This window comes from Pleurodeles waltl, chromosome 9 (assembly GCF_031143425.1).
Source record: "Pleurodeles waltl isolate 20211129_DDA chromosome 9, aPleWal1.hap1.20221129, whole genome shotgun sequence".
Taxonomy (NCBI): Eukaryota; Metazoa; Chordata; class Amphibia; order Caudata; family Salamandridae; genus Pleurodeles; species Pleurodeles waltl.
Genome location: NC_090448.1, coordinates 659,704,508 through 659,992,865, shown reverse-complemented (window position 1 = coordinate 659,992,865; position 288,358 = coordinate 659,704,508). Strand labels below are relative to the sequence as shown.

The following is a 288,358-nucleotide window of genomic DNA, read 5'->3' as shown; positions in this document are numbered from 1 at the left end:
GAGATGTTGGGTCTGCCTGGGTGGGTATGCGTATCCACCTGGTCAATGGCAGCCCGTCAGGGTAATCAAGAGCCCCTGGAGCCTGAAACAGTGGCCCAGGGGACACCAAGAAGAGGAAGGGCAGGGGGCGCAGGAAACCGGCCCCAGAAGTTCCCACCGTCTGGGAGGAGGCGGAGCCTGAGGGTGACGCCCCGGAGCCTACAGGGGAACAGGTGGCTGAACTGGGGGAGGTCCCTGAGCTGTCGCAGTGGCAGCAGGAAGGGGGCGCCACCAGGGAAGCATTCTGTGCAGCACAGAAGACATGCCCTACTTTGGAGGGTTTGCGGCAGCAGGCTGCAGACCAGGCGGCTGGCAAGGAGCCAGGATCACACCTGATCTATTGGGAGGATGACCTCCTGTATAGCAAGCCTAAGGTTCCTGAGCCTGGGTCATCCTGTGTGCTGGTGGTATCCCAGTGCTTCATGGCCCTCCTACTGGGGTTGGCTTATGATGTTCCTTTAGCTGGACATTTGGGGCAGGACAAGACCTTTGAGAGGCTTGTCACCTACTTTTACTGGCCCCTAATGCGCAGGCACTCAGATGCACATTGCAGGTCTTGTCAGACTTGTCAGGCAAGTGGCAAGAGTGTGAGGAAATTTAAGGCTCCCCTCCAGCCTTTGCCTGCTGTCAGTACTCCCTTTGAGAGGGTAGGCATTGACATTATGGGGCTTCTGGATCCCAAGACAGCCATGGGCAACAGCTTTATCCTGGTCTTGGTGGACCATGCCACCCGGTACCCAGAAGTCATTCCTTTGAGATCAATTACTTCCCCTGTGGTGGATTGTGCTTTGATGGGGGTTTTTACCCACATGAGGTTCCCCAAGGAAGTGGTATCTGATAGAGGTACCAACTTCATATCCACGTATATGAAGTATCTGTGGAAGGAGTGTGTGGTAACCTACAAGTTCACCACCCCTTACCACCCCCAAAGTAATGGTCTGGTTGAAAGATTCAACCGCACCTTAAAACTCATGATCTTGGACCTTGAGGCAGAAGTGGGACGTCCTCTTGTCATGCCTTCTGTTCACCTACAGGGAGGTGCCTCAAAAGGGACTTGGGTTTAGTCCCTTTGAGCTCATTTATGGCCACCCTGTGAGGGGACCTTTGAGTCTGGTTAAGGCAGCTTTGGAGAAAGCTCCTAGTAACGCCCCCCCATGATGTATTCAGTTACATGCTGGCTCTGAGAAACAAGACTGACCGCTTCAGGAGTCTCGCTCAGGAGAACCTGGAAGCAAGCCAGGAGGACATGAAATGCTGGTATGACCAGAATGCCACTCTGGTCGAGTTTCAACCTGGACACAAAGTGTGGGTGATGGCACCAGTGGAGCTCCAGGAAAAGCGGACTGGGCCATTTGAGGTGGTGGAGCGCAAGAGCGAAGTCACCTACCTGGTGGACTTGCGGTCTGCAAAGAACCCTTTAAGGGTCCTGCATGTCAACCGCCTCAAACCTCACTTTGAGTGGACTGAACTGTCCATGCTCCTTGCGACAGATGATTGGGTAGAGGAGGAGAGTGAGCCTCTTCCTGACCTCCTGTCTGCAGGAGAAAAAGATGGGTCAGTGGAGGGAGTGATCCTCTCCCCCTCCCTGACTGACGAGCAGCAAGGTGACTGTTACCACTGTTTTTCGTGATCCCAGGAGTCACACACTTGTGCACACATGATGTGGACACTGGGGACAGTACACCCATTAAACAGAAGGTTTACAGGGTGACTGACAGGGTCAAGGCATGCATTAAGGATGAGGTATCCAAAATGCTTGCCCTAGGGGTTATTGAGCACTCCAGCAGTCCTTGGGCCAGCCCAGTGGTATTGGTCCCAAAGGCTGCTGCACCTGGTGCCACTCCAGAACTCAGGTTCTGTGTGGACTACCGTGGACTCAATGCGGTCAGCAAGACTGACGCACACCCCATCCCCCAAGCTGATGAGCTTATTGACCGGTTGGGAGCTGCCAAGTACCTCAGTACGTTTGATTTAACTTCTGGGTACTGGCAGATTGCCTTAACGGAGGGGGGCAAGGAGAGGTCATCATTCTCTACCCCAGATGGACACTTTCGATTTAAAGTGATGCCATTTGGGATGAAGAATGCCCCTGCCCCCTTTCAGAGGTTGGTCAACCAGGTGTTGGCTGGGCTGGATGAGTTCAGTGCCGCCTACCTGGATGACATTGCTGTGTTTAGTTCCACATGGGAGGAACACCTGCAACACCTCTGGAGAGTATTAGAGGCCCTGCAGAAGGCAGGCCTCACTATTAAGGTGAGCAAGTGCTAAATAGGGCAGGGTTCTGTGGTGTACTTAGGACACTAGGTGGGGAGTGGCCAGGTGGCACCCCTACAGCCTAAGATTGGCACAATTCTGGCTTTGGAGCCTCCCAAGACCCAGACTGAAGTGAGAGCCTTTTTAGGTCTCACAGGATACTACAGGAAGTTTGTTAAGGGATATGGTACCATTGTTACCCCCTTAACTGAGTTGACTTCTAAGAAGCAACCCAGGAAAGTGATCTGGACAGAGGCTTGCCAGAACGCATTTGATGCCCTGAAGGCTGCCATGTGCACAGCACCTGTGCTGAAGGCACCTGACTACTCCAAGTAGTTTGTTGTGCAAAGAGACGCCGCAGAGCATGGTATTGGAGCAGTACTCTCACAGCTTAATGAAGAAGGCCTAGATCAACCCATAGCCTTCATTAGCAGGAGGTTACTACCCAGGGAATGTAGGTGGAGTGCCATAGAACGTAAAGCGTTTGCTGTGGTCTGGGAACTGAAGAAGCTAAGCTCCTACATGTTTGGGACTCACTTCCGAGTTCAGACCAACCACAGGCCCCTCAGAAGGTTAATGCAGATGAGGGGTGAGAATCCAAAACTGTTGAGGTGGTCCATTTCCCTACAGGGGATGGACTTTACGGTGGAACACTGTCCTGGTACAGAGCACGCCAATGCTGATGGTCTGTCCAGGTTCTTCCGTCTTAGTGATGAGAACTCCCATGAGGTTGGGTAGTTGCTCCCCACTTTCAGCTAGGGGGGGACATGTGTTAGACTTTTCATCCTTGGCGTGGTCTCCCTTAACTTTTTGCCTCTGTTCCCCAGGTTGTTGATGTGTGCTGGACTCTGATTTTGCTGTTTTTGTTACTCTGGGCACTTTACCACTGCTAACCAGTGCTAAAGTGCAAGTGCTCCTGTACAAAAATGTGTATGTAATTGGTTTATCCATGATTGGCATATTTGGTTTACTAGTAAGTCCCTAGTAAAGTGCACTAGAGGTGCCAGGGCCTGTAAATCAAATGCTACTAGTGGGCCTGCAGCACTGGTTGTGCCACCCACATACGTAGCTCTGTACTCATGTCTCAGACCTGCCACTGCAGTGTCTGGGTCTGCAGTTTTTAACTGTAAATTCGACTTGGCAAGTGTACCCACTTGCCAGGCCTAAACCTTCCCTTTTCTTACATGTCAGACACCCCTAAGGTAGGCCCTAGGTAGCCCCAAGGGCAGGGTGTAGTGTATGGTTAAGGTAGGACATATAGAAATGTATTTTATATCTTTCCTGACAGTGAAATATTGCTAAATTTGTTTTTCACTGTTGCAAGGCCTGTCCCTCTCATAGGTTAACATGGGGGCTACCTTTAAATCCGATTAAAGTGTAGATTCCCTTTGGGAGCGGATGGACATGTGGAGTTTGGGGTCTCTGAGCTCACAATTTAAAAATACATATTTTAGTAAAGTTGATTTTGAGATTGTGTGTTTGAAAATGCCACTTTTAGAAAGTGGGCATTTTCTTGCTTATACCATTTCTGTGACTCTGCCTGTTTGTGGATTCCCTGTCTGGGTCAATTTGACGGTTGGGCTGGTTGCACCTCGGACTAGACAGTGACACAAAGGGAGCTGGGGTGTAGTCTGCATTTCCTGATGAGCCATCTGTGCTAGGAGGGAAGAGAGGAGTGGTCACTTACACCTGAAAGGGCTGTGCCTGTCCTCACACAATGCAGTCTCCAACCACCTGGTGAGTGTCTGGGGCCTGGCCTGGGCAAGGCAGGATTTCACTTTCAAAAGAGACTTTACTTTGAAGTAGGCCTACTTCAAAGGAGAAATTGGGTATAAGAAGGGTACCCAAAACCACAGATTTTAGAAACACTTCTGGAAACAAGAGGAACCTCTGCCTGGAGAAGAGCTGAAGAGCTGAGGAAGAAGAGCTGCCCTGCCTGTGACTGTGCTTTGTGGAGCTATCCTGCAGTTGCTGCTTCTGCCAGAGTAAGAGGGCAAAGACTGGACTTTGTGTGCCTTCCATCTTGAGAAGAACTCTCAAAGGGCTTGATTTAGAGCTTGCCTCCTGTTGTTTGAAGTCTCAGGGACAGAAAGACTTCTCTCTGCCAGCACCTGGAGTCTCTGGAGAGACTCCTACTCTGCCCTGTGGTGCCTATCCAGTTCCTGGGACTCTGAAAGGAGAAGCTGGCAGCCTAAAGAAAAGGGAATTGACGCACAGAGCGCCGTGCTGGGAAAAGATCGACGCAACTCTGATCTGCGGCTGAATAAACGACGCGCCGCCGGCTCCGCAGCTGAAAATCGATGTTCGCCGGAAATGTGACGAAGAATCGATGCACGGAGCAGGAGAAACAACGCGCATGATCGCTGACGGAGGCTGGGAGATCGCAACCCGTGCTGCGTGGTTTTCGGATCATCATGCGGCTGGATTTCCGACTCAGGTACTGTGGGGTGTGTAAAAACAGCGCAAGGCCTGCCCGGACCCGAGAGTGCTGACCGGATCGACACATCGCTCGCCTCCGGAGAGAAGAAACTACGCGCCCGACCCGACGAAAGGAGAAACGACGCAAGGTCCCGCTGGTGAGTGGAATCGACGCATCGCAAGCCCTTTTTGATGCACACTTGCCCGTGCGGGGTTATTTTTGACGCACCCAAGGTACTTTTTCATGCTAACAGCGTTAGTGTGTGTTTAAAACTACTTAAAGACTCTTTTTGCATTTTTATTGATAACTTGACTTGTGTATTGTGGGTTTTTGTCATTCTGGTTTTGTTTTGTTTAGATAAATATTTCCTATTTTTCTAAAGCTGTGCTGTGTCATTTTGTAGTGTTTTCATTCAGTTACTATGTGTGTTGGTACAAATACTTTACACCTAGCACTCTGAACTTAAGCCTACCGCTCTGCCAAGCTACCAAGGGGATAAGCAGGGGTTAGCTGAGGGTGATTCTCTTTTACCCTGATTAGAGTGAGGGTCCTTGCTTGAACAGGGGGTAACCTGACTGTCAACCAAAGACCCCATTTCTAACAGTGACCTACCTCATCATATTAGTGAGGCAGGTCAAATTGAGACCGACTCCAAATCCTCATTTTGCAAACTGATCTATTAGTACATGGGTGGGTTCCCAAAATCTGACATAGTTCTAAGCAAATCTGTGCAATTTGCAACTGCTTTTTGCAAATTAAATGTCAGTACACCTGACCCTTTTTCATACCAGCTCCAGTGGACCACCAAGGAAAACAACAAACACTGTGTAAATCTCCAGTCTTGAGACACCGCTCCACTCACACCTCAGTACACCACTCTTCACTCAAACACTATGCAAAACAAGCCAGCTTTTGCCCCTTCTTTTATATTATGCAAACACCCTTAAGTCAAAACTAAAAATGTCAGGTGCTAAAATGTCGCTAATGGTAGCATTGAGAGTTGGAGACACCAGAGGTAGAGGCATGAGGAGACATGAGAAGACTTGTAAACAGACAGGCATGGGAAGAGATGGACACTGGCAGGGGTACACAAGGGGAGATAGAAAAAAGGAGATATGGATATAGGAACCGGGGTAAGGTGAAATAATGAACCAGGAAGCCATGTGGACATCAGGAAAACACATATGACAGACAGTCACTGACAGTTGGAACAGCGTTATATAGACACTGGTACATGGAGACACAAGCATTTGGATAGGGACATACTTACATTGGGATAAGGAGAAATACACAATAGAGCAGGGTCTCTCAAACAGATAGTGACAGATTGCCAGACAGGCGCCCCAGTACATGGTAATGAAAGAAAGAGGCAAACACAATAGGGTAGAGATACACTGACCTCTGACCAAAAGTACTTTATATTGTACTATTTGCTACTAAATAAAAAAAGGCACTTTGAAATGTGCATCACAAATGTTTCTGGCCCACGGTGTTGTAAAATGAACAGTGTGTTAATAACGTCTGACATTCCCATGGAACGTAATAATGTCTTTAATCAAAAATACCAGAAACGCACTCTTTGCCTTAAAAGCTCAAAATACTGCTGCATTGGTTCCAGGGAGATAAATAGACTTTCTTCCCATTAGCCCTTATGTTACTTTAGTGCAGTTCCTGGGGAGAATGGCCCCAAAAACCAATACTCATCGCTTAGGGTCTTTTTTAATACTACACATAACTTTTTATTCACGTGCATTAAGTAATTGGTAACGTGAGTTGTGTTTTGACTAAAGTGGGGTTACAGTGTGTGGGCTTATTGAAAGTAAAGTGTGCTCCACTCCATGACAATGTGAGCAGTTACTTTAAAATGTGAAGTGTGAGGTCATGGACAGCGTGAGGAGATGAGCGTACACGCCTTCATGAGCTCCAGTCTCAGGGGACAACAAATGGCTGTTTTTTTGCATAAATGGGAATATTTGCACTAATACTAAGTATGAAGGAGTAGAGAAAGATTGGATGCACTGGAGGATCAAGTTGGAATTTGCCTGCAGGAACTCCCAAAGAATATGTCCACCTTGGAAGCTCCCTCCTAGCTGCACCCATTTATCTCTAGATGGCTGCTGTGAATAGAAAGGAAATACTGAGCCAGGGTGAGACTTCCATGCAAATCACAGCTTGCAGCAAGAAGACAGGCGGCAACAGCAAAGTTCAGTAGAGGCCTTCTGGTTGCTGTCATCATCTGAGACCTCCTGCAGAAAATGAAATGCCTGGTGCAGCTCTTCAAGGCTTGGAAAGATGTCAAGTCCAACTGAAATAAAGAAGATCAAATAACTCTAGCGAGCTAGCATTGCCCAGAGATCAATCATATAGGAGACGCTGCTGGCACTAGCCGGGGGTGGTGTTTCCTAAAGCATGGGAACCCTCTGAAAGATAAGAAAAGGCTAGGGCAGTCCATTGCATAGGGAGAAGGGAATGGGTCCAGACACTGATGAATGCATGCCTGTCCACAGGTGAGAACAAAGATGGCAAAGGACCTGGGAAGTTGATGGTGTTGACAAAATCCTAGAGGATACACCACTCCCTCTGCTAAATAGATAATGGGCCTACCCGAAGAAGTACTCGAGAAGGGAATGAAAATATAGCAATAAGCAAGCTTGACCAAAGAAGGAGGAGAAAGGAAAAAAGGGGGACATGCCTAGAAAGAGACAAAACCTAAAAACACAGAAAAAACATTGAATTCTGTAAAGAAAATAGGTCACCCTCAAAGTGTTACTGAGTACTGATTATATTTGTTAGAAACTGTGTCTCTAATTGGCAGAGCTACGCACCCTGTCCAAGTACGTACCACAATCCTACTCAGGGTAAGTCACAATACATCCTAAATCCTGTGCTCGCCCTCCGGTAGCTTGGCACAGAGCAGGAAGGTTTAACTTAGAAGGCAATGTGTAAATTATTTGTGCAATAACTCATATAGTAACACAGTGAAAACACCACAAAAAGTACTCCACAACGATTTAGGAAAATAGTTCATATTTATCTGAGTAAAATAAGAACAAAACTCTAACATGCACAAGTTAGGATACCACTTTTTAGGGGTTTAAATGAGTCTTAATCCACATGAATCAGTGGTTGTATCCTTTTAACACACAGTACCTGGGATGCTTCCTCTACGGCAGAGGGCCGTAGAGGAAGAGATGCGTTGGACAGTAAAGCGTTACGTTGCTTTTTCCAGCACGGCAAAAGTGATGAGTTATTTTTTTTCACGCCGCAAGGTGATGCGTTGATATCTGGGAGCGCAGCTTATTTCCTCACTGCGATGCGGGGATATTTCGAAGCCAGGGGACGATGCGCAGAAAATCCAGAACACACTTTGTAAGAGGGAGCATGTTCTGCCTCGATCCGGTAGGCAATGCAGCATTGTTTTAGCCACAATGGAGGCGCTGCAGCGATTTTTGCAGGTGTATCGATATTTCGACGTGCTGGATCTTCTCTGTTTGGTGAAATCTTAGATGTCCCTGTGACTTTAGACCAGGAGGCAAGCTCAGTCCAAGACCTTGGAGAGCTCTTGTGGGGCAATGCAGAGTCCTTCCAGCAGAGTCAGGGACCAGCAGGGAAGCAAGCAGGAGAGCAATCCTTCCAGAGAAGCAGTCCAGATGATTCCTTTGGGCTGCAAGGCAGTCCCTCTGACAGAGCCCAGTAGTAGGTCCAGAAGTATTTGATTTTAGGGGGGGGTCACAGACCCAATTTATATACTCAAATGTGCATTTGAAGTGAAGAGAAACTTCAAAGGGTGGTTTTGAAGTGAATCAGTTGCCCTTTCAACCCCGTCATGACTGCCAGAAGATGTGTGAGGTCAGTACGCTAGACTTTGAAGTGTAAGTGAGAGCCCCTCTACCCTTCCTGCCCAGGAAGACCCATCAGTATGCAGATGAATGTAGATGCAGCTGAATGTCCTGTGTTTATGGCTGTCTGGGGGTAATGCACAGTTGGAGCTGTTAACCAGCACAGCCTAGACGTGGATTGGAGACAGGCTGTAAGGCACAGAGAGAGGAAGTGCAGAGAAGTGCCTACTTTCTAAAAGTGGTATTTCTAAAATAGTAATGTTACATCCAACTTTACCAGTAAGGAGGATTTTGCACTACCAGTCCAACCATGTCTAACATGACAATGCCACTCCTCTCAGATCACAAATCAACACTTATAAGAACATAAGGGATTTCTAATTCTGGCCTATGAAAGGAGCAGACTTCACAGTATTGAAAAACGACTTTGGGCGTTTTTCACTACAAGGACACGTAAAACGTACAAGTACCTGCCCTGCCTTATACTTACATAGCACCCTGCCCTGTGGGCTATCCAGGACCTACCTTAGGGGTGACTTATACGGTATAAAAAAGGGAGTTTAAAGCTTGGCAAGTAGTTTTAGAGGCCAAGTGGCAGTGAAACTGCACACAGAAGCCTTGCAATGGCAGGCCTGAGACATGGGGTTAAGGGGCTACTTATGTGGGTGGCACAACCAGTGCTGCAGGCCCACTAGTAGCATTTAATTTACAGGCCCTGGGCACATTTAGTGCATTTTACTAGGGTCTTGTAGGTACGTTAAATATGCCAATTGGGTTGGAGCCAATGTTACCATGTTTAGGGGAGTGAACATAAGCACTTCAGCATGGAGGGAGGCAGGCAAACACTTGGGGGAAGGCCACCCTAAGGCTGTCAGGTCTAACAGTCTTTTAGACCTAGCAGTAAATTAAATGCAAAGTTAACCTAGAGTGCAATTTTATTACAGTGTTTCCTGTAAAGCCATATAAAGAAGCCACCCACTTGTACCTTCATCAACAGCATCTAACAGACATAGGGGGTCATTACAACATTGGCGGTATAAGGCGCTTACCGCCGTGCAGAAAACCGCCAATACACCGCCTTGGCCGCGGTAGAGCGCCACAGCTATTATGACACACATCACAGAATCTGCCGAAATTCAGACACCCACACAACACCGCCACACCAAAGGTCAGTGATAAACTGGCGGAAACAAATCCTCCACCTCAACACCAACAGAAACACGCCCATGCTATTACGACCCACGAATCCACGCGGCGGTCTTTCAACCGTGGTATTCCATTGGCGGTACACACCGCCGCGCTCAAAATACACACACATCTCCAAAACACCGCCACATTGGACAATTACAAATACACACACCTGAGACACATACACACACCACTCCCACACACCCAACACAATATAAAATACACACCCACATCACCTACAAACCCCTACAACCAGAAATTCTGAGAGAAGGCCAGAGAGAGAGCACAGCTATTGACAACCCCATCACACAGAGGCACACAACACCTTCACCCAAACAACATCCACGCACAAAACACCACATACCACTACACTCACCACACTCATCAACACATACACCACCCCACACTTCACACACACCACCCCATGTCACGCCAAAGACACCCCTGCTTCTCCGAGGAGGAACTCAGGGTCATGGTGGAGGAAATCGTACGGGTAGAGCCACAGCTATTAGGCTCACAGGTGCAGCACACATCAATAGCCAGGAAGATGGAGCTATGGCGCAGAATAGTGGACAGGGTCAACGCCGTGGGACAGCACCCATGAAATAGGGAGGACATCAGGAAGAGGTGGAACAACCTACGGGGGAAGGTGCGTTCCACGGTCTCCAGGCACAACATCGCGGTGCAGCGGACTGGCGGCGGACCCCCACCTCCTCCCCCACAACTAACAACATGGGAGGAGCAAGTCTTGACCATCTTGCATCCAGAGGGCCTCGGAGGAGTTGGTGGAGAATGGGACACTGGTAAGTCAAATCTTAACTATCACATCCCCCACCCTACCTGCATGCTATCACACACCCCCACCCTCACACCCTCCCCTATCACCCCAAATCCTCACTAATCTACCCATGACACCAACCACCCATCCCAACACCAAGCCCTGCATGACACAACTAAGCATGGACACCCTTCACTAAAGCATGCCCACTGCACAGAACACCCCCCCAACCATCACCACACAAGCCCCCACACTGGAATGCCTGCACTGGGGATCACGCACACCCAACCATTTCACACCATGAAACACACACATGCAATAATCATGTTCTTATACCCCTGCAGGAACCCGAAGGAACGTCACCACACCAGAGGGTCCAGACAACACCATTCCACCCCCAGAAGAGGCCCACAGTGACGACAGCAGCTCTGCCCCACTGGATCTTGATGACCAGCCCGGACCATCGTGGGCCTCAGGACAGTCGGTTCCCCTTGCCCAGCCACAGCCCAACACCGAGCTTACACCCTCTGGTAACACCAGCACAGCACCCACCCAGCGGGCCCAAACCTCCCTACCCAGGACAGGTCAATCAGCGGTGTGTCCACCACTACAGGGCACCCAGGCTAACCCACCAGCCCAACAACAACAGGGACCTGGGGGCAGTGGTAGTGGGCACACGGTCCAGGGGACGGAGGCACACGAACACCGGGGAACTGGGAGAGCTGCTGTGCGACAGAGGGAGGACAGGCCAAGGGAACCAACACTCCACGAGGCCCTCTCCTCCATCATGGGAGCATACCACCACTCCCAGGAGACGATGGCGACGGTCCTGGACAAGTTGCAGGAGACCCTGCGTCTGCAGGAGGAGCAGTATTTGGGGTTCAGGGAGGAGCTCAGGACCATCGGCCCCGCCCTGGGCACCATCGTAGGGGTGATGACAGACATTCAAAAGACCTTGAGGGAAACCGTGGCACTCCAAGGGGCCCCTGACACTAGCCAGGACGACGAACTGCACACCACCTCCGCCTGCGCTAGTGGACAGGACGCCCCGCTACAGGACCACCACACCAGCACCCCACCCTCTGCAGACGGACAACCATCACGCAAGTGGGCCCTGAGATCCAGGAACAGGACAGAGCAAGATGGCAAGACCCCCACCAGGAAATGAGACCACCCGGATTGTCCCCCCACTGTCTCACTTTGTCACCCTGTCCAGATTGGAACTGCCCCAGCTCCACTTCCAATGCCCAGATGGGCAGTGCACCTGTGAGACTAATAGACTGGACTCTGCCATGGACATTCCTCCACCATCACCCATCCCCATTTTACAACCCCCCTTCATTTTTTGAGCACTTAAATAAACACCCTTGAAACACAAAAAAATCTGGAGTCAGTCTATGATTTGGAACTTTGTATTATCAATTACAGTGTCATAAAGGGTTACCCATTGTAAGGCTAACATACCAATGTCACACATCACAAGCCCTTCAAGGATGCAAGCAGTTGACACGTAGGTTACCACACTTGTGAAACTGAAATGGAAGGGTACGACTCTATTAACAAATAGTGAGTGAAATGTAGGTACAGGATAGAGGTAGACGTGTGAAAGTTAATGGAATGTTAAACCAGAAAATGTTCTCACCTGTGTGTCACTGGAAATATTGCTGTATGACTGACTCCCTGTTGTCGTTTTCTTCATCCTCAGCTTCATCCTCATCACTGTCCACAGGCTCCACATGCTCCACAGCTGCCACAACACCGTCATCTGGATCATCCTCCTGCAGAAAAGGCACCTGGCGTCGCAATGCCAAATTATGGAGCATGGAGCAGGCGACAATGATGTCGCACACCTTCTTCGGTGAGTAGAATAGGGATCCACCTGTCATATGGAGGCACCTGAACCTGGCCTTAAGAAGGCCGAAGGTGCGTTCGATTACCCTCCTAGTCCGCCCATGGGCATCATTGTACCGTTCCTCTGCCCTGGTCCTGGGATTCCTCACTGGGGTGAATAGCCAGGAAAGGTTGGGGTAACCAGAGTCCCCCAATAGCCATACACGGTGCCTCTGGAGTTGACCCATCATATCAGGGATGCTGCTATTCCGCAGGATGTAGGCGTCATGCACAGAGCCAGGGAACATTGCATTTACCTGCGAGATGTACTGGTCTGCCAAACAGACCATCTGGACAATCATCGAATGATAACTCTTCCTGTTCCTGTACACCTGTTCACTCCTGCGGGGGGGACCAGAGCTACATAGGTCCCATCAATGGCACCTTTGACGTAGGGGATATGTCCAAGTGCATAGAAGTCACCTTTCACTGTAGGCAAATCCTCCACCTGGGTGAATATGATGTATCTCCTTACGTGTTTCAGCAGGGCAGACAACACTCTGGACAAGACGTTGGAAAACGTAGGCTGGGACATCCCTGATGCCATGGCCACTGTTGTCTGAAAAGACCCACTTGCAAGAAAATGGAACAGTGACAGCACCTGCACGTCAGGGGGGATTCCAGTCGGATGGCGGATTGGTGACATCAGGTCTGGCTCCAACTGGGTACATAGTTCCTGGATTGTGGCACGGTCAAACCTGTAGGTGACGATGACATGTCTTTCTTCCATTGTCAACAGGTCCACCAGCGGTCGGTACACCGGAGGATTCCGCCATCTTCTCATATGTCCCAGCTGACGGTGCCTAAGAAGAACAACAGCGAAGAACCAGTCACTATTCCTCCAGGTATGTACCCACAGTTACACACAAGACTACACCAGACAAAAAACCCTTCCTGTATGTGTGCTGAGTATAGGCCTAGCTATGTGTGACGCAGTAGTAAATGAAGCCATGTGGGCCCCTGAAATGGCGGCTTCCTGACCTCTAAACTGGGACAATGGGATTGTGGGGTAACTGCGCTGGCATTGCACACCGTCGCGGTAGGCGGTCGTAGACCGCGGCGCAATGCTGCATTGGTTAACATTGGACCCTATGGGTCCCAGGAGCCAATGAACAGGTGCGCCGGTGGTGATGATGCGCACCGCCGTGGACGTCACCGCCATTTTCTATCTGTTCAATCACTAGATACCTGACCTTCGACAGGAGAGGACCTACACTGCTAGTGATGCTGTGACCTCGGTCTGGAAGCGATGATGGCTGCTGCGTCTGGGGAAAGGGCCCCTGCATTCACTGCACAGGAGTTGGAGAAATTTGTGGATGGGGTCCTCCCCCAGTACATGCTACTCTACGGTCCTCCAGACCAACAGGTTAGTACACAGGGAGCACGTTGTATGGGCTAGGCCTGGGTGGAGAGGGCTGGGTGGAAGAGGGAAGGGGCCAGAGTTCATAGAACATTAATGCATGGGAATGAATGGGCCACCTGGCCAGAGTAGGGAGGGGGCCACTCACATTGACGGTGCAGTTGGTAATGACTGTTCCTCTTCCCTTGTGCATGTCATGTAGGTCAGCGCCCACCAGAAGAGGGCCATTTGGCGTGCCATCGTCAAGGAGGTCCGTACCCTGGGGGCTCACCAGAGACGGGGCACCCACTGCCGTAAGAGATGGGAGGACATTCGCCGCTGCAGCAAGAAGACGGCGGAGGCTCAGCTGGGGATGGCCTCCCAATGTGGGAGGGGTGCCCGTCGCATCATGACCCCCCTGATGTTCCGGATCCTGGCGGTGGCCTACCCGGAGTTGGATGGGCGCTTGAGGACATCACAGCAGACACAAGGGGGTGAGTACAACCTCATTCAGTGGACTTTGCGTGCAGTGGAGGGGTCTGGGTGGGGGAGGTGGGCTGTGGGTGTTCCTAGGCCAGGGCGAGTTAGGTAGGCAAGGCCCCTCCGTAATGTGGGCCATGTGGCACTCAACCCCACCTCAGCAGAGTGCCAAGTTGAGGTATAGTTGCCCCTGTGGTATCCATGTGTGCAGATTTCCACCATTGACATGTAGGCCATGTCACAGAAATTGCATGTGCAGAGGGCAGGAGCACGGTGTAATGCAGGGGGCTGCTGCGTCTGTCTTGTCCGCCAACGGTAGCGGCATGCCATGCACTAAAACTCTCTTTCTTCTGTCTCCCCCCCTTTTCCTGCTCTCCCTGTCCTTTTGTACATCAGCATCATCAGGCGGAGGTACAGTGGCACCGGAGCACGAGGGAGTTGCATCCCACATGGCCATGGAGAGTCACACCACAGACTCTGAATGCACCAGTGGGACGGAGGGTGAGGGGAGCTTCACGTCGGCCACCGGATCACCAAACAGCGACACGGACTCGTCCGCCGATGGGAGCTCCCCTGTGGTGGCGGCACCACCTGTGCGCCCCACTTCTACAGGTACAGCCGCCACCTCCCCTACCAGCACCACCCCCCCAGCAGCCCCTCAGCGTTCGCCCCGTGCCCGCTCACCCAGGAGGGTGGGCAACACCTTCGCCCCAGGCACCTCAGGCCCTGCCCCAGTCACCTCTGCTGCCCTCAGTGAGGAGGCCATTGACCTCCTCAGGTCACTCACTGTTGGGCAGTCTACCACTGTGAATGCCATCCAGGGTGTAGAAAGGGAGTTGCAACACGGTAATGCATTCCTGGAGGGCATTCATTCTGGTCAGGCTGTCCTTCAGCGAACCCTGCAATCTCTGGCCTCAGCACTGATGGCAGCCATTGTCCTTGTGTCTAGCCTCCCCCCTCCAACTTCCTCCACCCAGACCCAATCTCCTGTACCCCAGCGCATCCCAAGCACACCTACAGACCAGCATGCACACAAGTCAACACACACAAGTAGCTCAAGCAAACATAGGCACCACACACACCACAGGCACTCATGCAAGCCTCACCCACATACAGACACAGCAACATCCACTGTCTCCACTGTGTCCCCCTCCTCCTCTTCTCCCTTCTCCCTCCCAATCTCGTCTACACACACACCTGCATGCACCACATCTACAGGCACTAGGACTCGCACCAGGACACCCAGCACCACAAGCCGCTCACCTGCACTCACCACCTCCACTGCCATTTACACGTCCCCTGTGTCCTCTCCCAATGTGTCTGTGATGCCCCCTCCCAAAGTACAGAAACGCCGGCAATCACTCACCCAACATCCATCCACCTCACGACAGCCTCCAGTACCTGCACCCAAAACACCTAAAGTGATACCTCCTACAACCACCTCCTCTTCCTCCACTCCCAGACCCCCTCCAGCTACCCATCCCAGTGTCCATCAGAAACTGTCCCTATGTCAAATTGACCTTTTTGCCCCCACCCCCTTCCTTCCAATTCATCAGTCCCGTCGTAGCGCCTCAGCCAAAACGCCTCCAGTACCTGTGGTGCGCGTGTTCCAGGTTTTTGGAGTGCACCGGCCACCAGGGCAGGCAGTGGGACCCGGAGCCAAGGCACTGGCAGCCCACCCCCTGTAAAGGCTCTGAAATTGGAGAGTGGACGACGGGACCGTCTTAAGACTCCTGGTGGGACAACAAGTGACATGGGATCGAAGGCGATTGGTGAGTCAGCTGTAACTCCAAAAAAGGGGGGGAAGGTCCAGAGGAAGTCTGCCCAGCTTGTTGTGAGTGTCACGGCGGAGAAGTGCGCAATCATTTCCGGTGGTCCAGACACAACCGCCAGCACCGTCGTCACTGGTCCAGAAACCACCGCTGGAGTCACAGCCCAGGAGGGCACAAGTCTCGTCACTGGTCCAGAGACCACCGCCAGAGTCACAGCCCAGGAGGGCACAAGTATCGTCACTGGTCCAGAAACCACCGCCGGAGTCACAGCCCAGGAGGGCACAAGTATCGTCACTGGTCCAGAGACCACCACCGGAGTAACAGCCCAGGAGGGCACAAGTATCGTCACTGGTCCAGAAACCACCGCCAGAGTCACAGCCCAGGAGGGCCCAAGTATCGTTACTGGTCCAGAAACCACCGCCAGAGTCACAGCCCAGGAGGGCACAAGTATCGTCACTGGTCAGGAGACCACCGCCGGAGTCACAGCACAGGAGGGCCCAAGTATCGTCACTGGTCCAGAGACCACCGCCGGAGTCACAGCCCCGCTGGGCAATGATGGAACGTCATGCCACACACCAATGCCCATTGTAGAGATCGTCATGCCACACACCAATGCCCAGTGTAGAGATCGTCATGCCACACACCAATGTCCGTATCAGACCCGCCATGGCAAAGCACCGCTGAACAGTCCATAGACCGCCATGGCAAAGCACCGCTGAACAGTCCAGAACCACCATGTCAAAGCACCGCTGAACAGTCCAGAACCGCCATGTCAAAGCACCGCTGAACAAGGCAAAGACCGCCAAGGCAAAGCACCACTGAACAGGGCAAAGAACGCCATGGCAAGGCACCGCTGAATAGGGCAAAGACCGCCATGGCAAAGCACCGCTGAACAGGGCAAAGACCGCCATGGCAAAGCACCGCTGAACAGTCCAGAACCGCCATGTCAAAGCACCGCTGAACAGGGCAAAGACCGCCATAGCAAAGCACCGCTGAACAGGGCAAAGACCGCCATGGCAAAGCACCGCTGAACAGGGCAAAGACCGCCATGGCAAAGCACCGCTGAACAGTCCAGAACCGCCATGTCAAAGCACCGCTGAACAGGGCAAAGACCGCCATGGCAAAGCACCGCTGAACAGGGCAAAGACCGCCATGGCAAGGCACCGCTGAACAGGGCAAAGACCGCCATGGCAAAGCACCGCTGAACAGTCCAGAACCGCCATGGCAAAGCACCGCTGAACAGGGCAAAGACCGCCATGGCAAGGCACCGCTGAACAGGGCAAAGACCGCCATGGCAAAGCACCGCTGAACAGGGCAAAGACCGCCATTGCAAAGCACCGCTGAACAGTCCAGAACCGCCATGTCAAAGCACAGCTGAACAGGGCAAAGACCGCCATGGCAAAGCACCGCTGAACAGTCCATAGACCGTCATGGCAAAGCACTGCTGAACAGGGCATGCACCGTGTAGGAATGAATGGACCGCCACATCAGGCATCCTTATCCCATGTGCAGGTGGGACAGTGACAGGACAGGTACTTTCACGGGGAGACTCATCCAGTCTGGGCACCAGTCCCCCTCCAGAACCAGTGGAGACCTGCATCTACTTGAGAGACTGTGGCTTTGCACTCCCCAGGATGGCACAGTGGGCAAGCCACCCACTGTAGAGACTTGAGAGACTGTGGCTTTGCACTCACTTGAGAGACTGTTGCTTTGAACTCCCCAGGATGGCACAGTGGGCAAACCACCCACTGTAGTGACTTGAGAGACTGTGACTTTGCACTCCCCAGGATACATCAATGGGCATGGAGCCCTGTCGTGGATCTGGCTTCGCATTCATCTGGCTGAGGTGCCCCCCCTTCCCTTCCCCCTGAGGTGCCTGTAGTGTTTCTATCTGATGCCCCGGCAGTGTTCTCTCCAATTTTGGTCAGGTATCTATTGTGGGCCTCACCCATGCATTTTTGGACTGTTGGTGCACGGACATTGTTGTGTACATATCTGCACTACTTCTCGGATTGTATGTGTAAATAAGAGTGATTTTGAGATATGTATCTGTATATTTTTGTTTGACATGTATATTGGCACATTACAATGTTTGCCCGAATTTCGCATTGTCTTTGCATTCTTCCTGGGGGATTGTGGGTTGTTACTGTGATTTTTGTGACTGCATTGGTGTGTATGTTGTATAATGCGAGGGTGGGGGTGGGGGTGTTTGGTGGGTGTCCCCCTAACTTTTGCCTCCCCCCTCCCTGTGTCGTAGGTGCAGTACTCACCGGTATCTTCTGCGCCTACGTAGCTGTTGCTCGTAAAGGAGCAGAAAAACAAGGGCAGGTAGGATTTGTAATTCCGGCTCCATGGTGTCCTCCTTCCTTGTGGGATGTGCTAAGGTGAGCGTTTTCCCTTTGCAGAAACTGTTTCCGCCGTGTTTTTATCCACAGTGAATCCGCCCTGGAAAAGGTGGCGGATTGGCGGGTTGTAATGGTGTGGGCGGTACATTGTCTCCCACCTGTCTGTTGGCGGTAACCGCCACGCTGCTTGTCTGTACCGCTGTGGCTGGCGGTGTGTTAAAGTGGCTGTCTTTGTTGGCGGTTTCCGCCCGGGTCATAATTCCCCTTTTTTGTCCGCCGGCCTGTTTGCGGTATTACCGCACCTTTAACACCGTCGGCCAGGGTTGTGATGACCACCATAATGCCTCTAAGATGCCTTCAATTAAAGAAGTTTTTCAAGGATAAAAATAGATAAAGCTCAAATGAATATAAATGTAAACAATCCAGAAGTAGCTACACAAGGTCAACTTATATGAGGTGATATGCAAGGCTCCGCTTCTAAGGGTGATATACTACTCCTAATCTTAGGACTTAAAAAGGACAAATTTTCCTCCGACAGAAAGTTACAAAGGGGGTCATTCCGACCCCGGCGGGCACCCAAAATGAATCGGAGCCCCCTGGTGAAGATACGCTTACATTGAAAGATGTTCTGGCAGCCATTCAGGGGGTATGCACATCTCTTGATTCCAGGATAGACTCTGTCACTAATGAACTCACGTTGGTAAGAGCGGACCTACGTAATGTGGCACTTGAGTAAGGGAGGAGAAGGACACTACAGTGACCCTAAAAGCAGATACAGCTGCTTTAAAAACGCAAGTTAGTGAGCTGCAGACTATGACAGCTGCCCTGCAGACCCATCTTGAAGGGCTCCGAAACCCGTGCCAGATGCAATAATGTCTGCATACTATGGGTACCTGAGAGAGCGGAGGCGCCAGAAACAGATCTGTTCATAGAGGACTTAGGGGGTTATTACAACTTTGGAGGAGGTGTTAATCCGTCCCAAAAGTGACGGTAAAGTGACGGATATACCACCAGAGGTATTACGAGTTCCATAGGATATAATGGACTCGTAATACGGCTGGTGGTATATCCCTCACTTTACCGTCACTTTTGGGACGGATTAACACCTCCTCCAAAGTTGTAATAACCCCCTTAATCTTAAAACACCTCCAATCCCGAGGTCTCTCCAAACACTTCTCAGTGGAATGGGCTCACAGGATCCCAGGCACCCAGCCGAGTCCAGGAGTGCCCAAAGACCGGGACACAATACTTCAGACGGCCCCTGTTACACCACCATCACATTCTTCTTTGACTCCACCTTAAAAGTGCAGAGAATATGCTGTTGCTACTTAGAGGTCAAGAGGGTGCTACATAAAAGGGAACTCAAATATTCAATAATATTCCCTGCATGCATTCGAGTCAAGGCGGAAGGCAAGACTTGGGATTTCTTCACCCCAGAGGCGTGGGATTGGATCGATGGCTGGAGACGGGCTCCTGGGGCCAGACCTTGAAATCACACTGTGAGATGGAGATGGGCCACCAACACTACGTAATCACAGATCGTGAGGGACAGTCAGGAAGATCAGAACTACTCCCCTCAACATCCTGACTTTTGACTGGAGTCGCTCTGGGTTGTCTACAAATGACAACTAGAGAGTAAAAGACAGAAAACACTAACGTCAGCATCTATTGTGACTAGAGGTACCCTCCAGGGATCATACTCACTGGGACCCACTGACCTGGCGCTACTGCCTGCTTCTCGCAGCTGCTTGATTCAACTGCAGTGACTACTCTTTGGTAACATTCCAATGTTCTGAGTCAGAGGACAGACCAGAAGGGCCTTGGCCTTAACCCTTGCCACCCATTGTTTAAGATGTTCTTATGGAGTGGCAAGTGCTCTACAGTGCTGGGTGGGGTAAGAAGTTTTAGGTCCACCTGCAGGGAGGCAGGGAGAGGGGTTTGGTTGGAAAGTTTAACTTTGACAGATTTGCACCATTAAATACATGGTTTGGTTACACCTGTGTCTCACCTGTTAAACATCCATACTTTACATGAATCACTAAAGAATTATCCCAGACCATTCGCCTGACCGCACTAGGCGGGGAACGTGCCAATTCTGAGGACGTGTCCAAACCACACAAATGGCAACATATATAGACAACGTGCCTATGCTCCTTATGTCCTGGAATGAAAATGGCCTTGGCAACAAGATCAAGAGGGGAGTAGTATTGCAGTACATCAAAAGACACTCCCCAGACGTGACCATCCTTCAGGAGACACATCTGGTGGGCTTGACTTGTAGGGCCATCAATAGATGGGGCTACAGGAGGATAGCCCATGGAGGATACACTACTGGCTCCAGGGGCTTGGGTATATTTGTTAAAAAATCACTATAGCTCACGGTCCACAACACTTGGCAGGACACAAATGGAGAATACATGGCTCTTACTGGTATGTGGGAGGGTATAACGGTGAATATCCATAGTGTGTATATCTCGCTTGAACTGCATGACACAGCACTGCCGGAGTTAGGTTTACTATTTTTTAGTCTTCCGGAGGGAGAGTTGATTTTGGGAGGAGACTTTAAATTGTCTCTCAGTGAAGTTGAGGACTGATGCCCCCCACTACAGGTGACATCAACACGTCTGTCTTTGGCAGACTTTCTCAATGCACTGGGTCTCATCGATTTATAGCATGCTCTTTACCCCTATGGCCAACATTTCACCTTTCCCTCAGGGGCACATGGTAGTCTTTCTAGAATCAACTTCATATTAACTTTAGCTTATCGCCTCCCCCTATTCAATGAGATCTGTCACTTTGCCAGAGGTATCTCTGATCATTCCCCACTTTGGGCAATTAATGGCCTCGAAGGTCTGGTGGACCATCAAGTGATTTAGCTCAAATCCTGGCACCTGAACGTTCCAGAGGTGAAAGAGGGTCTTCTACTAGCCACAGAATGTTATTTCACTGCAAATGAGGCAACAGTTGATTCAGCATTGACATTGTGGGAAGCGTATAAGGCTGTGGTAAAGGGACCTTAATTGTAGGTCATAGGAGGGACAAAAGAGCTAAATTGGAGATTCTGGAGAGTGACATTTTGAAATGAGAAGTGCAGCTGATGCTCCAAGACCGAGAGGGGGCCACCATAAACTGGCACTTAAGCAGCAGGAATACAGAGACACAGTGACTGAGGCAGCCAAAGCCAGACACAGGTCGACTATACACGCATCTATGGGGTGAGAGACAAAGCTGGAAAGCTCATTGCTGGCTAGACAGAAAGGAGATGGCACGCCGTTGGTTATTGGGAATTTGCTCCCAAGAGGAAACGAGCGACTGATAGATCAGCAGTAACCAAAGCATTAGCATGTTATTACTCCTATCTTTATTCGCTACCTAATGCAAGGCGATCTCACAGAAGAAGAAATTGTTCACTCAATTTGCGAGCTAAATTCTGGTAAGGCAATTGGCCCTACTGGGGTACCTATAGAACTTTATAAACTTTATAAATTACAGTTCAAAAACTAGCCCTGCACCTATTAAAGATGTTCAAAGAGAGCAGGGTATACTCCCGACAGATCAGCTGGTGGCTACTATAGTGGGGATACATAAAAAGAGCAAGCTACCCAAGACTGTGCGTCGATCCTCAACACTGTGCGTCGATTCTCAACACTGAGTTTAAAATACTTGCCAAACTCCTGGCCTCCTGGGTAATACAGGTCATCAGCAGGCTCTTCCACCCGGATCAGTCTGGCTTCAGCCAGCACAGCAGTTAATCTTAGGAGACTCCATGGTGTGCTGGGTCGGGCAAGCCACATCCGGGAAGATGCCCTAGTCCTCTCTCTGGAGGCCCATATTCTCCTTCGACACTGTTGAATGGCCATACCTCTTTGAAGTGTTGACTACAATTGGATGCAGCCCTAAGTTCATGGGGTGGATATGCCTCCTATACACTGAACCTCTTGCTCGTGGTCAATGTAGGGACCTCCTGAGTCTTCGTCTTGCAACGCGGTACCCTGCAGGGCTGCCCACTCTCCCCTCTCTTCTTTGCCCTAATGTTGGAGCCGCTAGTGGCTTGGATCAGGACTGATTCTCTGCTTCGTAGGCTGCGCTGTACTACACAGTGGGATGATAGAATTTTCCTCTATGCTGATGACATCCTGTTATATCTGGCTATTCCCACATCCTCCCTCGATAGAATAATGTATATACTCACCCTCAGCCCTGGGGCCTGCACTGTCATGAGGGTGTGAGGTCCTGATAATCACTGAGGGATTCAAATATCTTGTGATATTTTTCACTACTGGCCCAGACCTCTTTTAAAATAGGAATCTACAGCTACCCTTAGAGAGACTAAGGAAATGATGTACAACATTGGAGAACCCTTCCTCTGTCATTGCTAGGCAGAGCAGAGCTCTTTAAGATGATGGCTGTGCCCCACTTTCTCTATGCATTACATAATGCTCCTTACTCTGCCCAGCAACCTATTTCAAAGCTATAGACTCCACACTTCGTACCCTGCAACAGAATGGTGAGTCAGCACATATAGGGGGTCATTCTGACCTCGGCGGTAAAAGGCGCCTACCGCCGGTCAGAAATCCTCCATAATTCCGCGGCGGTCGCGGTAATCCGCCACGGTCATTCTGACCCGCAGCAGCCAAACCTCCGAAAATCCGACAGCCACAACAGACCGCCAGACCAGCGGTCGGCGGAAAAGTGGAGGTGACCAAACCTCCACCGTCACGCCAACAGAAATACGCCCATGCCATTACGACCCACGAATCCACGCGGCGGTCTTTCAACCGCGGTTTTCCATTGGCGGTACACCCCGCCGCGGTCAGAATACACACAAACGAACAAAACTCAGCCACATTGGACGATTTGAATTCCACACACCTGATACACATACACACACCACTCCCACACACACAATACAATATAAAACACACACCCACATCACCCACAAACCCCTTCGACCAAAATCCAAAAAGAAGCTCTGAGAGACACAGCAGCGATCACAGAACACCATCACACAGAGGCACACTACACCATCACCCACACAATATCCACACACAAAACAACACACACCACCACACTCAACACACTTAACTACACATACTCCACCCCACACATCATACACACCACTCCATGGCACCCCAAAGACACCCCCGCTTCTCAGACGAAGAACTCAGGGTCATGGTGGAGGAAATCGTTCGGGTAGAGCCCCAGCTCTTCGGCACACAGGTCCAATACACCAGCATTGCCCGGAGGACGGAGCTATGGCAGAGGATTGTCGACAGGGTCAACGCTGTGGGACAGCACCCCAGAAATCGGGAAGACATCAGGAAGCGATGGAACGACCTACGGGGGAAGGTGCGTTCCATGGTATCCAGGCACAACATCGCCGTGCAGAAGACTGGCGGAGGACCCCCACCTCAACCCCCACAATTTACAACATGGGAGGAGGAAGTCTTGAACATCCTGCATCCTGACGGCCTCGCAGGAGTCGGCGGAGGAATGGATTCTGGTAAGTTGAAGCTTCAATACTGCTTCCCCCCCACCTGCATGCCAAATCATACCCCAACCCTCACCCCCATCCTCGAACCCCACCCTCACCCCCACCCCCATCCTCACCCCCACCCTCACCCCCACCACCATCCTCACCCCCACCCTCACCCCCACCACCATCCTCACCCCCACCCCCAGCACACCTATTCCCTGCCAATGTCTCACCATCACAACCCACACATCCCAAAACCTAGGCCTGCATGCGTCCACTAAGCATGGACACCCATCACCAAAGCATGCCCAATGCATATACACATCCCCCCCACAAGCCACCCTCACCAAAGCCCCCACACACGAATGCCAGCACTTGGGGACACGGGAACCAACAGATACACCCATATGGTACACATTGAAACTATAACCATACCTCTATACCCCTGCAGGACCCGACCGCCAACACACCGCCACGGAGGGCCCAGAATTCTCCACACCCCCCACCCAAGAGGCCGTCAGCGATGACAGCAGCTCTGTCGACCTGGACACTGATGACCAGCCCGGACCATCGGGGACCTCTGGACAGTCAGTTCCCCTCAGACAGCCACAGGCCACTACAGACCCAAACCCCTCTGGGAACACCAGCACAGCTCCCACCCAGCGGGCCCATGCCTCTGTCTCCAGGGCGCGTCAATCTGCGGTGTGTCTACCACTACAGGGCACCCAGGATAACCCACCACCCCAACAACAACAGGGACCTGGGGGCAGTGGTAGTGGGCACACTGGCCAGGGGGCAGAGGCCCAGGGAAACAGGGCAACTCGGAGGGCAGCTGTGCGACAGGGGGGGACGGGCCCAGGGAACCCACTCTCCACGAGGCCCTCACCACCATCATGGGAGCATACAACCGCTCCCAGGAGACGATGGCGACGGTACTGGCCAGGTTCCAGGAGATCCAGGTACTGCAGGAGGAACACTATCGGGGGTACAGGGAGGACATCAGAGCCCTCACCTCCACCCTGGTTACCATGGTAGGGCTGCTGCAGGAACTCATCAACACCAGGACGGACACCCAACAACAACAAAGGGCCCCTGCCACTAGCCTGGACCAAGAACAGCCAACCACCTCCGCCGGCGCTAGTGGACAGGAGGCCCCCGGACAACAGCAGCCCACCAGACCCCCACCTCCTGCAGGAGAAGAACCACCCCGCAAGAGGGCCCTGAGATCTCGCAAGAAGACAGAGTAGGATGTCAAGACCCCCGCCAGCAAAGGATACCACCTGATGTCATCCCACTGTCCCACATTGTCACCCTGTCCATCCTTGAACTGCCCATGCTCCATCTCTCCACAGGCCTATGGACAATGCACCTGTGTGACTGTTACTCTGGACTCTGCCATGGACATTCCTTCACCATAGCCCCCACCCACTTGAAACCACCCATCCCATTTTGAGCACTGAAATAAACACCTATTTTGCACATAACTATCTGGAGTCTGGCTGTGATTTCAAAATATTGTAATTGACATGACAGTGCAAATATGTCCTTGTACATAGTGAAGTCAACAAACAGCTGCCACAAAGCTGTAGTCCATGGGGAAACGAAGCACAGGACTCGTAGTGGGGACCCCAGATCTGAAATAGGGAGGGAAATGCCACAACTCAGTCATCATACACTGGGGCAAATAGACAGGCAGCAGAGATGCAGGAGAGTAGTTTACATTTACTAAATTATGTTTCAATTTTTACCTGTGTCCTATTGGAAGTACTGTTCAATGATTCTGTCCCTGTTGTCTGTTTCATCCCCGTCGTCTTCCTCCTCTTCACTCTCCACAGGTTCCACAGCTGCCACAACACCACCGTCTCGACCATCCTCCTGCAGGAAAGGCACCTGGCGGCGCAAAGCCAGGTTGTGAAGCATGCAGCAGGCCACGATGATGTGACACACCTTCTTAGGTGAGTACATTAGGGATCCACCTGTCATATGCAGGCACCGAAACCTGGCCTTTAGGAGGCCGAAGGTGCGTTCGATCACCCTCCTAGTACGCCCATGGGCCTCATTGTACCGTTCCTCTGCCCTGGTCCGGGGATTCCTTACTGGGGTCAGTAGCCACGACAGGTTGGGGTACCCAGAGTCCCCCAATAGCCATACACGGTGTCTCTCTAGCTGTTCCATCACGTAAGGGATGCTGCTATTCCTTAGGATGTAGGCGTCATGCACTGACCCAGGGAATTTGGCATTTACATGCGAGATGTACTGGTCAGCCAAACACACCACCTGGATGTTCATGGAATGGTAACTTTTTCTGTTCCTGTACACCTGCTCCCTGTCTCTTGGGGGAACCAAAGCCACATGGGTCCCATCAATGGCACCAATGACGTTGGGAATATGTCCAAGGGCATAGAAATCACCCTTCACTGTAGCCAATTCGCCCACCTCAGGGAAAAGGATGTAGCTCCTCATGTATTTCATCAGGGCAGACAACACTCTGGATAACACCTTCGAAAACATGGGCTGAGACATCCCAGAAGCAATTCCCACTGTTGTCTGAAATTACCCACTTGCCAAGAAATGGAGTACTGACAGGACCTGCACCAGAGGGGGAATCCCTGTCGGTTGGCGGATGGGGGACATCAGGTCGGGCTCCAGCTGGGCACACAGTTCATGTATAGTGGCACGGTCAAGCCGGTAGGTCAGGATAATGTGGCGTGCTTCCATTGATGACAGGTCCACCAGCGGCCTGTACACGGGAGGATTCATCCGTCTCCTCGCCAAACCCAGCGGACGGTGCCTAGGAAGGACAACATGGAGCACACAGTCAAGCAACCCACAGGTACGTACTCACAGCTTGCACAGTAAACGATTCTCTATGCAGTGAATGGCATGTATGAGTGGCTATGCAAGGCCTAGGCCTGTGTGACGCAGTTGAAATTGAGCCATGTGGACCCCCGAAATGGCGGCTGCCTGACCTGTGAAGTGTGACAATGGGATGTGAGGTCAATGCGCTGGCGTGGCACACCGCGGCGGTCGGCGGTCGAAGACCGCGGCGCGAAGCCGCATTGGTTAACATTGAAGCCTATGGGTTTCAGGAGCCAATGGCGAAGGGCACCGGCGGTGGCGGTACGCACCGCCGCGGTACGCACCGCCGCGGGCGTGACCGCCATTTTCTCTCTACTTATTCACTCGCGACTTGAACTTTCACAGGAGAGGACCTATACTGCAAGTGTTGCTGTGACCTCGGTCTGGAAGGGACAATGGCTGCTGCGCCTGGGGAAAGGGCCCCTGCCTTCACTGGAGAAGAGTTGGAGAAACTTGTGGATGGGGTCCTCCCCCAGTATGCGCTACTCTACGGTCCTCCAGACCAACAAGTGAGTTTAATTCAATATGGATTTGGGGCCACTGGCTGGCTTGGGGGCCTGGCGGGGGGCCTGGCGGGGATGGGGGGCATGTTGGGCCTGGCGGGGGGCATGGCGGGGGGCCTGGCGGGGATGGGGGGCATGTTGGGTCTGGCGGGGGCATGGCGGGGGCCTGGCGGGGGGCCTGGCGGGGATGGGGGGCATGTTGGGCCTGGCGGGGGGCATGGCGGGGATGGGGGGCATGTTGGGCCTGGCGGGGGGCATGGCGGGGGGCCTGGCGGGGATGGGGTGCATGTTGGGCCTGGCGGGGGCATGGCGGGGGGCCTGGCGGGGATGGGGGGCGTTGGGCCACTGGCAACGAAAATGCAGACAAACTTGAACGTGGTATTTCTCCCTCCCTGTACGTGTCACATAGGTCCGCGCCCATGAGAAGATCGGGATTTGGCGTGCCATCGCCAAGGAAGTCCGGACCCTGGGGGTCCACCATTGACGGGGCACCCACTGCCGCAAGAGGTGGGAGGACATCCGCCGCGGGACCAAGAAGACCGCCGAGTCTCTGCTGGGGATGGCCTCCCAACGTAGGCGGGGTGCCTGCCGTCAACTGACCCCCCTGATGTTCCGGATCCTGGCGGTGGCCTACCCTGATTTGGATGGGCGCGTGAGGGCAGCACAGCAGACACAAGGGGGTGAGTACAAGCATAATCTACTCTGTTGTCGCGCAGTGGAGGTGTCTGGGGGAGGAGGGCTGTGGGTCCCCCTAGGCCAGGGCGATATCTGTAGGCTGGGCACCCCCGTAAGCCCCTGTGTCCCCAGCCACCACCCTCAGTAGTGTGCCAGTATAGCCATCCCTGTATAGCCATCCCTGGGCCGTGTCATCCATGGGTGCAGTTGTCAACTCTAGGCGTGTAGGGCATGTTCCACGGAATGCGTAGCGGACCCCAAGTGCGCAACTTAGTGCAGGGGGCATCTGTGTCTGTCATGTCCGCTAACTGAACCGGTGATCCATGTACTCAAAATCTCTTTATTTCTCTCTCCCCCCCCCTTTTTGTTTGTCTTTCTGTGCTTGTGTGCATCAGCATCATCAGGCGGAGGAGAAGTGGCATCGGGGCAGGAGGGAGCTGCATCTCACATGGCCCAGGAGGGCCATGCCACAGAGTCTGACTGGACCAGTGAGACGGAGGGCGAGGGGAGCTCCACAACGGGGACGACTGAACCCTGCAGCGACACGGACACGTCCTCGGAAGGGAGCTCCCTTGCGGGGGGCAACATCCGTGCCCCCCGCCATTACAGGTACAGCCGCCACCCAGCGCACCATCTCCGCCCTCCCAGCAGCCCCTCAGCGTTCACCCTGTGCCCGCTCTGCCAGGAAGCCGGGCATCTCCTTCGCCCCAGGCACCTCAGGCCCTGCCCCAGTTACCCCCGCTGCCCTCAGTGAGGAGGTCATTGACCTCCTCCGAACGCTCATTGTTGGGCAGACTACCCTTTTGAATGCCATCCAGGGGGTGGAGAGGGAGGTTCATCGCAGCAATGCGTACCTGGAGGGCATTCATTCGGGTCAGGCTGCCCATCAGCGATCGTTCCAGGCTCTGGCCTCAGCACTGACGGCAGCCATTGTCCCTGTCTCCTACCTCCCTCTACTAACTCCCTCCTCCCAGTCTCCTGTTCCTCTGCCTGTCCCACCCACACCATCAGACCAGCCTGCACACACCTCAACACCCAAGAGCAGCTCATCCAAACATAAGCACCACAGATCACGCAGACATTCACACAAGCAACATTCCGATGCAGACATGCCAACAGTCACTAACACCTCTGTGACCACCACCTCCTCGTCTCCCTCCTCCCTCCCTGTGACGTCTACACTCACACCTTCATTCACCTCACCATCAGCCAGTGTTTCCATCACCAGCACACCCTCCAGTACAGTCCGCACACGTGCAGTCACCACCCCCACTGCCATTTACACGTCCCCTGTGTCCTCTCCCACTGTGTCTGTCACCCCCTCTTCCACACCACACAAACGCAGCCACCCACCCACCCAACAGCCATCCACCTCACGACAGCCTCCCGCTCCTGCACCTGCACCCAAAGACAGCAAACTTGTTTCGCCTACAACCACATCCTCTCCCTTCACTCCCATACCCACTGTACCTACCACTCTCCATTGTCCCAAGAAAATCTATCTCTCTACTGCTACCTTCTTTCCTGACCCTGAGCCCCCCCCCTCCTTCTCGTCGGGGTAAGAAGAGCACCTCAGCCACCACCAGCCCTGCAGCCCCCTTGACAAGGGTGCAGGGGTATTGGAGCCCACCAGCCCGCAGGTCTGGATCTTCGCCCAGCAGCAAGGGGACAGCCAGCCCACCCCCTGGGAAGAGGAGCAGAAGGCAGAAGGGCCGCCGCAGGAGCCCGGGTTCTATATCCCCCCAGGACACTAGCCAGCCACCGTCAACAGCCACAGCTCCAAAGGGAGGAAAGGGCCACAGACCCCCGACTAAGGAGGGCAAGGGCAGCAAGGCGGAGAAGTCAGGCAGCAGGCCTGCTGCCCATGGAGGACCCGTCACAGCTGCCCAGGAGGAGCCCACAACCCCCATAGCCGCTGCCCAGGGAGGAACCGGCACAGCTGCCCAGCGAGAGCCCACCACCCCCATAGCCGCTGCCCAGGGAGGAACCGGCACAGCTGCCCAGGGAGAGCCCACCACCCCCATAGCCGCTGCCCAGGGAGGACACAGCCCAGCTGGCCATGAGGGCCCCACCACCCACAGCCCAGGTGGGCATTGAAGGAGCACCATCCCTGCTGCCCAGGAGGGCACCACCAGGCAATGAGCAGTTGGCCATAGAATGGCCGCCGTCTCCAGCACCGCTCCGCTGGGGCCCGCCGTCTCAAGAACCGCTGAACTGGGCCCTTCAAGGCAAGAACCGCTGAACTGGGCCCTTCAAGGCAAGAACCACTGAACTGGGCCCCGCCGTCTCCAGCACCGCTCCGCTGGGGACCGCCGTCTCAAGAACCGCTGAACTGGGCCCTTCAAGGCAAGAACCGCTGAACTGGGCCCTTCAAGGCAAGAACCGCTGAACTGGGCCCCGCCATCTCCAGCACCGCTCCGCTGGGGCCCGCCGTCTCAAGAACCGCTGAACTGGGCCCTTCAAGGCAAGAACCACTGAACTGGGCCCCGCCGTCTCCAGCACCGCTCCGCTGGGGACCGCCGTCTCAAGAACCGCTGAACTGGGCCCTTCAAGGCAAGAACCGCTGAACTGGGCCCTTCAAGGCAAGAACCGCTGGCCCTTTGGCAGACGTGGCAGGGCAGGATCTGTCTCGGGCAGGGCTGCAGGATGTCCTCTGGCCAACATGCCTCCTCCAGTGGCAGTGGAGTCTGTTATGGACTGTTTGGACTGTGGCTTTGCACTCCCCAGGATGGCCCAGTGGGCAGGCCACCCACTGTATGGACTGTAGCTTTGCACTCCCCAGGATGGCCCAGTGGGCAGGCCACCCACTGTATGGACTGTATGGACTGTGGCTTTGCACTCCCCAGGATGGCCCAGTGGGCAGGCCACCCACTGTATGGACTGTATGGACTGTGGCTTTGCTCTCCCCAGGATGGCCCAGTGGGCAGACCACCCACTGTATGGACTGTATGGACTGTGGCTTTGCACTCCCCAGGATGGCCCAGTGGGCAGGCCACCCACTGTATGGACTGTGGCTTTGCACTCCCCAGGATGGCCCAGTGGGCAGGCCACCCACTGTATGGACTGTATGGACTGTGGCTTTGCACTCCCCAGGATGGCCCAGTGGGCAGGCCACCCACTGTATGGACTGTATGGACTGTTGCTTTGCTCTCCCCAGGATGGGCCAGTGGTCATGGAGTCCCCTCGTGGATCTGGCGTCGTGTACTCAAGTGGCTGAGGTGCCCCCCCTTCCCTTCCCCCTGAGGTGCCTGTCCTTTTTTCTTTCTGATGCCCCTGCAGTGTTCTCTCCGTGGAGTTCTTGTCGTGAGACTGGGCCTTGCCCCTTTGCTCAGGACCCCTGTGGTCCACGGACAGTGGTTGGACTACATATAGTAGATGTATATATTTTGTACATAGTTTATTTATTTATTTGGATTACTGCTGTCCATTTTTCAATATATCTGCCCGTTTAAGATCTCTTCTTTTGGTCTTTGCATTATTTCGGAGGGGGGGGTTTGTGGGTTGTGACAGTGATCTGTGGGAATGCATTGATGTGTGTGTTGTAGTGGGTGTGGGTGGGTGGGTGTGTGCCGGTAATCTTTTCACTCCCCTGTGTCGTAGGTGCAGTACTCACCGATGTCTTCCGCGCCGCTGGGCTTGCTCCTGGTACAGGAGTAGGTATAGGAGTGTGGGGATGACCTGTAACTCGGGTTCCATACTGCCGGAATCTCGCGTGGAGTGCGTAGAGGTGAGCGTTTTCCTGTTCGTAGTCTGTTTCCACCGTGTTTTTATCGGCGGTGCTCCCGCCCCGGAAAAGGTGGCGGATTGGTGGGTCGTGATAGTGTGGGCGGTACATTGTCTGCCGCCTGGCTGTTGGCGGTGACCGCCGCGCTGTTTGTTTGTTCCGCCGTGGCGGTCGGAGTGTTAATGCGGCGGGCTGTGTTGGCGGTTCCCGCCAGGGTCAGAATTGCATATTTTGGACCGCCGGCCTGTTGGCGGGTTGGCCGCCGCTTTATCACCGACCGCCAGGGTCAGAATGAGGGCCATAGTTCTCAGTAAGTTCACACTGGGATGGGGCAATGGTGGAATAGCTCTCCCAGACTTCGGAAAGTATTATTGGGCAGCCCAACTCACTACCATCAATCAGGGGGTACACCTACCGGCTGCCGAGCATGGATTGACTAACCTTACAATCAGGGGGTTACCTGTGGGCACTGTACTCAACCCCATGACGCCCGACTTTCCAAAGCCTTACTGCTGATACCATCACACTCTGGTACACCGCATTAGCAGCATTGGGATGGAAGGGTAGATTAACTCAGCCACTGCCCTGTGGTACTCGAAAGTGTTGGGTACTCTAGGAACATTACCTGGATTTGATAAGTGGGGCCTCATCGGGCTGTCTAAAGTGGGTGATCTCTGGTCACAGGGAGATGTTATCTCCTTTGTTGAGTTACAACACGACTACCAACTGGCCCCTTCAGAAACATAATGTTAGTTACAGGTTCAATTCTCTCTCCAGACAGCAATTCCCCAAGGAGAAGAGCTGCCTGCCTCCTTCCCATTAAAAGATAGAGGCCCTCATTCTGACCTTGGCGGGCGGCGGAGGCCGCCCGCCAAAGTCCCGCCGTCAGATTACCGTTCCGCGGTCGAAAGACCGCGGCGGTCATTCTGACTTTCCCGCTGGGCTGGCGGGCGGTCGCCTTCAGACCGCCCGCCAGCCCAGCGGGAAAGAGGCTTCCACGATGAAGCCGGCTCGGAATCGAGCCGGCGGAGTGGAAGCTGTGCGACGGGTGCAGTTGCACCCGTCGCGTATTTCACTGTCTGCGCAGCAGACAGTGAAATACATGTAGGGGCCCTCTTACGGGGGCCCCTGCAATGCCCATGCCAGTGGCATGGGCACTGCAGGGGCCCCCAGGGGCCCTGCGACCCCCCCTACCGCCATCCGGATCCCGGCGGTCCGACCGCCGGGATCTGGATGGCGGTAGGGGGGGTCGGAATCCCCGCGGCGGTGCAGCAAGCTGCGCCGCCGTGGAGGATTCAATGGGGCGGCGGTACACTGGCGGGAGCCCGCCAGTGGTGCCGGTCCGACCGCGGCTTTACCGCCGCGGTCGGAATCCCCATTGGAGCACCGCCGGCCTGTCGGCGGTGCTCCCGCGGTCCTCACCGCCAGGGTCAGAATGACCACCAGAGTGCTCAATGATCACCCAATAGGTAAGGTGACATCCCTCCCATATCGCAAACTGATCAATAACACCCTAGGCACCCTCATACAGTTGCAAGATAAATGGGCCCTTGGTGGGATGGAAGACGATGAGTGGCCTGAGGCACTGGCCTTTCAGAGGGAAATAGGAATTAAAGCTAGGTTGCCCTTGGTGCAGCTCAGGATATTGGACAGGTCATACTTTGCCTGCACCCATTTAGTAAAAATGGGTAGAACAGAGGATGGAACCGCTTCCAGAAATGTGACCGGAGAGGCACCTTTTTCCATAACCTATGGGAATGCCCTGAGGTGCACCACTATTAGGATTCAGTCACACATTGCATGAATAGTCTGTGTGTAAATACATTGGGGGTGATTCTGATTCTGGCGGGCGGCGGATGCCGCCCGCCAGAATTCGCCCCCATTATACCGCTCCGCGGTCAGAAGACCGCGGAGGGTATTATGAGTTTTTCCCTGGGCTGGCGGGCGGTCTCCAAAAGACCGCCCGCCAGCCCAGGGAAAAACTCCCTTCCCACGAGGATGCCGGCTCGTAATCGAGCCGGCGGAGTGGGAAGGTGCGACGGGTGCAGTGGCACCCGTCGCGTATTTCAGTGTCTGCAAGGCAGACACTGAAATACTTTGCGGGGCCCTCTTACGGGGGCCCCTGCCGTGCCCATGCCATTGCCATGGGCACGGCAGGGGCCCCCAGGGGCCCCGCAACCCCCCCTACCGCCATCCTGTTCATGGCGGCTTTCCCGCCATGAACAGGATGGCGGTAGGGGGGGTCAGAATCCCCTCGGCGGCGCAGCGAGCTGCGCCGCCTTGGAGGATTCGTAGGGGCAGCAGAAAACCGGCAGGAGACTGCCGGTTTTCCTGCACTGACCGCGGCCAAAGCGCCGCGGTCAGAATGCCCTGCGGGGCACCGCCGGCCTGTCGGCGGTGCTCCCGCCGACCCTGGCCCCGGCGGTCTAAGACCGCCGGGGTCAGAATCACCCCCATTGTCTCTTAGAGCTAAGTGGTACTTGCTCAATATCTGGGAAGACACTGACCTGAACTGCGATGACTGGACCTGAATGACTCTGGGTCTGACAATAGCCAAGCGTAATACTGCGTGTCACTGGGGGACACAGACAACACCACGTCTGAGAGACTGGAAGAGGGACATGGACTGGTGCATGGTGGCTGAAAGAGTTGTTTATGGAAATAGGGGTTGTCCTTACAAATGGGGTAAAATTTGGGGCAAATGGAATGCCTACCGAGGACGCCTGTATGCCACACCTTCGAGTGGAGAATTATTTTTGGTCTAATCATTAAAGGTGCATTTCTGTTTAATATCTTAGGGGTCACGTGAGATGGGGGGGAGAAACTATGTCCATTGTACATTAAAATGAATCTGATGTTTGTCCATTCAAAACAATGGTGAGATGTGATGTGTTAACCCATTTTCTTACTTCAATAAAAAGATCTTTAAAAAAAAGTTAGACCAGCCCTATTATTATTCTTGCAGTTGTTGCCCACAGCGCATATTTGTTTTCCTATGGCTTGTTTCTTGAGGGAGGCTATTAAATTAAGTTTGACAATGTATTGTTAAATATTTTATAAACGGCTATCTATATTGTGTGTATATATATCTAGTTTTAGACTGTTTTAATGAGGTGCTACTAAGATATGGCTTTGGATACTGCTATATGTTTTATCTATTTTATTTGTGTGTATATTTATTGTGCCTGTATGTTTTTTTTCCTCATAAATCAAGTATAAAGAATTTTCACCTACTGACTGAGAGCACTTGGTATCTCTTTGTTAATGCGATTAGCCCTCAAGCATTTAACATTAGTAATTTTCTAGTGGGGTTTATAATGTTGGAGTGACTTTTGTCTTTCAATTTATTTGGTGTGTATGTTAAGTGGAACTGTGATTTTGTATAAACTATTAAAGAAAAAACAAACATACCCATCAACATCAGCCCTCCCCTAGGAGATACTCAAGCATATTTCCGTAATGGTGTTAACTATTACCTATTCAATCCTGAAAGAGTTGGCCTTGATTCTTTCTGAATCTGTTGCAATCTCATTAATTCTCTTTCCTATTATTAACCAGCATTATTACCTACTGAGTAAAATCTGGTGCCCTACTTCTTTTCACAGGTGAGCACTAGCGGCTCTGGGAGGGTGGTGGGGCTGTAAACAGTGTGCAGCTCCTCGTGGGTACACCAGTAGTCACCAGCCTCTCTAATTATGTATTATGTGCTTACACTAAGATCCAAGGGTTTGTTCTATTTTCAGATTTCTGTAATTCAAATATCGTATTGTGTTGGACAAGTGCTCCTCAAGCCCGCCCCCTGGGATATTAGACCATCATATCTAGAAAGACTGAGTTACAAAATTAAATTCAGTCTCATCAGAATTGTATCCGAATAGACTTCAATCTGTTAATTATCATTACAGCTCCCAAGTTCTCTTTCACATCTGAATGCATTTGCTTCGGCATTTGTATTGTGTCTTGAGGATCATTTAGTTGTTATGTTGCTTCTTCCATCTTAGTGCATCCTGCTGCACTAGAATTCTGTTTATTTCTCCTTTCGCTGAGTAGGGCTGTGGAACCCTGTAAAACATTTTTCCAGCCAAATGAGTCGGTGACCTTTGTACGAGCCCAGAAGACCTCAGCGGATGTCGATCCATCAGAACCCTATCCCACACATCGAGCTAATTTGATACTTTTAATAAAATATCAACTGTTTACAGATGCTTTTTCGGATCTTTGATTGATATACTCTACTAAGAAATGGACTTTATGGACTATTGTGGTATCCCTTGGTAATTCAGTATCAAATTTCTCTGTGTTGATTGATCCCTCAATAGTCACAACTGCACTCTAGGTGGTTGGGTGCTGTACCAGTTTGACACCCTCTGAGCACTATCTGTGATCTCTTAACACTATTTCCCAAACATATTACACACGCATTTAGGAAGTGCGAACCTGTAAGCATAACCACCTTTTTCCGTAGTTTCCACATATCCAGCTACTTCAGCTGGTTTCTCAAAGAAATGTCTCTTGCCATTCACGAAAACTACGTTGTACTGGAAAGAATAAAGTAAACTTCAAACCCAGGGCTCTCTATTTTTGTGTGGCTTCCATGAAAGTTTTTCTTTGTACTTGAACATGTGTAGTCTGAGAAGATAGCTATTTAATGATTTTCAAATTGAGGTCTATCTGTTTTTCTGATATGTTGGCTCGATAAACTCTTTCCTTTGTGAACATGGGTGACAGGCCAGAAGGCTTTAACGTTTGTAGAATTCAGTTTTCAAGGAATCCAGTTTTCTACTGCTGTGCCCTCTTCCTACTCCGCTTGTGTTTTTATCTTCATGACTTCCTCTTTAATAGTGTTTACCTCAGTGCATGGGTATATGAGTTATTCTGTGGTTTGGATGTTTTTTGCCATTTTTCTCATATCTTATAGGTTTACTTTAATTGAAACAGTGTCTTTCATTGTCTTGAATGTCCGTCTTGAGCTCTGCATCTTTGAGAGTACATCTACAATTTCTGTTTCTTCAGGATTTTCACCCTGCCCAGACCTTGACCTGGTACCTGTCTGGCAACTGTTCCTCTGTGTTGACATCTGTGAGGCAATATACTGCTTGATGGTGTTGCACAATTATTCTGGCTTTGTCTTTTCTTGATCATGCTGTCTGACTCAAACAAGGAGACTTAGGCGGTCATTCTGACCGTGGTGGGCGGCGGTCGCCGCCGAATGACCGCTCCGCGGTCAGGAGACCGTGGCGGCCATTCCAACTTTCCTGCTGGGCCGGCGGGCGACCGCCAAAAGGCCGCCCGCCGGCCCAGCGGGAAAGCCCCTGCAACGAGGAAGCTGGCTCCGAATGGAGCCGGCGGAGTTGCAGGGGTGTGACGGGTGCAGTGGCACCGGTCGCGATTTTCACTGTCTGCTAAGCAGACAGTGAAAATCTTTGTGGGGCCCTGTTAGAGGGCCCCTGCACTGCCCATGCCAGTGGCATGGGCAGTGCAGGGGCCCCCAGGGGCCCCACGACACCCGTTCCCGCCATCCTGTTCCTGGCGGTAAGAACCGCCAGGAACAGGGTGGCGGGAAGGGGGTCGAAATCCCCATGGCGGCGCTGCTTGCAGCGCCGCCATGGAGGATTCCCTGGGCCAGGGGAAAACCGGCGGGAAACCGCCGGTTCCCCTTTTCTGACCGCGGCTTTACCGCCGCGGTCAGAATAGCCCAGGAAGCACCGCCAGCCTGTTGGCGGTGCTTCCGCGGTCCCCGGCCCTGGCGGTCATGGACCGCCAGGGTCGTAATGACCCCCTTAGAGTACTAGCAATCCTATGTTTCCAAGTCTGTGTTGGGCAACACTGTCAAAGGAGGGAGGGCGGAGATGATCCACCAACGCCCTTGCTGCTGTATTTTTCTCCTTTTTCAGGCATTCCAAAAGTTCCTCATTTTTCTCCGTTCCTTTATTCACACTCTATGGAATTAATCCAAACGTTCTTGTAGTCAGGAACTCAATGATGCTTTTCACTGTGTTCCCTCGTATCATTTATATTGAACCTTAATTATATGTACTGTAATTACTGGTATTGGAGGCTCCTCCAGGTCAGCAGTCCTTTATAAGGGGCACCTGGTTCCTAGCTGTCCCTTTCTAAAGGACCCATCTTTCCAGGGCTCCCACCAGAACTCTCACCCTACTGCTCAGTAGTGTACACAGAGGTTGCATGCTCAGACAGAGTCAGCGGACTTCCATCTTCTTTTCAGGCCGCCTCTTTGCTTCCTCTACACCACACGGCGAGTGGAGTCAGGACACACAGACAAGAGCCGTATTCATTCTCCTTACTCACCGCTCCTCTTCCAGGTCTCATATATCTGGGCTCATCTGGGCTGGCCTGGCCTTGCAGCCAAAGAACCAGGGCCTTCCCGCAGTCCCAACTGTGCCGCACCTCTTGAAATACATTCTCCCAAAGTATTTTTTGGTTTTGGGGCTCAGCAGAGAGTTGAATTAATTTCTGCCTTTGCAGTGTGTATTTTAATGTTCATTCTCGGCTCAGTTGGTCCGAGGATTAATTCGAGGCAGCTTGGAGCACTCTAAAGGCATGTCTTGTTGGCCACCTTGCCAGGCCATGCCACCCCCAAATGTATGGAACTATTAGCGTTTTTGTTTAGCATTATTGTGTTATTAATAATTGAACAGTTTCAATGCTGAAACAATTGACTTAAACGTTAAGGATTTCATTTTTGACTTCATATCTAAACCAACAATGCTGATGTATCGCTATTTGGATATAAAAAGGTAGCTCTATAAACCCCAGACTTACTTCTGACACTGTCCCATACCTCAAACCTTGTGTTTTGATGGATACAACTACTTGTGGATTCCTCACCTTGGGAATTCTCCCAGTGCACCAGCATTCAATGGAAATGTTTTCCTAGCTCTCCATGTCGACGAGGACGTCACAATTGCTTCGCTCTGCACGCAACTCCATCTGCCATCATCGGAGCCATTAGAAGTCCTCTCCGGCGTGCTGACATCAGTTCCTTTTTTTCCGCGCCTTCGATGCTAATGATTTTCTGCCTCTCTGTTGTTATATCTCAACTTTATCAAGGGAATTATTTTGTAGCGGTACTATGTCCCCACCGAAGAAATCTGGGTTTCAACCTTGTAGCGAGTGCAGAGGCCATATGTCGGTGACTGATCTGCACGAGAACTGCCCCTGGTGTTTGAGTTCTGATCACAATGTGGCAGGTTGCTCGTCCTTTCCGACGCATGAATCGAAAAGCTCTGAACGAGAGAGAGGCAAAGCTTTTTCTGTCAAAAGCTAAGAAGGAGAAAAGAGGTCAGGGAAGGTCAAGAACACAGCACTCTTTATTGTACAGATCATCGAGGTCTCATAAGAAGGAGTCTCCCCCAAGACAGCGCTGCACGACCTGTGAAGTCAGCCCCACTGTGACTCCACAACCACAGTTACCTGAGGCATCTCTGGCGCCAACTTTGATTGAGATCTCAGAGTTGCCTGTAAGTCCAACGGCTCACTTTACCCTGCATCCTCCCATGGTCAGGACTTAAGGGCTCGAGCGCCAGATCCAGCGCAACCACCGCAAAGGGAACAAGAGTACCCTGCCTTCCTGGCTCCGGAAGTGGATGCCTTTGTTCCTCAATGCTATGTTTAGCAATTTTAGTAGGGCAATGGTCCCCTCTGGTGTACCTGGTGGTCCCATGGGTCCATTGGCTTTTACACTGGGGTTGCCGGCGCCATATAAGCAGGCCACATGTATTCCCTTTTTGCCAGCAACACCTTTCGATGGTGCTGGCACGGCGCTGAGGATGTCACCACCTCTACCCCGGTTGATGGCGCCAGTGGCTTTGATACCAGCGTTGGATGGATCTCGACGCTCTGCTTCAGTGCGGAATGTGGATTCTCCTCCTCCACCTCCTCTGCAAGTGTTGCCATCTTCTTCAAAACCTGCGTCATCGACGTCAATCAATTCTTCATCAACGCTGCATTTAGAGTCCAGGCTGAGGTCTAGCAGGAAGGCGTGAGACTTCTGGAGAAGCGCAGTTTCAAGAGGAGCAAGAGCAACAACAGTTGGAGGAAAGAGAAATCTGTGGGCTGTCAGAGGATTTCCAGGGATTAGACTCTGCTAGTGGGTTGGATACATCCCTTGAGTGGGAGCTTTTATCCCCTGGAGGTGAACTCACAGCAGAAGCGACTACCTAACATGGGGTGATAAGGAAGGCAGCAGAATCTTTGGACTTGCTACTGCCAGCGTCGGAGTTAAAAAACAATATTCTGCCGGAGGTTCTACATCCATCGGCGTCCTCTTCAGAGCCCCTCCTCCCATTCAATGATGCCTTAACAGAACCCATAGTAGAGATATGGAAGAAACCGGTTACTACACCTGCGGTTTCTAAGACTGTAGCCAGAAAGTACAAGGTGGCTCCTGGTGATCCACAATTTCTGTCCCAACACCCAATGCCGAAAAGCTTGGTGGTACAAGCTTCTTGTTCTTCTAGATCGTCTCCAGGTTCATTCCCTACAACGCTATCTGATAGGGAGCCAAATTGCATCAAGCAGTCGGCAAAGAAATACTTCTCCTCTGGAAGCATGGCCTTAAAATCACTAAATGCAACCTGTGTACTGGGGAGATACATAGATACCCTAATGGATATGGTAAAGGAGGTAGTCCCTAAGTTGCTGCAGGAAGTTCAGGAGCATTTTATTGAACTGTTGCAGGGCATCCAAGCGGCAGCTAAGCAGGTGAATCAATCAGGGCTGGACACTGCAGACTCAGTTGCTAGAGTCATGGGGACTTCTATTGTGACTAGGAGGCAAGCTTGGATCAGAGGTTTGGGTTTTCCTCTGATGTGCAGGCTACTTTGATGGACCATCCATTTGACGGTGCAAGGCTATTTGGAGCAAAGGCGGACTCAGCGTTGCAAAGGTTCAAAGATAGCAGAGCCACTGCTAAATCTTTGGGCCTTCAAGCTTCTTCTACGCCCCTCAGACATTCTGCAGATGGAGAGGGTTTGGCTGTGGATCAGACTTTCGTGAGAGGCAGCAGTCCTATGTCCAACAGCCTGCCGACCTTCTCTACAGGTCCAACAGGGTTCGTGGGAGAGTTTGAATGCGGGGAGCCATCCAGCAGCCTACCTCCTCCTCTTCATCCTCTGGGGGAGTCCAGCCCTAGTTCTCGCACCTTTCACCAGCATGTCCTACTCGTAGGTGAGAGGTTATGCACTTCCCTTTCGGGAGTTTCCCCCTCCCACTTCCTTCCCCATCATTCATTTTTCACTGAAGAGCATCTCCTGTTGCTTCAGCAGGAGGTGCATATCCTTTTGTTAAAAAGTGCACTGAGTTGGTTCGGGAGCAGGAAAAGGGTCAGGGATGTTATTCAAGGCATTTCCTGATTCCCAAGAAGGATGGTCGATTGAAGCCTGTCCTGGATCTGAGAATTTTGAATTGATTCCTCAAGCAGGAAAAGTTCATAATGCTGACCATAGCACAGGTGCTTCTTGCTTTGAACAAGGAACACTGGCTGGTGTCTATCAACTTGCAGGATTCTTATTTTTATATCCCTATTTTGAAGTCGCACAGGAAGTATCTCCGGTTCATGGTAGGGTTGCAACACTACCAGTTTGCGGTCCTTCCTTTTGGACTTACTTCCGCACCTTAAGCCTTCACGAAGGTGATGACAATGGTTGCAGCGGACCTCAGAAGGAAGGGAATATCTGTATTCCCTTACCTTTACGATTGGCAGATCAAAACCGGGTCCCCAGAGCTCGTGCTGCATCATTTGCAGGTGACAATCCAGTTGGTGTTCAACCTGGGCTTTACGGTAGATGTGCCCAAGCCTCACCTGAAGCCCTCTCAGTGCTTCTGTTCATAGTAGCAGTACTGGACACAACATTGAATTGGGCCCACCCTCCTCCACAGAGAATTCAGCACATTAAAAAGAAATCCCTGCAGCTATGGATAAAATATACAATATCAATATCCCACCACAACTGAACAACCTTTATAAGAATTTATACCATTGGAGAGGACAGAAGATTTTCTGGTTTGGATGGCTAGCCAGTGTATAAAATAACAATTCTATACCTTGATTATTCTATTATGTCTACACATTCTGTGAAATTCCCACTGATGTCATTAAAGGGTTTCAAGACGGATTAATAGCCTTCACATGGGGAAGGAAACTCTCCACAGTATCGAGAACAACTGTGTTCAAAAGTAAATATGAGGTAGAACTGGCCTTTCCATAAATAGTGCATTATATTTAGGCTGACCATGCCTGACCTATGACAGACCTCACTAGACCAAACTGTTCGAAACTATGGGCAAAAGTGGAACAAACACACTTAACTATGCCACTGCAGTTTTTACCATGGTTACTCTCTGTACCCCGGTGCAAAATTAATTTTGTATATGCCACTTGAATTACACTATCTCATTGGAAATCTTTGGTGGAAAGTGGAGGCCTGATAACCTACCATCCATCAATGTCCCTGATACTAAATAATCTTGACTTCGCCCTGAGAGTTGGGTCTTGAGACACAGGCTTTATAAAATAGTTTAGGGCTGCTGAAATAACCTTAGGCGATTTTTGTATGAGAAAGATTACCCTATCAACAGTTTACATGTGTATAAAAAAATCTGGGGGGGGGGGGCAGGACCAAATACATCTAATCAAACTATTCATTGTGTGAGTCAGAGAGACAGAAAGTGGCATCTATTGCCAGAGATTCAAGTTATTGAAACTTTATTAAAAGACCATACTGCAAAAAATTGCAGAACTAGGTTTTATAGACATTTAAGTAATAAACAGGAAACACCAAATTCTACACACACAGATAGAAAACAAAATTGTGAAATGAAAATAAACAACGAAACATGGTTAAATGTTTGGTCAAGAGCAGCCACATCCTCCATTTGTAGTCAAAACAAGAAAGATAGCTATATGGTTTTAATGAGATGGTATTTTGGCTGGCACATTTACACCCCCCCATTGTAGATACTCTGACATATGTTGAAGAGATTAAGATCAGAAAGTGACAATGGCACTTGCAGTGGACCTTCACTAAAACACAAATATTTGGAAAGAGATAATAATACAAATCACTATTGCTCATTGTAGGACATTATTTGCCTCTCCCCTGTTGAACATGTCAAACTATGGGCCGTCCATAAGGTGGAAAAGTTAATGGCAGTTGTCCATGATAGAATGAGTAAATTTTACAGGATTTGGGCACCCTTTCATAAAAATAAAAAACAGAAAGGACACCAAAGAATAGGTCCAAGACACTTATCTACTCCATCACACAGATCTGGAATATGCCACCCCAGTTCATCTTTGTAAAGCTTCACTACGGACATATAAACAAAGGCTAAATAATGGGGTAAGAAGAAATTGATACAACAAAAGGTTGTATAGTAAAGTAATGTTTTTGATTACTTGGAGAAATAATGGCAATAGTATTGTGTCCTAAGAAGAATTTTAATTATTAATTGATTTGTCATTATTTGTTGAAAGAAACTGGTGATTCAGTGTTAGAAACAGACTCAGGGGGTCATTATGGACCCCGGCGGATCAGACCGCCATGCCAGCAGCCGGTGCAAAGACCGCCACTGGCATGGCGGTCTGAACCGCCATATTATGAACACATGGAGGGCCGCCTATGACGGCCGTCCCCCACTGGCAGGCTGCCGCCGCCAGGCAACCTGACGGTGGACGGAATCATTTTCTGACAGGGCAGCGCTGCAAGCAGCGCTGCCCCTCAGATAATGATCCCTTCTCCCACCAGACTTTCCCTGGCGGGTTCCCTCACCAAGTAAAGGCTGGCGGAAGGGCTGCTTTGGGGCTCGCCTGGGGGCCCCTGCTCTGCCCTTGCACTTGGCATGGGCAGTGCCCCATCCCGCAGGTCACTGCCTGATTTACGGGCAGTGATCTGCGCGACGGGTGCAGTTGCACCCACCGTACACCAATATTGGGAGCTGATGCCAATGTAACGGCCTTTTTTCCTGATGGGCTGGCGGGCGGAAACACTGTTTCCGCCTGCCGGCCCAGCAGGGAGAACATTATACCGCTGTTGGGGGGTAGTCGCACTGGCGGTTATCTTTTGACCGCCAGCGCGGATCTCTGCGGTTAAAACCGCCGAGATCATAAGGAGGGCCTCAATGTGCTTACAATCTACCTGGAGAAAGGCTAAATAAAGTTTGGAAGATAAAAAGCAAATGGTGCCTTTATGGCAACACCTATAGGTTACATTCCCTTCCACTAAACAGTGCATGCAAACATTTGTTTCACTTTTCTTCCAATGAAGGTATCTGTTATTCTGGTCACAGATATACATTGATTCATCTTTCTGTGGCCCTCTATTTCTACCTCTTCTGGCCAAACAAATGCTCATCTGTAATCTATGCTGCTAGTTCTTCAGCACAGTCTTACTGTTGTAGGCAGTGTGTAATACATGTTCAATTGCATCTACCTCTCGGATAATATTTTGCCAGATTTTCTCCTTTGTTTTGTATTCCTTGTGAGCCTTTACTCATAAAACACAGCCAAGTTTTTAAAGATCTCTTAAGATAGGACCTTCAATTCACCTTCAGAAAGGCTTTCCTTTCTGCACCATTTATGTCATTTTGCAGCACCACCTCAATGGCATATACAATGACCTCCATCATTCTCATCTCCTGTGTACTGCTGACTGCTGCCACTATGCCCGATGATGTATCATCAATGTAATATGTATGTGGCTGAAGGTAGGGAGTTGATTTTTACCTATGTGAGCATAATTGTCATTCCTGCTCACCATGTAGTCTCCATATTACAAGGTCTGATACCCCAGGACCTTGCTGTGAGATTGATGGAGCATTCAAAGTGCTCCTTTATCTGAAGGACTGACAGTGTCTTCTGTCTGGGCTTTGTGGCACCTACAGTAGTGGCAGTATAGATATGATGGTTTCAGGTTTCTGTTGAATAGACCACTGAAAGCCCCTTCCATTGTGAAACACCTATGCAGGTGGAAAGTCTAATCACACACCTGTCCTAGGTATTGCAAGAAATCAGGGAAGACACCTCACTGGACCTCACTCTTAGGATCGATCATTAATGACTGTGAATAGTACAGGGCAACCTTGGTTGAATGGAATGGTACTTCACCGCAGAGGCAGCAGGTGTTGCTATGTTGAGCCCACGGCAACTAGGATACCAGATGTGAACCCTAGACACCACCGCAGACCAGCTGGGATCTGAAAGAGGTAAGAAAGAAAAGGTACTTGAGAGCATCCAGTACAGCCAATAAACACAGAGAAGGGGCTAGATGGAATATAACATCAGGGAACCGAAAAAGGAGAGAACAGACACTGGTGCGTTTGGGATGAGTAAATGGATGCAAACTGGTATGAGGTGGCGAACCACAATAATTAATAACATATTGGCAGACACAGACTCTATGGTGAAGTAGTTTTATATACTGAGACCCGAAGACTAAGGGCTTTCATAAACTGCATCGACCCCCTGACAACTGGTGGTCCAGTTGCACTGCAGGAGTGTTTGTTTTACCAACCATCTACACTGCCTGGGCACAGAGGATGGTGCCATTCTCAATGCACAGTGCACTGGCATATGCATTTGCAATGTTGCACAGTGGTGGCTACTTCTCAATGGTGTGGCAGGGAATGGGTACAAAAAAAAACAAAAAAAAACACCTTTTACGTCGGGAGAGACGGTTCCGTTTCTTCATTGTCCTCTTCTCTTCCCCGACTCCATGCAGGACACAGGCTTCCAGACTCCCCTCCAATCATAACGCTGTTGTCACCAGCATGACAGCAGTGTCGTGATTGGTGTGAGTGGCCTGCTTCAGGGCTCAGACTAGGAGTGGGACCCTGTGCACTTTCTCCTCCCTGCTGTGCCATACAGCCAGGTAGATAAATACTAAGTGCACATGACCGATTGGCCATCCGTCTATGGCTGGCCAAATGGTCATGCGCACTCATGGTGCACTCACCACTCCTCCTCCAGCTCAGCCCAGCCCCAACCTGGCTCCCTGAGGAAAAATAAAATGATAATAACATTGCGTTATTATCATTTTATCTTTCCTTTTTCTTCACTGTTCAAAGCAGTGGGGCGACGCTCGGCCTTCGCGAAGGAGCTGCCGCTTTGTTCTTGCTGTGCGTTATTTATAATAATTTCCAGTGGACAGTGCAGGCCTGTCTCATGTGGTCTTTATTTTGACAAGAACAATCAATTTATTACCAGGTGAACTCTGAGAGACAAGCCTGATGGGAGTGGCCTGTTATCAAAGCATTTTTTTGTATTTTTTCCTTCCATGGAAGGGAGTAGCCTGTAGGAACGTCTACATTGTTTCATTAAGATCATGTTCTCATTTGAGCCAATGCTCTCTTGTTTAAGTAGAAGTGCAGTTTGTCTGTAGCTTGCTACTTGCTCTTGAAGGAAGGTCTATTAGGTAGCGGCGGCCACCGCATATGTCAAGGGGGGGCTGAGGTGACGAAGCGCGACAAGGGAAACAACATTTTTTTTAAAGAAAACACCTTGCACAGCCCATCTCCTGCTGCTGTCTCCTGCCGCCTTTCTCCTCTTGTGGTGTCCCATTGTTCGCTGGGACACAAGCACAGGCTCCCCAGCAATCCTGACACTGCTTACATGCTAAACATAGCATGTAAGCAGCGTCAGGACTGGTTTGAGCAGCAGTCACTGCCACTCACCCAAAAGCCTGGGGTCTGAGCCGTTTTTTCAGCCCAGCTGTGTACACAGCTGGGCTGGAGAAACCTAAGTGCACATGTGTGTTTGGCCAGCCTCAGACGGGTGGCCAAACACACAAGGGCACTGAGTGCACTCTCCCACCTCCCATGGCCCAGCCCCACCCCTCCCAGTACACTCTGCTGGCTGAGCCAGCAGATGAAAAATTATGAAAAATAAAACAATAGCATCTGCTGGCTCAGCCAAGGGGCCTACTCCAATGCGGAGGAGCTGCCCCTGCTACCAAGTGTGTCTGGTTATTCAGAAATGCATGAATCGTGGCAATAGGGGGTCCTACAGCTTCCTCATGTTTGAGGCGGGGATAAATCCACAGATGTCTCTGGTGATATACATGAAAATGTTCAAGGGCTGTAAGTTGCTTTCATGTTATTTGAGGAAACGGTTGAATGCTGAATTAAATGATTTGTGAATAATTGTGTTTTGCTTATCTATTGTAAGGCCGCATCTACTAGCCACCAGTTCTGCAACCACTTCAGTGTGGACAGTGGTATATCAGAGGGAGGAGTGCCCTTGTCTCTTTGTTTTGGGAGGTCAGGATTTTTGCCTGTTTACAAGGAAAGACAAAGAAATGTCTTCTACATTTCCTGTAGTTGGGGAATATAGGAGGAAATACATTTTCTGCTTAGAGCCAAAATACGGCATATTTTAAGACCAATTTTCTATGAGATTTTAGCTTTCTTTTGCAATAGATGCCTGTGGGACCTTCCATGAGAGAATGTATTCTTACAGATTCTGATTTCTCATTGTTCTGTGACTTTGGAAGGCTAGCATTTGGGAAGCACCGGAAGAAGCAAAGACATGTATCTCCTTCCCTATGCAAGAGGGGAAAAACATCTTATTTCAGTAAGTCTCTTTCTGTCAAGAAGGACTTTGAGCAGTGTTTCAACATATCTAATAAGCAGAGTGGTCAAAGTGGACGGGATCGGAAGGGCACGATGTGCTCATACTTTTATAATTTATGAAACACTGTTCCCCTATTTTTTGCAAAAACACAACTGTCCTGGTACCTAGTGCATTTATGTGATGGGACAGTGGGAATGGCGAGGTATGTGATAATCGTGGCTGTGACACAGTTAAGGTTGTTATGGCCGCTGTCTGCATCATGAAATGGCAACCGCCTGTCCTGTATGTAGGGACAGGTGGAAGTGAGGTAACTCCACCAACGTTGGGCGTTGTGGTGGAAGGTGGTCTTGCACCGCCGTGCAATTCCTCATTGGATAATACGGGGGTCTATGGAGTACAGTGGCCAGTGGGGATCTGCGCCAGCGGTGACAGTGTACACCACTGCGGACGTGACTGCCATTTTCTATCTGATTCCTCACTTGTTTTCTGACCTTCAACAGGAGAACACCTACACTGCGTGTGCTGCTGTGACCTATTTCTGGAACCTACCATAGCCCGTGTGACCTGGGAAAGGGACCCTGCCTTCACTGGATGGGGTCCTACCCCAGTACGGACTGCTGTATGGGCCTCCAGACCAACAGGAGAGCACCCTCTGTTGGAAACGGTGGGAGGACCTGAGACACTGGGGATGGACGACTGTGGAGGCCCAGCTGGGGATGAACTCCCAAAGAGGAAGGGGTGCCCGTCGGAACCTGACCCCCCTGATGGCCCGCATACAGGCGGTGGCCTACTGAGAGCTGGATGGGTGCTTGAGGGCATCACAGCAGCCACAAGGGGGTGAGTACAGTGGCATTACTACAATAATTGGCAGGTGGCATGGGATCCGGGTGGTGGGTGTGACTTAGTGGGTTCCCCTAAGGCTAGGCCAGACATTGCAGCGTGATCCAGCTCAAGGGTAATTGGTGTATGGCAAATGAGGGTAACCTAGCTTGTTAGCATTCCATGTCAGCCAGGGCTTTGTGGGCACCAGGAGGGGTGCAGTTGGCGGTGTGTGGCCCTCATCTTGCCATGGCATCTAGCCAAATCACTGGCAGTGCAATGCATAGTGCTCAAACCTGATCCCTGTGTGTGAAGGTGCTTTGTATGCCAACTGTGGTGTTGGTGCAGTAATTGACCCAGTGTTTCTTTTCTCTCTCTCCCCCCCTTTTTCTTCTGTCATCCTGTCCATGTGTGCATTAGCATCATCTGGCGGAGGAGCAGGGGCACCGGCGATAGAAGGAGATGCATCCTATAGGACCCTGGAGGCAGAGTCCACCAACGCCGAGGGAACCAGTGGGAGGGAGTGCGCGGGAGCACCACGGCGGAGACAGGAGGTGACAATACATGCTCAGATACCTCCTCCGATGAAAGGTCCCTGGTGGTGGTGGACACCTCTGTGACCACCCCAGCTGCAGGTACGGCCACCACCCCCCATACCAGCACCACCCTCCCAGTAGCCCCTCAGCGAGTTGCCCGTGCCTGCTCACCCAGGAGGGTGAGCAGCTTTTTCACCTGAGGCACCAGAGCCCCTGCCCCAGTCAGCCCTGCTGCCCTGATTGAGGAGTCTATTGACCTCCAGAGATCCATCTCTGTAGGGCAGTCAACCATAGTGAATGACATCCAGGGGCTGGCATCCCAGATGCAGCACTGCAGTGTACTCCTAGAGGGCATTCACAGTGGATTTGCGGCCCAACAGAGATCGATTCAGGCTCTGGCCTCCTCTCTGATGGCAGCCATTATCCCTGTTCCTACCACCCCCCCTCCAACTACCACTTCCCAGTCCCAGTCTCATCAACCACAACCCATCCCATGCACACATACAGACGAGCATGCACACAAGACAACACGCAAGAGTGGCACAGTCAACCACAAGCACCACACTTCATCCCACAAGCACTCACGCAAACACCAGACAGTTGCAGACAGAATCACATCCACTGCCTCCACTGTCTCCCCCTCCTCCTCCTCCTCCACCTCCTTCACAGTCTTGTCTACAATCACACCTGCATGCACTGCATTAGCATCCACCACCAGCATCACCACACCAAGCAGCATACACACCTCACTAGCAGACACCTCCACAACATCCATGCACGTGTCTCCTGTGTCCTCTCCCACCCTGTCTGTCCCCCCCCTCCTAAAGGACACGGACACAAGCACTCACACACCCAACAGCCATCCACCTCACTTCAGCACACTGACCATGCACCTGCACCCAGGTCTAGCACATACACCTCCAACAACCACTCCCTCAACAGCCACTCCCATCCCTGCTCCCTCATCCAGCCCCACTGTCCCCAAAAAGCTTTTCCTTTCCCAACTTGTCCTCTTCCCTCCCCCTCACCCCATGTCCTGCCCGTAAGAGCAGGGTCCCAATGACCCAGCCCAGCACCTCAGCCAAACAGTCCACGCGGACAGTGGTGGCACCACCTAGTCATGGTGGCAAGTCAGTGAAGGATCCCACTCCACAAGCCAGGAAGGTTAAGGATCCCACACCTCCTGCCATGAAGGGGAAGTAGCCTGCACCTCCTGCCATTAAGGGGAAGAAGCCCTCAACTCCTGCCAGGAAGGCTAAGGAGCCCGCACATCCTGCCATGAAGGGGAAGAAGCCCTCAACCCCTGCCAGGAAGTGTAAGGATCCAGCACCTTCTGCCATGAAGGGGAAGAAGCTCTCAACTCCAGCGGAGGCTGTCAGGGTGACACCACCATCACCAGTGGTCACAGTGCCCCCACCGCCATAAGAGGAAGTGCATCCTTCACCTCCTGCAGAGGCTGCCCAGGAGGCACCTCCACCTGCCAACATGGTGTATCCCTCACCTCCAGCAGAGGCTGCCCAAGAGGCACGTCCACCTGCCAACACAGTTCAGCCCTCACCTCCAGTGGAGGCTGTCAGGGTGACACCACCACCATCACCACCAGTGGTCACAGGGCCCTCACTGCCGGTGGAGGTAGTGCATCCCTCACCTCTAGCAGAGGCTGCCCAGGAGACACCTCTACCTGCCGACACAGTGCAGCCCTCACCTCCAGCAGAGGCTGCCCAGGAGGCACTTTCACCTGCTGACACTGTGCATCCCTCATCTCCAGATGGCACAGTGCAGCCATCACCACCAGCAGAAGCCATGTAGGCCACCCTCCAGGGACTGCTGTACAAGGGGCCCCCTCCAGGAGCAGTGGGCATGTTCCACACCTGAGAGACTGTGGCCGTGCACTCCCCAGCACTGAGAAACGGGCATGGAGCCCTCTCCAGAACCAGTGGGAAAGTCACCCACCTGAGAGACTGTGGTCTTGCACTCCCCAGCACTGAGCAGTGGGCATAGAGGCCCCCTCTATAACCTGTGGGAAAGTCCCCCACCTGAGAGACTGTAGCCTTGCACTCCCCAGCACTGAGCAATGGGCATGGAGCCCCCTCCAGAACCAGTGGGAAAGTCACCCACTCCAGAGACTGTGGTCTTGCACTCCCCAGCACTGAGAAATGGGCATGGAGCCCCCTCCAGAACCAGTGGGAAAGTCACCCACCTGAGAGACTGTGGCCTTGCACTTGCCAGCAGAGAGAAATGGGCATGGAGCCCCCTCCAGAAACAGTGGGAAAGTCACCCACCTGAGAGACTGTGGCCTTGCACTCCCCAGCAGAGAGAAATGATCATGGAGCCCTCTCCAGAACCAGTGGGATTGTTCCTGTATTCGGCTGAGGTGCCCCCCACCCCCCATCCCCCATCCCCCTGAGGTGCCTGCCCACTTGCAAACTGATGCCCCTGCAGAGTTCATTTTTAAATTTGTACATATCTGTTTTTCGTACAATTGGTTCATTTGGTAGCTATTTATATCAATACATTCTCATTACTGCATTCTTGTTGTCCTTGCATTATTCTGCTGTGTATTGTGTGCCATTGTTTTTCATCTGCAGCTGGTTGTGTCTATGGTGTCTGTGTGAATGGTGTGTGTTGTGCGTGTGTGTGTGTGTCACTCTCGTTTTCCTCCCTCTCTCCCTTTAGGTGGCTGTACTCGTCGTCGTCTTCGTCAGCGTTGGTATTCCAGGTGGAGCATGACGTAGATGAGCATCGGGAAGACTTGCAGTTCCTGTTCTATGGCGGCGTTGTTCGTCCATGTGTCTCCGATGGTGAGTCTTTGCTCTTCTGTGATGTGTTTCCGCCAGGCTTTTGATGGCGTTGGTACCGCCCCGGAAATCCTGGTGGATTTCAGGGTCAAAATATAGTGGACGGTATTTTGTCTTCCGCTTGGCTGTTGTTGGCTACTGCCATGGTCATTGTTTTTAACGCCCTGGCGATTGGTGTGGTACATTGGCTGTCTGTGGGAGTTTTCTCCGCCTGGTCATAATTTGATGGTAATTACTGCCAGCCTGTTGGCAGTATTACCGGCACTTTATCACTCACCGCCAGGGTCACAATGAGGGTCTATATCCCTTGGCAAACTGGGAAATAGCCCTCAACAAAAGTTGGTAGTGGACCCCTTGTTAGCCGATCTCACTGGCCAGTCTGCTAAGCCTCTATCTGACAATGTGGTCATCACAGACCCAGAAGATAAGAAGGTGGAAAACTCCTTAAGAAGAGCTTATTCTGGCTTAAATTTATCTCTGAGAGCGTAATTTATTCGGTTTACATAACTCCTGCCTTAGTAAAGGATTTGCAGTCCTCATCGTTATCCATTTAAGATTGAGAAGATGTTTCCCAATTACTGTCAGCCATGACGAGTCAAGCAAATTTTTTATCAGATGCTATTCGAAGGCTTATACTGTGACAGCAGGTGGAATGGTAGCTGCAGGGAAACAGTTATACCTGAGAAACTGGAAGATGGATTCAGTTAAGAAGGCGCGTCCGTTGAAAATGCCATTCTGTTGTGATAAACTATTTAGAGAAGAACTGGAAACTGTAATTTGTAGATATTTAAAAAATATAAAGCATGTACAATCATTTAAATATCAGTCAAGAAACTGTGGCAGAAGCAGGAATTTGAATAAATATTCTAGTAATAGGAGATATGCTCTCTCATCTAATGATAGCTGATTGCAACCTAAATAACAGAATAGTGGGAAACACTCTATGAATAACCAGTACTCTTGACTATGCCAAGAGCATACAACCTCAGAAAAGGTGAGAGGCCTCTTGAAATGCTTTCAAGAGGCATGGTTCAAAGACGTTTGAGACCAGTGTCACTGGAACATTCTTTGGGAAGCCAGACTCCAGTTCAAGATGAACATGTTCTATTTCTGTTCCAAAGGATCTAGAAAAAAATTACTTACAGCCCAGTGTTCTCAGTTTACCATAAAAGAGGGCAACAACTCCAGTCCCAAAAGACAATGAGGGACTGAGATCGTATTAATTAGTGTAACTGGTACAAATGTAATTGGGGGAGTTCTGGCTTGTGTAGATCTCAAAGAGATGAATTTTGACCTCACAATAATTCACTACAAAATTAATACTTTACAGCAAATTATTCATTTAATATCAGAAGGAAATTATCTAGCATTATCAGACATTCAGGTTGCTTATCTGTATTGACCAATAACAAGTATCTAAGGTTTACAGTGGAAAATCCTCAATGTAAGTTTCAAGTGTTACCCTTCCGTCTGAAGGTGTCACCCAGAATCCTCACCAAAGTTTTAGCCCCAGTGATGGCAATTCTACATGGAGAACATATTTAGATCCTTCCATATCACAACGATCTCCTCATAGTCCCCCAATCTTATCTAGAACTCCTAAGACATCTTCAGAAATTTGGGCTTTTCATAAACCTCAGCAAATCAGTATTTAGGCTTCGTAAAGCCTGGTGTAAATTGGAGCATGGATTTGGGCAAATTTATAGCTAGTCTGTCTTTCACAAGAAGGGTAATTGGAGCGGATGCAGAGGCCAAGACACTTCCTACAGTTGAATCAAGCTTCAGCCAGACAATTTGTGAAGATTCAGGGTGATATGATAGGGAGATCATGCTAAGCAATTTAAAAAGTGTCTTTATAGGACTCCACTCATGGTTAGTAAGGGCCTTTCATTTCTGCTTTATTTATGCAGCCTGCTTGTTTGTAGTTCTATGAGCTTTTCTCCATTTGGGTCTACTGGGCAATCATATAATGCACCACAGGATCTCAGAGTTCAGAGTCAATGATTCCAATATCAGAGGACCTGAGAATGCAGCTTCAGAGGTGTCTCAATTAGGACAGCCCAGGAGATCAAAATGGCGAGAAATGATGACAGTTTGGAAGGTTCTTCAGTTCTTTTTGACAGATGTATAGGCAATGAATGTTCTGCTAAGGACAGAATTCATTGTCAATGTCCTATCTCCATAGGTAGGTTGGAACAGGCTTAAGTTCCTTAATCCTACTGGTAGAATACATTTTTGGTTGGTCAGAGAGGAAAATGCTGTCTCACACAGCAGTTCACATCCAGGGAAAAAACAAAGCAGTAGTAGATTCTTTAAGCAGAACCTTTCCCTCCTCACACAACCTCCTAATAACAGGCCATGCCTTTCATGAGATTTTGCAAGAGATTTGGAAATCCAACAGTGGATTTGTTTGGCATCATCTGAGCTCCCACCTCCCAAAGTTATTTTCCACATTTCCCAATAGCCATGGGAGAGGATGCCTTGACATATCAGAAGCCCAGGACCTCACCATATGCATTCCCTCCTATCCTTCTAATTACATGGCTGATATCAAAGATTCACATTTAGATGGCAGATGTGATTTTAGTTTGTCTTTATGAACACAGGAGGCAAATGTCCCTCTTGGTGAATGAAATTTTAGAAGAGCAGGTTTGGTTTATCCCACCTTGATCGTTATCCTTTAGTTCCTTCTTGTCTTCTACCTCTGTCATTCAGACAAAAATTAAAGTTAGCAATTTGGCAGTTAAAAGGGAGTGCCTTAGGAGGTTAGATCTTAGGGCCAGATATAGAAAACTTCCAAATTGCGACTTGCAATTTGCGAGTCCCAGCGACTGGCAAATTGCAACTCGCTATTTGCAATGCAGAAAGGTGTCTCAGACACCTTCTGCGAGTCGCTATGGGGTCGCAAAGACCCACCTCATTAATATTAATGAGGTGGGTCGCAATTTGCGACCCCATAGCGATTCAGGGCACTCACGGGGATGGTGGCCTGCTGGAGACAGCAGACCACCATGTCTGTGACTGCTTTTAAATAAAGCAGTCTTTTAGGAAAACGAGCTGCACTTTGAAAAAAAACCTAAACCTTTAGTTTTGGTATTTTTCAGGGCATGTAGTGGTCCCTTGGACCACTGCCTGCTCTGAAAAATTATTTTTCGTTCCTGACACAAAGGGGAAGGGGTCCCATGGGGACCCGTTCCTGTTTGCGCCTGGGTTACCATCCACTTCAAGTGTATGATAACTGCGCTTTCATTTGCGACCGCAATCGCGGTCGAAAATGAAAATGCATAGCATTGCGAGTCGCAAATAGGAAGGGAACACCCCTTCCTAATTGCGAGTCGGAAATGCATTTTGCGAGTGGGTTCCGACTCGCAAAATGCATTTCTACATAGCAATGAGGCTTTAGCGACTCGCAAACGGCGATTATCGCCGTTTGCGACTCGCTAAACCCTTGCTACATCTGGCCCTTACTCTTTCTGTGTCTAAATCCATTCAAACTGCTGGGTGAGTCTCTCATGCCACCCCATCAAGCGGAGCGCCCCCTGCTAGGTCAAAAAGACAATTATGGTTATTTCAGGGAAATGCCTGGGGAGAGGAGTACCATACTGGATCCCCATGATGTTGTCCAGGTCGAGGAGACCAAGGTCAGCATGGTATGTGGAACTGTCCCAGCCACCAGTAAGGCAGTCATTGACCACCAGCAGGTGCACTGCCAAATAGTATAATTGGATGTCTGCCATTCCCTCATCATACATAGATTGTTGGTGCTTAGACCAGGCAATACGGGGCGGGCGATTACCCCTTAAGAAGGTGGTGAGGATCATGAGGGTAGGTCCCTGAACCAACGGTCTGAAATAACTAAGGGGAAGTTCTGAAGTAGGTAAAGAAAACGTGGGAGAACCATCATATGTTGAGTGGTAGGGAAGCTCAGCTCTGGAAGTCTGCTTTTGCTTGTGATACTAGATGTGTCATATTAAGACTGTAGGTCAACTTAGGGAGTAGGGAGATATGAATTTGCAAATATTTAAAGCTCAGTCGTTTCAGTGGTACAAAGGATTGCCATTGTACAATGGAATTATCACCCTGTATGGTACTAGTAGGGACTTGAGCGTATTCACTCTGAGACCTGAGACTGCTTCATAGAGCTCAATAAGGTAAAGACATCACAGCCCCATTAGATGTGGGTTCGCTAGATAAAGAAGCACCTCTGCGTATAAGGCAAATGTTTTCTCTGTTGGATTCTCCCATCTTGACCCCTACATTTGGGTGTTACATCTCACTAGAGGACCTAAGGAGGGCAGAGGTCACCCCTGACGGGTCCCTTTACCAATAGGTAAATAGTCAGAGAGGACTCCGTTGACTAACACCTGGACTGAAGGCTGCGATTAGGTTGTAGAGTAGATGAATGTAGCCATGTATAGGGGGGCCTAGCCCCATGTTTGCCAAGACCAACTTCATAAAGCTCTAGTCAGTGGTATCAAAGGCCTTTTCAAGATCAATACAGAGTGCACAGGTTGCAGGCATCTCATGAGCTTGGGTCAGTGCTATCTAAGGCCGGTTATACATTACCGGGTGGCCCAGTTAGGCATAAAGCCTACTGATCCAGATGGACCAGGGTGGATATGACCCACTGAAGACTCATGGCTATAATCTTTGCAAAGATTTTAATTTTCATACTAATGAAAGATATGGATCTATAGGAATTGCAGCACAGTCTGAGGCGGGCCTTCATAGGGAGCACCACAATGGTGGCTGTCTCTAGTTCCGGGAGAAGTTAATGTCTCACTGCCTTGACGTATAGATTAAGGAGGTGCAGGGACCATATTTCCTGAAATTTACGGTAATACTCCAAGGAATACACTTCCGGTCCTGAGGTTTTCCCAGATTGTAGCTAGAATATAACTTCCTGAATTTCCTCTAATGAAATGAGCTCGTCTAAATCTGCACACTCCGTATCAGATAGGCATGAGAGTGAAATGCCCACCATGAGGGCTTGGCCTTTGAGGGATTGGAAGTATGATGTGATCTACGGTAGCAAGACATATCTTCAGATCCATTACCATTTGCCTCCAGTCCCTTTCAGTGTGGCACATATATCCTTTGGTTACACCCTGAAACATGGCCTTACCAGCAGCCCAAAGTATGCCAGCTGAGCATACTGACCCGGTCTTAGCCTCAAAATAGTTGCGCAGTTCAGCAGTTAGAAGCTCTGTGCAATGCTCAGCCTGGAGGTACCAGAAATGAAAGCGCAATATGGGGAGCACTCCACCCACTAGACCCCCAAGATTAATTTCAATGGGCAAATGACCTGAGATGCCTTTGGGGATAATCTCCATTCTGGTGGTGTGCAGGGCATTCCCTCACAGGCATTAATAGGAAGTCTATGCCCAAAAGTGCCCCATGCGCCACTGAAGTATGAGTATAGGCTCTCTCTGTCGGGTGTCATACCCTTCACACATCACTGAAGCGCAGGCAGTCCAGCCACCCTCTAAATTGATTCCTGTAGTTTCCATGGCGGGGTTAAGCGTAGCATTTAAATCCCCATCTGTAATGGTAAGGCTTGCAGGAAAGGCCAGCAATGTGTCCTTGAGAGTGGGCAGATGAAACGGGATGTACACACTCAGGGGACTGTACAGATGTCCTTCCAGTCGGCCCTCCATTCCCACAACCTGACCAAGGGGGTCGTGTGGAAAAGTACCCTCTTTTTGGCATGTTACCAATTTCTGCATGATGCCAGTGTGTTTTGACTGTGTCACTGGGATCCTGCTAGCCAGAACCCCAGTGCTTATGGTTTTTGGCCTGCTTGTCAGTATGTTTCATTGTTTTTCAAAGTATGCTTGACTGTGTCACTGGAGTCCTGCCAACCAGGACCCATTGCTTATGCTCCCTCTGTTCTCAAATTGATCACTACATACTGATATAACCCAGTATTTCATCCCAAATTGGCATAATGGTCACCCCTTATAAGTCCCTAGTATATGGGTCTTAGCAAACCAGAGCATTGAGGTTCAGGGGATCCCTTTGGGCTGCAACATTATTTTTGCCACCCATAGGGAGCCCATACAAAGGCTTCTGCAGGACTGCCATTGCAGCCTGCGTGAAATGGTGCATGCACCCATTCACAGCCATTATAACTGTGCCAGGTCACTTGTAAGTCACCTGTATGTCAGGCCTTCCTACCCTGAAGGTTTGGTGCAAAGAACCTGTGTGTGAGGGCACCCCTGCACTAGCAGAGGTGCCCCCACGTCATCCAGGACCATTTTCCCAGACTTAGTGAGTGCAAGATTGCCATTTTACGCATGCACTGGACGTAGGTCAATACCTATGTCCAGCTTCACAATGGTACCCCCTGCATTTGCCATGTAAGGTGTTGAACAACTGGGAATTGTACCCCAATACTGATTTTAGTATTGGTTGTACAATCCCATGCACTCTAGGGGCTCCATAATGGACCCCCAGTACTACCATGCCAGCCTTCTGAAGTTTTCCATGCAGCCCCAGCTGCTGCCACCTCACAGACAGGTTTCTGCCGTCCTGTTGCTTGAGCAGCTGAAGCCCAAGAAGGCAGAACGAAGCATTTCCTTTGGGAGAGGGGTTTTACAGCCTCTCCCTTTGGAAATAGATAGGTGTTACAGACATGGGAGGTCAAGCCTACCAGAGCCTCTGGAAATACTTTGAAGGGCACAGATGGTGCCCTCCTTGCATAATCCAGTCTACCCTGGTTCTGGGACCCCCAGTCCCTGCTCTGGCGCGAAACTGGACAAAGAAAAGGGGAGTGACCACTCCCCTGTCCATCACCACCCCAGGGGTGATGCCCGGAGGTCCTCCAGAGTGTCCCTGGGTTTTGCCATCTTGGATTCCAAGGTGGTGGGGCACTCTGGGAGCATCTGAGTGTCCGGTGCCAGCAGATGACTTCAGAGCCCTCCCCTGATAGATGCCTTCCTGGTTAGGTGACCAATCTCCCTTTCAGGGCTATTTAGGGTCTCTCCACTGGATTTTTCTGCAGATTCAGATTGAAAGACTCCAGCAGAAATCCTCTGCATCCTTTACTTCATCGTTTACCTACGGAACCGCAGCTTAACCCTCCAGGAACTCTACAAACTGCAACAAAGGAGCAAAGATGACTTCTGCAACATTGTATCTTCAGCTCCGGCCAGCAACTGCAACAGTTTCCAGATTGTGCATCCTTTGAGGACTGCCCGTCCTCAGCCTGCACCAGAAGAACCAAAGGAATCTCTCATGGAGTGACAGAGTCACTTCCCTGCTTCAGCAGGCACCTCTCTCTATAGCGACGACCGATGGCGTGGGTCCCATCTCCAGATGACAAGCATGGATCCAGCAACACGGGTGATGGACTAAAGTGACCCCGACAGTCCCAACGTCCAGCTGTCCAACTTTGGTGGAGGTAAGGGCTTGCCTCCCCACGCAAGACAGTATCCCAGTGCACTGCGTGACTTGCAGTTGCCAAGGCTTGTGTGCGACCTTCCAAGAATTTCTTTGTGCTCAGCCCAGCTTAGGCACCCAGCACTCCATCCTGCGATGCACAGCTTCCTGAGTGGTTCTCCGGCGGCGTGGAATCCCTTTGTGTCGTGCTGCACGGGCCTCCACTTCAACCTTATTTGTCCCTGAACTGTGGGACTCCTGTGCGCGCTGACTGGTCTTCTGAAGGCTCTCTGAGTTGCTGAGAGACCTCTCTGCCTCCCCCTCCTGGGCAGAGGCCACCAGGTCCCTCCTTGTCCCGGGCAGCGCCATCTTCCGCTAACCATGAGTTTTGCATGTGTCACGGCTTGTTGGGACGCAAACCAGACTGCAATCATCCATCCGGCATGGGACATCTTCTGCACCAACCAGGAACCCGCATCTGTCTTCTTGGGTTCAAAACTGACTTTGTCTTCTCACCGGAGGTTCTTCTTTTGCACCTTCATCCGGCTTAGCCCCTGTTCTACCTGGACTCTTCAGTGCTTCTTGGACTTGGTCCCCTTCTTCCACATGTCTTCAGGTCCAGGAATCCATTGTTGGTGTCTTGCAGTCTCCTCTGGTTCTTGCATAATCTTCTAGCACGACTTCTTGTATCTTTCAGGAAATTTTCTGTGATTTACTCCTGTTTTCCTGGGCTCTGGGGTGGGTTCCATTACTTACTGTTGGTGTTTTCTTACACTCCCAGCACCCCTCTACACACTACACTTGCCTAGGTGCGAAACCGACTTTTGCATTCCACTATTTTAGTATATGGTATGTGTTCCCCCTAGGCCCATTGCAACCTATTGTGATTTTCACTATTTGCACTGTTTTCTAACTGTTTACTTACCTGTTTTTGGATACTAGTGTATATAATGTGTATATTACTTAACTCCTAAGGGAGCATAGTCTCTAAGTTATTTTTGGCATTTGTGTCACTAAAATAAAGTACCTTTATTTCTGTAACACTGACTATTTTCTTTCATGTTTGTGAGTACTGTGTGACTTCAGTGGTATTGCAAGAGCTTTGCATGTCTCCTAGTTCAGCCTTGGCTGCTCAGCTACAGCTACACCTGGCTTATAGACACTGACTACATTTCACTAATAAGGGATAAGTGGACCTGGTACCCACTACAAACCAGGCCAGACCCATACGTAGGTGGTGCAGCGGCGGGATAGTACTTGCAATTGCCTTATCACTCTGTCACCGGTGCTTTCCACAGGAAAGTGTACTCTATTCCTAGATCTATACAAAAGTAGATCTAGTCTTTTCACTTTCTTTCTAAAAAGACGAAGAGTTAGGTAAAGTAGGTCTTTTTATTTCCTTTCACTTTACTCTAACTCACTACACTGTGGCCCTCATTATGACATTGGCGGTAAATCCCACTTACCGCCATGCTGACTGCCGCCAACATACCGCTGCTGCGGCGGATATCCGTACACCATATTATGACACACACACAACAATCAAGCACTATTCAGCCACACACACAATTCCGCCACACCAAAGGTCAGTGATAAACTGGCTGTATCAGAACCGTTACGACAACAGAAATACGCCCATCACATTATGACCCACGAATCACCACAGCGGACATTCAATGGCGATAAACCATTGGCTGTACATACCGCCTCGCTCAAAATACACACACTCAAACAAAACAACACCAAATAGGACAATTCAAACTACACACACCTGACCCACATACACACACCACACCCACACCACTATAAAACAGACACCCACATTACCCACAACCCTTTATGAATACAAATCATTGGCAGGAGACAGACACCGTGACTACAGACAAAACCAGAGCCACACACCACCTACACCTCTACACCAACTGCGCACCCCACATCACACACCCCAACACATCTCCCTACACACCCTCACCTACACAACTCACACAACACCCATGGAACCACAAAGACACCCCAGATTGTCAGAGGAGGAGCTAAGGGTCATGGTGGAGGAAATCATCTGGGTAGAGCCTCAGCTATTTGGAGCACAGGCGCAGCAGATAGCCATTGCTAGGAAGATGGAGCTATGGCGGAGGATCGTGGACAGGGCCAACGCCGTGGGACAGCACCCAAGAACCAGGGATGACATCAGGAAGAGGTGGAACGACCTACTGGGGAAGGTACGTTCCATTGCAGCAAGACACCAACTCGCTGTACAGAGGACTGGCGGTGGACCCCCACCTCCTCCCCCACAACAAACAACATGGAAGGAGCAAGACTTGGCAATCATGCATCCTGAGGGCCTGGCCGGAGTAGCAGGAGGACTGGACTCTGCTATGTCAACTCTATACTACTATCACCCCCCTACCTGCATGCCATCACATACCCCCACCCTCACTCCCAACACTCCACCACCTCACACCCCCCCACCATCACATCTCACTCATCCCAATGCCAAGCCCTGCATGCCATACCAATGCATGGACACCACTTACAGACCTGCATGGACACTTATAACTAAATCATGCACACTAGAGAGAACTAATCATCCCACCACACACCAACGTACACAAGTGAAAGATGCCAGGACAAATACAAACAAAGAGTGCAACCTACTGATGCACAATATGTCACACACAAACAATAACACTGCATTTACATCCCCACAGGTACCCCAGCCAATGTCAGTGGCGAAGAGGTGCCAGCACTATCCAGTCCCCCAACAGAAGAGGCCCACAGTGAAGACAGTAACTCTGGACGCCTGGATCTGGATGACCAACCTGGCCCATCAGGGACCTCAGGACAACCGATTACCCAGGCCCAGTCACACACCACCACAGAGCCTCCCCCATCTGGAAATAACACCACAGCACCCACCCAGCTTACCCATACCTCTGTCCCCAGGACACGTCAATCAGCAGTGTGTCCACCACTACAGGGACCCCAGGACACACCTCATACCCAAGACAATCAGGGACCTAGGGTCAGTGGCATGGGGAACATGGTTCAGAAGACAGAGGCACAGGACAACAGGGAAACTGGGAGGACTGCTGTGCGCCAGGGAGAGGACAGGTACAGGGAACCGACTCTCCAGGAGGCACTCTCTGAGATCCTGGGAGCATACTAACATTCTCAGGATACGCTGGGCCAGATCCTGGACAACGTGCAGGAGAACACGCAGCTGCAGGAGGGACCGTACCAGGGGATCAGAGAGGACATACAGGCCATCAACACACAGCCCCTGCCACAGGACCAACAGGCCAACAGCACCCCTCCCCCTGCAGAAGGAGAACCACCCCACAAACGTTCCCTGCAATCCAGGCAGAAGCCAGAGACTATTGCCAAGACCCCCGCCAGGAAATGAGACTCTCCTGATTGTCACCCTTGTGTCCCACTCTTTCACCCTGTTCTCCTAGAACTGCCATTGCTCCACTTCCTATGTCCCCTTGGACAATGCACCTGTGCTACAAATAGACTGGAACAATACCCTGGACTTTCCTCCATTATCACCCCATCCCATTGCACTTGCCCCTCTTCTTCTTAGCACTTGAATAAACGCAAAGCGAAAAAATCAAGTATGGAGTATGTCAAATGTTTTAAGTATGTATTCGTTTAACGAGGTTCAAACATTGCAATTCAACTGTACAGTAATGTTGACATGGTAAAGACCTGTAGTTGGCTGCAGTGATCACACCAGGAGCGATAGTGGGGCACCAACATCTGCAAAATGAGTTGCCAAAGGGTACAGTGAGTGGGCACAGAGGTGGGAATTTACCAGCATGCCAGTGCCATAGGTAAATAAAAAAATGACAATGAAATGTGAAGTACCACTGTCTTACCTGTGTGTCATAGGAAATATTGTCAAATCACTGCAGTTCTGTTGTCCTCATCCTCTGCCTCCTCATCCTCACTGTCCACAGGGTCCACTGCTGACACACAGCCATCTCCAGCCTCCTCCTCCTGCAGGAAAGGCACATGGCATCTCAAGGCAAGTTTGTGCAACATGCAGCATGCCACGATTATCTGGCAGACCTTCTAGGGTGAGTAGCACAGCGATCCACCTGTTAGATGGAGCCACCGGAACCTGGCCTTCAGGAGGCCAAAGGTACGTTCAATAATCCTTATTGTTCGCCCATGTGCTTCATTGTAACGTTCTTCTGCCCTTGTCCTGGCATTCCTCACAGGGTCAGTAGCCATGATAGGTTTGGGTAACCTGAGTCACCTGCAAATATCGAGGGACAACATTTAGCCACACACTATCCTATATGGCCCACACCATACCCATATACCAAAATCTACTGGGTGGGAACCAGGGCTCACCTATTAGCCACACCCAGTGCCTCTGTAGTTGGGCCATCACATTTGGGATACTGCTATTCCTCAGGATAAAGGCATCATGCACAGAACCTGGATACTTAGTATTGACATGGGAGATGTACTAGTCTGCCAAGCATACCATTTGCACATTCATGGAGTGAAAACTCTTTCAATTTCTGAACACCTGTTCATTTTGCAGGGGAGGGGACAAATTAAATATGTGTTCCATCAATTGCCCCAATTATGTTGGGGATATGTCCCATTACATAGAAGTCAGCCTTCACTGTGGCCAAATCTTCAACCTGGGGGAAAACAATGTAGCTGCACATGTGTTTTATCAGGGCAGACAACACTCTTGTCAGCACTATTGAGAACTTTGGCTGTGACATTCCTGCTGCCAAGCCCACTGTCACTTGGAAAGAATCAGTTGCCAGGAAAAGGAGCACTTATAGAACTTGCACAAGACCTGTGTCTGGAACCTACCATGGCTCGTGTGACTGGGGAAAGGGCTCCTGTCTTCACCTCGGCAGAGTTGGAGCGACTGGTGGATGGGTTCTACCCCAGTACGGACTGCTGTTTGGACCTCCAGACCAACAGGTGAGTACACTGTGAGCGCAATGCATGTAGCATGAATGCATGGAATGGTGTGTGTGAAGGCCTTGTGTGGGGGGGTGGATATCACCTGGGCGGCATGCAGCTTGTGTGCTGGGCCATGTGTGTGCAAATAGCGATGCAAAGGGGTATGGTTGGCCATAACTGTAACCGGCAGGACGGTCTGACTGATACCATTTCCTGTGTGTATTTCTCTGCAGGTCAGCGCCCATCAAAAGAAGGGTACATGGCATGCCATCGCCAAGGACATGCAGACCCTGGGAATCTACGGCAGGCGGAGCACCAACTGTCGTAAACGGTAACCTGAGACGCTGGGCACGGAAGACGGCGGAGGCCCAGCTGGGGATGGCCTCCCAACGAGGAAGGGGTGCCCTTTGAACCTCGACCCTCCTCATGGCCTGCATACTGGCGGGGGCCTATCTGGAGCTGGATGTGCACTTGAGGGCAACACAGCAGCCACAAGGCGGTGAGTACAGTGCCCATCATCACTACTTACGCATGGTAGGGGGGTACCCGGGTGGGGGATGTGTGTCAGTCGGTGCCCCTAGGCCAGGGCTGACATTGCAGAGTAGGTCCCATGTTAGGCATGGTTCTGAAGTGAAATTCCTGCTACCCAGCTTGTAGGCATCCACAACTATTCAGGGCTGTGTGGGTCCTAGGTGTGCTGCATTTGGGGGTATGTGCCCCTCCCCATTCCTTGGTGGCTAGCATTATCACAGGTGGTGCATTGCATAGTGCGTAGGGCTGTTCCCTGTGTGTGACGGTGGTGTGTACGCCAACGGTGGTGTCGGTGTAGCCATTGACCAAGTGTATCTTTTGTCTCTTCCCCCCCCTTTTTGTTTTGTCATCCTGTCCTTATGTGCATTAGCATCATCTGGCGAGGGAGCAGAGGCAACAGTGACAGAGGGAGCTGCATCCCACAGGACCCAGGAGGCAGAGTCCACCAATGGTGAGGGCACCAGTGGGATGGAGGGCGAGGGGAGCACCATGGTGGAGACTGGAGGGGAGAGTTCGGACACAGATACCTCCTCCAATGGAAGCTCCCTTGTGGTGGCAGACACCTCTGTGACCTCCCCAGCTACAGGTATATCTGCCACCCCGTACCAGCATCGCCTTCCCAGCAGCCCATCAGCTAGTTGCCCATGCTCGCTCACCCAGGAGGGTGGGCATCTCCTTCACCCCAGGCACCTCAGGCCCTGCCCCAGTGAGCCCTGCTGCCCTGAGTGAGGAGACTATTGACCTCCTGAGATCCATCTCTGTTGGGCAGTCAGCCATTGTGAATGCCATCAAGGGGCTGGCAGCCCAAGTGCAACAGACAAATGCATTTCTGGAGGGCATTCACACTGGCATGGCGGCCCAACAGAGATCAATCCAGGCTCTGGCATCCTCTCTGATGGCAGCCATTGTCCCTGTTTCTACTGTCCCCCCTCCAACTTCCTCTTCCCAATCCCATTTCCCTCAACCCCAACCTATCCCAAGTACACAGGCAGACGAGCATGCACACAGGACAACAAACAAGCGTGGCACAGGCAAACACAAGCACCACACATCATCCCACAGGCACTCACACAAACACCATCCCGATGCAGACATACCAACATCCACAATTTCCACTGTGTCCCCCCTCCTCCTCCACCTCCCTCCCAGTTGCGTCTACACTCACACCTGCATGCACTACTGTAGGAAGTTGGCTCTGTATGTGCTATTTCAAAGTAAGGAATAGCATGCACAGAGTCCAAGGGTTCCCCTTAGAGGTAAAATAGTGGTAAAAATAGATAATACTAATGCTCTATTTTGTGGTAGTGTGGTCGAGCAGTAGGCTTATCCAAGGAGTAGTGTTAAGCATTTGTTGTACATACACATAGACAATAAATGAGGTACACACACTCAGAGACAAATCCAGCCAATAGGTTTTTATATAGAAAAATATCTTTTCTTAGTTTATTTTAAGAACCACAGGTTCAAATTCTACATGTAATATCTCATTCGAAAGGTATTGCAGGTAAGTACTTTAGGAACTTCAAATCATCAAAATTGCATGTATACTTTTCAAGTTATTCACAAATAGCTGTTTTAAAAGTGGACACAGTGCAATTTTCACAGTTCCTGGGGGAGGTAAGTTTTTGTTAGTTTTACCAGGTAAGTAAGACACTTACAGGGTTCAGTTCTTGGTCCAAGGTAGCCCACCGTTGGGGGTTCAGAGCAACCCCAAAGTCACCACACCAGCAGCTCAGGGCCGGTCAGGTGCAGAGTTCAAAGTGGTGCCCAAAACACATAGGCTAGAATGGAGAGAAGGGGGTGCCCCGGTTCCGGTCTGTTTGCAGGTAAGTACCCGCGTCTTCGGAGGGCAGACCAGGGGGGTTTTGTAGGGCACCGGGGGGGACACAAGCCCACACAGAAATTTCACCCTCAGCAGCGCGGGGGCGGCCGGGTGCAGTGTAGAAACAAGCGTCGGGTTTGTAATGGAAGTTAATGGGAGATCTAGGGATCTCTTCAGCGCTGCAGGCAGGCAAGGGGGGGGTTCCTCGGGGAAACCTCCACTTGGTCGAGGGAGAGGGACTCCTGGGGTTCACTCCTCCAGTGAAAGTTCGGTCCTGCTGGTCCTGGGGGCTGCGGGTGCAGGGTCTCTCCCAGGTGTCGGGACTTAGGATTCAAAGAGTCGCGGTCAGGGGAAGCCTCGGGATTCCCTCTGCAGGCGGCGCTGTGGGGGCTCAGGGGGGACAGGTTTTTGTACTCACAGTCTTAGAGTAGTCCTGGGGTCCCTCCTGAGGTGTTGGATCGCCACCAGCCGAGTCGGGGTCGCCGGGTGCAGTGTTGCAAGTCTCACGCTTCTTGCGGGGAGCTTGCAGGGTTCTTTAAAGCTGCTGGAAACAAAGTTGCAGCTTTTCTTGGAGCAGGTCCGCTGTCCTCGGGAGTTTCTTGTCTTTTTGAAGCAGGGGCAGTCCTCAGAGGATGTCGAGGTCGCTGGTCCCTTTGGAAGGCGTCGCTGGAGCAGGATCTTTGGAAGGCAGGAGACAGGCCGGTGAGTTTCTGGAGCCAAGGCAGTTGTCGTCTTCTGGTCTTCCTCTGCAGGGGTTTTCAGCTAGGCAGTCCTTCTTCTTGTAGTTGCAGGAATCTAATTTTCTAGGGTTCAGGGTAGCCCTTAAATACTAAATTTAAGGGCGTGTTTAGGTCTGGGGGGTTAGTAGCCAATGGCTACTAGCCCTGAGGGTGGGTACACCCTCTTTGTGCCTCCTCCCAAGGGGAGGGGGTCACAATCCTAACCCTATTGGGGGAATCCTCCATCTGCAAGATGGAGGATTTCTAAAAGTTAGAGTCACCTCAGCTCAGGACACCTTAGGGGCTGTCCTGACTGGCCAGTGACTCCTCCTTGTTGCTTTCTTTGTTCCCTCCAGCCTTGCCGCCAAAAGTGGGGGCCGTGGCCGGAGGGGGCGGGCAACTCCACTAAGCTGGAGTGCCCTGCTGGGCTGTGACAAAGGGGGGAGCCTTTGAGGCTCACCGCCAGGTGTCACAGTTCCTGCCTGGGGGAGGTGTTAGCATCTCCACCCAGTGCAGGCTTTGTTACTGGCCTCAGGGTGACAAAGGCACTCTCCCCATGGGGCCAGCAACATGTCTCTAGTGTGGCAGGCTGCTGGAACCAGTCAGCCTACACAGATAGTTGGTTAAGTTTCAGGGGGCACCTCTAAGGTGCCCTCTGTGGTGTATTTTACAATAAAATGTACACTGGCATCAGTGTGCATTTATTGTGCTGAGAAGTTTGATACCAAACTTCCCAGTTTTCAGTGTAGCCATTATGGTGCTGTGGAGTTCGTGTTTGACAGACTCCCAGACCATATACTCTTATGGCTACCCTGCACTTACAATGTCTAAGGTTTTGTTTAGACACTGTAGGGGTACCATGCTCATGCACTGGTACCCTCACCTATGGTATAGTGCACCCTGCCTTAGGGCTGTAAGGCCTGCTAGAGGGGTGTCTTACCTATACTGCATAGGCAGTGAGAGGCTGGCATGGCACCCTGAGGGGAGTGCCATGTCGACTTACTCATTTTGTTCTCACTAGCACACACAGGCTTGTAAGCAGTGTGTCTGTGCTGAGTGAGGGGTCTCTAGGGTGGCATAAGACATGCTGCAGCCCTTAGAGACCTTCCTTGGCATCAGGGCCCTTGGTACTAGAAGTACCAGTTACAAGGGACTTATCTGAATGCCAGGGTGTGCCAATTGTGGATACAACGGTACATTTTAGGTGAAGGAACACTGGTGCTGGGGCCTGGTTAGCAGGGTCCCAGCACTCTTCTCAGTCAAGTCAGCATCAGTATCAGGCAAAAAGTGGGGGGTAACTGCAACAGGGAGCCATTTCTTTACACAAGCCCCCCCCAGCCCACAGGCCAGGAGACTCAGCCCAAGCTGGGAGAGTCTTCCTAGTCTGTCAGGCGAGGAAGAGTAGGAGAAATAGGCTGGTTAGTTGCAGGGCCTACTCTGCCTTACATCCTTCTGTTCAGGTCATTCCCTTTGGGGAACTGACCTACTTCCACAGTGATAGGACCTAGTCTGAATTGCCTCTTGTCTGCCTCTTCAATGTCTCCACCCATTCTTTCTATTTTGGTCTTAGAGGTATCCACCTCTGCTAACCTTATCTTGGCCAGGGTTACCCCTAGCTTACCCAGAGAGGTTACCCAGAGCTGGAGTAACCCCACCATGACCAATAGGGTCAGGGGGCCTAACTTGCTATTTGGCATGGGGTCAGACCACCATGCTAAGGATAGTGCAGCCATAAAGGCTAACACCCAGCAGAGGCCACTGACAGCTGTCAGTGCCCAGAACCACACCTTTAGCTCTTCACCTAAAAGGGAAGGGGCTAAGTTACAGGCCTCTTTGGGTTCAGGTTGCCTGTCTGCTGTATTAGAGTGGGGGGTTACCACATCTTGTAGTAAACACCCTTCTTCCACTCTTTCTTCTGTTAGCTGAGGAGCCACCCACTCAGGTTTAACAGTTGCCTGACTAGCCAGGACTTCTTGTGGGTCAGGTTGGACTTTATCAGGGCCATTTTTGGAGTTCTCCCCTACTGGAGCAGAATCTCCTTGGCTTGCTGTAACCTTGGCTAAAGGTTGTCCACCCTTCCTACTCTGTTTTCTTTTCTTCTTCTTCTGGGGCCTGCTTGCATTTACTGCAGAGGCAGGACTTCCAGAATCCTTGGGAGAGGACTGGCACTGGACCAGTTCCTCTCTTGGGCTCTGACTAACCTCTGGGTAGTCATTTCCAAGGAGACAATCAAGGGGGAGGTCTGTACTGACTACTACCCTTCTCCAGCTAAGAGTGCCACCCACTTCTATGGGTACTAAAGCCACAGGCCTCTTAGTGACCCTGTCTAGGCTAACTCTTACCCTGGCAGTCTCACCTGGGATGTACTGGTTTGAGAGCACCAGCCTGTCATGCACAATAGTGTGACTGGCACAAGTGTCTCTCAGGGCAGTGGTTGGGATTCCATTCACCAGTAGGTGGTGGAAGTGTCTACTTCCCTCTGGAATCTCCAACTCACCTGTTGGGCCCTGTTTCCAGTTGAAGGCTATGAAGACCTCCTCATCTGAGGAGTCATCTCCCATGGCTACACTGGTTACCCCTGGAATTTTGTTCTGGGGTTTGTTTTTGGGACAAGAAGTGTCCTTGGTGTGGTGCCCAGACTGTTTACAGTTGTGGCACCATGCCTTAGTGGCATCCCAGTTCTTACCCTGGTACCCACCTTTGTTTTGGGTTGTGTCTTGGGGCCCACCCACCTGTTCTGGTTTTTGGGGGCCTACAGAGGACTCTTTTTCTTTGTTTCTAGTGTCACCCACTTTCTCCTGGGGAGTTTTTGTAACCCCTTTCTTTTGGTCACCCCCAGTGGAAGTTTTGGTTACCCTAGTCTTGACCCAGTGGTCTGCCTTCTTTCCCAATTCTTGGGGAGAAATTGGACCTAGGTCTACCAGATACTGATGCAACTTTTCATTGAAGCAGTTACTTAAAATGTGTTCTTTCATAAACAAATTATAAAGCCCAACATAGTCATACACTTCATTTCCAGTTAACCAACCATCTAGTGTTTTTACTGAGTAGTCTACAAAATCAACCCAGGTCTGGCTCGAGGATTTTTGAGCCCCCCTGAATCTAATTCTATACTCCTCAGTGGAGAATCCAAAGCCCTCAATCAGGGTACCCTTCATGAGGTCATAAGATTCTGCATCTTTTCCAGAGAGTGTGAGGAGTCTATCCCTACACTTTCCAGTGAACATTTCCCAAAGGAGAGCACCCCAGTGACATCTGTTTACTTTTCTGGTTACACAAGCCCTCTCAAAAGCTGTGAACCATTTGGTGATGTCATCACCATCTTCATATTTTGTTACAATCCCTTTGGGGATTTTTAGGATGTCAGGAGAATCTCTGACCCTATTTAAGTTGCTGCCACCATCGATGGGACCTAGGCCCATCTCTTTTCTTTCCCTTTCTATGGCTAGGAGCTGCTTTTCCAAAGCCAATCTTTTGACCATCCTGGCTAACAGGGGGTCATCTTCACTGGAGTTATCCTCAGTGATTTCAGAGGTGTTGGTCTCTCCTGTGAGGGAACCAGCATCTCTGACTATTATTTTTGGAGTCAGGGTTTGAGGGACCCTGTTTTCCCTAGATAGGACTGGTAGGGGGGAATTTTCCTCCAAGTCACTATCCTCTTCCTCTGAGTTGCCACCCTCAGAGGGGTTGGCCTTTTCAAACTCTGCCAAAAGCTCCTGGAGCTGTATTTTGGTAGGTTTGGGGCCCATTGTTATTTTCTTTATTTTACAGAGTGACCTTAGCTCCCTCATCTTAAGATGGAGGTAAGGTGTGGTGTCGAGTTCCACCACAGTCACATCTGTGCTAGACATTTTGCTTCTAAAAGTTGGAATACTTTTTAAGAATCTACAACTAGTTCTAGGTTCTAATTCAAACTTTTACAAACTTTTAAACTCTAAAAGAAATGCTAAACAGGATCTAACACAAGGCCCTAGCAGGACTTTTAAGAATTTAGAAAACTTTTCAAATTGCAAAAATCAATTTCTAATGACAATTTTGGAATTTGTCGTGTGATCAGGTATTGGCTGAGTAGTCCAGCAAATGCAAAGTCTTGTATCCCACCGCTGCCACCAATGTAGGAAGTTGGCTCTGTATGTGCTATTTCAAAGTAAGGAATAGCATGCACAGAGTCCAAGGGTTCCCCTTAGAGGTAAAATAGTGGCAAAAAGAGATAATACTAATGCTCTATTTTGTGGTAGTGTGGTCGAGCAGTAGGCTTATCCAAGGAGTAGTGTTAAGCATTTGTTGTACATACACATAGACAATAAATGAGGTACACACACTCAGAGACAAATCCAGCCAATAGGTTTTTATATAGAAAAATATATTTTCTTAGTTTATTTTAAGAACCACAGGTTCAAATTCTACATGTAATATCTCATTCGAAAGGTATTGCAGGTAAGTACTTTAGGAACTTCAAATCATCAAAATTGCATGTATACTTTTCAAGTTATTCACAAATAGCTGTTTTAAAAGTGGACACTTAGTGCAATTTTCACAGTTCCTGGGGGAGGTAAGTTTTTGTTAGTTTTACCAGGTAAGTAAGACACTTACAGGGTTCAGTTCTTGGTCCAAGGTAGCCCACCGTTGGGGGTTCAGAGCAACCCCAAAGTCACCACACCAGCAGCTCAGGGCCGGTCAGGTGCAGAGTTCAAAGTGGTGCCCAAAACACATAGGCTAGAATGGAGAGAAGGGGGTGCCCCGGTTCCGGTCTGTTTGCAGGTAAGTACCCGCGTCTTCGGAGGGCAGACCAGGGGGGTTTTGTAGGGCACCGGGGGGGACACAAGCCCACACAGAAATTTCACCCTCAGCAGCGCGGGGGCGGCCGGGTGCAGTGTAGAAACAAGCGTCGGGTTTGTAATGGAAGTTAATGGGAGATCTAGGGATCTCTTCAGCGCTGCAGGCAGGCAAGGGGGGGGTTCCTCGGGGAAACCTCCACTTGGTCGAGGGAGAGGGACTCCTGGGGGTCACTCCTCCAGTGAAAGTTCGGTCCTGCTGGTCCTGGGGGCTGCGGGTGCAGGGTCTCTCCCAGGTGTCGGGACTTAGGATTCAAAGAGTCGCGGTCAGGGGAAGCCTCGGGATTCCCTCTGCAGGCGGCGCTGTGGGGGCTCAGGGGGGACAGGTTTTTGTACTCACAGTCTTAGAGTAGTCCTGGGGTCCCTCCTGAGGTGTTGGATCGCCACCAGCCGAGTCGGGGTCGCCGGGTGCAGTGTTGCAAGTCTCACGCTTCTTGCGGGGAGCTTGCAGGGTTCTTTAAAGCTGCTGGAAACAAAGTTGCAGCTTTTCTTGGAGCAGGTCCGCTGTCCTCGGGAGTTTCTTGTCTTTTTGAAGCAGGGGCAGTCCTCAGAGGATGTCGAGGTCGCTGGTCCCTTTGGAAGGCGTCGCTGGAGCAGGATCTTTGGAAGGCAGGAGACAGGCCGGTGAGTTTCTGGAGCCAAGGCAGTTGTCGTCTTCTGGTCTTCCTCTGCAGGGGTTTTCAGCTAGGCAGTCCTTCTTCTTGTAGTTGCATGAATCTAATTTTCTAGGGTTCAGGGTAGCCCTTAAATACTAAATTTAAGGGCGTGTTTAGGTCTGGGGGGTTAGTAGCCAATGGCTACTAGCCCTGAGGGTGGGTACACCCTCTTTGTGCCTCCTCCCAAGGGGAGGGGGTCACAATCCTAACCCTATTGGGGGAATCCTCCATCTGCAAGATGGAGGATTTCTAAAAGTTAGAGTCACCTCAGCTCAGGACACCTTAGGGGCTGTCCTGACTGGCCAGTGACTCCTCCTTGTTGCTTTCTTTGTTCCCTCCAGCCTTGCCGCCAAAAGTGGGGGCCGTGGCCGGAGGGGGCGGGCAACTCCACTAAGCTGGAGTGCCCTGCTGGGCTGTGACAAAGGGGGGAGCCTTTGAGGCTCACCGCCAGGTGTCACAGTTCCTGCCTGGGGGAGGTGTTAGCATCTCCACCCAGTGCAGGCTTTGTTACTGGCCTCAGGGTGACAAAGGCACTCTCCCCATGGGGCCAGCAACATGTCTCTAGTGTGGCAGGCTGCTGGAACCAGTCAGCCTACACAGATAGTTGGTTAAGTTTCAGGGGGCACCTCTAAGGTGCCCTCTGTGGTGTATTTTACAATAAAATGTACACTGGCATCAGTGTGCATTTATTGTGCTGAGAAGTTTGATACCAAACTTCCCAGTTTTCAGTGTAGCCATTATGGTGCTGTGGAGTTCGTGTTTGACAGACTCCCAGACCATATACTCTTATGGCTACCCTGCACTTACAATGTCTAAGGTTTTGTTTAGACACTGTAGGGGTACCATGCTCATGCACTGGTACCCTCACCTATGGTATAGTGCACCCTGCCTTAGGGCTGTAAGGCCTGCTAGAGGGGTGTCTTACCTATACTGCATAGGCAGTGAGAGGCTGGCATGGCACCCTGAGGGGAGTGCCATGTCGACTTACTCATTTTGTTCTCACTAGCACACACAGGCTTGTAAGCAGTGTGTCTGTGCTGAGTGAGGGGTCTCTAGGGTGGCATAAGACATGCTGCAGCCCTTAGAGACCTTCCTTGGCATCAGGGCCCTTGGTACTAGAAGTACCAGTTACAAGGGACTTATCTGAATGCCAGGGTGTGCCAATTGTGGATACAACGGTACATTTTAGGTGAAGGAACACTGGTGCTGGGGCCTGGTTAGCAGGGTCCCAGCACTCTTCTCAGTCAAGTCAGCATCAGTATCAGGCAAAAAGTGGGGGGTAACTGCAACAGGGAGCCATTTCTTTACAACTACATCCTCATCCACTACCAGCATCACCACCACACCTAGCAGAACACACACCTCACTTGCAAACACCTCTACAACAGCCATGCACACATCCCCTGTGTCCTCTCCCACTGTGTCTGTCCCCTCCTCCTAAAGTACACAAACGCAAGCACTCAGACACCCAACAGCAATTCATCTCACAACAGCATCCAGCCCATGCACCTGGACCAGTGGGTAAGACATCCACCAACCCCAGCCTCCCCAGGAGCACAGGGCACGATGCCCCCTCCAGAACCAGTGTGTAAGATACCCACTAACCCCAGCCTCAAGAACACAGGGCGCTATGTCACCTCCAGAACCAGTGGGCAAGTCACCCACTTGAGAGGCCTTGCACTCCCCAGGACCAACCACAGGGCATGTTGCCCTCTCCAGAACCAGTGGTGTTGTTCCATCTGCCGGCTGAGGTGCCCCCCATTCCCGGTCCCCCTGAGGTGCCTGCCTATTTTACAACTGATGCCCCTGTAGTGTTCTCTCCGTGTTGGTGCAGATGACAAGTGGGGCATTGGACTTTGGCCTGTGGCCCTGATGCCCACGCACAATGAGGACTGGGCAGTGTCCCTTGAACTGTACATATGTATATACCATGAGATTGAATTTTCGTATTTCTACTGTGTTGTTATTATTACAGTCACTTTATTACATTCCTGTAGTTCTTGCATTATTCCTCAGGGGTATGGGGTAAATATGTTTTATTACTGAAGCTGATTGTGTGTATGGTGGGGGTTGGAGGGGTGTGTGTTGCACATGTGTGTCACTTTCTTTTTCCTCCCTCCCTCCCTCCCTTGTTTGCTAGGCGGCTGTACTCACTGTGGTCATCTTCACCGGCGTTGGTGTTTGTGGTGGAGCAGGACGTGGAATATCATCGGGAATATATGAAGTTCAGGCTCCACGGTGGCGTGGTTCTTCCCTGTGTCTCCAAAGGTGAGTCCTTTCCCTTCTGTGCAGTGTTTCCACCAGGTTTTTGATGTCGTTGGTACTGCCCTGTAAAAGGTGGCGGCTTCCTGTCTCATAATACGGTGGTTGGAACATTGACTTCCGCCTGGCAGTAGGCGGCTACCACCCTGGTGGCTGTTGTTTCCGCCCTGGCAGTCGGTGTGGGAAAGTGGCTGTCTATCTGAGTTGTCACCGCCATGGTCATAATTTGGCGGTAGTTACCACCAGCCTGTTGGCGGTATTACCGCCACTTTATCACCGACCACCAGGATTGTAATGAGGGTCTATGTCTTCCTCTGAGGCCACCCCTGGAGTCACTTCCTATGAGAACCTAACTTTCAAAGTTTTAAGGGGGCTTTGCCCAGAGAGAAGCCTAGAGGTAGGGAAGAACCCTAACAAGAATTTCCTTTTACTTCTCCTTCTCCAGGATGACCAGGAGCAAGTCTGGAAACCAGGAGGAGGAAGGGGGGATTCTAACTCTTTAGAATCAGGGGACCAGCCGGAGGATTCCCCCTAGCAAACCATCTAGTGTAGCTGGCAGTGGGAAGGGTTCACATACAGGTAGAGCACCCTCCACTCCTAGAGGTCAGGTCACTAGGGTTACCAAAGCTAGGGAAAGATCTGCCTCTCTACATTCCCATGTGAGGGGTCCCACACATCCAGTCCAGGGGATGATTATCTAGGCAGGGAACTCAGAAAGCTGAGATTGGAGGAGGCTAGGCTGAAGCTGCAGCAGAAACTGCTGACCCTAGATAGGGAAACCTTAGCTGTGGAAAGGGAAAGGGCAGGGGTTGGGGTTAGTTCCCCCTGGTGGCAGCAACAACAGCAGTGTCAGACGTTATGGTGTTAGGAAGAATACCTTTGATTCCAGGAACTTCCACAAAATTGTTCCCCCTTACAAGGAGGGGGATGATGTCCACAAGTGGTCTGCTGCACTTGAGAGGATCTGTAAAGTACAGAGGGTTCCCTCCGATGCTGCAGTGGGCTGCTATTTTGTGGTTGTCCTTTTCTGGCAAAGGGAGAGATAGACTTCTCAATGTCAGGGAGGAAGATTCAGATCACTACAATGTTTCGAAGACAGCACTGTTGGATGGATTTGGCTTAACCACTGAACAATAAAGAATTAAGTTCAGAGAAACCAGAAGAGCCTTTACAAGATTGAATAGACTTTGTGGACTTTTCAGTGAAGGCTTTCAAAGGTTGCTTACATGGCAGCAAAGTGTCTGACTATGAGGGTCTATAAAATCTGATTTTGAGAGAGCATATTTAAAAAAATTGTGTGTCTGACTTGTTGCACCAGTACTTGGTAGACTCAGATCTGACCTCTCCACAAGAATTGGGAAAGAAGGCTGACAAATGGGTCAGAACAAGAGTGAGCAGAAAAGCTCATACAGGGGGTGACAAGGACAAGAAGAAGGAGAGTAAGTTACAAGATAGGGGTGGGGACAAAGATAAAAAGTCAGAGTCTTCATCAGGCTCACAAAAATCCTCTGGGGATGGGCACAAATCCTCTTCCAACCAATAGAAAAAGCCTTGGTGTTACATGTGTAAAAACAAAGGCCATTGGGCAAGTGATCCCACTTGTCCCAAGAAAAACACCAAAGCTCCCACCACCACATCCCCCACTGCTTCCACTAGTACCCCTAGTAATAGCAGTGGTGGTAGGAAAAACACTATAGGAAAAACACTACAAATAACCAGTCCAAGGGTGTAGCAGGGCTCACTTTGAGTAATGTAGTGGGGGTTGGTTTAGTTAGGGAAACCACTGAGGCTGTTTTAGTCTCAGATGGTGGCATTGACCTTTCCACCTTTGTTGCTTTTCCCCTTAATTTGGATAAGTACAAGCAACAACCCCTAATCAATGGTGTTCAGCTTGAGGCCTACAGGGACACAGGTGCCAGTGTCACTATGGTGATGGAGAAACTGGTACCCTCTGAGCAATACCTACTTGGTCATCAGTACCAAGTGACTGACACACATACTAACATTGATACCCACCCAATGGCTGTTGTGAATCTCAACTGGGGGGGGGGGGCTGGTCCAAAGAAAGTTGTGGTATCCACTGACCTGCCTGTAGAATGTCTACTGGGCAATGAGTTTGAGACTTCAGCTTGGGCTGAAGTGAAATTGGAGGCTCATGCAGCAATGCTGGGTATTCCAGGGCACATCTTTGCTCTTACCAGGGCTCAGGCCAAGAAGCAAAGCGAACAGGGAAACTTGGATCCTGGAACAATGGACCACGTGATCCCAAAAACTTGGGGTAGAAAGCTCAAACCCTTGTCCACTATCCCTCCCCCTCCAAAAGATTCCCCTTTTGATGAGAAGTCTACTCCCTGTGCAGAACCTATACCAGAGGAGCTCCAAGATGATACAGCTGAGTATTTGGGTGCAGGGAGGAATTGAGTGTGGCACAGCAATCCTGTTCTACACTAGGGGGTTTGAGACAGCAAACTGTCATACAAGACGCAGGGGATGTCAATGACTTTCACAAGGTGTTCTGGGAGAACAATCTCCTTTATACAGAGGCAAGGGACCCAAAACCTGGTGCTACCAAGAGACTAGTCATTCCATTGCAGTATAGGGAATTCCTCCTTACACTGGCACAAGCCATTCCCCTTGCTGGACGTTTGGGGCAAAGCAAAACCTGGGACAGACTGGTCCTTCACTTTCACTGGCCTCATATGTCAGAGGATACAAAAGAGTTTTTTCGTTCTTGTGTCACTTGCCAAGCCAGTGGAAAGACTGGTGGCACTCCAAAGGCCCCCTTGATCCCACTGCCTGTGGTTGAGTTGCCCTTTGACAGGGTACAGGTTGACATAGCTGTCCTCCTTAACCCTCCTACTGCTTTTGGCAATAGATTCATCTTGGTGGTAGTGGATCATGCCACTAAAGAAGCCATCCCTCTAAGGACCAGTATAGCTCCTGCAGTGGCAAAGGCCCTTCTGGGAATATTTTCCAGGGTGGGCTTCCCTAAAGAGGTAGTATCAGGCAGGGGTAGTAACTTCATGTCTGCATACTTAAAGGCAATGTGGAAGGAATGTGGTGTAACATACAAATTCACCACACCTTATCACCCTCAGATAAATGGATTGGTTGAGAGGTTTAATAAAACTCTCAAAGGTATGATCATGGGACTATCTGAAAAGCTTAGAAGGAGATGGGATATCCTATTGCCATGCCTCTTTTTTGCCTATAGGGAGGTAGCCCAGAAGGGAATGGGCTACAGCCCATTTGAACTCCTTTTTGGTCACCCTGTGAGGGGTCCACTTGCACTTGTGAAGGAGGGGTGGGAGCAATGCTTGAAGCCTCCCAAACAAGACATTGTGGATTATGTCCAAGAATGGCTGAGTACATGAAAAAGGACACTAAAAACCTCAGGCAAGCCAAGAGTTACAGAAACAATGGCATGACCAGAAGGCTGTCCTGACTGAGTACCGCCCAGGGCAGAAGCTGTGGGTATTGGAGCCTGTGGCACCAAGAGCACTCCAGGGCAAATGGAGTGGTCCACATCTGATAGTGGAAAAGAAGGGTGAGGTAACTTATTTAGTGGACCTGGGCACTCCCAGAAGTCCTCTAAAAGTACATCATGTGAACCGCCTGAAACCTTACTATGATAGGGCAGACTTAACTGCACTAATGGCCACTGATGAAGCCCTCTTCCTGACCTCTTCTCCAACACTGCAGCTGATGGCTCAGTGGAAGGAGTTGTCCTAGCAGGTGGCCTTACAGAAGAGCAAAAGGAGGACTGCAGGAACCTCCTAAGCCAATTTTCTGAGCTGTTTTCTTTGACACCTGGATGATGAACCAGGAGGCTGGGGAGGAAATTCTCCTTTCAAACTTTACTCCCATTAGTTTGGACAGAGTTACTAACTTACTGAGCTCAACGAAATCGGGCTCGCCATTAGATCCTGCCCCCCCCCCAGATCCTATCCTTAGGAATATCAGTTTTAGGTCCGGTAATCAGGAAACTTATTAACATCTCATTAATTTCTGGCACTGTACCTGACCACTGGAAACAGGCCATTGTCAAGCCACTCTTAAAAAAACCTAATCTGAATCCTAAAACACTGAGCAACTATAGACCGATCTCATTGCTGCCTCTAATTGCCAAACTTGCGGAGAAGCATGTACATTCTCAGTTGTCTACGCTTCTGGAAGAAAATAAACTTATACATCCTACCCAGATGGGTTTTAGGCCTAAACATGGCACAGAAACCGCACTGATTGCCATTACAGAAGAAGCAAGGAAGAGGATGGATAAAGGTATTGATACCGCTATCATCCTCCTAGACTTGAGTGCGGCATTCGATACACTTGATCTAAATATCCTCAAAGACAGATTGCGGGGATGTGGAATTGCCGGAGTGGCGCTAGAATGGATTCTCTCATTTATACATGGGAGGTCCTTCCAGGTACTCGAGAGAGCGTATATCTCCAGTAGCACTTTCAGTAATTGTGGTGTTCCTCAGGGGTCGGCTCTGAGTCCATTACTTTTTAACGTCTATATGCGGCCACTAGCAGGAATAGTTGAGCCATTTGGATTGAACCTGATATCATATGCAGACGATACGCAACTGGTAGTCTCTTTCTCCAATACCCACCCAGACATGGGCACAGCACTAGGTCCTTGCCTGAAAGCAGTTGCAACTTGGATGTCTGAAAGTAAACTGAAGCTTAACGACGACAAAACTGAAGTTATGTTTTTTGGAAATAAAATGCCCTTGATCAATTCTAGCCTACTGAGAGGGGTGCCTACCCTTCCACCCCCTAAATGTCTTATTAAAAGCCTGGGGGTATGGTTGGACCCTCTTCTCTCAATGGCCCAACATGCGAATAGAATAGCAGGAACCGCATTTGCTCTGCTAAGGACCTTGAGGAAGGTTTTAACTATTCTGCAGTTTTCTGCCAGAAGATTGGTTATTCAAGCACTGATAGGCTCTCGGATTGACTATGGCAATGCCTTGTTTATAGGCTCACCGAGATATGTGATTCAAAGATTACAAAGGGTACAAAACGCAGCGGCTCGTCTGCTGTTAAATACTCCTAGACAGCACTCGATACGGACAGGATTCGCTTCCCTACACTGGCTCCCTGTGGCGGAAAGGATTCAGTTCAAGGCCCTTTGTCACATTCATAGATCCATATTTGATAATGGGCCTGAAATGTTGAAAACATTGGCACAGGTCTATATTCCAGCCAGGCCACTTAGATCCTCCTCAGCCAACCTGGCCATAGTCCCAATAGCAAGGAAAGCTAGATGGGGAGGAAGATCACTAGCATACCAAGGTGCTTTGCTTTAGAATAATCTCCCTTTCAAGATGAGATCAAATTCTCAAGAGATGTCTTTTAGGAAGGATCTGAAGACTTGGCTATTTAAAATTTAAATCTCATGTATGAACATAAACAGTATGTCTCCGCCATGGCAGTATAAGCGCTACAAGGCCGTTGGGCAGTTTAGGCGCTATATAAACCATTATAACATAACATAACATAACATAACCCCATGGTGTGAACACACCATAGATACTGGAGACAGTTTACCTGTCAAAAGTAAGATTTACAGACAGCCTGACCTTGTCAGGGACTGCATAAAATCAGAAGTTCAGAAAATGTTGGACTTAGGAGTGATCAAGCACTCAGATAGCCCCTGGGCAAGCCCAGTGGTGCCAGTACCAAAGCCTCATTGTCAAATGGGAAAAGGGAGATTAGGGTTTGTGTAGATTACAGAGGACTCAATACAGTCACAAAGATTGATGCTTACCCTATACCCAGGGCAGATGAGCTCATAGATACACTGGTATCTGCCAAGTATCTAAGTACTTTTGACTGAACTGCAGGGCATTGGCAGATCAAGCTATCAGAAGATGCAAAACCTAAAACTGCATTCTCTACCATTAGAAGGCATTACCAATTTACAGTTATACCCTTTAGTTGGAAGAATGCACCTGCCACTTTCCAAATGCTGGGGAATACAGTCCTCAAAAGTCTGGAAGCTTTCAGTGCAGCATATCTGGATAATGTTGCTTTATTCACCTCCACCTGAGATGACCACCTGGTCCACCTGTTGAAAAGTTTTGGAGGCCCTGCAAAAGGCAGGACTCACTATCAAGGCTTCAAAGTGCCAGATAGGGCAGGGGAATGTGGTTTATCTGGGACACCTAGTTGGTGGGGAACAGATTGAACCACTGCAGGGGAAGATCCAGAATATTTTAGGCTTGTCTCCCCCTACTACTCAGACCCAGGTCAGAACCTATCTTGCTCTCACTGGGTACTACAGGAGGTTCATAAAGAATTGTGGCTCCATTGTTGCCCCTCTTAATGGTCTCACTTCCAACAAAATGCCCAAGAAGGTATTATGGTTAGCCATCTGCAAAAAGCTTTTGAGGAGCTTAAGCAGGCTATCTGTACTGCACCTGTCCTAAAAAGCCCAAACTATTCTAATAAGTTTATTGTCCAGACAGATGCTTCCTAAGTAGGGTTTGGGCAGTGTTATCACAACTAAATTCAGCGGACCAGGATCAACCTGTTGCTTTTATTAGTAGAAGCTTGACCCCTAGAGAAATGCAGTGGTCAGCCATAGAGAGGGAGGTCTTTGCTGTGGTCTGGGCCCTGAAGAAGTTAAGACCTTACTTGTTTGGGACTCACTTCATAGTTCAGACAGAACACAAACCTCTCATGGTTAAAACAAATGAAAGATGAACACCCTAAATTGTTGAGGTTGTCCATTTCCCTACAGGGGATGGACATTATAGTGGAACATAGACCTGGGAGTAACCACTCCAATGCAGATGGACTCTCCAGATATTTCCACTAAGACAATGAAGACTCATCTGGGCAAGGTTAGTCTTATTGTCCCTCTTTGGGGGGGTTGTGTAGGAAAGTGCCCTCTTTTTGGCATGGTACTCCCAATTCCTGCCTGATGTCAGTGTGTTTTGACTGTGTCGCTGGGATCCTGCTAGCCAGGACCCCAGTGCTTATGGTGTTTGGTCTGTTTGTCAGTATGTTTCACTGTTTTTGAAGGTATGCTTGACTGTGCCACTGGAGTCCTGCTTATGGTTTTTGGCCTGCTTGTCAGTATGTTTCACTGTTTTTGAAGGTATGCTTGACTGTGCCACCGGAGTCCTGCTAACCAGGACCCCAGTGCGTATGCTCTCTCTGTTCTCAAATAGATCACTTTATACTGGTAACCCAGTATTTCATCCCAAATTGGCATACTGGTCACCCCTTATAAGTCCCTAATATATGGTACCTAGGTACCCAGGGCATTGGGGTTCCAGGGGATCCCTATGAGCTGCAGCATTACTTTTGTCATCCATAGGGAGCCCATGCAAAGGCTTCTGCAGGACTGCATTGCAGCCTGTGTGAAATGGTGCTAGTGTATATACTGTGTATATTACTTACCTCCTAAGGGAGTATAGTCTCTGAGGTATTTTTGGCATTTGTGTCACCAAAATAAAGTACCTTTATTTTTGTAACTGGGTATTTTCTTTCATGTGTGTGAGTACTGTGTGACTACAGTGGTATTGCAAGAGCTTTGCATGTCTCCTAGTTCAGCCTTGGCTGCTCAGCTACAGCTACCCCTAGACAGCCTGGCTTCCAGACACTGACTAAATTTCACTAATAAGGGATAGGTGGACCTGGTATAAGGTGTACGTACCTCTGGTACTCACTACAAACCAGGCCAGCCTCCTGCAGGTCAGTGACCATGTTTGTAACAGCAACGGGGAAAGGATTTATGTAATAGTATGTCTGCACACCCCCCCCAAAGCCCCTTTAGAACCCTGCATGGCAATCTCTAGTGTACCTAAAGTGGTTTAAGAATGGGTAGTTCAATATCAATAGGTGCATCTCCTATAACATAAGGACATAGGAACATAGGTGCTCAACATATCGGAGAGCTACCAATCTCTTAATCCAGTCCAAAAGGCCATTCCATGTTACGACCGTATCAGAAGTCATGGGGGTTTATTCGCTGCCAAGAATTTTACCCACCCACCAGGTGGCAGCCACTTCTCATGAGGTGAAATCAAAGGTACCCGAAAGGAGTAGTTACGCATCCAGTTGTCTGGGACGTAGAGTGTGTTTCAGGAAGGATACTGGTGAGATTAAAATAAACCATAACCCAAATGAACAAAACTCCCTGCCCCATAACTCCCCTCCCCACACTTTCCCCCATGAAGCATTTGTCACCCTAAGACCCAAACAAATTAAAACAAACTAAAAATGTGACTTAAGAACAAACCTATAGTTCTGCAGGGTTTTCAACGGATAGCCTTTTTGCTGTGAGTGGATCAATAGTAAGCACTGCTGATGTTGCCTGGCTGATGAGGAGTCGATATGGATTATAGTCGTGGGTCCGTATCCTGTGCTTCAGAAGCTCCACTCGTGGGGTCCAGATCAGCCCCCCCTTAGCATGTGGATGTTTTGCCGGCCACTATGGCGCAGCAGTGCTGGCCGGCGGCAAAGTCTCCATGCCAGATGCATGATCTCATGTAACAACTCTTGATAAACTTGTAACGGTTACTGCCTGTCTGTATTCAAGATGGTGCACAACCTTCTATAATGCATGCTGATCAGCTCTCAGTCTCAAGCTATCAGTCGGACCCTAGGATGGACCACTTTGTTGTTTTGTAGTTGATGCCCTAGGTGTGCTTGCACTGGGTATGCCCAAACGTGGGTCCCGGGCTCACTGTTCCACTGAAACCAATTTATACCTTGGTGAAGAGCCCTAAGTAGTGCAAAATCAGGCCTAGGGTGCTTGTGTTCTGGGTCAGGGAGGACGTTGCCTGGCAGATCAAGCTGAACTGTTCCCATGAGGAACAGGGTCAAATCTGATTTGCGTATGGCTAGGTCCAAACTGAGGTGGCATGGTAGGCAGAAACTGTTGGATTGGGATGCATCCCAAGTGACTGCCAGTAGCTGAGACTAATTCAAGTAATTCTGTTCATCACTTTGTTGCTTTTCTATAAATATGTGTCACAGTGGCTTTCCTCTGGATCTGCACGCTGCTGAACAAAAGGCCCACCTCCCGGCGTCACCAACTCAGAAAGCTATCAGAGCACAGAGTTATGATGAAGCCAGGCGGGGGAAGGGAATTAGGGTAGGCAACTGCAGGGAGAGAGATCTGAAAAGAAAAGGTTAGAACAAATATGCATATGCTCATTCATAACAGTATAAGCTCACCAATAGACTCTTGAATAAAGGCGTCTCCATGGTATCAGATTGAGACCCTTTGTGAATTGGGCTTTGCCCCTTCTTTGAATCATGGAAAAGAACAAACTGCAACCTCTGAACCTAGAGATGGCGAGAGCTTTGGACTATGGTCATACTCTGAATATCAATCATGTAACAATTATACATTCAGAACATAAACATTTGATCTCAGCCTAGAAATTCTCAAAGACTTAAATATGTATCTCACATATTATGCTTCCTAAAAAAAAAATGAAACTATAATTTGCTTATCTTCAAAACGTTTTCACATTTACTACAAAGGCCTGAAAGTTTTACTCATTCAACTTGAAGCCCTTTCTTCATTGGGCAGAAGTGCCTTGTTTATTGTTCATGAAGCACGTTGATCATTATACATGAAGCGCTTTGTTCATTATGCCAGAGAGCGCTTTTACTTGCTTTGTCTGAAGCGCTACGATCGTTGTGCTAAGGGGCGCTTTACTCATGTGGCCTGAAGCGTTTTGATCCTCGTGCCAAGACCGCTTTACTCATGTGGCCTGAACACTTTGATTATCGTGCCAAGGGTGCTTTACTCTTGGGACCTGAAGCGCTTTGCTCGTTGTGCTAAGGGGGCACTTTACTCATGTGGCATGAAGCGCTTTGACCGTCGTGCCAAGGTCGCTTTGCTCATGTGGACTGAAGCGCTTTGATTATCTTGCCAAGGGCGCTTTACTCGTGTGGACTGAAGTGCTTTGATTATCATGCCAAGGGCGCTTTACTCATGTGGCCTGTAGCGTTTTGATCCTCGTGCCAAGACCGCTTTACTCATGTGGCCTGAACACTTTTATTGTCGTGCCAAGGGCGCTTTACTCTTGTGACCTAAAACGCTTTGCTCGTTGTGCTAAGGGGGCACTTTACTCATGTGGCATGAAGAGCTTTGACCGTCGTGCCAAGGTCGCTTTGCTCGTGTGGACTGAAGCACTTTGATTATCTTGCCAAGGGCGCTTTACTCGTGTGGACTGAAGCGCTTTGATTATCTTGCCAAGGGCGCTTTACTCGTGTGGACTGAAGCGCTTTGATTATCATGCCAAGGGCGCTTTACACGTGTGGCTTTAAGCGCTTTGTCCGTTGTGCTAAGGGGCGCTTTATTCATGTTGTCCGAAGTGCTTTGATCGTCGCGCCAAGGCCTCTTTACTCGTTTGGCCTGAAGGGCTTTTATCGTCGTGCAAGGAGCGCTTTACTCTTTGGACTGAAAATGCTTTACTCATTGTGCTAAGGGGAGCTTTACTCATGTGGTCCGAAGCACTTTGATCGTCGCGCCAAGGCAGCTTTACTCGTTTGGCCTGAAGCGCTTTTATCATCGTGCCAGGAGCACTTTACTCTTTGGACTGAAAACGCTTTGCTCGTTGTGCTAAGGGGAGCTTTACCTTTAGAAGTAACAACTCCCTTCAAGATTGGGCTCATCAAGACCTTACCGCTACGAGTACGACCTACTCGTATCTGAATTCACCATGGAAACAAGGATGCTCCGATCTGCTGTCAATCTGCCATGCAGGAAATCTGCTCTTCGTCAGAGGAACCCCCACGAGGTCTGACTGCATCAAAGTCTTCAAAATAGTGAGCAATGTGCTTGGGTGTGGCTGGGCTTTATAGGTCTGCCACACCCCAAGATGGCCGCTGCCTCTAGAAACCTGGGAATTGTAGTCTATTCATAGAATAGCACTGATAAGTGCATCTTGTCCACCAATGTCCTGACCCTGCAGCTACATTAGCTTTACCACAGGGCAGGCGACGCTGATGTCCACTTCTAGAACAAGAGGGGATGACAAGTGGTGCACATGAAGCGCCGCAAATAAGTGCAGCGGAGTTTCGGGTGGGACCTGAACCGCCCACAGCCTTATTCCTGACAATATGTATGCAAATAGAAATGATAGTTTTACGTAAACACCCAAAAGAGTTTGAAGTTAGAGTCAACAGATCCAAAATAAATCATCTTGAATACAAAGAATTCAAGCCATGAAGATCCATAGAGGCCTCCGGTCACAACATTAAATTCTTACAGTGACAAATATGTGACCATGAAGATAGGAACAGTGTATGTAATTTACAAATCTTTGGTCTCCCCGAAGAAGTGGAAACTAAAGAGAGTGACAGTATTTAATTTCCTGCAGCGTGGATCCCAGAGACCCTTGGAATATATTTCAAAAGTACTTTTGAAATAAATCAAGAGAGACCATGAGTCCCCACATACAGCCTTAAAAATGCCATGCAGTTGAGAACTCCTATTTCCCCAAACATTAGGATTTCAATATTCTGCAGTAATCCTAGCAAGCATGGAGCAGGGACCACTATATTGTGTGCAAAGATAACAAAAGTTATGTTTTGTTGTTACAGTTCATAAAACCCAATTGCTACCTAAACCCTATTCTGGCACAATGGGCCTCATTACAACTTTGGAGGAGGTGTTAATCCGTCCCAAATGTGACGGATATACCACCAGCCGTATTACGAGTTCCATAGGATATAATGGACTCGTAATACGGCTGGTGGTAAATCCGTCACTTTACCGTCACTTTTAGGACGGATTAACACCTCCTCCAAAGTTGTAATCAGGCCCTAGGGGGGTCATTACAACATTGGCGGTATAAGGCGCTTACCGCACTGCAGAAGACCGCCAATACACCGCCGCGGTGGTAGACCGCCACAGCTATTATGACACACATCACGGAATCCGCCGAAATTCAGACACCCACACAACACCGCCACACCAAAGGTCAGCGATAAACATGCGGAAACAAATCCTCCACCTCCACGCCAACAGAAACACGCCCATGCTATTACGACCCACGAATCTACGCGGCGGTCTTTCAACCGCGGTATTCCATTGGCGGTACACACCGCCACGCTCAAAATACACACACATCTCCAAAACACTGCCACATTGGACAATTCCAAATACACACGCCTGATACACATACAAACAACACTCCCACACACCCAACACAATATAAAACACACACCCACATCACCCACAAACCCCTACAATCAGAAATTCTGAGAGAAGGCCAGAGAGAGAGCACAGCTATTGACAACCCCATCACACAGAGGCACACAACACCATCATCCACACAACATCCACGCACAAAACACCACATACCACTACACTCACCACACTCATCACCACAGACACCACCCCACACCTCACACACACCACCCCATGTCACGCCAAAGACACCCCGCTTCTCCGAGGAGGAGCTCAGGGTCATGGTGGAGGAAATCGTACGGGTAGAGCCACAGCTATTTGGCTCACAGGTACAGCACACATCAATAGCCAGGAAGATGGAGTTATGGCGCAGAATAGTGGACAGGGTGAACGCCGTAGGACAGAACCCAAGAAATAGGGAGGACATCAGGAAGAGGTGGAACGACCTACGGGGGAAGGTGCGTTCCACGGTATCCAGGCACAACATCGCGGTGCAGCGGACTGGCGGCGGACCCCCACCTCCTCCCCCACAGCTAACAACCTGGGAGGAGCAAGTCTTGACCATCTTGCATCCTGAGGGCCTCGGAGGAGTCGGTGGAGGATGGGACACTGGTAAGTCAAATCTTAACTATCACATCCCCCACCCTACCTGCATGCTATCACACACCCCCACCCTCACACCCTCCCCTATCACCCCAAATCCTCACTAATGTACCCATAACACAAACCACCCATCCCAACACTAAGCCCTACATGACACAACTAAGCATGGGCACCCCTCACTAAAGCATGCTCTCTGCACATACCCAGAACACCCCCCGAACCATCATCACACATGCCCCCACACAGGAATGCTCGCACTGGGGTACACAAACACCCACCCATTGCACACCTTGAAACACACACATGCAATAATCATGTTCTCATACCCCTGCAGGAACCCAAAGGACCGTCACCACACCAGAGGGTCCAGACAACACCACTCCACCCCCAGAAGAGGCCCACAGTGACGACAGCAGCTATGCCCCACTGGATCTTGATGACCAGCCCGGACCATCGTGGGCCTCCGGACAGTCGGTTCCCCTTGCCCAGCCACAGCCCAACACCGAGCTGCCACCCTCTGGTAACACCAGCACAGCACCCACCCAGTGGGCCCAAACCTCCCTACCCAGGACAGGTCAATCAGTGGTGTGTTCACCACTACAGGGCACCCAGGCTAACCCACCACCCCAACAACAACAGGGACCTGGGGGCAGTGGTAGTGGGCACACGGTCCAGGGGACAGAGGCACAGGAACACCGGGGAACTGGGAGGGCTGCTGTGCGACAGAGGGAGGACAGGCCAAGGGAACCAACTCTCCACAAGGCCCTCTCCTCCATCATGGGAGCATATCACCACTCCCAGGATACGATGGCGACGGTCCTGGACAAGTTGCAGGTGACCCTGCGCCTGCAGGAGGAGCAGTATTTGGGGTTCAGGGAGGAGCTTAGGACCATCGGCTCCGCCCTGGGCACCATCGTAGGGGTGCTGACGGACATTCAAAAGACCTTGAGGGACACCGTGGCACTCCAAGGGGCCCCTGACACTAGCATGGACGATGAACTGCCCACCACCTCTGCCGGCGCTAGTGGACAGGACGCCCCGCCACAGGACCACCACACCAGCACCCCACCCCCTGCAGACGGACAACCACCAGATCCAGGAACAGGACAGAGCAAGATGGCAAGACCCCCGCCAGGAAATACGACCACCCTGATTGTCCTCCCACTGTCCCACTTTGTTACCCTATCCATATTCGAACTGCCCCAGCTCCACTTCCTATGCCAAGATGGGCAGTGCACCTGTGAGACTAATAGACTGGACTCTGCCATGGACATTCATCCACCATCACCCATCACCATTTTACAACCCCCCTTCATTTTTTGAGCACTTAAATAAACACCCTTGAAACACCCAAAAATCTGGAGTCAGTCTATGATTTGGTACTTTGTATTATCAATCACAGTGTCATAATGGGTTACCCATTGTAAGGCTAACATACCTATGTCACACATCACAAGCCCTTGAAGGATGCAAGCAGTTGACACGTAGGTTACCACACTTGTGAAACTGAAATGGAAGGGTACAACTCAATTAACAAATAGTGAGTGAAATGTAGGTACAGGATAGAGGTAGACGTGTCAAAGTTAATGTAATGTTAAACCAGAAAATGTTCTCACCTGTGTGTCACTGGAAATATTGCTGTATGACTGAATCCCTGTTGTCGTTTTCTTCTTCCTCAGCTTCATCCTCATCACTGTCCACAGGCTCCACAGCTGCTACAACACCGTCATCTGGATCATCCTCCTGCAGAAAAGGCACCTGGCGTCGCAAAGCCAAATTATGGAGCATGGAGCAGGCAACGATGATGTCGCACACCTTCTTCTGTGAGTAGAATAGGGATCCACCTGTCATATGGAGGCACCTGAACCTGGCCTTAAGGAGGCCGAAGGTGCGTTCGATAACCCTCCTAGTCCACCCATGGGCATCATTGTACCGTTCCTCTGCCCTGGTCCTGGGATTCCTCACTGGGGTCAATAGCCAGGAAAGGTTGGGGTAACCAGAGTCCCCCAATAGCCATACATGGTGCCTCTGGAGTTGACCCATCATATCAGGGATGCTGCTATTGCGCAGGATGTAGGCGTCATGCACTGAGCCAGGGAACATAGCATTTACCTGCGAGATGTACTGGTCTGCCAAACAGACCATCTAACTCTTCCTGTTCCTGTACACCTGTTCACTCCTGCGGGGGGGGGGCCAGAGCTACATGGGTCCCATCAATGGCACCTATGACGTTGGGAATATGTCCAAGGGAATAGAAGTCACCTTTCACTGTAGGTAAATCCTCCACCTGAGGGAATATGATGTATCTCCTTATGTGTTTCAGCAGGGCAGACAACACTCTGGACAAGACGTTGGAAAACATAGGCTGGGACATCTCTGATGCCATGGCCACTGTTGTCTGAATTGACCAACTTGCAAGGAAATGGAGCACTGACAGCACCTGCACGTCAGGGGGGATTCCAGTCGGATGGCGGATCGGTGACATCAGGTCTGGCTCCAGCTGGGTACATAGTTCCTGGATAGTGGTACGGTCAAACCTGTAGGTGACGATGACCTGTCTTTCTTCCATTGTCAACAGGTCCACCAGCGGTTGGTACACCGGAGGATTCCGCCATCTTCTCATATGTCCCAGCTGACGGTGCCTACAAAGGAAATCAGCGAAGAACCAGTCATTAATCCTCCAGGTATGTACCCACTGTTACACACAAGACTACACCAGACACAAAACCCTTCCTGTATGTGTGTTGAGTGTAGGCCTAGCTATGTGTGACGCAGCAGTAAATGAAGCTATGTGGGCCCCTGAATTGGCGGCTGCCTGACTTCTAAACTGGGACAATGGGATTGTGGGGTAACTGCGCTGGCGTTGCACACCGTCGCGGTAGGCGGTCGTAGAGCGTGGCGCAATGCTGCATTGGTTAACATTTGACCCTATGGGTCCCAGGAGCCAATGAACAGGTGTGCTGGCGGTGATGATGCGCACCGCCGCGGACGTCACCGCTGCGGACGTCACCGCCATTTTCATTATGTTCACTCACTAGATACCTGACCTTCGACAGGAGAGGACCTACACTGCTAGTGCTGCTGTGACCTCGGTCTGGAAGCGACGATGGCTGCTGCGTCTGGGGAAAGGGCCCCTGCCTTCACTGCACAAGAGTTGGAGAAACTTGTGGATGGGGTCCTCCCCCAGTACACGCTACTCTACGGTCCTCCAGACCAACAGGTTAGTACACAGGGAGCACGATGTATGGGCTAGGCCTGGGTGGAGAGGGCTGGGTGGAAGAGGGAAGGGGCCAGAGTTCATAGAACATTAATGCATGGGAATGAATGGGCCACATGGCCAGAGTAGGGAGGGGGCCACTCACATTGACGGTGCAGTTGGTAATGACTGTACCTCTTCCCTTGTGCATGTCATGTAGGTCAGCGCCCATCAGAAGAGGGACATTTGGCGTGCCATCGCCAAGGAGGTCCGGACCCTGGGTGCCCACCAGGGACAGGGCACCCACTGCCGTAAGAGATGGGAGGACATTCGCCGCTGCAGCAAGAAGACGGCGGAGGCTCAGCTGGGGATGGCCTCCCAACGTGGGAGGGTTGCCCGTCGCACCATGACCCCCCTGATGTTCCGGATCCTGGCTGTGGCCTACCCAGAGTTGGATGGGCGCTTGAGGACATCACAGCAGACACAAGGGGGTGAGTACAACCTCATTCTGCGGACTTTGCGTGCAGTGGAGGGGTCTGGGTGGGGGAGGTGGGCTGTGGGTGTCCCTAGGCCAGGGCGAATTTGGTAGGCAAGGCCCCTCCATAATGTAGGCCATGTGGCACTCTACCCCACCTCACCAGAGTGCCAAGTTGAGGTATAGTTGCCCCTGTGGCATCCATGTGCGCAGATGTCCACCATTGCCATGTAGGCCATATCCCAGAAATTGCATGTGCAGAGGGCAGGAGCACGGCGTAATGCAAGGGGCTGCTGCGTCTGTCTTGTCCGCCAACGGTAGCGGAATGCCGTGCACTAAAACTCTCTTTCTTCTGTCTCCTCCCCTTTTCCTGCTCTCCCTGTCCTTTTGTACATCAGCATCATCAGGCGGAGGTACAGTGGCACCGGAGCACGAGGGAGCTGCATCCCACATGGCCATGGAGGGCCACACCACAGACTCTGAATGCACCAGTGGGACGGAGGGGAGCTTCACGTCGGCCACCGGATCACCAACCAGTGACACGGACTCGTTCGCCGATGGGAGCTCCCCTGTGGTGGCGGCACCATCTGTGCACCCCACTTCTACAGGAACAGCCGCCACCTCCCCTACAGCACCGCCCTCCCAGCAGCCCCTCAGCGTTCGCCCCGTGCCCGCTCACCCAGGAGGGTGGGCATCACCTTCGCCCCAGGCACCTCAGGCCCTGCCCCAGTCACCCCTGCTGCCCTCAGTGAGGAGGCCATTGACCTCCTCAGGTCACTCACTGTTGGGCAGTCTACCATTGTGAATGCCATCCAGGGTGTAGAACTAGAGTTGCAACACGGTAATGCATTCCTGGAGGGCATTCATTCTGGTCAGGCTGTCCTTCAGCGAACCCTGCAATCTCTGGCCTCAGCACTGATGGCAGCCATTGTCCCTGTGTCCAGCCTCCCCCCTCTAACTTCCTCCACCCAGACCCAATCTCCTTTCCCCCAGCCCATCCCAAGCAAACCTACAGACCAGCATGCGCAAGTAGCTCAGGGAAACATAGGCACCACACACACCACAGACACTCACGAAAGCCTCACCCACATACACACACAGCAACATCCACTGTCTCCACTGTGTCCCCCTCCTCCTCTCCTCCCTCCCAGTCTCGTCTACACACACACCTGCATGCACCACATCTACAGGCACTAGGACTCGCACCAGGACACCCAGCACCACAAGCCGCTCACCTGCACTCACCACCTCCACTGCCATTTACACGTCCCCTGTGTCCTCTCCCAGTGTGTCTGTGACGCACCCTACCAAAGTACACAAACGCCGCCAATCACTCACCCAACATCCATCCACCTCACGACAGCCTCCAGTACCTGCACCTGCACCCAAAACACCTAAAGTGACACCTCCTACAACCACCTCCTCTTCCTCCACCCCCAGACCCCCTCCAGCTACCCATCCCAGTGTTTGTCAGAAACTGTCCCTATGTCAAATTGACCTTTTTGCCCCCACCCCCCCTCCAATTCATCAGTCCCGTCGTAGCGCCTCAGCCAAAAAGCCTCCAATACCAGTGGTGCCTGTTCAAGGTTTGTGGAGTGTACCGGCCACCAGGGCAGGCAGTAGGACCCGGAGCCAAGGCACTGGCAGCCCACCCCCTGTAAAGGCTCTAAAATTGGAGAGTGGACAATGGGACCGTGTTAAGACTCCTGGTGGGACAACAAGTGACATGGGTTCGAAGGGGATTGGTGAGTCAGCTGTAACTCCAACAAAGGTGGGGAAGGTCCAGAGGAAGTCTGCCCAGCCTGTTGTGAGTGTCACGGCGGAGAAGTGCGCCATCATTTCCGGCGGTCCAGACACAACCGCCAGCACCGTCGTCACTGGTCCAGAGACCACCGCCAGAGTCACAGCCCAGGAGGGCCCAAGTATAGTCACTGGTCAGGAGACCACCGCCACCGCCGGAGTCACAGCCCAGGAGGGCCCAAGTATCGTCAGTGGTCAGGAGACCACCGCCACCGCTGGAGTCACAGCCCAGGAGGGCCCAAGTATTGTCACTGGTCCAGAGACCACCGCCAGAGTCACAGCCCAGGAGGGCCCAAGTATCGTCATTGGTCCAGAGACCACCGCCAGAGTCACAGCCCAGGAGGGCCCAAGTATCGTCACTGGTCAGGAGACCACCGCCACCGCCGGAGTCACAGCCCAGGAGGGCCCAAGTATCGTCACTGGTCCAGAGACCACCGCCAGAGTCACAGCCCAGGAGGGCCCAAGTATCGTCACTGGTCCAGAGACCATCGCCAGAGTCACAGCCCAGTAGGGCCCAAGTATCGTCACTGGTCAGGAGACCACCGCCACCGCCGGAGTCACAGCCCAGGAGGGCCCAAGTATTGTCACTGGTCCAGAGACCACCACCAGAGTCACAGCCCAGGAGGGCCCAAGTATCGTCACTGGTCCAGAAACCACCGCCGGAGTCACAGCCCAGGAGGGCCCAAGTATCGTCACTGGTCCAGAAACCACTGCCGGAGTCACAGCCCAGGAGGGCCCAAGTATCGTCACTGGTCCAGAAACCACCGCCGGAGTCACAGCCCAGGAGGGGCCCGGATGCCACAGCCCCGCTGGGCAATGATGGAACGTCATGCCACCCACCAATGCTCATTGTAGAGAACGTCATGCCACACACCAATGCCCAGTGTAGAGATCGTCATGCCACACACCAATGCCCAGTGTAGAGATCGTCATGCCACACACCAATGTTCGTACCAGAACCGCCATGGCAAAGCACCGCTGAACAGGGCAAAGACCGCCATGGCAAAGCACCGCTGAACAGTCCATAGACCGCCATGTCAAAGCACCGCTGAACAGGGCAAAGACCGCCATGGCAAAGCACCGCTGAACAGGGCAAAGAGCGCCATGGCAAAGCACCGCTGAACAGGGCAAAGACCGCCATGGCAAAGCACCGCTGAACAGGGCAAAGACCGCCATGGCAAAGCACCGCTGAACAGGGCAAAGACCGCTATGGCAAAGCACCGCTGAACAGGGCAAATACCGCCATGGCAAAGCACCGCTGAACAGTCCATAGACCGCCATGGCAAAGCACCGCTGAACAGGGCAAAGACCGCCATGGCAAAGCACAGCTGAACAGGGCAAAGACCGCCATGGCAAAGCACCGCTGAACAGGGCAAAGACCGCCATGGCAAAGCACCGCTGAACAGGGCAAAGACCGCCATGGCAAAGCATCGCTGAACAGTGCAATGACCGCCATGGCAAACACCGCTGAACAGTCCATAGACCGCCATGGCAAAGCACCGCTGAACAGGGCAAAGACCGCCATGGCAAAGCACCGCTGATCAGGGCAAAGACCGCCATGGCAAAGCACAGCTGAACAGTCCATAGACCGCCATGGCAAAGCACCGCTGAACAGGGCATGCACCGTGTAGGAATGAAAAGGCCGCCACATCAGGCATCCTTCTCCCATGTGCAGCTGGGACAGTGACCGGACATGAACTTTCACAGGGAGACTCATCCAGTTTGGGCCCCAGTCCCCCCCAGTACCAGTAGATAACTGCATCTACTTGAGAGACTGTGGCTTTGCACTCCCCAGGATGGCACAGTGGGCAAGCCACTCACTGTAGAGACTTGAGAGACTGTGGCCTTGCACTCCCCAGGATGGCACAGTGGGCAACCCACCCACTGTAGAGACTTGAGAGACTGTGGCTTTGCACTCCCCAGGATGGCACAGTGGGCAAGCCACACACTTGTGAGACTTGAGAGACTGTGGCTTTGCACTCCCCAGGATACATCAATGGGCATGGAGCCCCGTTGTGGATCTGGCTTCGCATTCATCTGGCTGAGGTGCCCCCCCCTTCCCTTCCCCCTGAGGTGCCTTTAGTGTTTCTATCTGATGCCCCGGCAGTGTTCTCTCCGATTTTGGTCAGGTATAGTTTGTGGGCCTCGCCCATGCATTTTTGGACTGTTGGTGCACGAACATTGTTGTGTACATATCTGCACTACTTCTCGGATTGTATGTGTAAATAAGAGTGATTTTAAGATATATATATCTGTATACTTTTTATATGACATGTATATTGGCACATTACAATGTTTGACTGAATTTCGCATTGTCTTTTCATTCTTTCGGGGGGATTGTGGGTTGTTACTGTGATTTTTGTGAATGCATTGGTGTGTATGTTGTAATATGCGAGGGTGGGGGTGTTTGGTGGGTGTCCCCCTAACTTTTGCCTCCCCTGTGTCGTAGATGCAGTACTCACCGGTGTCTTCGGCGCCTACGTAGCTGTTGGTCGTAGAGGAGCAGAAAGACAAGGGCAGGTAGGATTTGTAATTCGGGCTCCATGGTGTCCTCGTTCCTCGTGGAGTATGTTGAGATGAGCGTTTTCCCATAGCAAAAGCTGTTTCTGCCGTGTTTTTATCCACGGTGTATCCGCCCCAGAAAAGGTGGCAGATTGGCAGGTTGTAATAGTGTGGGCGGTACATTGTCTCCCGCCTGTCTGTTGGCGGTGACCGCCGCGCTGCTTGTCTGTACCGCCGTGGCGGGCGGTGTGTTAAAGTGGCTGTCTTTGTTGGCGGTTACCGCCAGGTTCATAATTCCCTTTTTTTGTCCGCTGCCCTGTTTGCGGTATTTCCGCAGCTTTAACACCGTCCGCCAGGGTTGTAATGACCACCTAGGTCTTTTAAAGGAGTGAGAAATTAGTTAAAGCTATGTGAACAAGCATTAGTCAAACAGAAGTATTTTTAAGGATTTTCTGAACGGGGCTCCAATAAAAAACACAACCCAAACATGAGTAAGACAATTGTTACTTACAAAATATACTTTAATTCTGTTACGGCCCGAAAGTAACAAAACAAACTTAAATGTAATCCAGCCCATCCTGGTCCGCCTACAGCCAGTCGGAAGACAATGTTCCGCCCATTATGACAGCCAAATCTGCCACCTTTTTCGGAGCGGTACCAACGACATCAAAAGCCTGGCAGAAACACTGCACAGAAGTGAAAGGACTCACCACTGGAGACACAGGGAAGAACCACGCCGCCATGGAGCCTGAGCTGCAGATATTTCCGATGCTCCTCTACGTCCTGCTCCACCACGAACACCAACGACGGCGAAGATGACCACGGTGAGTACAGCCACCTAGCACACAAGGGGGGGGGGAAAGAGGGACACACACACACAACACACACTTCCACCCCCAACACCACACACACAATCAGATGCAGTAAGAAAACATATTGACCCCATACCCCTCAGGAATAATGCAAGGACAACATGAATAGATGAAAGTGAGTGTAATAATATAAATACAGTAGAAATACGTACATCCAATCTAAAAGTATATACATATGTGCAATTCAAGGGACACTGCCCAGTCCTCAATGTGGTTTGGCCACAGGGCCACATGACAAAATCCAAGACCCCTCTTGTCTCCTGCAACAATACAGAGAGAACACTGCAGGGGCATCAGTTCGAAAATTGGCAGGCACCTCAGGGGGACAGGGGGCACCTCAGCCGGCAGATGGAACAAATCCACTGGTTCTGGAGGGGGCAATATGCCCTGTGCTTGGTCCTGAGCAGTGCAAGGCCACAGTCTCTCAAGTGGGTGACATGCCCACATGCTCTGGAGGGGGCAACATGCCCTGTGCGCTGTCCTGGGGAGTGCAAGGCCACAGTCTTTCAAGTGGGTGACTTGCCCACTGGTTCTGGAGGGGGTATCGTGACCTGTGATCTTCATCCTGGGAGGATGGGGTGAGTGGGTGGCTTCCCAAGCCACTAGTTCTGGAGGGGGAATCGTACCCTGTGATTTTCATCCTGACGAGTATGGGGTGAGTAGGTTGGTTCCCCACTGGTTCTGGAGGGGGGCATTGTGCCCTGTGATTTTCATCCTGGGGAGGATGTGGTGAGTGGGTGGCTTCTCCACTGGTTCTGGAGGGGGCATTGTGCCCTGTGATCTTCATCCTGGAGAGGGTGGGGTGAGTGGGTGGCTTCCCCACTAGTTCTGGAGGGGGCATTGTGCCCTGTGATACAGATCTTGGGGAGTGCAAGGCCACAGTCTCTCAGCTGGGTGTCATTCCCACAGGATTTGCAGGGTGCAGGCCGCACAACAACCCATGGAGGCAGGACTACAGACCGCCGCAGGTGGTGACGTCTGTTCAGTGGTGGCAGCGGTGGTGGTGCTGGTGCTGGTGCTGCTGCTGGTAGCTCCAGTCCATCCCCTGCAGCCTCGGATGGCAGACCACTGATGGTGGTGGTGGTGCTGCTGCTGCTGGTGATGGGTGGAACTCCAGTCAATCCCCTGCAGCCTCGGACAGCTGTCCAGTGGTGGTGGTGGTGGGGGCTCTGACTGAGTCCCAGCACCAGGCCCCTTGTCCTTCCTACCTGTTGGTTCAGGCCCCTTGCCCTTCCTGGCAGCAGCTGGGGTGGCTCCTTGCTCTTCTTGGCAGCACTTGGGGCAGGCTCCTTGCCCTTCCTGGCAGCAGCTGAGGATGGCTCCTTGCTCTTCTTGGCAGCACTTTGGGCAGGCTCCTTGCCCTTCTTTGCAGCAGCTGGGGATGGCTCCTTGCCCTTCATGGGAGCAACTGGGGATGGCTCCTTGCCTTTCCTGGCAGCAACTGGGGATGGCTCCTTGCCCTTCCTGGCAGCACTTGGGGCAGGCACCCTTTCCGTGAGGCAGCGTCTTGCCCTGGATCCTTTACCACCACGAGTGGGTGGGTACACTACTTAGCCTGTGGACTGGGTGGCTGAGGTGCTTGTCTGGGTTTTACCCACCCTTGCCAGACGTGAAGGACGGAGGGGAGGAGTAGGGAAGAGGTCAGTGGTGGAGAGGAAAGGGTGCTTAGGGACATTGGGGCGGGGAGAGGGAGAAGTTATGGGAGTCGAGGAAGAGGGAGTGGTTGTGGGAGGTGCCTGTCTGCTGTGTTTGGGTGCAGGTGCATGGGCTGGATGCTGTTGTGAGGTGGATGGCTGTTGGGTGTCTGAGTGCTTGCGTTTGTGTATCTTAGGAGGGGGAGACAGACACGGTGGGAGAGGACACAGGGGATGTGTGCATGGCTGTTGGGGTGGTGACTGCCAGTGAGGTGTGTGTTCTGATAGGTGTGCTGGTGATGGCGGTAGTGGATGTGGATGTAGTGCGTGTAGGTGTAGTCGGAATTGGGAGGGAGGTGGAGGAGGAGGAGGATGGGGACACAGTGGAAGCAGTGGATGTTGGTATGTCTGCATCTGGATGGTGTTTGTGTGAGTCCCTGTAGGATGATATGTGGTGCTTGTGTTTGCCTGTGCCACTTTTGTGTGTTGTCTTGTGTGCATTCTCGTCTGCCTGTGTACTTGGGATAGGTTGGGGCTAAGGGGGATGGGACTGGGAAGAGAAAGTTGGAGGGTGGAAACAGGGACAATGGCTACCATCAGAGAGGAGGCCAGAGCCTGGATTGATCTCTGTTGGGCCGTCAAGCCAGTGTGAATGCCATCCAGAAATGCATTGGTCTGCTGCATTTGGGCTGCCAGCCCCTGGATGGCATTCACAATGGTTGACTGCCCAACAGTGATGGATCTCAGGAGGTCAATAGCCTCCTCACTCAGGGCAGCAGGGCTCACTGGGGCAGGGCCTGGGGTGAAGGAGATGCCCACCCTCCTGGGTAAGCAGGCACGGGCAACTCGCTGAGAGGCTGCTGGGAGGGCGGTGCTGGTACGGGGGTGGCGGCTGTACCTGTAGCTAGGGTGGGCACAGAGATGTCCGCCACCACCAGGCATCTTCCTTCGGAGGAGGTATCTATATCCGAACTGTCACCTCCAGTCACCGCCATGGTACTCCCCTCCTCCATCCCACTGGTGCCCTCACCATTGGTGGACTCTGCCTCCTGGGTCCTGTAGGATGCAGCTCCCTCTGTCGCCGGTGCCTCTGCTCCTCCCCCAGATGATGCTCATGCACATAAGGACAGGGTGACAAAACAAAAAGGGGGGGAGAGACAAAGATTACACTGGGTCAATGGCTGCACAAACACCACCGCTGGCGTACACAGCACACTCACACACAGGGAACAGACCTACGCACTATGCAATGCACTACCAGTAACAATGCTAGTCACCAGGGCCTGGGGAGGGACACATACCTCCAACTGCAGCATACCTGGGACCCACATAGCCCTGTCCAGTAGTGGATGCATACAAGCTAGGTAGGAGGACTTTCACATCAGAACCCTGGCCAACATGGGACCTACTCTGCAATGTCAGGCTTGGCCTAGGTGCACCCACAGACACACATCCCCCACCCGGATACCACCCCACCAGGCATAAGTAATGATGTGGCTGCTGTGATGCCCTCAAGCGCCCCTCCAGCTCCGGATAGGCCACCGCCAGTATGCGGGCCATCAGGGGGGTCAGGGTTCGACGGGCACCCCTTCCTCTTTGGGAGGCCATCTCCAGCTGGGCCTCCGCCATCCTCCCTGCCCAGCGTCTTAGGTCCTCCCACCGTTTCCAACAGTGGGTGCTCTGCCTGCCGTAGACACCCAGGGTCCGCAACTCCTTGGCGATGGCATGCCCTATACCCTTCTTTTGATGGGCGCTGACCTGCAGAGGAAATACACACAGGGAAAGGTATTAGTCAAACAGTCCTGCCTGTTACACTTATGGCCCCACCATACCCCTTCCCATCCCCATTAGCACAGACCTGGCCCAGCACACAAGCAGCAAGCCGCCCAGGGGACATCCACCAACCTCGCCCCTACACAAGGCCATCACACACAAGACTCCATGCACTCATGCCCAATGCATGGTGCTCACAGTGTATTCACCTGTTGGTCGGTAGGCCCATACAGCAGTGGGTACTGGGGTGGGAACCCATCCACCAGTCTCTCCAACTCTGCTGAGGTGAAGGCAGGGGCCCTTTCCCCAGTCACACGCGCCATGGTCGGTTTCAGACACAGGTCACAGCAGCACATGCAGTGTAGGTCCTCTCCTGTTGAAGGTCAGGTAGCAATAGAGTGAACAGATAGAAAATGGTGCTCACGTCCGCAGCGGTGCATACCGTCACCACTGGCGTACATCACCATTCACCACTGTACCCCATAGGGCCCAATATTATCCAATGAGGCGCTGCACAGCAGTTCCCGACCGCCTCCCACAACGGCGCACAGCATCAACAGAATTACCTCACTTCCACCTGTCCCTTCACACAGGACAGGTGGATGCCATTTCAGGGGGGTGGGGGCAGGCCCTGGATTATAACTGCCTCACACTTCACAATTGTACCTACAGGACAGATATACATTTCAAATTAACATCATGCATTGTACTGTTGTGGCTACAATGTACAGTTTGACCGGCTCCTCACTCTTTTGCCCCATAGACTGCTACTGCTTGCGGATGAATAGTAGATGGAGACATACCCCCATGTACAGACCCCTGGTAGACGTGGCAACAGTGGAGGACAGGCACATTATCCTCACTTATAGACCTGACAGGGCCACAGTCACGGAGCCATGTGCCCAACTGGAGCCTGACCTGATATCTGCTATCCGTCAACCCACTGGGATCCTCCCTCTTGTGCAAGTCCTATCTGTGCTCCATATCTTGGCAACTGGTTCTTTCCAAGTGACAGTGGGCTTGCCAGCCGGAATGTCACAGCCAATGTTCTCAATAGTGCAGACAAGAGTGCTGGGTGCCCTGATTAAACACAGCTACATTGTTTTCCCCCAGGTGGAGGATTTGGCTACAGAGAAGGCTTACTTTTATGCAATGGGACATATCCCCAACATCAGTGGGGCAAGTGATGGCACACATATTGCATTTGTCCCCCTGGAAAAATGAACAGGGGTTCAGAAATCGAAAGAGTTTTCATTCAATGAATGCCCAGATGGTGTGCCTGGCGGACCAGTACATCTCCCACATCAATGCAAAGTATCCTGGGTCTGTGCATGATGCCTTTATCCTGAGGAATAGCAGCATCCCAAATGTGATGGGCCAACTACAGAGGCACAGGGTGTTTCTAATAGGTGAGCCCTGGTTCCCACCGAGTGGATGTTGGTGTATGGGTACGGTGTGGGCCATATGGCATAGTGTGTGGCTAAATGTTGTCCCTCGATATTTGTAGGTGACTCAGGTTACCCCAACCTATCATGGCTACTGACCCCTGTGAGGAATCCCAGGACAAGGGCAGAGGAACTTTACAATGAGGCACATGGGCGAACAAGAAGGATCATTGAACGTACCTTTGGCCTCCTGAAGGCCAGGTTTCGGTGCCTCCGTCTAACAGGTGGATCCCTGTGCTACTCACCCAGGAAGGTCTGCCAGATAATTGTGGAATGCTGCATGATGCACAACGTTGCCTTAAGACGCCATGTGCCTTTTTCCTGCAGGAGGAGGAGGCTGGAGATGGCTGTGTGGCAGCAGTGGACCCTGTGGACACTGAAGGTGAGGAGGCAGAGGATGAGGACAACAGAACTGCAGTGATTCGACAATACTTCCAATGACACACAGGTAAGACAGTGTAACGTCACATTTCATTGTCATTTATTTGTTTCACATTGCCACTGGCAGGCTGTGCTTTCCCACTTCTATGCCCACTCAATGTACCCTTTGGCAACTCTTTTTACAGATGTTGGTGCCCCACTATCACTCCTGGTGTGTTCACTGCAGCCAACTACAGGTCTATCCTATGTGCACATTACTGTAGAGTTGATTTGCAATGTTTGAACCTTGTGAAACTAATACATACTTCAATCAGTTGACATACTCCATACTTGTATTTTTTCAATGTGTGTTTATTGAAGTGCTATGAAGAAAAGGGGGAAGTGCAATGGGCTGGGGTGATGATGGAGGAAAGTCCAGGGTATTGTTCCAGTCTATTGGTAGCACAGGTGCATTGTCCAAGGGGACATAGGAAGGGGAGCAATGGCAGTTCAAGGTGGACAGGGTGACAGAGTGTGACACAAGGGTGACAATCAGGAGAGTCTTATTTCCTGGCAGGGGTCTTGGAAATAGTCTCTGGCTTCTTTCTGAATTGCAGGGAACATTTGCGGGGTGGTTCACCTTCTGCAGGGGGAGGGGTGCTGGTGGCCTGTTGGTCCTGTGGCAGGGCCTTCTGTCCACTAGCGGCAGCGGAGGTGGAGGACAGTTCAGTAATCTGGCTATTGGCATGCGCCCGCTGTTGTAAGACTTCCTCCCTCATAATGTTGGCCATGTCTGTCAGCACCCCTGCAATGGAGACCAGAGTGGTGTTAATGGCCTGCAAGTCCTAGCTGATCCCCTGGTACTGTCCCTCCTGCAGCCGCCTGTTCTCCTGCACGTTGGCCATGATTTGGCCCAGCGTATCCTGGGAATGTTGGTATGCTCCCAGGATCTCGGTGAGTGCCTCCTGAAGAGTCCGTTCCCTGGGCCTATTCTCCCCCTGGCACACAGCAGTTCTTCCAGTGGCCCTGTTGTCCTGCGCCTCTGTCCCCTGAACCGTGTGCCCACTGCCACTGACACCAGGTCCTTAATTGTCTTGGGGGCAAGGTGTGCCCTGGGGTCCCTGTAGTGGTGGACACAATGCTGACTGACGTGACCTGGGGATAGAGGCAGGGGTATGCTGGGTGGGTGCTGTGGTGGTGATTCCTGAGGGGGAGGCTCTGTGGTTGTGTGTGACTGTGCCTGGGTAACCGACTGTCCAGAGGTCTCTTATGGGCCAGGTTGGTCATCCAGATCCAGGCGACCAGAGTTGCTGTCATCACTGTGGGCCTCTTCTGTGGGGGGCCTGGAAATTGCTGGCACCTCTTCTCAGCAGACATTGGCTGGGATACCTGTGGGGATGTAAATGCAGTGTTATTGTTTCTGTGTGTGACATATTGTGCATGGGTGGGTTGCCCTCTTTGGTTGTATTTGCCCTGGCAGCTTTAACTTGTGTGAGTTGGTATGTGGTGGGCTAGGTGATTCTCTCTAGTGTGCATGCTTTGGTGATAGGTGCCCATGCAGGTCTGTGAGTGGTGTCCATGCATTGGTATGGCATGCAGGGCTTGGCATTGGGATGAGTGAGATGTGCTGGTGGGGTGTGTGGGAAGTGGTGGAGTGATGGGAGTGAGGGTGGGTGTATGCGATGGCATGCAGGTTAGGAGGTAGTAGTAATATAGAGTTGACTTACCAGAGTCCAGTCCTCATCCTACTCCGGCCAGGCCCTCAGGATGCATGATTGCCAAGACTTGCTCCTCCCATGTTGTTAGTTGTGGGGGAAGAGGTGGAGGTCCACCGCCAGTCTTCTGTACAGCGAGTTGCTTTCTTGCTGCAATGGAACGCACCTTCCCCTGTAGGTCGTTCCACCTCTTGCTGATATCATCCCTTGTTCTTGGGTGCTGTCCCACGACGTTGAACTTGTCCACGATCCTCCGCCATAGCTCCATCTTCTTAGCAATGGATATCTGCTGCACCTGTGCTCCAAATAGCTGAAGCTCTATTCATATGATTTCCTCCACCATGACCCTCAGTTCCTCCTCAGAGAATCTGGGGTGTTGTTGCGGTACCATGGACGTTGTGTGAGTAGTGTGGGTGAGGGTGTGTAGGGTGATATGTTGGGGTGGTGTATAGGTGATGGAGGTGTGTGGCTCTGGTCTTGTCTGTGGCTGTGGTGTCTGTCTCGTGCCAATGATTTGTTTTCATAAAGGGTTGTGGGTAATGTGGGTGTGTGTTTTATAGTGTTGTTGGTGTGTGGGTGTGGTGTGTGTATGTGTGTCAGGTGTGTGTAGTTTGAATTGTCCAATGTGGTGTTGTTTTGTTTGAGTGTGTGTATTTTGAGCGCAGCAGTATGTACAGCCAAAGATTTACCGCCATTGAATATCCGCTGTGGTGATTAATGGGTCATAATGTGGTGTGCGTTGTTCTGTTGGCGTAACGTGTGGGTTTTGATACCGCCAGTTCATCACTGACCTTTGGTGTGGCAGAGTTGTGTGTGTGGCTAAATAGTGACGGATTGGTGTGTGTGTGTCATAATATGGTGAACGGATATCCGCCACGGCGGCAGTATGTTGGTAGCAGTCAGCATGGCAGTAAGTGGCAGTAAGTGGGATTTACCGCCTAATGAGGGCCACAATGTTTAGCACATTAAATACACATAAACGTACTACTTAGACGTGGGTAGTTTAATTTTGAAGTACTGTTCAAAAAAATTAATAAAGGAACTGATATATTAGAATTGAATGCAAAGTAAATTTTAGGAAGTAATATGTTGTATTTTTTAAGTAGCCCTAGGTTAATGAACATATTACTTACCAGTAATCTTCATTACCCGGAACCTTAGTACTCCTCTTAAAACTCCATACCTGTTGAAAACAGTATGCCTCCTCCATAGATATCACTGCCAAAGATTTGTTTTTTTTCCTGTTCCTACCACAGAAGAATCACACCTCTGCTCACTGTAAAGGCCCTCCTCTCCTCCTTTCCAGACCACTTTAATACCAAGCTGTGTCGAGGAATTAGGATCTAGGAAGGTGGGAGGTATTTGTGGACTCTGACGGGGGAGACTAAGGTTCTGGATAATGAATGATACTGGTGAGCATTATGTTGATTACCTCCCGTCCAAGTCTTCACCTGTTGAGTGTATACCGAAGCATTTCTGAAAGGTCATAATTCCTCAATACTTTAAAGACCAATCCTCAGAAATGCATGACAACACAATCAAGTTTTAATGAGGATAAAAAACAGAAAGACTATTTACGACATAGCTGAGTTGAGTACTCCAGAACCAAAACGAAAAGACTTGTCTATAAAATTTACCAAATGTATTCCCAGATGACCATGTCACTGCCCCACATATTTCCATCATGGAAATACCATTTGCTTGGGCCCATGTGGCACCCACCGTTTTCTTAGATCTACCTTGGATAGACCCCAGAACTTGTGAGGACAGATTCCCATACGTTTTAGTCTTACCTTGACAAACTCATCTACTGGTTGTTATAAGTCGATGGCATTTTATTTTTATTTGCGAGCCGTAATCAACAATGAGGGAACTACACCTCCTGAAATCCTTTGTTTTTCGAAATAAATAAGTATAGCCCTTTTTACATTTAAACTCAAAAGAACCCCTTCTTCCTCCCCAGAATAGTAAACTGGTAGAATTATCTCTTAATTAAACTGAGACTGAATCTTGGGTCAGAATTTTGTATCCAGTTTAATAACTACTTTTTCCAGGAGGAATCGGATGTAAGTGTAGGAAACAAAGAGAGCTCTGCAATTCTAGCCTCCTGTTTTATATCACTGCCAGCAAGAAAACTACTTTAATATTAACATTGTAAAGCTGCTTACTCCAAAGGTTCAAATGGGGGACGTTGGAAACCTTTAAGTACTGTAACTAAATCCCACGGAGGAACCATAAGGAACTAGACCAGTCTTTTTATGTCTGGGGCTTTTTAGAAGCCTTTTAACCAAACGGGTTATCTTCGAAAAATCAAAAACTGGCTCTTCAAACTCCCTGATAACTGCCTACTGAGCAGATAATGATGAATGGCACTCCCCTTTTTAGAAACCCTCTTACAAGAACTGCAACAACTTGAATGGATCACAAGAGGAAGTGATAAAGTTGTTTCCAAAACTCCACTCCTCCAACTCACCCCAATGTTTATCGTAGGACAAAATAGTCAAGGGTTTCTGAAACTACAGAATGGAAAGGGTGTCTTTGCTGGAGCAGTGAGTTTCAGTCGCTTGAATGGAAGCTTTTAAATCAGGGCCCTTTGTAGCAAATCCAGCTTGAGCCACAGTAATCAACGCTGGTGGAAAAGTGGTGGCTCCCCCGGCAATACACCAGTGTCTTAGAAAAACATCAGGAAGCAGCTTGCAGCAGGTCAACAAGCAGAAGATCAATCCAGTGAGTCCTTTGGCCACCCAGCACTTAGCAGGCAGCAGGGCAGCAACAGAAGAGCAGTCCAGATGAGTCCTTTATGCAGTTCAGCAATCCTTTTGAAAGAGGTTCAGTCCTGGTTCCAAAAGTGCTCTAAAAATCATGGGGCCACAGCCCCAGTACTTATGCTGCAAAAATGCCTTTATTCAGGGGGTAATTTCAAAAGAGCCCTTTCAAGTGAAGCACAACACCCAACCATGTCTACAGACATTAATATTGGGTAATCAGCCCATTGTGTGAGGGCAGGACACAGCCTATTCACATGTAAGGTGTGAACAACCTTCCCACTCCCCAGCCCAAGATGACTATTAGTATGCAGATGCCTCACCTGACACACCCAGCTCTTTCTGTGTTATGGCTGTCTGGAAAGCATGCACCAAGTGGAGCGGTGACTCTGCTGCAGACGTGGATTGGAGTCAGGCTGCAAAGCACTAGAGTTAAAAGTGGTATTTCTAACACAGTAATGTAAAAGCTATCTACATCAGTAAGCAGGATTTCTCACTACCATACCAAACATACATAACCTGCCTAAGTTACTCCTCACAGATCAGAAATTACCACTTAGACATATATAAGGGAATTCCCAATGCACACCTATGGGAGGAGCAGACTCAAAATAGTGAAAAACGAAATAGGCTGTTTGTTACTACTAGGGCATGTAAAATATACAAGTATATGTCCTACCTTTTACATACACAGCACCCCGCCCATATGGTTATCTAGGGTCTACCTTAGGGTGATATACGTGCAGTAAAAAGGGAGTTTTGGCCTTAGCAAGTAGTTTAATTTGCCAAGTCAGTGTGGCAGTAAACTGGGTACACAGGCACTGCAGTGGCAGGCCTGAGACAAGTTTCAAAGGCTTCTTCTTTGGGTGGCACAATCCGCACTGCTGGCCTACTGGTAGCATTTATTTTACAGGCCGTGGGTATATGGTATACCTTTTTACAAGGGACTTAGAGGTAAATTAAATAAGCCAAACAGGTGTAGGCCAATTATACCAAGTTCTAGGGGACAGAGCACATGCACTTTAGCACTATTTAGGAGTGGTAAATTGCTCAGAGTCCTAAAGCCAACAAAAAGAGGGTCAGAAAAATAGGAGAAGAAAGGCAAAAAGTTTGAGGATAACTCTTCAGAAAGGGCCATTTGCAACACTTCTTCTTACGTTCCTACGTTTAAGAAAGGTGAAATGCTGCAACTGTTCTTGCTCAATTGTAGATAATTAGCATAACACAAATTGGACTTGTTTTCACTTTTTAGTGAGAAGCAGCTAGATATGTTATTGCTTACAGAAATCTGGTTTTATGATGGCTGTATGGCTTGTACTATGCATGCCCTTATACTGAGTTATTTTATTGCCAGTAAGATGAGAGATGGGATTGCCATAATTTATAAAGACACACTACAGTATGTCTTGACCTTATAAATTTTACCTGATTGTTAAAGTGTCTCATTTTCAATTGAACTTTCTCCTACTTTCACTGTCTCAGGGGCTTTGTTATATCAGCCTCTGGCTCCAATTACACAGTTTGTAAAGGCTCTTCCTGAGTCGATTGCCGGATTGGCATTAGACAAAGCTACCTTTGCCTTTTGGGGGACTTCAATGTCCATCAGGAGGCATCCTAGTGTGCAATTGCTACAAACCTAATTCAAGATTTAGCATGTTTACAACTGACGCAACTAATCGAGGGGCCTACACATAAAAAAGGACATCTTCTTGATCCTGTATTTAGCAATGTTCCTAATATACTTGTAAAGAAACCAGTTACTTGTTCTGATCATTATTTAATACTGATCATCCTGCTAGCGGGGGTTAACAATCCCCCACCAACCGATCTCTGATATAGATCAGTGTTGGGCAAAATTAGATCCTACAGAATGGGAGTATATTTTGTGTAACTCTCAACTAAACCTAAGAAACATTATTTCTGAAGCAACATTAATATTTACAGAATAAGTTAAGACTTCTCTTGACCAGATTATTCCATTCAGGAACCATAAATCGGCAAGTCAGGTCAAAAGACCTCCTTAGTTTGACTCCTAACTTGGGGAGCTTAAAAAGGAGTGCAAAAACTAGAAAATAAGTGGACAAAACTTATGATTCAAGGACTAAATTAGAATATAAGAAGGATATAATACAAATATCAATATGCAATTAGGAAATCTCGGCCATCCTATTATACATCTGAAATAGAGGATATGTCAAATTCAGCCACATAAATCTTTAAAAATGTAACTCTTTTATACTTTTTTGGCGGATGATTGGACCCTCTCGCTCAGTGACTTGTAATGATTTGTCTAACTTCTTTCAAAAGAAAATTATGGCTATTTATAGGTCACTCTCTGACACAGCAACACAAAAACAATTATCTGTTTCTTCCTAGCAAATAAATTCACTCAAGGAAGTACTTTCAACCTTCCTTTTAATTAGGAAGAAGTATACAAGCATTACTTAAGGTGGTTAAATGAGGCTCACAATTTGATCCTGTTCCTCAGTATATTCTGACGCAAGCGGCCAATAACATCTACCTAGTGCTACTAGAGTCACTGAATCTTTCTTTACACTATGGAGAAATCCCGTCCTCTTGGAAACACGCAGTGGTAAAGCCACTGCTAAATAAATCTTCCTTAGACCTGCCATTAGCTGAAAATTAAAGACTGATATCCCTGTTATCAGGTATCGGGAAAGTGCTGGAGAAACAAGGCAACCAACATCGATCATTATTCCTAGAAATTAATGATATTTTGCACCCAACAAAAACAGGATTTAGGCCAGGATACAGTACTGAAACCGTGCTTCTTGCAGTGACAAAGGAACTTAAGGATATCCTTGACCAAGGGGGCTCAGCAGCAGTTATTTTATTAGACCTAAGTATGGCTTTCAATACTGTAGCCCACCCACTCTTGATACAGAAACTTAAAAGTACAAGCATAACCAACCTAGCACTACAGTGGCTCTTGTCCTTTCTTAAGGACAGGAGCTTTCAGGTGTATGAGAGACCATGTTATTCTGAGCTATGCTTCCTGAAGTGTAGAGTCCCCCAGGGCTCTTTATTAAGCCCTGCATTATTTAATCTTTATGTCAGTCCACTGCCTAAGATTGTGTAATCTTACGGTCTGCCATTAGTATTGTATGCTACCGATACACAAGTAGTTATCTCTTTTGCGCTGAATAATCAATCAATGTCTAAAGGAGGTAGCTCATAGGATGGCAAACTATTGTTTCAAACTTAACGGAGACAAAACCAAAGTGATGGTAGTTGGTAATGATGTTGACCCTTGGTCTTCACTTAGTGTGCCAGACTCACTAGGAAGTCTTTATACACCTAAACCTATTGTGAAGAGCCTGGGTATCTGGATAGATAATAAACTGTTATTTGAAACACAGGAAGGTAGCATCCAACTGTTAAGGCATGCTGAGAATGCTTAGGAAGATATCAAATTAGCTACCTTTTTTGGCTCAGAGGTCCGTTGTCCAGGTGCTTATTTTATTGCGATTTGACTATGGGAACTCCTTTTGCTTTGGTTGTCAAATATATGTGTAAAAGAGATGGCAGGCAGTCCAGAATGCCACAGCTCATCTATTATTAAAGAGGCCAAAACATCATTCAGTTTCCAGTTTTCATCCTCACTGCACTGGCTACCCGTAAAACAAAGGGTGCAATTAAGGCCCTTTGTATTGTCTATTGAGGGTACCATATAAAGGCCCCCAGCTGATATGACATTTGGTTCAGCCCTATAGTCCAAAAAGAACATTGAGATCTTTTACGTCTTGTAGCATGGTAATTCCAAACATCAAGAAAGCTAGAAGTGGAGGCCCCTCTTTTGTATATCAAGCACCAAAACTCTGGAATTCCTTGCCTATTAAAATTGGCAGGATAGAAAATGAATCCAAGTTCAGGAAAGCATTTAAATAAACTTGCTCTGTTGTCTTAAGTGCTAGGATACCTTGTTGGGTAGCCATGCACTCTACAAATGGCTAGAATAGAATAGAATAGAATGGAATTTAATTAAAAAGTGGTATGAAAATGAGAAGGGGGCCTTTTCAGTGAGGGCAGGAAAGGTGTTATATGGTACCTACAAAGTTAGTAGGCCTCTGTATACAACAATAAGAACTTCACAGTATAGAGACTTAGGGCCTCATTATGACTTGGCGGTCTTTCTGGAAGACTGCTGCGGTGGCATCCGCCAAAAGACCGCCATATTAAGAGTCACACAGTAAAGATCGCCAAAAAACAGTAAAAAGTCAGAGACCACCAGGACAGTGGAGGATGAGAAAGAGGTGGTTCCACCACCAGCACCGCCAGCCCGACACAAATTCACCCACCAGATTATGAGCCACAAATCAGCACAGTGGTTCTTCCATGGCGGTAAACCGTTGGTGGTGCGAACCGCCGCTGCCAAAACTCACATCAGGCCCAACACCACACCACATTGGATAGTTTGAATACCCCACACCTGACACATATCCACACACCTACCCACTGCACTATATAACACGCCTGTACACAACCCACAAGCCTTTGCAAGAAAAAACACCATTCACATACCCAGAGAGTAGGGATAATAATTGAAATAGCACCTTCACACCATAGGTACACATACTTTTCACACTCAGCACACACCTCACATCTGCACAACTAACACAATACCCACATCACAATGACACACACATCTAGAGAACCGTCACACCCCAGAATGCAGTACCCACACCTCACCAATTACCCAACACTGCACCCGTACACTCACAACACAACACCGTCGACACAAACACTATCATGTCCCCACAAAAACACCCAAGTTTCACTGATGAAGATTTGAGGGTCATGATGAATGAAATTGTCAGGGTAGAGCCACAACTGTTTGGAGCACAGGTTCAACAAACATCGATTGCCAGGAAAATGGAGTTGTGGCAAAGGATAGTTGACAGGGACAACTCAGTAGGCAGCCATCCATGTACAAGGGACGACATCAGGAGGAGGTGGAACGACCTACGGGGTAAGGTGCGTTCCATGGCATCACACCACCAGAAAGCTGTGCACAAGACTGGCAGTGGGCCCCCAACTGCTGCCCCACAGTTCACATCATGGGAGGAGAAGGTCTTGGACATACTGCATCCTGGGGGCCTGACTGGAATACCTGGGGAACTGGAGTCTGGTAAGTACCCACAGCAGTCATGTCACACAACTGTATTGTCCTGCATGCTATCCTCACCACCCAAATAGTCCCTAATTAACTAAATACTCCACCGCATCTCCCACCTATTCACCTAATTCTCCTCTCCTGCATGCCACCACCCTACCCAGCCCAACTGCCCCACAGCCATTGGCAATGCCACGTTAACTACTGGCAAATCACATCACTATGACTTCCAGAATGCACTAACCCAAACTTTTTGAACACCTTGAATGTGCACAACACATTACATTTCATACATGTACAACTAAAGTACGGGCTACACCATCTAGATTGACCTAGTGAGGACTAGTACATGGCAATGGCAGAAATGCAATGGCACACTCACAATAGCATAGAAAACAACATACAGCCACAGCTGAGTGACCATTCCTAATGGCCACAAATCAAATATCCCAAGCCAGAAATAGACTGACCAGGGTTGGAAAGTAAGATGGCTGAGTCGATGCACATGCATAACATCTATATACAGGACTATTACCCTTGCATACTTATATACTGTGTTCCCACTAGGACACCAAAGTGTATTGTACAGTGAAAATTTGTGACATCTAGCAAGCCTCACAAATCACTCGGTAACAGAGGTGAACAGTCATGTCAATGATCAGACAAAACAGAACCCATCTGCAGTGCAATCTGTTCAAAACTTGTATGACACCTCCCAGCATGGAGTATGGCAATCAAGTCACAGAGTAGCGTGAACAAGAATGGTATGCTGTGTATCATCTGTCAATGTCATTGCAGGGAATCATGTAAAGCCACTGTCATGCATCTCGTTAAGAGGTAATCAAACAAACATTCAAACCTGAACTCTGTCTCACTTCCTCCACAGGTAACCCATCCATTGCCAACATGGAGACGATACCAGACACTGCCAGTCCCACTCAGGATGAAGGCCCAAGTGAGGACAACACGCATGTATGTCTGGACAATGAAAAACAACCTGGCCCATCTGGGACACCTGTTCAGTCAACGACTCCCTGCCTCACCCTGCCCACATCAACACCCCCCACCCTTGGTGCATCCACATCACAAGCAACCATTCACCCCCCCCCCAACCTGTGCCCCAAGGCCTGTTAAATCAATTGTGTGCCCCATAGCACAGGGATCTGAGTCTAACCTTGACATCCCTGACAATGATGGCCCTATTACCACTGGGAGTGTGCACAGGCAGCAGGAGGAAGAGTGTGTGGGAGGGATGCTGTGGGCCAGAGGTGGGAGCTCAAAGGGACTCCACTGACCAGGAAGCCATCTCTCAAGTCCTGGGAGCATACCAAAGTTCCCAGGACAGGATGGGCCAAGTTAGCACCATGTTGGGGGAGAATAAAAGACTGCAGAGGGAATACCACTAGGACGTTATGCAGCAGTGGCGTGCACATATTGCCACCATGGCTACCGTTGCAGGGGTGCTGAGGGACATCAATTCCACCGTCATTGGTTCCTCAACACACCATCAGACCTCTCCCACTAGCAACCTAACATCTGCCCCATCTACATCTGCGGCAGTTAGTGGAATGGAGGCCTTGCCACAGGACCCACAAGCTTCAGACACCCTTTCCTCTGTAGCTGAAGAACCCCTCCCTCGCACACGTGGACGTCCACCCAGACAACCCGCTGGAACAGATGCCAAGACCAAACTCACTGCCAGGAACTGATCCTCTCCTGATATGTCATCCTGGGTGCCACTGAGACTCCCAGTAGACTGTTCTAGGACATGACTCAATTTTCCCATTGTACAAGGTCACTGGACCTGTGTAACCAATTGGCGTAGCTGCTGCTCTGATGAATCGATCTACCATGACCTAACTCATCACCACTTTTTTCATTTAAGCACTTTGATTCTGACCTTATTTATCTTGATATGCACAATAAGTCACAATTGATCACAGCTACTGTATATGTGTCTTTAATAATACATCAACAATTGCCATGCTTGCCAACTATGGTGAAGTCATGCCCCCCCTGCATGGAACAGCCAGTGTAATGGTCATCAGACTAAGACCCCCACAGCATGAGACACATAATAACGGAAATGTCACTGGACAGATGTCAGAGAGGTCGCAATCCAGGCTAACACCATAGGGTAGTCAGTATTCCAATCTGCAAGTAGAGCATGACCAAGAGTACTATCAGGATGGAAGGCATGGTGGCACACAATGCACAAAAACAGGTAGCAGAAGTCATGCCCATGGTAATCCACCTACAAAGCAGGGGCACCCAGAATTGAACTATATATCACCAGGTACAGACTCTTCACATACACATACCATAGCTACATGATCACATATCGCATGGAACCCACATATGACATCACTGAGGACCCAGTACATTAACTATACACAAACATAGGGCATATACTTGTAGGAATTTTCTTTCTGCTTAGTCAGTATACAATTATCTGCACCTTGGACAGCAACGTCAGAATACAAACACAGCTAGGCCCCATGGCCATCACAACCTACTCCACCCACTTTGTAGCCAGAGGTCAGGATCCATTCTTCACACAAGGGCCACGTACTTCAACTGACATGAAATACACTATTTCACATTGCCCCAACCCCACTGCCAATAGGAAAGGACGAAGCTGTCAAAATTCCACATGTATGGAGCACAAACGTGTTTTCATCCCACTGTAACTATATCCATTTTACCTGCTATCTGTCATTTACACCTCTCAAGTCTGTCATCTACTACCAGTGACTACTGACAATGAATACCTCAAGCCATAGGTTGCAGAGCCAAACAGGAAATTGCAGTGCCGTTGAGTGGAAGGAAAAGAGGATAGGAGAATGCAAGAAACATAGCTCAATACTGAATAGTCTATTCCAGAAGTGTATGTTAGGATCAGATGTAACAATACATGCTTGAACAGACCCTTTATTACTATACATCTTAAAATCTATCAATCTGCTTCTACAACTCACATATAGGCATTGGAGTTCATTACACCACCACTAATGATTCGTCAGGAGGTGTCATGGTAGCCATCAACATAAAAATGTGCACATTCAACACTTGGAAAGGTCAACTTCACATACCTGTATGTCAGTGGAAGTACTGATTGATGAGCTCTGTCCTAGAGTTAGCTGCTCCTTCTTCCTCTGGCTCTTCATCACTTGCCATATCAGCATTACCAGACACTGGTCTTGCTGCCTCTCCCTCATCTGCTATTAATGGTATCTGACGTCTCAGGGCTAGATTGTGGAGCATACAGCAGGCAACAATTATTTGGCATAGCTTGTGAGGCGAGTAGAGGACAGCACCTCCAGATAGGTCCAATCACCTAAATCTTGCCTTCAGAAAAATTAATGTTTGCTCAATTACACATCTTGTCCTCCTGTGGGCCTCATTGAAACGGATTTCCCCTGGTGTGGCTGGGTACCTCACTGGTGTCAACAGCCAAGGAAGGTTTGGATAGACAGAGTCACCTGTGAATACAGTGTTAGAAAAAAACATAAATATCTTCAGTGACTGGCTATGATGTGATGACAGGTGACATAACACTCTAACACACAATACAGTGCATACTTACCAAGCAGCCAGGCCCTCCCTGTTTGTAGTTGTGCCATCAGATGTGAGACATTGCTGTTCCGCATTATGTAGGAATCATGCACTAATCCAGGAAATTTTACTGTACTGGTCTGCCAAACACACCACCTGTAGGTTGATTGAGTGGTAGTTCTTCCTGTTCCTATACACCTGTTCATTGGCACTTAGAGGGACCAGGGCTACATGGGTTCTATCATTGGCTCCTACCACATGAGGAAAGCGTTCGATCCCATAAAAGACTGCCTTCACAAACACCAAATTGCTCTTTGGGGGAACCTGATGTAGCTATCCAGGTGCTTCCACAATGCACACAGTACGTCCTTCAACACCACACTGAACATGGGCTGAGACTTCCCTGAGGTTAAGGTGACTTTATTCTGAAAGGACTCTGTGGCCAGGAAGTGTAGCACTGACAATACTTGAACGATAGGAGGTATGCAATAGGGATTGCGAATGGCTGGCATCAGATCTGACTCCAAATGTGTACATAGATCCATGATGGTATGATGATTCAGACGATATGTCTGGATGACATTCCTGTCCTCCTTGGTTGCCAGGTCAACTAGGTGGACGGTACACTGGTGGTTGTCTCACTCTCCTCATGGCAGGATAACTATGTTGAGAGGAGAGAGAACGTACAATGAGTTATACATAATGCACACATCACCAACACACTGTATATGACCTAACACCTAACATCTGTAGAAGTGGCATAGAACTGCTGACATAAAATACAGACCGTAGATATTCACCTAATGCACCCTCATTGCAGCACATTGGCTAACATGTAAAATGGAATGTACACATGAAACATATCTCATTATGTTGGTGACTTACCTATCATTGACTCATCCCACATATACCTAGCCATGACCTATGTACCTCAGAGTAGCTTAACATAGTTCTCAACATATAGACAACCTCAACACGTCATTGTGTAAAGGTTGCAACAATATGTTGTACAACCATGATGGCCCAACATATGGCTACACTGAAAATAGGGAGAGTAAGTGACTGACGCAGATTATGTAGCATATCCATCGATTACATGTGCCCAAAGTGGCAGGCGCCTGACCTACTGTAGTGGACAGTTGGAAGTGACCTAAGTCTGCTGGAGGAAGTCGTCATTGCGGTAGGCTGTCACAACCGCTGTGCAACTTGTCATTGGTTAACATTTCTGCCTTTGGTGGACTGTGGCCAATAGGCATGACCCCTGCTGTGACGGTCCTGTACGTTGTGGCCATGACTGCCATTTTCTGTGGTTTTGCTCACTTGGCTCCTGACACTGTTGCCAGGAAGACCTCCACGAAGTGAGCTGCTGCGTACTGCGTCTGGGAGCCATCATGCCCCTGCCTTCACCCCTGAAGAGGTGGATAAGCTGGTGGAGGTGGTCCTACCCCTGTATGAACAGCTATATGGGGCACCACAGGAGCAGGTGAGTTCTATGCCCCAGCCATGCGTAATAGGTGTTGTGAGTGACGTTTATTCAGGCATGTGAACTGGTGAGGGTGTAGATGCATACAGATGCCATATTGTGAAGGCGTGTGAGCAGAGAGAGGATGGATATGTGTGCCTACTTGCTGTGACAGATATATAGTGACCACTCCTATTGGTAGGGTGCATGTGTACATGACTTTCTCCTTTTGTCTGTGTCATCCATGCAGGTGAACGCCCATCGTAAGAAGGGGATCTGGTGTGCCATCGGCAAGCAAGTGCGACCCTGAGGGTCCACAGCTAGCGGAGCACCCATTGTCGCAAGCGGTGGGAGGACATGAGACACTGGGCCTGGAGGATCGCTGAGGCCCAGCTGGGGATGTCCTCCTAATGAGGGAGGGATGCCCGTTGGACCCTGACCCCTTAATGGCCTATATTTTTGCAGTGGCCTACCCTGAGGTGGATGGGCATTTGAGGGCAGCACAGCAGCCACAAGGGGGTAAGTACTGACTGTATCCTAGTACTTTGCTCTGGTTGTATGGTGTTTGCTGTCACACTGTAGCAGCTGTGGCAATGTTGTAGGTGCTACATGTATGTAGACTGGTAGGAATACATAGTACCCACACTATTAGATGTAGATATGGCATTCATGGTTTGCTATGTGTATGTGTAGATCACCTGTGTCAAGACATATCTATGACTGCATTTGGAGATCCTCAAATGACAGTGCCACATGTGTGACTCCACACAGCCATTTATATGAATGTAAGCTGCTGTTTCATCCTACCCATAGAGTATGTCCTGGTCCATCCTTCAGCATATCTGCTTTAATAGCTCTAAGGTGTCTGAGAACTTCCATCTATCTTGATCACCTGTATTTGCAACTGGGTGCCTGACATATTTTGTACAGGGGCTATGTAACATTTGTCCTGGTACAGGTATTGACTCCATGTGAGGCAGACATCTCAATCACTCCACAAATATGGGCAGTATAGGATTGCACACATGGGGGCGTCTGTAGATGTATCCCCATTGTCTCATCATCTTCATACTATTGGGTATGTGATGGTAGTAGGTGAATGCTGTTCTACTTTGGGTGTCTGATTTTGTCTATGTGCCCTTTTCATGCATTTCCATGGCATTGGCATGTGACCAAATCACATTTATCCCAATGGCTTTGTTCTAGAGGCGGTAAGTAGGTAGGCAGAGCTACCCTTTGACAATATGCAGTGTCCATGCTATGTGTGCCAATGTCCTACCAATACCAGTGACACATGTTATTAGTTGCCTACATCATGTGTGAATGCTTACCTGGGGGCACATGTAATATAGAAGGTCAATCATTGATACCCTTAGCCTAGCTGATGTTGGCATTTTGGACAGGAATTGGTATTGACTGACTTCTTATTTCAGGTTTTAATGGTTTAGCTGTACTACTATTTCTAATACATTTATATTTCTAATACAAGTTTAATGTGGGAAATTATGTCAGTGCAGTGGCAGTCATGTAGTTCCATGTGTACATCATGTGTCCTTATCTTTTCAGTGGGATATGTGTGTTGTCTGGACTTAGGTACAGGTAATCACGTCAGAAAAGGTGCGAGTGATGTTGGTTTAGTCATGTAGTAATGTGTTTTTACACTGCACTCAGTGATTGTCAGTGGATGTCCCATGTGTGCTGTGTAACCCACTGTAGCTGCACATGCATGTATGAATTCATGAAGTGTATCTGTGTTCAGTGTCTGCAGATGTTCCTCTGGGGTTTGGTACATGTAGTAACATGGCTGTTCTCCAGACATGTATTCTTCATATCAGATGTCACCTGTATGGAAGTGCCTCATGTTGTGGCTACATCAGTGATTGTATCCATTATGGCATATATGTACAGAGGGTTCAGCCAGACATGTGATTAGAATGGCAGGCGCTGCGTGGTCTGTGAAATTAGTTTTCTTAACTATCATGGGACATTACATATGGACATGGACTGATCAGGTGTAGAATCAGAACATGCATGTTATGTTGTGATCAGTCAACTGCTTTTCCTAAAGGTGATGGGAGTATGGAGAGGTATGTTCCGGATTAGGACAGATTTTCAGCTTCAGCCAGGGCTTGATGAGCATGCTGACATAGCTTTACAGGTGATTTCTTGGAATGCTGCACTTGTGCTGCCTTAATTGGATTATGATGTCAGTGAGAGAGATGACATAATGTGGTGGATAGGAGTAACATGTTGTGACATGATGTAGGTAATGTGGGTTACTCTATGAGATGGGCTAGCCAGGAGATGTGTACCTACGGTTGTCCATGTTGTAATGTGTGTTTGTAAAGAATGTGATGACCCTCTCTCCATCTCTCTCTCCCTCTCTATTTGTGTGCATCAGCATCGGCATGCCTGTTCTCCAGACATGCATTCTACACATCAGTTGTCACCTGTATGCCACTTGTTTTGGATTCATCAGTTTTGGTACCCATGTTGGCATATATTTATAGGGGGTCAGCCAGCAATGTGATATGTATGGCAGGTGCTGTGTGGTCTGTGAATTAGATAGTCTACACTATCAAGGGGCATTAGTAATTGAGATGGACTGGTCAGGTGTTGTATCAGGACATGCAAGATGTGTTGTGATCACTCTTCGAATAGGCGATAGGACTATGGAGAGATATGATCTAGTATATGCATGGGACATATCTACTTCTGCCAGGGCATGAGTAGCATGCTGTCATGGCTTTACAGGTGTCCAGATGGTTTACTCCAGTCGTGCTAACTTACTCAGAATGTAATGTGGGTATGAGGGATGACATGAAGGGGTGGATAGTAGTTTGATGATGTGACCTGATGTAGGATATGTTTAATGCCAACAGAGATAGCCTAGCCTGGACATGTTACCTGCAGTTGTGCATGTTTACATGTGTGTATGTAAGGAGTGTGATAACCCTCTCTTCCTCTCCGTCCCTCCCTCCCTCTCTTTTTATTTGTGTGCATCAGCATCAGCAAGCGAAGGAAAATGGGCACAGGCAAGTGGGGATGCTGCTGGCCATGGGACCTCGAGTGCTGAGAATACCGACAGCGAGGGACCCAGTGGCCCGGAGGGCGAGGGGAGTGACACAGGGGAGACAAGACCCACAACATCTTTGGAATCCTCCTCCAGTGGACACTGCCGGTCGGTGGCAGACCCTTCTGGGACCACCCCAGAACCATCTTTGACTGTCACCCCCTTTACTAACACCGCTCTCCCTGTAGCTCCCCACACAGTTGTTGTCGCGCTGTGGCAGACCACTGCGCGAGACGGGCATTTGGCTCGGGGCGTGGCCGCAGTCCGTGCCCGCCGGGCGTGCTGCGCCTCTGCCATTCTTTACTTTTCCCGAGGCCCCAAATTGGGCATGGGGCCTCGGCGAGGTGCAGGTGCGGCGCAGCCTCACTATATTCCTGGACACCTCCCCCCACACACTTCACTTACCTCGAGTCTGTCCTTTTTTTCCTTTCTTCTTTTCTTTTTTCTTCTTGTCTTCCTGTATTTATGCACTCTTCCAGCTGCCATTTCTTTCTTCCTCCCAGCATGCCTTCTTTCTCCCTGCATGCCTTAGGAACCTTTTCTAACATGGTGTCTTTCTCTATATGTTTCTATGATTTATTCCCAATCCAATATGGTGCTTTTCTACTTCCTGTTGGTCACTTCCTGTTCTTGGGTATATAAGGTGAGTGATTCTTGTTCTCCTTGCGCTGCAACACTTCCTTTGGTGGTAATCTTCGCTCCTGACTCTTTCTTCATCAGACGAGATGCGGCACATTGTGACTGGGACGTAGCGGGATGCATTTTGACTCCGTTTCGGTTCCCCATATATAAGTTTGATATTTTATCACAGAAGATTGATATGGAATTTACCTCGGTGCAACTTTATTTTGGATGCAACATAGAACTTAAGCCCTGATGAAGTCCTTAAGAGATTAACTTCTCATGGGATGAAACACGTGTTGGCTGTACTGTACTATACTTATGGAGAGTTCCATACATTGAGAATAAAATCTGGACTCTGAGATGAACATGAGTCGGTGATTGATTGACTAAGAAGACTGGATACATCAATAACTCCTAATTAGGAATATCATGAGTGCTCTGACACCTGTTCTTTTTCTGTGTGTTTGCCTTGAAACATGGGAGGACTAAGGGAGATCCTCTTGTCATGAGCACCATACCATAAACTTATTGGACTATTACTTGATTGGACTTACTGTGAGCGCCCAAATCCTATGAATATCTTCCCTGTTGGCATTGTTTTGTCTTTCTCTATATGTTTCTATGATTTATTCCCAATCCAATATGGTGCTTTTCTACTTCCTGTTGGTCACTTCCTGTTCTTGGGTATATAAGGTGAGTGATTCTTGTTCTCCTTGCGCTGCAACACTTCCTTTGGTGGTAATCTTCGCTCCTGACTCTTTCTTCACCAGTTATATTTTTTCCTAGTCTGTTCCATCTTTTTTCAATACTATTTTTGTCCTGTTGGAAAGATTTATCTTTTTATTTTTGTTTGTTCTTATTCCAGGGAGTTCCTGCTTAGAGGTTTTTTTCCCTTTTGTTTTTTTTCCTCTGGGACTCCTGGAGGGCACAGACTGCTTTGGCTTTCCCTCTGTCGGCAGCATCGTGGCTACCAGAAAGGGCCGCCCCTACCTGGGTCAAGGCAGAACCTGCAAACATCAAGACCTCTCCGCAGTTCCAGTGGGCCAAAGACATAAATACTGAGTAGTCCGTGACAGATTGCAGCACCAAACGAACCAGACTTCGTCCAGCGGAATGGAGAATACCGCAACGATGCGGCTTTACAACAAGCCTTCGCATCCCGAACTACCGATGTTCCCACCGTTTCTGCTACTACACCTCGGTTCTCAGGAGACCCAAACAAGCTACAAGAATTTCTTGATGCTCTGACTGCCTATTTTGCCTTTAGACCAACACAATTTGTGCAAGATAAAACAAAGGTGGGTTATCTCATCAGTGCCTTGTCTGGTCCTGCCTTGGCCTGGGCGACTCCGTTAGTAGCCTCCAACGACCCTGTGCTGTTTGACTATTCAGCTTTTTTGAGAGCATTTAAACAAATGTTTGAACGCCCAGGATTGGTAGCATCAGCAGAAGAAGCGCTATGTGACATTCAACAAGGTACCCAAGATGTTCTCCAATACATAACAGGCTTCAGACAATTGGCAGCCGAGACGACATGGGTGGAACGTACTCTGGTGACTCTTTTTCGCAGAGGTCTACGAGAAGACATTAAAGATGAATTAGTACATTTTGCCAGAGTAGAGGATTTACGAGGCTTGGTGGATTTAGCGCTTTCTATAGAATATCGTCTACAAGAACGTCGTCTAGAAAAGAGAAAGAATTGTGGATCTTCTCAGTCAGGCAACCCACGTATGATTGTCCATCGTCCTAAAGAACCTAGACCTGCATTAAAGAAGACAACAGAAGGAGAACCCATGCAAATAGACACTGCCCGTGGTCCTCTCTCTACTAGCAGACGTGAAGATAGACGGAGAAGAGGATTATGTCTATATTGTGGTGCTGCCGGCCATTTGCTCCGCACTTGTCCAGTTCGTCCTGTGAAGAACTCGGGAAACAAAACTTCCCGCCCTCTGTGAAAAGGGAGGGGATGGTATCTTCTGCAATACCTTCCATCAGTTCTTCCAAGGAAGATGCAACTGTCCTGTTTTTGTTCCCAGTTATTCTGCAATTACCTGATGGTCATGAAGAGAGGACATTGGCATTATTACAATGTGGAGCTAGTGGCATTTATATGGATGTGACTTGGGCTAAGAAACTACAAATTCCACAACTACCAAAAGACGTTCCAGAACAAGTGCATACTGTGGATGGGTCCCTATTATCATCAGGTCCTGTCATTAATACTACTTCAACTCTGGATCTACACTTTGAAAAGCATCAGGAACATGTCTCTTTTGATTTAATCTCCTCTCCCAATCATACCATAATCCTAGGAATACCTTTGTTTATGAGACACAATCTGTATATTAATTGGGAAACCTGAACCATTTCTTTGTCTTCTAAATTCTGTCGAGATCATTGCTATACTTCCGAAACTTATTGGTCCCCCAGAAAGATATTATCCCCAGAACAGGAATCAAGACATTCTATAAACTCCATTCAAGGGGTACCTAGTCATTATCTGGATTTTATAGATGTGTTTCAAAAACCCTCCAAACCAGTACTACCCCACACAGAGACTATGATTGTACCATTCTCCTGGAACCTGGAGCGGTTGTTCCCTTTGGTTGAATGTATTCTCTTACGGAACCTGAAAAACAGATACTCAAGGACTATCTGCAAGAAAACCTGCAGACACACCAACACTCACCCACCACACCCACCTTCACAGACACTACACCGGACACACCTGAAGACACTCCACCAACATTCACCAATATAGCCACAACTCCTATTCTACCCTCAGTCACCACAATAGCAGACCCGCAGACATCCACCCTAGTCACCACATCTGCAGACACCACAACCACAGACATGACTACATGCAGAACATCCAATATACCTGCTGTCACCACCCCAACAGTCACTCATTCACCACAGCACCTCCCAGCACCTCCACCCCATCCCAAGATACATAAATGCCCACACTCACCCACCCAACAGACAACCAGCACACACAAGCATACCTTGCACATACATCCACACAGGATATCCACCAAAACACCTCTTACAGCCGCTCCCTCTCCCTCCACTCCCAAACACTTTTGCCATAACCGTCCCTGTGTGACAAAGAAATTTTTCCTCTTGGAGTTGTCCATTTTCCTACTCCTCTCATCCCCCGTGCGAACCCCAAGAGATCTGTGTCCCTCCTCAAGTCCAGCCCTTCCACCTCCAAGTCTTCCCCTGGCCCCCCTGCAGGTAGCCATGCCCATCTATCCACCAGGAAGTCGACTCCTCACATAAGCTTCGACCTAAGCCTCCCCCTTCCAAGCCCAAAGATCCACCTCCCAAACCAAAACCCAAACCCCCCTCCTCTCATCCCCTTCTATTCCCTGAGGTGCCTGCTTGCCCCCTTGATGCCCTTACCTGTGGAGGTTGTATGGCAGTCAGGAGTCAGGTAGGGGCACTTGAGTGTGCCATATGTGCATGATGCACATATGTGTTTGGGCTGGTTTATGGCCTTCATATTATGTACAAGGTTCAGTATATATATTTATTTTATGCCATACATCTGGTCCAACCAGTTGTTGGTTCCAATGTTCCATTTTTGCCCTGCCTTTCATTCCTTATGTCTGTTTTGGTCTTGGCTGCTTTAGTTTGTAAGTGAGTATGTTTTGTGTGTGTGGTTGCTGTGCTAGCAGTTGTGTCCTGCTCTGATGGCTGTGTATTGTATGATGGACATGTATGAGTTTGGGACATGGAGTTATGTTGATATTGTGTGTAGTGATTGTGTTGACATTTTATTTGGAGAGATGTCCTTGCGTGGTTGTACTGTGTGTGTAAGTGTGTGGTGATTGGTGTGTCAGATCTGTTGTGATGTGTGTTTGCGGGGTATGATGTATGCCTTCTTGTATGGATGTGTGATTGTGTGTGTTGGTTCTCTGGTGTTGTTACGTTGTGGTGTATGTATGATTTGTCAAGAGGAGGTGTGTATTGTGGATGAATGGAGGTGCTTTAGAGGTTTTGTTGTTGTGGTGTTTTCATGTCATTTGGTTGTGTTGTGTGTTATATTATTAGACTGTGTTGGTGCTGTGTATCTGGGGGTTGGTATGTTTTTTTAGAAGTGTGTGTGTGTGTGTTGGCCGTAGTGTGTGTACTATGTATGTCAGAGTGTGTATGTGGCTGTTTGTGGGTGTGCGTGTGTCAGTGTGAGGGTACGTGTCTGTCGCCATCGCCACCTGTTCAGGATGGTATTTTGTGTTTGTGAAGATACATTGGCATTGTGCAAGGCTGACAGGTAAGGGTGAGTACTCATGGTTGCTGTCGTTGTTGCTGGTTCTGGTGTCGTTGGGTGAGCAGGAGCAGCGGTAAGACATGTAGCTTAAGTTCCATGGCAGCTCAAGACAGGTACTGTAGGAAAGTACCCTCTTTCTGGTATGGTTACCCCCACGTTTTGCCTATTGTCAGTATGTTTTGGCTGTGTTCACTGGGATCCTGCTAACCAGGTTACCAGTGACTATGCTCTCTCCCTTTAAATTTGGTGCTTGGACCACACACACCCTACATTTGGCATACTGGTGCCCCCATGTAAGTCTCTAGTATATGGTACCCAGGTAAGTAGGGCATGGGCTGCAGCATGTATTATACCACCCCTGGGAGCCCGTGCAAAATGTGTCTGCATGCCTGCCATTGCAGCCTGTGTGAAAAGGTGCATGCACCCTTTCACTACAGGTCGCTACACCAGGTCACTGAAAGTCATCCCTATTGTAGGCCGTCCTAGCCCAGAGGGCAGGGTGCAGGCACCTGTGTGTGTGGGCACCTCTGCATGAGCAGAGGCTCCCTTTTTTGGGACTTCGTGAGTGAGGAGGCACCATTTTATTTTACGTATGTACTTGACATAGGTCACTACCTATATCCAGCTGCATAATAGTAACTCCGAACCTTGGTATCAAACATGTCGGAATCATACCCCAATATTGTTGCCAGTATTGGAAGTATGATTCCATGCACTCTGGGAGCTCCTTAGAGGACCCCCCAGCATTGCTCCTACCAGCTTTCTAGGGTTTTCCGTGCAGCCCAAGCTGCTGTCAGCCCTCAGACAGTTTGCTGCCCATGAACAGCTCAAGCCCAGGAAGGCAGAACAAAAGATTTCCTTTGGGACAGGGGAGTAACACCCTCTCCCTTTGGAAATAGGTGTTACATGGCCTGGGAGGGGTAGCCTCTCCAAGCCACTGGTTTCTTTTGAAGGGCAACTTTGGTGCCCTCCTTGCATAAACCAGTCTGCACTGGTTCAGGGACTGGTTCAGGGACCTCCACTCCCTGCTCTTCACGAAACTGGACTAAGGAAAGGAGAGTGACCACTCCCCTGTCCATCACTAACCCAGGGGTGGTGCCCAGAGCTCATCCAGAGGGTCCCTTGATTCTTCCATCTTGAATCTAAGGTGGGCAGAGGCCTCTGGGAGCATCTGAGTGGCCAGGTCAGGCAGGTGACGTCAGAGCCCTTTGCTGATAGGTGGTCACCTGGCTAGGTGACCAGTCCCCCTTCCAGGTCTATTTAGGGTCTTCCGCTTGGGTGGGTCCTCAGATTCGTCTTGCAAGATTCCAGCAGGACTCCTCTGCAACCTCTACCTTGACTTCTAGCCATGTAACTGCAACTGGACACTCCAGGAACCGACAATCTGCATCCACGATGAAGACTCTGCTGGCAACATTGTTTCCACGGCTCCTTCCAGTTTTTGCAACATTTCCCTGGCTGTGCATTCTCTGAGGGTGGCAAGTCTTCAGTCTACACAAAAAGAAAAAAGGAATTTCCCTTGGAGTGAAGGAGTCACTCCCCTGCATCCGCAGGCACCAACAGCTCCTCTCATCCTGAGCTGCGTGGATCCTGTATCACGGGTGATGGTCTGGAGTGGTCCCCTTGGTCCTCTCTGCCAGCTGTCCAACTTTGGTGAAAGTAAGCACTTGCCTTCCCATGAAAGGCAGTACCCCGTGCACCTCGTCTCTTTTAGTTATCAAAGCTTGTTGGTATTTTCTCCAAGGGATCTTTAGGCTCTGTGTAGCCTCAGCCCTCAGCACTCTCCCCTGCGACGCACAGCCCTCTGAATGCTTCTCCTGCTGCGTGGGACCCTTCTTCAGTCGTGCTGCTTGGGCTTCTTTGCGACTCCTGGGTCCTCTTCCAGCAGGCCTCCTGTGGGGGCTGCCTTTTCTTCTGTAGACTTTCTGCATCGCTGAGGGTCCCGAGATTCCCTCCTCCCCATGGGTTGAGTCCTCCTGGGTCTTGCTGGTCCCCGGCAGCTCCACTTTTCTTCTACTGTGACTTTTGCCTTTGCCAAGGGTTGTTGATGGCTTTTGCACACCACAGACAGACTGCAATCTTCCATCCGGCGTGGGATGTTGACTGCATCTTCCAAGAACTCTTCACTGACTCCAGGGCTGCATTGCTGACCATCTTCGTCCTTCCATCGACCAACTCGTGCAACCACAGACAGGTGGGTAGTGGCTCCTGCCAACACTGGACATTCCTGCAACTTCTGGACTTGGTCCCCTTCTTTTTCAGGTCTTCCTCTTCAGGAATCCACTGCTGGTTTCTTGCAGTCTTGTCTGGGTGTTGCATTATCTTCTTTCTAGTCCTTTTGGGGAAAATCAAGTACATTACTCCTTTCTTCCAAGTCGCTGGGGGACACTGTGGTACTTACTTTTTGGGTTTCTTAGTTCCCACAGCTTCCCTCTACATATTCCACTCACCTAGGTGGGGGTCCTGAATTCACATTCCATTTTTTTAGTATGTGGTTTGGGCTCCCTCTAGGGTCACTATTGTCTATTGCTACTTGCACTGTTTTCTACTGCTTTTTATGCCTATTTCTGATTGCCAGTGTACATATCTAGGGGTCATTCTGACCTCGGCGGTAAAAGGCGCTTACCGCCGGTCAGAAGACCACCATAACACCGCCGCGGCCGCGGTAAACCGCCACGGTCATTCTGACCCGCAACTTGCAAACCGCCAAAAACCCGACATCCACAAGAGATCGCCACACCAAAGGTCAGCGAAAAAATGGCGATGACCAAACCTCCACCGTCACGCCAACAGAAATACGCCCATACCATTCCGACCCACAAATCCACGCGGCGGTCTTACAAACGCGGTATTCCATTGGCGGTACACACCACCGCGGTCAAAATAAACACACACATAGAAAACTCAGCCACATTGGTCAGTTTGAAACACACACACCTGATACACATACCAACACCACTCCCACACACCCAACACAATATAAAACACACACCCACAAACCCCTACGACCCAAAATTATTGACGAAGGCTAGAGAGAGAGCACAGAATAGACAATCCCACAACACAGAGGCACACAACACCATCACCCACACAGAATCCACGCACCAAACACCACACACCACCACACGCACCACACTCATCACCACAAACGCCACCCCACACCTCATCCACACCACCCCATGGCACCCCAAAGACACCCCAGGTTCACTGAAGCAGAACTCAGGGTCATGGTGGAGGAAATAGCCCCAGCTCTTCGGGCACAGGTGCAGCACAACACAATTGCCAGGAAGATGGAGCTATGGCAAAGGATAGTGGACAGGGTCAACGCGGTGGGACAGCATCCACGCAATCGGGATGACATAAGGAAGCGCTGGAACGACCTACGGGGGAAGGTGCGTTCCATGGTATCAAGGCACAACATTGCGGTGCAGAAGACTGGCGGCGGACCCCCACCTACTCCCCCAGAATTTACAGCATGGGAGGAGGAAGTCTTGCACATCCTGCATCCTGAGGGCCTCGCAGGAGTAGGCGGGGGAATGGACTCTGGTAAGTCAAATCTTCACTACTGCTTCCCACCCCCACCCCACCTGCATGCCAAATCATACCCCCACCCTCACCCCCACCCCCATCACACCAACTCCTTGCAAATGGCTCACCATCACAACCCACCCATCCCAACACCAAGCCCTGCATGCGACCACAAAGCATGGACACCCATCACCAAAGCATGCGCACTGCACACACACATCACCCCCACAAGCCACCCTCACAAAAGCCCCCACAAGGGAATGCCTGCACTTGGGTACACGGACACCCACCCATCACACGAAATGCCACACACAGAAGCAATAACCATACCTTTATACCCCTGCAGGACCCGAACGCCACCACACCGCCACGGAGGGTACAGAGATGTCCATCCCACCCCCAGAAGAGGCCCCCAGCGATGACAGCAGCTCTGTCTCCCTGGACCCAGGTGACCAGCCCGGCCCATCAGGGACCTCTGGACAGTCGGTTCCCCACAGACAGCCACAGGCTACACCAGACCCAATCCCCTCTGGGAACACCAGCACAGCTCCCACCCAGCGGGCCCATGCCTCTGTCTCCAGGACATGTCAATCAGCGGTGTGTCCACCACTACAGGGCACCCAGGTTGACCCACCACCCCAACAACAACAGGGACCTGGGGGCAGTGGTAGTGGGCACACCGTCCAGGGGACAGAGGCCCAGAAACACAGGGGAACTGGGAGGGCTGCTGTGCGGCAGGGGGGGGACAGGCCCAGGGAACCGACTCTCCAAGAGGCCCTCTCCTCCATCATGGGAGCTTACCACCACTCCCAGGAGACGATGGCGACGGTACTGGCCCGGTTCCAGGAGATCCAGGCACTGCAGGAGGAACGGTACATGGGGTTCAGAGAGGAACTGAGGAACATCGGTTCCGCAATGGGGACCATCGTCGTGGCCCTTACCCAGATAGTCACCACATTGCGGGACCATGTGGCACCCCAAAGGGCCCCTGTCACTAGCCCAGGCCAGGAACAGCCTACCACCTCCGCCGGCGCTAGTGGACAGGAGGCCCCCACACAACAACAGGCCACCAGAACCCCACCTCCTGCAGAAGAAGAACCACCCCGCAAGCGGAACCTGAGATCTCACAAGAAGACAGAGTAGGATTGCAAGACCCCCGCCAGCCTAAGATACCCCCTGATGTCATCCCACTGTCCCACATTGTCACCCTGTCCAACCTTCAACTGCCCCTGCTCCATCCTTCCACAGGCATATGGACAATGCACCTGTGCGACTGAGAACTGGACTGTGCCATGGACATTACTCCACACCCACCCATCACCCTTTTACAATCATGTACCTATATGTAGCACTTAAAATAAATCACTTATTGCACTTAAAATAACAGGAGTCTGCTTGTATTCTTAACAAATGTATTACACATAACGGTGCAATAATGTCCAGTTACTTTGTGATGACAACATACCAATTTCAATAAGCTTTAGTCCATTGGCAAACAAAGCAGAAGTCAGGCAGTGGGTCATACAGCTCTGAAAAGGGAAGGGAAAGTCACAAATCAGTTAACAGGAACTGGGGGGAAACACAGACAGTGGAGACGCATGAGGCCTTAAGTAAATGTAAAATGGCGTGGGTGATTCTTACCTGTGTGCTACTGAAAATATTGTTGTATGACTGTATCCCTGTTGTCCGTGTTGTCCCCGTCGTCTTCCTCCTCTTCACTCTCCACAGGCTCCACAGCTGCTACAACACCACCATCTGGACCATCCTTCTGCAGAAAAGGCACCTGGCGTGGCAAAGCAAGATTGTGAAGCATACAGCAGGCCACGATGATATGGCACACCTTCTTTGGTGAGTACATTAGGGATCCCCCTGTCATATGCAGGCACCTAAACCTGGCCTTCAGGACCCCGAAGGTCCTTTCTATGATCCTCCTAGTTCGCCCATGGGCCTCATTGTACCGTTCCTCTGCCCTGGTCCGTGGATTCCTCACTGGGGTCAGTAGCCACGACAGGTTGGGGTAACCAGAGTCACCAATTAGCCACACACGGTGTCTCTGTAGCTGTTCCATCACATAAGGGATGCTGCAATTTCGCATGATGTACGCGTCATGAACTGACCCAGGGAACTTGGCATTTACATGGGAGATGTACTGGTCAGCCAAACAGACCATCTGGACATTCATCGAATGATAACTTTTTCTGTTTCTGTACACCTGCTCACTTTCTTTGGGGGGAACCAAAGCCACATGGGTCCCATCAATGGCACCAATGATGTTGGGGATATGTCCAAGGGCATAGAAATCACCCTTCACTGTAGCCAAATCGCCCACCTCAGGGAAAATAATGTAGCTCTGCATGTATTTCATCAGGGCAGACAACACTCTGGACAAAACCTTAGAAAACATAGGCTGAGACATCCCAGATGATATGGACACTGTTGTCTGAAAAGACCCACTTGCCAAAAAATGGAGTACTGACAGAACCTGCACCAGAGGGGGAATCCCTGTGGGTTGGCGGATGGGGGACATCAGGTCTGGCTCCAGCTGGGCACATAGTTCATGTATAGTTGCTCTGTCAAGCCTGTATGTAAGTATGATATGTCGTTCTTCCATTGTCGACAGGTCCACCAGCGGTCGGTACACGGGAGAATTCATACTTCTCCTCGCAAGTCCCAGCGGACGGTGCCTAGGAAGGACAACATGGAGCACAGAGTCAAGCAACCCACAGGTTCGTTCACACAGCTTGCACAGTACACGAATCGCTATGCATTGAAAGGCTTGTATGAGTGGCAATGCTAGGCCTAGGCCTGTGTGACGCAGTAGAAATTCAGCCATGTGGGCCCTTGAAATGGCGGCTGCCTGACCTGTGAAGTGTGACAGTGGGATGTGAGGTCAATGCGCTGGCGTGGCACACCGTGGCGGTAGGCGGTCGAAGCCCGCGGTGCTAAGCCGCATTGGTTAACATTGCACCCTATGGGTTTCAGTAGCCAATGAGGATGGGTGCCTGAGGTCGCGGTACGCACCGCTGCGGGCGTGACCGCCATTTTCTATCTGATTAATCACTCGAGACCTGATCATCCACAGGAGAGGACCGATACTGCAAGTGCTGCTGTGACCTCGGTCTGGGAGATACAATGGCTGCTGCGACTGGGGAAAGGGCCCCTGCCTTCACTTCCGAAGAATTGGAGAAACTTGTTGATGGGGTCCTCCCCAAGTATGCGCTACTCTACGGTCCTCCAGACCAACAGGTTAGTACACAGGGTGCACGTTGAATGGGCTATGCCTGTGTTGAGTGGGGTGTATGTAAGATGGTGGGTAGGGGAGCGAATGAGGAGTGCAACGCACGAAAGATGAGAGCATGTGCCACATGGCAAGGTTGGGGAGGGGGGGGGCCACTCACATTGACCAGGCAGAAAACTGATGCGATTTCCTTTACCACCCTGTACATGTCACATAGGTCAGGCGCCAAGGACGTCCAGGCCCTGGGGGTCCACAACAGACGGGGCACCCACTGCCGAAAGAGGTGGGAGGACATCCGCCGCGGGACCAGAAAGACCGCTGAGTCTCTGCTGGGGATGGCCTCCCAACGTAGGAGGGGTGCCAGCCGCCAATTGACCCCCCTGATGTCCCGGATCCTGGCGGTGGCCTACCCCGATTTGGATGGGCGCGTGAGGACATCACAGCAGACACAAGGGGGTGAGTATCAGCACATTCTGCTATCTTTGCACGCAGTGAAGGTGTCTGGGTGGGGGAGGAGGGCTGTGGCTATCTCTAGGCCAGGGCGCATTCTGTAGGCTAGGCCCCTCCGTTAGACACGGCCCTGTGCCCCCGCCCCCCACCTCTGTAGGGTGCCAAGTACAGCTATCCATGGTCCGGCCTCACCCATGTGTGCATTTGTTGTCCATAGACCTGTAGGCCTAGTCACAATAACTGAGTAGTGTACCCCGATTGCGCGGCCTAGTGCAGGGGGCTTCTGTGTCTGTCCTCTCCGACAACGGTGTTGCCAATACATGCACTCAACCTGTCTTCATTTCTCCCACCCCCATTTTCTTTGTCTTCCTGTTCATGTGTGCATTAGCATCATCAGGCGGAGGAGAAGTGGCATCGGCGCACGAGGGAGCTGCATCTCACATGGCCCCGGAGGGCCATGCAACAGACTCCGAGTACACCAGTGAGACGGAGGGCGAGTGGAGCTCCACAATGGGGACCCATGGAGACATCAGCGACACCGACACGTCCTCGGAAGGGAGCTCCCTTGCGGTGGCGGCAACATCCGTGCCCACTGCCACAACAGGTACAGCCGCCACCCAGCGCACCAGCCTCGCCCTCCCAGCAGCCCCTCAGCCTTCGCTCCGTGCCCGCTCGCCCAGGAAGGCGGGCATCTCCTTCGCCCCAGGCACCTCAGGCCCTGCCCCAGTTACCCCTGCTGCCCTCAGTGAGGAGGTCATTGACCTCCACAGGACCATCATTGTTGGGCAGTCTACCCTTTTGAATGCCATCCAGGGTGTAGAAAGGGAGGTGCATCGGAGCAATGCATACCTGGAGGGCATTCATTCGGGTCAGGCTGCCCATCAGCGATCGTTCAACGCTCTGGCCTCAGCACTGACGGAAGCCATTGTCCCTGTCTCCAGCCTCCCTCTTCTGACTCCCTCCACCCAGTCCCAGTCTCCTGTTCCTCTGCCTATCCCATCCACACCATCAGACCAGCCTGCACACACCTCTACACCCAAGGTCAGCTCATCCAGACATAAGCACCACAGATCCCACAAACATTCACCCAAGCAACATCCAGATGCAGACATGCCAACAGTCACTACCACCTCTGTGTCCCCCACCTCCTCATCTCCCTCCTCCCTCCCTGTGACGTCTCCACTCACACCTGCATGCACACCACCATCAGCCAGTACTTCCATCACCAGCACACCCTCCATTACAGTCCGCACACGTGCAGTCACCACCCCACTGCCATTTACACGTCCCCTGTGTCCTCTCCCAGTGTGTCTGTCACTCCCTCTTCCAAACCACACAAACGCAGGCAGCCACCCACCCAACAGCCATCCACCTCACGACAGCCTCCGTCACAAGCACCTGCACCCAAAGACAGCACACTTGACTCTCCTACAACCACATCCTCTTCCTCCACTCCCATACCCACTACACCTACCCGTCCCTGTCCTTCCAAAGTCCTTTTCCTTTCCAACCTTGAGCTCGTTCCAATCACTGACCCACCCCCTCCATCTGGTAAGAGTAAAAAAAGCACCTCAGCCACCACCAGCCCTGCATCTACTGTGACCATAGTGCAGGGCTATTGGAGTCCACCAGCTCCTAGGGCAGGAACATCGGCCAGCAGCAAGGGGACAGCCAGCCCACCCCCTGGGAAGAGGACAAAAAAAAATAAGGGCCGGTGCGACAAGCCTGAGACGGCTGCCACCAAGGACAGTAGCCTTGCCCCGTCACCTGCCACATCATCAAAGGGAGGCAAGGGCCACAGAGCTTCAGCGAAGGAGGGCAAGGGCAGCAGGGCGGAGAAGTCAGGCAGCAGGCGAGCTGCCCAGGAGGGCCCCACCAGCCCCATTCCGGTTGTGACGGACGACACCCACGGGCCCAGGACTCCATCACAGGAGGGCCCCGCGACCGCAAGGTCGGATGGCGACTGAGCGGGAAGTCTTGGCCAGGTCTGGCTCCCTAGAAACACAGGAAAAGCACCGCTGAACAGGGCCCCGCCGTGACAAGAACCGCCGAACAGGGCCCCGCCGGGAGAAGCACAGCTGAACAGGGGCCCGCCGGGAGAAGCACCGCTGAACAGGGCCCCGCCGGGAGAAGCACCACTGAACAGGGGCCCGCCGTGACAAGAACCGCTGAACAGGGCCCCGCCGTGAGAAGCACCGCTGAACAGGGGCCCGCCGTGACAAGAACCGCTGAACAGGGCCCCGCCGGGAGAAGCACCGCTGAACAGGGCCCCGCCGTGACAAGGACCGCTGAACAGGGCCCCGCCGGGAAAAGCACCGCTGAACAGGGGCCCGCCGTGACAAGAACCGCTCCGCTGGGCTCTTCCTTTCAAGCACCGCTCCGCTGGGCCCTTCATCTCAAGCACCGCTCCGCTGGGCCCTTCATCTCAAGCACCGCTCCGCTGGGCCCTTCATCTCAAGCACCGCTCCGCTGGGCCCTTCATCTCAAGCACCGCTCCGCTGGGCCCTTCCTGTCAAGCACCGCTCCGCTGGGCCCTTCCTGTCAAGCACCGCTCCACTGGGCCCTTCATCTCAAGCACCGCTCCGCTGGGCCCTTCATCTCAAGCACCGCTCCGCTGGGCCCTTCATCTCAAGCACCGCTCCGCTGGGCCCTTCCTGTCAAGCACCGCTCCGCTGGGCCCTTCCTGTCAAGCACCGCTCCGCTGGGCAACGCCATCTCAAGCACCACTGGCCCATTGACAGTGCCGGTTCTGTGTTGAGCAGGGCTTCACGAAGCACTCTGGGCACCATGCCTCCTCCATTAACAGTGGAGTCGGTAATCCATCTGATGGACTGTGGCTTGGCACTTCCCAGGATGGAACAGTGGGCAAGCCACACACTGTAGAGACTTGAGAGACTGTGGCTTTGCACTCCCCAGGATGGCACAGTGGGCAAGCCACCCACTGTAGAGACTTGTGAGACTGTGGCTTTGCACTCCCCAGGATGGGACAGTGGGCATGGAGGCCCCTCGTGGATCTGGCGTCGTAGACTCATGTGGCTGAGGTGCCCCCCCTTCCCTTCCCCCTGAGGTGCCTGTAGTTTTATCATCTGATGCCCCAGCAGTGTTCTCTCCAATGGTATCTGGTCTCCTGTGTGGGCTTTGCCCATGTGTTTGTGCACATTGGCCCACGGACTATGGAACTTTGACAGAATGGGCAGAACTTATTGCCTATGTATATATTTTTGACTATGTTCATTCCTTATTTTGTATCTTTCATATTGCATATTTCCCATACCTTCAATGGAGCTATTTATACATATATTTTATAGATCATTTTATTTGTGTCTTTGCATTATTCCGGTGGGTTTGGGGGGTGTCACTCTGACTTGTTGCTCTGCATTGGGGTGTAGGTATTTGGGGTGGGGGGTTTTATGTATGGCGCATGTGTGTGCCCGTAAGCTTTCCTCCTCCCCCCTCCCCTATGTCGTAGGTGCAGTACTCACCGTTGTCGTCTGCGCCGGCGTTCGTACTCCTGGTAGATGAGCAGGTAGACAATAGCTGGTAGGATGTTTAATTCGGGTTCCATGCTGTCCTCCTTCCTCGTGGAGTGTGTAGAGGTGAGCGTTTTCCCGTTCGTAGTCTGTTTCTGCCGTGTTTTTATCGGCGGGGCTCCCGCCCCGGAAAAGGTGGCGGATTGGTGAGTTGTGATAGGGTGGGCGGTACATTGTCTGCGCCTGCCTGTTGGCGGTGACCGCTGCACTGTTTGTCTGTCCCGCCGTGGCGGTCAGAGTGTTAAAGTGGCGGCCTGTGTTGGCGGTTCCCGCCAGGGTCAGAATTCCTTTTTTTTGACCGCCTGCCTGTTGGCGGGTTGGCCGCCGCTTTATCACCGACCGCCAGGGTTGGAATGACCCCCTTAGTGTGTTATTTACCTCCTATTGGAGGGTTGTCTATCTAGTACTTTTTGGTAATTGTGTCACTAAAATCAACTACCTTTATTTTTGTAACACTGAGTGTTTTCTTCCATGTGTGTAAATGCTGTGTGACTACAGTAGCATTGCATGAACTTTGCATGTCTCCTAGATAAGCCTTGGCTGCTCATCCACAGCTACCTCTAGAGAGTCTGGCTTTTAGATACTGTCTGCACTACACTAATGGGTGATACCTGGACCGGGTATGAGGTGTAAATACCTTAGGTACCCACCATACACCAGGCCAGCTTCCTACAGGTACGTGTTCCTGAAGGTGAGTGTCTCCTTTTATAGAGTTGGATTCCTCCAGGGTTTCTGTGTTGGTGTGACCGCAGGGGAAATCTTGGTGGTGTGCAGCCTCATGATCTGCCTGGCGGGAACATGGTCTCCACCGGCCTGAATGTGGCTACTGCCGTCCGTGGCAGCCTGATCGCACTGGCAGTGCTGGCGGTGGATTGGCTGTATTCTGTTGGGAAGACCGCCATGGTCATAATTTGCCAGTCTTCTCCTCCAGCCTGTTGGTGGTACGACCGCCACCGCCAACATGGCGGTCATGAGACTACCGAACTCGTAATTAAATTACCCCCTTAGTCTACATATATAATCAGTAATTGTTGGTTTCCTTTGGCTAGCTCACAATACCACATCCAAACCACTAACTGACAATGTTAATAGATGTTATTGGCAACCTCGAACATCACACTCTGTTTCTCAAGTAATCCGTGGAAACAGATCCACCTTTTTGTTTGGTCACTCTTGCACGCCCTAGGTAAACACAAGAAAGATATGAAAATGCATTTTCAAAACATTTATTGAAATGATCGTATTCTTGTAAATAAAGCATGAGCTGCAATTATTAGAAAAATTTGACATTACTGTAATCACTGTTATTAGAATGGTGAACAATATAAACAATTCAACAATGTAAATTTTTACTAATGATGCAGTACTCCTATCTGTATTTAATACTATACTAAAGAGAGCATGGTGGGAGTACACTCTTACAGATCAGTTGGGATAGTCTAACCTGCATACCTTGGTCTTAGGTGTCAGGAAGTCGGTTTAAATGTACAGGTTATCTTCCTTAGCAGGATGGAGGTTAAGGTCAGCAGAGCTGCATCTCACTCACTGTTCACAGCAGTTTCATGATCATCTGTTGTGAAGAGCTCCTCTCAATGAGTGTAGTACAGATGCTGCTTATATCATAAAACTCTCTCCCTATCACACTGTGACAGAAGCACAGTGCCAGTCACTTTGGTTTGTCTAGCAAAAACGGGGTTGTTTCCTAACGAGCACAGAAAAGCAAAACTAGGGCATAACATTCTGATTCTACGTCCCTGGACTGAATATTCGGACTACAGGGCGACAATGCCTACCAAAAATAAATGCGTGAGCAGAATCTAAAATGGGGACCTAACATGGGCCATGAAACAAAGGTTCTTCCATGGTAGAAATGACAAAAAGGCTAATGTTTGGGGAGGATTTTTGTAGAGAAGGTGCACCATCCTCAACAGTTAAGGACTGGGACAGGACGGACAGGCTCTTGAGTAATAATATTTGTTTAAAAATATTCACAATTTTTATTTTACAATAAATGTATTGTATTTGTTGTTTTAAAAACATATATAAACTTTATTACATATCCCTATATTTTCTTTTACGGAGCTCTCTGTCCCAGTAGTGGAGATCTTCACAAAAAGATGGAAAAATAGTAATTTTACATTTATAAATTCAGCAATAGGAGTCTTCACCTCCGCATTTAAGGGTGAGAAGAAAGTTTAGCATTCCCAAAAAACATTTAGGAGGCTTCATCCCTCTCAAGATGCACATACGGTTTTGATCAATTTAAAGTTGCTGCATTTTCAGCAGTTTGTGCTGTACATTTTTACATTATGAAGAATCCAATGGATCTTAGGGAATCAGATGCTTTAACTGAGTTGTGCGCCTCTTCACCTTGACCCACACAGACGACCCCTTTTTCTCAAAGACTATTCTTATTATCAGGGGGTTGTTACCATGTTATTGTACTTATTTCCTGATGGGTTGCTTCCTTGAGAACACAGTTCCTGCAGCAGGTTTACAAGATGAGTCTTGTAGGTAACTTCTGTGCCCTGAAGAAGAAAACTTTCCATTGCTATTATTTTAATGCACTCAGCTTGGAGATTGGCTAAAACTAAGTATGTATACTACAGGTTCAAAAAACAGTTTTCCTTTGTGGTGCGTTTGGCACAATCACTACCACAGCACTGAGTGAAGGTGAGCTGCACTGTTGGGATTTTTGGGTCAGGGGAGACATCTAATCATAGAAAATTGCCTAGGAGGATCCTGATGTTTTTCAGTTACTGACAGATTCCTAAAATAATGTGCATTGTCAGTTTTACAGGCTTTCAGCAATGGAACAGAAAAATATTGAAACAGGCTGGAACCTTGAACCACGTTGTGAGTTCCATTCCATTATTACTTTACCAGTACCCCTTCAGAAATTAGTAGTTCGGAATTGTGTGAAAAGATGTGGTTATTTATGGACATCCTTTTTTAGTCAGACTGCATGTGGTTCTTGCCTTATTGCATCCTTCATTACACTGGAGGTATCTGTTATCTCATTCTCTCCTTTATTCCTCCACAGAGAGAACCTCTCGCCATCTTTTTCTGCCACGTCTTTACAGTGCTCATTCACCACCCAGTTGCAACTCACTGCGGGGCAAGAAGCGGCCTGATCTGGCTAATCGGCAGAAGTTTCACTGGCCCACAAATAACCGATGACAGTACTGCATGAGTCAAGAGAAGTTTCTATGAGACCAGAATATACAATAAAATATGAAGGGAGTTTATCGCCAGTTAGGCCTTCTCTCTGTATATATCTGTTATTGCTGCACAAAGTACTGATTTTGTTTAATGGAAGAAAGCAGTTCTTAACAAAATTGCCAAGAACCCTAATGCAAGCAAGGGAAACGAGCCCGACATCACTCAATTGGGTAATACATTCCCCCACTAATTCCACCAGATGAGTTTAGAAAAAATGCCTATATTACCCACTTCCCGCAATGATTATTGGAGTTCTTCTCTCTGGAAGGTTTTGAAAAAAAAGTTACATTGTGTATGTTGCAACATAATTTCCCTAAAATGTTTGCTATACATTTCTCAACTTTACAGCTAGGTCTGAAGGACCACTTATGAAATATTTTATTGCATGAATGAATCGTTTCAGTATAATAGTCCAATACTTTAAATTCTCGTAGTTTTGTTTTTTGCAGGGTAAAGGTTTTCTACACGAAAATGTTTGAAGAGAAATGGGATAAACAATACAATTTAAAGCAAAAAGATCCTTACATTCGCCAAAACAACATAGGTTTTACAGGCAGTTCAAATAATCTAAGAAATGTAGTTTGACATGGGCTTGCATCCTTTTTGCCAAAATGTATCAATCACTTTTATATTGAATTTACTTTACCTTTTTCAACCTTCCCCATATAAATGATATGACTGACAATCCACTGAAAAGGGCAGGATTGGATAAAAATGCAACAGAAGGCCTCACTGGCGAACCTGAAATGCTTTCCTCCGAATCATGCAACAAATGCCACAACACCAATGAAACTATATCATAACATCAACCGTAAGAATCCCTAACTCAGTTTATTCATCAAACTTCAACTCTAAATTTAATTTGGGAATCTGCTCATCTTGTTTCTAAACAACAGGTTGTGGTGTTCAAAAACTATGCAAATCTGTCAACAAACAGAACAGGAGTAGCTTGTTAATTAAAAAACAAACGACTGTCATTGCACTCAAGTACAAGTTTTGATTTTTGTAAATACATGAATTTTGTTGCCAAATTGAAGCTTACCATTTTTATCACATCTATCATACACGGCTATTCACATTTAGATGAAATAAAAAAAATTGGTTTAATCCATCCAGAGTATCATAAGCATGTCAGTACGGTCACTGATAGGCCAATAGTCAGACAATAAAAAAACAGTTATTGTACTCACTGTCCCTACTGCGTTTGGACAGCAACATAATGCTTTCAAGAAATGCTGGAAAATTACAATTTACTTTGCAAAGCCTTTTTGTAGGCTGTCATTTATTTTTAGTTCTCACAGTATATTTCGTAAATTTATATTAAAATATATTATTTATAGCATAACAACGGTGACTAACAAATCTTGAATCCGTTTTAATTGATTATTCTGATCTGCAAGATGCCATTATTTAGACCACTTAGATGGGCATTACTCTTCATCGTCACTGCTAATACAGACTTGAGAGATTTGTATATCTTATAACCTGCATGCTTTTATTTTCCCAAAATATGTTTCCAATATTGATAAAGAATCCAGTGTGAAATGCATCCTTTCTAATCACATTTAAGCCACCTGAAAAAAAAACAAGGAATGCGTTATTTGTCACTTTTTCGGTTATAAGTAAGATAACACCTCTTTTTAATGATTCTTTACTTTCTTTGCTGAGATTACAAAGACAGCCTTAATCGGCGATCAGTTGACACATACGAGTGAGGCAGCTAATGCATTGAGACCCTCAATCCTTTGAATATTGGGAACATTCAGCATGTAGCAGCAATGACTGTTATATCCCAGGAAAAAGGGTCTCCTTGCCACATCTTCCTTCTGATGAATCATTTATCAATAAATCTGTCGTGAGCACAAACTCCCTATCTTGAACATTTACAATTGGTGGCACAGCATGTTATTTCTGTTAGCAGAAATAGGGTGCTCAATCACCTGAAAAAAAAAGAATAAGTACGTTGAAACAAAACACAACTCTAAAAGTTAATTTAGAGTTTTCATTAATAAAATGCAAAGATATTCTTCTTGAACGGGAGCAGCGTTGGGTCTATGGACTTAAAACTCATCTCACTGGATTGAATGATGACATACCATGGACCCAACCGAACTACTCCACATAGATATACAGTATGCACAACTGTGACGCTAGCTTTTAGACCATTCGAAACCATTGGTCCTTCCTCTTCTTATATAGGGCTGGATCACAATATATACAGCATGCACAGCAGTGATGCTAGCCTTCAGGCAACTAGGAACTATAGGTCCTCCCCTGTCTTAATAGATATATATGACTGTCCCTCCTATAGATCAGCACCTAAAATTAATCAGGACGCACTCCCAATACATACTTACAAGGCAAATCTGTAAATGTTGAAAACACAAAACTTTTAAATTATTTCAATAAGTGTCCGCTCTGGACAAAGATGATGTTTTTCAATCATATTTTGTACGTGTCTTAATGTAAGTCACACACGAATGAACTGTGAGGGAATAAGGTACACAAGAGGATGAAGGCACACAGCATTGAGGATGCATATTCCATGAAAGTTAAGCAGAAGTTTCAGAAGCTAAGACTAGGATCGATCCTTACACTGAATATAGAGTGTTGTTTGTATCACCAAACTAAGGAGCCTTTGCTCCATATCCTGTGCATCTCCCCCTGATTGGATCAACTGCGGAGAACCCTTCTCAGGAGAGAGTTTAAGAAGTTGGGGATTAGAACATGTAGGGCAGCTGCAATAGAGTCACCAAACCCAGCAAATAAAAGCCTTAGTATCCGATTTGTTCAGTTTTTTTATATTTAAATATCTTGTTAAACAGCTGCCACTGTTTCAGCCCCAGGGCAAGTAAGCTGGTTGATCCTGAGACACAAAAGGGGTGATGGAGCGCATGAGGCCGATCCTCTTTTCCTATGGCTCCAAGTAACTTACCAAGGTAAAGTAGATAGGCAGCACCTGCAACACTAGTAGTCCATATTAGCACTTTATGCCTCCATATGCATGTCATTGGGTATAAAGGGTTGAGCTATTTGGCACCATATGGAGATTTTAAGCTTTTAATAATTGTTTTGAAGATTATTATGAAGGTTAAATATGTGGGGGGGTTTAGATGGATTGTCTTGATGATTTACATGTGTATTTGATTTTTATGGTTTTAATCAACTAATAAACTATTTTTTAAATTTGAACTTGCACTAGATAATAGTCTCTTTCCTGTAATACAAAAGTTAGATGGCAGAGGCGTTGGCATTCAACCTTCGCAAAAATGTAGTGTTTGGATTGGAAGAAGGTGATGACTAACCTGAGAGAGACAGACCTTGGGATTCCTTTTCCCATGAGGCACAAGCGCACACCACGAATAACCTATGATGAAATAAAGGACACAAGGAGGTCAACGCATAGTACGTGATAACACCTTTTGCCCTATTTAAATAACAGCTGGCTTTAGTGAGGCACTGACATTTAACCTTCAGGTTGAGGTTAAACTGGTATTGGAAGCAACATTACAAGTAGCCCAGAGAGATTGCCTCTAGGACTACATTTCCTCTGAGCCATAAGCAAGACACAACGCCACATGCTACAGCAGGTGACGGACATGGACCGTGCCCAGTGCAGAAGATAAATACTGCACATGGTGCAGTTCAGTGTCATCAGCAGGGAGGAGAAGAGGGAGAAATAGGTGCATAGAAAACATGGAACCCTTGACAACGTGAGTAGCACATTAGATTTGTGAGCAAACAAAGCTGTTGAAGGTAGGAATAATGACCAATGGCATTCTGTACTTTCTATCCTAAACTTTCAATCCCAGTGTGTGACTGCAGGTATATTTACTTCACTCCTCTGATCTAGTTCAACTTCCTGAAAGTGCAGGGAAGGTGCTTCCATTTTGGTGTCTTTTTATATGTCCCAGACAGGCTATATAAAACTGGAGCGTATACCTGCCGACCACAGTGCATGTATTTATATGTGGTGTATTTGCTTCATGTTCTCTTCAACATACCAATGGAAACTCTCATATGCTACAGATAAAGGCAATGAATCACAAGCCGGAGATAACCTGCCTACAATGGCTTTCTACTTTTGGTTCCTTTGCGTTTAATACCTTTCTCCCACATTGTGTGAGGTGGTAACGCACTGACAAGCGTGTAATGATCCAGATTATACGCAAACCCATCATCTTTTTATTTTACAAGACCCAAGGTGATTACGTTGTGGGAAAGGGCAAACGTGTCCTTTTTGTATGGTTTATGTGTGTAGATGCACGTATAAATGTACTGTTTGTCATGGTTTGTCCTGACTAGAAATTGATGGTTACGTTGACATACATATGCAAAAAAATTGCATTATTCCAGGATATAACATAGACTTAGTCCTGAAGAAAGCCCTGGACCGCTAGGCCTCTCACACAGAGCTCAAACATGTCAACTTCACTTTGGGTGTAGAAACATTACTTCTAGAGGCATCCCTTCTTCACACCTAGGTGTTCAGAGGTATTTTTAGCAGTTCCCAGTAGGAAACTATCCTAAGTGCTTACCAGAATATGGTCAAGGCCATTCTGTTTTTTAGGGACCATGATGAGATTTGATGATGAAGATAACGCCACTAGAGTCTGTGACGATCTTACAAAAAATCAAGGATAATGGTTGATTTTTAGTAACTCAGGAGGACATTAATTTAATAAATGTTAGAAATGGGGTCTCTAGTTGGCAGTATGTTTGCACCCTGTCCAAGTAGGGACCCTCACTCTAGTCAGGATAAGGGAGATACCCGCTAAGATAACCCCTGCTCACCCCTTGGTAGCTTGGCACGAGAAGTCAGGATTATCTCAGAAGCAATGTGTAAAGCATTTGCACATAACACACAGTAATAAGTGAAAACACTACAAAAGGACACCACACCAGTTTTAGAAAAATAGCCAATATTTATATATATAAAACAAGACCAAATACGATAAAAAAATCCACCATACAGTAATAAAAATATGAATGCTGCAAGATGTACTTAACAATACAGTTCCTTGAAGTCGATAACTCCACCTGGGGCTATCACGGCGTCAAACAAAACCAAAAGTTCAGGTTGGCCTCGGCGTCGCAGGCCAGCTGCGGTGTCGGGAAGTCCCACAAACAGTACCTTGGATTCGCAGGGCATCGTGATCCTTGCGGTGAACTCCGGAGAGCGGCGTCGCTGGTGTCGGTTCCGGAGTCATCGGGCCCTTAATGTCACGCACCTCGGGGATCGAACTCCGGGCCGATTAAATCAGGTGCGCTGGTGGGGATGGCTTCAGGGCTGCAGTGCGAAGCGGGACGATGTGACGTGCGGTGCCCACAGGTCACGGTGCAGGCAACGGCTCGGTGACAGCGTCCAGCGGCGTCAGTGAGACCAGGGCTGCGGTGTGAAGCGGGGCGGTGCGACGTGCGGTGTCCACAGGTCACGGTGCAGGCAGCAGCGTTGTCGTTGCTGAAGCGATGTCGTCGGTAGGCCCAAGCCAGCTGTGCGGGACGGGACGGTGCTTCGTGACCCTCTTGAGCGGTGTCCACAGGCCACGGTGCAGGCAGGATGCCTGGGGACGACACAGTAGTTGATGGTGCTTGCGTCGGTGGACCGGGGCTGCGGTGCAGGATGGGACGGTGCTTAGTGCTCCTCACGAGCGGTGTCCACAGGCCACAGTGCTGGCAGCGGCGCCGGTGTCAGCAGGAGCGCCGTTGTCGGGGATGCCCAGGCTGCGGTGTGAGCAGGCGATGCCGGAGTGCGGGGCCCACATGTCGCGGTGCGAGCAGCGGCTCAGTGAAGTCGTCCGATGACGGCGTCGGTGAGACCAGGGTCGCGGTGTGAAGTGGGGCAATGCGACTCCGTGCGGCGTCGATAGGTCACGGTGCACGTGAGCGGCGTTGATGCCGGCGTCACAGTGGTTTCTCCTCTTGAACAGCACAAAACGCACCGTTCCCAGGGAAGCAGAAGTCTTTGGTGTCCCTGAGACTTCCAACAGGAGGCAATCTTTACTCCAAGCCCCTGGAGAACTCTCTCAAGCAGGACACACAGCAAAGTTCACCCTTTGCACTCTTTTAAGGCAGAAGCAGCAACTGCAAGCCTGTCCAGCAAAGGTACAGTACTCCTCCTCCAGCTCTTCTCCTTGGCAGAGGTTCCTCTTGATTCCAGAAAGATTGTAAAAGTCTGGGGTTTTGGGTCTTCTTCTTATACCCTGTTCTGTCTTTGAAGTTGGCAACTTCAAAGCAAAGTCTCAATTGTTTGCAAGATCCATTCTTGTCCAGGCCAGGCCCCAGACGCACACCAGGGGGTCGGAGACTGCATTGTGTGAGGGCAGGCACAGTCCTTTCAGGTGTGAACGCCCACTCCTCCCTTCCCCTCCAGCACAGATGGCTAATCAAGATATGCAGGCTACACCCTAGCCCCCTTTGTGTCACTGTCTAGAGGAGAGGTGTGAACAGCCCAACTGTCAAACTGACCCAGACAGGGAATCTACAAACAGGCAGAGTCACAGAAACGGTTTAAGCAAGAAAATGCTCACTTTCTAAAAGTGGCATTTTCAAACATACAGTCTTAAAATCAACTTTACTAAAAGATGTATCCAAACTCCACATGTCCATCCACTCCCAAAGGGAATCTACACTTTAATCAGATGTAAAGGTAGCCCACATGTTAACCTATGAGAGGGGCAGGCCTTGCAACAGTGAAAAACGAATTTAGCAATATTTCACTGTCAGGACATATAAAACACATTACTATGGGGGTCATTCTGACCCCGGCGGGCGGCGGTTGCCGCCCGTCTGGAGGGAACCGCCATGTGGCCGCCCCGCGGTCAAAAGACCGCTGGGGCCATTCCAACTTTCCCGCTGGGCCGGCGGGCGCTACCTAAGGTAGCGCCCGCCGGCCCAGCGGGCGCTACCTAAGGTAGCGCCCGCCGGCCCAGCGGGAAAGGGGCCTGCAACACTGAAGCCGGCTCCGAATGGAACCGGCGGTGTTGCAGGTGTGCGACGGGTGCAGTTGTACCCGTCGCGCTTTTCACTGTCTGCTAGGCAGACAGTGAAAAGCAGGCTGGGGCCCTGTTAGGGGGCCCCTGCACTGCCCATGCCAGTGGCATGGGCAGTGCAGGGGCCCCCAGGGGCCCCAGGACACCCGTTCCCGCCATCCTGTTCCTGGCGGTAAAAACCGCCAGAAACAGGCTGGCGGGAAGGGGGTCAGAATCCCCTGGGCTTTACCGCCGCGGTCGGAATGGCCTTTGAAGCACCGCCAGCCTGTTGGCGGTGCTTCAGTCATCCGTGACCCGTCAGAATGACCCCCTATATGTCCTACCTTAACAATACACTGCACCCTGCCCGCCCTTGGGGCTACCTAGGGCCTACCTTAGGGGTGTCTGACATGTAAGAAAAGGAAAAGTTTAGGCCTGGCAAGTGGGTACACTTGCCAAGTCGAATTGACAGTTTAAAACTGCACACACAGACACTGCAATGGCAGGTCTGAGTCATGTTTACAGGGCTACCAATGTGGGTGGCTCAACCAGCGCTGCAGGCCCACTAGTATCATTTGATTCACAAGCCCTGGGCACCTCTAGGGCACGTTACTAGGGACTTATTAGTAAATCAAATATGCCAATTATGAATAAACCAATCCACAGTACAATTTATATGGGGAGAACTTGCACTTTAGCACTGATTAGCAGTGGTAAAGTGAGCAGACACAATAAACCAGCAAAAACAGACCTAAAAAAATAGGAGGAAGAAGGCAAAAAGTTTGGGGATAACCCTGCAAAAAGGGCCATTTCCAACACTAAACATTTCCTTATTTGGGACACCGTGTTATGTTTTGTAATATTTTATGGGGACCAGGACTTATTTCAAACGAAGGAAAAGCAGAAAGAGAAAAAGAAGAGGGAAAAAGAAAGATAGGAAAACAGGGATAAAAGAAAAAAACAGGGCTGAAAAAGAACTCACAACTGTGAGATACACAAGGAGAAATAAACTAGAAACTAGCTGTGGCAAAGCCCATTCATTGGTGTTACGTTGGAAACCTGTTGGCTTTGCCAGTCATTTTAGATGAGTGGGTAATGCAAGTGGGTGGGGAAAATTTCAGGGAAGAAGCAACACAGAAGGCAGAATCACAGATGAAAGGGAAGAAACAGGAGGGCGGGTGGAAGCAACACAGGTGATTTAAGGGGGAACTACACAGAGGGTGCGGTTTGGGGGAAGCCCCATGGACATTGCAGGGAGAGAAGCAAATGACGACAGAGCAATGTGAAGAGGGGTGGAAGTGAACAAATGAGAAAGTGCGGCGTGGTCGCTGTGAGGATCGCTGTGTGAGGGAGGCCACAAGAGGCCACGAGGAGGACTGGACCACCGCCTCCACAAGCCGCTGCGGTCACAGGCCACCGGAGAAAGCACAGCAGAGCAGAGAGACAAGGAGAGATGCGGTGAGGTGTTAGAAGCCGCCAGGAGTCATCGGGAGTCATGTGGGGGCCTAGCAGCATACCGGCTTACTGGCGTACCGCAGCATTTCGGCAGCATTTCGACAGCGTATCAGCATATTGGCATAACAGAACAGCTACGGTAATCTAAGTTTTGCATCTGCGTCAGTGCCAGCGCCTGCCCGTGTTGCCCGCACTGCCCGCATTGCGTTTGCCGGTCTCTTACCTCCGGCTATTGCAGCTACATTCTTGGATTAAGGTGTCTCTGAAAAGAACAGACATCGCCGCTGAAGAGAAAGAGGAAAACAGAGGATATAAAAGAAAGGAGAATAAAAAAAGAAAAACAGGAGTTGATTTTTTTTTTTTTTAGAAACCTGTGAGTCTGCTTGAACCTGCTTGAACTTGTTTGTGCCCCCTTGTACCCGGTCATTTTTTGGGTTAGGGCGGCACAGCGAGATTGTGAGAGTAAGGCGGAGTGTTTTACACTAACCTACGCCTACACCAACGCCAGCCTACGGCAACCTGTACTCCGCCCCCCTCCCCTACCCCCTCAAGCCTACTTCCCAGGTATCTAGGTACCTAGTGTTACTTAGGGACCAACTGAGCGGGGCAGGTAGTGGCCAGTGTGGGGAGGGGGTTAAAGCAGCACGTACAGCAAGTACAGAAATAGCACAATGCAGTGGAGCTGAGGAGTAGAGGTGGCACAGAGGCAGATACCTGATTGTGATTGGCTGTGATTAGAAGCAAGAATAAAGGGACCAGCAGCGGCAGTAGCAGCAACCAGCATCCAGGGGGTCTTTTTTGCTCCGGTTGACTCTGGTCGCTTCCCAAGGTAACTTTCCAGGGAAACTTGTTATTTATAACTATAAATCATAAATTGCAAGGTTAGCAGGCCTGATTACTGTGGGCGGCTTATTGATTTCGAACTTTGAGAATCCTGTCCGAAGCCTGGACTCTGCAAAAAAGTGCTATTATAAGTGTCACTATGACACGCGCCACATTCAAAGCATAAACTGAGTACATATTAAGCATGAATTAAGTACAAACTAGCGCAGGATACAAAGGATACCCAGGAGACGGTAGTTCTGGGAGACCTAAAATAGAATGAAAGTCGAATCAGGGGAGGTAAGCTCAGAGCTACAGATTCCCAGTAGTGGCGCCGAAGCATCTGGCATTAGGCCAGTGCGGCTTGCTCCTCTCAGGGGTCTGCCCTCCGCTGCACATACTTAAGCCCCTACCTAAGAACTTAAGAAATAAAAGAACCTTTAAAGAATCCCTGCAGTTGGAACTTGGAGCGGGTTGTATTCGCCTCTAGGGAGTAGCTAAATAGTATACAGTATGCCAGCGAACAAAGCTTGATCATGTAGTACTTGTGGGGTAAAAAAGGGTCCAAAGACAGTCTCCAAAGCAAATAAAGCTATGAATGGGTGTCAGCCTTCAGGGGTAACAGTCAGTAGTCAAGAAGGAGGAGGCGAACTACTCCAACCGTTGGAACAAGAGGATACCCAGAGAGATAATAGAGACAATGGTGAAAGATCTTCAGTAACCCCCACTCAGGGCATCGATCAGAGAATTTGTGGGGGTTTATTTTAAAAAGACTTATTACATGTCACATGTGCCCGAGGGAAATCATATTTTTGATCCTAACCAGAGTGAAATCGAACAATCTATAAGGAATGACTTTCAGACCTCAGACTCACTGCAGATAGAGGATTTATTCCTAGGAGGGGGAGTCAGAAGAGGGTACGGGGGAAAGCTTTGCTGGAACCCAGGCAATCCTCATCACCATGCCTCCTGCCTCAAGTAAGGGATGGTAATAGGCTGGGAGAGAGGTCTTATGCTGTCTCCGAGAGAAATGAAGAGGGGGAGGACCTTCTAGGAGATCTAGGGGGAGGCGTTAGAGGAGAAAGTAAAACAGATATATTTTTACCGCCCTCCCCTTTGGGTAGACAGTCTGCATTTACTTTAGACACCACCGCTGTACCTGTCGAACCATTATTAGAGGTTCTTAATGCAAAAAACTCTACAGGCAATTCTAGAGGTCCTAACGGCAAACAATAGTTTGGGGAAAGCATATAAAAATCAATTGCAAGGGATAACGGAGGAGTTTAAATATATTCATAGCAGTATGCCAGCACTGGTACGACCTGTACCGGAAAAAAGAGGGACCAAGAAACAGGTATTGCAGAACAAAGTATAGAAAGAGGGGCAGAAGATATAATAAAGACATTAAATCAGCCGTCAGTATATGTTTCTAAGTATCCAATGCTGATGATAAGAAAGAATCAAGGATGGGGGAGGAAAGGATATAGATCCTACAGGCCCTATCATAATCCCCAAAGAAGTAAACAAAGTAAGCAAAGAAATATTAGTAGAAAGAGATGGAAGGGTAGTCCAGGTAGCCCAGGATAAGAAATTAAGGACAACCCAAGGACAAGGATGGGAAGTAGTAGCCCCAGATCGGGGGAGTACACCACAAAAGATACCCAGTGTATCGTTTAAAGAGGATAGTTAGTGAGCAAAAAGAAAAAAGGACAGCCAAAGAAAGGTAATAGAAGAAAGAAGGAAAAGGGAAAAGTAAGGGGTTAGAGGGAGAGAGCAACGTTAGGAGATGTGTAAGAAGTGGGGGAAGTGGAGAATTAAATAGTTCAGTCTGCCCAGGGAAGAGCATGGTTTTGTTTCCACCAAATGGTATTGGGAAAGAAAGGAAAACAAATAGCCCTAAAGGAAGTATGAGTAGGTGGATATATTTGGAGCCCTGGGGAAGGGAGACAGGAAGAAAACAGAGGAAAAAATGAAAGCCCTTGAATCGTGCACACCTTTTAGAAATGATGGCCCTGTGTCCAAGCCTATGTGAGATTGAATCGGAAGACATAAAACAAATAGGATTCATCTTAAATTCGGAAGGGGTGGAGGTGACAAAGGCACTCTTCTACTCTGAATGCGTTAAACAATTGGTATTGCAAGCTGAGATGGAATTAATGAATGAGGGAATGAGGTTGGTGCAATTAAGCAAATCAGAGGTAGCGGAGAGAAATAGTAGAGTCCTTACGTGTCATGCAGGCCTGCTCCCAAATCAAGTATGGTGTAACCTGATACGTAATAAAAATCAAACAATGTGTGTGGACGGAAATAATGGCAGATTAAGTGTAACTATACCCACTGAGCACAATGATATAAAGTTGAGGAATTGCTTTGAGCCCCTTGTAAATTCCCATGATAATTACAGCACGGGGAATCGAGCAATGTGGAATAGGAACTAAGCTCTTCGCACAGCCATCTGATTTTTTCCTGGAACTTAGGAGGCTATAAAAAAACAGTTAAAACAAGATTTATTTAAGGAAGAGCTGGAAAAATGTGATATAATGTGTTTCCAGGAAACTTGGCTGTGCGACGAACCCAAACCTGTAGATGGTTTTATGAGGCTCTTTAGGGGAGCAACCCGGAAAGGTCCAGGCCGTCAGTCAGGGGGCCTAATAACTTTAGCCTCAACCAGAATAGCGAACAGGCTTACAGAGGTAAAAACTAAGGCCCTCATTACAACCCTGGTGGTAGTTGTTAAAGCGTCAGTAACACCGCCAACAGGCCAGTGGTAAAAAAATTGGAATCATGACCACGGCGGAAACCGCCAACACAAACAGCCACTTTAACACACCAACCGTCATGGCGGTAGCAACAATCACCGCGGCGGTAACCGCCAACAGCCAGGCGGAAGACAATGTACTGCCCACAGTATTACAACACCCCTATCCGCCAGATTTTCTAGGGTGGTACCAATGCCATCAAAAGCACGGCGGAAACAGAACACTAAAGGGAAACGACTCACCTCTCGACACTCAAGGAAGAACCACAACGACATGGAACCCGAGCTGCACTTTTTCCCAATGCTGGTGTACCTTCTCATACACCAGGAATAGCGAAGTCAACCACGGTGAGTTCTGCACCTAGCACACAAGGGGAGGAAAAAGAGAGTGACACACACACACGCAACACCCTCACCCTAACACATACACACAAACAGATGCAACAACATTACATATACACCCCGTAACCCTCAGGAATAATGCAAGGACAAAAGGAATGGATTAAAATGAGTGTAATAGTACAGTTTCAGAAAAATACGTACTTAAATCAATTAACAGTATGTACAATATATACAATATATACAAAAGGAGGGACAATGCCCACTCCAAAATGTCTGTGGCCCACTGGGCCATAACACATAGGCTAAGGCCACACTTGACTCCTGCCTCAATACCGAGAGAACACTGCAGGGGCATCAGGTCAAAAACACACAGGTACCTCAGGGGAACGGGGAATGGTGGGGCACCTAAGCCGGAAGATGGTACGCCACTGGCCTGGAGGGGGCTCCACTGATGGGTCCTGGGGAGTGCAAAGCCACAGTCTCTCTAGTGGGTGGTTTGCCCACTGCTTGGTCCTGGGGAATGCAAAGCCACAGTCTCGCTAGTGGGTAGTTTGCCCACTGCTTGGTCCTGGGGAGTGCAAAGCCACAGTCTCTCAAGTGGATGCCTTCTTCCACTGGTTCTGGAGGGGGCATGGTGCCCAGCGTGCTTCATCCTGGCAAGGTGGGGGTGAGTGAATGCCTTCTTCCACTGGTTCAGGAGTGGGCTTTGTGCCCAGTGTGCTTCATCCTGGCAAGGAGGGGGTGACTGGATGCCTTCTTCCACTGGTTCTGGAGGGGGCTTTGTGCCCTGTGGGCCTCATCCTGCCAAGGAGGGGGTGAGTGGATGCCTTCTTCCACTGGTTCTGGACAGGGCTTTGTGCCCAGTGTGCTTCATTCTGGATGGGGCAAGGTCACAGTCTCTCACCTGGGTGTCACACCGACAGGTGTTGCAGCGGCCAGGATGCACTGCAGCCCATGTAGTCACTACTACACACTGCTTGCCGGCGTGACAGTGGATGGCAGTTGCGCTGCAGGTGGCGGTGCTGTCCGTGGTGATGGTAGGCTCCAGCCCTTCACTTGCAGCCTCAGAGGGCTGCCCACTGGGGCTGCTGTTGCTGGCAGTGGTGGTGCTGGCCGCGGTGCAGGTGGCGGTGCTGGCCGCAGTGCAGGTAGCAGTGCCGGCCGCGGTGCTGGCCGCGGTGGTGGTAGGCTCCAGCCCTTCACCTGCAGCCTCGGATGGCTGCCCAACGGGGCTGCTGCTGCTGGCAGTGGTGCTGCTGGTGGCGGGGCTGGTGGCAGACCTGGCCACGGTGCAGGTGGTGGTGCTAGCCGCGGTGCAGGTAGCGGTGCTGGCCGCGGTGGTGTAAAGCTCCAGCCCTTCACCTGCAGCCTCGGACGGCTGAAGTGCCATGGCTTGTGTTGTGTAGCCCTTCCTACCCTTGGCAGATGGTGGTGCCTCCTTGTTTCTGCCAGCTGGTGTTTTTTTCTTGCCCTTGCTGGCTGGTGGTGCCTACTTCCGCTTGCTGGCTGGTGGTGCCTCCTTCCCCTTGCTGGCTGGTGGTGCCTCCTTCCCTTTGCTTGCTGGTGTCCACTTCTTGCCTTTGCTAGGTGGCGGACCCTTCTTGACCTTGGCAGGTGGTGCTGGCACACTGGCTGTGCTGACGAGTGCCTCCTTGAAGCCTCTCACACCTGCATTAGCTGTAGAAACCACAGTGGCCATGGACTGGGTGGCTGAGGTGCTAGGCTGGGTTCTGGCCACCCTGGCCCAAAGTGAAAGACGGGGGTAGGGAATAGGTCAGTGGTGGTGAGGAAAACCTTCTTAGGGACACTGGAGCGGGAAGAGGGTGAAGGTTTGGGAGTGGAGGAAGAGGGAGTGTTTGTAGGAGGTGTCAGTCTGCTGTGTTTGGGTGCAGGTGCATGGGCTGGATGCTGTTGTGAGGTGGATGGCTGTTGGGTGTCTGAGTGCTTGCATTGTGTACTTTGGGAGGAGGGGGCACGGACACAGTGGGAGAGGACACAGGGGACGTGTGCATGGATGTGGGGGTGGTGTCTGCCAGTGAGGGGCGTGTTGTGATAGGCATGCTGGTGATGGAGGTAGTGGATGAGGATGTAGGGCATGTAGGTATGAGTGGAGATGCTACTGGGAGGGAGTTGGACGAGGAGGAGGGGGGGACACAGTGGAGGCAGTGGATGTTGGTGTGTCTGCATCTGGATGGTGCTTGTGTGAGTGCCTGTGGGATGAAGTGTGGTGCTTGTGTTTGCTTGAGCGACTTCTGTGTGTTGATTTGGGTGCATGCTGGTCTGAAGGTGTGCTTGGGATAGTCTGGGGTTGAGGAGATTGGGACTGGGTAGAGGAAGTTGGAGGGGGTAGGCTGGAGACAGGGACAATGGCTGCCATCCGGGAGTTGGCCAGAGCCTGGAATGCTCTCCGTTGGGCTGCCACACCGAAGTGAATGCCCTCCTGTTACGCATTTGTTTGTTGCAAATGCCCTGCTAGACCCTGGATGGCATTCAGTATGGTTGATTTCCCAACAGAGAGGGATCTCAGGAGGTCAATATTCTCCTCACTGGGGGCAGCAGGGGTGAATGGGGCAGGGCCTGAGGTGCCTGGGGCGAAGGAGATGCCCACCCTCCTGGGTGAGCGGGCACAGGTAAACTCGCTGAGGGGCTGCTGGGAGGGCGGTGCTGGTACAGGGGGTGGCGGCTGTACCTGTAGTTGGGGTGGGCACAGAAGTGTCCACCACTGCCAGGGAGCTTCCATCAGAGGAGGAGTCGCTGTTGGTTCTGTCCCCTCCTGTCTCGGTCGTGGTGCTCTCCTCGCCCTCCGTCCCACTGGTGCCCTCACCGTTGGTGGATTTGGCCTCCAGGCCCATGTGGGGCGCAGCTCCCTCCGTCACCGGTGCCTCTGCTCCTCCGCCAGATGATGCTAATGCACACAAGAACAGGGGGACAAAACAACAAGGGGGGGAGAGACAGAGGATACACTTGGTCAATGCCAGCAACAACACCACTGTTGCGTACACAACTCACAGGGAACAGACCTACGCACTAGGCCACGCCCTACCCGTTACAATGCTACTCACCAGCCCATGGGGTACAATGCCTAACGCCGTTAGCTGCACACCTGAAACCCACAGGACTCTACCCAGTAGGAGATGCCCACCAACATTATTGTCGTTGGAGTGCATCTGAGCTTGCCCATCATGGAACCTACCTTGCCATGTTCACCCTGGCCTAGGGGCACCCACAGCCCACATCCCCCACCCAGGTAACACCTTAACGCGCACAAAGTCAAGAATCTGAATATGTACTCACCTCCTTGTGGCTGCTGTGATGCCTTCAAGTGCCCATCCAACTTTGGATAGGCCACCGCCAGGATGCGGAACATCAGGGGGGTCAGGGTACGACAGGCACCCCTTCCTCATTGGGAGGCCAGCCCCAGCTGGAACTCCGCCGTCCTCCTTGCCCAGCGGCACAGGTCTTCCCACCGTTTGCGGCAGTGGGTGCTCCGCCTGTCAAAGACCCCCAGGGTCCGCACCTCTTTGGCGATGGCACGCCAAATACCCTTTTTTTGATGGGCGATGAACTGCAGGAAAAATACATGAGAAAAAGTATTAGTCCTACCGTCCTGACTGTCATACTCATGGCCCAACATGTCCCTCCCATCCCCTTACGCACAGACATTGACCAACATACATGCAGTACTCTGCCCAGGACCCCTCAGCCCCCCCTACATGAGGCTTACACACACAGCACTCCATACATTCATGCCCTACGCATCATGCTCAGAGTGTACTCCCCTGTTGGTCTGGAGGACCATATAGTAAAGGGTACTGGGGTAGGACCCCATCCACCAGTCTCTCCAACTCCTCCAATGTGAAGGCAATGGCCCTTTCCCCAGACACTTGAGCCATGGTCGCTTCCAGACACAGGTCACATCAGCACTTGTAGTGTAGGTCCTCTCCTGTTGAAGGTCAGGTAGCAAGTGGGTGAACAGATAGAGAATGGCAGTCACGTCTGCGGCGGTGCGTACCATCACCGCCGGCGTACATCACCATTGGCTCCTGGAACCCGTAGGCCCCAATGTTAACCAATGTGGTGTTGCACCACGGTCATCGACCGCCGACCGCAATGGCGCACAACGCCAGTGGAATTACCTCATTTCCACTTGTCCCTCCTCACAGGTCAGGCAGCCGCAATTTCAGGGGGGCACAGGCCATGGCACCTAACTGCGTCACAGCAGACATAGGCACATCAACTGACTTATAAGTTCACATACTGTTTCTGTAAAACAAAAATTGCATATTAATACATGTTTGAATGACATTCTGCTCACCATTTTTCACTTTAGAGTTCAACCACTGAGGATGAATAGGAGATGGAGACATCCCCCAGTGTACAGACCCCTGGTGGACCTGGCAACAATGGAGGACAGGCACATTATCCTAACCTGCAGACTTAATAGGGCCACAATCCAAGAGCTGCGTGCCCAATTGGAGCCAGACCTGATTTCAGCTATCCGCCACCCCACAGGGAACCCCCCTCTAGTGCAGGTCCTGTCAGTGCTCCATTTCTTGGCAAGTGGTTCCATCCAAGCGACTGTGGCCATGTCATCAGGGATATCACACGCGCTGACCAGAGTGTAGTCTGCCCTGCTGAAAAACATGCGCAGCCACATCTTATTCCCCCAGATGGAGGTTTTGGCCACAGTGAAGGCTGACTTCTATGCACTGGGACATATCCCCAACATCATTGGTGCTGTTGATGGTACACATATTGCGTTTGTCCCCCTCTCTGGAGAAATGAACAGGTGTTCAGAAATCGAAAGAGGTTCCACTCTCTGAATGTGCAGATGGTGTGTTTGGCGGACCAGTACATCTCCCATGTCAATTCTAAGTATCCTGGCTCTGTGCATGATGCCTTTATCTTGAGGAATAGCAGCATTCCATATGTGATGTCTCAACTCTAGAGGCACTGGGTGTGGCTAATAGGTGAGCCCATGGTCCCCACCCAGTTGTTGTAGGTATATGGGTGTGGGGTTGTCCCTAAGGGTGAGTGTGTGGTTTACAGGTATTCCTCAATATTTACAGGTGACTCTGGTTACCCCAACCTCTCATGGCTACTGACCCCAGTACGGAATGCCAGGACAAGGGCAGAGGAACGTTACATTGAGGCACATGGGCGAACAGGGAGGATCACTGAACTCACCTTTGGCCTCCTGAAGGCCAGATTCCGGTGCCTCCATCTAACAGGTGGATCTCTGTACTACTCACCCAAGAAGTTGTGCCAGATCATCGTTGCATGTTGCACAACCTGGCCCTGAGACGCCAAGTGCCTTTTCTGCAGGAGGATGAGGCTGGGGATGGTCGCGTGGCAGTGGTGGAGCCTGTGGACAGTGACGAAGAGGAGGCAGAGGAAGAGGATGTGGACAACGGAACTACAATAATCCAACAGTACTTCCAGTGACACACAGGAAAGACACTGTAACTTCACCTTCCATTGCAGTTTTGTGTTGGACATTGTACATGGCAGCCTGATTTCCCTATTTCAATGGCCACTTACTGTACCCTTTGGCATCTCTATTTTAAGATATCTGTGCCCCACTATGGCTCCTGGTGTGTTTACTGCTGCCCACTACAGGTCATACCTATATAAATATAACTGTACATTTGAATTGCAATGTTTACAGCTTGTTTAAGTAATACATATTTCAATCAATTGACAGACTCCATACTTGTATTGTTCCAAGGGTGTTTATTTCTGTGAGAATATGTGTAGAGGGTATTGCAGTGGGCTGGGTTGATGGTGGAGAAATGTCCAGGATAGAGTCCAGTCTATTGGTATCACAGATGCATTGTCCAAGGGGGCATTGGAAGTGGGGCAATGGCAGTTCAATGTGGACATGGTGACAGAGTGGGACAGAAGGGTGACAATCAGGTGGGTCCTATTTCCTGGCGGGGGTCTTGGCAATGTTCTCTGACTTTTGCCTGGATCGCAGGGACCTTTTGCGTGGTGGTTCTCTTCTGCAGGGGGTGGGGAGCTGGTGGCCTGTTGTTCCTGTGGCTGGGCCTCCTGTCCACTAGCGTTGGTGGAGGTGGAGGGCTGTTCTTCGGTGTGGCTAGTGTCAGGGGCCTGTTGGTGTGCCACTGCGTCCCTCATGGTGTTGGCCGTGTCTGCCAGCACCCATGCAATGGGGACCAGGGTGGTGTGGATGTCTCTCAGGTCCTCCCTGATCCCCAGGTACTGTCCCTCCTGCAGCCGCTGGGTCTTCTGCAACTTGGTCAGTATCTGGCCCATGGTCTCCTGGGATTGGTGGTATGCTCCCAGGATGTTGGTGACTGCCTCGTGGAGAGTCGTTCCCTTGGCCTGTCCTCCCCCTGTCGCACAGCAGTCCTCCCAGCTTCCCTGTTGTCCTGTGCCTCTGTCCCCTAAACCGTGCGCCCACTGCCACTGATTCCAGGACCCCGATCGTCCTGTGTTTGTGGGGTTGCCTGGGGTCCCTGTAGTGGTGGACACACTGCTGATTGACGTGTCCTGGGGACAGATGGGTGGATGCTCTGCTGGTGTTTCCTGAGGGGGGAGGCTCTGTGGTAGTTTGGGAGTGTGGCTGGGTCACTGACTATCCAGAGGTCCCTGATGGGCGAGGTTGGTCATCCTGATGCAGGCGTGCAGAGCAGCTGTCATCACTGTGGGCTTCTTCTGTGGGGGGACTGGATGTTGCTGGCACCTCCTCTCCGGTGACGTAGTGTGTGGGTCCTGTGGGGATGTAAATGCAGTGTTATTGTTTCTGCGTGTGACATCTTGTGCCTGGGTATGTTTCCCTCCATGATTGTTATTAGCAAGGCAGCTTTGGCTTGTATGAGTTGTGATTTGATTGTCACTAGTGTGCATGCTGTGGTGATGGGTGTCCATGAAGGTCTGTGATGGGGGTCCATGCATTGGTGCTGCATGCAGGGCTTGGTATTGGGATGGGTGGGTTGTGATAGTGTATATGTGAGGTGGTGGAATGATGGGCTGATGGTAGGGGTAGGAGTTTGTGATGGCATGCAGGGTGGGGGGATAAAGTTGTAAAGATTTGACTTACCAGAGTCCAGTCATCCTGCTACTCCTGCCAGGCCCTCAGGATGCATGATCGCCAAGACTTGCTCCTACCATGTTGTTAGTTGTGGGGGAGGAGGTGGGGGTCCACCGCCAGTCCTCTGTACAGCTTCCTGGTGTCTTGCTACCACGGAACGCACCTTCACCAGTAGGTCGTTCCACCTCTTCCTGATGTCATCCCTTGTTCTTGGGTGCTGTCCCGCGGCTTTGACCCTGTCCACGACTCTCCGCCATAGCTCCATCTTCCTAGCAATGGACATCTGCTGCACCTGTGATCTGAATAGCTGTGGCTCTACCCGGAGGATTTCCTCCACCATGACCCTGAGCTCCTCCTCAGACAATCTGGGGTGTCGTTGTGGTGCCATGGGTGTAGTGTGAGTGGTGTGTGTGTGTGGGTGTGTGGGGTGATGTGTTGGGGTGTGTGCTGTGAGGTGCATGGATGGTGTGTGAGTGATGCTGTTTTGTGGCTCAGATCCAGTGGGTGCTCCTGGCCTGTCTATCTCTCAGTTGGCAATATTTGTTTTGTTGTAAGGGGTTGTGGGTATTGTGGGTGAGTGTTTTATAGTGTTGTGGGTGTGTGGGTGTGGTGTGTGTATGTGTGTCAGGTGTGTGTAGTTTGGATTATCCAATGTGGTGTAATTTTGTTAGTGTGTGTGTATTTTGAGCAGGGCGTTCTGTACCGCCAATGGTTTACCGCGGTTGAATGACCGCTGCAGTGTCCGAGGGTCATGATGCTGTGGGCGTATTTCTGTTGGCGTAACGGTGTGGGTTTTGATACCTCCAGTTTATCACTGACCTTTGGGCTGGCGGACTTATGTGTGTGTCTGCATAGTGGTGGATTTCTATGTGTTGGTCATGATACCCGTAGTGGTATACCGCCGCGGTCGTGGTATGTTGGCGGCAGCCAGCATGGCGGCAAGCAGCACTTACCGCCAATGTCATAATGAGGGACTTGGTTTTAATACTGGGAGACTTCAATCATAGACTTGACCCTAATAGCAGTGATAAATTGTATAAGGAGCTGCTAGAAGCCGCACTAATTCCATATAGTAACTTTCCAAAATGTAGAATGCTCTGGTCAAGACTTGTCCTCAGTAAGAACCCTAGGATCCCTAGGTATGTTTTCTATTAACGGACGTATGAATATGGATTACCCGGCAAAACAGACTTTTTGTATAGGTAACCAGGCATGCCCCATTGATTATGCATTTACAAGTACCTGACATATTGGAGAAGTATTGGACTTATGAGTTGAGCATATAGAGGTCAGTGATCATTGGCCCTTGTGGTTAACAATAAGGTCAACAAATAAAGCCCAAAAAGGAAGAGAAAAAGCACTGACAGTGCAGGTAGAGTACCCTCGTATGACAACTACAAGAATTACGGAAAGCATCCTAGAAGCACTTAATGAAGTAATAGTAAATTATACAAATATCAGAATGGAGGAAGATTTAAAAGACACGTTCAAGGGTTATAACAGGGGAATTGCGCTAATAGTTGATTGTCTAAAAGTAACGTTAAAAACATTGCAGGAGGGAAAGATGACGGGTGAAGCGGGTAAGACCAATAATAATAAGATATGGTTTAATCAGGATTGCAGGAGACAGAAGTGGAAGGTGCGGAAACTAGAAAAGGAATATAACAAAAGACCATCTATTGATATAAAAGAGAAGCTCTGCCAAGCAAAGCAAATTTATAAAACAATTATAAGATAGAGGAAACTGGCATATATAAATAGGAATTGGGAGATAATGACTGAGGTGATAAGATCCAGAATATTAGGGATTTTTGGCAATTGATAAGGGAGGGGAAAACTACAGGAACCATGGGTGCTTATTTGGAGAAGAAGATTGGAATAAACATCTGTGTAATGTATATAAAGGAACTGATGTAGAGGAAAAATACGGTGTTAAAAAGAAAAGGTAGGTAAAGACCTGAGATCAGCTTTTGCCCTACAAAGATAAAATAAATTATTGTAGCACTTAAATTAACTAAAGCTGCAGGCCCAGATAATCTCCCAGCAATAATAATAAAAAATAATATTGATTGGTGGACTAAATTCTTGTACGTTACTTTTCATAAAATCCTTGATTACTGTTGTTTTCCGGAGAATTGGAAGGGTGCTATCATAAGACCAATTCATAAAAAGGATGACCCTACACAACCAAAAAACTATTGCTTAATAAGTTTATTGGATGTAGACGAAAAGGTATTTACAAAGTTATTGCTGGGGTTAATTAAATTATGGGCAGAGGAAAATTATTTGATACCAATAGAGCAAGGTGGTTTCAAAGAAGGCCACTCCACAATTGACCACTGTTTCAGCTTGTGGTCATTAGCAAAAAAATCTATTGAAATGCGAGGACGTCTGTTTTGCTGCTTTGTTAACTTCTGCACTGCATTTGTTTTAGTAGATAGGAAATTACTATGGGATATGTTAAAACAGTTAGGGATTGATTCAGATTTATTTTTCCTCCTTCAGGGTTTGCATTCACAAAATTGGGCCCAAGTAATTTTAGATACGAGTGATTCACTATCAAAGAAGATACCAATAAGGAATGGCTTACGTCAAGGGTGTGTTCTGGCTCCATTATTATTTACTATATTTTTGTCAGACTTACCAGGGTTGCTGAAGAAGGCTAAAGGTTTATGCCCAAAAATGAATGGGGCACATATCTCCTGCTTATTATATGCGGATTACCTAGTGATAATCGATTTGACGGAGCTAAGGCTTCAAAGAAAATTAGATGTGTTCAATTCTTATTGCCAAAGGAAAGAAATGGTAGTAAATATGGATAAAACGAAAATAATGTCAATATGGAAAAAGAAGAGTGTACTTACCTACTACTTGGGAGGAGAAAAAGTAGAGAAGGTAAACAAATATAAATATTTAGGTATGTGGTTTGATTCGGAACTGAGATGGAAAGATCATATCGATGCTCTAAAGAATAGAGCTCTAACATCGGTTTGGGGATTGAAACAGTTTAGCTGGAAATATGGGGGACCTTCACTTCAGCCAGTTGTCTCTGCTTTCAATGCTATGGTACGCCCTCAGTTTCAATATGGGATTGAAGTTTTAACATTCTCTGGGAAATTAAATTGGGAGGCAGAAGAAAGCACATGTGTAAAGCGTATGCTATTGTTACCTCCTTCAAACATGATACAAGCTATAAGAGCATAATGTCAAATGACGGCGTGGACTTACCAGGAACTGAAAGCCTCGTTGAAATTTTGGTTAAGCATAAGAGATGAGGAAATTGCTAAGATTGCAAGAATGTTTAAAAAAGAAATAATAGCAAGTGAATTACACTGAGCATCACAAGTGGGACGACGGTTAGAAAAGATTTGCGTCCTCTTAGGATTCTCTGGTAACCAGTGGTGTGGGGATCAAAGCCCGAAGCAATCTTTACGTATAATGGTAAAGGAGAGGGCAAGAGAGGCAGATTTAAAGTATTTGGAATGTACAATTTCCACTAAGTTTATGGTAGATGGATGGAGGAATCCCAATATCTTCCCTTATATAGAGGCCCTACCCAACCGCAGATCCAGGGACGTAGTGCTACACTTTAGAATCAGTTTAAACCCAGGGTATAGGGACCGTAAAACAAAAGCTATTCTTAAGGATGCTCAGGGCCTCTGCACTTGTGGCTTACTACAGAACTGCAGTACTCAACATATACTTTTGGATTGCCAGTGGTTTTTAGAATTGCATAAGAAGTTTTTAAAAACAATTTTTAAGGAATATAATATTATAAATCGGGATCAAGCGTTTAAGTTACTAGTAGACATGAGATTTTTTAATGTAACGTGTGCGCTAGGCAGATTTTCAATTGGATCACAAGAGATTTTAATTGATCCTTAGGGTCTCGTAAAATGTAAGAAGTGAAGCTGAATAAGAGATGAACGAAGAATTTCTAAATTGATTGTTTTAAAAACTACACGGTTTGTTTGTAATAGAGGACAATTATTCCGCAATAATGAGGCCCAAAACAAAATGCAGTGTCCTTTTATTTAGGATTTGCCCTCTTGGAAATTATGAGAACTAAAGGCTCAGTAGAATCGCAAGCGGGAAAGCGAGTATGCACAATGCAGTTTGTAAATTAGTAAGAGAATGAAAGTTGAGTTAGAGGTTAGAATAATTAATTGATTTATGTAAGGAGGGTATGGTATTTATGAATTGGAGTGAATTAAGAATATTGTATGGTAAGGTATTATGTAATAGATAATTTAATTGAATTATTGTGTCTCGTACTTTTTAAGGTTTTTTAAGCCAAATAAAAGAAATTTTATACATACTACGTGGAGTTAAAGTGCATGGCAGAGCGGCTTAAAGGGCAAAATTATATAAAAGTGAAAGCATACTTAAAGAGCGGATCTAAGACTAAAGTTGTAGAAAATGACTTTTTTTATTGTTATGAAACAAAATGTGCTGAGAGAAGTGGGGAAAATGGGGGAATGACATGTTCCCAATAATTCTTTCACAGCCATACAGCTGCACTGTCTGGCATGCTTCGACATAAAAAGTGGCCTGAGTGGAATCAAGACCAAGTAGCCTTGGCGTTCAGCGATCTGGGCATTCAGTAACAGCAGTGTCATGCACCAGAGAAAAACTTTGGACTCCAATTATTATTATTATCTTTTTTACAAATTAGGCACCGAGTGTGCTACAAAAAGGGAAAATGACAAGCAAAATACTTATTTTTCAACACACAACACACTAAGGGGGTCATTACGACCCTGGCGGTCGGTTGTAAAGCGGCGGTAAGACCGCAAACAGGCCGGCGGAAAAAATAATTGAATTATTACCGCGGCGGTAACGCCACTTCACCATTCCGACCGCCATGGCGGTGATGACCGCTGGGCTGGAGATTTCAGTATCCAGCCCGGCGGCCGTCACTAGACCGCCAACGGTATCAGGACCCTGCATACTGCCATGGATTTCGGGTGATTGGGAACCGCCATGAGATCCATGGCGGTAGGCACTATCAGTGCCAGGAATTCCTTCCCTGCCACTGGTAGGGGTCTCCCCCACCCCGTTACCCCCCCACGAGTCCTACCCCCACACCCCCTGCCACCCCCCCAAAGGTGGTACAACACCCCTCACCACGACATGCACATATACACATATACACACCCCTACACGAACACATCCCCAACATGCACATATATGCACCCCTACACGCACACATACATCACAACGCATACCCGCACACATACAGACATGCACACCGACCGACCCGCACACATTACCCATACACACAGCACCGCCCGCACGCATACACGCACTCACACACCCCCTCTACACACTCACACGCATACCCCCACGCATACCCCACGCATACCCCCATGCACGCACACAACACACATCACCCCCCTCCCCTAACGGACGATCAACCTACCTTGTCCGTTGGCCCTCTGGGAGGGGACGGGATCTATGGGGGCAGCTCCGCCACCAGCACACCGTCACCAGAACACCGCCACACCGAATCATGGGACGTGATTCTGTGGGCGGTGTTCTGTTGACGTGGCGGTGGAGGTTGAGCAGCCTCCACTTTCCCGCCGACTGCCAGTATGGCTGCTGGCGGCTTTCAGTACGGAAAAGGACGGAGGGCTGACAGCGGTCATAATACGCGGCGCAGAAGACCGCCACCACTGGCGGTCTTCAGCACGGCGGTACCTCGGCGGTCTTGCGAAAAGACCACCAAGGTCGTAATGAGGGCCTAAGTGCCTTGCTAAATACCTGCTGCTTTGCACGAGTGTCGGAGGTGTTTTATATTTGTATGAAAAATGAAAAAAAAAAACATGATAAAGAAAAGGAAGGACTCCATTTGTTCATCCTGTTTAAATTAAATCCAGACATGAAAACCTGTTTTCCATGCTGCAGACAAAAATCGTTCTCATGTCCATCAATCTGAGGTATTGGTTCCGTCAGGGCATACAGTAACCGACTGCTAAAAGGCGACAGGCTAACTTTTGCAAAATGTTTACCATCTCTTTGCACCCTGTGCGCATTGTTTATTTGTTCTGTCATGAGAGTACGCCCAGCCCTGTGAATTTGGTTCCTGGCTTGACAGCATTAGATGAAAAGGCTGTAAGAGATGAAGTGCAGATGCCTACCAAGAACAATCCACTGGAGTGCTGACCTTCCAGTATGTTAAAAGCTCAAGTCAGTTACAATGAAAGGTAGCGTCTTCCATCTATTCTAGTCTAGTGTGTCCCCGTTGTCCTCATGAGTAGGAAATGGAGGAGGGCGTAACCATGGCAAAATATAGCCACTGATCACCACAGAGAAAGGAGAAATTGTCTGGATACTCCAACAAGCAAGCAGAAATGTCTCAAATTTTAAGATCACTTAATAGTTGTGATGCATTTGTGTGCTGCTTTAAACTCAGTAAAATGGCAGCTATCGATTGCAGTAGATCGAAAAACTCCTGAATATCCGACATAACTGATAGTAGACTTAGACTCAATTGTACACACTAAGAAAGACTACTACTTTCAGGAGTCTGAGAGCCACGGCCTGATCTGAAGACACCTGGAAAGAGGTTATCCCAAAGGCCTGATTATCAGTTCTCGAAAAAGTGTGTTGTTTTGCCCCAGGCAAAAAAATCCTTTCCTAGCGACAGAAAGACAATGGTTGTGACAAACTAACGTGTGTTACTCAGTTAACTATAGCCAGTAACAACCTCAAGAAAATCATTATCAGGCCATGGGGTGTTTAAAACTCTCTAGATCCCATGCTTACTAAACCATTATTTTACTTTAAAAGAAGCAGGAACATTAGAGATCACATTCTATACGCACAAGCGTGAAGTTCTACAAAAACACAGACTAACACCGAACACTGGGGGGTTGAGCCCTATTATAGGGCATTTCAAATGTTGGTCATGTAGGGCACGTGAGCACACCTTTAACACAGTAACCTTCACACACAATGAGATATCTGTACTGTAGGAGGCTGGCCTGGCTTGTAGTGGGTACCAAGGGGTACTTACACTCTGTACCAGGACCAGTTATCCCTTACTAGTGTAGAAGAGGTGTTTCTAGCAGCTTAGGCTGATAGAAGGTAGCTATGGAGGGCAGCTTAGGCTGAACTAGGAGACATGCAAAGCTCCTACTATACCACTGGTGTAATATGCACAATATCATAAGAAAACACAATACACAGATATACTAAAAATAAAGGTACTTTATTTTTATGACAATATGCCAAAAGTATCTTAGTGAGTACCCTCAGTATGAGGATAGCAAATATACACAAGATATATGTACACAATACCAAAAATATGCAGTAATAGCAAAAGGAAGTAATGCAAGCAATGTATAGTCACAATAGATTGCAATGAGAGCACATAGGTATAGGGGCAACACAAACCATACACTCCAAAAGTGGAATGCGAACCACTAATGGACCCCAAACCTATGTGAGCTTGTAGAGGGTCGCTGGGACTGTAAGAATACAGTGAGGGTTAGAACAATAGCCCACCCCAAGACCCTGAAAAGTAGGTGTAAAGTGCACCTATATTCCCCAGAGAGCACAGAAGTCGTGATAGGGGAATTCTGCAAGGAAGACCAACACCAGCAATGCAACAAAGGTGGATTCCGGACGAGAGTACCTGTGGAACAAGGGGACCAAGTCCAAGTGTCGCGACAAAGTCGAGATTGGGCAGATGCCCAGGAAATGCCAGCTGAGGATGCAAAGAAGCTGCCACCGGATGGTAGAAGCTGTGGATTCTGCAAGAACGAAGAGGACTAGGAACTTCCCCTTTGGAGGATGGATGTCCCACGTCGTGAAGAAGCTTGCAGAGGTGTTCCTACGCAGAAAGATCGCAAACAAGCCTTGCTAGCTGCAAGGGTCGCGGTTAGGGTTTTTGGATGCTGCTGTGGCCCAGGAGGGACCAGGATGTCGCCAATTGCGTGAGGAGACAGAGGGGGCGCCCAGCAAGATAGGGAGCCCTCACAGAAGCAGGCAGCACCCGCAGAAGTGCCGGAACATACACTGAACTTGTTTTGTATATTTTTCTCTTAAGTAGTTAGTACTTATCCCACCGCTTCACAACCAATGTAGGAGGCTGGCCTGACTTGTAGTGGGTACCAAGGGGTACTTACACTCTGTACCAGGTCCAGTTATCCCTTATTAGTGTAGAAGATGTGTTTCTAGCAGCTTAGGCTGATAGAAGGTATCTATAGCAGAGCAGCTTAGGCTGAACTAGGAGACATGCAAAGCTCCTACTATACCACTGGTGTCATATGCACAATATCATAAGAAAACACAATACACAGATATACTAAAAATAAAGGTACTTTATTATTATGACAATATGCCAAAAGTATCTCAGTGAGTACCCTCAGTATGAGGATGCCAAATATACACAAGATATATGTACACAATACCAAAAATATGCAGTAATAGCAAAAGGAAGTAATGCAAGTAGTGTAAAGTTAAAATGGATTGCAATAGGAGCACATAGGTATAGGGGCAACACAAACCATATACTCCAAAAGTGGAATGCGAACCACGAATGGACCCCAAACCTATGTGAGCTTGTAAAGGGTCGCTGGGACTGTAAGGAAACAGTGAGGGTTAGAAAAATAGCCCACCCCAAGACCCTGTAAGGTAGGTGTAAAGTGCACCTACAACCCCCAGAGAGCACAGACGTCGTGATAGGGGGATTCTGCAAGGAAAACCAACACCAGCAATGCAACAACAGTGGATTTCTGGACCTGAGTACCTGTAAGACAAGGGGACCACGTCCAAGAGTCGCGACAGTGTCGAGAGTGGGCAGGAGCCCAGGAAATGCCAGCTGAGGGTGCAAGGAAGCTGCCACCGGATGGAAGAAGCTTAGTGTTTTGCAAGAACGAAGAGGACTAGGAACTTCCCCTTTGGAGGATGGATGTCCCACGCCGTGAAGAAGCTTGCAGAGGTGTTCCCACGCAGAAAGACCGCAAACAAGCCTTGCTAGCTGCAAGGGTCGCGGTTAGGGTTTTTGGATGTTGCTGTGGCCCAGGAGGGACCAGGATGTCGCCACTTGGATGAGGAGACAGAGGGGCGCCCAGCAAGTCAGGGAGCCCTCACAGAAGCAGGCAGCACCCGCAGAAGTACCGGAACAGGCACTTAGAAGAGGAGTGAACCGGAGTCCATCCAAAGTCACAAAAGGGAGTCCCACGACGCCGGAGGACAACTCAGAAGGTTGTGCACTGCAGGTTAGAGTGTCGGAGACCCAGGCTTGGCTGTGCACGAAGGAAATCTTGGAAGAGTGCACAGGAGCCGGAGCAACTGCACATTACGCGGTACCCAGCAAGGCAGTCTAGCATGGGGAGGCAAGGACTTACCTCCACCAAACTTGGACTGAAGAGTCACTGGACTGTGGGAGTCACTTAGACAGAGTTGCTGAGTTCCAGGGACCACGCTCGTCATGCTGAGAGGGGACCCAGAGGCCCGGTGATGCAATTCTCTTGGTGCCTGCGGTTGCAGGGGGAGGATTCCGTCGTCCCACAGGAGATTTCTTTGGAGCTTCTAGTGCAGAGACGAGGCAGACTACCCCCACAGCATGCACCACCAGGAAAACAGTCGAGAAGGCGGCAGGATCAGTGATACAAGGTTGCAGTAGTCGTCTTTGCTACTTTGTTGCGGTTTTGCAGGCTTCCTGAGCAGTCAGCGGTCGATTCCTTGGCAGAAGGTGAAGAGAAAGATGCAGAGGAACTCTGATTAGCTCTTGCATTCGTTATCTAAAGAATTCCCCAAAGCAGAGACACTAAATCGCCAGAAAAGGAGGTTTGGCTACCTAGGAAGGAGGATAGGCTAGCAACACAGGTAAGAGCCTATCTGAAGGGTTCTCTGACGTCACCTGCTGGCACTGGCCACTCAGAGCAGTCCAGTGTGCCAGCAGCACCTCTGTTTCCAAGATGGCAGAGGTCTGGAGCACACTGGAGGAGCTCTGGGCACCTCCCCTGGGAGGTGCAGGTCAGGGGAGTGGTCACTCCCCTTTCCTTTGTCCAGTTTCGTGCCAGAGCAGGGCTGGGGGATCCCTGAACCGGTGTAGACTGGCTTATGCAGAGATGGGCACCATCTGTGCCCATCAAAGCATTTCCAGAGGCTGGGGGAGGCTACTCCTCCTCAACCCTGACAACTTTTTCCAAAGGGAGAGGGTGTAACACCCTCTCTCTGAGGAAGTCCTTTGTTCTGCTTTCCTGGGCCAAGCCTGGCTGGACCCCAGGAGGGCAGAAACCTGTCTGAGGGGTTGGCAGCAGCAGCAGCTGCAGTGAAACCCCGGGAAAGGTAGTTTGGCAGTACCCGGGTCTGTGCTAGAGACTCGGGGATCATGGAATTGTCTCCCCAATGCCAGAATGGCATTGGGGTGACAATTCCATGATCTTAGACATGTTACATGGCCATGTTCGGAGTTACCATTGTGACGCTATACATAGGTAGTGACCTATGTATAGTGCACGTGTGTAATGGTGTCCCCGCACTCACAAAGTCCGGGGAATTTGCCCTGAACGATGTGGGGGCACCTTGGCTAGGGCCAGGGTGCCCACACACTAAGTAACTTAGCACCCAACCTTTACCAGGTAAAGGTTAGACATATAGGTGACTTATAAGTTACTTAAGTGCAGTGGTAAATTGCTGTGAAATAACGTGGACGTTATTTCACTCAGGCTGCAATGGCAGGCCTGTGTAAGAATTGTCAAAGCTCCCTATGGGTGGCAAAAAGAAATGCTGCAGCCCATAGGGATCTCCTGGAACCCCAATACCCTGGGTACCTCAGTAACATATACTAGGGAATTATAAGGGTGTTCCAGTATGCCAATGTGAATTGGTGAAATTGGTCACTAGCCTGTTAGTGACAATTTGTAAACTAAAGAGAGAGCATAACCACTGAGGTTCTGGTTAGCAGAGCCTCAGTGAGACAGTTAGGCATCACACAGGGAACACATACATATAGGCCACAAACTTATGAGCACTGGGGTCCTGGCTAGCAGGGTCCCAGTGACACATAACAAACATACTGAAAACATAGGGTTTTCACTATGAGCACTGGGCCCTGGCTAGCAGGATCCCAGTGAGACAGTGAAAACACCCTGACATATACTCACAAACAGGCCAAAAGTGGGGGTAACAAGGCTAGAAGGAGGCTACTTTCTCACATGTACCACTTAAGAACCACACAACCAAGTGTCCATGACACTTACTGTACATGCATGAGGCACCATAAAAAGTCAAATCCTGAATTTCCCGGCACAAAAGCAGAATTAAGTGCTGTACTGAAAATGCACGTCTTGTAGAACATTATGTTGCTGCCAAAGCCAATGTGGATGATCTCAATGACAGCTGACATAATAGGTCACTGTAAATCCCAAAGTTGGCAACCTAGAAAATAAAATGCTTTCGCATTAAAGAAAATGGAGCATTCACCTGAACTCCGCACAAACAGGATTGGAATGTAATGAACGTATGATGTTTTAATTGTCCAAACGGTGCAAATTCCACTGATTTCATTGGCTTAGTTCTTGATGGCACACCAGCATTATTCATTGTTGTATTACCACATGCAATGTTTTCTTTAAGTTGTTCCAGATTGCACATACCTGATACTAAGCAATCCATGGACGTAATGCCCTAATTCTAAATTAACAGTGCACCATTACCCACTTTCTTCGAAATGATCATGAAGGAGATGCTATTGTGTGTTTTTTCCTTCTTTCTTTTAGTTCAAATGAACTAATTATTGCATTACAATATGTTTTGTTTAGGTTCATATGCAACATACAGTTAATACTTGTTAGCACTGTTCTATTTTTGATTGGCTTTGCACCATTATTCGCTTTTCACACATTGGTCCATTATGAAAATAGGCTTCATCCTATATTATACTTTGATAGACCAGTTTTCTGCTTCTATAAATCACTTTACCTAGCCCAGCAAACCGCCTGCACTTCTCCCTCCTCAGATTCTGATCCTGAGCTTGCAGTCTAGTCGCTTGGGACAGGTACATCATGCCACTTTTGGGGCCAGATGTATGAAAAAAAACCTTCGCGAATCGCAAATAGCGATTTTTAAGAAATCGCTATTTCTGAGTCGCAAAATGCAATGTAACAAAATTGCAAATCAGAAATAGCGATTTCTTAAAAATCGCTAATGCAAATTGCGAGGCCCAAATACCGAATCGCAAAGTGATACGATGTAAGTGTACATTCACTACCATTGTGCAACATTTGGTGATACATACTTAAATGACATGCTGCACATTGTATGAATAAGGAAACCACGGCACATCACAGGATCATAGTGTGAAACATTTAATATTTTGTGGTGTTTCAGGAAAGACAGATATCCTGATTCAATAGAACACACTCAAAAAGTTGCTTGTAGATCAAGTTCATAATGGTAAGAAAACAGCCGACACGTGTTTCGTCACCATTTACTTTTTCAAGGCTGTGAAGAATGGAATGTAACAATCACAAAGCTTGTTGGTATTAACAGATTGAGTTTTAGTGTGAAATGTGATTTTACTTAGAAGTGTGCAGAAATAAAAAAGAAAAGGAAAAACAAAGAGAAAAGACCCTGTATCATTAATTGTGCAAATTGAAATATAGAACAAGGTGTGGCGTCCCCTTAACAGGATGGTCATTCTATGTGAAAGGGAAAATAAGCATTACTAGTGTATAATATGGATTCTGATACCTCACCACAGTGAGAAAGCGTGGGAAATGCAAGCAACCCAAACTAAGAAGGTGAAGTGTTAGGTGGTCTGAGGGTAAATGCCCACCACCACCAATACATATAAGGATATGCCAGTGTATGTCCAGGCAACAAACAGTATTGGATACAATTAGGACATACCTCCTTAGAATTGGAAGGAATGAATAAATTGTAAGACTCCCATGTTCCGAAAAGTTTGCAAGTCCAATCAATTAGGCAAAAATTATGAAAGAGTCAAAAGACCGTGGTAAGTCTGGAATATAATGAGGGAAGCATGGATCAAAAGTGAAAAAACGGTCAAGAAAAGAAAACAATTGGACAAAATATATAATTATGTATGTGATTGGAGAACAATACTCCAAAAGCGAAGGTTAATGGTCCTGAGCCTAGCGGATAAGAGTTATTTGGTTAAAGATTTCTTTTAAATTGAATTGTTTAATTTTGAAAACGAAATCAAAAATTGAAAGTACCCACATTATGTAAAGAAGCAGAAACTGTACTATGGCGGTAACAGGGAAACCGAAGAGGTCGGCAGCCCCAACGTAACATGATGTATAAAGCAAAGGCATGTAATCGCCGTAACTGTAGAATACGCGTACATAAATTGGTATTGAAATGTATTAGAAACTGATACGAAACATTTAAGTATGGTCGGACTAGACGAAGATAAAAGGTAGCTTCCTGTCTTATTGCTGTCTACATGAAGCATGCGTTCAGTCGACAAACATGTACGTCGTTTACTTTGTACATGAGTGCGACATCACTGCGTGACAAAATTCTAGAAGAAGTATGTAAAATAGCTCCGTTACCTGCAGCAGGACTGTCAATTAGTTGAACCGGGTGCCGTGTTGTATCTGAGGCGAACGCCGGCACTACGCTATTTAAGACGAGATGGACAAAGGAAATGAAAAGCGGACTTGAAACAAATAATGGGGTCCGCCATCTTGGAAGGGTGCGAGGACACACAAAGCCAATAAGTGTAAAAGGAAAGAGAAAAAATATAATGTGACCAGAGTAAATAAAGAAAATAGAAAAATTACTCGTGTAGATGTAAATTAGAAACCTTATATTAGAGAAAAAAAAGATGTTTACTCATAAAATCATGCACTAGTAAATGTGTGAATGCAAATTTTGTATGATTTTTCGTTACAATGATACTTTTTGACATTTCGACATTACACATAAGTAAATGTATGTTATGAAGAATCGTTAGGCAAGCAAATAAGAAACAAGTGCCATTCACAAATACTTTCGTCAATAGTATACGATCTATACAATTATGAGGAAACTTACAGAAAACATTGGAAAAAATGCCAACAGAGAGAATAGGTGGTACACTTTTCGCATGACTGATAACATAATATGTCGGTAACAGAATACATTCCAATGGTGAAATACAAGAGCCCACAGCAGTATATTCAGAGCGGATTACAGAAAAACATGTAGATCTTTATCAGAATTTAACCATTCTTCCACTGTACGAAGTCTGATTATCCACCTGCTCGCCAGTTGCCTCAGCAGGAGGGTTTTGTTGCCCCCCCTGTTGCCTCTACCAAGGGTGGCAATGCCATGTGTTTGTATGATTAACCTTTCTTGAGATGGATGTTCTAAGTTGTAATGGACTGCAAACGGGTAATCCTTGTTGTTATTTTTAATCGCCCGAATATGCTCTTGCAGTCTTTCTTTGAGTGGTCTGATTGTGCTGCCTACATATATTTTCTTACATAAGCATATAATGCAATATACAACAAACTTGGTATTACAGTTCATAAATTACTTAATCGTGTGTGTCATTTTCGTATTGTAGCAGAATTGTTTTGTTTTGTCTAGAGTGTATTCACACACATTACAATGACCACATTTATAAAACCCCGGTGGCAGGGAAGGTAACCAGCTCTCGTTCATTGCCTTTGGTAAGAAACTGTGGCATAGTTTCTCTCTCAACGTACAGCCCCTGCGATGGATTATGACCGGTCTGTCCTTAAGATTTTTCTTGAGGGTCTCATCGGAAAGTAAGACCTGCCAATTGCTCCTGAGAATCTTGAAAACCTCTGTGCTGGCACAGGTGTATGTTGTTATGAAGGCCGGAGTTTTCCTCTTGTCGACCTGTTTGTGCGTTTTTTTGGAAAAAAGAGATACTCTATCTGTTTTCAAAATTCTGTCACGAGTGTTACTTAACAGTTTTTTGGAGTAACCTCTGTTTAGAAAACGATGTTCCAGTAAATCTAACTGTTTAAGAAATTCTGAATCCTCTTGGCAATTGCGTCTGATTCTCACAGCTTCCGCAAAGGGGATAGCTTTGATTTGGGAGTATGGATGTGCACTGCTGGCATGTAAGACTGAGTTGGAAGCTGTGGACTTTCTGAATAGTTTGGCCAAAATGTGATTACCTTCGATATATAATGTCAGGTCTAGAAAGTCAACGCTCACTGTGCTAGAACAACTGGTAAAATGTATATTGTATTGATTAGTGTTTAAATACTCAATGAACCGTTCTAAAGAGATATGATCGCCTGACCAAAAAAGGAGAACGTCATCGATATAGCGACCCCAATATAAAATGTACTGTGTGAGTTCTGGAGGGCCTTTATTCCACAGATGATTGTATTCGTAGTGTCCCATATAGAGGTTGGCAAAGGAGGGTGAAAACTTCGCTCCCATGGCCACCCCCTGTTTTTGTCTGTACCAGGTCTCCTCATGTAGGAAAACATTATTATCCATAACTAAGTTAGCAACTTTTTGAGTGTGTTCTATTGAATCAGGATATCTGTCTTTCCTGAAACACCACAAAATATTAAATGTTTCACACTATGATCCTGTGATGTGCCGTGGTTTCCTTATTCATACATGGACTGTGACCTTTCCTGGGTGACAGCTTACACACCTTGTGGCTGGGTGTTTAACCGCTCGAGCACTCCCTTTCTCCAAGAAGAGACTTTTTTCACCATGAACTTTGTATTATAATTAGCAAACAGCTTTTGGAAGTGCGCACCATCCACACACAGCCACGATTGTCTTTGCTGACATGCTGCACATTGTCGTTGCAGGTGGCCCAGCAGCAGCAGATTGTGCCATTATGGGGGATGCTGAAACACAGCCTCCATCAGACTCCAACACCAGCGAGTCATTGAGTATTGCGCCAATCAGATGCAGGGCAAGGGTTTTACCTCTCCCCGATTTGAGCCTGGACTCGGATGATATGCGGGATGAAGGCCACACTCCATCCCCAGAAGCCAGATCCACCGTAAGGCAGCAGTCCCTGCCCCAGCGTCACTCAACACCCTGCAGGAGGCCTCACAATGCAGGCACACAGCACGCGGAAGTAGGTGAGGGCCCATCATTCTTCGATGGCCTGGAATCATCAATGCTTAAAGTGCAGCGCCTGCAAAACAAAAACACGAGGGCAATGCACAGGCAGATGCAGGCACACAATGCCAACATGGGGGGACTGCAGAAGCAGTTGGAGTGCCTTAATACAAACATTTGCAAGTTGCATGAGGGACAGCTTACAGCTGCGGAGAACACCAGGGAACTGACCAATGCAGTAAAGGAACTCTGTACAGAGATCAGGCATGAGTGAATCAGCCACCGCAGGCATGAAAGGCGATTCATGGGGATGTTCAGTGGCTTTTGTAGATCAGTCAATCGCCTAGCCACATCTACTGCCCTCATATCATGGCGTGCTGTGGCCGCAGAGGTGGAAGCAGCACATACCAGTCAGGATGTTGCCCAGGGACTGATCCAGATTACGAATGTTCTGGATACTATGCTGGCAAATCGCAGTGCTACACCCAGTGAACTTGGAGTTGGGGATATTGAGGAGTCATCTAGCCTCAGCAGCCTTGCAGTGCCCATTATGGATCCTAGGCATCGCAGTGCCAGGCACAGCACTGCCACTGAGGCTGATACAAGAGGTGCCGGTGAGGCCACTGCGCACTCGAGTGGAATGCGTGGCCGCAAAAAGTGACTTTGATGGCCACAGGGGACTAATTGCACATGTTGAAGTACAGTAAACTTTGAAGACAATAGTGCGACACTGGAAAGGACTCATTTATGACACATGTGTATAGCTTTGTCTTAGTGACACGTATGTTACCTGAAGTCAAGGTAATAAAGGTGCTAACTACCAGAACACATGTCAGTGAGGTTGTGTTGTCATGACTTACATCTGAAATGGTTGTGCGTGATGTCAGCATGCCTTTGCCTTCCCTCTGCTGCATTGGTCCTGTCTGCTGGCTGTAGGGGTGGTATGGGATCATCATTATCATCTGAGTCTGGCTCTGATATTTCCACAGGTATGCCCCTGGTGGTAGCTATATTGTGCAAGATCGCATATGTGGCCACTATTCTACAGGTCGTGTCCGGGCTGTACTGTAGTGCCCCCCCACTTTTGTGGATGCACAGGAAGCGACTCTCCAGCAGGCCAAAGGTGCACTCCACCACATTGCGGGTTGCCCTGTGTGCTGAATTGTATCTCTGCTCTGCTGGTGTTGCAGGATTTAGGTAGGGCGTCATCATGTAGTTGCACACTGCGTGGGCACTGTCTCCTGGAAGGAACAGAGGGTGTAATGAGTAGCTGAGCCATCTGACGTCACACTGCCATCAATGCACCATTGTAAAGAGGGAAAATACCTAGTAGATATCCTTCACCAAATTCCCCAGCTAGCAGTCTTGTGTGAATCCCGCTGTGGCGAAAGATGTACGAATCATGTGTGCTCCGTGGGTACCTGGCCACGAGATCAGTTATGATATAGGAGGCATTGCATATCACCTGTATATTCATTGAATGTTGGTATTTACGGTTGCGGTACACATACTCTGTGGACGATGGTGGACAGATTGCAACATGTGTCCCATCTATGGCACCTAGGACGTGGGGGAACTGTGCTATCTGGTAGAAATCTATTTTTGTTTGCTGTATTTCCTGTGGGGCGTGGGGGAATCTGATGTACTGGTGTATCCTACTCAGAATGGCCTTTAGAAATGCATTGAAAATCTAGAGAGGGCACTCTGTGATACCCCTCCAGCTGCTGTTATGACCCCTTGATAGCTCCCTGAGGCAAGTAGGTGCAGGGAGCTTAATACCTGCACATGGATGGGTATGCTATTGGTCCTGTGTGTTGTGCGCTGCAGTATGGGTTGTAGCTCAGCTATCAGGTCAAGTATCATGGCTGAGTTCAACCTGTACTTCTCATATATTTCCTCCTCAGTCTGGTCAAAAAGGGGAATGCGCACTCTGAAAATGCGCTCCTGTCTCCTCCTCCCTCTCCTCAAACCCGCCAAGATCCTCATTCTCCTCGCCATGACGTAGAGTGCAGCCATTGTGGAAAAGAGTCTGAGGCATTCTGGGCCTCTTTATATAGGTTGCACCTGGTTACCACCTGGTTTCAATCTGTGGTTATTTGCATGTGCAAAAGGCCATTCTGTGAAAATTTGCAATTTGCGAATTTTTGATGCATCGAATTGCGACATGGTTTTGCGTGTCGCATTTTGCGTCTCGCAATTTCCGACGTGAAATACCGATTCTGTATTTGTGAGTCACTATTCCGACTCGCAATTTGCGAAATGCTAATAGCGATTCGGTATTTCATGATGCAAATTGCGAGACACAAAATACGACACGCAAAACCATGTCGCTTCACAAAAAATCACAAATTTTGCAATTCCTTGTTTTTGGCCTGCGAATGCCTTTCATGCATCGCAGACCACGTTTTTGCATTCGCAAACGGCCGATTTCTGCGATTCGCACCGTTTGCGAATGCAAAATCGTTTGCTACATCTGACCCCACGTTCCTTGTTCCCTTATTGAATGGGGAGCATGGGCCAGTTCAGACACAATCCTACCCATGCAAACGACACTGATGAATGCTATCATTGTGCACTTGTTTTCCTTTGTTGCATTCCAGCTAAGGGCTTTTGCTGTTCCACCTGTTGCGTCTGTTTTAGGTTGGATACTATATCTCAGGCACCAGTCTGAAGATTCTGCGCACACCTGCTGACGCAAGGCTGTTGGTGTCAGACTTGCACCTCACATCTCTCACAGAGACATAAGCTGGTGCCCTCTGCAGTTCCTAACTTGAAACTGGGCACAATAACTGCCTGTCCAGCTCAAGGGACTTTAGCTCTTTGATCAATACAACTTGTCTGTAGTAATGTTCGACTGCTGTCATTGTCTGACAGAGTCATGATACTATCCTGTTGCCAAGTAAGTACTCCTCTTCCACATTACAAACTGGATGATTTTAAATTGTCTTGCACCCTCTGGCTAACTTATGAATTAATTCACTTTATTTAATCATTCCAGTTGTGGTTCAGCTTACCTATTTTCCTGTAGGATAAGCCCACTTTCTCTAATAAAGTCCCTCAAGTCAAGCCTTTTTCTGTGGAAATTCTACTGAACCACTGGACAATTTAATTCACTTTCAGGGCTACCTTCCAGTTACTAAGTGCATTTAATCCTAAGGAAACCCTTCGAACGACTTGACCGAAGATCCTACGACCTCAAGTTCTTATGCTCATCATATCTTCATGTTATACTTACTTCTAGAGTTGTCTTCCCAGTGTCACTTGACACCTGTCCTGATGATGACCCCTGTTAGGTCCCTTTTAGGGTGCCGAAACACTAACATATCCTATTAAATGGATTGCTGTAGGGAATAGCCATGTAATTCCCTGTTTATAAACATGAATCAGCAGCCATTCTTATGGACGTTTCCATATCTTATCCCCTTTACACTTCTATGCATGTGTATTACACCTCAAGCACTGCACCACTTTCACCACTTCACGTTTTGGAGAAACCTCTTGGAAACATGTGTCCATTGACAATTGGGCTAATCCTTCTCTGACGGTATGCAGACTGTTAGTTCCTAAGCCAACCATGTATTCCTGATATGGTGGATTGCACTAATTCTTAGGGTTACTGGGCCAGTATGAGAAACTGGGTTGTTGGGTGACTGGTGTGTGAGCCCTGGGCAAGCACAAGCCACAACCTCTTGCAGGGTGAACTAAAAAAAGTCACTAAATTAACCTGTGCTTAACACTGGCTAGCTTGGCTCAAAAGGCAGTCAGACATAACGGAGAAGCAATGGGTAAAGTATTTATGCAGCAGACGAACAGTAATAAAGTGAAAACAAAATACAAGAAAAATCCCAAACCAATTTAGAAACATGAAGAAAATTTTAATAAATTATTTGACACCAAAAATCCAATGAATAGAACTGGATTAATGAATATTTTAAATGTTAATAAAAAATATTGTCTAAAAGATCAAAGTGCCAACTGCAGACATCTGGACACGCGAAACCGAGTCAAAGTCAAAACATATGGCAGTGATTCAGATACAAGAAGTGGATTGGGTCTAGTCTGCGCTTAAATTTGGACTTGAGGAAAATGTTCTGAGAAGGTAAACTTCAGTGGGGCAAGACTGCAGGAGATGTCCGAGGAGGGAGCGTGGTCATCAGATGGCCTTTGGTCGAAGCCATGGTTAAGGTTTCTATGTATGGCTTAGTCGGGGAAATGGAAGTTAAAGATGTCCAGCAGGACTATGCAGAGGGCTGTAGCTGCAGACAGTTCCATGAGGTCAGATACCCCTTTGGCGAAGATCTGCTGAAAAGGATTTGCTGCTGTGGAGAAAAACTTAGCAGGAAAAGCAGCAAACTCAATCTGACTGGTGATGCAGCTTGGGTGGATAGGCGAGTAGGTTGGTCCCCATCTCCTCCTGGTTCTCAGAGCAGTTTTTAGCCACTTTCGGATTTGTCTATCCGGGCACTTGGAGCACCACTTCCAGGGGTCCAGGACTGGAGGGGTACCCCTTGAAGGGTCGGAACTCACTCAGGCTGGGTCCAGGTGCAGGTTTAAGATGGTGGAAGCCTTTTTTGTCCCTGTGACTCTGAACAGGAGGCCAGCAAACTAATCCTTGTGAGTCACTACCGAGGTCTGGGGACAGTTGAAGATCCAGTCCTTGCCCAGGCAGAGGAGGCAGAGTAGCAGGACAAAATGACAGCAATTCAACAGGGCAGCAGTACAGCTGAGTGGCAGTCCTTCCACCAGTACAACAGCCCTTCTTCCTGGCAGTGTTTCCACAGTTCCAGAAGTATACTGAAGAGGTGGTGTCTGAGGTCCTACTTTTATACCCATTAGGCCCCGTTCTGGGAGGTGGGAGAAGCTTCTTGGCAGTGGCTTTAAAGTGCATGGAATTTCCTGACCCCCCCTGCCCTGGCTCCAAGCTGGCTGCAGTGACAATGTGAGGTTGTTAGGCCCTTAGTGTGTAGGCAAAACACAGGTTATTCATTTGCAAGCTAGGCTATGTTTAGCTGCACCACCAATCATGCCAGCAGATGGCCCATTCAAGCACCCCTAATCCCTGTGTTGTGTGAGCGTCTGGGAGAAATTCATAAAAGTCTGTCAGTTATACCTAGTTTGGTGACCCAGGCCTGGCAACAGGCACAGAAAGGCTAAGGCCAGAAAAATGTGATCTTTTTAAAAGTGGCATTTTTTAAATTGTATTAAAAACTGGACTTTACCATAAAATAGGGGTTTTCCTTACAATTCCAAAGACACCAAACATGATATAGCTACCAGCTCACATTTGGAAATTACAGATTATTAAATGTAATAAGGAATCCCCTATGTTATACTGTGGGATCGGTAGGCCTCACAATAGTGAAAAACAAATTTGGGACTTTTCTGTATTTGGACATGGAAAACTTAAAAGTACAAATCCAACCTTTTAATTACATGGCAACCTGCCCTATGTGCTACCTAGGGCCTACTTTAGGGGTGACAAATGTAATAAAAGGGGAGCTTAATGATTGGCAAGGGGGTTTTAATGCCAAATCAACATGGCTGATTAGAACTGCATTAAGGCTGCAATGGCAGGTCTGGGACATGTTTTGAAGTGCTACTTAAGTAGATGGTACAATAAGTGCTGCAGACGCACTGATAGCATTTAATTTACATGCCCTAGGTATATCGTATACCACTCTACAAGGAACTTATAAGTAAATTAATTATGCCAATTGGGCATAGGCTAATGTAACCATGTTTTATGAGAAAGAGCACAAGCACTTTAGCACTGGTTGGCAGTGGTAAATGGCACAAAGTCCTAAGACCAACAACAATATTTTCAGAAAAATGGAAGAGATGAGACAAAAACCTTTTGGGGGGAAGACCACCCTAAGACTGACAGGTCTCACAGCCAGTCCATTACATTTATATGTATCTGACGGTATGGCAAAAACAGGAAAGCATAGGCAAGCTATGTAAATGAAAACTGAACATGAAGACAAAAAGGGGCATATTTAGAGAGCTGTGTAACAAGCTGTTATATATTAATTATAAAATGAGAATCCACTGACTACCTTCTTCTTGATACTCAGTCATGAGCTAAAGCAGATATTATGCAATTGAATAATTCACTTTCAGTCTGGCCATCAAGGTACTCTACAATCTTTTAGTGTCCAGACGTTAATAACCACACGGGGAGCATTGCATCCCTTAGAAAGAAGAAAGACTGCCATAAAGAGACAGTGGCATTAAGAGGCCCACAGATGTTCCATAATCAGTTTTCATTTGTATACAGGTGACACAAAAACTGATATGATCCTGTACCTGTTATCAGAAATAGGACAATCAACAGCATCTAGATACACTGTCACTCACTCTGACAATTCTGAGATGTTGAGCCATCCTTGTATCATGATACCATTGGAACACTTGTTTTCGTTATTTACAGAAAAGGACACATACCACCTGTCTATACAGATACTGCATTATTGGTCACTTATCAGGTTCTTGTTGCATCTACTACTTTTTGCAATGGTTGCTTGTGCCTCACGTACGTCTAACAAGAGAACTTGAAACATATTTTATATTTAAGATATCAGCGATGGAATTCTCAGGACTGGTAGCTAGTTCTCATTGACATTAAACAGTGGATGTAACCTTCTACACTTCCGTGTCTGATACCAGTTTGATTTGTGATATGAACGTGAGACCATGAAAAAGAGCATCCAACCGCTGGAGCAATTCCTTGATGTAGGTGCATACTGTCACCTCCTACATTGTTCCTTCCAAGTAACATGGCCAGTGAATGAAGGAGCCTTTGCCAATAAGTCATGGTAATACTTTGTATAATAGTTTTATCATCTTGTCCCCTATTGACAATATCCATGCATTATAAGCTGCTGGGTGTACTGCCTGGTACAAAATAACTCCTACTGAGGTAGCAGAATAATCACAATCCACAACAAAAGGCAAGGCTGGGCATGAATGACAAAGTATGAGTGTTGTTTAAAAAGCTAAATTTAGGGTCTCAAATGCTTGTTTCCATTCCTGACCCACATGAGAACCTTACACCTTCATGGGTGAAAGTAGTCATAGAAGTTCATGTGGATGAAAAGGCACTTACCATCATACACACAATTCGATTCAAATCCATAAAGTAGTCTAACCTGCTTATACTTAACGTGAACCATTATTATATAATACATTAACCATGTTTGTCCAAACTGACTAAAGTCCAAGATAATTACTCCGGCCAAGGACAATACCAAAATTCTAACAGGAGCCACGACTCTTACAGATGTTTATACATAACACAAATTCAAATCTAAGGCATTTTTAATATTTTCCAGGACACAAGTGTAGTCCAGGTCCAGCCATCCACTATCTTGACCTCATCTGTTTCATGGCGTGTTATTGCAAACCCAAAACCAGGTACACTCCATGCTTTAATGGTACATTTTTTTCTGCTTTTGCATACAATGAACGCTTTTATAACCTAGAGGGCACCTCTTTCCTATAAATCCAGCATTCTTTAGACGACGATGTAAATGCTGCAATGTCATCAGGTATACAGCTTTATGAGAGTCCATAATGTCTCTAATTATGCCTGTATTAAAATACTAAAACACTTCTGAGGTTAAAAAAACTGAAGGATACAACAATATACTTGAAATGTGCATGCGGTTTCCTTTCCACCCCCTTCATGTATACAGGCCAATTTATTAACACCTCAAAGGACTATTAAGAGAATACAGTAGTCAACATTACAAGGCTTTAGGGGAGGGAGATCAAAGGGAAAGGGTATCAATGCTGGACAGTAATTGTATTCAGATCTCTTTAATCATATTCAGTATATCGTTTCCACGAACTTCAGGCACAAAAATAATAGATGGCTTAACCAGGTAAATAGAGTGCCTTGCAAATCGTTTTGGAAGGCTCTCTTGCAAATATTTATTTGCTTCCTTCTATTCGTGCAATGTTTATACATATATCTGATGATGAGATATTTTAGCTCTAGATATTAAATCCATAGGATAATCATATTCCCATTGAGATGGCAATTACTCTTCTCACTGTCAATATATTACTGGCAGTCCATTGGAAATGCCATAGAACCAGCATCTGTTGTCAATAACACAATACATATTTAATCTTCAATCATGGGTATTCTATGGATGGGATAACATTGCTCAATGAAGTAGGAGACAAATGTGATCATTTTTCGCAATTGATTGACTGATCATGCAAGCAAAGCTAAACTGTTCATAGGATACCTGAGAGTCAGCTGACTTAATGATGTAAAAAACTGTTGATTTCAAATGACCATGTAGAGCCATTATTGTTACCAGAAGAATACTGGAACCACATACCCAGAGATTAGTGTGTTATCACTAATTCCTTAATGAGTTAAGCCTTCTACTTAAGCAACAATGGAAATTAATGTGCTTTCCAAGTGTTTAAACCAAACACCTACCACAAATCCAGAATCAAACATAGTACAGAAGCCCCGAGGTTTGCCATTTGAGAATAGCTAGATTTCAGTATATTTTCCTAGCACCAAGTATAATGTATATTTCTTTGCTGTTAATGTATGTGCCATGTCAGATTGATAGGAGCAGTAAATGCTGTAGGAATATTCCATCACCAAAGATAAGGCATCCTTTAACTCCTCTCAAAGCTCTTTTTAACAAGCAGCAGTTGCCGATTCGTCCGCAGAATAGTCCTCCAACACCAATTGGTAAAACAAAGCAATATAGGACATTACCTCTTGTGAACTCCTACTGAGGGTCGGTAGCCCAGTGTGAGCAGCTTGTACTGCATATCTTCCTCCAAATACAGCCATGAAGTGAGTTAAAAAGGTATCATAGTTGGTAAGCCAGGTCTCTTTTGAAATATAAGGGGAGTTGTCCACATCAGGGAATCCTTAGTCAGAAAGGATGAAATAAGCAGAAGTGTTAGTGAAAAGCTGTGACAGACTGTTCAAAACAATGTGCATTGCAAGGCACAAAAAGGTTTCGGGTTGCATGTAAAATTAACCAGGAGTGTAATAGGTAAGCTTGGTACAAATGGTTGAGTTACAGGGATTACCATCACATGACACATACCTGTCCTCCATTACCTTGAGTGATATTCCTTGATCCAAAAGTATTCAGAAGAGTCCCTGTGGTAGCACGAATTAGCTTTATCCTAGGTGTAGGAAGTTGCCTCTGTATATGCTTTCTCAAAATGAGAGATAGTGTGCACAGAGTCCTCGGGTTCCCCTTAGAGGCTGATAGTGGCAAAATTACATAATACTTGTAGGAAGGTAGCCTCGTTCTAACCTTGTTACCCCCACTTTTGGCCTGTTTGTAAGTATATGTCAGGGTGTTTTTACTGTCCCACTGGGATCCTGCTAGCCAGGGCCCAGTGCTCATAGTGAAAACTCTATGTTGTCAGTGTGTTTGATATGTGTCACTAGAGTCCTGCCAGCCAGGACCCCAGTGCTCATACGTTTGTGGCCTATATGTGTTCCCTGTGTGGTGCCTAACTGTATCACTGAGGCTCTGCTAACCAGAACCTCAGTGTTTATTGTGAGAAAGTAGCCTCTTTCTAGCCTTGTTACCCCCACTTTTGGCCTGTTTGTGAGTATATGTCAGGGTGTTTTCACTGTCTCACTGAGATCCTGCTAGCCAGGGCCCAGGGCTCATAGTGAAAACCCTATGTTGTCAGTATGTTTGTTATGTGTCACTGGGACCCTGCTAGCCAGGACCCCAGTGCTCATAAGTTTGTGGCCTATATGTATGTGTTCCCTGTGTGATGCCTAACTGTCTCACTGAGGCTCTGCTAACCATAACCTCAGTGGTTCTGCTCTCCCTGCTTTCCAAATTGTCACTAACAGGCTAGTGACCAATTCCACCAATTCACATTGGCATACTGGTACACCCATATAATTCCCTAGTATATGGTACTGAGGTACCCAGGGTATTGGGGTTCCAGGAGATCCCTATGGGCTACAGCATTTCTTTTGCCACCCATAGGGAGATCTGACAATTCTTACACAGGCCTGCCAGTGCAGCCTGAGTGAAATAACGTCCACGTTATTTCACAGCCATTTACCACTGCACTTAAGTAACTTATAAGTCATCTATATGTCTAACCTTCACCTGGTGAAGGTTGGGTGCAAAGTTACTTAGTGTGTGGGCACCCTGGCACTAGCCAAGGTGCCCCCACATCGTTCAGGGCGAATTCCCCGGACTTTGTGAGTGCGGGGACACCATTAAACGTGTGCACTATACATAGGTCACTACCTATGTATAGCGTCACAATGGTAACTCCGAACATGGCCATGTAACATGTCTAAGATCATGGAATTGTCATCCCAATGCCATTCTGGCATTGGGGAGACAATTCCATGATCCCCCGGGGTCTCTAGCACAGAACCCGGGTACTGCCAAACTACCTTTTCAGGGTTTGCACTGCAGCTGCTGCTGCCAACCCCCCAGACAGGTTTCTGCCCCCCTGGGGTCCAGGCAGCCCTGGCCCAGGAAGGCAGAACAAAGGATTTCCTCTGAGAGAGGGTGTCACACCCTCTCCCTTTGGAAATAGGTGTGAAGGCTGGGGAGGAGTAGCCTCCCCCAGCCTCTGGAAATGCTTTGATGGGCACAGATGCTGCCCATCTCTGCATAAGCCAGTCTACACCAGTTCAGGGATCCCCCAGCCCTGCTCTGGCACAAAACTGGACAAAGGAAAGGTGAGTGACCACTCCCCTGACCTGCACCTCCCAGGGGAGGTGCCCAGAGCTCCTCCAGTGTGCCCCAGACCTCTGCCATCTTGGAAACAGAGGTGTTGCTGGCACACTGGACTGCTCTGAGTGGCCAGTGCCAGCAGGTGACGTCAGAGACTCCTTCTGATAGGCTCTTACCTTTCTTACTAGCCTATCCTCCTTCCTAGGTAGCCAAACCTCCTTTTCTGGCTATTTAGGGTCTCTGCTTTGGGGAATTCTTCAGATACCGAATTCAAGAGCTCACCAGAGTTCCTCTGCATCTCCCTCTTCACCTTCTGCCAAAGGATCGACCACTGACTGCTCAGGATGCCTGCAAAACCGCAACAAAGTAGCAAAGACGACTACTGCAACCTTGTATCGCTTCATCCTGTCGGCTTTCTCACCTGTTTCCTGGTGGTGCACGCTCTGGGGGTAGCCTGCCTCTTTCTTGCACCAGGAGCTCTGAAGAAATCCCCTGTGGGTCGACGGAATCTTCCCCTTGCAACCGCAGGCAACAAAAGACTGCATCACCGGTCCTCTGGGTCCCCTCTCAGCACGACGAGCGTGGTCCCTGGAACTCAGCAACTCTGTCCAAGTGACTCCCACAGTCCAGTGACTCTTCAGTCCAAGTTTGGTGGAGGTAAGTCCTTGCCTCCCCACGCTAGACTGCATTGCTGGGTACCGCGTGATTTGCAGCTGCTCTGGCTCCTGTGCACTCTTCCAGGATTTCCTTTGTGCACAGCCAAGCCTGGGTCCCCGACACTCTAACCTGCAGTGCACAACCTTCTGAGTTGTCCTCTGGCGTCGTGGGACTCCCTTTTGTGACTTTGGATGGACTCCGGTTCACTCCTCTTCTAAGTGCCTGTTCCGGTACTTCTGCCGGTGCTGCCTGCTTCTGTGAGGGCTCCCTGACTTGCTGGGCGCCCCCTCTGTCTCCTCATCCAAGTGGCGACATCCTGGTCCCTCCTGGGCCACAGCAGCATCCAAAAACCCTAACTGCGACGCTTGCAGCTAGCAAGGCTTGTTTGCGGTCTTTCTGCGTGGGAACACCTCTGCAAGCTTCTTCACGGCGTGGGACATCCATCCTCCAAAGGGGAAGTTCCTAGTCCTCTTCGTTCTTGCAAAACACTAAGCTTCTTCCATCCGGTGGCAGCTTCCTTGCACCCTCAGCTGGCATTTCCTGGGCTCCTGCCCACTCTCGACACTGTCGTGACTCTTGGACGTGGTCCCCTTGTCTTACAGGTACTCAGGTCCGGAAATCCACTGTTGCTGCATTGCTGGTGTTGGTTTTCCTTGCAGAATCCCCCTATCACGACTTCTGTGCTCTCTGGGGGTTGTAGGTGCACTTTACACCTACCTTACAGGGTTTTGGGGTGGGCTATTTTTCTAACCCTCACTGTTTCCTTACAGTTCCAGCGACCCTCTACAAGCTCACATAGGTTTGGGGTCCATTTGTGGTTCGCAGTCCACTTTTGGAGTATATGGTTTGTGTTGCCCCTATACCTATGTGCTACTATTGCAATCTATTGTAACTTTACACTGCTTGCATTACTTCCTTTTGCTATTACTGCATATTTTTGGTATTGTGTACATATAGCGTGTGTATATTTGACATCCTCATACTGAGGGTACTCACTGAGATACTTTTGGCATATTGTCATAAAAATAAAGTACCTTTATTTTTAGTATATCTGTGTATTGTGTTTTCTTATGATATTGTGCATATGACACCAGTGGTATAGTAGGAGCTTTGCATGTCTCCTAGTTCAGCCTAAGCTGCTCTGCTATAGCTACCTTCCATCAGCCTAAGCTGCTAGAAACACCTCTTCTACACTAATAAGGGATAACTGGACCTGGCACAAGGTGTAAGTACCTCTGGTACCCACTACAAGCCAGGCCAGCCTCCTACATTGGTTGTGCAGCGGTGGGATAAGTACTTGTAACTACTTAAGAGAAAAATATACAAAACAAGTTCAGTGTATGTACACCTAACCAAAAAGTTTTGCTTTTCTTCTCTTACACTTTCTGCTAAGTGCTGAAAAGTACTCCTAAACTTTCTAAAAGTTTGAAAAAGTTATTTTTCCTCTTCTTTAAAAAGTCCTGAAACTTTTTGGCCCGTATTTATACTTTTTGACGCTAAACTGCGCTAACGCAGTTTAGCGTCAAAAATGTTTGCGCCGGCTAACGCCATTCTGAAGCACCATGCGGGCGCCGTATTTATTGAATGGCGTTAGCCGGCGCAAGCAGACCGGCGCTGCCTGGTGTGCGTGGAAAAAAAACACGTACACCAGGCAGCGCCGGCGTAGGGAAAAATGGCGTTAGGGCGTCTTAAAAATGGTGCAAGTCAGGTTGACGCTAAAAAATCGCCTCCACCCGATTTGCGCCATTTTTAACGACGCCATTTACATGACTCCTGTCTTAGTAAAGACAGGAGTCATGCCCCCTTGCCCAATGGCCATGCCCAGGGGACTTATGTCCCCTGGGCATGGTCATTGGGCATTGTGGCATGTAGGGGGGCACAAATCAGGCCCCCCTATGCCAAAAAAAATATATAAAAAAAAAACAAATTTATACTTACCTGAACTTACCTGAATGTCCCTGGGGTGGGTCCCTCCATCCTTGGGTGTCCTCCTGGGGTGGGCAAGGGTGGCAGGGGGGGTCCCTGGGGGCATGGGAGGGCAGCTGTGGGCTCATTTTGAGCCCACAGGTCCCTTAACGCCTGCCCTGACCCAGGCGTTAAAAAGAGGCGCAAATGCGGGGTTTTTTGCCCCGACCACTCCCGGGCGTGATTTTTGCCCGGGAGTATAAATACGACACATTTGCGTCGCAGTCATTTTTTTGGACGGGAACGCCTACCTTGCATCTCATTAACGCAAGGAAGGCGTTCACGCAAAAAAATGACGCTCTTTACTCATACTTTGGCGCTAGACGCGTCTAACGCCAAAGTATAAATATGGCGTTAGTTTTGCGCCGAATTTGCGTCGAAAAAAACTACGCAAATTTGTCGCAAACGGAGTATAAATATGCCCCTTTCTCTCTTCTCACTGTCTCTAAACCTTCTTCTATCATGTCTGATGTAGGTACTGCTCTTAAATTAGTCAATACAACTTAGAACAATTTAAACTTCAAGAGCCTAAGGAGTCTCTGCATTGATAGAGGTTTAGTGGTAGGAAAGAACCCTTTTAGAGAATTTCTGTATAACATGCTCATTGAGAATGATAAGTCCCTAGGTGGCACTTCATCTGAGAAGTTAGTAGATAGCTCACACTCTGACTCAGGGGAACCCCTTGAGGGAGGTGTACAGGGTTCTCTTCTAAATCTGCCCCTTAGCAGACCTCCTAGCAATGCTGGTAGTAATAGAAGCTCTCATCATAGTAGGGATGCTTTTGTTCCTGGAGGCCAGGTTGTTAGAGTGCAAGCTGTTAGGGACAGGTCTCCCTCTGTTGGTTCCAATATATCCTCAGTGTCTAAACATTCCCAACCCACCCACCCTGAAGACAGCATGTTAGAAAGGAAACTCAAAAAGTTGAGAATGGAAGAGACCAGGCTGAAGCTTAAACAGCAACAGCTGGCTCTAGACAGGAAATCCCTAGACCTGGAGAAGGAGAGACAGAGATTGGGGTTTGGACCCCATGGTGGCAGCAGCAGTATTCCTGATAGCAATCCTGTGAGAGAGCATGATTCCAGGAATCTGCACAAGATAGTTACCCCTTACAAGGAGGGGGATGACATTAACAAGTGGTTTGCTGCAGTTGAGAGGGCCTGTATGGAACAGGGGGTCCCTCAAAGGCAGTGGGCTGCTATTCTATGGCTATCTTTCAATGGAAAGGGCAGGGATAGACTCCTTACTGTTAGAGAAAGTGATGCCAATAATTTTGCAGTTTTGAAGGATGCACTCTTGGATGGATTTGGCTTAACCACTGAACAATACAGGATTAAGTTCAGAGACACCAGAAAAGAGTCCTCACAAGACTGGATAGACTTTGTTGACTGTTCAGTGAAGGCCTTGGAGGGGTGGTTACATGGCAGTAAAGTTTCTGACTATGAAAGCCTGTATAATCTTATTCTGAGAGAGCATATTCTGAATAACTGTGTGTCTGACTTGTTACACCAATATCTAGTGGACTCAGATCTGACCTCTCCCCAAGAATTGGGAAAGAAGGCAGACAAATGGGTCAGAACAAGAGTGAACAGAAAAGTTCATACAGGGGGTGACAAGGATGGCAAGAAGAAAGATGGTGAGAAATCTCAGGATAAGCATGAGGATAAGGGTAAAACCAAAGATCCTTCTTCAAATCCTAAACACTCTTCAGGGGGTGGGGATAAATCAAATTCTTCCTCTTCTTCACAACATACACACATTAAAAAGCCTTGGTGCTTTGTGTATAAAAATAAAGGCCATAGGCCAGGGGATACGTCCTGTCCAGGTAAACCCACTGAGCCTACCACCACTAATACATCAAACTCTAGTGCCCCTAGCAGTAGTGGTAATAGTGGTGGGACTGCTGGCAACAGTCAAAGTAAGGGTGTAGTTGGGTTCACTTATGGGTCTATCATAGAAACTGGGGTAGTCAGTCCCAAGACAGTTTCTGTCACACCTAGTGGCATTGGCCTTGCCACACTGGCTGCTTGTCCCCTTACAATGGATAAGTACAGGCAGACAGTTTCAATAAATGGTGTTGAGGCCCAGGCCTACAGGGACACAGGTGCCAGTATCACTTTGGTGACTGAAAACCTAGTGGCTCCTCCATCATTGGACAACAGTACAAGATTATTGATGTCCATAACTCCACTAAGTTTCTTCCCTTAGCTATAGTTCAGCTTAGTTGGGGTGGAGTTACTGGCCCTAAGCAGGTGGTAGTGTCACCTAGCTTACCTGTAGACTGTCTCTTAGGTAATGACCTAGAGACCTCAGGTTGGGCTGAGGTAGAGTTTTATACCCATGCAGCCATGCTGGGTATCCCTGAGGAATTGTTCCCTCTCATTTCTACTGAAATGAAAAAGCAAAGGAGAGAAAAAGGCCTGAAAACTCAGGATCCTGCTCCAACAACAGGTAAAAAGGGTATCACAGTATCCCCTACCCACCCTGCCATTCAGGATACCATTCCTGTGGTGGGAGAAACCTCTCCTGGGGTGGCACCTGTACCAAGGGAATCATCAGCTGGCATAGCTGTACTCCCTGAGGTGGAAGTACCTCTCTGTGGGATAACTAATATTGGTGAGAAAAAGTACACCATTGTAGTTAACATGGAGCATCCCTCCAACCCTCCCAGAGAAACTTTAGTGCAGAAACCCTGCACTGCCTCACAACACTTAGGACAGCAGCCCTGCCCTAGTGTGGAGCTCATAGGACAGCATCCCTGCCCTGCTCCAACTAAAGAGAAAGAGCATCCCTGTTCTCTCTTACAGCCATATGGATAAGGTTTTTGCCCAGCTATGGCTTTACTGAGACAGCATCCCTGTCTGGCATTCTCATCACTAGAAATAGGTCCAGTGGACAATTCCCACTGTTCTAAACTAAAACTTACTGATAGGAACTATGAAAATATATCTTCACATTGTTGGTTAGCTAAAAAAACATCAAACAGGGTGGTTTACATCCCCACAGGGAAGTAACCATATAGTGGATGATGAAGGGAGTAACCAGTCCATTGAAGAACTACTCTCCACTTATCACCACTTAGACAATAAAGAATCAACTGGCCAAGGTTAGCCTTATTGTCCTTCGTTGGGGGGGGGGGGTGGTTGGGGGAGGGTTGTGTAAGAAAGTAGCCTCTTTCCAGCCTTGTTACCCCCACTTTTGGCCTGTTTGTGAGTATATGTCAGGGTGTTTTCACTTTCTCACTGGGATCCTGCTAGCCAGGGCCCAGGGCTCATAGTGAAAACCCTATGTTGTAAGTATGTTTGTTATGTGTCACTGGGACCCTGCTAGCCAGGACCCCAGTGCTCATAAGTGTGTGGCCTATATGTATGTGTTCCCTGTGTGATGCCTAACTGTCTCACTGAGGCTCTGCTAACCAGAACCTCAGTGGTTATGCTCTCCCTGCTTTCCAAATTGTCACTAACAGGCTAGTGACCAATTCCACCAATTCACATTGGCATACTGGTACACCCATATAATTCCCTAGTATATGGTACTGAGGTACCCAGGGTATTGGGGTTCCAGGAGATCCCTATGGGCTGCAGCATTTCTTTTGCCACCCATAGGGAGATCTGACAATTCTTACACAGGCCTGCCAGTGCAGCCTGAGTGAAATAACGTCCACGTTATTTCACATGCATTTACCACTCCACTTAAGTAACTTATAAGTCACCTATATGTCTAACCTTCACCTGGTGAAGGTTGGGTGCAAAGTTACTTAGTGTGTGGGCACCCTGGCACTAGCCAAGGTGCCCCCACATCGTTCAGGGCAAATTCCCCGGACTTTTTGAGTGCGGGGACACCATTACACGCGTGCACTATACATAGGTCACTACCTATGTATAGCGTCACAATGGTAACTCCGAACATGGCCATGTAACATGTCTAAGATCATGGAATTGTCACCCCAATGCCAGACAATTCCATGATCCCCCGGGTCTCTAGCACAGAACCCGGGTACTGCCAAACTGCCTTTTCAGGCTTTGCACTGCAGCTGCTGCCAACCCCTCAGACAGGTTTCTGCCCCCCTGGGGTCCAGGCAGCCCTGGCCCAGGAAGGCAGAACAAAGGATTTCCTCTGAGAGAGTGTGTCACACCCTCTCCCTTTGGAAATAGGTGTGAAGGCTGGGGAGGAGTAGCCTCCCCCAGCCTCTGGAAATGCTTTGATGGGCACAGATGCTGCCCATCTCTGCATAAGCCAGTCTACACCAGTTCAGGGATCCCCCAGCCCTGCTCTGGCGCAAAACTGGACAAAGGAAAGGGGAGTGACCACTCCCCTGACCTGCACCTCCCAGGGGAGGTGCCCAGAGCTCCTCCAGTGTGCCCCAGACCTCTGCCATCTTGGAAACAGAGGTGTTGCTGGCACACTGGACTGTTCTGAGTGGCCAGTGCCAGAAGGTGACGTCAGAGACTCCTTCTGATAGGCTCTTACCTTTCTTACTAGCGTATCCTCCTTCCTAGGTAGCCAAACCTCCTTTTCTGGCTATTTAGGGTCTCTGCTTTGGGGAATTCTTCAGATACCGAATGCAAGAGCTCACCAAAGTTCCTCTGCATCTCCCTCTTCACCTTCTGCCAAAGGATCGACCGCTGACTGCTCAGGACGCCTGCAAAACCGCAACAAAGTAGCAAAGACAACTACTGCAACCTTGTATCGCTTCATCCTGCCGGCTTTCTCGCCTGTTTCCTGGTGGTGCATGCTCTGGGGGTAGCCTGCCTCCTTCTTGCACCAGGAGCTCGGAAGAAATCTCCCGTGGGTCGATGGAATCTCCCCCCTGCAACCGCAGGCAACAAAAGACTGCATCACCGGTCCTCTGGGTCCCCTCTCAGCATGACGAGCGTGGTCCCTGGAACTCAGCAACTCTGTCCAAGTGAATCCCGCAGTCTAGTGACTCTTCAGTCCAAGTTTGGTGGAGGTAAGTCCTTGCCTCCCCACGCCAGACTGCATTGCTGGGTACCACGTAATTTGCAGCTGCTCCGGCTCCTGTGCACTCTTCCAGGATTTCCTTTGTGCACAGCCAAGCCTGGTCCCCGACACTCTAACATGGAGTGCACAATCTTCTGAGTTGTCCTCCGGCGTCGTGGGACTCCCTTTTGTGACTTCAGGTGGACTCCGGTTCACTCCTCTTCTAAGTGCCTTTTCCGGTACTTCTGCGGGTGCTGCCTGCTTCCGTGAGGGCTCCCTGACTTGCTGGGCGCCCCCCTGTCTCCACATCCAAGTGGCGACATCCTGGTCCCTCCTGGGCCACAGCAGCATCCAAAAACCCTAACCGCGACCCTTGCAGCTAGCAAGGCTTGTTTGCGGTCTTTCTGCGTGGGAACACCTCTGCAAGCTTCTTCACGACGTGGGACATCCATCCTCCAAAGGGGAAGTTCCTAGTCCTCTTCGTTCTTGTAAAACACTAAGGGGGTCATTCTGACTCCCGCCGGACGCGGTCACTGCGCGCCCGGCGGGAGCCGCCAAAATACCGTACCGCGGTCGGAAGACCGCGGCGGGTATTTTGAGTTTTCCCCTGGGCTGGCGGGCGGCCTCCGAAAGGCCGCCCGCCAGCCCAGGGGAAAACGACCTTCCCACCATGAAGCCGGCTCGTAATCGAGCCGGCGGAGTGGGAAGGTGCGACGGGTGCTACTGCACCCGTCGCGTATTTCACTGTCTGCTATGCAGACAGTGAAATACAAGCGGGGCCCTCTTACGGGGGCCCCTGCAGTGCCCATGCCATTGGCATGGGCACTGCAGGGGCCCCGCGACACCCCCTACCGCCATCCTGTTCCTGGCGGGCGAACCACCAGGAACAGGATGGCGGTAGGGGGTGTCAGAATCCCCAAGGCGGCGCAGCATGCTGCGCCGCCTTGGAGGATTCTGACGGGCAGCGGAAAACCGGCGGGAGACCGCCGGTTTTCCTGCACTGACCGCGGCCAAAGCGCCGCGGTCAGAATGCCCTAAGGGGCACCGCCAGGCTGTTGGCGGTGCTCCCGTGGTCATTCGCCCTGGCGGTTTTTACCGCCAGGGTTAGAATGACCACCTAAGCTTCTTCCATCCGGTGGCAGCTTCCTTGCACCCTCAGCTGGCATTTCCTGGGCTCCTGCCCACTCTCGACACTGTCGCGACTCTTGGACTTGGTCCCCTTGTCTTACAAGTACTCAGGTCCGGAAATCCACTGTTGCTGCATTGCTGGTGTTGGTTTTCCTTGCAGAATCCCCCTATCACGACTTCTGTGCTCTCTGGGGGTTGTAGGTGCACTTTTCACCTACCTTACAGGGTCTTGGGGTGGGCTATGTTTCTAACCCTCACTGTTTCCTTACAGTCCCAGCGACCCTCTACAAGCTCACATAGGTTTGGGGTCCATTCGTGGTTCGCATTCCACTTTTGGAGTATATGGTTTGTGTTGCCCCTACACCTATGTGCTCCTATTGCAATCTATTGTAACTTTACACTGCTTGCATTACTTCCTTTTGCTATTACTGCATATTTTTGGTATTGTGTACATATATCTTGTGTGTATCTGGCATCCTCATACTGAGGGTACGCACTGAGATACTTTTGGCATATTGTCATAAAAAATAAAGTACCTTTATCTTTAGTATTTCTGTGTATTGTGTTTTCTTATGATATTGTGCATATGACACCAGTGGTATAGTAGGAGCTTTGCATGTCTCCTAGTTCAGCCTAAGCTGCTCGGCTATAGCTACCTTCTATCAGCCTAAGCTGCTAGAAACACATCTTCTACACTAATAAGGGATAACTGGACCTGGCACAAGGTGTAAGTACCTCTGGTACCCACTACAAGCCAGGCCAACCTCCTACATTTATGCTCTCTCTGCTTTTACAATTGTCACTGCAGGCTAGTGACTTATTTTACCAATTCTCATTGGCACAGTGGAACACCCTCATAATTCCGTAGGATATGGTACCTAGGTACCCAGGGTATTCGGGTTCCAAGAGATCCCTATGGGCTGCAGCATTTCTTTTGCCACCCATAGGGAGCTCAGACAATTCTTACACAGGACTGCCACTGCAGCCTGAGTGAAATAATGTCCACGTTATTTCATAGCCATTTTTCACTGCACATCAGTAACTTATAAGTCACCTATATGTCTAACCCTCACTTGGTGAAGGTTAGGTGCCAAGTTACTTAGTGTGTGAGCACCCTGGCACTATCCAAAGTGCCCCCACATCGTTCAGGGCAAATTCCCCGAACTTTGTGAGTGCGGGGACACCATTACACACGTGCACTACACATAGGTCACTACCTATGTGTAGCGTCACAATGGTAACTCCGAACATGGCCATGTAACATGTCTAAGATCATGGAATTGTCACCCCAATACCATTCTGGTATTGGGGGGACAATTCCATGATCCCCTGGGTCTCTAGCACAGAACCCGGGTACTGCCAAACTGCCTTTCCGGGGTTTCCACTGCAGCTGCTGCAACCCCTCTGACAGGTTTTTGCCCCCCTAGGGTCTGGGCAGCCCAGGCCCAGGAAGGTAGAACAAAGGATTTCCTGTAAGAGAGGGTGTTACACCCACTCCCTTTGGAACTGGGTGTAAAGGGCTGGGGAAGAGTAGCCTCCCCAGCCTCTGGAAATGCTTTGATGGGCACAGATGGTGCCCATCTCTGCATTAGCCAGTCTACACCGTTTCAGAGATCCACCCAACCCTGCTCTGGCACGAAACTGGACAAAGGAAAGGGGAGTGACCACTCCCCTGACCAGTACCTCCCAGGGGAGGTGCCCAGAGCTCCTCCAGTGTGTCTCAGACCTCTGCCATCTTGGATTCAGAGGTGTTGGGACACAATGGACTGCTCTGAGGGGTCAGTGCCAGCAGGTGACGTCAGAGACCCCTCCTGATAGGTGCTTACCTCTTTCAGTAGCAAAGCCTCCTTTCTTAGTAGCCAAACCTCCTTTTCTGATGGATACAACTACCTGTGGATTCCTCACCTATTGAATACTCCCATTGCGCCAGCATTCGACAGAAATCTTCTTCCTAGCTTCTGCACGTCGACGAGGACGTCACAATTGCCCACGCGACGCCGTCTGACATCATACAGGTAATAAGAGGTCCTCGCCGACGTGCCGACGTCAGTTCCCTTTTTTCCGTGCCATTCGAAACGGTTATCTTCGAGGGAGCTACTGTTGCTGCTCGACAGTTACAGTGTGTTTTTTGGCTATTTTTACTTTGGACATTACAATGTCGCAAAGAAAGTCAGGATTCAAGCCCTGCCGAGAGTGTTGAGGCAAAATGTCGGTAACGGACCCACATTCTGACTGTTTGTGGTGTCTTAGTTCCGACCACGACGTTGACAAGTGCGATTCTTGTCAACGTATGAATCCAAAGGCCTTAAAAGAACGTGAGGCAAAAATTTTTCTTGCGAAGTCAAAGAAGAAAGAGAAAAGACATCACCGAAAGTCGTCTTCACCGAAGTCACATCGCGTCATCGGGACTCCGGGCGTCGTCGAGAATCTTGGCGCTGGTCGAGTAGGGAGAGGTCTTGATCGAGGTCACCATCGACTCGACGTCGGAAGACTTGGGAAGTTAGTCCCACTGTCTCTCCCCAGCCGACGACACCGTTACCTTCTCCGACTTCACCAACTTCACCCATGTCATCGGTTAATCCTCCTTCGGTGTTCGAGGTTCCACAGCCTCAGGTGTTTTCTCCGTCTATGCAGACGTCGAGACCGGCGTTGTTGTCGCCTTCGAACCAGGCACCTCAATATCCGGTTTTCCGGCCCCTGGAGCAGATAGTACCGCATTCTTAAATGCGATGTTCTCCATCTTCCAACAGATGGCTCCAGGTGGTGGACCGGCTGGTCATTCAGGCCCTTTGGCCTTCAACATGGGTGCTCCGGCTCCACTTTGACCGGCACCCTTTATGCCCTTTCTTCCCTTGGGAAACGTGGGGTGGCGCCGGTATCGGCTCCTGTGGCTTCGGCTCCTGTGGCTTCGGCGTCTCAGCCAGCAACGCCGACTAGACCTCCTCCGACTCCAGAACAGTCTTCAGTCCGTCCTGCTCCATGTTCGGCGCCGAAGAAAACCATGACGCCGTTAGATCTCGCGTCTGACGGATCCGAGGATCGGCGTCAAGCTTCGACGTCTGCTGACGCCATGTCGATGCCGAGGATAGAGGAGAGACTGCATTCGAGGAGGCTTGCTCTTCGCCTCCTTGAAGAACAGGAATACCGGAGACAGGCACTGGAGGAAGGGGAGATTGAGGACTCTCGTGAAGGTCTCCATGGCTTGGACACTGCTAGTGGCCTGGACAACTCTCCTGAATGGGACTTGTCATCATCTGGGGAGTACACAGAGGAGGCAGCCTCTTTTCATTCAGTCATTAGAAAGGCGGCTGATTTTTTGGACCTCCCTTTGCCAGTGACTGAGACCAAGCCGAACATCTTGACGGAAGTGTTGCATCCTGCCTCAACATCTGCAGAGCCACTTTTGCCTTTCAATGAGGCACTACTGGACCCCATTATGGAAGTCTAGAAGAAGCCGATGTCTTCTTCGGCCGTGAATAGATCTGTGGCTCAGAGATATTGGGTTGCACCGGCTGACCCAGGCTTTCTTTCCAGGCATCCAACACCTGAAAGCCTGGTGGTTCAGGATTCGTGCTCAGCTCGATCTGCTCCTGGGTCCTTTCCAGCTGTGCCCTCTGATAGAGACTCTAAAAAGATGGACATGTCATTGAAGAAGATTTTCTCGTCATGTAGCATGGCTTTGAAATTCACCAATGCTATGTGCATCTTAGGGAGATACATTTACGCCCTAATGGACGAGATTAAGTCGACGCACACGGAGGTTCCTCAAGAATTATTGAGCCTGGTCTCTGATGCTCAGGCAGCAGCAACCCAGGTTAGTCAATCTGGGTTGGATACATCTGACTCCGTTGCTAGAGCTATGGGTACTGCTGTGGCTATGAGGAGGCAGGTCTGGCTTCGTAGCTCTGGTTTTTCCTCTGATGTGCAATCGACCCTCTTGGACCTTCCTTTTGATGGTGACAAGCTTTTCGGCACCAAGGCGGATTCGGCCTTAGAAAGGTTCAAGGAGAGTAGGGCCACTGCCAAGTCATTGGGCTTGCAAGCCTCTTCTTCTGCTTCCTCCAGATTTTTTAGAAGGTTTCGAGGATTTGGTCGTGGTTCCTCTTCCTCCTTTCGAGGAAAATTCCAGCAACCCACCCATGCTCTCTCTTATAGATCTTTCAGATGGAGGGGTAGGGTCCGTACCAGGGGAGCCACTCAGCAGCACTCTGCCTCTTCCTCATCCTCTGGAGGGGTGCAGCATGGGAAGCAGCCTTAGACTTCCGCCAATTCCTTCTCACTCCACTCCTGTAGGGGGGAGGTTACAGAATTTTCTCCACAAGTGGGAGGTCTTAACATCAGACTCCTGGGTTACCAGCATTGTGAGAAAAGGCTATACCCTATACTTTCGGGAGTTTCCACCCCCATCCCACCCCGTCCTTCCTACTGTTCAGAAGAGCACCTCCTGTTACTAGAACAGGAGGTTCAAGTCCTGCTTTCAAAGGGCGCGGTGGAGTTGGTTCCAGAGCAGGAAAGGGGTCAGGGTTGTTACTCAAGATACTTCCTGATCCCCAAGAAGGATGGTCGGTTGAGGCCAATCCTGGACCTGAGGATCTTGAATTGGTTCCTCAAACAGGAAAAGTTCAAGATGCTGACCCTAGCTCAGGTGCTTTTGGCGCTGAACAATGGAGATTGGATGGTGTCTGTCGAATTGCAGGATGCTTACTTTCATATCCCGATACTCAAGTCGCACAGGAAGTATCTCCGGTTTGTGGTGGGGTCGCAGCACTATCAGTTTGCGGTCCTCCCGTTTGGTCTTACTTCAGCACCTCGAGTCTTCACGAAGGTGATGTCGGTGATTGCAGCAGAGCTCAGAAGGAAGGGGATAGCAGTATTTCCTTATCTGGACGACTGGTTGATCAAAGCCGAGTCTCCGGAGCTCGTGTTGCATCACCTTCAGTCGACAACTCAGTTGTTGTTCGACCTGGGTTTTTCAGTGAACGTGCCCAAATCTCACCTAGAGCCCTCTCAGCGCCTCCTGTTCATAGGGGCAGTTCTGGATACAACATTGAATCGAGCATTTCCTCCGCCTCAGCGGATTCAGGACATTCAGGCGTCTGCTCGGTCTGTTTGCTTCTTGCATACTGCTGGTCACTCACGCTCACTGGCACATGAGGGCTCTTCAGTGGTGCCTATGAAGGCAGTGGTCTCAACACAAAGGAGATCTCGAAGGTTCAGTGAGGATCTCCAGAGATGCTGCCATGGATTTGAAATGGTGGATTGCGGACGGCAATCTTTCCCGAGGAAGGCCGTTCTCGCAAGCTCCGCCTGTGGCCACAGTAATAACGGATGCTTCCACTCTACGGTGGGGAGCTCATCTGGGGGACCTGGAGATCAAAGGTCTTTGGACTCCAGTAGAAAAGAAGTTTCATATAAATCTGTTGGAATTGCGGGCTGTACGTCTGGCTCTCAAGGGCTTCCTCCATTCCCTTCGCGGTCAGTCGGTTCAGGTCCTGACGGACAATACTACCGCGATGTGGTATATAAACAAGCAGGGGGGAGTAGGGTCGTACCTTCTCTGCAGAGAAGCTCTACGGCTTTGGTCCTGGGCAAAGGACCATCAGATTTGCTTGGTAGCAAATCATCTGGCCGGAGTCTTGAACGTACATGCGGACAGTCTCAGTCGCCATTTCTCGGCCGATCACGAGTGGCGTCTCCATCCGGATCAAGTCCGTCTAATATTCCAGATGTGGGGGTTTCCTCGGATAGATCTGTTTGCCACTCGGGAGAACTCGCACTGCCCGTTATTCTGCAGCCTCCAGTATCCGGGACAAAGAGCACTGGGGGACGCGTTTCAGTTGACCTGGTGCGACCAGTTGCTTTGCGCGTTTCCCCCCATACCCTTGATTCCTCGAGTTTTGAGGAAAATTCGCCAAGACCGGGCCCAAGTCATCTTAATAGCTCCGGATTGGCCGAGGAGGGTATGGTACACGGACCTTCTCCAACTCTCACTGTGCTCTCCGTCTCCCTCAGAGGGCAGACCTCCTCTCGCAGTCGCAGGGGCAGGTTTTACACCCCCACCTCCAGAGCCTGCACCTTCATGCCTGGAGATTGAACGGGGCAACCTGAGTTCCTTTTCTCTCCCGCCTGATGTAGTGGATGTTATCTTTTCGGCCAGGCGACACTCCACTAAATCTATCTACGCTAATAGGTGGGCTAAATTTGTGATTTGGTGTGGAGAGAGGCAAATTGATCCCTTACGTGCTCACTTATCAGATATTTTATCTTTTGCATTGTCTCTGGCACAGAGGGGTTGTGCAGTGGCTACGGTTAAGGGATACTTGTCTGCCCTGTCAGCCTTTCTATGTCTTCCAGACCAGGCTTCTTTATTCAAGTCCCCTGTAGTACTTAGTTTCTTGAAAGGTCTTATTAACAAATTCCCTCCTACTCCTTTCGTTATGCCTCAGTGGGATTTAAACTTGGTTCTAACTTTTCTTATCGGGTCCCCGTTTGAGCCTATGCATTCTTGCCCCTTAAGGTTATTGGTCCTAAAGACGGTTTTCCTGGTTGCAATTACTACTGCAAGGAGAGTGAGTGAGTTGCAAGCTCTATCTGTAAAACCCCCTTATACATCTTTTTATGGGGATGAGGTGGTGTTGAGGACCAAGGCTGCTTTCCTACCGAATGTTGTTTCACCCTTTCATATGGCCCAGACGATTACTCTTTCCACGTTTTATCCTCCGCCTCATCCTTCAAAGGAAGAAGAGAGACTTCACCGCTTAGACCCAAGGAGAGCGCTAAGCTTTTATGTGGATAGAACGAAGGATTTCAGGCTGGAGGATCAGCTCTTCATCGGGTACGTGGGAAAGAGGAGAGGAAAGGCAGTCCACAAGAGAACACTCTCCAGGTGGGTTGTTCTTTGCATTAAAATGTGTTACTCTTTAGCAAAAAAGGAACCCCCTGATGGTATAAGAGCTAAGTCGGCCTCTTCAGCCTTGGCTAGGGGTGTTCCTGTGGTTGACATCTGCAAGGCCGCAACCTGGTCATCCCTCCACACTTTTGCAAAGCATTACTGCTTAGACTCTGAGGTTAGGAGGGATGGCCATTTTGCACAGTCAGTGCTGCAGGATTTCTTGGTTTGACCATTCAGGCACCCTCCACTGAGTGCAGTACTGCTTTGGGACTCTATTCAATAGGTGAGAAATGCACAGGTGTAGGAGGCTGGACTGGCTTGTAGTGAGTACCAAGGGGTACTTACACCTTGCACCCGGCCCAGGTATCCCTTATTAGTGTATAGGGTGTCTAGCAGCTTAGGCTGATAGATAATGGTAGCTTAGCAGAGCAGCTTAGGCTGAACTAGGAGACGAGTGAAGCTCCTACGGTACCACTAGTGTCATATGCACAATATCATAAGAAAACACAATACACAGATATACTAAAAATAAAGGTACTTTATTTTTATGACAATATGCCAAAAGTATCTCAGTGAGTACCCTCAGTATGAGGATAGCAAATATACACAAGATATATGTACACAATACCAAAAATATGCAGTATAGTATTAGAAAACAGTGCAAACAATGTATAGTTACAATAGGATGCAATGGGGACACATAGGGATAGGGGCAACAAAAACCATATACTCCAAAAGTGGAATGCAAACCACGAATGGATCCCAAACCTATGTGACCTTGTAGAGGGTCGCTGGGACTGTAAGAAAACAGTGAGGGTTAGAAAATTAGCCCACCCCAAGACCCTGAAAAGTGAGTGCAAAGTGCACTAAAGTTCCCCAAAGAGCACAGAAGTCGTGATAGGGGAATTCTGCAGGAAAGACCAACACCAGCAATGCAACAACGATGGATTTCCAGACGAGAGTACCTGTGGAACAAGGGGACCAAGTCCAAAAGTCACGATCAAGTCGAGAGTGGGCAGATGCCCAGAAAATGCCAGCTGTGGGTGCAAAGAAGCTGCTACTAGGAAGTAGAAGCTGAGGATTCTGCAGGAACGACAAGGGCTAAAAACTTCCCCTTTGGAGGATGGATGTCCGACGCCGTGGAGAGTCGTGCAGAAGTGTTTTCCTGAAGAAAGACCGCAAACAAGCCTTGCTAGCTGCAAGTCGTGCGGTTAGGGTTTTTGGATGCTGCTGTGGCACAGGAGGGACCAGGATGTCGCCAATTGCGTCAGGGGACAGAGGGGGCACCCAGCAAGACAAGGAGCCCTCTCAGAAGCAGGCAGCACCCGCAGAAGTGCCGGAACAGGCACTACGAAGAGGAGTGAAACAGTGCTCACCCGAAGTTGCACAAAGGAGTCCCACGCCGCCGGAGGACAACTTAGGAGGTCGTGCAATGCAGGTTAGAGTGCCGTGGACCCAGGCTTGGCTGTGCACAAAGGATTTCCGCCGGAAGTGCACAGAGGCCGGAGTAGCTGCAAAAGACGCGGTTCCCAGCAATGCAGTCTGGCGTGGGGAGGCAAGGACTTACCTCCACCAAACTTGGACTGAAGAGTCACTGGACTGTGGGAGTCACTTGGACAGAGTTGCTGGATTCAAGGGACCTCGCTCGTCGTGCTGAGAGGAGACCCAGGGGACCAGTGATGCAGTTCTTTGGTGCCTGCGGTTGCAGGGGGACGATTCCGTCGACCCACGGGAGATTTCTCCGGAGCTTCTAGTGCAGAGAGGAGGCAGACTACCCCCACAGCATGCACCACCAGGAAAGCAGTCGAGAAGGCGGCAGGATCAGCGTTACAGAGTTGCAGTAGTCGTCTTCGCTACTTTGTTGCAGTTTTGCAGGCTTCCAGCGCAGTCAGCAGTGGATTCCTTGGCAGAAGGTGAAGAGAGAGATGCAGAGGAACTCGGATGAGCTCTTGCATTCGTTATCTACAGAAATCCCCAAAGCAGAGACCCTAAATAGTCAGAAAAGAGGGTTTGGCTACTTAGGAGAGAAGATAGGCTAGCAACACCTGAAGGAGCCTATCAGAAGGAGTCTCTGACGTCACCTGCTGGCCCTGGCTACTCAGAGCAGTCCACTGTGCCAGCAGCACCTCTGTTTCCAAGATGGCAGAGGTCTGGAGCACACTGGAGGAGCTCTGGGCACCTCCCAGGGGAGGTGCAGGTCAGGGGAGTGGTCACTCCCCTTCCCTTTGTCCAGTTTCGCGCCAGAACAGGGCTGAGGGGTCCCTGAACCGGTGTAGACTGGCTTATGCAGAAATGGGCACCATGTGTGCCCATGAAAGCATTTCCAGAGGCTGGGGGAGGCTACTCCTCCCCTGCCTTCACACCATTTTCCAAAGGGAGAGGGTGTAACACCCTCTCTCTGAGGAAGTCCTTTGTTCTGCCATCCTGGGCCAGGCCTGGCTTGACCCCAGGAGGGCAGAAACCTGTCTGAGGGGTTGGCAGCAGCTGCAGTGAAACCCCGGGAAAGGCAGTTTGGCAGTACCAGGGTCTGTGCTAGAGACCCGTGGGATCATGGGATTGTGCCAACTATGCCAGGATGGCATAGAGGGGGCAATTCCATGATCATAGACATGTTACATGGCCATATTCGGAGTTACCATTGTGAAGCTACACATAGGTAGTGACCTATATGTAGTGCACGCGTGTAATGGTGTCCCCGCACTCACAAAGTCCGGGGAATTGGCCCTGAACAATGTGGGGGCACCTTGGCTAGTGCCAGGGTGCCCACACACTAAGTAACTTAGCACCCAACCTTTACCAGGTAAAGGTTAGACATATAGGTGACTTATAAGTTACTTAAGTGCAGTGTAAAATGGCTGTGAAATAACGTGGACGTTATTTCACTCAGGCTGCAGTGGCAGGCCTGTGTAAGAATTGTCAGAGCTCCCTATGGGTGGCAAAAGAAATGCTGCAGCCCATAGGGATCTCCTGGAACCCCAATACCCTGGGTACCTCAGTACCATATACTAGGGAATTATAAGGGTGTTCCAGTATGCCAATGTAAATTGGTAAAATTGGTCACTAGCCTGTTAGTGACAATTTGAAAGAAATGAGAGAGCATAACCACTGAGGTTCTGGATAGCAGAGCCTCAGTGAGACAGTTAGTCATAACACAGGTAACACATTCAGGCACACTTATGAGCACTGGGGCCCTGGCTGGCAGGGTCCCAGTGACACATATTACTAAAACAACATATATACAGTGAAAAATGGGGGTAACATGCCAGGCAAGATGGTACTTTCCTACACAACCCCCCCCCAAACGAAGGACAATAAGACTAGCCATGACCTGATGAGTCTTCATTGTCTAAGTGGAAATATCTGGAGAGTCCATCTGCATTGGAGTGGGTACTCCCAGGTCTATGTTCCACTGTATAGTCCATTCCCTGTATGGATATAGACCACCTCAACAATTTAGGATTTTCACCTTTCATTTGTTTTAGCCAAAGTAGAGGTTTGTGGTCTGTCTGAACAATGAAGTGAGTGCCAAACAGGTATGGCCTCAACTTCTTCAGTGCCCAGACCACAGCAAAGGCCTCCCTCTCTATGGCAGACCAACGCTTTTCTCTAGGGGTCAACCTCCTACTAATAAAAGCAACAGGTTGATCCTGGCCCTCAGAATTAAGTTGTGAAAGGACTGCCCTTACCCCTAATTCAGATGCATCAGTTTGGACAATGAATTTCTTGGAGTAACAGGGGCTTTTCAGGACAGGTGCAGAGCACATGGCCTGCTTCAGCTCCTCAAAACCTTTCTGACAGTTTTCTGTCCATAATACCTTCTTAGGCATTTTCTTTGAAGTTAGGTCATTAAGAGGGGCTGCAATGGAGCCATAGTTCTTTATGAACCTCCTATAGTACCCAGTGAGGCCTAAAAAGGCTCTCACCTGAGTCTGAGTAGTAGGGGGAACCCAATCTATAATAGTTTGGATTTTCCCCTGAAGTGGTGCAATCTGTTCCCACCAACAAGGTGTCCCAGATAAACCACCTTCCCCTGCCCTATCTGGCACTTTGAAGCCTTGATAGTGAGCCCTGCCTTTTGCAGGGCCTCTAAAACTTTCCATAGGTGGACCAGGTGATCATCCCAACTGGAGCTAAAGACAGCTATATCGTCCAGATATGCTGCACTAAAAGCTTCCAGCCTTTGCAGGACTGTATTCACCAACCTCTGAAAAGTGGCAGGTGCATTTTTCAATCCAAAAGGCATTACTGTGAATTGGTAATGGCCTCCAATGGTTGAAAATGCAGTTTTTGCTTTTGCATCTTCTGATAATTTGATCTGCCAATACCCTGCAGTCAAGTCAAAAGTGCTTAGATACTTGGCAGATGCCAGTGTATCTATGAGCTCATCTGCCCTGGGTATAGGGTGAGCATCAGTTTTGGTTACCTGGTTGAGACCTCTGTAGTCTACACAAAACCGCATTTCCTTCTTTCCATCCTTGGAATGAGGTTTTGGTACAAGTACCACAGGAGAAGCCCATGGACTTTCAGAGTGCTCAACCACTCCCAGTTCTAACATTTTCTGCACCTCTTGCTTTATGCAGTCTCTGACATGGTCAGGCTGCCTATAGATCTTACTTTTGACAGGCAAGCTGTCTCCAGTATCTATAGTGTGCTCACACCAAGAAGTGGTACCTGGCACAGTAGAGAAGAGTTCAGAAAACTGACCCAGGAGATTTATGCAATGGTCTTTCTGCTCAGCAGTAAGACAATCAGCCAAAACTACACCTTCCACTAGAGCATCTTGTTCTGTGGAAGAGAAGAGATCAGGGAGAGGGTCACTCTCTTCTTCCTGTCCCTCATCAGTTGCCATGAGCAGGGTGAGATCAGCCCTGTCATAGTAGGGTTGCAGGTGATTGACATGGAGCACCCTAAGGGGACTCCTGGCAGTGCCTAAGTCAACTAAGTAGGTGACTTCACCCTTCTTTTCAACAATTATGTGGGGTCCACTCCATTTATCTTGGAGTGCTCTTGGGGCCACAGGCTCCAAGACCCACACTTTCTGCCCTGGTTGGTACTGAACCAAAACAGCCTTCTGGTCATGCCATTGCTTTTGGAGCTCTTGGCTGGCCTGAAGGTTTTTACTGGCCTTTTTCATGTACTCAGCCATCCTTGATCTGAGGCCAAGTACATAGTCCACTATGTCTTGCTTTGGAGCTTTTAAAGGTTGTTCCCAACCCTCCTTAACAAGTGTTAGAGGACCTCTCACAGGGTGTCCAAATAGGAGTTCAAAGGGGCTGAAGCCCACTCCTTTTTGGGGTACCTCCCTGTAAGCAAAAAGGAGGCATGGTAAAAGGATATCCCATCTCCTGCTGAGTTTTTCAGGGAGTCCCATAATCATGCCTTTGAGAGTTGTGTTAAATCTCTCCACCAGTCCATTTGTTTGTGGATGATAGGGTGTAGTGAACTTGTATGTCACACCACACTCCTTCCACATGGCCTTTAAGTAAGCAGACATGAAATTGCTTCCCCTGTCTGATAGCACCTCTTTTGGGAAGCCCACCCTGGAAAATATTCACAGGAGGGCCTTTGCCACTGCAGGAGCTGTAGTGGTCCTTAGAGGAATTGCTTCAGGATATCTGGTGGCATGGTCCACTACTACCAAGATAAACCTATTGCCTGAAGCAGTAGGAGGGTCAAGGGGGCCAACTATGTCAACCCCTACCCTTTCAAAGGGAACCCCAACCACAGGCAGTGGAATAAGGGGTGCCTTTGGGGTGCCACCTGTCTTTCCACTGGCTTGACAGGTTTCACAGGACTTACAAAATTATTTTGTGTCCTCTGACATTCTAGGCCAATGAAACATGGGAACAAGCCTGTCCCAAGTTTTCATTTGCCCCAAATGTCCAGCTAAGGGAATGTCGTGGGCTAGAGTTAGGAGGAACTTTCTGTACTCCTGAGGAATCACTAACCTCCTGGCAGTTCCAGGTTTATGATCCCTTGCTTCAGTGTACAAGAGGTTGTCCTCCCAGTAAACTCTGTGTGAGTCACTGACATCCCCATTTGCTTGTTTGACAGCTTGCTGTCTTAGACCCTCTAGTGTGGGACAGATATGCTGTGCCACACTCAGCTCCTCCCTGGCAGGCCCTCCTTCACCCAAAAGCTCAGCAGTGTCTGCTTCCAGCTCCTCTGGTGTAGGTTCTGCACAGGGTGGAAATTCTTCTTCCTCAGAAGTAGAATCCACTGTAGAGGGAGGGATAGTAGGTAGTGCTTTACTTCTACTAGCCCTAGCTTTAGGGAGCACTTGGTCCATTGTTCCAGGATCCAAGTCACCCTGTCCTTTTTGCTTTTTAGCCTGAGCCTTTGTCAAAGCAAAAATATGCCCTGGAATGCCCAGCATTGCTGCATCGGCCTCCAACTCCACATCTGACCAAGCTGATGTCTCTAAATCATTTCCAAGTAGACAGTCTACAGGTAAATCTGAGGCAACTACAACTTTCTTTGGACCAGTAACCCCCCCCAGTTGAGATTTACAACAGCCATGGGGTGGCTAAGTGTGTTGTTGTGAGCATCGGTTACTTGGTACTGGTGACCAAGTAGGTGTTGTTCAGGGTGGACCAGTTTCTCTATTACCATAGTAACACTGACACCAGTGTCCCTGTAGGCCTGAACCTCAACACCATTTATTAGGGGTAGTTGCTTGTACTTATCCATGTTAAGGGGACAAGCAACCAAGGTGGCTAAATCAATAGCCCCCTCAGAGACTAACACAGCCTCTGTGGTCTCCCTAATCAGACCAACCCCAACTAAGTTACCAAAAGTGAGCCCAGCTACTCCCTTGGATTGGCTATTAGTAGGTTTGCTCCCACCACCACTGCTATTACTAGGGGCACTAGGTGTAGCAGCAGGGGTTGTAGTGGTAGGAGGCTTGGTGCTTTTCTTTGGACAACTGGGATCTGTTGTCCAATGGCCTTTTATTTTACATAAATAGCACCATGGTTTCTTTTCTTTGTTTTGATTAGAAGAGGATTTGGGCCCACCACCCCCACCAGAGTGTTTTTGTGGGCCTGATGAAGACTCATTTTTAGATTTGTCTCCACCCTTGCCAGAAGACTTACCATCCTTCTTCTTATTGCCATCTTTGTCACCCCCTGTATGAACTTTTCTGTTCACCCTTGTTCTAACCCATTTGTATGCCTTCTTTCCCAATTCTTGGGGAGAGGTCAGATCAGAGTCCACCAAGTACTGGTGTAACAAATCAGACACACAATTATTAAGAATATGCTCTCTCAGGATCAAGTTATACAGGCTTTCATAATCAGTAACTTTACTGCCATGTAACCACCCCTCCAAGGCCTTCACTGAATGGTCAACAAAGTCTACCCAGGCATGTGAAGACTCCTTTTTGGTCTCTCTGAACTTCATCCTGTACTGTTCAGTGGTTAAGCCATAACCATCCAGGAGTGCATTCTTAAGAACTGTAAAATTATTGGCATCACTTTCTTTCACAGTAAGGAGACTATCCCTACCCTTTCCACTAAATGATAGCCATAGGATAGCAGCCCACTGCCTTTGAGGGACATCCTGTACAACACAGGCCCTCTCAAGTGCAGCAAACCACTTGTTAATGTCATCCCCCTCCTTATAAGGGGGAACTATCTTGTGCAGATTCCTGGAATCATGCTCTTTTGCAGGATGACTATGGGGAATACTGCTGCTGCCACCATGGGTTTCAAACCCAATTTTCTGTCTTTCTCTTTCAATTTCTAAGGACTGCCTATCTAAATCCAGCTGTTGCTTCTTGAGCTTCAGCCTGGATTCCTCCACTCTCAATCTATTGAGCTCCCTTTCTAACACTCTGTCATCAGGGTGGGTGGGAGGGATATGCCTAGAAACAGAAGTATGGTGAGAATGGACAGAAGGAGACCTGGCCCTAACAGAAGGCATCCTAACAGCTTGGTTAACAGAAACATCACTTCTACTGTGATGAGAAGGAATACTCTTGCTATGATGTGAGACAACACTATCAGTATGGGGTGACTCTACATCAGTACCAACTATGCTAGGTTGTCTGATAATGAGCAGGCTAGGAAGTTTCTTTTCTGAATCTTTTCCTAAGGGTGTCCCTGGGTCAGATTGTGAACCATTAGCTACTTTTTCAACAGAAGGGGCACCTCTGGCCTTATCCTGTTCTACAAGCATGTTAACCAACAGTTCTCTGGGGGAATTCTTCCCTACACTTATACCTCTTTCTATGCAGAGACTCCTTGCTCCTTTCCAGCTAAGGTGATCATAAGCAAGTTTGGACAGATCAACAGTTTGGCCTGTGCCAGACATTTTAGAAAGTGTTTAAGTGATAGAAAAAGGAACAAAACGTTTTTCAGAACTTTTAGAAAGACAGAAAAAAAAACATTTAAAACTTTTTAAGAACTTTTTGAAAGTTTAGAAGTACTTTTCAGCACTTTAGAAAAGAAGTGAGAAAAGAAATGCAAAACTTTTTGGTTAGGTGTACATACACTGAACTTGTTTTGTATATTTTTCTCTTATGAAAAGTACAATGACAAAAGTGGTAAGTAGTTACAAAGCACTTATCCCACCACTGCACAACCAATGTAGGAGGCTGGACTGGCTTGTAGTGAGTACCAAGGGGTACTTACACCTTGCACCAGGCCCAGGTATCCCTTATTAGTGTATAGGGTGTCTAGCAGCTTAGGCTGATAGATAATGGTAGCTTAGCAGAGCAGCTTAGGCTGAACTAGGAGACGAGTGAAGCTCCTACAGTACCACTAGTGTCATATGCACAATATCATAAGAAAACACAATACACAGATATACTAAAAATAAAGGTACTTTATTTTTATGACAATATGCCAAAAGTATCTCAGTGAGTACCCTCAGTATGAGGATAGCAAATATACACAAGATATATGTACACAATACCAAAAATATGCAGTATAGTATTAGGAAACAGCGCAAACAATGTATAGTTACAATAGGATGCAATGGGGACACATAGGGATAGGGGCAACACAAACCATATACTCCAAAAGTGGAATGCGAACCACGAATGGATCCCAAACCTATGTGACTTTGTAGAGGGTCGCTGGGACTGTAAGAAAACAGTGAGGGTTAGAAAATTAGCCCACCCCAAGACCCTGAAAAGTGAGTGCAAAGTGCACTAAAGTTCCCCAAAGAGCACAGAAGTCGTGATAGGGGAATTCTGCAGGAAAGACAAACACCAGCAATGCAACAACGATGGATTTCCAGACGAGAGTACCTGTGGAACAAGGGGACCAAGTCCAAAAGTCATGATCAAGTCGAGAGTGGGCAGATGCCCAGGAAATGCCAGCTGTGGGTGCAAAGAAGCTGCTACTAGGACGTAGAAGCTGAGGATTCTGCAGGAACAACAAGGGCTAGAAACTTCCCCTTTGGAGGATGGATGTCCCACGCCGTGGAGAGTCGTGCAGAAGTGTTTTCCTGAAGAAAGACCGCAAACAAGCCTTGCTAGCTGCAAGTCGTGCGGTTAGGGTTTTTGGATGCTGCTGTGGTCCAGGAGAGACCAGGATGTCGCCAATTGCGTCAGGGGACAGAGGGGGCGCCCAGCAAGACAAGGAGCCCTCTCAGAAGCAGGCAGCACCCGCAGAAGTGCCGGAACAGGCACTACGAAGAGTAGTAAAACGGTGCTCACCCGAAGTTGCACAAAGGAGTCCCACGCCGCCGGAGGACAACTTAGGAGGTCGTGCAATGCAGGTTAGAGTGCCGTGGACCCAGGCTTGGCTGTGCACAAAGGATTTCCGCCGGAAGTGCACAGAGGCCGGAGTAGCTGCAAAAGACGCGGTTCCCAGCAATGCAGTCTGGCGTGGGGAGGCAAGGACTTACCTCCACCAAACTTGGACTGAAGAGTCACTGGACTGTGGGAGTCACTTGGACAGAGTTGCTGGATTCAAGGGACCTCGCTCGTCGTGCTGAGAGGAGACCCAGGGGACCGGTGATGCAGTTCTTTGGTGCCTGCGGTTGCAGGGGGACGATTCCGTCGACCCACGGGAGATTTCTTTGGAGCTTCTAGTGCAGAGAGGAGGCAGACTACCCCCACAGCATGCACCACCAGGAAAGCAGTCGAGAAGGCGGCAGGATCAGCGTTACAGAGTTGCAGTAGTCGTCTTCGCTACTTTGTTGCAGTTTTGCAGGCTTCCAGCGCGGTCAGCAGTGGATTCCTTGGCAGAAGGTGAAGAGAGAGATGCAGAGGAACTCGGATGAGCTCTTGCATTTGTTATCTACGGAAATCCCCAAAGCAGAGACCCTAAATAGCCAGAAAAGAGGGTTTGGCTACTTAAGAGAGAAGATAGGCTAGCAACACCTGAAGGAGCCTATCAGAAGGAGTCTCTGACGTCACCTGCTGACCATGGCCACTCAGAGCAGTCCAGTGTGCCAGCAGCACCTCTGTTTCCAAGATGGCAGAGGTCTGGAGCACACTGGAGGAGCTCTGGGCACCTCCCAGGGGAGGTGCAGGTCAGGGGAGTGGTCACTCCCCTTTCCTTTGTCCAGTTTCGCGCCAGAGCAGGGCTGAGAGGTCCCTGAACCGGTGTAGACTGGCTTATGCAGAAAGGGGCACCATGTGTGCCCATGAAAGCATTTCCAGAGGCTGGGGGAGGCTACTCCTCCCCTGCCTTCACACCATTTTCCAAAGGGAGAGGGTGTAACACCCTCTCTCTGAGGAAGTCCTTTGTTCTGCCATCCTGGGCCAGGCCTGGCTGGACCCCAGGAGGGCAGAAACCTGTCTGAGGGGTTGGCAGCAGCAGCAGCTGCAGTGAAACCCCGGGAAAGGCAGTTTGGCAGTACCAGGGTCTGTGCTAGAGACCCGTGGGATCATGGGATTGTGCCAACTATGCCAGGATGGCATAGAGGGGGCAATTCCATGATCATAGACATGTTACATGGCCATATTCGGAGTTACCTTTGTGAAGCTACACATAGGTAGTGACCTATATGTAGTGCACGCATGTAATGGTGTCCCCGCACTCACAAAGTCCGGGGAATTGGCCCTGAACAATGTGGGGCACCTTGGCTAGTGCCAGGGTGCCCACACACTAAGTAACTTAGCACCCAACCTTTACCAGGTAAAGGTTAGACATATAGGTGACTTATAAGTTACTTAAGTGCAGTGTAAAATGGCTGTGAAATAACATGGACGTTATTTCACTCAGGCTGCAGTGGCAGGCCTGTGTACGAATTGTCAGAGCTCCCTATGGGTGGCAAAAGAAATGCTACAGCCCATAGGGATCTCCTGGAACCCCAATACCCTGGGTACCTCAGTACCATATACTAGGGAATTATAAGGGTGTTCCAGTATGCCAATGTAAATTGGTAAAATTGGTCACTAGCCTGTTAGTGACAATTTGAAAGAAATGAGAGAGCATAACCACTGAGGTTCTGGATAGCAGAGCCTCAGTGAGACAGTTAGTCATAACACAGGTAACAAATTCAGGCACACTTATGAGAACTGGGGCCCTGGCTGGCAGGGTCCCAGTGACACATATAACTAAAACAACATATATACAGTGAAAAATGGGGGTAACATGCCAGGCAAGATGGTACTTTCCTACAACAGGTAGTTGTATCCATCAGAAGAACGAGTTACTTACCTTCGTAGCGACTTTTCTGGTGGATACATTAGCTACCTGTGGATTCCTCACGGTCCCACCCGCCTCCCCGTTGCATGTCTGGTCTAACCAAGTTGTTCTTGAGTGTGCTCCTCTTGGTTTTGAGGACTTGTGCATATACTGTATATATGTATATATATATATATATATAATTGTTCGTATATTCATTTACTTGTTTAAAAAATATATATATATATATTAAGTTCTTGAAATTATGTATTTATTTTGAATGTCATTAAATATTGCTATTTGTTCATTTATCTCAATGGCCTATTATTCTCAGGCACGTAAAAAATGTTGGTACTGACGTCGGCACGTCGGCGAGGACCTCTTATTGCCTGTATGACGTCAGACGGCGTCGCGTGGGCAATTGTGACGTCCTCGTCGACGTGCAGAAGCTAGGAAGAAGATTTCCGTCGAATGCTGGCGCAATGGGAGTATTCAATAGGTGAGGAATCCACAGGTAGTTAATGTATCCACCAGAAAAGTCGCTACCGAAGGTAAGTAACTCGTTCTTCTGGCTATTTAGGGTCTCTCCTCTAGGCTATTCCTCAGATAACGAATGCAAGAGCTCACCAGAGTTCCTCTGCACTTCCCTCTTCGACTTCTGCCAAGGATCGACCGCTGACTGCTCCAGGATGCCTGCAAAACCGCAACAAAGTAGCAAGACGACTGCCAGCAACACTGTAGCGCCTCATCCTGTCAGCTTTCTGGACTGTTTCCTGGTGGTGCATGCTCTGAGGGCTGTCTTCCTTCACCGTGCACTGGAAGCCAAGAAGAAATCTCCCGTGGGTCGACGGAATCTTCCCCCTGCTAACGCAGGCACCAAACTTCTGCATCACCGGTGTAGGAGGCTGGACTGGTTTGTAGTGAGTACCAAGGGGTACTTACACCTTGCACCAGGCCCAGTTATCCCTTATTAGTGTATAGAGTGTCTAGCAGCTTAGGCTGATAGATAATGGTAGCTTAGCAGAGCAGCTTAGGCTGAACTAGGAGACGTGTGAAGCTACTACAGTACCACAAGTGCCACTTGCACAATATCATAAGAAAACACAATACACAGTTATACTAAAAATAATGGTACTTTATTTTTATGACAATATGCCAAAGTATCTTAGAGTGTACCCTCAGTGAGAGGATAGGAAATATACACAAGATATATATACACAATAGCAAAAATATGCAGTATAGTCTTAGAAAACAGTGCAAACAATGTATAGTTACAATAGGATGCAATGGGGACACATAGGGATAGGGGCAACACAAACCATATACTCCAAAAGTGGAATGCGAACCACGAATGGACCCCAAACCTATGTAACCTTGTAGAGGGTCGCTGGGACTATTAGAAAATAGTGAGAGTTAGAAAAATAACCCTCCCCAAGACCCTGAAAAGTGAGTGCAAAGTGCACTAAAGTTCCCCTAAGGACAAAGAAGTCGTGTTAGAGGAATAATGCAGGAAAGACACAAACCAACAATGCAACAACGCTGGATTTCCAATCTGGGGTACCTGTGGAACAAGGGGACCAAGTCCAAAAGTCACAAGCTAGTCGGAGATGGGCATATGCCCAGGAAATGCCAGCTGTGGGTGCAAAGAAGCTTCTACTGGACAGAAGAAGCTGAGGTTTCTGCAGGAACGAAAAGGGCTAGAGACTTCCCCTTTGGTGGACGGATCCCTCTCGCCGTGGAGAGTCGTGCAGAAGTGTTTTCCCGCCGAAAGAACGCCAACAAGCCTTGCTAGCTGCAAATCGTGTGGTTAGCGTTTTTGGACGCTGCTGTGGCCCAGGAAGGACCAGGAGGTCGCAAATTGGACCACGAGGTAGAGGGGACGTCGAGCAAGACAAGGAGCCCTCTTAGCAGCAGGTAGCACCCGGAGAAGTGCCAGAAACAGGCACTACGAGGATGCGTGAAACGGTGCTCACCCGAAGTTACACAAAGGAGTCCCACGTCGCCGGAGACCAACTTAGAAAGTCGTGCAATGCAGGTTAGAGTGCCGTGGACCCAGGCTGGACTGTGCACAAAGGATTTCCGCCGGAAGTGCACGGAGGCCGGAGTAGCTGCAAAAGTCGCGGTTCCCAGTAATGCAGTCTAGCGAGGTGAGGCAAGGACTTACCTCCACCAAACTTGGACTGAAGAGTCACTGGACTGTGGGGGCCACTTGGACAGAGTTGCTGGATTCGAGGGACCTCGCTCGTCGTGCTGAGAGGAGACCCAAGGGACCGGTAATGCAGCTTTTTGGTGCCTGCGGTTGCAGGGGGAAGATTCCGTCGACCCACGGGAGATTTCTTCGGAGCTTCTAGTGCAGAGAGGAGGCAGACTACCCCCACAGCATGCACCACCAGGAAAACAGTCGAGAAGGCAGCAGGATCAGCGTTACAGAGTTGCAGTAGTCGTCTTTGCTACTTTGTTGCAGTGTTGCAGGCTTCCAGCGCGGTCAGCAGTCGATTCCTTGGCAGAAGGTGAAGAGAGAGATGCAGAGGAACTCAGATGAGCTCTTGCATTCGTTATCTAAAGTTTCCCCAGAGACAGAGACCCTAAATAGCCAGAAAAGAGGGTTTGGCTACCTAGGAGAGAGGATAGGCTACTAACACCTGAAGGAGCCTATCAGAAGGAGTCTCTGACGTCACCTGGTGGCACTGGCCACTCAGAGCAGTCCAGTGTGCCAGCAGCACCTCTGTTTCCAAGATGGCAGAGGTCTGGAGCACACTGGAGGAGCTCTGGACACCTCCCAGGGGAGGTGCAGGTCAGGGGAGTGGTCAGTCCCCTTTCCTTTGTCCAGTTTCGCGCCAGAGCAGGGGCTAAGGGGTCCCTGAACCGGTGTAGACTGGCTTATGCAGAATTGGGCACATCTGTGCCCAAGAAAGCATTTCCAGAGGCTGGGGGAGGCTACTCCTCCCCTGCCTTCACACCATTTTCCAAAGGGAGAGGGTGTAACACCCTCTCTCAGAGGCAGTCCTTTGTTCTGCCATCCTGGGCCAGGCCTGGCTGGACCCCAGGAGGGCAGCTGCCTGTCTGAGGGGTTGGCAGCAGCAGCAGCTGCAGTGAAACCCCAGGAAGGGCAGTTTGGCAGTACCAGGGTCTGTGCTACAGACCACTGGGATCATGGGATTGTGCCAACTATGCCAGGATGGTATAGAGGGGGCAATTCCATGATCATAGACATGTTACATGGCCATATTCGGAGTTACCATTGTGAAGCTACATATAGGTAGTGACCTATATGTAGTGCACGCGTGTAATGGTGTCCCGCACTCACAAAGTCCGGGGAATTGGCCCTGAACAATGTGGGGGCACCTTGGCTAGTGCCAGGGTGCCCTCACACTAAGTAACTTTGCACCTAACCTTTACCAGGTAAAGGTTAGACATATAGGTGACTTATAAGTTACTTAAGTGCAGTGTAAAATGGCTGTGAAATAACGTGGACGTTATTTCACTCAGGCTGCAGTGGCAGGCCTGTGTAAGAATTGTCAGAGCTCCCTATGGGTGGCAAAAGAAATGCTGCAGCCCATAGGGATCTCCTGGAACCCCAATACCCTGGGTACCTCAGTACCATATACTAGGGAATTATAAGGGTGTTCCAGTAAGCCAATGTAAATTGGTAAAATTGGTCACTAGCCTGTTAGTGACAATTTGAAAGAAATGAGAGAGCATAACCACTGAGGTTCTGGTTAGCAGAGCCTCAGTGAGACAGTTAGGCACTACACAGGGAACACATACATATAGGCCACAAACTTATGAGCACTGGGGTCCTGACTAGCAGGGTCCCAGTGACACATAACAAACATACTGAAAACATAGGGTTTTCACTATGAGCACTGGGCCCTGGCTAGCAGGATTCCAGTGAGACAGTGAAAACACCCTGACATACACTCACAAACAGGCCAAAAGTGGGGGTAACAAGGCTAGAAAGAGGCTACTTTCTCACACCCCCCCCCCCCAAACGAAGGACAATAAGGCTAACCTTGGCCAGTTGAGACTTTATTGTCTAAGTGGTGATAAGTAGAGAGTAGCTCTGCAATAGACTGGTTACTCCCTTTATCATCCACTATATGGTTACTTCCTTGTGGGGATGTAAACCACCCTGTTTGAAGTTTTTTAGCTAAGTAACAATGTGAAGATGTATTTTCAGAGTTTCTATCAGTAAGTTTTAGTTTAGAGCAGTGGGAATTGTCCACTGAACCTATTTGTAGTGATGGAAATGCCAGACAGGGATGCTGTCTCAGAAAAGCCATAGCTGGGCAAAAACTTTGTCCATATGGCTGGAAGAGAGAACAGGGATGCTGTTCCTCTTGGTTTGGAGCAGGGCAGGGATGCTGTCCTATGAGCTCCACACTAGGGCAGGGATGCTGTCCTAAGTGTTGTGAGGCAGTGCAGAGTTTCTGCACTAAAGTTTCTCTGGGAGGGTTGGAGGGATGCTCCATGTTAACTAAAATGGTGCTCTTTTTCTAACCAATGTTAGTTATCCCACAGAGAGGTACTTCTACCTCAGGGAGTATAGTTTTGCCAACTGATGATCCCCTTGGAACAGGTGCCACCCCAGGAGAGGTTTCTCCCACCACAGGAATGGTATCCTGAATGGTAGAGTGGTTAGGGGATACTGTGATACCCTTTTTACCTGTTGATGGAGAGGGATCCTGAGTTTTCAGGCCTTCTCTCCTTTGCTTTTTCATTTCAGTAGAAATGAGAGGGAACAATTCCTCTGGGATGCCCAGCATGGCTGCATGGGCATAAAACTCTACATCAGCCCAACCCGAGGCCTCTAGGTCATTACCTAAGAGACAGTCTACAGGTAAGCTAGGTGATACCACCACCTGCTTAGGGCCAGTAACTCCACCCCAACTAAACTGAATTATAGCTAAGGGAAGAAACTTAGTGGAGTTATGGACATCAATAATTTTATACTGTTGTCCAATGATGTGTTGTTCAGGAGCCACTAGGTTTTCAGTCACCAAAGTGATACTGGCACCTGTGTCCCTGTAGGCCAAGGCCTCAACACCATTTATTGAAACTGTCTGCCTGTACTTATCCATTGTAAGGGGACAAGCAGCCAGTGTGGCAAGGCCAATGCCACTAGGTGTGACAGAAACTGTCTTGGGACTGACTACCCCAGTTTCTATGATGGACCCATAAGTGAACCCAACTACACCCTTTGCTTGACTGTTGCCAGCAGTCCCACCATTAGTACCACTACTGCTAGGGGCACTAGAGCTTGATGTATTAGTGGTGGTAGGCTCAGGGGGTTTACCTGGACAGGACTTATCCCCTGGCCTATGGCCTCTGTTTTTACACACAAAGCACCAAGGCTTTTTAATGTGTGTGGGTTGAGAAGAAGAGGAAGAATTTGTTTTATCCCCACCCCCTGAAGAGTGTTTAAGATTTGAAGTGGGATCTTTGGTTTTACCCTTATCCCCATGCTTATCTTGAGATTTTTCACCATCTTTCTTCTTATTGTTCTCTTTGTCACCCCCTGTATGAACTTTTCTGTTCACCCTTGTTCTGACCCATTTGTCTGCCTTCTTTCCCAATTCTTGGGGAGAGGTCAGATCAGAGTCCACCAAGTACTGGTGCAACAAATCAGACACACAATTATTAAGAATATGCTCTCTCAGGATCAAGTTATACAGGCTGTCATAATCAGTAACTTTACTGCCATGTAACCACCCCTCCAAGGCCTTCACTGAATGGTCAATGAAATCAACCCAGTCTTGTGAAGACTCCTTTTTGGTCTCTCTGAACTTTATCCTGTATTATTCAGTGGTTAAGCCATAACCATCCAGGAGTGCATTCTTAAGAACTTTGTAATCATTAGCTTCATTTTCTTTTACAGTAAGGAGCCTATCCCTACCTTTTCCACTAAATGATAGCCATAGGATAGCAGCCCACTGCCTTTGAGGGACATCCTGTACAGCACAGGCCCTCTCAAGTGCAGCAAACCACTTGTTAATGTCATCCCCCTCCTTATAAGGGGGAACTATCTTATGCAGATTCCTGGAATCATGCTCTTTTGCAGGATGACTATGGGGAATACTGCTGCTGCCACCATGGGTTTCTAAACCCAGTTTCTGTCTCTCCTTCTCTACTTCTAAAGTCTGTCTATCCAAATCCAGCTGTTGCTTCTTGAGCTTCAGTCCGGTTTGTTCCACTCTCAATCTATTGAGCTCCCTTTCCAACAATCTGTCATCAGGGTGGGTGGGAGGGACATGCCTTGAAACAGAAGTATGGTGAGAATGGACAGAAGGAGACCTGTCCCTTACAGAGGGCACCCTAACAGCTTGGCTAACAGAAACATCAGTACCACTGTGGTGTGAATAAATGCTTTTGCTATGATGTGAGACAACACTATTTGTATGGTGTGGCTCTTCATCATTACCAACTATGCTAGACTGTCTAGTAATGGGCAGGCTAGGAAGTTTCTTTCCTGAATCTTTTCCTGGGGGAGTCCCTGGATCAGATTGGGAACCATTAGCTACTTTTTCAACAGATGGGGCACTTCTAGCCTTATCCTGTTCTCTAAGCATGTTAAGTAACAATTCCAAGGAAGGATTCTTCCCTACACTCAAACCTCTCTCTATGCAGAGACTCCTTGCTCCTTTCCAGCTAAGGTGATCATATGCAAGTTTGGACAGATCAACATTTTGGCCTGTGCCAGACATTTTTTAGAGAGAGTTAAAGTGATAGAAAAAGAGAAAAAAGTTTGTCAGAGCTTTTAGAAAGACAGAGAAAAAAACTTTACTTTTTAGAAAGTTAGAAGTACTTTTCAGCACTTAGAAAAGAGTGAAAAGAGGAAATGCAAAACGTTTTGGCTATGTGTATATACACTGACCTTGTTTTGTATATTTTTCTCTTATGAAAAGTACAATGACAAGAGTGGTAAGTAGTCTCAAAGCACTTATCCCACCGCTGCACAACCAATGTAGGAGGCTGGACTGGTTTGTAGTGAGTACCAAGGGGTACTTACACCTTGCACCAGGCCCAGTTATCCCTTATTAGTGTATAGGGTGTCTAGCAGCTTAGGCTGATAGATAATGGTAGCTTAGCAGAGCAGCTTAGGCTGAACTAGGAGACGTGTGAAGCTACTACAGTACCACAAGTGCCACTTGCACAATATCATAAGAAAACACAATACACAGTTATACTAAAAATAAAGGTACTTTATTTTTATGACAATATGCCAAAGTATCTTAGAGTGTACCCTCAGTGAGAGGATAGGAAATATACACAAGATATATATACACAATAGCAAAAATATGCAGTATAGTCTTAGAAAACAGTGCAAACAATGTATAGTTACAATAGGATGCAATGGGGACACATAGGGATAGGGGCAACACAAACCATATACTCCAAAAGTGGAATGCGAACCACGAATGGACCCCAAACCTATGTGACCTTGTAGAGGGTCGCTGGGACTATTAGAAAATAGTGAGAGTTAGAAAAATAACCCTCCCCAAGACCCTGAAAAGTGAGTGCAAAGTGCACTAAAGTTCCCCTAAGGACAAAGAAGTCGTGTTAGAGGAATAATGCAGGAAAGACACAAACCAACAATGCAACAACGCTGGATTTCCAATCTGGGGTACCTGTGGAACAAGGGGACCAAGTCCAAAAGTCACAAGCAAGTCGGAGATGGGCATATGCCCAGGAAATGCCAGCTGTGGGTGCAAAGAAGCTTCTACTGGACAGAAGAAGCTGAGGTTTCTGCAGGAATGAAAAGGGCTAGAGACTTCCCCTTTGGTTGACGGATCCCTCTCGCCGTGGAGAGTCGTGCAGAAGTGTTTTCCCGCCGAAAGAACGCCAACAAGCCTTGCTAGCTGCAAATCGTGCGGTTAGCGTTTTTGGACGCTGCTGTGGCCCAGGAGGGACCAGGAGGTCGCAAATTGGACCAGGAGGTAGAGGGGACGTCGAGCAAGACAAGGAGCCCTCTTAGCAGCAGGTAGCACCCGGAGAAGTGCCAGAAACAGGCACTACGAGGATGCGTGAAACAGTGCTCACCCGAAGTTACACAAAGGAGTCCCACGTCGCCGGAGACCAATTAGAAAGTCGTGCAATGCAGGTTAGAGTGCCGTGGACCCAGGCTGGACTGTGCACAAAGGATTTCCGCCGGAAGTGCACGGAGGCCGGAGTAGCTGCAAAAGTCGCGGTTCCCAGCAATGCAGTCTAGCGAGGTGAGGCAAGGACTTACCTCCACCAAACTTGGACTGAAGAGTCACTGGACTGTGGGGGCCACTTGGACAGAGTTGCTGGATTCGAGGGACCTCGCTCGTCGTGCTGAGAGGAGACCCAAGGGACCGGTAATGCAGCTTTTTGGTGCCTGCGGTTGCAGGGGGAAGATTCTGTCGACCCACGGGAGATTTCTTAGGAGCTTCTAGTGCAGAGAGGAGGCAGACTACCCCCACAGCATGCACCACCAGGAAAACAGTCGAGAAGGCGGCAGGATCAGCGTTACAGAGTTGCAGTAGTCGTCTTTGCTACTTTGTTGCAGTGTTGCAGGCTTCCAGCGCGGTCAGCAGTCGATTCCTTGGCAGAAGGTGAAGAGAGAGATGCAGAGGAACTCGGATGAGCTCTTGCATTCGTTATCTAAAGTTTCCCCAGAGACAGAGACCCTAAATAGCCAGAAAAGAGGGTTTGGCTACCTAGGAGAGAGGATAGGCTACTAACACCTGAAGGAGCCTATCAGAAGGAGTCTCTGACGTCACCTGGTGGCACTGGCCACTCAGAGCAGTCCAGTGTGCCAGCAGCACCTCTGTTTCCAAGATGGCAGAGGTCTGGAGCACACTGGAGGAGCTCTGGACACCTCCCAGGGGAGGTGCAGGTCAGGGGAGTGGTCACTCCCCTTTCCTTTGTCCAGTTTCGCGCCAGAGCAGGGGCTAAGGGGTCCCTGAACCGGTGTAGACTGGCTTATGCAGAATTGGGCACATCTGTGCCCAAGAAAGCATTTCCAGAGGCTGGGGGAGGCTACTCCTCCCCTGCCTTCACACCATTTTCCAAAGGGAGAGGGTGTAACACCCTCTCTCAGAGGAAGTCCTTTGTTCTGCCATCCTGGGCCAGGCCTGGCTGGACCCCAGGAGGGCAGCTGCCTGTCTGAGGGGTTGGCAGCAGCAGCAGCTGCAGTGAAACCCCAGGAAGGGCAGTTTGGCAGTACCAGGGACTGTGCTACAGACCACTGGGATCATGGGATTGTGCCAACTATGCCAGGATGGTATAGAGGGGGCAATTCCATGATCATAGACATGTTACATGGCCATATTCGGAGTTACCATTGTGAAGCTACATATAGGTAGTGACCTATATGTAGTGCATGCATGTAATGGTGTCCCCACACTCACAAAGTCCGGGGAATTGGCCCTGAACAATGTGGGGGCACCTTGGCTAGTGCCAGGGTGCCCTCACACTAAGTAACTTTGCACCTAACCTTTACCAGGTAAAGGTTAGACATATAGGTGACTTATAAGTTACTTAAGTGCAGTGTAAAATGGCTGTGAAATAACGTGGACGTTATTTCACTCAGGCTGCAGTGGCAGGCCTGTGTAAGAATTGTCAGAGCTCCCTATGGGTGGCAAAAGAAATGCTGCAGTCCATAGGGATCTCCTGGAACCCCAATACCCTGGGTACCTCAGTACCATATACTAGGGAATTATAAGGGTGTTCCAGTAAGCCAATGTAAATTGGTAAAATTGGTCACTAGCCTGTTAGTGACAATTTGAAAGAAATGAGAGAGCATAACCACTGAGGTTCTGGTTAGCAGAGCCTCAGTGAGACAGTTAGGCACTACACAGGGAACACATACATATAGGCCACAAACTTATGAGCACTGGGGTCCTGACTAGCAGGGTCCCAGTGACACATAACAAACATACTGAAAACATAGGGTTTTCACTATGAGCACTGGGCCCTGGCTAGCAGGATTCCAGTGAGAAAGTGAAAACACCCTGACATACACTCACAAACAGGCCAAAAGTGGGGGTAACAAGGCTAGAAAGAGGCTACTTTCTCACAACCGGTCCTCTGGGTCCCCTCTCATCCTGACGAGTGTGGTCCCTGGAACACAGAAGCTGGGTCCTAGTGTCTCCCACAGTCCAGTGACCCTTCTGTCCAAATTTGGTGGAGGTAAGTCCTTGCCTCCCCACGCCAGACAGCAAACCTGTGTACTGCGTGATTTGCAGCTGCTCCGGCTTCTGTGCACTTCTCCAAGGATTCCTTTGTACACAGCCTAGCCTGGGTCCCCAGCACTCCATCCTGCATTGCCCAACTCGCTGAGTTGGACTCCGTCGTGGGACCCTCCTTTTGTGACTCTGAGTTCACAGATCTTCTAAGTGCCTGTTCCGGTACTTATGCGGGTACTGCCTGCTTCTGCAGGGGCTCTCTGAGTTACTGAGCGCCCTCCTGTCTCCTCCTCCAAGGGGAAACATCCTGGTCCTTCCTGGTCCCCAGCAGCACCCAAAATCCTCAACTGCGACTCTTGCAGCTAGCAAGGCTTGTTTGCTATACTTCTGCCTGGAAACATTTCTGCAACCTTCAACACGCCGTGGGACATCTTCCATCCAAAGGAGAAGTTCCTGGCCCCTTTCGTTGTTGCAGAATCTTTGGCTTCTTCCACCCGGAGGCAGCCCTTTTGCACCTTCATCCAGGGTTTAGTGGGCTCCTGCCCCCCCTGGACACTTGCGTGACTCTTGGACTTCGTCCCCTTCCTTTACATGTCCTCAGGTCCAGGAATCCGTCTTCAGTGTTTTGCTGGTGCTTGTGGTTCTTGCAGAATCCACTATCACAACTATTCTGTCTTTCTGGGGTAGTAGGGTAACTTTACTCCTACATTGCAGGGTCTTGGGGCTGGGTATCTTGGACACCCTTCCTGTTTTCTTACAGTCCCAGCGACCCTCTATAACCTCCCATAGGTCTGGGGTCCATTTGTGATTCGCATTCCACTTTTGGAGTATATGGTTTGTGTTGCCCCTAGACCTATGTCTACCTATTGCATCCTATTGTGATTCTACATTGTTTGCACTACTTTTCTTACTGTTACTTACCTGTTTTTGGTTTGTGTACATATCATTTGTGTATGTTACTTACCTCCTAAGTGAGGGTATCCTCTGAGATACTTTTGGCATATTGTCACTAAAATAAAGTACCTTTATTTTTAGTAACTCTGAGTATTGTGTTTTCTTATGATATTGTGCTATATGATATACGTGGTATAGTAGGAGCTTTGCAAGTCTCCTAGTTCAGCCTCAGCTGCTTTGCCATAGCTACCTTCTATCAGCCTAAGCTGCTAGAAACACCTCTATTCTACTAATAAGGGATAACTGGACCTGACACAGGGTGTAAGTACCACAAGGTACCCACTATAAGCCAGGCCAGCCTCCTACAATACTAATGCTCTATTTTGTGGTAGTGTGGTCGAGCAGTAGGCATATCAAAGGGTAGTGTTAAGCATTTGTTGTACACACACAGGCAATACATGAGGACACACACTCAAATACTTAACCTCAGGCCAATATGTTTTTATATAGAAAAATATTATTTTCTTAATTTATTTTAGAACCACAAGATTCAGAATTCAAGTAAGTACATAAATTGTAAGGTACTTGGAATAGGTAAATATGGAACTTTTAATTAAAACAGTAATATACACAGTTTTGTTATAAATGGCAATAAGCTTTTTTTTAAAGTGGACACAGTGCAAAAATCAACAGTTCCTGTGGGAGGTAAGTACAAGTTAGTTTATCAGGTAAGTAAAGCACTTACAAGTTCAGTCTCTGGGGCATAGGCAGCTCACCGTTGGGGGTTCAAGTCAACCCCAAACACCTAGCACCAGCATCACAGGGCCGGTCAGGTGCAGAGGTCAAAGCAGGGCCCAAATAACGTAGGCGCCTATGGAGACTAGGGGTGCTCTGGGTCCAGTCTGCTAGCAGGTAAGTACCTGTGTCCTCGGGGAGCAGACCAGGGAGGTTTTGTAGAGCACTCGGGGAGTCACAAACAGGCACACAAAATACACCCTCAACGGCACAGGGGGCAGCCAGGTGCAGTGTGCAAAGTAGGTGTCGGGTTTTAGATAGCAATCAATGGAGGGACCCAGGAGTCACTCTGGCGATGCAGACAGGGCACAGGGGGGCTTCTCGGGCCAGCCACTGACTGGGCAAAGATGAGGGCTGCCTGCTGGTCACTCCTGCACCGGTAGTTGGTTTCTCTCGGGCCTGGGGGCTGCGGGTGCAGTGCTTCTTCCAGGCATCGGGTTCTTTGTTACGGGGCAGTTGCATTCAAGGGGAGCCTCAGGATTCTCTTTGCAGGCGTCGCCGTTGGGGTGCAGGGAGGTCATCTCAGGGTGTCCACGTCGAGAGAAACGCCTGAGGGTCCTCGCTGTAGTGTTGGTTTCTCTGGACATGAGCCAGGGGTGTCGGGTGCAGAGCGTTGGGGACTCACGCTTCCGGAGTGAGGCTGGAGTCCCTTTAAAGATGGTTTCCTCTTGGATATTCAGACAGAGCCGCTGTCCTCAGGAGTTTCTTAGTCCTTTGGGTTGCAGGGCAGTCCTCTGAGTCAGCAGAGGTCGCTGGTCCCGCTAGATGTGTTGCTGTTGCAGGTTCTTTGAGTCTGGAGACAAGCCGGTAGGGCTGGCTGGGGCCAAGTCAGTTGTTGTCTCCATCGTCTCTGCGGGGCTTTCTGGTCAGAAGTCGTTCTTCTTGTCTCAGGTCATCAGGAATCTGAAATCCTGGGTTCAGGGTCGCCCCTAAATACTGAATTTAGGGATGTGTTAGGGTCACAGGGCAGTAGCCACTGGCTACTTTCCGTGAGGGTGGCTACACCCTCCTTGTGCTCCCTCCCTTTTGGGACGGGAGAACATCCCTATCCCTATTGGGCTAAATCCTCCAAAACAAGATGGAGAGTTTGGAGGGGGTCACTACAGCTCTCGTCACCTTAGGGGTGGACCTGGCTGAGGGGGTGACTCCTCCTTGTTTTTCGCATTATCTCCCCGGACTTGCCGCCAAAAGTGGAGGCTGTGTCCGGGGGCGGGCAGCTCCACTAGCTGGAGTGCTCTGGGGCATTATAACACAAAGCCTGAGCCTTTGAGGCTCACTGCTAAGTGTTACAGTACCTGCAGGGGGAGGTGTGAAGCACCTCAACCCAGTGCAGGCTTTGTTTCTGGCCCCAGAGAGCACAAAGGCTCTCACCCCAGGGGGTCAGCAACTCGTCTCTCAGTGACAGGCTGGCAGAGGCCAGTCAGTCCTGCACTGAAGGATTGGGTTAAATAGGGGGCATCTTTAAAATGCCCTTTGTGTGCATGTTTTATTAAATCCATCACTGGCATCAGTGTGGGTTTATTATTCCGAGAAGTTTGATACCAAACTTCCCAGTATTCAGTGTAGCCATTATGGAGCTGTGGAGTTCGTTTTGACAAACTCCCAGACCATATACTTAATATGGTCACACTGTACTTACAATGTCTAAGAATGGACTAAGACATTGTAGGGGCATATTGCTCATGCAGCTATGCCCTCACCTGTGGTATAGTGCACCATGCCTTAGGGCTTTAAGGTCTGCTAGAGGGGTGACTTACGTATGCCACAGGCAGTATTGTGTGTGCATGGCATCCTGAAAGGGATGCCATGTCAACTTTGCCTTTTTCTCCCCACCAACACACACAATCTGCAATGGCAGTGTGCATGTGTTAGGTGAGGGGTCCCTTAGGGTGGCACAACACATGCTGCAGCCCTTAGGGCCCTTCCCTGGTCACCACTGGTACATTTTACAAGGGGCTTATCTATGTGACAGGGGTGTGCCAATTGTGGAAACAATGGTATATTTTTAAGTGAAAGCACACTGGTGCTGGGGCCTAGTTAGCAGGATCCCAGCACACTTCTTAGTCAAGTCAGCATCAATATCAGGCAAAAGAAAAGTGGGGGGGTAACTGCAACAAAGAGCCATTTTTCTACACTAGGGAAACATGTATCTGCTCCTGCTATTTAAGTTCTATTTCAGTTTCAGAAGAGAGCTGTGGTATAAAAAGCTAAATAGTAAAAAGCACAGCAGATCACAATATATACCCATAATCTCAGCAATGACAGATGAGACCAACACTCTCAAACAAACAAAAAAGGAGACAAAAGTAGGGGATATAGACAGAAATATTGGCACTCATACAACAATGGAAAACTTGTAGTAGAAGACTGGTATTCTTGCATGCCGTGTAAAAAAACACAGATAATGTATTCATTTTTTCCACCACTCTACATTTTCTTGAATGGTAGGTATCAGATGTCCAAGATATGAGTTTTCAACCTATAAGTTCAGAGATATGCGGAAAGCATTCTAGAGTAAGTAAAAGGATTCAGCAAATCTGAAAACTGATTGGTGGAATTCAGCAGGCTATACAACTGAACAAGACTAATCAATTACTGCAAAAAATAAAGTTGCAAGAAACCAAAGGTGTGGGGTCCACTGGACTAAGCAAAGGAAATCGATGCTACCCAGAATGTTGCCCTATAGTGAGCACTAATCTGAGCCAAACTTTGTGCTGACTCAGGCACCATTCACCTGAACAAGCCTGCAGAGAGGGTCTAACTGAGGGAGTCATTGTGGTATGACGGTCTTGAATGTCTTGGAATGTATTTCTGTTCATCAAGGTTCCCTGTCCCAGCTTGCCAAACCAACGAATGAACCGCAGAGTAAAGCCACAAGAACGATTCCAGGCCTCCCAGCAACCACCCAGAAACCCCATGGACAGAGCAACCACGGAGCAAATACAGACTGGGTCCTGACATGTTTGGAAATCAGACACATTTTGACAGATTAATCACATACAGTAAGCTCAGTGGCTGGTCAGATCTATGGCACTCAAAATAAATAGATCTTTACATGTAGAAAATATAGGAAAGACCAAGTTATGAAATGTATGCTTCTGTTTTTGGCTGAAATGCAACCCCAAAACGTTTTTTAGTGCTTACACGGTAAGGTGCCTCAAATGAAATTACACTGGTGCCTCTGGCAAAGTCTATCGTATAAGGGTGAATGCTTCAATTACTTACCTGGTAATTTCATTACTCTGATACCTCATCGTCCCTTCCCTCGCTTCCCTTCATTACAATCACAAGATGTACAAAGTGACACAGGACAACCAAAATGCCATGCCCAAACTTGCCTCACGAAACAGACAGGGGCACCCAGAAACAAGAGCAAACAGCCCCAGAGTTACAAGGAACCATCCACAAAAGGGACAGAATGCCCCACGTGCACCAGGGCCAACAGCCTGGAAGGAGCAGGAACCAGCCAAAAGGCCAGGTAGGGAGGAAGGAAGACGCCAAGACGGTGTGCCAAAGTCACCAACGGGGCCAGAAGAGCAAATGAGGACAGAAAGACGAAGGCGCAGAAGAAGGGAAAGACAGCCAGGAAGGGGACAAACCAGAAAGACACAGACCCGATCCCCTCGGCCATCCCCATGAAGCCAGAACAGGCCCAAATGCGCTACACATCCACCGTATCAAAAACAAAATCGAGAAAGATCCTCTATAGGGTACCCTCCCCAGTACTGGGCAAAAAGCACCAAACACCAAAAAGGACAGGAACACCGGCCAAAAAAGCAGGCCCGCGCCAGACCCGCGGGGACAGGTGCAATGATGGCGCCCAACATGGAGGACGGACTGGCAAAGCCAATACAACAGCCCCGCTAGAAGAGTGGCAACGCCCAACCTGAATGGAAGCCCGTGGCCCACAATTGGCAGGAACTGCAGAAAAGCGCCCGGGACTGGAGCAGTCACCAACAGGCTGAAAAATGGCAGAGGATCCTTCAGGGATGGAACGAAAATAGGAAGACAAAGAAGGCTGAAATCAGCAGCGAGGAAACCGCAAGATTACAAATTCCTTACATGGAATATTAGAGGATTGAACAGCCCAGCTAAACGATACAGGGTATATAATCAACTCAAAAGGGGAGGGGTGCAAATAGCAATCCTACAGGAGACCCATCTGATAGGGAAAGAGGTAACAGCTCTGTCCAAAAGATGGAAACGTCAGATATACGCCACAGAATATTCGGCATACGTACGAGGGGTCCTGATATGGATACGCCCGGGGACCCCTTTCCAAAAAACAGATACAATTTTATAGATAGGGATGGGCGCTATGTGCTGGTAAATGGTCTACTAGGGGGAAGGGACATCACACTGGCAGGAATATATGTCCCTAACCAGGACCAGAGCTCTTTTCTGCAGGCACTGTCCAGTACTTGGGGTCCCCACCTGACTCAGACAACAGTGGTGGGAGGAGATTTCAATTGTGTGTCAAACACGGTTTTAGACAGATCTCATCCACCCTTGGAGTCCTCCCCTATACACAGGACAGTCAAGAACTTCACAGACTGTCAGAGGAACTGGGGCCTGATTGATACGTGGAGGCACCTCCGCCCGCAGGAAAGGGACTACTCGTTCTACTCACCTATGCATGACCTACACATCCGTCTGGATTCAATCCTGACTTCCCTGGATGTAAATAGTACGGTATGCAGTGTGGAATATCTATGCCTCACAGTATTGGATCACAACCCACTACTGCTTATTCTAGACCGGCGGAGAGACTGCCCCTCTATACCAGACTGGCGAATGAACGCAGAATCACTAGAAGATAGCGCCTATCGACAAACTATCAGAGAAGCAATCAAAGAGTTTTTCACTCATAACACAGACTCGGCCTCCTCCCGAGTGCAAGAATGGGAGGCGTTCAAGGTGATAATCAGGGGACACTGCCTGGCAGGAACGCAGAGGGTTCGGAGGACAATAGAAGGGGAAATCGATAAGCATGAGAAAACACTGAAAACCTTGGAGCGAAATAGACCTGATAACCCAGACTTGGCACCTAAAATATCAGAGGCCAAGTATAAGATAGCAAGCACCCTTGAAAAACTCAGACGATTCGATTACAGGAAATACATCAGTAGACAACATATGGAGGAGGACAAGGTGGGAGCATTATTGGCCTGGCTGGCGTCCACGCCGAGGCAGCAATCCCTGGTGATGGAAATAGAGGCCGCGGAGGGTAGGAAATTATATGGTCAGGGAGAAATCAATGCCAGCTTCGCCAAATACTACGCGGCACTATATGCCCACCTTTGGAACCCCTAGAACTAGACCGACTGAGATGTCTGGAAAACGTCCGGTTTCAAACCCTGAGTGAAGAGGACCAGCAACTACTGGGGGAGGTGATAACCCCACGGGAGGTGACTGCAGCAGTGGAGGCAATGGCCAGAGGGAAAGTACCAGGAGCAGATGGGCTGCCAGCAGAACTTTTTAAAGAGTACGTGGACCTATTGGCGCCACGGCTCAGTGACATATACGGAGAGGCATGGGAGAGTGGTAATCTGCCCAGATCTACCAATGAAGCCATTGTGGTCCCATTACCAAAACAAGTTAGTCCGTCTACAGCTTGAGATCATACCGCCCACTATATATGTTGAATATAGACTATAAAATACTGAGCCGTATTCTTGCCACCAGGCTGATGCCCCACATGGAAATATTAATCAACCCCGACCAAACCGGCTTCATACCAAATCGCAGCACAGCCATAAACATTAGAAGACTGATAGAAATAATGCATTTGGGTTCCCCAAACCTCTCCACCGCGGCAGTAGTAGTAGTGGATATTGAGAAAGCATTCAATAGCCTAATATGGGACTACCTACAAATAATAATGAGCAAGATAGTTCTGGGACCAGGGTTCCTCAGGTGGTCCAGACTGTTATACACCACCCCCATGGCAAGAGTCCGCACAGGGCGTACAATATCGAGTTCATATGATATAGGGAGGGGCACCAGGCAAGGCTGCTCTATATCACCATTACTGTTCGCCATTGCAGTAGAACCATTGGCGTTGATGGCCAGAAAAGAGGAACACTATGAGGGAATAGCCATAGGGGAAAGAACACACCAGATTACACTCTACGCCGACGATATGATACTATTTATAAAGGACCCAAACAGGGATCTTCCCAAAGTCATGTCCCTGCTAGAGTGGTTCAGGAGCATATCAGGCCTCTATATCAACTGGCAGAAATCCCTTCTTTTCCCGCTGCAGAAGAGGACCACCCAGATCACAACCATCCAGAACATGGGATGGTATCCGACAATGTTCAGGTATCTTGGCGTAAAAAATATATCATGCACTGGGAGATCTGCTAGAAGGAAATGTGAACCAAGCCATACGGACACTAAAAACAGCCACCCAATCTGGAAGACATTGCCCCTCTCAGTAACCGGCCGAGTGGCTTTGATAAAAATGGTGGCATTACCAAGAATGCTATATGGCTTCTCGACCCTGCCGGTGTTGATACCCAGAGCAACCTTCAGGGAAATGAACTCCATTATTACCAGCTTCATATGGGGGGTGGGACGCCGCAGAATGGCCCTGCACAAACTTCAGCAACCCACAGCTGAAGGCGGACTAGCAGCTCCCGACATGGAGCTATACTATCTGGCGGGACAGCTCCAATGGCTGGCAAAAGAATGGCACACAGTAATAACAATGGAGGCAGAAAACCCAGGGAGAGAGGCAATAGCAACAACTCTCGCAGGGATACTATTGGCCCAAGGGGGAAGGAAGGAGACAAAATCACTGGAACATCAAGTCATGAACACATGCTGGAAACGTAGCCTGCAGCATGCACGAGTTAAGTCCCCATACTCACCGAAAATTCCCCTGAGATTCCTGACTTTACTCCCCAGCGGTGGCTCCATAACGGGGATCCAGAAATTAGAGGCACATGGAATAACCACGATAGGAGAACTTCACAGGAATGGAGAGCTCATGACATATATAGACATGATGGCACACTGCGGGGTCCCACCCGGGATGTTCCTAATACATAGATCCCTAACAGCTCTGATACAGCGACACCATTTGCACAATAGGGGGAGACAAAAAGGTAGTGTCCACGATATACAAAACACTGCAAACAGATGCACTAACCCCTCTAGAAACTCTAAAAACCCAGTGGCAGGCAGATATTGGGGAACACATAGATGATGAACGGTGGAGTAACATCACAGCCCAGGTCTACAAAGTATCTAGGAATGCCAGGTTCCATCTGATAAACATATACATAAAACATAGAGCATACCTGAGCCCAGCCAAAATAGCATCAATGTACAAAAACACAAGCAGCGCATGTCCTAGATGTACAGAACTAGGGGCAGACTTATTGCACATGCTGTGGACCTGCAGAGAGTTGACAAGCTACTGGGAAGGGGTAATTAGAGATACCGAAATGATCACAGGAAGGAAGTTGACGAGTACTCCAGCGGTAGCGTTACTAGGAAGCTTTCCCAGACCCCACTCAACAAAAATGAAGAATAAATTCATAGACTTAGCACTAATCCTAGGAAGAAGGGAAATCGCAATACAGTGGAAAGGCCCCAGAGGACCAAGGGTTCAAACATGGAAGGACACCTTGATTAAATGAGCTGAAGCAGAAGGTGAGGCGCTACGCCTAGAGTTGACAAAAGGAGTAGGAAATGAAGAGGGGGTACAACACTGGGACAACTTGCTGGACCGTCTGAAAAACCCGACCAATGTCTCTCAAGAGCAAGACATCTCCTCGGAGAGAACAGACTCAACTGAGAAAAATAACATGGACTAGCTAAAAGGCTCGCCCTATGCCAGACAATAAATAACCAATAGCCTGAGCCAGAGTGGCAGCGCCTAGGAGGAAGAAGCACTGAGATCCGGATTAAACAGATGCAGGGGAGGGGGATGAAGGGAACGTAATTAACGATATGTAAGTAAGAAACAAAACAATAAAAACAAATTTAAAAGAAAACAAAAATACAATCAAAATACAACAAGTCTTTCTGAGCAAAGGATACACTACCTTCCCCTGGGCGGGATAATCCTCCCCTTCATGTCCTTAATAGACTTGAAAATTCTTGACGCGTAAGGCATAATTTTTTTTTATTCTATATCAGGACCGGAGGCTCTGATTATGCTCGTTTAAAGCTGTTCCATTACCACAGTAGCCACGTCCACCACAGGTTTGTGGTAGAACTTACGAAAAGTGACCTCTGAAGACCAATCAGCAGCCTTCATAATGTCTTCCTGACGAGATCCTAAAGCATATGACTTGGAGGCCATGGCCTCTCTAGCAAAATGAGCCCTAAATTTAGTGGTATCTATACCCGCTTCATTCATTAACCATCTCATCCATCTAGATAAAGTGGCTGATGAAACAGGTTTGAAAGGTTTTTGCAAAGAAATCAATAACTGACCATTAATATCTTGTCTAAATTCTTCTGTAACTACTTCATACTCCTTTAAATATTGAACTACACATAATTTCGAATTATCTGGATACATTGGATATGATACTGACCTGCAATTCGTTTTTGTCCTTCTGGTAATGGAAAAGGTAACTCCTTCAGGGGAATACACCCCACCAGCTAAGTCCAAGGCTTTAACATCTGAAACCCTCTTACAAGAAATCAGACATAATAACATGATCAGCTTGGCTGAAATCTGTTTGCAAGACAAAAATCTATTGACAGGCCAAGAATCCCAAAATTTCAAAATAATATTAACATCCCACAACACTGAGTACTTTGCTTGAGGAGGCTTAGATAAAGGGATACCCCTCAACAGTTTACAGATTAAAGGATGTTCCCCAACAGGTTTACCATCTATATGAGTGTGGCCTGCTGAAATGGCTGATCTGAAATTATCGATTGTCCGATAAGCTAAACCTGAGCCTGCTAACTCCGCTAAGAAATTAATAATCAGTTCAATATGTGCTTCCAAAGGATTGACACCTCTTCCATCACACCAACTATTCCATCAGCGCCAGGCTGAGGAATATCTTTTGTGAGTGCTACTGGCCCAAGCCTGTTTAATGAAGTCCGCAGATTGCTGTGAAATGCCTAGGGTACTCCATCTTGTCCTGAAATCAACCAGGCCAGCAGAGTCAACTTCCCTGATAAGATCATTGGATGTAGAAGGCCCTCCGGATTCAACAGAAGAGTCCGACGAGGAGGAATGAGAAGCGGAGGGGCACAAGCTAATTGAAGGGCTATTGGGAACCAAGGCTGAGCTCTCCAAAATGGCGTCACCAGGACAATCTCTGCCTTCTTCCTCCGCACCTGGGACAGTACTCTGGCAATCATCAGAAAAGGAGGGAAAGCATACCCTCGAAACTGGGACCAATCTTGGAGAAAAGCATCTGTCTTCAGTGCCAAAGGGTCGGGATGCCAACTGTAAAATTTTGAAATCTGGAAGTTGAGACAAGAGGCAAAAAGATCTATTTCGCAAGCGCCCCACTCCCTGGTTATCTGAGAGAAAATCACTGGATCCAGTTTCCAGTCACTGGAATCTGTCAGATACCTGGAATTCCAATCCGCTACTGAGTTCTGGTCTCCCAGGAGGTACTCCGCCAGGAACCAGGCGATGAGTCAGACAATAATGCCAAAAATCCTTGCCGATTTCCACCAAAATCCTGGATTTCGTCCCCCTAGCTTGTTCACATATTTCACTGCTGAGATATTGTCCATTCGTAACAAAATGCAGCAGTCTGTCTTTTGCAGGGAAAGACTCTTGATTGCAAAAGAGCCCGCCAGAAGTTCCAGACAGTTGATGTGAAGAGTCTGTTCCCATTCTGACCATCGACCCCCTGTCACTAGAGAGTTGCAACGTTCTCCCCTCCCCCAACGACTGGCATCGGACTCGATCACCACTTCTGGTTGAGACCCAAAAATAGCTCTGCCATTCCAAGCTTCCATGTTCTGGAGCCACCACTGAATCTCCGACTTCACTTCGACAGTTAATGGAATCTGCTCCGAATAACTCAAGCCCTGCTGAAGATGCTAGATTTTGAGTCTCTACAGAGCACGATAGTGTAAAGGGGCTGGGAAGATCGCCTGAATAGATGAGGCTAGTATTCCCACTACTCTGGCAACGGTCCTCAAGGATACAGTCTGGCTGGCAAGGACGGACCTCAGTTCCCTCTTGATGCTGCAAATTTTCTGAGAGGGGAGAATAAGTTGACATAGGACTGAGTTTATCTGGAAGCCCAGGAAGTCTATTACCTGAGTCGGTTTCAATAATGACTTCTGCGCATTGATCAAGAAACCTAAATCCTGCAAAAGGTTGATGGCCCAGTTAAAATGCAGTAGAAGGTATTGGGGAGTCTGAGCCTTCAGTAAAATATCGTCCAGATATATGATCAATCGGGCTCCCTTGGATCTCACCCATTCCATCACTGGTCTCAATAGTTTTGTGAAGCACCAGGGGGCTGACAAGAAGCCAAACTGGAGAGCAAGGAACTCTAGACACTGGTCTTTCCACAGGAATTGCAGAAATCTCCTGTGTGGAGGAAAAATTGGAATTGAAAGATATGCGTCTTTCAGGTCTAAGCGGACCATCCAATCTCCTTCTAATAGAATATCCCTTAACATGTGGATCCCTTCCATCTTGAAGTGTCTGTACAGGATCCAACAGTTGAAATCTTTTAGATTCAATACTAGACGATGACCTCCACCTTTTTTGTCTACTACAAATATGGGGCTGAGGAAACTAGAAGGATGAAGGGATGAAAACTGTACTGCGCCTTTGTCCAGTAATGCTTGAACCTCTTTGTCTATAAAGTTTTGATTTGCAAAGGGAAAAACACATCTGGGGAGGAGGGCTTAATTGTTTGGGAGTACTGAGAAAGAGTTGAAAGCATAGAACAGTCTGGAGAATCCAAGAATCCCCAGAAATCTTTTTCCAATTTTCTAAAAACAATCCCACACTGCCCCCAAGAATCACTTGAGAGAATGGAATAATGCTCACCTGTGTAACTTGTGTCTTGTATTGGTCCTTGTTGTCCCCTGCGGGGACCTCTGCGGAATCTAGGACGACCTCCTCTGGAGCGTGTAGGGTAGAAGGTGGAGTCTTGCTCTCCATACCAATTGCCTCTCCCTCTGGGGTAGTAGCTCTGAGGACCATTGAAAGTTCCTCGGCTGGGCATGCGTCCTCCATAACGACAGGCCCTGACACAAAAGCCCTGTCTAAACACTTCCTTAAGTGACATTTGGGCCTTGTCCAATGAAGAAAAGGTGGAGCAAAACTTAGCCAACTCTTTAATAAAAGAAGACCCAAAATGAAGACCATTGGCAGAAGGGCCTGCTTCAGAAGAAGCCAAATACGACAGTTTAGGGTCAATGGGCATCAGAATGGACTTTCTGCGTTCTGATGAAATAGCACAGTTAGTGTTACCAAGTTGGCAAATGGCTCTCTGGGCCCAGCCAATCAGAACATTCGTGCCCACAGGGGTATCAGTCTCCTTAGCAATAAAGGCCATCTCAAGAATTTTTGTCAAAGGACCAGTCAGGTCCAGAAGCTTGTCCTGGCAACTACGCCACAATCTATCTAAGCCCTTTTTTGGGTCTTTCGCAAATTTTCTCATGAACGTGACCATTGTACGTCAAACTCAGGGGTATCGGATACTTTACCCTCTAGATCTGGTCTAGGACATTCCACCCAAAGGCGTGATCGTACTTCTTTGTCGAAACATCTTCTAATATTGGACCAGACATATTGGGCCACCTCCGGAGAAGGAATCCAATTGGAAGCTCTGGGGTGCACAATCTCAGAAGGATCTAAGTCCAACACCTGAAAAGGTGGAACTACCTTTTTGGCTTTTTTGCTGGGACCCGGAGTATCCAAATCATCTGAGTCAATAGATGAAGAATCATTATCCGAGGAGGTCGGGGAGAAAGAAGTATCCTTTTTTTTAACTATAGTTGTGTTCAGCCCCACGTTTCTTGTGCAAGTTGTCAAAAGCGTCAGGGTGTAAATCACCAGCACCTGCATTAGAGCCTTCTAAATTTTTTGATTTTGATTTTACTGTAGTCCCTTTGGGTTGTGATTGTCCTTGAAGCCAACCCTGAGAACGGGCATAGTCAAAAAGCTGACCTGAAAAAGGTCCTAAGGCTCTCACCAGGGCATCATTAACAGATTGCTGAACCCTGGTATCAAGGGCTTCCACAAGGTTAACCTCTAGTTGGTTATCTATATCTTCAGGGTAATACCCTGCATCTTGATCACTCCACTGAGCCATGATATTGTGAGAGAAAGTGATATTTATTGTATAATTCTGTATAGAACAATAGGGGGATTGTAAAAACCCCTAACAGGCAACAAATAGCCCAATAGAGTGTGGAGGGAGCTGCCTGTGAAACACTCTAGGCAAAAGCCTTTTTAATTTTACAACCCACGTTATTTTTTAATAACTGGGCGTCAAGGAGCAAAGAGGGACAGACAAACGGGTGTCCGGTACTGCGCGAGTATTCAAACACGAGCCGATCTCTCAGAAGAAGGGAACTGAGACGATCGGCTCGTGTGAGGCATGCGAGTGTGCGAAGCGTAGAAATGAAAATAGGACTACATGCAAGCACATAGCCAGCTCCCGCTCCACAATGATAAGGGCAGAAAGCACAGTAAAAGCCGATGCAAATACAGCGTGTGTAGCGCTAAATAAACACACCAAAAAGTGAGCGGAATTGCGTCGTTAATAAAAGTCTAAAACATGAAAATACATATATCAATACAAATACATGTCATAGAGAAGGAAGAAAATGGTACTTATCTGCTGCGGAACAGCAAAGAAAGAGGAATTGACATTGTGGGTCAGGATATTTATGGACTAAGGTCGGAGTTGGGGATTGGACCATGTGTCTGTGGAGTAAGCATCCTGGGATGTGAAGTACTTTCATTTGTTGTAATTTGATTGGCTGCTGTTTGGATCAGTAAAGAGAGAGATAGAATAATCGGAGCCTCCGGTCCTGACATAGAATTATCCCTCCGCCCATCACACAGTATTATACAGTATTACCTCGCGGTCTCTAGTGGCTCCGTACACCAATAGCTGCAACTGAGCCTGGCGGTAAATTTGCAACAGGCGCGCACACAAAGTCTGGTGCACGCGTAGAAAGAAATACCAGTTGTAGGCAAAGAAGAGGCTATACACGTCTTCCATTGATGTGCGTGCCTCTATCAGAGTAGGGGTGCTACATCTGGGACAGGGGTGGGCGCAGCTAGCGCCGAGCAGGGCTCCTGTGGCTCAGAGTTTACGGCTGACCTGCGACAGAGTCTCAGGATTCCTTCAGGGGACGGCCACCTCACAACTGGGCATTATGGTCGCTACCCGCACTTCAGCAGCAGACACATCAGATGCCCCAAAACGAGATGAGCAGGAGAAAAAGAGTCCAGGAATAAAGCGGTGGATGAGTGGAGTACCACACACACCAGAAAACAGCACAGATGGATCCATCCGGAATAGCAGAGGCCCATGCCAAAACAATAGAAACAAGAAACTGAGCCATAGAAGCGGAAGAAACCCCCGGCCGACAAACCCAGAACAGCGGGAAAAGCATACGGAAAGGGGAGCAGAACTCAGGATCAAAGGGCGAGCGATCAAAAAGAGCAGCCAACACCGCACTGCACGAACGAGGTGCGGCAGAGAGGCCAAGCCTTTCACCAGAGAGAACCACTGTAGCTTGGAACCGAGGAGCGGACCAAGACCCTCCACAGCCAAGTAATTAAGGCCGAAAGACAGTCATGAAAAGGCAACACAAAGAAAGGAAGCCGGAGGGAACAGGATGTCAACACCTGCCCATGAAGGAAAAATAAGTAAAACCCAAACACCCCTGAATGTGCCGCAGAATACTTAAACCACCACACTACATAGAGCCCCGCAGAAAAAGAGGGAATGTCTGGCTCAGAACTCCCTAAGGAGGAAGTACCAGCCACATAAGTAACCCAACCCCCAGAAGAGAGAAAGCCACAGGCCCGTCTATCAAAGTACAGGACACAGCAACCAAGACCAGAGCCAGGACCCCGGCAGTCCAAGAAAAAGACCGAAAGCCCAGCCGGATCCACGGCAATGCCTGCAGACATACGTCAGGCACAGAGACCGACACACGAGACCACATCGAATGTTGGTGCTGCAGCAAGGGAAGCAAAAGCCACAGTGCATCCTGTCACCGTCCTGTGACCCTGCACTGGCACAGCAGCAGAAATCATCATGTGAAGCAGGAAATCACAGGAAGTGCACATGAAATCCAGTCCAGAGTGAGATATGGTCCAATACAGTTAATGGTATTGCAATGAAAGAAATACCTCCAGGCAACAGCACGGTCCCCACCATCAGGACCAAACACAAACAGGAACCCCACCTTCCGTCCCCCCCCCCCCCCTCTCCCCCGCCCCCCAAAGTAGAGAAAAAAACAACAGGGTCCAACATAGCAGGCGCTGGGAAACTAAGCGAAAATTCCAGACCACCGAAGAGCCCTCAAAAGACGGGAAACACACTGGCATCCAAGACATCAACCAAGTACATAACAACCACAGCAGCAGGAAACAACAGAGAAAAAGACCTCCCCGAGGCCCTTACTGTATGCAGCAGGCAGACGAGGAGCCACGCATCCTCAGGCGCCGCAGTAACTTCCACCGACAAAGTGCAGCAACCGGGAATATCTGAGACTCAGAAGCACAGCCCCAGCCACCTCTAGCCGGCAAACACCCTCTACCAGCGCAAAGAGAAATATGGGAGAAGAGCACACTGCTTCGCCCTCCAACCAGTGCGTCCCTATGGCTAAAATGGCGATCGGATCGGACCGGCCCTGCAGTGCCCAACCAGCAAACCACAACAAGGAAACTTCCAAAGGAGAAAAACAGAACACAGCCGCAGCACCGCACACGTCAGACAAGTCTGGTATGACGATTGTGAGGGGGCCTTTTTATTTACAGTTGAGGGGTCAACTGAAAGGTGTCTGGTGAGGCAGGATAAACAAATTCTAGCTAATGAGTAAAGAATTTTCAATTCTATTAAGGGCACGGAGGCGAGGATTATGCTTCTCCTTCTCGACTGTTTTTTGTAACACAAAACACACAGCAGCCAATAAAATCTATTAAAGTAAAAAACTACATGTCCCCAAATTCTGTGACAACATCCCCTTGTGCCTATGACGCCCCATTGCTGCTTCCATATATATATATATATATATATATATATATATATATAGTCTTCAGCACCATGATCGTCCTCTTTCTTTGCCTGACGGCTTGCTTCTTTCTGGAAATTCTTTGACTGTAAGGATTTTCAACCGTAGAACAACCACTGCAACTTAGTGGAGCGAAAGACTCAACGTAGACAATCAGCCAACCTGGTCCTTATCCTCCGCTGGAAGAAGGGTTCTTGACTCGTGTTACCCATTCTTATGCTCAGGATCTGGAATGATAGAATAAAAACACCATAATATCCATAGTCTTGGAGTAGTTTCAAGCCAACAATAATCAATACTGGTGGGAGGGAAAAAACACATCATCAATACAAAATACATGCAACTCTTTACACAAATGAATTGTTCTATTGTATTGAGTGATGGATGGGTGGGATAATCCTTGCCTCCATGTCCTTAATAGAACGCAAAATTCTTTACGCGTTAGCTAGAAAAATGTTTATTCAGTGTCAGGACCGGAGGCTTCCGATTATGCTTTTTCAAAGCTGTTGGATAACCAAAGAAGCCACATCAACTATTGGTTTATAATAAAATGTTTTAAAGGTGGAATCAGCTGACCAACCTGCTGCTCTCATGGTATCCTGAAGATGTGATCCTAGGTTGAAGGACTTGGAGGCCATGGCTCCTCTAACGGAATGAGCACCAAATTTGAAGGTGTCTATAACAGCTTCGGACAAGATCCACTTTAGAAAACTGGTTGGAAAGGTTTTTGAAGCGCAATTAGGAGTTGGCCTCCAGAGGATTGGCGAAATTCTTAAGTGCGGTCCTCATATTCTTTCATACATTTGATAATGCATAACTTAGGGTTTTCCAGGATCCTGGGTTAAGTGATTAGCCTCTAGAGGGTCTTGATACGTCTAGTCAAGGAAAATGTAACTCTGTCCGGAGAATAAAGTCTACCTACCAGGTCCAAGGCCTTGATGTCAGACACCCTTCTGCAGGAGACTAGGCATAATAAAATGGTCAATTTGGCAGATAGTTGTTTTTGAGACAAGTTAGCGTTAACCGGTCATCACTGAAGGAATCTGAGGTTGAGTTTAACATTCCGCTGGGTCGAATATTTCGGAGGAGGAGGGTTGGTTAGACATATCCCTCTCATAACAGTGCTGACTAGGGGGTGTTCGCCAATTGGCTTGCCCTCAAAAGAATTGTGACCTGCAGAGATAGCTGATCGATAATTATTGATGGAATTGTAGCTAAAACCTCGGGATGTCATTTCCGTTAGGAAGTTGATGACAGATGTAATGTGGGCCCCCAGGGGATCCAAACCCCATTGGTTGCACCGGACTGAGGACACCGTTTATTGGTAGCCTCTGTCCATTAAGCTGAAATTAATTTACAAGCTTGGTCCGAAAGGTTTGGCACAAACTAGCGTGTCCGGAAATGCGCGAAGCCATGAGTTGGAGAGTGCCCTGAAGCAGAAGGGGGTGAGCTTTCCTCATTGAATCCAACAGCAGATCGGGGAATGAGGACATCTGTGTCCTGGCGATTCACAAGACATCTCCAAAAGAACAGGGACCTATGGCTGAGCTCTCCAAAGGGAGATGGCAAGGATCTGTTCTGCTTCCTGTAAAAAAAACTTGGGATGTGACCCTCAGGATTATCAGAAAAGGCGGGAATACATACAGTAGGGGACCGTTCCACTGCTGGAGGAATGCGTCTGTGGCCATGGCCAGCGGATCCAGTCTCAAAGAGAAAAAAACGGGGAAGCTGGTGGGACAGACAAGAGGCAAATAGGTCTATGTGGCATTCACCCCACAGGCCTTGAAGGGCCTGGAAGACTGACCTGTGGAACCTCCATTTGCTAGCATCCCTAAGGAATCTCGAGTTCCAATCCACCACCACATTGCGTTTGCCAGGGATGTATTCTGCTGTTCCCGAAATGTGGTGTTGAAGGCAATATTGCCAAAAATGCTTCTCTATCTCTGCTAGGAGTCTCGATTTTGTTCCCCCTAATTTGTTTATATATCTGACTGCAGAGACGTTGTCCATTCTCAGCAGTATGCAGCATCTGGCATGGGGGGCCTGAGCCTGAATGGAGAAGAACTGGCTAAGAGTTCCAAGCAGTTTATGTGCAAACAAGATTCTTCCTGTGACCACTGACCCCCAGTAGTAAAGTTGCCACATCTGGCATCCCAGCCCCATCGGCTGGTGTCTGACTCCAATACGATGTCCGCTTGGGTACCGAAAATGGCGCTGCCATTCCAGGCGGACATGTGGTCTAGCCACCACTGTAGTTCAGACCTGGTCTCGGGATTGAGGGAGATGCAGTCTGAATAACTCATGCCTCTTTGGAGGTGTTGTAACTTTAGGCGTTGAAGGGTTCAATAATGGAGCAGGGCTGGAAGATCGCTTGGATTGAGGAGGCCAAGAGTCCTACAATCCTGGCTAAGGCTCAGAGAGAGAGTTAGGTCTTGCAAAAAATGGACATGACCTCTTTCTGGATCGTTTTCAGTTTTGGAGGGGGAAGAAGTAAGTGGGATGCAGATGAATTGGTCTGGAGTCCCAGAAATTCTATGCAACAAGGTGGAACAAGAGCTGACTTCTTGGTGTTTATGATGAAGCCTAGGCTCTGGAGGAGTTGGATAGTCCATTCTAGATGGCACATTAGGGTCTGTTGACTCTGAGCCATAATAAGGATGTCGTCCAGATAAATAATCAGACAAGCACTTTTGGACTGAAGGTTCTCCATTACTGGGCGCATGAGTTTGGTAAAACACCATGGGGCGGAGGAGAGGCTGAAGGGAAGAACTTTGAAGTCAAACCATCTGTCCTTCCATCTGAAGTGGAGGAATTTCTGATGAGGGGGCCAGATCAGGACTGAAAGATAGGCGTCTTTCAGGTCCAGACGGACCATCCAGTTGCTTTCTCGAAGGATATCTCTGAAAAGATGGATTCTCTCCATTTTGAAATGACAGTAGAGGATCCAGTTGTTGAACTCCCTCAGGTTGATCACCAAACGGGAACCCCCTCCTTTCTTGTTTACTACAAAGATATTGCTGCAGAAACCGGAGGGTTCTGGAGTGCAAGGATCAATTGCGCCCTTCAGTAATAACTGGTCTATTTCCTGTTGAATAAAACTCAGTTCTTGTTGGGAAAAATGGAGAGGGGGAGGGGATACAGTGTGTCAGGGTCAATGGGGGTAGCGTTCTGTTTCACCTTGACAGCCAGGTCCAGGATTTTGCATAGCGATCTGGAAAGGTCAAGTAATTTGTCTTGACAGGCCTTCCAGGATCTGTCAGTGCCTCTTTTGGGGTCTTTGGAGGACCTTTTAAGGAAGGTGGTGAGGTTGCTGTCCAGTTCTGGGGTTTCTGCTACTTTGTGGGGGATGTCAGGGTGTGGACATTCTGATCTTAGTCGGTTCCAGACTCCTCTGTCAAAAAGTTTGCATAATCCGTCGTGAGCGTATTCAGTGACTGCTAGGAAGGGGGACCAGTCCAAAGAGCGTGGGTGGACAATGCTGTCCAGGAAAGAGTCAGAGGGGGACACAGGGTTAGAAAAGGCAGCTGAGTCTTGGAAGCTGATTCAATGTTTTGAATGGTCCTGGTGAAATTCCTTGTCTGAATCAAATTAATTGGAGCAGGAGTCGTCCGTCTCTTTATCTGGAAGGGGAGTTGGAGAGGAAAAGTCAGAGATGGGCAGGGTTGTGGCCGAGTAGGCTTGCTCTGAGGATAAGCCATGCAATATGCGGGCCATGGCTGCTGCGTACTGCGTTCTTAAACAAGACATTTCATTCACTCTGTGCTTTCTTGGAACATAAGCTGTTTTATTATAAAAACACTACTTTGACCCATGTAGGTTAGAGAGAGATTCCAGCCAGATGACCACGACTGTATGCTGATTGCTGAGTGCTTTGCTGCAGCTGCTTATGTAGACTACAGGCCTCTTACTCAGGTATGAGGGATGATGTCTTCCCAGGAGAACCTGAAGGGCAGAATTAGAGCTTAACATGCTGTGCTCTAATATAGCCTAGGTAGGAGCTATTCTTAACAATCTTAGGGATAATATGGTAGTGTTATTTTTATGTTTCACTCTCCTTGTCACAATTTTAATCCTGTCATGCTTCATTGTCCTAGTTATTGCAGTACATGCTTTATTATCTAAGATGCTGATACTTTAATAAAACCTTATAGAACTATACTCTACCTCTGATTGTCCTTGCATAGGTGAGGCTAATGTAACTGAGAGAAACGGATGAGGTCTGAGTGACCACAATTTCCCTGAGGAGTCAATTGTGTCATGCGCTCCGTTGCCCAATCATCCCTGCTATAGGGTGGAGATGAGGCACTGCTAGTTAGCTGGAAAAACCCCCCAGATTAGGCCGACAGGTGTCACCTGGTGTGGGATCAGACTCAGTCCCCTGCAATACAAGTGATTCTGCCACCTGAATTCAGTAATCTCATTAGGATAATGAGAACCTACGCGACAGTAGGAAGGTACTGCAGCCACAGAAACCCTGCAAAACCACACACACTACATATGTCACTAGAGGGGTTAAAGTATATAGCGCAGACATTAAATCTACCCACAAAAAAATTACAAGGCAAAGCCTGTGAGTGGTGCCAAGCTAGTAAGCCTGCTGGTCACCCAAGGGAAAAAAGACCCTAGAGATCCTCCAATGGCATTTTTGGTGGTATCCATATCCAAAGTCACAAAGGATTTTGTAGCAAATTGTACTACTTGCGCACAAGGGAAAGGTTTGCACCAAGCTCCCATTGGTCTTTTTCAACCCTTACCTACGCCACCTGCACCCTAGCACACTGTATCATTAGGCTTCGTGATAGAAATACCAAAATCCCTGGCTGGGTTTACTACCGTTCTAGTAGTAGTAGATCATTTGACCAAAATGGCACACTTTATCCCTCTAAGAACCTTATCTTCAGCCTTAAAATTATCCCAAGTTTTCTTACAATCTATAGTTCGTCTCCTCGGGCTTCCTTCGGTGGAAGTTTCTGATCGAGGACCACAATTTGTATAAACATTTTGAAAATACTTTTGCCAGGAATTGGATATGGATATCCACCTGTGATCCAGTCACACCCACAATCAGATGGACAGACTAAAAGAGTCAATCAGTGTATGGAGCAATATTTGCGTTGTTATCTTCTAAGCTCTGAAGTGGATTGGGCAAAGTGTTTGTGGGCTGCCGAATTATCATATAGCAATGTAATCTTGCATCTACTGAATAGCCACATTTTTACTGTAATTATGAGTAGCATCCTCACATGTTAGATTTGAATGTAGTACCTCAGTTACCCACTCCTGCTGTACAAGATTTTTTACAACAATTGAGTGACATTCAAAGAAACGCAAAAGCCAATCTAAAATCAGTGAACAATGTATAAGACATATGCAGACAAAAAGAGACGCCAGGGGCCAGATTATAAGGAAGAACAAAGGGTATTGTTGTCAACTAAACACTTAAATCTGAAGGGGGCACAAAAGTTTCATCCAAGGTTTGTGGGCTCTTTCACCATCATCAAGACAATTAAGGAGGTAGCCGTGAAACTAGAGCTTCCCACATCTCTGCCAAGTCATCCGGTGTTCCACTTCTCCTTGTTAAAACGGATAGCAGACACCATGCACTGCCCAAAGGGACCCTCTCCGATTGTAGTGGATAATCAACCAGAGTACGAGGTAATGGCAGTATTAGATCCCAAACAAGTGTGTAAAAAACTCTAATACCTGTTGGATTGGAAAGGATACGGACAGGAGGATCGTTCATGGGATCCAGCAGGACATGTACATGCTCCTCGATTGGTTCGCCATTTCCATCACAGATACCCCAACAAACCAAAACCAATTGGAGGCACCTTGGGAGGGGTGCTACATCTGGCGTTTAGTAAAGTGTGCCCCTAATGTAAATCACATGCCTTTGCATGGGCCAATGATTGCTGTTGCCTTTGAGAAATGTTTACTTGAGTCGATGCTTGTTTTAGAACTTGTGTAGGAATCTGGGGCACATGTAAATTTGTTGACTGAGCTTGTGGCATCCTCATGACTCAGGCTGGGTGTGGCCAGGTACAGCGGCCTCATTATTCAGACTGGGTGTGGCTAGGTGACTCAGACTGGGTGTGCCCAGGTGCAGCAGGTATTTACAGCCACACCAGTCTTGAGGCGATTGCTTGCTGTCAGAGGTATTCAGATGAGAGTGGGATTCTCTGCTTCTCCTCGCTTGTGTCTGGATCATCTATTCCACAGCCTAGTTTCGTGGATGCCAATCCTAGAAAAGAAGAGATCAAGAAGATTAGCATCATAAAAGGTGGTAACACGTTGCACACCCTTGAAAGGCTTCCTACCTAAGGCTTCTTACCGGCTACCTTTGATAGTTGATTGCTGGATTTTCAGACTGGCAGCATGCACTAGAAGGGAATGCTATCCGTGTCCTTGGTTACTTGCTTGAGTACTTGCCGCCTGCCGAATAATAACACTCATTGTTGGTAGCTTGCAATGACAGTACAGTTTTGAGTGTGTGTTGGACAATTGTTATTTTAATGATGTACTATTAACATGTTTGTTAAAGTTGAGTTTTATGTGGCATTTTTGTGTTACTAATCATTGCCTATGATAAAAAACACTTACTGCTTGGCACACTATAGTTTCAAAACTTGAATCAAAGGTCTGTTGTTTCCATGTTCAATTGTCACTGTGATGTAACAGTGATGACACCAATTACATACAAAAGTGAACTTTACTATATTAACCCTATGCTCTCAGTGTGATTAAAACACTGAACTGTGTTCTTTCCGATACTAACAGTCTGTGCTGATTAATCCCTGAATATTTGAGAAATCTGAATACTTAAGAATTCATTTTCATTCTTTATCGCCTGTTATATGTCTATGATTGTGAGTGTGACTGTGTTTTAGAAAGTCTCAACAAGACCCAACAAGCAAGATATCACTGAGTTCCTGGAACACTTTAGGTAGGTCTTCCAGGGGGGCCACATTGACGTAGGAACAAGGTGGGAATAGATATAGATAGTGTAGAAGGATAAACATTGTATCTGATTGCAGGTTCTATCATGTTTCTTGAAGATCCCTAGAGAGAGGGGAGAGCGATCAAAAGTGAGAAAGGGGACCCTGACAGGTATACCTAGTTTGTGGGAATTGGTGAACAGTAGCTTTAGTATATTGGTTACATGAAAAGTGTTGTTTGACTAATGTTTACTTCATCATAGGAGCTATCTGCTCTTCATAGACCACTGCTATTCATCCTGATCCTGCAAGATGGCGTCTGTGTTTCTCTGACTCTCTCATTTATCCCCTTTCCCCCAGAATGTTCCTGTGTTGATCACGTACAAGTAACTGGGAGGCACACAATGTCTAGGTGGAGTTGGGTCAGTATTGTGTCTCCGTGGGACAAACAGGTTAGTGCTAGACAGTTGAAAAGAGAACTGCACTAACACTGAGTCACATAGGGAGCTCTGGAGGTTCCTTCAACAGGAAGCAGTAAGAGTTAATTGAACAGCCTGTATGCAATGGAATAATTTATGTCCTAGTGACTGCATGCATTTTCTTGCATTGGGGTCAAGCTTATGAAGTTTACTCGGCTAGGAGAAATGACAGACTCACAGTAGCAAAGTTTTCTGTTAAGAGAACGTATTCCAGGGTTCCGGTTCCAGACTTCTGTGGAGTCAGACCAAGGAAATCATTTTAATAATAGTGTGCTTAGTCTATTCTGTGCAGCATCACAATTGAAGCAGAGACTATATGGCAGCCATTGACCTGAGGCTTCAGGTCTGGTGAAACAAGTCAGTGGAATGTTGAAATCCAGACTGGCTAAAGTGTGTGGTTCCCCTACTTTAAAAATGGTCGGATGCATTGCCTCTCATGTTGATGAGTCTTCACAGTACTCCAGGTAGGAGAACAGGACTGCCTCCCCATGAATCATCATGGGAAGAGCCATGAGATTGTCAGCTGTGCCTGCAAATGCACATGTGAACTTTACAGATGACATAGTTCTTGATTACTACAAAGGACTGGTTGATGTGGTGCATTCTGTGCCCCATCAGGTTGGAGAGAACAGCTCTACTGCAACAAGAACAGTGTTATGACCTCAGTCCTAGTGACTGGGTTATGGTGAAGAAGCATGTGCGCAAGACATGCTTGGAGCCTTGGTGGAAAGGACTTTATCAAGTGATGTTGGTCATTACAACTGCTGTGAAGTGTGGAGGTCTCTCCAAATGGGTGCATGCAGCACATATTGCAGAGTCCAGTGTCCCCTTATCACTATAACAGCACCACTCCCTGAACTGCTTGTGCTTACAGTGAGACAAAGGAAGCAGGTTAGTCATGCTGATGGGGATGAGCAAGAGTTTGAGGCAGCACATGCTGGGTCTGAGGGGGATCTGAGTGCGTCAACATGGAAGTCGGTACAAGAGAGTAGTTTCCAGAGGTGTTGACTATGTCAAACTCAGATCCTGGCAAAGGACCTAGTGCTAAAGCAAAGCAAGTTGTGCCTGGGGACCAATGGCCAGAGAACAGAATTTGTCTGAAGTTTGAGTGCCAAACACTAGTCCAGAAGAGTCTGAGGAATCTTGCCTAAGTGACAGTGATGGTGAAGGGCCAGTTGTTCGGAGATCAAAAAGAGCAAGAGTTCCTTGCCGGAGTTCCTCCTCACCTGAGTTAACATATTTTGCTGCCAATGATTGGGAGAGATAATTTGGAATCTTTTGTTATAACAATTTGAATCCAGCTGACCCTCCTTGAACTGAACTTTGTGGCCGAACTGAGCTTTCAGGTCACATTTCCACTAGCCAGACTGAGCCATTTTATCCTGGTTGTGATTATTAGCGAATCTGACCTATGCACTTATTAGAGACTTTCAAACTGACTTTGTAAGAAACAAAGAAGAGTACCAAGGCCCTCATTATGAACACAGTGGTAAACACCACTGACCGCCGTGGCGACAGGGAACAGAAGACCGCCATTGTCGGTGAACAGAAACCCGCCATATAATGAACTAAAAACCAGAATCCGTCAAAAATCACCAGTTCACCAGTCACCGCCAGGACCCTGTCGGCGGAAATGCTGGACCTCCCACCCCGCCACCGCCAATCACACCCGCATCCCGCCCTTCAAATAATGATACACAAATCACCATGGTGGTCAGTGGAAGCCGAACGACCATTGGCGGTGCAGACCGACACAGGTGGCAAGTGGACCCAACAGTGAGAAGTGCACACATTGGATAAGTTAGAAACCCACACACCTGACACACATACACAACACCATAAAAAACACTCACAGACACACCCCACAATCCTTTGCAACTAAAGTAGGCCAACGAAGACAGACAATACCAGAAGCAGACACCAAACGCCGCAATACACGAGACTCACACCGAGTCACAGAGGAGCACCCTCACTGCGATTCCACCCCAACACCATTTACCACACTCACCATGTCACCCCCCAAACATCCACACTTCACAGAAAGGGTGCTAAGGACCATGGTGGATGAGATCCTGAAGGTGGAGCCACAACTATTCGGGGCTCAGGTGCAGCCCACACCCATCGCCAGGAAGATGAAGCTATGGCAGACCATTGTCAACAGGGTCAATGCAGTGGGACACCATCCACGCACCAGGGACGACATCCCCAAGAGATGGAACGACCTGAGGGGGAAGGTCAGTGCCATGGCATCCAGGCACCACATTGCAGTCCAGAAGATTGGGGGAGGACCTCCACTAACATCACCCGACTACACTGACTGGGAGGAAAAGTTATTGGCCATCCTGCACACTGAGGGCCTCACTAGACTCACTGGAGGAATGGACTTGGGTAAGTCGTCTACAGTTACCCCATATCCATTACACATGTAATGCATGTACCACCCCACCCCTCCAACATCCACCAGGACCACTAACCCACCCAGCCCATATTGACAACATCCAGTCACCCTGCATGCCCTCCCCCTGTGCACAGCCACCTACCCCTGCAAGCAATCACAAAGGCACTACAACACCCACAATGCACCTCCACATCCTAAGCAAACTGCAGTGCAAACCTCACAAAGGGACCCTGCATGGCCCCAAAGTGTAAAACCTGCACAAAACAGCCCAGCCCTGTGCACCCCATCTGATCATGCATTTGTAACAGACATGTATATTTTCCCCCACAGGCACCACCACCCATGCCACCCTGACGGACAGGACAAGGAGTGCCTGTGCCCCCCAGGGAGACAGAGGCACCACACAGGACACTGGGGATGAAACCCTGGACACTGATGAGCAGGCTGGCCCCTCACAGAGTCCTGGACTGTCCCCATCCAGCAGCCCAACCCAGGATACCACTGACACTCCTACCACCCAGGCAAGAACATGAGCCCAGGGCAACCGTCCACACACCTGTGTATCCAGGCCACAGACTGGTGGAACACAAGTACAGAGGCCACAGTCACCCTTACCAACAGGCAGGAAGACGATGGCCCCAGTACAAGTGGCACCGCCAGACCTGTGCAGGGGACCCAGGCACAGGGGGCTAGGCCTAGTGGGAGGGCCTTAGTGGCCCGGGCGTGGGGGGGTGCACAGTATGGATGCTGCAGCCCAGGACGAGATCTCTGAGGTCCTGGGGGCCTACCACCATACCCAAGACAGACTGGCCCAAATAGTATCCACCCTAGAGCATAGTCAGAGGATGCAGCAGGAAACCACCAAGAGGACATGGAGCAGTGGAAAATGCACAACGCAACAATGGCCAGCATTGTAGGAGCACTGCTGCAGCTTGTACAAACCCAGTCTGAGACCCACACATTACAGGAGGCCCCCACTACAGCACAGGAGACAGACCGGACAATGACAGCATCAGCAGCAACATTCCATAAACTGCCCTCAGAGGAAACACAAGGAACAACCATGTCATCCCCTATAGGTCAACAGTAGGCGCACAAACGGACCCTCAGGTCCAAGATATGGGACTGGAACCCCTGCCAAAAACAAGGCCCCCTCAAAGAAGTGACTCTGGAACAATTTGTCCACCAACTATCCCACACAATCAACCACCAAACAGTGCTAACAATCAATAAGAACTCATGTAAGCATTGATGGACTTACCAATACTTACAACAAGGCTGCCACCATGTTGGCATTTAGGATAACCACCCATGACCAACTGCCATCACTGTAATTTGCACTATTCAATCCCTGCACCAAATAAAACACATATCACCCTTGTAATACTGTCCCCTGTCATAATGTGTGAACAAAGTAAAGTATGGATGCAACTGGCTGATAACTACTTTATTTTTACCTGCGTAGCATGAAAGTACACACTCACCTTGCATGTTGTTGTGCCTAAATATGTTAACAAAAAGAACCACTAAATTGTATTCTGTCCAATGCAGACCTGGACACAGTTGCAATTAGTACATTCAAACCCCCACTAGATGACAAGGCACACTGACAGTATGTTTCACAAACACAAATGCCAGCCGTTAGTCCCACATAGTTACTGGAAGTAGAGTTGTATCAGTTGGGTCCTTGAATTGACATCTTCCCCTTCCTCATCGTCACCATCACTCTCGTCCACTCTCTGAGGTAGCTGATCTGGATATACAACACCATCCACCTCCAAAAGGGGGACAGAATTTCTCACTGCCACGTTGTGCAGCATGCAGCAGGCCACCACTATTCTACACACCTTTTCAGGCCCATAGGCCAGGGAACTCCCAGAGATATGAAGACAACAAAATCTAGCCTTCAGGAGACCTATTGTGCACTCTATCACCCTCCTAGTATGTCCATGGGCCTCATTGTAATTCCTCTCTGCATCTGTCCCCAGATTCCTCACTGGTGTCAGGAGCCAAAGCAAGTTGGGATAGCCAGAATCACCTAGAACAAGGTTCAAAACAGAGCAGTCATTGTCAAGCCTCAGAGTCAGACAGCCTGGATGTCTGATAGGTGGCAGTTAGTGACACAAAACACCTACCTATGATCCACCCTCTGTCCTCTTGTAGTTGTTCCATCTTGTGTGGCACACTACTGTTCCTCAGCACAAAGGAATCATGGACTGAACCGGGGAACATGGCATTCACAGGTGAGATGTACTGGTCTGCAGTACATACCAATTGAATGTTCATGGAGTGAAAGTTCTTCATGTTTCTGTACACCTGTTCACTGACTCTTGGGGGTATTATAGGTATGTGGGTGCCATTGATGGCACCTATCACATGGGGTATGTTGGCAAAGGCATAGAAGTCAGACTTGATGGCAGGGAGGTCAGTACTTTGGGGAAACCTCACATAGGACTGCAGGTGTCATACAAATGCATTCAGAAATCTTGTCAGTATCATGCTGAACATTGGCTGTGAAAATCCAGCACCCTTGGCCACTGTCACTTGAAAAGAGCCTGTGGCGAGGAAATGGAGTACAGAGAGCACATGCACTTCAGTAGGGATGGCATTCTGATTACAATTACGATCCAGTAATGCACAAAGATCAAGAATAGTTGTACAGGTGAGTCTGTAATTGATTATGATGTGACGCTTCACCATGGTCTGCATATACACAAGTGGTCTGTACACCAATGGAGCCCTTCCTCGCCACAAGGGTCTGTACCTGGGAGGATATTGAAACATGTGTGAGGAACACACATACATCGGCACACATTGTCAGTCATTGAGCACTGCTGATTTGATTGTAGGGACTCATATGCTAAATGTTTTTGACATAACATCAACTAGACCATAATTATTGATCAGGGTTTGTAATGTGTGGTATTGTTAAAGGTCACACGCATAGGTGTGTTAGGTGAACATTAGGGTGTCAGAACCACGATATCACGTGGGCGCAGTTGTGCTAAGGTAATAGTGAAACCACACATTATATGTGTTGCAAGACATTCATTTAACAGATCAGGCCATTGGTGGTATCATTGTGCTCAAACAGGGAAAAAGCATTGAGCATCACCATCATGGAAGACTCTAGAATACAGGGAAGACTTCAAATCCCAGATTTCCCTTTGATTCAATTATGTTTAGGCGTGGTCAGGCTATAAATACCTGCCACACCCGTTCATCCGACGCTTCCTATTCTGAGCGTCTATTGAACATCGGTCCCGGTGAGCTGCTGACAGAGTTCTGGTAATTGCGAGCGGCCGGCTCGCGGCGGTGAGGAATTTCCTTTCAGATTTCTGAACATAACTACCAGAGATCTGTTTTGTTGTTTAGCGAGCGGACGGCTCGCAGCGGTAAGGAATTTCCTTTTTTGGATTCTAGAATAACAGCTGACATAAGCATCAGAAATCTGTTTTGTTTATTTAGCGAGCGGTCGGCTCGCGGTGGTGAAGAGTTTCCTTTGATACAGTTGCACTTTGGAAATTCAGTGTTTATTCTTGTTTCAAAAACAAGAAAGGCTACGCGACTTAGGTTTCGCAACAGTGTGTCCTTTGAATATCGATCTCTCTAGGAAATCGAAGACAACAAATATTCTCTGAGGGGCATTTCTTTGGAAGAAAAGCTAAATGTTACTAATCGCTTCTTTTTGGTGTTCAAAGGATTCTAAGAAGTGTTGGTTTTCATTTCATCATGTTAAAGGTGACATCGTGTCTTTCTTTCTAAAAACAAAACAAGAACTGGGCTGCTAAAAGAAAGAGGTTAATATTTGTGTATTTGAGAATAATTGAGGAATTCTTGGTGTTGAGTTTTAAGTCTTTGCAATAAGTTATTTTGGTGGAATAATTCAGCTAAATGTTTAATACTTAGTTTTTTGGGTACAAGATGTGCTGCTGACTTTACTTCTAAAAACAAATACTCTCTTAGGAATTAGCGAGATCATTGATAGTTAGTGGAATTTTCGAGTTAATGTCAATTTGTATATTTCAAATTAACCCATTCCTTTCCAGATCTCCCTCCTTGCTGTTCCTTCCCGATTAACCCTTCCCCCGGCTGGGCCACTCGAAAGTTCAGCGCTATTACAGCATCTGACTTTGGTGTTGCCTGGAAGTGGGACCCTGTTCAGCATCGTGCAGATCCCGAGAACTTGGACCTCCTGACAGAATAGGAAGCCCACGAGTTTGCTTTTCTCTTGATCTGCACGATTGTTGAAGAGATGGCTAATTTAGATTCAATAATGCAGGCATTAACACAATTACAGAAAGAGTTACAGGAATCTAGGAATGACACTGCAGCTTTAGTTAATAAAGTCACTCAATTACAGGCTAAGATAGATGATCCTGGAGGGACACCTTTACCACGGTTACCTCCATCTCCCACTAATGTATCTGTGAATGTCCCTACGCAAATACCGTTGGCTGCTCCTGAAAGATTTTCTGAGGATGTTAACAAGGTTCAAATATTCCTTACTCAAGTGGAGTTACATTTCACTTGTCGTCCAGCTGCTTTCCCAGATCCACAGTCTAGGATTGCCTTTTTGATCTCTTACTTGTCAGGAGATGCAGCTAATTGGGCAGTTCCCCTGGTACGACAAGATAGTCCTTTATTGTACAATTGGCGTCGATTTGTGGACGAATTTGAAAAAGTGTTCGATCGACGAGCAGTCACTATGTCTGCTGATAAGGAGCTATTGGAACTAAAACAAGGAAACAAGGACCTTATTTCCTATCTCTCACAATTTAATTGTTTGGTGGTAGAAACAGCTTGGCCCGAAGAAAAGAGAGCTGCCCTTTATTATCAAGGTCTTAAGGAAGAATTAAAAGATGTGCTTGCTCAAATCGATCCTCAACCTAAAACATGCACAGATTTAATAAATCTAACTTTAAGACTTGATCATAGACTTTCTGAAAGAAAGGGAGATAAAAAAAGACCAGATCGCAGTACTTGGCGTCAAGACAAATATCGCCCTGTTACTTCCTCTATTTCCTCAGATGTTACTAATGAACCAATGGAAATTGGAACACTAAGACAACCTTTAACAAAAGAAGAAAAAGAACAAAGACGACGTTGAGGTTTGTGTTTATATTGTGGAAAGAAGGGACATTTCGTAAGGGATTGTTTGGCAAAAACTAAAAGCAAAACCGATTCCTTTGCAAACAATAAGAGTCAAGTTGCCTCTATAGAAAATATTAAGGAAAACTAAGAAACCCAAGAAATGGAGAAGGGAATCCCTTGGGTATTCTCACAGTCCCTTCTGTACATTCTCGTTCAAGTCAACAGAATAGACATTTCCGTATTTCAATACAGCTTTTGATAATGGATAAATGGCAAGAAACTTTTGCATTGATAGATTCCGGAGCTACCAGAAATTTTGTGGACTCTCAAACTGCAAATTGTTTACTTCTTGCATGTCAAAGGAAGATAATACCTGAAAGTGTACAAGCAGTGGATGGCAGTGAACTCGCTGGGGGTCCAATCACTACTCATACCTCTCCAATTCAAATGAGATGTTGTAATTCTAATGGAAAGCACCATTTTGAACAAATACAGTTCGATGTCATCAAAGCCCCACAATACGGTTTTTTTTTAGGTATGCCTTGGCTAAGGTTACATAACCCTCTTATAGATTGGAAAAAAACACTATGACATTCTCATCATCCCTCTGTTCAAGAGTTTGTATTTCTGCTCAACCTTGTACTCAACAAATTGCTAGTGCGGCAGAAAAAATGATAGATTTACCATCTCGATATGCCACATTCGCAGATGTTTTTAGTGAACAAGCAGCTGGTACGTTACCACCCCATCGACCGTATGATTGCCAAATTGATTTGGTGCCAGGATCTGCGATCCCAAATTGTAGAATTTATGCTCTTTCCGAAAAAGAAAATCACCATTTACGGGAATACCTTGATCAATGTTTAGCAAATAATTTAATCCGACCCTCACGTTCTCCAGCAGCTTCTCCTCTATTCTTCGTTCCCAAAGCTAATGGAGATTTAAGACTGTGCATTGATTATAGAGCTTTGAACAAGATTACTATAAAAAATAAATATCCTTTGCCCCTAATTCCCGTGTTATTGGATCAAGTCAAAGAAGCTGTCGTATATACGAAACTTGACCTTCGAGGGGCTTATCATTTGGTCCGCATACGAGAAGGAGATGAATGGAAAACAGCATTCAAAACTCGCTATGGATTATTTGAATATCAAGTTATGCCCTTCGGTCTTTGCAATGCTACTGCTGCATTTCAATATTTTCTTAATGATGTTTTAAGAGAATATCTAGATTTATATGTCATTGTTTACATAGATGACATTCTAATCTATTCCAGTGCAAAAGAAGATCATGAAGAACATGTGCGGAAAGTACTACAAACTTTGCGAAAACATCATCTCTACTGCAAACTTAGCAAATGTGAGTTTCATACGGAAGAAGTAGAATTTTTGGGTGTTACCTTAACACCTAAAGGTATGCAAATGACCGACCGTAAGATTCAAGCTGTTAAAGATTGGCCCACACCTAAATCTGTCCGAGATGTTCAATGTTTTCTGGGGTTTGCCAATTTTTATCGGCGTTTTATTGATCATTTTTCCCAGAAGGTAGCCCCCATTACCAGATTACTTCGCAAAAATACCTCCTTTCATTGGTCATCACAAACGGAAGAAGCATTCCAGATGTTAAAACAAGCTTTTACCACGGCCCCTATTCTAGCTCATCCACGGAGTTCAGATCCGTTTATAGTGGAAGCAGATGCTTCTGACGTAGCTATTGGAGCCATTCTTTCACAAAGACATCCTACTACAGGACAATTACATCCTGTAGCTTACATGTCTAAAAAACTTAACACAGCGGAACAGAACTATACTATTGCAGAAAAAGAACTATTGGCAATACGTGCAGCATTCAAAGAATGGAGACACTATCTTTCTGGAACAATCCATCGAATCACAGTCTATACCGATCATCGGAATTTACAATTCATGAGTTCAGTTCGAGTATTGACCCCTAGACAATTGCGGTGGATGTTATTTTTTGCTGAATTCGACTTTGTTGTTACCTTCAGACCAGGTAGTGATAATAGAAAAGCGGATGCTTTAACCAGACAAGATTCAACTTTAGTACATGAGAAACCCCAACCAATGTCAATCATTAATCCCTCTAAGGTTATATGCTTAATAGCTGCTGACGAATTTCTGGATTCTGTTCGTGCACATTTCAATAGTACGGAATGGGCAATCTGGTTGGAAAAAGGCACTGATTATTCAATACGACAAGGTTTACCATTTTATAAGTCAACCATTTATTTACCCACAAAGGGGTTACAAGGCACAGCTTTTCAATGGTTGCATATTCATCCAGTAGCAGGCCATCCAGGACCCCAAAAGACGCTTGAACTTCTGAAAAGATATTTTTGGTGGCCCACTTTGATTAAAGATGTCAAACAAATGATAGAATCATGTGATATTTGTGCCCGTTGTAAAAGTTATCATGTGAAACCTAAGGGATTATTAATACCTTTGCCAACTCCTAATTCGCCATGGGAACATATTTCAATGGACTTTATTACAGGTCTCCCCGAAGTCAACCGGGTAAACACGGTATTAGTAGTTATAGGCAGTTTGACTAAATATGCACATTTTATTGCGTGCAAAGGACTTCCCACATCAAGTATCCTGGTCAATCTTATTCTACAAAATATTGTGAGGCTCCATGGTCTCCCAAAGGTTATCCTATCTGACAGAGGCTCGCAGTTTTCGGCTCATTTCTGGCAGAAATGGTGTCAAGCTTTACATATTGATTTCAATCTATCTACAAGCTATCATCCACAAACTGACGGCCAAACGGAAAGGTTAAATCAAACATTAAAACAATATCTGCGATGTTACGCAGAAGAAGATCCCTCTTCTTGGCCTTCGCTTCTGTTGCTCGCAGAATTAGCATATAATAATTCTTGTCATTCCTCAACAAAAAACACTCCATTTTATGGTCTTTATGGTCAACACCCTCGTATTCTACCAGTTGATTTTCCAAGTTCTACTGACAGGATGCCGGCAGTACAAGAAATGGTATCCCAGTTAAAAAAGATTCACTTACAACTTCAACAAAATCTTCAACAAGCCAAAATAAAATACAAACAACAATATGACAAGAAACATCAATCTGGTCCCGAATACAAGATAAAAGATATGGTCTGGTTATCTACAAAGAATTTAAATTTTAAAGACAGGAATGCATTTCATCCAAAATTCATTGGGCCGTACGAAATTCTTCAACGTGTTAACCCAGTAACATACAAACTAAAATTACCTCCATCTTTGCGAATTCATCCCGTGTTCCACACCTCTTTGCTTAAACCTGCCATTAGCAAGCATAGAACACGTCCACCTCCACTTCTTGTTCAAGATCAATGGGAATATGAAGTACAAGCCATTACAGATTCCAGATTTCGGGGAAATTCCTTGTGGTATTTAATATCCTGGAGAGGATATGGTTCTGAGGAGGACTCTTGGGAACCTGCTTCACAAATTCATGCTCCACGTTTAATACGTCAATTTCATCTCCGGTACCCCAATAAACCAGGTCCGCGCCCACTTTCAGGGAGGGGGTGTACTGTCAGAACCACGATATCACGTGGGCGCAGTTGTGTTAAGGTAATAGTGAAACCACACATTATATGTGTTGCAAGACATTCATTTAACAGATCAGGCCATTGGTGGTATCATTGTGCTCAAACAGGGAAAAAGCATTGAGCATCACCATCATGGAAGACTCTAGAATACAGGGAAGACTTCAAATCCCAGATTTCCCTTTGATTCAATTATGTTTAGGCGTGGTCAGGCTATAAATACCTGCCACACCCGTTCATCCGACGCTTCCTATTCTGAGCGTCTATTGAACATCGGTCCCGGTGAGCTGCTGACAGAGTTCTGGTAATTGCGAGCGGCCGGCTCGCGGCGGTGAGGAATTTCCTTTCAGATTTCTGAACATAACTACCAGAGATCTGTTTTGTTGTTTAGCGAGCGGACGGCTCGCAGCGGTAAGGAATTTCCTTTTTTGGATTCTAGAATAACAGCTGAGATAAGCATCAGAAATCTGTTTTGTTTATTTAGCGAGCGGTCGGCTCGCGGTGGTGAAGAGTTTCCTTTGATACAGTTGCACTTTGGAAATTCAGTGTTTATTCTTGTTTCAAAAACAAGAAAGGCTACGCGACTGAGGTTTCGCAACAGTGTGTCCTTTGAATATCGATCTCTCTAGGAATTTGAAGACAACAAATATTCTCTGAGGGGCATTTCTTTGGAAGAAAAGCTAAATGTTACTAATCGTTTTTTTTTGGTGTTCAAAGGATTCTAAGAAGTGTTGGTTTTCATTTCATCATGTTAAAGGTGACATTGTGTCTTTCTTTCTAAAAACAAAACAAGAACTGGTCTGCTAAAAGAAAGAGGTTAATATTAGTGTATTTGAGAATAATTGAGGAATTCTTGGTGTTGAGTTTTAAGTCTTTGCAATAAGTTATTTTGGTGGAATAATTCAGCTAAATGTTTAATACTTCATTTTTTGGGTACAAGATGTGCTGCTGACTTTACTTCTAAAAACAAATACTCTCTTAGGAATTAGCGAGATCATTGATAGTTAGTGGAATTTTCGAGTTAATGTCAATTTGTATATTTCAAATTAACCCATTCCTTTTCCAGATCTCCCTCCTTGCTGTTCCTTCCCGATTAACCCTTCCCCCGGCTGGGCCACTCGAAAGTTCAGCGCTATTACAGCATCTGACTTTGGTGTTGCCTGGAAGTGGGACCCTGTTCAGCATCGAGCAGATCCCGAGAACTTGGACCTCCTGACATAGGGCCTGCATTGTACAGATAGCAGCATTATAAATGCGTAGTTAAGGCCAAAATGTCTGCCCCCTGTAATCCAGAACTGTTGTGGTGGAAGTGACCTCATACCACTAGCGGTTGACATAACAGCGTAAGGCCGTGTTTACCACTGTGCGCACAGTAATTGATTAACATGGATGCCAATGGGGAATCCTGGCGTATCATGATCGCCGCCGGCGTTGACGGTTCACACCGCCGCGGTATGTACGCAATTTCATCACCCCAACTTCACTTGACTCCCTGATCTTGTGCAAGCAGGTACTCCACTGAGTGCACTGCTGTGTCCTGCCTCTGGTCATGGAAGTGGCTCGTGTTGCAAGGGAAAGGGCCCCGGCCTTCACCCAGGAGGAATTGGAGAGGCTATTGGATGGGGTCCTGCCTCTGTACGCCAAGCTCTACGGACGGCCAGAGGTACAGGTGAGTCGTGGGAAATGGATGGTGTTGGCAGTACATGTGTCCATCTCTGCATGGGCCATGGTTCATGACATGCTGCGTGCGTATGTCCTGTTATTCTGTTTGTACTGTCCGTCCCATAGTGGACGTCTAGCCAGCTGTATATATTTGCCAAGTGTCTGACCTCAGTCTTACATTTCTGTGTGTCCATTTTAGGTAAGCGCCTACGAGAAGAGGGCACTTTGGCATGCCATCGCCAAAGAGGTGCGGACCCTGGGGGTCTACAACCGGCAGAGCACCCACTGCAGGAAGAGGTGGGAGGACCTGCGGAACTGTGCGTGAAAAATCTGTGAGGCCCAGCTGGGGAAGTCCTCCCAACGGGGAAGGGGTGCCCGTCGGGCACTGAACCCCCTCATGCTACGCATCTTGGTGGTGGCATACACAGACCTCGATGGGCGCTTGAAGGCTGCACAGCAGTCACAAGAGGGTGAGTATACATACCACATTTTTAACCCCTGATGGATGTCTGTGTGTGCATTCGGGTTTATGCTGCTTAGTTGTAGGGACGCTGACTGATGTCCATCTACATGATGGCCCCCGTAAGGGAGTAGGGGTGTTCGAGTCAGGTCTCCTACACGTTGGGTCTTTAGGGTGTTTAGGGAATGGGTGTAGAGCAGGGTTCTGGTCACTTGTCAGGGGCATGGCTATAGGTATAGTTGAAGGTGCTGCCTGTTGGAAGGTCTTCTGGGTGGCTTGATGTATGACTACCATGTTCACTCCTTTCAGCTATTTACAAGTGTCTCTTATGTTTTGTCTCCCCATCCCTGTTCTCTTGTGTTGTTTGTGTACATCAGCATCATCTGGCGGGGGAGCTGAGGCACCGGCGAGTGGGGATGCAGCGGCACACAGATCCTCGGAGGCAGAGTCATCCGACGCCAAGGGGACCAGTGGGCTGGAGGGCGAGGGGAGTACCACGGGGGAGGCAACTACAACTGGAGGTAGTGACTACGATACATCCTCCGAGGGGGGCTCACTGGCAGTGGCGGACCCTAGTGGGCACACCCCTACTGTATCATCTTCCGCCACCCCCCATGCCATCACTGCCCTCCCATTTGCTCCCCACCAAGTTGCCCGTGCCCGCTCACCCAGAAGGGTGGGCGTCTCCTTTGCCCCAGGCACCTCCTCCCCTGCACCAGTCAGCCCTGCTGCCATCACGGAGGAGGCTTTTGACCTCCTGAGAACCATCTCCTTAGGGCAGACAACCATTGTCAATGCCATCCAGGGGCTAGCATCAGAAATGCATCAGACCAATGCCTATCTGGATGGCATTCACGGTGCCGTGTCTGGCCTAGAGAGATCTTTTCAGGCTCTGGCCTCCTCTTTGACGGCAGCCAGTTTCCCTGGTCATTCAGTCCCCCCTCCAACATCCTCTACCCCTTCCAGCACCCCACTCCCTTCACCTGTCCAAAGCACACAATCTGAAACGCAGTCAAGCACCTCAACACACAAGAAGCACACTTCTAAATGCAAGCACCACACCTCCCACCACAAGCATTCACATAGCCAACATACACATGCACACACAGCAACATCCACTTCCCCTAGTGTGCCCATCTCTTCCGCCTCCCTGTCTGTCCCCTCTACATGCACACCCCCAGGCACTGCACCTTCAGTCACTGTTGCTGACCATATTCCTGCACTCATAACAATAGCACACATCCATACATGCACCCCAGACACCACACCTGCACTCACCACACAGACACCCACGCAACATACATTCACACTGGCAGCCTGTCTTCTCCCACTTTGTCCACCCCCCCAAAAACACACAAATGCACCAAAACACCCACCACACATCCACACCTCAGCATAATGTCCAGTCACCTTCACCCACAACACACATCCCTACACCACTTACGTCCAACCCTCTGCCTCCACTCCCACGCCCTCCTCCAGGTCCAACCCATTTGCTCCTAAAAAACGTTTCCTCTCCTGTGCTGACCTCTTCCAACCCACAGGCCCACCCCGTCTTGTCCCTAAACGTGCGCACCTCCTTGCCCTTTCCACTCCTTCCACTTCACAGCCCGCCCCTGCCCGCCCTTCACATTCCCATGCCCCTTCCCCGGAGAGGAAGAAGCCCCGTGCAGAGCCAATGCTATCTGGCTCCACCCAGTCAAAACACACTCCCCCAGCATCCAAACCCCCTCCACCTTCCGAACAAAAATCCAAGGCCCACCCCTGTCGTAAATCCCCACCCCCACCACCCTCTGCCCCTGTTCCCTGAGGTGCCTGGATGCCCCATTGTTGCCCCTATAAGGTGGAGTACCGTAGCACTTTTGGGATTCAGGTTGGGGCCAGTGTAGCCCAAAAAAGTCTGGCACTATGGACTGGCCATTGACCTTAATGTGAATCGTTTGCTCAGAGAACTGCATTAAACGTTTATGTGAGGCCTGTGTTTTCGTGGCACACTCCTGATCCCTGGTCTCTCGTTTCATTGTTTGTGGGTGTGGGGCATTTGTACATACTATGGTCAGGTTGGATTTGCCTTGTGTCGGGTAAGTACCGCTTGCTGTAGGATTTATGGGTTGTACTGTTGTGAAGGGTTGTGGGAGCGTTGCAGGGTGGGTGGAGTGGGTGGGTATGTAACTGTGCCCTTTCTTCCCTTGTTTAGTAGGTTGCGGTACTTAACATCGTCGTCTTCGTCAGCGGTCTTGGTCATGGAGGTATATGGCAAGGAGCAGGGCTGGCATGATCTGCAGCTCTCTAACCATGTCTGCTTCGGCATGTTGTGTGAGCCTCCGGGGAGTGTTTCCTTATATTTGGTTCGTTTCTGCCTCGCTTTGCGTGGCGATGGTTCCCGCCCAGGAACTGACGGCGGTCTAGTGGTTCATTATTTGATGGGCGGGTTGGCCCTTTCCGTCGGCCTGTAGGTGGGCTCTGCCGTAGTTGTCGGCTCTCCTCTGCTGGCGTGGGTGGTTTTCAGGATGCTGGTGTTTCAGTTGGTTCATTATTTGGCAGTCCAGACCGCTCCTCTGTTGGCGGTTTTTACTGCCGACGCCGGCGGTGCAGTGTTTACCGCCGTGTTCATAATGACCGCCCAAGTTCTGAGTCTGCAAAGACATCGTAGGGTTGTCATTTAGAAGAATGCAGAGTAGGGTTAAGGAGGACTCATGAAGAATTTACAAATAATATTTGAACTTTGTTGCATGGACATTGACTGATGCTTTTGCACAAGTGGAAACTAACTTTGCTGCTGCATTTTTAGTAAACAAGTCTAAATCTAGAAAAGCCATGGAACATAGAAATAATATTAGTAGACATTGATGCTTGTGTACAGGAGTGCTAGTTGCAGTAACTGTAGTACTGATTGCCTTGCTTGTATATATTATAGGCAGGCTTAATTTCAGAAGTAATGTGCAAAGTATTTGTACCAGCACACACAGTAACACAGTGAAAACACCACAAAATGACACAACACAGGTTTATAGCAAAATAGGTAATATTTATCTAAACAAAACAAAACCAAAACGACAAAAATCCAACATACGCAAGTCAAGATATGAATTTAAAAAAGAATAAGAGTCTTAGGGGGTCATTATGACGGTTAACATGGCGGTATCACCACCAACAGGCTGGCAGTAATGACTGCCAAATTCTGACCATGGGGGTGAGCCCTCCCATAGATAGCCAATGTATCACGCCAACTGCCAACGTGGTACGAACACCGAACACAGCAGTAACCACCTACAGGCAGGCGGAAGACAAGGATCCACCCACCAAATTATGACATAGCACACTGCCAGGATTTTCGGGGCGGTAGCAACAACACCAAAAGCCTGGCGGAAACACATCACTGAAAAGGAGCCACTCACCTCCATGGACACACAGGAGTCCGCGTCTGCCATGGAACCTGAACTGCAAGTATTCCCAATGCTGTACCATGCCATGGCCATCCTGGAGCACCAACGTCGAAGAACATGACAACGGTGAGTACAGCTGCCTAGCACACAACGGTGGGAGAGAGGGGCGGAGTGACACACACGCACCATACACACCATACACACACCACACACCCAGACACACATGCACAGGAATAAACAGAACCCCGGAGTAAATAAAAGCAGGACACATACACAATTCCAACCAATGTATTCCTTTTGTATGAATATGTAAAATGCAAAAACATGCACAACTGCAGAAATAAAGAAATGCAGGCCCAAAGGCCGGTCCAAAGTCACTAATGCCCACAGGGCAAAGTCCAAGACCCAACTTGACTCCTGACAACATTGGGACTCCACTGTTCAGGGTCATCATGTTGGAAATGGGCAGGGGGTGGGAATTACAACTCATTGGGAGGGGGCTCCTAGCCCACTGGTTCTGGAGGGGGCTGGCTGCCCACAAGATGAGGAGGGGGGCTGGCTGCCCACTGGCTCTGGAGGGAGCTGGCTGCCCATTGGTTCTGGAGGGGGCTTGCTGCCCACTGGATGAAGAGGAAGGTGGCTGCCCACAGGATGAGGAGGAGGCTGGCTGGCCACTGGTTCTGGAGGGGGCTTCCTGCCCTGGCTGCCCATTGGTTCTGGAGGGGGCTTCCTGCCCACAGGATGAGGAGGGGGCTGGTTTCCCATAGGATGAGGAGTGGCTGGCCGTCCACTGGTTCTGGAGGGGGCTTCCTGCCCACAAGATGAGGAGGGGGCTGGCTGCTCACTAGTTCTGGAGGGGGCCTCCTGTCAACAGGATGAAGAGGGCACTGGCTGCCCACTGGTTACTGATTGTGCTCCTTGGCCTCTGGTTCCAGATGCTGCTCCATGGCCTCTATATTGGGGGCCTCCTGGTCCAGGCATATCTGTGGGACCTCCTTGTCCAGGGATTTCTGGGGCTTTTCCTTGTCCAGGGATTTCTGTGGGGCCTCCTCCAGAGATTCCTGGGAGGCCTCTGTCTCCAGGGATTCCTGGGGGGGGGGCTTCTCCAGGGATTTCTGAGGCTCCTCCATGGCCTTGGATGTCTAGGGGGCCTCCTAGGTCTTTGATTTCTGGGGCTCCTTCTTGGCCTTGGATGTCTGGGGGGCCTCCTTGGCCTTTGATTTCTGGGGCTCCTCCTTGGCCTTTGATTTCTGGGGGGCCTCCTTGGCCTTTGATTTCTGGGGGGCCTTCATGGCCTTGGATGTCTGGGGCTCCTCCTTGCCCTTTGATTTCTGGAGAGCCTCCTTGGCCTTTGATATCTAGGGGGCCTCCTTGGCTCTTGATTTCTGGGGCTCTTCCTTGTCCAGGGATTTCTGTGGGGCCTCCTCCAGGGATTCCTGGGAGGCCTCTGTCTCCAGGGATTCCTGGTGGGGGGGGGGCTTATCCAGGGATTTCTGAGGCTCCTCCATGGCCTTGGATGTCTGGGGGGCCTCCTAGGTCTTTGATTTCTGGGGCTCCTTCTTGGCCTTGGATGTCTGGGGGGCCTCCTTGGCCTTTGATTTCTGGGGCTCCTCCTTGGCCTTTTATGTCTGGGGCTCCTCCTTGGCCTTTGATTTCTGGGGGGCCTCCTTGGGCAGGGACCTCGTTGGGGCTTCCTTGGCCCTGGGTTTTGTAGGTGGACCCATGGTCTTGCCAGTCTGTTTGGTAGCAGGTGGCACCTTAGCCCTCCGTTTGGGGGGGGGGGAGAAGTGTCCATGTTGTGTGGGTCCGGCTTAACACTCATGTGCCGTATAGTGCCAGCTGGAGACTTTGGGGGTGGAGCTGTGTCGGACTTGGTGCTTGAGGTACTGGCCTGGGGTGGTGGAACCTTCCTTTTACAGGCATGACGGGGAGGGGAAGGGAACAGGTCAAGGTGGGAAAGGATAAGCTTCATATGGACAATGGGGTGGGATGTGGGAGGAGGGATGGGAGTGGAGGTAGTAGAGGGAGTGGTTGTAGGAGGAGGAAGAGGTGTGCTGGACTTGAGTGCAGGTGCATGGACAGTGTGCGTGTGTGAGGTGGATGGCTGTTGGGGGTCTGAGTGCGAGCGTGTGTGTTACTGGAGGGGGCAGACAGGGTGGGGAGGACAAACATGACGTGTGGATGGATGTTGTGGTGGTGTCTGGAAGTGAGGTGGGTGTGCTGCATGTGGTGGTGGTGAATATGCATGTGGTGTGTGGGGTGCATGTCTCATTGACTGTTGTTGTAGTGATTGTGGGCATGGCTGTGCAGGTTGCTGGATCTGGGAATATTGATGCAATGCATGCAGGTGTGAGTGGGGATGTGACTGTGAGGGAGGAGGAGGGGGAGACAGTGGAGGCAGTGGATGATGTTGTGTGTGCATCTGTCTGTTGGCTGTGTGAGTGCTTGTGGGCTGAAGTGTGCTGCCTGTGTTTTTCTGTGCAAGTCTTGTGTGTTGTTTTGGGTGCTTGCTTGTTAGAATGCGTGCGTGGGATGGGTTGGGGGTAAGGAGACTGGGACTGAGTAGTGGGTAGTGGTAGTAGGAGGGGGGATGGATGAAACAGAGACACTGGCTGCCGTCACTGAAGAAGGCAGAGCCTAAAACGATCTTTGTAGGGCCATCAGCCCACTGTGGATGCCCTCCAGGGAGGCCTTGCATTGCTACATCTGGGCTGCCAGCCCCTGGATGGCATTCACAATGGTTGACTGCCCTACAGAGATGGATCTCAGGAGGTCAATAGCCTCCTCACTGAGGGCAGCAGGGCTGACTGGGGCAGGGCCTGAGGTGCCTGGAGCGAAGAAGATGCCCACCCTCCTAGGTGAGCGGGCACGGGCAATTCAGTGGGGGGCTATTGGGAGAGCGGAGCTGGTACGAGGGGTGGAGGTAGAACCTGTAGCTGGGGTGGTCCCAGAGGGGTCCGCCACCACCAGGCAGCTCCCATTGGAGGACGATTCCGAGTCAGTGGTGTCACGTCCTGTCCCCACCGTGGTGCTACCCTCGCCCTCTGTCTACTGGTTACCTTGCCGTTGGTAGACTCTGCCTCCTGGGTCTCGTGGGCTGAAGCTCCCTCACTCGCTGGTGCCCCTGCTGCTTTGCCAGATGATGCTAATGCACACATAGACAGGATAACAAAAGGAAGGGAGAGAGAGAAAGGGAGCACCGGGTCAATCTCAGCATCAACACTACAGATGGCTGTCACACACTGAGACTGAGAATGAGCAGTATGGACCACCCTGGCATATCATTGGCTAAGTACCACAGCAGGTAGGAGCCAAACACTGCCAGCCACACACGAGCTGAGACCAGCTAAGCCCTGCCTGACATGGGAGGTCACCAACCTAGCTATCTAACACATGCTTTCAACCCTATTATCCTGAGCTGGACCACGCAGCAATATCTGAACTGGCATATTGGGTGGGGCATCCACTGACTAGTACCCTGCACCAAAATCCCATGCCAGTCAACACAGATGGTTGACATACACACTGTACTCACCCCCTTGTGGCTGCTGTGATGCCCTCAAGCTCCAATTCAGCTCTGTACAAACCCCTTGTGGACTTGGCTGCACTGGAGGACCAGCACATCATACTTACCTACAGTCAGGAGAGGGCCACATCACAGAGCTGTATGCACAATTGGAGCCTGATCTGCTACCTGCTATCCGTAGCACCACAGCAATCCCCTCTTGTGCAAGTTCTCTCAGTTCTCTATTTCCTGGACACAGGCTCCTTCCAGGTGACAGTGGGTGTGGCTGCAGTGATGTCATAGCCGATGTTCTCGATTGTGCTTGCAAAGGTTTTGTCTGCCTTGCTCAAACACATGTGCAGCTACATCGCATTCCCCCAGGTAGATGACTGACCCACTCTGAAGGCTGGATTCTATGCAATGGGACATACACCTCATGTTATTGGGCCCATCAATGGGACCCATATTGCCTTTGTCCCCCCCAGGGCCAATGAACAAGTGTACAGGAATCGAAAGAGTTCCACTCACTCAATGTCCAGATGGTGTGCCTGGCTGACCAGTACATCTCCCTCATCACTGCCAAGTATCCAGGGTCGATGCATGATGCCTTTGTCCTGAGGAATAGCAGTGTCCCACAGCTGATGGCACAACTACAGAGGCACAGAGTGTGGCCAGTAGGTGAGCCTGTGTCCCCACCCAATGTTTGTGAGTGTATGCCTCCAGGAGTCATGGCCCATGCCATTGCGCTGGGCTAATGTGTGTCCCTTACTTCTTGCAGGTGATTTCAGCTACCCAAACCTGTCCTGGCTCATGACCCCTTTTAGGAATCCTAGAACAGGGGCTGAAAATAGGTATAATGCTCATGGATGTACCAGGAGGACTGTCGAAAGGACCTTCGGTCTCCTGAAGGCTAGGTTCAGGTGCCTCCATCTGACCGGTGGATCCCTATGCTACTCCCCTGAGAAGGTTTGCAGAATCGTTGTTGTGTGCCGCATGTTGCACAATTTGGCCCTCAGACGGCATGTACCCTATCTGCAGGAGAAGGAGGGTGACAATGCAGCTGTGGTAGCAGTGGACACCGAGGACAGTGAGGAGGAAAAGGTGGAGGATGTGGACAACAGGTCACATTTGATCCAGCAGTACTTCCAATGACACTCAGGTAAGACTGCTGAACTAAGCAAGACTACATTTTAGTGTTGTACTATGTGACTGCAGCATGATGTCAGTCATTCCCTTTGCAACCCACCTGACTCTCCAAGGGTGTTTATTGAAAAGTGTTCTACAGTGGGAAGTGCAATAGAGTGGGGTGATGGTTGGGAATAGTCCAGGGTAGTGGTCCAGTCTGTTTGTAGCACAGGTCCAGTGTCCAAGGGGCAATAGGAAGGGGAGCAATGGCAGTTCAAAGTGGACAATGTGACACAGTGGAACACAAGGGGGACATTCAGGAGTGGCCCATTTCTTGGCGGTGGTCTTGGTCTTGGCAAGTGTCTCTGGTGTCTGTCTGGGTCGCAGGGAACGTTTGCGGGATGGTCCACCTTCTGCAGGGGGAGACCACCGCCAGTATGCGGGCCATCAGGGGGTTGAGGTTCCGATGGGCACCCCTCCCTCATTGGGAGGGAATCCCCAGCTGGACCTCGGTTGTCTTCTGGGCCCAGCATCTCAGGTCCTCCCACAGTTTCCTGCAGTGGGTGCTCTGCCTGCTATAGACCCCCAGGGTCCACACATCTTTGGCGATGGCACGCCACAATCCCTTCTTCTCATTGGCGCTGACCTGCAGAGGAAACACAGAAGGCGGTACACCATGAACCTGGCAATCCAGCCTGTCACACATGTGGATCACAAAAAGCACTTCCCCTCATTAGGCACACACATGACCCATACCCCTGCACTGACGCTAGTACCAACCATTCCCCCCCACCTGACACACTGCCAGCACACACACACATCTCCATGCAGTCATGTTGCATACAGCATAGCCATGGTGTACTCACCTGTTGGTCTGAAGGCCCATACAGCTGGACAAACTGGGGTAGGACCCCGTCCACGAGGCACTCCAACTCCTCCGACGTGTAGCACTAGCCATGGCAGGTTCCTGACACAGGTCACAGCAGCACACGCAGTGGACATGTCGTTCTGTGGAAAGTCAACAATCAAGTGAAGTATTAGGAAGGAAATGGCGGTCACTTATGCGACGGTGAACACCATCACCGCCTGCGTTGATCATCATTGGTTCCCTTACTCCATGAAGGGCCATGTTAGCCAATGAGGAATTGCACAGCGGTGCGGACCGCCTGCCGCCATGACACCAATGCCAGCGGTGTGAGGTCACTTCCACCTGTCCCTGAATACAGGACAGGCTGGTGCCATTTTCTAATGCTGGGACACATTTACAAATTAATAAGTGCATCATTGTATTCGAATGTACTCACCTACACAGTTCCAGTGTCCAACATACAAACATGCTCTGTGTACATTGCAGTAGTGTGTTCATGGTTCCTGTTGACACTCCTTTTCTACATTTGGGTCTCTTAGGTACCAACCACTGCAGAGGAATAGGAGGAGGCAAACATCCATGTACAAACCCTTTGTGGACTTGGCTACACTGGAGGACCAGCACATCATACTCACTTATCGTCTGGAGAGGACCACAATCATAGAGCTGTATGCCCAATTGGAGCCTGATCTGCTACCTGCTATCCGTAGCATCACAGCAATCCTCCTCTTGTGCAGGTTCTCTCAGTGCTCCATTTCCTGGAAACATGCTCCTTCCAGGTGACAGTGGGTGTGGCTGCAGGGATGTCACAGCCAATGTTCTCGACTGTGCTTGCAAAGGTTTTGTCTGCCTTGCTCAAACACATGTGCAACTACATTGCATTCCCCCAGGTAGATGACTGACCAACTCTGAAGGCTGGATTCTATGTAATGGGACATACACCTCATGTTATTGGGGCCATCGATGGGACCCATATTGCCTTTGTCCCCCCCAGGGCCAATGAACAAGTGTACAGGAATCAAAAGAGTTTCCACTCACTCAATGTCCAGATGGTGTGCCTGGCTGACCAGTACATCTCCCATGTCACTGCCAAGTATCCAGGGTCGATGCATGATGCCTTTGTCCTGAGGAATAGCAGTGTCCCACAGCTGATGGCACAACTACAGAGGCACAGAGTGTGGCCAATAGGTGAGCCTGTGTCCCCACCCAATGTTTGTGAGTGTATGCCTTCAGGAGTCATGGCCCATGCCATTGCGCTGGGCTAATGTGTGTCCCTTACTTCTTGCAGGTGATTCAAACTAGGGATTGTTGGTAAGTCCCCAGGACAATGGTGAGTGCCTCCTGGACAGTCGGTTCCCTGGGCCTGTACACCCACTGGCGCACACCTGTTTTCTGAGTGTCCGTGGTCCCATGTGCCTGTGTCTCCTGAATGGTGTGCCCATTGCCACTGACCTCAGGGCCCTCATTGTCTTGCCTGCGAGGTGTGGACTGGGGTCCCTGTACAGGTGGGCACACTGCTGATTGACGTGTCCTGGGGACAGAGGTCTGGGGACGTTGGGTGGCTGCTGTGGTGTTGGATACTGAGGAGGGAGGCTCAGGGGACTGGGTGTGGGCTGGGGTATCCGACTGACTAGTGATTCGGGATGGGCCAGGGAGTTCATCCAGATCCAGAACTCCAGAGTTGCTGTCATCACTGGGGGCATCTTCTGGTGGGGGAATGGGTAGCCATGGCACTTCCTCACTGCTGAGAGTGGCTGGGGCACCTGTGGGGATATAAGTGGTGTATTACGCGACATGCCTGTGACATATTCTGCATCCCTAGCTTCCCCTATATCATTGCTGTAGCCCTGCCACCTTTGTTTGTGTCTGGTGATGTATTGTGGGATTGTTAGTTCTCCATGCTGTGCATGCATTGGTGGTGGGTCTACATGCAGGGCTTGAAGGGATGTGCATGCAGTGGGTACAGTATGCAGGGCTTGGCATTTGGGTTAGTTAATTGTGGTGGTGCACTGTGTGGGATGGAGCGGAGTGATGGGCTTCAGGGTGAGGGGTGGTGGTGGCATGCAGGTATGGGGGGATAGGTAGTAAAATTGACTCACCAGTGTCCAGTCCTCCAGCTACTCCAGTGAGTCCCTCAGGATGCAGTATTGCCAAGACTTGCTCCTCCCATACTGTCAGCTGTGGGGGAGGAGGTAGTGGTCCACCACCAGTCTTATGGAAGGCGAGCTGCTGCCTTGCTGCTATGGAATGTACCCCACAGGTCGTTCCACCTCTTCCTGATGTCGTCCTTTGTTTGTGGATGCTGTCCCACAGTGTTCACCCGGTCCATGATTCTCCGCCATAGCTCCATCTTCCTGGTAGTGGATATCTGCTGTATCTGTGCTCCAACGGCTGTGGCTCTACACTTGCTTTTTTCTCAACCAAGACCTGCAACTCCTCATCAGTGAAACGGGGGTGCCTTTGTGGGGACATGGGTGTTGTGTAGGGTGTGCTGTACAGAGGGTGTAAAGTAATGTGGTGGGGTGTAGGGTGTGGGATGTGTGGTGCGTGACAGATGAAGGGGTGGTTGTGGTGTGTGTGTGTGAAGTTGTCTCTCTGATTTGAGTGGCTAGCTATTGTGGTCTTGTTGTGTTAGCAAAGGATTGTGGGTGATGTGGGTGTTTGTTTTATAGTGCTGTCGGTGGGTGTGTGATGTGTGTATTTGTGCCAGGTGTGGGTTTTTAGTTCTGGCCAATGTTATCTTGTTTTGTCTTTGGGTGGCCTTATCCACCGCGGCGGTGTTCAATGCCAATGGTTTACCATTGTTTAATATCCGCTGTGGTGATTGGTGGGTCATAATTTGGAGGGGGTGGTGTTGGTGGCGTAACGTATGGGTGGTAGTACCAACAGTTTATCACGTTCAGCCGGTCTGGCGGATTTGTGGTTGGGTCTGTTTTTTGTCAGTTTTGAATGTATGTGTTATATGGCGGACGGATGTCCATCTCCGCTGTGGTATGCTGGCGGCAATCAGCACGGCGGTATTCGATATTTACCACAAAGGTCATAAAGAGGGCCTTAATCCTTAGAAAACAGTGAGAATGTGGTTATTGCACAAAAGTACCTGGGCAGCGTCAAAATAAAGCTGCATGTGCGAGCATGCCTCGAAAAAGGCCAGCGAGTGTTGATTTTTCACTCGCAAGCGAGACCGTGCGTCATTCCTCCTCTGGTTGGGTCGCCCTGTGTTGTTCCTTCTCTCCCAGACGGGCACCTTGGGTCTGGGCAGGCTTTGCGTTGATTTTCCACGCCCAGCGATGTTGCGTTGAGATCTAGTCGCACGGTATCAAGAAACTGCACTGCGTGGGGGCTTGCGTTATCAACAGAAGCCACTGAGGGTGTTGCACGTCGATTCTCCAGCTGCGTTGGGTCGATCTCCCATGTGTGATGCAGGTGGAGCATCGATTTTACCCGCGGGGCCGGCAGCGCATCGTTTATCAGCCACTTTGCAGGTGGTGCATCGAAAGTTTCCCTGCACAGCGGTCTTTGCATGGATTTCTGTCCTTTTCAACCAGCTTCACCATTCAAGGGCCCAGAGACAGGTTAGGGCACCACTTGGCAGGCTAGGACTGTCAGCAGAAAGTCCAGGTGCTAGCAGAGAGAAGTATCTGATGTCCCTGAGACTTCAACAACAGGAGGCAAGCTCAGTTCAAGCCCTTGGAGATTCTTCACCAGTGGGAAGTCACACAAAAGTCAGTATTGTCCTCTCGCAGGCAGAAGCAGCTACTGCAGGCCAACCCGGCAAAGCACAGTCACAGGGGTATTACTCCTCCTCCAGCTCTTCTCCTGGGCAGAGGTTCCTCTAGGTTCCAGAAGTAATCTGATTTTCAGGAGTTTTGGGTCCACTTCTTATACCCCTTTCTGCCTTTGAAGTAGGTCTACTTCAAAGAGAAGTCTCTGTTGTTCACAAGATTCTGCCTTGGCCAGGCCAGGCCCCAGACACACACCAGGGGGTTGGAGACTGCATTGTATGAGGGCAGCCACAGCCCTTTCCTGTGTGTTGAGTTGCCGTACCAACGAGGTGCACTGCAACTCTCCGTAATGATCACAGGGCACAGGCTTGGTTATTCACAGTCTTGGCGCCATAGCTGCAGCATTTCTATTGTATTGCCCCTTACGTCAGGGGCGTTCCACTTTCACTGCCAGGGGCAGGGGGAAACACGACATGGAGTGGAATCCCCTTTCAGTTAACACATTCCATGTCGCAAACATAACATTCCTCCTTTACCCACAAGTAAATAAAAATATAACAAATAACCACACAAAAATCTATAAAATCAGTTACAAATACCAACACATATCAGACATTCTTTTGTTGGGTACTAGAACCACCCCAAGCCATATAGACCCTACTTTGCACCATGCTTCATCAGATCAATACAAAGTATCTCAGCTTACTGGACTGCAATGGACAAGGTCTGAGATGATATCTCTTCAGAATCATTTAGCCCCGGTGTTTCTAGCTGTCGATCTCCCTCCTGTCCTTCAGATAAGATCCCCTGAGAGCCCAGGTTGTCATCTTGAGTAGCACTTCGGGTGTCAAGACCACCAGATCTGGAGTGCAAAGGCAATCATCCCCCATTTCCGTACCACTAGGGCCAGGGAGTGGTGAGGTAGCACTGGCATCCACAGGGACATTCTCCAACCAGTAATGGTTGAAGAATTAAATGCTCCGGGTCACAGACTCGTGACCTCTGGCTGCAGTGACCATGGCACCCCGCACTCTTACAACAGTCCAAGGTGTCAACTCAACCGGAAGTCTAAATTTCCCACATGGATGCCGGTTCCGGCCTAAAACCTGGTCACCTACTTGGATAGGAGAAACCCTCACCCATCTCTTTCTTGACATTCGATCATTGGCACATCCACGATGACGCAACCTCTCACTCGCCTGTTCCTGTAGCGCAGTGGGGACGTTGCAATGAGGGATGGTGTCTCCTACCTGTCGTTTCATGCACAAAGAACTCAGTGATATTTTTGTAGTGGTGTGGGGGGTGAGTCAATACTTCCTCAGGAAGGCATAAAGCACACAATCAATATTGCGTGCTTTGGCCACTGCTATACTCAGGACTTTATTTAGAGTTTGCATGAAACGCTCAGCTTCACCGTTGGCTGAGGCCTGCATGGTGTGAGTTTACAATGAGCGATCCCATGGAGAGCAAGATAGTCTGCAAATTTCTGCCTGAAAACAGCAGGCCATTGTCCGTTCTGAGTTCCTGAATGATGCCATGAGTAGCCAAGATTTTTTGAAGCCGAGGAATGACTTGTCCAGCCATGGTCGTATCTAGTACCTCCACCCCTGGATACTTGGAAAAATCATCAATGACCACCAGCATGTGCTGACCGTCAGGTACAGCACCCAAGTCAGTACTGGCCTGACTCCAAGGTCTTGGGGGGATGAGTTCTGTGATTATAGGCGCTAAAGGCTCAGACAGACCGACAGCCTGACAGATGTGACAGTGTTGCACCACTCTTTCCACATGATGTGTCACGGTCTGCACATCTCTTACCATTGTTGGCTGAAGAACTTGAAGGAACACCTGGTCTTCTACTGGTTCTGGACTGGCCAAGATAGGGGCGACCCTTTCTAGTAGCCACGGTGCTGCTGACTAGGAAAGAAGCGAAGACAGACCATACCCTCCAGAAGGAGTCCCAGAGGAAAATCCCAGAAAGTTGGGAAAAAACCTCTATCACAGAAACTCCTGAAAAAGAGAAAAAAGAAACAATGAAAAAAGGAAAATAGAATAAATCTTGCAGGAAAAAACAGGAAATTGGAAAACACAGAAAAAACAGGAGCGAGGATCACCACCAAAGCGGACGTGTTTGCAACGCAAGGAAGAAAAGAACTGAAGTGCTTATATACCAGAAAACAGGAAGTGACACAACAGGAAGAAATTCCGACACCATCTTGGATTGGGAAAGACCATATAGAAAGGAATAGGAAAAAAGACCAAGTAGAAAAAGAAAAGGAAAAAGGCATGCTGGAAAGAAGAATACCAAGGAGGAAGACAACATGGACATCAAGAAAAAAGAAGAAATGACGATGGAGGAATAAACAAGAAAAAGGAAAAAACCCAAGGAGTTAAGTATAGGTGAATCAGGGAGGGTGGCAGGGGCTATAGGCAAAGCAATGGGCCGAGGCGGTGCCGGCATCCCGAAACTAGGACCGCCGCGGCCTGATTGCAGCCCGAGAAAGAGTCGCTGCAGCAGTGCATGGCGACACATGATGATCCAGTCCTGGAAACCACACTTTACAGCGAAGTCTGGCTTTCCTTGGTGGGCAGCATGAGCCAAATCCACTATGCGTGATTGCAATGACCTGGGAATCACCAGTTGCAAACCACGGAGCAAACACCACTCCAGTGTTACAGACAGGTCCTGTCGGACATGGTGAAGAGCAGCCAGGGTGCAGCCAGCCTCCTCAGTCCTTTGTGATAGATTATGTACCATCTCATGCCACCTTCCTGTGCGGACGGCCCTTATGGCTAATTGAATGCATTCATCCTCTTGGGTGGCAGTCTTGAACTCCTGCACGTACACCGGTAATGGTTGAGATCACTTGACCACCAAACCAACATAATCCTCCACGGCTTTAGCCTCCCCCTCTTCTTGAGCTGATGTCAGTCTGGCATGCCTCAATACGTAGTCTGCAGGATTTTGAGATCCTGATCGATACATCACCGTAAACTGTAGAATACACTTCCCTATCCTAGGGGGAGAAGTGGATGTGGACCTATTGAAAGGAGGAACAAGGGGTTTGTGGTCCGTCACCACTGCGAAGGGCTGGCGGTATAGAGAGAGGTGAAAATGGCAACAACCCCAATGGACAGCGATGGCCTCTTTTTCAATATGGGAGTATCATTGTTCAGTCTCCGTTAGGGCTCGACTTGCTGGTCCGGTGCCCACTCCCCTGTGTCTCTAAGTTGAGAGAGAATGGCGCCTAGCCCCACTGGACTCACATCAACAGACAGTTCAGACTCTTTGGCCGTATCAAAATAGCTCAACGTGGTATGAGCTGACAGTGCATTCTTGGTGGCACGAAATGCACTTTCCTGGGCAGGTCCCCACTCCCAGATGGCGTTGGTCTTTGTCAGTTCTCTAAGAGGGGCAGTGAGAGACGCCAGTTTCTGAATAAACCAGCCACAATTTGTGACCATGCCGAGAAAACTTCAGACACCTGTGACAGATGTAGGTACAGGCACTGTCTGAATGTCTTGTGCCTTCTCAGGGTTTGCATGACTCCTTAATCAGAGAAGTAATATCCGAAGAAATCAATGTGGTTCTGTAGAAATGCACACTTTTCTTGGTGCAGCGTCAAGCCATGCCCCTGCAGGTGTTTGAAGATTGCTCAAAGTCTCTCAAGGTGTTTCTCCATCGTAGGGGCATGTACCAAGATAATGTCACTCACATTGATGACCACATCCAGCCCTGCAAGTACTCCCCTTATGGTGTCCTGAAACACCTCAGCGGTGCTGGAGATCCCAAAACTGAGGCATGTGTACTTCCGGAGCTCTATATGTGTGAAAAATGTGGTGATGGCTTGATTCGGGGTCAAGCATGAGTTGGTGGTAGCCTGCCCTCAGGTCTATTTTTGAGAACCACCCAGACCTGCTCACTTCTGCCATGATGTCATCAATGGTAGGGGTTAGGTGGTGTTCACGACGAATGGCAGAGTTGGGTTGCCTCATATTGACACAGATCCTCACCTCCACGGGCTGTTTAGGCTTCCGGGTGACCACCATCGACAAGAACCAGAGCGTGGGTCCCTCCACTCGCTCAATGATGCCGGCCACTTCCAATTTTTGCAACTCCTCCTCCACATTGGGGCGCAGATGGAAAGTGACCCTACGATGTTTCAGGGTTACTGGTTGAATTGACTAGTCAATGTGAAGGTGTATCAACCTTTCTTTCAAACACCCGATTTCATCAAATAGCTGGGCATGTTCAGCCATCAGCCCCTGAATACTTTTTTGATGTACACTGAACGCAAATGACACCAGGCCTAGCTTCCCTGCTGTTCAACAGCTCAACAGCATACCAGAACCAGTCATTCTGACATAGATGTTGGTTCTAACGGTCTAAGCCTCATGCATGATGTCGGTTCTGAATACTCCTGCCAGGGGAAGTGAAGTGGACAACCTAAACACTTTTGTGGTGGTAGGGTGAAGTATTGGTTGCAGTTGCAGTGTCTTCAGTAACTGGAGAGCTATGATATTGATTGGTGCCCCGTGTCTATGAGGGCCACAAATGGCTTACCCTCCATTTGTATATTGCATTTCGGGATGCGATTCCTGGTGGAGCCTCCTGGTTGCATGGCATGAATTATGTGGATGATACCTTCAGGGTCTTGGTCTTCCATGTCTCCCTCACCTTCATCCGATGTAGGGATCTGTACAGCATGAACGTTCTTGGGTTGACTTGGCTTCTTGGAGGCGGCGGACCTGCAAACCTTGGCGAAATTATTTGCAAAGGCCGCAAAGTATGTTTCCAGTCTATCTACCCATGCCTGTGCTGATGGTGGGCCGTTGATTAGCTTATGAAGGGTTCCAGCACCGGTATAGACGACATTGTGTGTCACAAGCAATGTGGGCAGCCTTCCGGTGAGCTGTCCAATGACAGGCGTCAGGCCACTTCCCGTAGGGATACTTCAGTTCCCCTATCTGTGTTACTTACATTTTTTTTTCTAATAGGCCCTTCCTCCAGATGCCCTTAAGTTGGGGCAGAGTACCATTAACTGGAGGAGGGGCCACTGGGTGTCTGGGTGCCTTGCCAATGTCCTGTGTGGGCTCAGCCTCCCTTCCACCTGGGTGAGGCACTGATGGCACGTGGCTCAGGTGTCTCAGTAATTTATTGTACCACCTCCCCAGCAGAGGCCTGGCAAGTGTGCTGACAGCCCAGCATGGGGGAGCTGCTGACTCCGGTTATCTTCACCATGAGGCAGAGTGGACTCTCTGTGTGCAGGCCTTCAGGCCTCCTTCCTGCCACATGTGCTGAGCATTTGGGGGGTCAGGGCCACCAATCTGACAGGCAGCGTGCGCTCCGTTCAGCTGCCGAGAGCGCTGTCACTGTTACAGGGCCCAACCACAGAGCAGACGGGACCTCAGGCAGCCAGACACCGTTGCGCAGGATGTGCTGTAGGATGCTGCACAAGGAGGTAGAGTTCGCAGTGGGGCGGGGGACACCCACGCTCATCACTAATTTGTTGAGTTGCCGGGCCAGCGAGGTGCACGGCAAGTCTCCGTAATGATCACAGGACACAGGCCTGGTTATTCACTGCCTTCGCGTCAGAGCTGCAGTACTTTTATTTTATCGCCCCTTACGTCAGGGGCATTCCACTTTCACTGCCAGGGGTAGGAGGAAACACGACGTGGAGTGTGGTGGAATCCCCTCTCAGTTAAGACATTCCATGTTGTAAACATAACAAGGTGTAAGTGACCACTCCTCCCCTCCCTCCAGCCCACATGGCCCATAAGGATAAGCAGGCTACACCCCAGCTCCCTCTGTGTCACTGTCTAGAGGAGAGGTGCAAACAGCCCAACTGTCAAACTGACCCAAACAGGGAATCCACAAACAGGCAGAGTCACAGAATGGTTTGAGCAAGAAAATGCCTACTTTCTAAAAGTGGCATTTTCAAACACACAATCAAAAAACAATCTCTACCACAAGATGTATTTTTAAATTGTGAGTTCAGAGACTCTAAACTCCATATTTTTATCTCCTCCCAAAGGGAATCTGCGCTTTAATAATATTTAAAGGCAGCCCCCATGTTAACCTATGAGAGAGACAGGCCTTGCAACAGTGAAAAACGAATTTGGCAGTATTTCACTGCTAGGACATGTAAACCACACCAGTACATGCCCCACCTTTAATACACCCTGCACCCTGCCCATGGGGCTACCTAGGGCTTACCTTAGGGGTGCCTTACATGTATAAAAAGGGAAGGTTTAGACCTGGCAAGTGGGTACACTTACCAAGTTGAATTGGCAGTTTAAAACTGCACACACAGACACTGCAGTGGCAGGTCTGAGCCATGTTTACAGGGTTACTAGTGTGGGTTGCACAACCAGTAGCATTTGAATTACAGGCCCTGGGCACCTCTAGTGCACTTTACTAGGGACTTACTAGTAAATCAAATGTGCCAGTCAGAGATAAGCCAATTTACACTAGAATTTATACAGGGAACATTTACACTTTGGCACTGGTCAGCAGTGGTAAATTGTTCAGAGCAAACAAAACAGCAAAAACAGAGTCCAGCACACAGAAACAACCTGGGAAGCAGAGGCAAAAGGAACAGGACTCCATGCCAAGGATGCCAAGTCTATCAACTAGATAGTCCAAATTAGCTACAAATTTTGTAGGGAGCAGTGAATGCAATTATACCCATGAATGTAGAGGAAATTGGGGATTATATTTAGATGGTGAAGATTGCTAGAGTTTATTATGTTTATGGGAAAAATGCCTACTATAGATTGCCCAAGAGATCATTTGGAACGTGTTTTATAGGAGTAGTTTTTCCAAGGATTTATGTGAGACATCTTGATAACTCTCAAGAGAGAGATGCTGCAGGGACTAAAAGAGGTGCTAGTGCTAGTGAATTTCTTGGAGACATATTTGGTGCAATTATTCCATCTGTGGGAGTGATACTGAATTCCCACAAAATTAGAAACACTACCCAATGTAGTTGATAAACTGTGTACAAATACTGCTGGAGCAATGTTAGTTACAGATACCAAGATGGTAGCGATTAGATCAATGGTTTTGCCAAAAAGACTTGCATTGGACATTCTCCTGGTGAAGGAGGGCAGTCTGTCAGATGTTAAAAGTTCAGGAGTGCTGTACTTACATCCCAGATAGAAGTAAAGATTTGAAAAACAATATTAAGAAAATCACTGACTTGAAGAAAACTGTGAAAGTGCTAAAAGTAACAGGTGTATGGGAAGCAATAGGAAATGGATTGTCTGCTATAAACAGATGATTTGGAAATCTTAGGAGTGGAATTGTTAAAAGTATCTTGAGACCTCTGTTAATAATGACTCTTTGTGGACTAACTGTATTTGGACTCTATAAGGGATACAAGAAAGTACAGATGGAGAATGGGGTAAGGAGTAGAGGAGACGTAGAACTTAAAACTAGACAAAGCAGGTATTTAGATTGCATGAAAAATCTGTAGCAATCCAGACGATCTTTTTTGGACCAAACCCTGAGCTTTTTAATGGTCTATCTGATAACAGATTATTATCTAGTGTGATGGCTTGATTCACCATCAGAGGGGGGATTGGTGCAGTGTAAAATTTGGCTCCACCCCTGACGTCACAACTTCAACTTATATGTATACGAAACACTTCATATAATAGGTGTTCTAACGTTATTAATATATATGTTGTGCTCAGATTTGGTAATGAAGTGCATTCACTGTAGAACTAGGGAATCTAATACTTTCTTTGCCTTAACTGTATTAAATCAAATGTAATCATTTGAAGTGAATCAGAAACCATCCTTGTATTAATGAAGCGTATTTACCTGAGAAATGAAAGGAATTTCTATAGATGTGTGTACTAATGTTTTACAGTTCAATGCAAGCAAGTAGCATTAATGCTCATGTTTTCAGACTTATTGCCTTTGTTCTAACTGTAAAGTGAAGTCTATTTGAAATCATGTAACTGACATTTACTTTATTTGAAGTTAAATGTGAACATAATGAACACAAATTAAATATGTATTAGTGATTAGTATCTTACATTGACCTAACTAAGCCTGTATTTCCTTCAACGTGAGAAACTGTTGTCCATTTCTGTTTGCGTGTCTTTTCCTTGCAGGTGCATTCACATAAAATGTTAGTTTGGGCATAGATGGATTATTGTGTTAGTAATAGAGAGTATGGGAAAAAGACATTGATGAAAGAACATGGAGAAACAGAGTGTGAGCTGACAGTCTCTTATTTAAGTTTGTTGCCTGCAATGTCTAGAGCAGGGGTATCTAGCCTTTACTATAACAAGACCTACTTATGTTCTATGAAAATCATCCCAAGCTACTAATACTATTAGTGTTGTAATATAGACATGATTATTTTAGTGGGAGCCGTATGCAAGATTATCCGTATTAATCACCTCAGTGTATCAGGCAGGATTGCCAGCAGCAATGTAAAAAGGATTTATCAATTTATAATGCCTCAATAGGAGTATTACATAGAAGCAGTAGCAGCAATGCCTCTGGCACTAAGGGTATGATATTAGTAATAAGGTTGCCCAGTGGCACTTGATTCATCACTCTATAAATATAAATATATAGCTATAAATATGCTATATAGCTCTATAGCTATAAATATGCTGTCAATATTACAACATTTTTTTCTCAAAACATCAGCTATATAAGTTCTGAAAAGAGATGAAAAGTTCACGCGTTTTAATTTCAAATACTCTCAATTTTGGTATGCATATGTTAATTCCATAAAATAAAAAAATTTAACATAGTAGGCTGGGCTGGACCCAGGAGAGCTACTTCCAGATAGGAGGAGAGCTACCAGTAGCTCATGAGCTAGTGGTTGGACAAGCCTGGTTTAGAGAACCAAGAACAGCATCATTTTCAAGATTGGTCTGAGAGAATCCATGAATGTTGCAAGTTTACAACACAAGACTGGAGGAGACAATGGAGCTCCTGATGGCGTGATGATTGGTGTTACCTAATAGATTTGTGTGGTACTAACTAGTAGTCTCACAGATTGAATTCAGACACTGTCCCTGTAGACTTTGAGAGGTACAGACCTCTGACTCTTTCCTTGTTCCTATGCTTTGTTGAGTGTGGCTTAGGCTAACACTTAACTTTCTCTAGAAGACTCTTAACCAAGATTCTGAAATGCTGACACCTTCTTACCTGTATGCTTGTGCATATTATCGTTTTTGCCATAGCTTCCCGACCTTTCAAGAATTTTTTCCCATCATTTTATAAATTAATTTAGGTAGATGTTCCTAGATTGTGGCCTTGTATATGACAGAGAACCGAAGACTTTTCTCTGAACATCAAATTTTAATGCCAGTGTTTTGTATTGCTGTAACTGAACTACTAGTTTGCCTTATGTTAATTCACCTAAACGTCTTCAGGAGGTTTGGCTATCCTGTTGTTATTATGTATCTTTACAGCATGCTTGTTAGATGTGTTTATCCTGACTGTTAACTTGTAAAAAAATCCCTAACTTTATTTTCGATTTGGGTCTTTATTGTGTGACCAAATTGGTTACACTGTAGATCAATATTGATTTGGCTGACAGTTAACTTCTTACTTTTTATCTTTTGAAAAAAAAAGACCCATTGCCTAAAGATCAATGGAAGATGCCCGAAAAGCTCCATCATGAGTCTGGCAGCAGACTGCAATGTAGGCAGTGTTACAAGTATAGGGTGTGGGAGGGGCAAATTTACAGATATGGATTACAAAATGAAAATAATTGTATCACTATTTTTGTTGGTTTTTCACATTTAGAAACAGCATATAAAACAATGACCCGCACAACTTAAATTCAAGTAACATTATGAGTGGGAAATTCACTTTTTATGTTATGAAGCCTCATTGGGTAAAACAATCATTGCAGATGTCTGTGTGGGTAACCGGAGACAAACAGAATTGAATCCTGGTTGGGGCAGTGGGGAATAGTGAGTTGTGAATTTATAACAGTACAAAGCCATAATCTGCAGCTGAAACACAGTGTCATGACCACACAAACTTGCCAAGTCAAATCAAAGAAGTGCATGAGAAAAGCAAAGAGATATCCTCAGTGGAGACAGCAAAGCCCAAACTGGAAGAAGGTTTGCAGAGTAATCTTGCGCTTATTTCAAAGGAAGAATCAAGAAGAGAAGATCCAAGATGGCCGCTGTGAGTCCTGAAGGTTAGTTACAGTTCTAGTCTTGCAATCAGTTGGTTGCTAGGTTACGAGCTCTCCAGCTGGAAGCCTTGCACTTCAACTGAGGTCTGACAGGAATCAGCTGTGTGGAGAGAGAGCGCGCTTCAGAACAGAAACTCCTGTGAGGTAAAATTACATTTGAAGATTATATTACAGAAAACTGATAAATATTGTCAAGGTTTATTCGAAGAGTTTGATAGTAGACCGTACCCGTGGAAGACGGCAAGGCTACAGAGTTAATGTATGAATTAACCTTATGTTTACAAGGTTCTTGTTTAAGATATTAAAGTCAAAGAAAAAACGAACTTTAAAAGAGCAAGTATCTACAAATGTCAAGGTTATAAACGAAGGCCAAGTTTAAAGGAGAAACGAACTGTTAACAAATAAGCATTTACAAATTCAATGGTAATAAACCAAAATAGAGTTTAAAAGAGAAACAAACTTAAATAAACAAGCATTTACAACTACAAGTTATCGACGGATGTCGAAGTAAGGAAGGAGAAACTAACTGTAATAAACAAGCATTTACAAATACAAGTTATCAACAAATGTCGAAGTAAGAAAGGAGAAACGAACTTTAATAAACAAGCATTTACAAATACAAGTATTGACAGAAGTCACAATAAGACAGGAGAAATTAAATAACATCAGCTGATTTGAAGAACGCATTATCACCAACTATATATATATATATAGCAACATAAAACCAATCTCTAACAAAGGTTGAGAAGTTCTTCCAGAATCAGTAATAAGCATTTTGTTTAAGAAGAGCTATCATTTATAGAGAGAAGCAAGGCTACAGAGAACTCAGGGTGAGTGAAGAAATAATAGAATTAAAGAGAATTAAGTGTTGAGAGTAGAAAGTGAAAAACTGATGTTGTATGTCCCTAGTAATTGCGACTGTGACTCTTGCAGGTGCTGTATCCAATCTTAGATGTGAAGAGGCAGACTGAGTACTGGCGTTCATCATCTCTGTGGCAGTCTCTCTACCATCCCATTCCCCTTTCCCCCTCCGGGGTACTCAGCACGAAGGATTAATATTCGTTGTGAGTAGCTCGGGTCGGGACTGAGGAGTTATCTTCTGCTTCTGAGGAAATTGAATTGAAGTATCCTGACAGATTGAAGTGCCAACACCCTAATTTTAGGGGAAAAAAAAAGATTTCCTCCTGAGCAGAATGGCAGATGGAATTGATATAAAAGCATTAGCCACCGTTTTGGAAGGGTTACAGAAACAATTAAATAACACCATAGAAGAAACAGTCCAAATAAAACAGCGAATAAATGAGTTAGGGAACACCGCTAAATCAAATGAATCTGTGTTTTCACAAATCCCTAGCCCTTCACAGTCTGCAGGTATATCCACTCAAGTAATTCATGCAGTTTCCCTTATTATTCCTTTGGCTCAACCCGAGCGCTTCGGTGGGGATCCAAATAAGGCGCAGATTTTTCTGACCCAATGCTCATTGCATTTTTTATGTAGACCAGTCATTTTTTCCGAAGACCAGTCCAAAGTGGCATTTATATTGTCTTATCTGACAGGAGATGCGGCCGCATGGTCCATGCCAATAATTTCCAGAAATGATCCTGTTTTATATAATTTCCAAAATTTCAAGGAAGAGTTCTTAAGAATATTTGATCGGCGAACTGCAGCTCAAGCCACTGACAATGAACCACTGGAAATCAGGCAAGGTAATAAAGATCTAGTAGCCTATCTGGCTCATTTCAATAAACTCATTGTAGAGACTGCCAGGCCGGAGTCAAAAAGAGCCGCCATATTTTATCGTGGACTGAGAGATGAATTGAAAGGTGCCTTAGCACAGGTTCCAAATAGACCCACCGAAATTTCGGAGTTAATTGATCTTGTGTTACAGATTGACCACCGGTTAACTGAACGAAGAGCAGAAAAGAGAAGAGAGTATCGACCATTTCCCCAGAGAATTGATCGTGTAAGAAATGATCATACGAGAGCCGGAGAAGGGATAACGATAGAAGAACCAATGCAAATTGGTTCCATCCGAGGTACTTTATCTAAGGAAGAAAAAGAGAAAAGAAGAGTGAATCAACTATGTTTATATTGCGGTGCATCTGGGCATTTTGTTAAAAACTGTCCCAAGAAACCCAAAGCTCTTCAGTCGGGAAAAGGCCAGCTTCATCAGTAGAGGGAGTTGCCCTAATGAAAGCAGAACCCAAGACAACTCCTTTAGATCAACGAGTGGCGAATACCTTACAAACCGCAGCGCCACATTTGGTACAAACAGTATCAGTTAAGACCCTTGAGAAGGAAATTCAAGGGATCTCAGTTATGATAGACTCTGGAGCTACGGGCAACTTCTGTGATATCAAATACGCTCGTAAAATGGGTATTCGATTTATCAAGAAATCTACTTTGGAAGTAGTAAGAGCTGTGGATGGAACCAATCTTTCTTCAGGACCCATTTCCCATGAGACCGAACCAATTCAGATGCAAGGTTTTGGTGGACATCAGGAGCAGATGATCTTTAATTTGATAGATGCCCCACAATTTCAACTCATTTTGGGTCTGCCCTGGCTTACAGAACATAATCCACAAATTGATTGGAGCAAAAGAACGATCAAGATGAATACCTCTTACTGCAAAGAGAATTGCTTTCATGATGGAGTGGAAGTGTCCACCAAGTCCCAAGCGGCCTATTTATCATCACACTCTTCAGTGATCTGTGCACTAAAGACAGCAGAAATCCCAAAAGAATATGAGGATTTAGTCGCCGTTTTTGATGAAAAGGAGGCTGAGAAATTGCCACCACATCGACCCTACGACTGCAAAATTGAACTGGAGCCAGGTGCAATATTGCCATGTAGCAGAATATACGCATTGACCGAAGCAGAGAATCAACATTTAAAGGAGTATTTGGATCAATATCTTGCTAATGGTTTTATTCTCCTTCTGAATCTCCAGTGTCATCCCCACTATTTTTCATACCAAAGAAGGATGGGAGTCTTCGAACTTGCATTGATTATCAAGCCCTCAATCAGGTTACCATCAAGAATCAATACCCACTGCCTTTAGTGTCAGTTTTATTAGATCAAGTAAAGAATGCTAGAATCTACACCAAATTGGACCTGCGAGGAGCATATCATTTGATTCGAGTGGCTTCAGGGGATGAATGGAAAACCGCTTTTCGGACTCGATACGGATTATTTGAATATCAAGTGATGCCTTATGGGTTATGCAATGCTCCCGCTGCCTTCCAGCATTTCGTTAATGATATATTACGAGAATTCCTCGACCGGATTGCCGTGGTTTATATAGATGAAATTTAATCTTTTCCGACAATCTACAGGAGCACATTTCCCATGTTCGATCCATCCTCACAAGGTTGCAAGAAAACCATCTCTATGTAAAATTGGAGAAGTGTGCATTTCATGTGGAACGAGTTGAGTTCTTAGGATTCATTTTGTCACCAGAAGGAGTTAGTATGGATCCTGCCAAGATAAATACAGTGCAACATTGGCCTTCTCCTTGCAATGTCAAAGAGATCCAGAGTTTCTTGGGGTTCGCTAATTTTTATCGAAGATTCATATCCAATTTTTCTCAAACAGTTACACCCATTACTCGATTGTTGAAGAAAGGAGTGAAGTTTGAGTGGACAAAAGAAGCTGAAAATGCTTTTAATTTTTTGAAGAATTCCTTCGTCTCAGCTCCAATCTTGCTCCACCCCAATCCAGATGAGCCATATTATGTGGAGGCAGATGCTTCAGATGTTGCCATAGGAGGTATCCTTTCCCAGCGTCATAAAGATACAGGACAATTACATCCAGTGGCCTATTTCTCTCGAAAATTAACGCCACCAGAGATAAATTATTCAATTGCGGATAAGGAGCTATTGGCAGTCAAAGAAACTTTTCGTGAGTGGAGGCATTACATTTTGGGAGCTAAGCATAAAGCGACCGTTTACACGGACCACCGAAATTTACAGTTTTTAAAATCAGCTCGAACTCTAACAGCTAGACAACTGTGTTGGTCCCTATATTTTGCAGACTTTGATTTTGTTATCACTTTCAGACCAGGAAAAGTAAATGGGAAGGCAGATGCTCTATCTCGAATTGATACCGGTGCAGTTAAAGAGCCTCCAGAAAAAGAATTGATTATTCCACAAGAGAAGTTCATATCTGCCATATTGTATGAAAATTTAACCAAAGAAATTCATGAAAACTTAACATTCGAAGGAATGCTGAAGTGGTCCAAAGAAGGCCAAGGAAGAGAAATCAAAAAAGGTTTGCCATACTTTAAAGGTGCACTGTATGTTCCGACTGTGGAGCTGCAAGAACATTTTTTTCAGGCTTATCATGACGATCAATTGGCTGGACACAAAGGAATTCAAAAGACTCAAAATCTAATACAACAAGAATTTTGGTGGCCAAAAATGAAAACTCAGATAAGACAATATGTGTCAACTTGTGAAAAATGTCAAAGAGGGAAATCAAATAGAACAGCTTCACAAGGTCTGTTAAGACCTTTGCCCACTGCACCCCATGCCTGGCAAACTGTTACTATGGATCTTATAGTGGACCTCCCTAGTAGCCAAGGTTTTAACACTATCCTAGTTTTTGTAGACACTTTCACTAAAATGGCGCATTTCATTCCTTTGAAAGAAATCCCTCGAGCCCCACAGGTTGCACAGTTGTTTACACAACACATAGTACGCGCCCATGGTATCCCAAAAAGTCTAGTTTCAGACAAGGGATCCCAATTTGTTTCTCGCTTTTGGAAGGCCTTTAGTAAAAGATTAGGAATTGATTCTCGTTACTCTACCAGTTACCATCCTGAAACCGATGGGCAAACAGAGAGAGTGAATCAAGAGTTAGAACAGTATTTAAGACTCAATTTATTCGATAAAGAGAAGGAATGGCCCGAGTTGATGTGGGCAGCTGAATTTGCTTACAATAATGCTGTTCATTCCACCACTGGGTTCACCCCCTTTTATCTGAACCATGGTAGACATCCTAATGTAATGTTGGGTAAAGAAGATGATTCAGTGCCTGCAGTAGAAGAGATGGTGAGGGATTTGCAGACCACGTTAGTTAGGGCTAGAAAAAACATCATTCAAGCAAAAGACTCATATAAGACTCAGGCTGATAGAAAAAGAAGAGAGAGACCCATTTATTCGAAAGGAGACAAAGTTTGGTTATCCACTCATCATTTACGTCTCAAAGGAAATCGCAAATTTCAGCCACGATTTATAGGCCCATTCAAAGTTGACAAGATGATCAATCCAGTGGCTGTTAAATTGCAGTTGCCAGCTCATCTAAAGATACATCCTGTTTTCCATGTCTCCTTGTTAAAGAACAGTTCTCCAAATTTACGTCAAAACTCCCCTCCAATTCCTATCCAGATTAGCTCTGCAGAAGAGTATGAGGTCAATCAAATCTTAGATTCCAGAATCCATAATGGCCAGCTTTATTATCTAATTGATTGGAAAGGTTATGGTCCAGAGGAACGATCCTGGGAGCCGCACGAGTTTGTACATGCTTCAAGATTAGTGAGAAACTTTCATAGAACCTACCCAAGCAAACCTAAATTGGAGAACTGTTCCTTGAGGGGGAGTACTGTCATGACCACACAAACTTGCCAAGTCAAATCAAAGAAGTGCATGAGAAAAGCAAAGAGATATCCTCAGTGGAGACAGCAAAGCCCAAACTGGAAGAAGGTTTGCAGAGTAATCTTGCGCTTATTTCAAAGGAAGAATCAAGAAGAGAAGATCCAAGATGGCCGCTGTGAGCCCTGAAGGTTAGTTACAGTTCTAGGCCCTCATTCTGACCCTGGCGGTCGGTGATAAAGCGGCGGCCAAGCCGCCAACAGGCCGGCGGTCTAAAATATGCAATTCTGACCCTGGCGGGAACCGCCAACTCAGCCCGCCAACTTAACACTCCGCCCGCCACAGCGGTACAAACAAACAGCGCGGCGGTTCCCGCCAACAGCCAGGCCGCAGACAATGTACCGCCCACCCTATTACGACCCACCAATCTGCCACCTTTTCCGGGGCGGGAGCACCGCCGATAAGAACACGGCGGAAACAGACTACGAACGGGAAAACGCTCACCTCTACGCACTCCACGCGAGATTCCGGCAGTATGGAACCAGAGTTGCAGGTCATCCCCGCACTCCTATTCCTGCTCATATACCAGGAGCACGCCCGGCGGCGCGGAAGACATCGGTGAGTACTGCACCTACGACACAGGGGAGGGAAAAGATTACCGGCACACACCCACCCACCCACACCCACTACAACACACACATCAATGCATTCCCACAGATCACTGTCACAACCCACAAACCACCCCCCTCCGAAATAATGCAAAGACCAAAAGAAGAGATCATAAACGGGCAGATATATTGAAATATGTACACCAGTAATCCCAATAAATAAATAAACTATGTACAAAATATATACAGCTACTAAATGTAGTCCAACCACTGTCCGTGGATCACAGGGGTCCTGTGCAAAGGGGCAAGGCCCAGTCCCACGACAAGAACTCCACGGAGAGAACACTGCAGGGGCATCAGAAAGAAAATAGGACAGGCACCTCAGGGGGAAGGGAAGGGGGGGCACCTCAGCCACTTGAGTACACGACGCCAGATCCACGAGGGGACTCCATGACCACTGGCCCATCCTGGGGAGAGCAAAGCCACAGTCCAAACAGTCCATACAGTGGGTGGCCTGCCCACTGGGCCATCCTGGGGAGAGCAA

General features: G+C 48.5%; 1 long non-coding RNA gene across 1 annotated transcript; it reads right to left on the bottom strand.

Annotated features, from left to right (window-relative positions):
* Positions 1–139,146: 139,146 nt before the first annotated feature.
* On the bottom strand, positions 139,147–237,724 carry LOC138258697 (uncharacterized). Its single transcript, XR_011198507.1, has 4 exons — positions 237,614–237,724; positions 182,043–182,200; positions 141,168–141,229; positions 139,147–139,436 (listed from the first exon to the last, which is right to left on the bottom strand). It is a non-coding gene; the product is annotated as an uncharacterized lncRNA (long non-coding RNA).
* Between the last annotated feature and the right edge of the window lie 50,634 nt (positions 237,725–288,358).